Genomic DNA, 262,360 nt, shown 5'->3' with positions numbered 1-262,360 from the left:
TTGGAATGACATGGGGTTTTATTAGAACCAAAAAAATACAAAAGTTCAAAAAACGTACGACAGATGGCGCTTCATCTGATCAGAATAGCAATAATTAGCATAACTAAGTAAGACAAAGCAAAGATGATGTTCTTTATAGGAAATGCTCAATATGTCCACCATCATTCCTCAACAATAGCTGTAGTCGAGGAATAATGTTGTGAACAGCACTGTAAAGCATGTCCGGAGTTATGGTGAGGCATTGGCGTCGGATGTTGTCTTTCAGCATCCCTAGAGATGTCGGTCGATCACGATACACTTGCGACTTCAGGTAACCACAAAGCCAATAATCTCACGAACTGAGGTCTGGGGACCTGGGAGGCCAACCATGATGGAAGTGGAGGCTGAGCACACGATCATCACCAAACGACGCGCGCAAGAGATCTTTCACGTGCCATCTGTCGGACATTTAGTGAACTTTGTTTTTTTTCGGTTCTAATAAAACCCCATGTCATACCAAGCATGTGTGTCAATTTTTACCTCTCTATCTACAGTATTCAGTGGTTTATTAAGTTTTCAAATTACTGACTTTTTGATCACCCTGTGACCTTAACCCACTTCTACAGACTGGTTGTTCCTCAGACGTCAGGTGGAGGCTCTCAGACTGTGCCTGGTGGAGGCAGCACCCCTCTCACAACACGAACCAAGATGGCAGTAGCGACTTTCCCTTATCTATCATGTGACAAACCAAGCTTTCCTTATTCATCACATCAAATGCCACACCATTCCCACTCCTTGCTCTCCCCTTCCAGCTCTCCCCTCCCCTCCTCTTCTCCAGCAAATGTCAGGCAGTATTAAAATGAAATAATCACAGAATACTAATTTGGTGGGCTATAAAATAAAAACACAATGTAATCCCACAGCCGCCATCTTTCCTACGCTCAAATCTATACAGACGATATGAATTATTGCATCACATTCAACAGTATTGGCCCAAAAAACTACGTGAAACGTGTATGTTGTAGTATTTCCACATCTAAAATACGTCAGCGATAAACGCACCCATACACACACACATACAGACACACAGCGTGTATACATACCATGAACTTACAGGTTACAAAACAATGGTAAAGCTTTAACGATGTATCCTCCATATTAAGTTGTTCAAAAGCTCAATTGGCTTTCCATCACACTACAAAGAAAAATGCATCCTACACATGTTCCGAAAGATTCAGGTCCAGAGATTTCACTTGCAATAAACTTCGTCATCTGCAAGAAATTCATCGATCAGAACAAATCCATGCAGGTGTAGATTAACATTCATGAAGAAAAAATTCAGCTTGAGTAGACCCCTGAAAAGTACGACGTGTGGTGGCAGTACATCGTCTTTCCACCTTTGGACGCAAGCAGTATCCCTTTGGTGATACTGTTAGATGGACTGTAGATACAATATGACTGGTGCCCGCTGTGGGACTGTTGCATTGTTGTATCTGACACCCTTACTCTCTATTTTGTAGGTATACAAAAAACTTTTGCGCTTTAAGTTCCTCTTTATATTCCGCTTAGCATAAGAATAAACCTCATGTAATCGTTACATTATGTATTCTTTCACGTTTCCTGGGACTTCATTGGATTTCGTTTCACGTGGAGCGGAAGCCAAGCTGTCCCGAGTACAGTCGAGTACAATAATGAGGATATGTTTTATGCTGTGCGTTACGCGTGCACCAACTCAGCCATAATATGGGACAACGGCGTAACTGGCGCATTTTACTTGGTCAGCACTGTGCAGGCAAGCCATCCAACTAACCTGCAATGATGTGAAAAGTTGCAGTAATGACGTAAAAAGAGACGAGCTAGACGCATGGCACATTCCATTTCGAAAATCTTTAGGGAATTCAATATTCCGAGAACTACAGTGTCAAGACTGTGCTGAGAATATAAAATTTTGGGCAATACCTCTCACCACGGAAAATGTAGTAGCCGATGGCTTTCACTTATTGTCCGAGAACAGCGGCGTTCGCGCAGAGTTGTCAATGCTAACAGGCAAGCAACACTACGTGAAATAACCGCAGAAATCAATGTGGAACATACGACGAACGTATCCATCAGAAAAGTGAGGCAAAATTTGGCGTTAATGGGCATCGTAGCAGCTGACCGAAGCATGTACCTTTGCTAACAGCACAACATAGCCTGCAGCGCCTCTCCTGGGCTTGTGACCATATCGGTTAGACTCTAGACGACAGGAAAACCGTGACCTGGTCAGATGAGTCCCGATTTCTGCTGGTAAGAGCTGTTGGTAAGGTTCGAGTTTGGTGCAGACCCCACAAAACCATGGACCCAAGTTCTCAACAACACACTGTGCAAGCTGGTGGTGGCTCCTTGATAGTGTGGGCTATGTTTCTATGGAACTGACAGGATTTTCTGGTCCAACTGAACCGATCATTGAGTGGAAATGGTTATGTTGAACTACTCGGAGACCATTTGCAGCCATTCATGGACTTCACGTTCCCAAACAACGATGTAATTTTTATGGATGACGTTTACACCATGTCACCTAGACACAGTTGTTCTCGACTGGTTTGAAGAACATTCTGGACAGTTCGAGGGAATGATGATTTGGCCACGTAGATCGCCCAATATGAATCCCATCGAACATTTATGGGACATAATCGAGAGATGTAGATTAAAACTGAAGAAACCGCAAAAAGGTGGGAATTTAAGGAGATGGGACTTGGATAAACTGAAAGAACCAGAGGTTGTACAGAGTTTCAGGGAGAGCATAAGGGAACAATTGACAGGAATGGGGGAAAGAAATACAGTAGAAGAAGAATGGGTAGCTTTGAGGAATGAAATAGTGAAGGCAGCAGAGGATCAAGTAGGTAAAATGATGAGGGCTAGTAGAAATCCTTGGGTAACAGAAGAGATACTGAATTTAATTGATGAAAGGAGAAAGTACAAAAATGCACTAAGTGAAGCAGGCAAAAAGGAATACAAACGTCTCAAAAATGAGATTGACAGTAAGTGCAAAATGGCTAAGCAGGGATGGCTAGAGGACAAATGTAAGGACGTAGAGGCTTATCTCACGAGGGGTAAGATAGATACTGCCTACAGGAAAATTAAAGAGACCTTTGGAGAAAAGAGAACCACTTGCATGAATATCAAGAGCTCAGATGGAAACCCAGTTCTAACCAAAGAAGGGAAAGCAGAAAGGTGGAAGGAGTATATAGAGGGTCTATACAGGGGCGATGCTCTTGGGGACAATATTATGGAAATGGAAGAGGATAGAGATAAAGATGAAATGGGAGATATGATACTGCGTGAAGAGTTTGAGAGAGCACTGAAAGACCTAAGTCGAAACAAGGCCCCGGGAGTAGAAAACATTCCATTGGAACTACTGACAGCCTTGGGAGAGCCAGTCCTGACAAAACTCTACCATCTGGTGAGCAAGATGTATGAGACAGGCAAAATTCCCTCAGACTGCAAGAAGAATATAGTAATTCCAACCCCAAAGAAAGCAGGTGTTGACAGATGTGAAAATTACCGAACCAACAGTTTAATAAGTCACGGCAGCAAAATACTAACGCGAACTCCTTACAGACGAATGGAAAAACTGGTAGAAGTCGACCTCGGGGAAGATCAGTTTGGATTCCGTAGGAACGTTGGAACACGTGAGGCAATACTGACCTTTGACTTATCTTAGAAGAAAGATTAAGGAAAGGCAAACCTACGTTTCTAGCATTTGTAGACTTAGATAAAGATTTTGACAATGTGGACTGGAATACTCTCTTTCAAATTCTGAAGGTGGCAGGGGTAAAATACAGAGAGCGAAAGGCTATTTACAATTTGTATAGAAACCAGATGGCAGTTATAAGAGTCGAGGGACATGAAAGGGAAGCGGTGTTTAGAAGGGAGTGAAACAGGGTTGTAGCCTCTCCCCGATGTTATTCAATCTGTATATTGATTAAGCAACGAAGGAAACAAAAGAAAAATTCGGAGTAGGTATTAAAATCCGCGAAGAAGAAATAAAAACTTTGAGGTTCGCCGATGACATTATAATTCTGTCATTGACAGCAAAGGACTTGGAAGAGCAGTTGAACGGAATGGACAGTGTCTTGAAAGGAGGATATAAGATGAACATCAACAAAAGCAAAACGAGGATCATGGAATGTAGTCGAATTAAGTCGGGTGATGCTGAGAGAATTACATTAGAAAATGAGACACTGAAAGTAGTAAAGGAGTTTTGCTATTTGTGGAGCAAAATAACTGATGATGGTCGAAGTAGAGAGGATATAAAATGTAGACTGGCAATGGCAAGGAAAGCGTTTCCGAAGAAGATAAATTTTTTAACATCGAGAATAGATTTAAGTGTCAGGAAGTCGTTTCTAAAAATATTTGAATGGAGTGTAGCCATGTATGGAAGTGAAACATGGGCGATAAATAGTTTGGACAAGAAGAGAATAGAAGCTTTCGAAATGTGGTGCTACAGAAGAATGCTGAAGATTAGATTATTTTTGTAATCAACTCTTCAATATTTAATTGTTTGTGATTGTTGATGCATTCTGCAACACAGCTACCCACAATCAATTGGAACAAGTGCATGGGCATTTGTTTACTGTAGCTCTTAACACAAAGTACACACATTTCAGATAAAACACCTATGAACTGTCCAGGCTGATAACTAAGATTCACAAACGAACAGTCGCTTCCATAAGCATACAACCGTCTAGAGAAAAAGTCAGTTACCATGTCGTTGCTGAGGCTGCAGTGACCCCTATCCTCGAGGACAGTTTACTTGTGGGCAGCAGTTCTGGACCGTGGCAGTTCTCTTCCACTGTGGCTGACGTCAGCTTCAGCCTGCGTAGCTGATACCCTCTGATCGAAAACTGGTAAAAACGAACTCGTAGCTGCCGAAAATAATCTGCTGGTTGTCGAGGAATCCTGAACAATAGACTCTGCCACTGATGAACTATGCTGAACTCTCAATCAACTATGCCGATGAACTGTGCTGACTCGCTAAATTGCGAGTTATAAAACTGTGGGGATTACTACACTGCATTCGTGCTATTGGCTGATGCTGTAGGAGGTAACAGGTACCCAGCTGGTTGGCTCCACAAGCACGACTGGTGCACATGACGGGGTGTGGCAAGATAATGCAGTCGCTGTTGGAGGCATCTGGGGACAATAGCTCCTGGCTTTGTCTCAAAGTAAGCACACTGGCACGCCACTATATCACAAGGGTGGGAGGCAGCGAAGTGGGATGCAATAGTGGTATACATTGGTGTCCAAGACTTTCATAAGAAAGTAACTTTCTCATGATGTGCCAGTGCCAAGTAACATAGCTCGACGAAGCTTGGATCATACATGGAAAGAACTGCTACTGTACAGTACAGAATTAAATGAAAGAAATACACAATGAAACGAATTAAGATGGTCGTCTGGATAAAAAGTGAGACACGGTTCGTAATAGAGTTTGTGATCATCACAAACGGCAACGAATGCTCTGCAGCGTGCTAACACGCTTGGCACAAGGCTGGTAAGAAGTTCTTGTGGCAGGACATTCCATTCTTATACATGTGTGATTGAGAACTGCTGGATGACCTGTGATGCGTGTGAATGTGCTGCAATACATCTCACAAATTTGTCAATTGCTCAATGGGACTATAAGTTGGGGAAGTATGCAGGCTAGTACACTTGCCGAATATCCTTTTGTTCCAACAGCTCCTCCACCAATGCTGCCCGTCGTGGTTGCATCTTGTTGGTTGGTTGGTTGGTTTGGGGAAGGAGACCAGACAGCGTGGTCATCGGTCTCATCGGATTAGGGAAGGATTGGGAAGGAAGTCGGCCGTGCCCTTTCAGAGGAACCATCCCGGCATTTGCCTGGAGTGATTTAGGGAAATCACGGAAAACCTAAATCAGGATGGCCGGACGCGGGATTGAACCGTCGTCCTCCCGAATGCGAGTCCAGTGTCTAACCACTGCGCCACCTCGCTCGGTGGTTGCATCTTGTCATCTACAAAAATGAAGTCGGGGCCAAATGCACTCCTGAAAAGACGCACATTGGAAAGGAGTACAGTATCAGAATAACGTTGATCAGTGTGTGTACCACATTCAGAGACTTGATGGTTAGTACTTCGATGCAACATTATGCATCCACACATCATAGCTGTCGACCACGAAAACGATCATGCTCGACAGTACCAGATTTACCCTCATATGGCGAAAGGCAGGAACACATAACGCACTCAGCAACATTAACAAACATTATTGTTTTGGTGGTTCTGGTGTTATGATATGGGAAGGATCACAGTCAACGTTATTGTGACATTGGGTACCTCCCGCATGAGCATCTTTTCAGGGGTGCATTCGTTCCTGTCTTCATTTTTATGGATGGCAATGCGCGACTGCATCGAACAACACGGGTTCAAAATGTTCAAATGTGTGTGAAATCTTATGGGACTTAACTGCTAAGGTCATCAGTCCCTAAGTTTACACACTACTTAACCTAAATTATCGTAAGGACAAACACACACACCCATGCCCGAGGGAGGACTCGAACCTCCGCCGGGGTCAGCCGCACAGTCCATGACTGCAGCGCCCTAGATCGCTCGGCTAATCCCGCGCGGCGAACAACACAGGTGAAGGAGCTCTTGGAATGAGAGGATACTCGGCGAATGCACTGGTCCGCCTGTTCCCCCAATCTAAAAATTCCATCGAGACATTTGGGACGTGTTAGTGAGACGATTGCAGTATGTCCACATGCATCAATTACCATCCAGCAGCAGTCAATCACGGTAGTAGAGGAATGGAACGCCCTATGGTAAGAACTCCTTACCAACCTGGTGACCAACATGGGAGCATGTTGCAAAGCATGCATTACAGTCTGTGAGTAGTACGGCAGGCCCAGTTCAAGCAAAAATAGCGATCTTATTTGAGGCTCACTGGACTCCTGCCCCCTCCCTTCAACTCCAAACGACATATGGCGAGGTCACCAAACCAAAGGAATAGTACAATATGACTGTGACCTAGATGAGATATTCCTCACCTCCTCCCTGCCCCCCTAACCTATCCCAACTGTATGCGTTTCACAATTCATTTAAGGTCTGTACTCAGAAGTTAAAGGATCGTGTTTGTTTGGGTTACAGGTGTAGATATGTCTTATAAGTGATAATAACGAACTAATAGACAAATAGAGATATAGCAGAGAGCTACGATGTACTATTACATTCCCCACTGGTTGTTTACATACTCTTTTCTTTACACAATTCAAATTTCTCTCTATATGCGTACATGCAATACATGGGAACAGAGACAAACGGTCTATACCACTATTCTTCATACACTCACTGTAAATACACCCACTTTCTCACTATCATACATGTGAATATTGTGACAATGTGTGGATGTCAATCCAGTCCTCATAGATGAATCATTTGTCATCATGGCGTGACAGACAGACTTTGTAACGCAGTATGAATCTCACAGTCTCAAGATCGGAAGAGTACTTGTTCATAGAGATTTCAGAATTGCAGCTAGTCATCGTAAACCTCGCTCTACAATATTTCGACTGTTCGCCTGCTTCCATCTTAAGGTAGGCCATCGAAAACTGGAGTACATGGTGCACCAAGTGTGGAGACTGAGATGAAGCACTGCCAATGCCGTTGAATACACATTCCTTATAATCTTTGATCTCTAGAGCCCATGAGGCAGCACGATGCACACCATAGCTTATATTTGGGTGGCACCTCTATCTGTATGGCATGTACACATTTTCGATCTGATCCACACAAACACTACAATCCGCAGCATTCGCCTCATCTCTCATCATACTGATGAGCTCTTTCTTGAGGTGTAATGCTGTAAGGAATATCAGCAGCATATCCCGACATGTCAAATGCATTGAGATGATACCCTATTACTCCATTGCGTCTCTGTTGTTGCTCTCCCTGCCCCTGAAGTCTATTTGTTCCCACAATAAACTTACATCAGGGGCAGGCAGACCAACAGCACAGACACCACCTGCACACATCCCTAGGTGTGAGCCTCAGACAGAAGGACTTGGCAGTGGGGGGAGGGGGAGGCACATAGGCACAGACCATAGACCTCATGCAGAACACTGAGTAAGAGGGGGAGGGAATATAAGCCCTGTGCCAGCTCTGAGGCATTCTGTTAGTCAGCACACCTGATGACAGCAATGTGGTTGTTTGCCAAAATATTGTGCCTCTTGGGCACTGACATCCAGCCATCCACTAGTGAACTACTACTACTGCTATTATTATTATTGTTATCACTATTATTATTACTCCCAGTACTTATGTGGAAAATCATCAGCATTGGTGCAGCCACATAAGGATTTCAGGCATTCATCACCATCATCAGTAACTGGAATGTTGGTGTTTAATATTTTAACCAGCTTGGCATCAATATCTGTCTCAATTTGTGTGGGAATGACATAATTTGTATCAATGAATTCTAATATTTTATCCAGCTCAGCATAAGCATCAATGTCAGGGTGAGCAGGTGTGACATTGACAGCACCTGGAACACAATAAAAAGAACATCTCATAAGTAATGCACACAAGCACTGATAAAAATCTCAGTTTCATACCGAGATTTATGCATGTTCCCTTGTACACATCTGTAAACTCGTATCCAGATCTCGTGGAATACGAAAACATCAACATTACATAAGCATGTGTAATTATATATAACACCTTTATGTGAAATACTTATGTATGTGAGGGCCCTGAGAGCTCACTCAAGGGACCAAATCAATCCTAGGTATTTCTATAGTAAAAACATGCTCTCTAAGTAACGTGCACCCACACCTACATCTAAAGAGGGAGGTCATTCATAGTTCTTTTTTGTACTCGCCTTGATATGTAACTGCTGGCAGAAAAGTGAGTTCTTATTCCATTCCGAAGGCTTATATCTCATTGAAAAATTCTGCAAGAAAGAAAAGTATATATTAGATGACCATCTCATTATTATTTGCATATATAGGGGGAGTGTGTGTGTGTGTGTTTGTGTGTGTGTGTGTGTGTGTGTGTGTGAGAGAGAGAGAGAGAGAGAGAGAGAGAGAGAGAGAGAGAGAGAGAGACAGAAAACTCATGTGTACACTTATGTTCACAATATTCGCCTGTTAATGGTTCTGGAGAAGCACCAAGTAGTCCCATTAAATCTTTTAATTCATTGTCATTCACTGAGGGTGACAGAATTACCCATCCGCCTCAAATTGGTGGCACTTGCCAGGAGTGGTGGCATCACTGATCATGGCACTACATTTCATCTTTGAAAATGTTATTTTGACATGGACTGTAAACTAAGTGATGTCTCCCAGCAATGCACCTCTTGTATATACCCTACTGGATCCCACATACGAGGCACAAGTCCTTACGTGAAGAAATAAGAGTAGAAGGTGCAGCTGCTTTTATTCACCAGTGGCAGAAGCAGCATTGTTCAAGTGGCTACCATATTAAGCCTTATCGCCCCTCCTGCACGTGGGCGATGCCCGCCATTCACAGTGCCACTTAGATGGTGGTGGTGGCTGCTACCATTTTGCTGATGGTGGCAGTGATCAAAGAATACAATAAGAACGTGTGTTGCTTCTGAAATCACGTCTCTATAGTATTTTACTCCCCTTTCCACATGCGAGGCTAAGAATGTACGTCACTGAACCACAGGGCCAGTTCTACATGATCATGAACCCGGGCACACGGCAGCTGGTGCTGTGTTTGGTGTGGCCATGGCGTCGTTATCAAGTGAGCGACTGATGACAAACCGCAAAGGCCGCTAACAGTGTGCTGCAGCTAAGATCACAGTGTGCTCTGTGGAAGGCACGCCTGCATTAGTATAGAAAATGGTGGTCATGAAGAAAGTACACTTCCCAGATGAGATGTATGCATCAATTCACGTATTACACGAGCAGGGGTTTTCTGTGTATAGGATGGCTAGGATAGGGTCATGGCAACAGGCTGCAAACGACTTCATAGGCTCCAGTATTGTATAGAAGAAGCATCTAAATTATATCTCCCGTCCTGTATGAATCATATAGGCAGCATGTGATGATTATGTACCTGTAAGTGGTAGAGGAGTTAAATAAGTAGCAATATTTTTAGAAAAGAAAATATCAGTTATTGGTAACACAACTTAAAAATATTTGTTCATTATCTGAAGCATGCAGAAAACTATTTTTTTGTCATCAAACTGATGGACAGTTGCACTCTTCAAGATTCTGAATTGATAAGCTACAGAAGATTTCACGACCATGGTGGAAGCGAGTTATCCATACCACAGTATTTCGAGTCTTGGGACACTGCACTGTTCTAAATGGTTGTGGAAAAGCTAAGATTATGGAGAAGCATCGTCAATACGCTTCCAGCATTGGTGAATGTGACGAAAGCAACACCATGAAACACAATTTGTTGACACTCGTTATAAAATCCTTGTGTATCTGCAATGGTGTTCGCAGTTCGAGGTGCCATGGTGGAATGTCCCGGACGTGAAGCAGCACCTCTGTATTTATACCAGCCACTGTACAATCTCAGTTAGTGTGTAGTAGTTTATCACACAACAGTGCACGAATTGTCTGCAGATTCAATTTCAGTACAGATGTCTATGGGTCCCTATTTAATAATCTCATTTTTCTTTGAGAAATCGATCACGAAAATGGGCCCTAATTCCTTAAATTGCTGTGTGCTGAGCATGTATCCAAACTCATCATCCACATAGTAAGTAGGCCAATATTGTTATTGTCCTGGCAAAGCTGTAGATTATAATATGGGTAGAACACAAAATTCAGATACATTATTGCATTGGTTAGCTTGCAACTACGGAATACACTGGTGTCCTTTTGCACATTTCCCTTCCTATCTGTTCGCAGCACCAGACTAATGACTCTAGGCATTTCTTGTAGAACTGTTGGTTTGACTGTCCGTGACTGTCTTGGCGTCGTCGGTAGTATTGGGTACTCGTCAAGTTCCCACGAACAGAAACTTAATGGCAGTTGTACACCTGCATAAATACATTTAAAAGTTTCAGATACTTCTCATCTGTTGCAGATACATGTGACTCAATTTTCAAACTAAGAAACGGACCATAGGAATAAATAGTAATCGAACTCATTTTTAATATATGTTTAATACACTGGGGATTCTAACTGCACCATGCGAATACATTTACGAAACAGTTGTACACATCAAAAATAACGTTGGTAATTACTGCACTTACAGATCTGTCCATGATCATAGAACAAGAGCTAGACTTATATAAACTAAGCAAGAATAAACACAAAACTCAAAACTGCGTTTTCTATCAATGAATAAAACTGTACAATAAAGGAGATTAAAGAAGTTGCTAAAACAAACTTACTTAAAAAGGCAGTGAAAAATACCTTTTTATCCAGACATTCTATACATTGAAAGATTACATATAGAAAACAGAGCTGGAGTTTGGTAAAAAATGTAGCACAAATAATAACAACTATAATAAAATATCTGACATCCTGTGTAAGATTTTCATACAAAAGCTACACAAATTATTATACCAACATCTTATCCTCTTTCTTTAACATCTCACTCATCCTAGAAGGATGCTGACTCAGTTTTCCAGGCTAGCAAATGGGAAGTTGCATTGCACAAAGTGATCCTGATATTAGCTGAGAGTGTGTGAACTGTTATGAAACAGTATGTGTGTAGTATGTGGAAAATTACTCAGAGTGAGAAATGAATGAACCATGTAGCAGTAGCCTTTTATCATTATTAAAAAAACGTATTTGTAATACAGTATTGTACACTATGGATAAATTAAACGAGGGAGCGCTGTTTTAAACAGAGTGGCCTTGTGTTACGGAGGGCGGGGACGCCAGTCTTCATCCACATACCCTGATTTAGATTTTCTGTGATTTCCTTATATATTTTCAGACAAATGCCGGTGTGATTCCTACTATAAGTCCAGGGCTGACTACCTGTCCCATCCTTGCCAGTCTAGAACTGTAAGTCTGTAAATGTCTGTCTATGTGAACTACTTTACTTTTGTTGCTCTTAAATTGTAATACCAAGACATGTCCAGTATCCTTGTAAAATATTTCTACAGATAAATAAAACTACTACTACTTTCCACCCCAATATATCCAACACAATTTTATTCTTTTCTTGTCTCTCTTGAATGTACGTGTTATTATGCATAGTATTTCAAATGAGAATCAGTTCTTGTTTGGCATTCATTACGATGCATCTATTATTCTCAAAGAATCCAATAAACCTTCTGAGCCGGATACACACATCAAATTGATCACTTGTCAATCCATCTATGAAGAATCCTGCATTTTGTAGACCGTTCATGTCTGAAGGTGGTGCAGAAACGAATTTTTGAGAGTCGATGTGATTCCAACATTTCTTATATGGCTGATAACAATTCCGTTAAATCCGTATCTTATTTCTTGAAATAGTACGGAGAGTGCATTACATGTAAGTCGCAATGTTCCTGCTGTAGAATTTCTGTCCTTCTTCATATACTAGCCTTTCAGATGTAGAAAACCCCTGCTTGAACGTGTTAAATACTATCCTACAGCTGAATGAGAAAACTTGGCCCATCATTGTTATTAAACTTTGCCAAAGCAAAAGGTTTATGGGAAAAATAGTCTTGATGAATGATCCGCTCATCACATTAAACTGGGGCTGATATACTGAGTAACGTCGTTGCACGGTTTCAGTCCTACTGATTTAGTCGGCAGCTCGTGGTCTCGCGGTCGCGTTCTCGCTTCCCGAGCACGCGGTCCCGGGCTCGATTCCCGGCGGGTCAGGGATTTTCACATGCCTCGAGATGTGTTGTCCTCATCATTTCATCATCATTCATGGAAGTGGCGAGTTTGGACTGAGCGAAGGTTAGGAATTTTACCAAGAGTTTTTCACCTTAAAAATCGACTGGATTCCCGTCCTGGTCCATAACATTCAACTCGAGATGGTTTAACGACTGAACAAGAACTGCAAGGTATATTGGGTTGCTCGGCATCACAATGAACCTATTTCCAGGTCCCACTGTAAGGAGGAATCTGTAGATTATGTGAATTAATCGCTTATTCAGATACGAATTTTATAAACATGCCAAAACATTTCTTGTATAATTTTAAATATAGTCCTTTCCCAATAATGATAGCCTGCCTCATCCGACTATGCCTTTTAGCCTCCTGCGGTTGCACCTCTGTGTTTTGTGTACTCTTTACTGTTTGAGCTAGTAGTAGTAGTAGTAGTAGTAGTAGTAGGTTTACTCGTCCGTAGATCTCTTTTTACAAGCATTTAGTACACGTGAAAGTATTTACAACTTTAGACAAACTTAAAATAAGGTAATTCGTGTACACATACATTTACAGACGTGTAGTTGGATACAATCATTAGATTTACTCCTGGTATACAATACCTTTTTTACAAATAATTTATTAAATAATGTAATGCCACATGTTTACTCATATCTCACTATCAGTCACTGCACATACCATACACACATCGTTTCATAACACTTCACTCACTACACACACAAACACACACACACTGGTGATCTCTGGGCCATTTTCTGTACCTCAACTTCCCATTTGCTATCCTGAAAATCTAAGTCAGCATCACTCTATAATGAGTGAGATGTTGAGCTCAGAAAGAGAAAGAGGTGTTGGTACTGTGCTATGCATAGCTTGAAGGTAAGTACATCCAGAAAATGAAAAAGAAGGAAAAAACATGGTTTGAAGGTGTTATGTGGAATGTTGGATGTTTTATAATCATTATTATTATTTAGTTGTATAACATTTTTTTTACCAAACCCCTACTCTGTTTTATCTAAATAATCCTTCAATGTATAAAATGTGTTGGATAACAAGTACTTTTTTGCTGTCTTTTTAAATAAGGGTATTTTTGTAATTTCTTTAATCTCTTTGGTAATTTCTTGTACAGTTTTATTCCTTGATATAAAATGCTGTTTTGAGTTTTATGTTTATTTTTTCTTGGTAAATGTAAGTTGAGTCTACCTCTTGTTCCATGGTCATGGACAGAGCTGTTTGTGCAGTAATTACCAATGTTATTTTTGATGTGTACAACTGACTGGTAAATGTATTCACATCGAACCGTCAAAATCCCCAGTGTTTTGAACAGATCTTCACAATGAGCTCGACTGCCATTTTTGGTTATGATTCTTATGGCTCTTTTCTGGAGTTTCAAGATTGTGTTAATATATTGTGCATTTGTTCCCCAAAAAAGAATGCCATAGCTAAGAATTGAGTGTACATATAAATAGTATGTAACTAAAAGACACTGCATGTTACACACTGATGAAAGGATTCTAAGGGCATAACATGCTGATCACATTCTGTTTGCAAGTACATTTGTGTGTTCACACCACTTCAACTGAGAATCAATATTCATTGCTAGAAATTTTGCATTTGTTACACAGTATATAGAAGTGCCATCTTCATTTAAGTTAACATTGTCCTTTTTTCCTCTTCAAACTGAAATTTATGGCATTAGTTTTCTTTATGTTCAATTCCAATCCCAAAGAAAGCAGGTGTTGACAGATGTTAAAAATTACCGAACTATCAGTTTAATAAGTAACAGCTGCAAAATACTAACGCGAATTCCTTACAGACGAATGGAAAAACTGGTAGAAGCCGACCTCGTGGAAGATCAGTTTGGATTCCGTAGAAATATTGGAACACGTGAGGCAATACTGACTACATCTACATCTACATCTACATTTATACTCCGCAAGCCACCCAACGGTGTGTGGCGGAGGGCACTTTACGTGCCACTGTCATTACCTCCCTTTCCTGTTCCAGTCGCGTATGGTTCGCGGGAAGAACGACTGTCTGAAAGCCTCTGTGCGCGCTCTAATCTCTCTAATTTTACATTCGTGATCTCCTCGGGAGGTATAAGTAGGGGGAAGCAATATATTCGATACCTCATCCAGAAACGCACCCTCTCGAAACCTGGCGAGCAAGCTACACCGCGATGCAGAGCGCCTCTCTTGCAGAGTCCGCCACTTGAGTTTGTTAAACATCTCCGTAACGCTATCACGGTTACCAAATAACCCTGTGACGAAACGCGCCGCTCTTCTTTGAATCTTCTCTATCTCCTCCGTCAACCCGATCTGGTACGGATCCCACACTGATGAGCAATACTCAAGTATAGGTCGAACGAGTGTTTTGTAAGCCACCTCCTTTGTTGATGGACTACATTTTCTAAGGACTCTCCCAATGAATCTCAACCTGGTACCCGCCTTACCAACAATTAATTTTATATGATCATTCCACTTCAAATCGTTCCGCACGCATACTCCCAGATATTTTACAGAAGTAACTGCTACCAGTGTTTGTTCCGCTATCATATAATCATACAATAAAGGATCCTTCTTTCTATGTATTCGCAATACATTACATTTGTCTATGTTAAGGGTCAGTTGCCACTCCCTGCACCAAGTGCCTATCCGCTGCAGATCTTCCTGCATTTCGCTACAATTTTCTAATGCTGCAACTTCTCTGTATACTACAGCATCATCCGCGAAAAGCCGCATGGAACTTCCGACACTATCTACTAGGTCATTTATATATATTGTGAAAAGCAATGGTCCCATAACACTCCCCTGTGGCACACCAGAGGTTACTTTAACGTCTGTAGACGTCTCTCCGTTGATAACAACATGCTGTGTTCTGTTTGCTAAAAACTCTTCAATCCAGCCACACAGCTGGTCTGATATTCCGTAGGCTCTTACTTTGTTTATCAGGCGACAGTGCGGAACTGTATCGAACGCCTTCCGGAAGTCAAGGAAAATGGCATCTACCTGGGAGCCTGTATCTAATATTTTCTGGGTCTCATGAACAAATAAAGCGAGTTGGGTCTCACACGATCGCTGTTTCCGGAATCCATGCTGATTCCTACATAGTAGATTCTGAGTTTCCAAGAACGACATGATATTCGAGCAAAAAACATGTTCTAAAATTCTACAACAGATCGACGTCAGAGATATAGGTCTATAGTTTTGCGCATCTGCTCGACGACCCTTCTTGAAGACTGGGACTACCTGTGCTCTTTTCCAATCATTTGGAACCTTCCGTTCCTCTAGAGACTTGCGGTACACGGCTGTTAGAAGGGGGGCAAGTTCTTTCGCGTACTCTGTGTAGAATCGAATTGGTATCCCGTCAGGTCCAGTGGACTTTCCTCTGTTGAGTGATTCCAGTTGCTTTTCTATTCCTTGGACACTTATTTCGATGTCAGCCATTTTTTCGTTTGTGCGAGGATTTAGAGAAGGAACTGCAGTGCGGTCTTCCTCTGTGAAACAGCTTTGGAAAAAGGTGTTTAGTATTTCAGCTTTACGCTTGTCATCCTCTGTTTCAATGCCATCATCATCCCGGAGTGTCTGGATATGCTGTTTCGAGCCACTTACTGATTTAACGTAAGACCAGAACTTCCTAGGATTTTCTGTCAAGTCGGTACATAGAAATTTACTTTCGAATTCACTGAACGCTTCACGCATATTCCTCCTTACGCTAACTTTGACATCGTTTAGCTTCTGTTTGTCTGAGAGGTTTTGGCTGCGTTTAAACTTGCAGTGAAGCTCTCTTTGCTTTCGCAGTAGTTTCCTAACTTTGTTGTTGTACCACGGTGGGTTTTTCCCGTCCCTCACAGTTTTACTCGGCACGTACCTGTCTAAAACGCATTTTACGATTGCCTTGAACTTTTTCCATAAACACTCAACATTGTCAGTGTCGGAACAGAAATTTTCGTTTTGATCTGTTAGGTATTCTGAAATCTGCCTTCTATTACTCTTGCTAAACAGATAAACCTTCCGCCCTTTTTTTTATATTCCTATTAACTTCCAAATTCAGGGATGCTGCAACGGCCTTATGATCACTGATTCCCTGTTCTGCACTTACAGAGTCGAAAAGTTCGGGTCTGTTTGTTACCAGTAGGTCCAAGATGTTATCTCCACGAGTCGGTTCTCTGTTTAATTGCTCGAGGTAATTTTCGGATAGTGCACTCAGTATAATGTCACTCGATGCTCTGTACCTACCACCCGTCCTAAACATCTGAGTGTCCCAGTCTATATCTGGTAAATTGAAATCTCCACCTAAGACTATAACATGCTGAGACTCTTTGGCTTATCTTAGAAGAAAGATTAAGGAAAGGAAAACCTACGTTTCTATCATTTGAAGACTTAGAGAAAGCTTTTGACAATGTTGACTGGAATACTCTCTTTCGAATTCTAAAGGTGGCAAGGGTAAAATACAGGGAGCGAAAGGCTATTTACAATTTGTACAGAAACCAAATGGCAGTTATAAGAGCCGAGGGGCATGAAAGGGAAGCAGCAGTTGGGAAGGGAGTGAGACAGGGTTGTAGCCTCTCCCCGATGTCAATCAATCTGTATATTGAGCAAGCAGTGAAGGGAACAAAGAAAAATTCGGAGTAGGTATTAAAATCCATGGAGAAGAAACAAAAACTTTGAGGTTCCTCGATGACGTTGTAATTCTGTCAGAGACAGCAAAGAACTTGGAAGAGCAGTTGAACGGAATGGACATTGTCTTGAAAGGAGGATATAAGATGAACATCAACAAAAGCAAAACGAGGATAATGGAATGTAGTCGAATTAAGTCGGGTGATGCTGAGGGATTTACATTAGGAAATGAGACACATAAAGTAGTAAAGGAGTTTTGCTATTTGTGGAGCACAATAACTGATGATGGTCGAAGTAGAGAGGAAATAAAATGTAGACTGGCAATGGAAAGGAAAGCGTTGCTGAAGAAGATAAATTTGTTAACATCGAGTATAGATTTAAGTGCCAGGAAGTCGTTTCTGAAAGTATTTGTATGGAGTGTAGCCATGTATGGAAGTGAAACATGGACGATAAATAGTTTGGACAAGAAGAGAATAGAAGCTTTCGAAATGTGGTGCTACAGAAGAATGCTGAAGATTAGATGGGTAGATCACACAACTAATGAGGAAGTATTGAATAGGATTGGGGAGAAGAGAAGTTTGTGGCACAACTTGACCAGAAGAAGGGATCGATTGGTAGGACATGTTCTGAGGCATCAAGGGATCACAAATTTAGCATTGGAGGGCAGCTGGAAGGTAAAAATCGTAGAGGGAGACCAAGAGATGAATAAACTAAGCAGATTCAGAAGGATGTAGGTTGCAGTAAGTACTGGGAGATGAAGAAGCTTGCACAGGATAGAGTAGCATGGAGAGCTGCATCAGACCAGTCTCAGGACTGAAGACCACAACAACAACAATGTTCAATGTCACTTTATTGCTTATTGGCTAATCATAAACTTCCTTGAGAGTTTCGTTTGCTTTCTCTGCAAGGAGTTCAGTTGTTTTCTCAGTGACTATAATATTGCTGTCATTAGCAAAGAGAATTTTGCCAGCCGGTGTGGCCGAGCGGTTCTAGGCGCTTCAGTCTGGAACCGCGCGACCGCTACCGTCGCAGGTTCGAATCCTGCCTCGGGCATGGATGTGTGTGATGTCCTTGGGTTAGTTAGGTTTAAGTAGTTCTAAGTTCTAGGGTACTGATGACCTCAGATGTTAAGTCCCATAGTGCTTAGAGCCATCTGAACGATTTTGAAAGAGAATTTTTTCACCATGAGTAACGCTACTGGAAAAGTCATTGATGTATATCAGGAATAGTATTGGTCCTAATATACTACCTTGCGGAACCCCTATATTAATGTATTTTGGTTCTGATAAGTGTTTTACTAGATGTTAAGATCTATTTGAAGTTTGTATTCTCTCTACTCTTTGTACCCTATCTGCTAGGTATGATCGAAACTCGTCATTAGCTACCCCTCTTATTTCTTTATTTAACAGAATCTTGTGGTCGACTGTATCAAAGGCCTTAGAAAGGCCTGTGACACACTCATGTTTATCAAGAACATCCATTACAACTTTTGTGAATTCTTCTATGGCTGACTCCATATTTTTGCCACTTCGGAAACCAAACTGTGATTCGCTTAAAAGATTGCATTTATTCAGGTAATTCATTAATCTGTCTTTCATAATTTCTGCTATTATTTTTGAGAATGGTGAGAGCAGGGAGATGGGCCGGTAATTTTCTACATCTTCTGCAGTACCTTTCTTAAGCAAAGATACAACACTTGTCTGTTTTAACTGCTCTGGAAATGTCCCTAATGTGAAGGATTCATTTATTATATTTGTTAAGGGGCTTTGTATAATCCCTGTGCATTGTTTCAGTACACACATTGGCACTTCATCTAAGCCTACTGACTTCTTATTTTTTGGTTTTTGAACAGTTTTATTGACTTCATTCTCTGTGGTTGGAAGTAACATCATTGTATTTAGTGCAACATTATTTACAGGTGTTATATTTGTTTTGGGTATTTTTATTCGTAACTTCTCTGCAATATCCGAAAAATGTTCATTTACGTAGTTTGTTAAGTGTTGTGGTTCATTTATTACCTTATCCCCCTCCCTTAGCAGTATGTTATTCTGCGTTTGTTTGCCTGTCCCCGTTTTCTTTTTTGTAGCATCCCAGGCTGTTTTGCTTTTATTCTCTGCATTATATATTATTTTGTCATTAAATGACTTTTTTGCAGCACTCAGCACCTTCCTATATATCTTTTTGTATTCTTGTCGCACCTCCTGCTAAAGAATGAATAACTGATAGTCCCACAAGTGCTGGAATTAGGAATGGGATAATTCATCCACATTTCTTAGGCATTGGAAGAACCCTAGGTGTTTCAACATGTCTCTTTTTTACTCCTCTCCGCTTCAAAGCACTTTTTCCTGCTCCCGCCGCTGATTGGATGCAAATTTTTAAATACCCTACAGTTTCTGTCTTCTGCTTCTTTAGAGTATGAAGAGCTGGATTCATGAGATGTTGGAAATTTATCCCAGTACCCATTTTTAGTTTGCCACATATTGCTTTATCAGCTGACAATACCACAATATATTGTCCCATACCTATGTCACTTCTTCAACGTTTTTGCATGGCCTTTTCAGCTAAAACTCGATCGATGGCGTGATTTTCTGCCAAACCATGATTTGTAACGTACCCTAAGTAATGTCCCTTGGAGGCCATGTCTAGTACATTAATCCCCTTATCACCATGACCTATCATCCAGGTCCACAGTAATTATACCCAGGGATACGCATATCAGCTGATAACTTATTGAGAATAATGCCACCACTTCTGATTTTCTTTCTAACACTTACGTAACACTTCTACACTGTCTGAGATTTTAACATCATGCTGTACACAAAACCACAAGCATTAATCCAACTGCTCTGCAATGATGGAAAGCCAAGCCATTTCACAAAAGCCGTGCTTCCTCAACATTTTATGACAGCCTCTACAACAAACATAACTGGTTCAGAGCTTCTGTAAGTCTTCTGTGTAAAAATTCCCAACAATTTCTTCACTTTCGTAGTCCTTTAAGATTTAAGATCTTTGTTTTGTTCGTTGTACTTTGGGTACTATAAATACCTCTTCTGACCAGCTCTGCTGGTAAGATTCCTCAAATGTAGGTTTTTATTTTGAAATACCTGGCAAATCACCTACATTGAACATCTGCTTGGATACAAGTATACACACCATTTTAACATGATTGTACAGTGTATTTAGAAGTTCATTATCACAAACATCAATTGGCCTCATTTTAATAGTATCACGTTTGGTTCGATTATACTTCCCAGTTATTTGCAGGAGAATATCTAGCTATTTGTATGAACCATGAAGATTAAATCGCAGCCACATATGGTTTTTTATTGTTCTGTTCAAATGTTACAAAAGTAGCTGTTTATCCCATACTGCTCAATTAAAATGGTTCAAACGGCTCTGAGCACTATGGGACTTAACATCTGAGGTCTTCAGACCCCTAGAACTTAGAACTACTTAAATCTAACTAATCTAAGGACAGCACACACATTCATGCCCGAGGCAGGATTCGAACCTGCGACTGTAGCGGTCGCGCGGTTCCAGACTGAAGCGCCTAGAACCTCTCGGCTACCACGGCTGGCCTGCTCCATTACTTTCTTGAAATACCTATTGTAAAATTGGCCCCCATGGCCGGTTTGGAGGTTGTCAAGCCATCAATTTATCCCAGACTGCAGGAACTGTTCAAACATCTGTGCAAATTCCTTCCTGGTCTTTGCTTTCACGGGGAGGGCCCAGGCAAATTTGGAATACGTATCTATGATCATCTACGAGATCTGCCTGCCATAGCTCGTTCAGACCTCGTATTATGATGCATCTACGCAGGAACGTTTTGTGCGCCGGCCTGTGGAGTTCCTAGAACACTGTCTCCATAATTATTAATCAGTAACGCGTCTTTCTTGAAGCTCGGAAATGACTGATATTGTTTCATTCGTATGAGCTGCATTATCTGTGGCAGCTGATGATGTGAGCAGTCATAGGCCCTCTATTATTTCGCTGGGGTTGTCGTAATAAATGTACCCCAGAGATGGACTACCTAGTCTTCTATGCTGAATGTCATTGCCTACAACTGTGCTATGTACATCACTAAACGCAGATCTGACGGTATTATGCTATTTCCTACAGTTTTATTCTCTCTTTTCGATGTTCTTTTGCCTGTGTGCGTTAGTCATGAGCAGTATTTCAGGATAAGCTTGTATCTCTTTTGGGAAATACTTGCCAGGATTCTAATTTTTTTTAAGAATATTAATTCCACTAAACTGTGTGTTCGTTCAGATTCCTTATCCCCAACTTGTAGTACATGCTTTCCAAGCATACACGGCTGATCGTGGCTCATCCCACAAGTGCCATCTATTACGGTAGTATGGTGACGATTAATGTAATCAGTAAGAGTATATCCTTCTTCTTCCACTTCTTCTCCTCTTTCTCCTCCTTCTCCATTTTGCCTCCATCTCTCATGTGTGAGAGATATTTAATACCTTCTGTTTCTAGTTTAAACGTTTCAGAGAGAGTAGGGGCTTGCTCCAACAGTCCCAATTTTTTCAGTTGTAATATCCAACGAATAGCCTTCTGCACCTCGATGACTTTAGACATGTTATTGCATACTGGACAGGTTTTGAGATGGTATACAACTTATTTACTCTGGGACTAGCTGTGGTGAAGAGTTGTTATACTTTTTAACTCTTCTGTCTCAGCTGCATGTCGGTGGGCTCGTTCATTCGTTCTCACCATCGGGGACTCGTACTTTTATAGCTATTCCCTTGATAAACCCGTCCAGTGCTAGTAATCGTTCATTAAGATTTCTGTCGATTGCTTCAATTTTTCCCTCAACATGTGACTCATATCGCTAGTTTTGTCATTCATGCGCTCCAGGTTGGATTCATACATCTCGCCATTCGTAGTTGCTGTCTTGATAACCTTGTGTTGATTGGTTTAGTTTTTCTATTAACATATAACCGAATGTTTGACTTCTGCACCATTCCCTTGGAATGAGTGAATTACATTTATGTGAATTTGTCCATAGCCTACAATATACTGACATAGTTAAGTTTTGGTAAACTGCCTTTTAAGCAGAAACTTCTGGAAGTTTCGTTTATATCAGCCATTACATAATTTTTTCGTAATGCCAATGACCTGAAAGCCATACTCCATGTGATTCCAGCAATGTCCACATCTGGTAATAAATTCATCAAATGTCATGTCAGTTTCTACATATTCTTGGTAAATATATTTTAATTGCCCTTTTTCAAAGCGATAATAAGTTTTGCATTGTCCCTTACCAACTTCTTCAGAATCTTAGAATATGTTTCGCCCAAATATACATCAAACTTCATATGGAGACCGAACCAAATATATTTCCAAGTTTGATCCTGATTTTCCACTGTAACATCATCAAATAGGAAAACACTCTCGGTCTTTACTTTCTCATGGAGCAGGATATCACTGCTTTCGTCACTTAGCGAGGTTTCGCAGTGGTTAGCACACTGGACTTGCATTCAGGAGGGCCGCCACGGTTCAAACCGTCGGCCGACCATCCTGAGTTAGGTTTTCCGTGATTTCCCTAAATGAATTCAGACAAATGTCAAGATGGTACCTTTGAAAGGGCACGGCCGATTCCCTTCCCAATCCTTCCCTAATCTGATGGGATCGATGACCTCACTGTTTGATCTCCTCCCCCAAAATTAACCAACCAACCAACTGCTTTCGCTGAATTTCTGGTAGGTTCCTCCATCGTAACTGTGCCAAGTCTCCGGTAATAGCTGGTATTTGGGCTGAAATAATGCTTTTTGGAATATACACTCCTGGAAATTGAAATAAGAACACCGTGAATTCATTGTCCCAGAAAGGGGAAACTTTATTGACACATTCCTGGGGTCAGATACATCACATGATCACACTGACAGAACCACAGGCACATAGACACAGGCAACAGAGCATGCACAATGTCGGCACTAGTACAGTGTATATCCACCTTTCGCAGCAATGCAGGCTGCTATTCTCCCATGGAGACGATCGTAGAGATGCTGGATGTAGTCCTGTGGAACGGCTTGCCATGCCATTTCCACCTGGCGCCTCAGCTGGACCAGCGTTCGTGCTGGACGTGCAGACCGCGTGAGACGACGCTTCATCCAGTCCCAAACATGCTCAATGGGGGACAGATCTGGAGATCTTGCTGGCCAGGGTAGTTGACTTACACCTTCTAGAGCACGTTGGGTGGCACGGGATACATGCGGACGTGCATTGTCCTGTTGGAACAGCAAGTTCCCTTGCCGGTCTAGGAATGGTAGAACGATGGGTTCGATGACGGTTTGGATGTACCGTGCACTATTCAGTGTCCCCTCGACGATCACCAGTGGTGTACGGCCAGTGTAGAAGATCGCTCCCACACCATGATGCCGGGTGTTGGCCCTGTGTGCCTCGGTCGTATGCAGTCCTGATTGTGGCGCTCACCTGCACGGCGCCAAACACGCATACGACCATCATTGGCACCAAGGCAGAAGCGACTCTCATCGCTGAAGACGACACGTCTCCATTCGTCCCTCCATTCACGCCTGTCGCGACACCACTGGAGGCGGGCTGCACGATGTTGGGGCGTGAGCGGAAGACGGCCTAACGGTGTGCGGGACCGTAGCCCAGCTTCATGGAGACGGTTGCGAATGGTCCTCGCCGATACCCCAGGAGCAACAGTGTCCCTAATTTGCTGGGAAGTGGCGGTGCGGTCCCCTACGGCACTGCGTAGGATCCTACGGTCTTGGCGTGCATCCGTGCGTCGCTGCGGTCCGGTCCCAGGTCGACGGGCACGTGCACCTTCCGCCGACCACTGGCGACAACATCGATGTACTGTTGAGACCTCACGCCGCACGTGTTGAGCAATTCGGCGGTACGTCCACCCGGCCTCCCGCATGCCCACTATACGCCCTCGCTCAAAGTCCGTCAACTGCACATACGGTTCACGTCCACGCTGTCGCGGCATGCTACCAGTGCTAAAGACTGCGATGGAGCTCCGTATGCCACGGCAAACTGGCTGACACTGACGGCGGCGGTGCACAAATGCTGGGCAGCTAGCGCCATTCGACGGCCAACACCGCGGTTCCTGGTGTGTCCGCTGTGCCGTGCGTGTGATCATTGCTTGTACAGCCCTCTCGCAGTGCCCGGAGCAAGTATGGTGGGTCTGACACACCGGTGTCAATGTGTTCTTTTTTCCATTTCCAGGAGTGTATAAACATGCTCAAAGCGGACCCCCTCAGGATGTGTTAACAATGAGATAACAACATTGTACTTCCCGCAATCAGATGGCCCAATAATTAAAGCACATATAGTACTGGGAAGTAGTGGTCCATTCTTCTTCTTCTTCTTGTGGTTTCGGTATCATTGCAGGGCCAGTAGGTTACTATAAGGCCCTTGTGACGGGTGTCTCAGATTTGGGGTTCTATCCTGTAGTGGTTTTCTAAAATCCTCAATATAATGGATGGGGTGGCAAGAGGAAGTATCAGCAGGCTTTTTGTGTGGCTTGAGGAAAAGTAGGATTTTGGAGATTTTCCGCGGTTCAGGATAATAACCTATAGAGAGGATCAGGCGGGAAAGAGGCGGGGAAAGGGGGGGGGGTTTCTTTACCGCGTCCATAGTTAATGCAGTCATGGCCGGCAGAAATGTTGTGTTGTTTCTGAAGTACTTGTTTTATACCTTGTGCTGCGATTGCTATATCAGATTTGTTTGTGCTATGTTGTCCAAGTAGTGGACGCTGGAACTCACGGTTGGGACAGTGGAATTTGTGCGTTAATAAATTGAAGAGCTCATGTTGTTGGGTAGGGGATGATTGTTGTATGTGAATGGGTAGTGAGTATTGGGATTACCCCCAGCGCCGGGCAGTGTGGCCGAGCGGTTATAGGCGCTTTAGTCTGGAACCGCGCGACCGCTACGGTCGCAGGTTTGAATCCTGCTTCGGGCATAGTTGTGTGTGATATCCTTAGGTTAGTTAGGTTTAAGTAGTTCTAAGTTCTAGGGGACTGATGACCTTAGATGTTAAGTCCCATTGTGCTCAGAGCCATTTGAACCATTTGAGTACAGGTAATAGGTTTTTAACTATTTGCTACTTACAATAAAAACGTGCCAGTATCTTCAAGACTTAATGGGGAGCGTAACATTGGGTCTGGTGCATGTCTGGCACCAGTCTCGGCGTTTTTGACATTTAATGAGTTACTGATGTGTGCCTGTATTTGCCAGTGGTGTGTGATCGTATCCCAGACACGAATCTGTAGGAAGGGGCACTTCAAGTGGCGTGATTGTCTCAGGAGGAGGAAGGCTTTTTTTTTGGAGGGGGGGGGGAGGTTGGATAGATGAAGATATACGGTCTTGGTAGGAACATGGTTGGATGTAGTATGTGACAAGGCCTGCTGCAGGAAGTTCTGGCATTGAATTTGTTGAAGTTGGTGGGGTGGGTATTGTTGCATGTGTTGCAGGTGGGAGGAGTAGAGATGTTTGGACATCAATTTAGGAAATGTGAGCTTTACAGTGAGGAAATATGTGTGGATTTTTGTATTGAGATGGTCTTAATAAATGAGGCACTTTTGACAATGGTAGAACTGGAAGGTCCGACTTTGTGACAGTATCTGTAAACCAAGGCTCCCGTGGCTAATGAAAGTAATAATTTACGAGTTGAAGGACAAATTTTTAAAAGCACGTAGTTTGGGTGAAATTCAACGAATCTGCTCCAGATTTCTGGAGTGGTAACAAGTATCAACGATATTGTGGTACAATGAAGGGTTTCTATGAGTACTGGTGCATACGTATTAAGTACCTGGACACAGGCATGGCAATCGAACTGTTTGCTGCGGGTATAGAACCAATGTTGTCTTTTTATATTCATCAAGAATTGGTGGCAGCACGATTACAGAATTACGAGAATGATGTGCGTTTCCTAGAAAGAGTAAAATGGTTGCATATGGTGAACAGCTAAATGGGCAAACGAGTTCACAGGAAAGAGATAGGCCAGTGCGCCTAATGGACTGGCGGGCTACACCTTTGACACACGCAACAAGTGGCACAGAAGCAGCCACGGTAATGAGGATGGGGATATGGTAATGAGCCTATTCCACATGATTCGTTAAACTAGATAGTGTCACGGTGTGGGATCGGCCGAAGACAACAAGGTCTTAGGTTCCAAGTTTATGGCCAAACCACACTACTGGCCATTAAAATTGCTACACCAAGAAGAAATGCAGATGACAAACGGGTATTCATTGGACAAATATATTATACTAGAACTGACATGTGATTACATTTTCACGCAATTTGGGTGCATAGATCCTGAGAAATCAGTACCCAGAACAACCTCCTCTGACCGTACTAACGGCCTTGATACGCCTGGGCATTGAGTGAAACACAGCTTGAATGGCGTGTACAGGTACCGCTGTCCATGCAGCTTCGACACAATACCACAGTTCATCTAGAGTAGTGACTGGCGTATTGTGTCGAGCCAGTTGCTCGGCCACCATTGAACAGACGTTTTCAATTGGTGAGAGATCTGGAGAATGTGCAGGCCAGGGCAGCATTCCAACATTTTCTGTATCCAGAAAGGCCCGTACAGGACCTGCAACATGCGGTCGAGCATTATCCTGCTGAAATGTAGGGTTTCGCAGGGATCGAATGAAGGGTAGACCCACGGGTCGTAACACATCTGAAATGTAACGTCCACTGTTCAAGCCGGTCGAAGTGGCCGAGCGGTTAAAGGCGCTACAGTCTGGAACCGCACGACCGCTACGGTCGCAGGTTCGAATCCTGCCTCGGGCATGGATGTGTGTGATGTCCTTAGGTTAGTTAGGTTTAATTAGTTCTAAGTTCTAGGGGACTTATGACCACAGTAGTTGAGTCCCATAGCGCTCAGAGCCATTTGAACCATTTGAGCCATTTCCACTGTTCAAAGTGCCGTCAATGCGAACAAGAGGTGACCGAGACGTGTAACCAATGGCACACCATACCATCGCGCCGGGTGATACACCAGTATGGCGATGACGAATATACGCTTCCAGTGTGCGTTCACCGCGATTTCGCCAAATACGGATGTGACCATCATGATGCTGTAAACACAACCTGAATTCATCCGAAAAAATGACGTTTTGCCATTCGTGCACCCAGGTTCGTCGTTGAGTACACCATCGCAGGCGCTTCTGTCAGTAATGCAGCGTCAAGGGTAGCCGCAGCCATGGCCTGTCATCTCGACTGCTAGTGATACGAGGCCGTTGGGATCCAGCACGGCGTTCCGTATTACCCGCCTGAACCCACCGTTTCCATATCCTGCTAACAGTCATTGGATCTCGACGAACGCGAGCAGCAATGTCGCGATACGATAAACCGCAATCGTGATAGGCTACAATCCAACCTTTATCAAAGTCGGAAACGTGATGGTACCCATTTCTCCTCCTTACACGAGGCATCACAAGAACGTTTCACCAGGCAACGCCGGTCAACGGTCAACTGCTGTTTGTGTATGAGAAATCGGTTGGAAGCTTTTATCATGTCAGCACGTTGTAGGTGTCGCCACCGACGCCAACCTTGTGTGAATGCTCTGAATAGATAATCATTTGCATATGACAGCATCTTCTTCTTGTCGATTAAATTTCGCGTCTGTAGCGCGTCATCTTCGTGGTGTAGCAAATTTAATGGCCAGTAGTGTAGGAGGTAATGCCAAAGAGACGGAATAAACAATTTGCAGTGAGTTGAAGACGCCGGTGACCTTAGTAATGCGGAGGACCACTTGGAAGGGAAAGCAGGCTCGCAGCCTAGCCTGCCCGAACCACGTATGTGATGTTCTAGCGATTTGATAGCAGAGGAAAAGACGCGCCCGAAATATGGGAATGAGAGGTGGCGTAGCCATAGAAGCAGGAGTTCCAGCGATTCTGATATTCTTGTCGAATTCGGCGCAGCGATAATTGCAGATTTGGGTGGCTGTTTGAGGAAAAAGAACCGCCTGTAGCAGAAGCAGTGCCGAATAACAGTTCACTGATCTTGCAGGTGAGGGAACTTTGGACAGCAAAACAGCATGTTTAAGAACATAAGATTTCAAATACTTCCGAAACGCAAGCGAGAGAAATCGAGCAAGCACCTGACTTAAAAATCGGAAAAGAGCCTTAGTAGGAAAGCTACGTCATTTATAAATTCATTTTCGATTGTGATTCCGAATACGACCTGCCCCTAAGGCTGAATAACGATTATGCAAAGCATTTAGACTCCCAGGTCGAGTGGGGCGAAGCTCAGCGCATTTGTGACTTGTCGCTTCATAAAAGAATGCTTCGAGTTTAAATGTCTGCCTGTAGAAATAGTAAAGAAAGAAAATTTAGTAGCAACGCCAGAATTTGATACGAAAGTCATAATTAAAGATTTGTTATATGGAGAAGAGCCAGAGCCCATAACAGCTGATATAAACCTTACTGTCAAAATAGTAATAGCAGGTGTGGACACTGAGTTATTAATAGACAGTGGTTGTGACTAATCTGTCAATTAGGAGCAAACTTAAAGCATAGAATGCCGTGATAGTGCCAGTATTGTTGTATAGGACAGAAATCCTAAGCACAACAAAGAAGGATGGTCTTCGAAAGAAAAATTATGAGAAGGATCTTTGGACCTGTCCAGGTGGGTTGAAGTGGCTCCTAGCACTATGGGACTTAATTTCTGAGGTCATCAGTCCCCTAGAACTTAGAACTGCTTAAACCTAACTAACCTAAGGACATCACACACATCAGTGCCCGAGGCAGGATTCGAACCTGCGACCGTAGCGGTCGCGCGGTTCCAGACTGTAGCGTCTATAACCGCTAGGCCACACTGCCGGCTCCTGTCCAGGAAAGGAGCTCGTGGAGACGTAGAAGAAAACAAGAATTGTATGAGCTGATGAGGCAACCGAACATCGTCCAAAAACCGAAAGCGCGGAGGATAAGCTTGGCAGGCCACATTGGTAGGAGACCGGACACCCCTCGGGCAAAAGCCGTACTTTTGGGAAGACCTGATGGTACGCGTCGAATAGGAAGACCCAGGAAGCGATGGGAGGATGAGCTACAGAAAGACCTTTGCCAGCTATGAGTCCGTGGCAACTGGATCCCGAGTGCACAAGATCGCCATCTGTGGAGGAGCATTGTCAGGTCGGCTCATGCTCTAGAGGGTCCTCTACCGCCGATTTGATGATGACGATGGTTGTGAGTTATTAATAGACACTGGTTCGGAAATTTCCGCACTTTCGCAAGAATATTCTTTTACTGTCGTCAAACAAAATAGACATGGCAGTGGTTCCGATCTCAAATGTTGATATTTATGGAGCTGCAGGGATTGTGTCCAAATCAATGCAACGTGAAGTCACTCTGTCGGTGCAATTCAAGAATGCTGCCGTAGAGCTCACTTTTTTGATTATTCCTTAATTCAGAATGAAACTGATTATCAATGTAGACTTTCTGAATTTATTTGGTTGTGAGGAAAGTTTTGAATTGTGTTATTTGAAAATGTATGTCAAAGAACAAGCGGTCGTCATACCATTTTCGCAGCAAAAGGGGCCAGTGGAGTGAACTTCTGAACTCCAGAATAGGACCGAAAATAATTACGAAAAAGAAATATGGAGTATAAATTTATATGGTTTGAGACTTCTAAGAAAAGCAGAAAATGGACGTAGGCATTATTGGAGTGAAAACGAATCTGAAACAGATGAATGAGAGACAAATGAACGCATGACAAGGGACGATAAGTTATCATAATGTAAAAGCGTAAGGTGTTTCTGGTGTTTTAGGAAACATCACAATTGAGCAACCACGTGCACTTGAGATGCATAAGGTGTTTCTGGTGCTTTAGGAAACTTCACAATTGAGCAACTACGTTCACCTGAGCTGTATAGAACTTCCTTCTTTTCCTTCTTGTATTTGCTCCCTCTCTCACCTTATCTATGGTTGTTTGTCTTTCTAGTGTGTGTCTAGGCAGTAGAGAATTTCTTATTTCCCTTGTTCTACTTGTTTCCTCTCTCACTTTATCTCCAGTTGTTTGTCCTTGTAGAGTGTGCCTCGGCAGCAGAGAAATTTCAAAACTAATGGTCTGAGAGATGAGAGAAGAAAAAGCAAAACAACGAGATGGTGAAGGTACTAGAGTAGAGCCAAGGAAACAGAGTTGGGAAATGCAATGGATGTAATGAGATTCAAGTGAGTAAAGACGACATAAAGTCCAGGGCTGACTACCTGTCCCATCCTTGCCAGTCTAGAACTGTAAGTCTGTAAATGTCTGTCTATGTGAACTACTTTACTTTTGTTGCTCTTAAATTGTAATACCAAGACATGTCCAGTATCCTTGTAAAATATTTCTACAGATAAATAAAACTACTACTACTTTCCACCCCAATATATCCAACACAATTTTATTCTTTTCTTGTCTCTCTTGAATGTACGTGTTATTATGCATAGTATTTCAAATGAGAATCAGTTCTTGTTTGGCATTCATTACGATGCATCTATTATTCTCAAAGAATCCAATAAACCTTCTGAGCCGGATACACACATCAAATTGATCACTTGTCAATCCATCTATGAAGAATCCTGCATTTTGTAGACCGTTCATGTCTGAAGGTGGTGCAGAAACGAATTTTTGAGAGTCGATGTGATTCCAACATTTCTTATATGGCTGATAACAATTCCGTTTAGGTCCGTATATTATTTCTTGAAATAGTATGGAGAGTGCATTACATGTAAGTCGCAATGTTCCTGCTGTAGAATTTCTGTCCTTCTTCATATACTAGCCTTTCAGATGTAGAAAACCCCTGCTTGAACGTGTTAAATACTATCCTACAGCTGAATGAGAAAACTTGGCCCATCATTGTTATTAAACTTTGCCAAAGCAAAAGGTTTATGGGAAAAATAGTCTTGATGAATGATCCGCTCATCACATTAAACTGGGGCTGATATACTGAGTAACGTCGTTGCACGGTTTCAGTCCTACTGATTTAGTCGGCAGCTCGTGGTCTCGCGGTCGCGTTCTCGCTTCCCGAGCACGCGGTCCCGGGCTCGATTCCCGGCGGGTCAGGGATTTTCACATGCCTCGAGATGTGTTGTCCTCATCATTTCATCATCATTCATGGAAGTGGCGAGTTTGGACTGAGCGAAGGTTAGGAATTTTACCAAGAGTTTTTCACCTTAAAAATCGACTGGATTCCCGTCCTGGTCCATAACATTCAACTCGAGATGGTTTAACGACTGAACAAGAACTGCAAGGTATATTGGGTTGCTCGGCATCACAATGAACCTATTTCCAGGTCCCACTGTAAGGAGGAATCTGTAGATTATGTGAATTAATCGCTTATTCAGATACGAATTTTATAAACATGCCAAAACATTTCTTGTATAATTTTAAATATAGTCCTTTCCCAATAATGATAGCCTGCCTCATCCGACTATGCCTTTTAGCCTCCTGCGGTTGCACCTCTGTGTTTTGTGTACTCTTTACTGTTTGAGCTAGTAGTAGTAGTAGTAGTAGTAGTAGTAGTAGGTTTACTCGTCCGTAGATCTCTTTTTACAAGCATTTAGTACACGTGAAAGTATTTACAACTTTAGACAAACTTAAAATAAGGTAATTCGTGTACACATACATTTACAGACGTGTAGTTGGATACAATCATTAGATTTACTCCTGGTATACAATACCTTTTTTACAAATAATTTATTAAATAATGTAATGCCACATGTTTACTCATATCTCACTATCAGTCACTGCACATACCATACACACATCGTTTCATAACACTTCACTCACTACACACACAAACACACACACACTGGTGATCTCTGGGCCATTTTCTGTACCTCAACTTCCCATTTGCTATCCTGAAAATCTAAGTCAGCATCACTCTATAATGAGTGATATGTTGAGCTCAGAAAGAGAAAGTGGTGTTGGTACTGTGCTATGCATAGCTTGAAGGTAAGTACATCCAGAAAAGGAAAAAGAAGGAAAAAACATGGTTTGAAGGTGTTATGTGGAATGTTGGATGTTTTATAATCATTATTATTATTTAGTTGTATAACATTTTTTTTACCAAACCCCTACTCTGTTTTATCTAAATAATCCATCAATGTATAAAATGTGTTGGATAACAAGTACTTTTTTGCTGTCTTTTTAAATAAGGGTATTTTTGTAATTTCTTTAATCTCTTTGGTAATTTCTTGTACAGTTTTATTCCTTGATATAAAATGCTGTTTTGAGTTTTATGTTTATTTTTTCTTGGTAAATGTAAGTTGAGTCTACCTCTTGTTCCATGGTCATGGACAGAGCTGTTTGTGCAGTAATTACCAATGTTATTTTTGATGTGTACAACTGACTGGTAAATGTATTCACATCGAACCGTCAAAATCCCCAGTGTTTTGAACAGATCTTCACAATGAGCTCGACTGCCATTTTTGGTTATGATTCTTATGGCTCTTTTCTGGAGTTTCAAGATTGTGTTAATATAGTGTGCATTTGTTCCCCAAAAAAGAATGCCATAGCTAAGAATTGAGTGTACATATAAATAGTATGTAACTAAAAGACACTGCATGTTACACACTGATGAAAGGATTCTAAGGGCATAACATGCTGATCACATTCTGTTTGCAAGTACATTTGTGTGTTCACACCACTTCAACTGAGAATCAATATTCATTGCTAGAAATTTTGCATTTGTTACACAGTATATAGAAGTGCCATCTTCATTTAAGTTAACATTGTCCTTTTTTCCTCTTCAAACTGAAATTTATGGCATTAGTTTTCTTTATGTTCAATTCCAATCCCAAAGAAAGCAGGTGTTGACAGATGTTAAAAATTACCGAACTATCAGTTTAATAAGTAACAGCTGCAAAATACTAACGCGAATTCCTTACAGACGAATGGAAAAACTGGTAGAAGCCGACCTCGTGGAAGATCAGTTTGGATTCCGTAGAAATATTGGAACACGTGAGGCAATACTGACTACATCTACATCTACATCTACATTTATACTCCGCAAGCCACCCAACGGTGTGTGGCGGAGGGCACTTTACGTGCCACTGTCATTACCTCCCTTTCCTGTTCCAGTCGCGTATGGTTCGCGGGAAGAACGACTGTCTGAAAGCCTCTGTGCGCGCTCTAATCTCTCTAATTTTACATTCGTGATCTCCTCGGGAGGTATAAGTAGGGGGAAGCAATATATTCGATACCTCATCCAGAAACGCACCCTCTCGAAACCTGGCGAGCAAGCTACACCGCGATGCAGAGCGCCTCTCTTGCAGAGTCCGCCACTTGAGTTTGTTAAACATCTCCGTAACGCTATCACGGTTACCAAATAACCCTGTGACGAAACGCGCCGCTCTTCTTTGAATCTTCTCTATCTCCTCCGTCAACCCGATCTGGTACGGATCCCACACTGATGAGCAATACTCAAGTATAGGTCGAACGAGTGTTTTGTAAGCCACCTCCTTTGTTGATGGACTACATTTTCTAAGGACTCTCCCAATGAATCTCAACCTGGTACCCGCCTTACCAACAATTAATTTTATATGATCATTCCACTTCAAATCGTTCCGCACGCATACTCCCAGATATTTTACAGAAGTAACTGCTACCAGTGTTTGTTCCGCTATCATATAATCATACAATAAAGGATCCTTCTTTCTATGTATTCGCAATACATTACATTTGTCTATGTTAAGGGTCAGTTGCCACTCCCTGCACCAAGTGCCTATCCGCTGCAGATCTTCCTGCATTTCGCTACAATTTTCTAATGCTGCAACTTCTCTGTATACTACAGCATCATCCGCGAAAAGCCGCATGGAACTTCCGACACTATCTACTAGGTCATTTATATATATTGTGAAAAGCAATGGTCCCATAACACTCCCCTGTGGCACACCAGAGGTTACTTTAACGTCTGTAGACGTCTCTCCGTTGATAACAACATGCTGTGTTCTGTTTGCTAAAAACTCTTCAATCCAGCCACACAGCTGGTCTGATATTCCGTAGGCTCTTACTTTGTTTATCAGGCGACAGTGCGGAACTGTATCGAACGCCTTCCGGAAGTCAAGGAAAATGGCATCTACCTGGGAGCCTGTATCTAATATTTTCTGGGTCTCATGAACAAATAAAGCGAGTTGGGTCTCACACGATCGCTGTTTCCGGAATCCATGCTGATTCCTACATAGTAGATTCTGAGTTTCCAAGAACAACATGATATTCGAGCAAAAAACATGTTCTAAAATTCTACGACAGATCGACGTCAGAGATATAGGTCTATAGTTTTGCGCATCTGCTCGACGACCCTTCTTGAAGACTGGGACTACCTGTGCTCTTTTCCAATCATTTGGAACCTTCCGTTCCTCTAGAGACTTGCGGTACACGGCTGTTAGAAGGGGGGCAAGTTCTTTCGCGTACTCTGTGTAGAATCGAATTGGTATCCCGTCAGGTCCAGTGGACTTTCCTCTGTTGAGTGATTCCAGTTGCTTTTCTATTCCTTGGACACTTATTTCGATGTCAGCCATTTTTTCGTTTGTGCGAGGATTTAGAGAAGGAACTGCAGTGCGGTCTTCCTCTGTGAAACAGCTTTGGAAAAAGGTGTTTAGTATTTCAGCTTTACGCTTGTCATCCTCTGTTTCAATGCCATCATCATCCCGGAGTGTCTGGATATGCTGTTTCGAGCCACTTACTGATTTAACGTAAGACCAGAACTTCCTAGGATTTTCTGTCAAGTCGGTACATAGAAATTTACTTTCGAATTCACTGAACGCTTCACGTATAGCCCTCCTTACGCTAACTTTGACATCGTTTAGCTTCTGTTTGTCTGAGAGGTTTTGGCTGCGTTTAAACTTGCAGTGAAGCTCTCTTTGCTTTCGCAGTAGTTTCCTAACTTTGTTGTTGTACCACGGTGGGTTTTTCCCGTCCCTCACAGTTTTACTCGGCACGTACCTGTCTAAAACGCATTTTACGATTGCCTTGAACTTTTTCCATAAACACTCAACATTGTCAGTGTCGGAACAGAAATTTTCGTTTTGATCTGTTAGGTATTCTGAAATCTGCCTTCTATTACTCTTGCTAAACAGATAAACCTTCCGCCCTTTTTTTATATTCCTATTAACTTCCAAATTCAGGGATGCTGCAACGGCCTTATGATCACTGATTCCCTGTTCTGCACTTACAGAGTCGAAAAGTTCGGGTCTGTTTGTTACCAGTAGGTCCAAGATGTTATCTCCACGAGTCGGTTCTCTGTTTAATTGCTCGAGGTAATTTTCGGATAGTGCACTCAGTATAATGTCACTCGATGCTCTGTACCTACCACCCGTCCTAAACATCTGAGTGTCCCAGTCTATATCTGGTAAATTGAAATCTCCACCTAAGACTATAACATGCTGAGACTCTTTGGCTTATCTTAGAAGAAAGATTAAGGAAAGGAAAACCTACGTTTCTATCATTTGAAGACTTAGAGAAAGCTTTTGACAATGTTGACTGGAATACTCTCTTTCGAATTCTAAAGGTGGCAAGGGTAAAATACAGGGAGCGAAAGGCTATTTACAATTTGTACAGAAACCAAATGGCAGTTATAAGAGCCGAGGGGCATGAAAGGGAAGCAGCAGTTGGGAAGGGAGTGAGACAGGGTTGTAGCCTCTCCCCGATGTCAATCAATCTGTATATTGAGCAAGCAGTGAAGGGAACAAAGAAAAATTCGGAGTAGGTATTAAAATCCATGGAGAAGAAACAAAAACTTTGAGGTTCCTCGATGACGTTGTAATTCTGTCAGAGACAGCAAAGAACTTGGAAGAGCAGTTGAACGGAATGGACAGTGTCTTGAAAGGAGGATATAAGATGAACATCAACAAAAGCAAAACGAGGATAATGGAATGTAGTCGAATTAAGTCGGGTGATGCTGAGGGATTTACATTAGGAAATGAGACACATAAAGTAGTAAAGGAGTTTTGCTATTTGTGGAGCACAATAACTGATGATGGTCGAAGTAGAGAGGAAATAAAATGTAGACTGGCAATGGAAAGGAAAGCGTTGCTGAAGAAGATAAATTTGTTAACATCGAGTATAGATTTAAGTGCCAGGAAGTCGTTTCTGAAAGTATTTGTATGGAGTGTAGCCATGTATGGAAGTGAAACATGGACGATAAATAGTTTGGACAAGAAGAGAATAGAAGCTTTCGAAATGTGGTGCTACAGAAGAATGCTGAAGATTAGATGGGTAGATCACACAACTAATGAGGAAGTATTGAATAGGATTGGGGAGAAGAGAAGTTTGTGGCACAACTTGACCAGAAGAAGGGATCGATTGGTAGGACATGTTCTGAGGCATCAAGGGATCACAAATTTAGCATTGGAGGGCAGCTGGAAGGTAAAAACCGTAGAGGGAGACCAAGAGATGAATAAACTAAGCAGATTCAGAAGGATGTAGGTTGCAGTAAGTACTGGGAGATGAAGAAGCTTGCACAGGATAGAGTAGCATGGAGAGCTGCATCAGACCAGTCTCAGGACTGAAGACCACAACAACAACAATGTTCAATGTCACTTTATTGCTTATTGGCTAATCATAAACTTCCTTGAGAGTTTCGTTTGCTTTCTCTGCAAGGAGTTCAGTTGTTTTCTCAGTGACTATAATATTGCTGTCATTAGCAAAGAGAATTTTGCCAGCCGGTGTGGCCGAGCGGTTCTAGGCGCTTCAGTCTGGAACCGCGCGACCGCTACCGTCGCAGGTTCGAATCCTGCCTCGGGCATGGATGTGTGTGATGTCCTTGGGTTAGTTAGGTTTAAGTAGTTCTAAGTTCTAGGGTACTGATGACCTCAGATGTTAAGTCCCATAGTGCTTAGAGCCATCTGAACGATTTTGAAAGAGAATTTTTTCACCATGAGTAACGCTACTGGAAAAGTCATTGATATATATCAGGAATAGTATTGGTCCTAATATACTACCTTGCGGAACCCCTATATTAATGTATTTTGGTTCTGATAAGTGTTTTACTAGATGTTAAGATCTATTTGAAGTTTGTATTCTCTCTACTCTTTGTACCCTATCTGCTAGGTATGATCGAAACTCGTCATTAGCTACCCCTCTTATTTCTTTATTTAACAGAATCTTGTGGTCGACTGTATCAAAGGCCTTAGAAAGGCCTGTGACACACTCATGTTTATCAAGAACATCCATTACAACTTTTGTGAATTCTTCTATGGCTGACTCCATATTTTTGCCACTTCGGAAACCAAACTGTGATTCGCTTAAAAGATTGCATTTATTCAGGTAATTCATTAATCTGTCTTTCATAATTTCTGCTATTATTTTTGAGAATGGTGAGAGCAGGGAGATGGGCCGGTAATTTTCTACATCTTCTGCAGTACCTTTCTTAAGCAAAGATACAACACTTGTCTGTTTTAACTGCTCTGGAAATGTCCCTAATGTGAAGGATTCATTTATTATATTTGTTAAGGGGCTTTGTATAATCCCTGTGCATTGTTTCAGTACACACATTGGCACTTCATCTAAGCCTACTGACTTCTTATTTTTTGGTTTTTGAACAGTTTTATTGACTTCATTCTCTGTGGTTGGAAGTAACATCATTGTATTTAGTGCAACATTATTTACAGGTGTTATATTTGTTTTGGGTATTTTTATTCGTAACTTCTCTGCAATATCCGAAAAATGTTCATTTACGTAGTTTGTTAAGTGTTGTGGTTCATTTATTACCTTATCCCCCTCCCTTAGCAGTATGTTATTCTGCGTTTGTTTGCCTGTCCCCGTTTTCTTTTTTGTAGCATCCCAGGCTGTTTTGCTTTTATTCTCTACATTATATATTATTTTGTCATTAAATGACTTTTTTGCAGCAATCAGCACCTTCCTATAGATCTTTTTGTATTCTTGTCGCACCTCCTGCTAAAGAATGAATAACTGATAGTCCCACAAGTGCTGGAATTAGGAATGGGATAATTCATCCACATTTCTTAGGCATTGGAAGAACCCTAGGTGTTTCAACATGTCTCTTTTTTACTCCTCTCCGCTTCAAAGCACTTTTTCCTGCTCCCGCCGCTGATTGGATGCAAATTTTTAAATACCCTACAGTTTCTGTCTTCTGCTTCTTTAGAGTATGAAGAGCTGGATTCATGAGATGTTGGAAATTTATCCCAGTACCCATTTTTAGTTTGCCACATATTGCTTTATCAGCTGACAATACCACAATATATTGTCCCATACCTATGTCACTTCTTCAACGTTTTTGCATGGCCTTTTCAGCTAAAACTCGATCGATGGCGTGATTTTCTGCCAAACCATGATTTGTAACGTACCCTAAGTAATGTCCCTTGGAGGCCATGTCTAGTACATTAATCCCCTTATCACCATGACCTATCATCCAGGTCCACAGTAATTATACCCAGGGATACGCTTATCAGCTGATAACTTATTGAGAATAATGCCACCACTTCTGATTTTCTTTCTAACACTTACGTAACACTTCTACACTGTCTGAGATTTTAACATCATGCTGTACACAAAACCACAAGCATTAATCCAACTGCTCTGCAATGATGGAAAGCCAAGCCATTTCACAAAAGCCGTGCTTCCTCAACATTTTATGACAGCCTCTACAACAAACATAACTGGTTCAGAGCTTCTGTAAGTCTTCTGTGTAAAAATTCCCAACAATTTCTTCACTTTCGTAGTCCTTTAAGATTTAAGATCTTTGTTTTGTTCGTTGTACTTTGGGTACTATAAATACCTCTTCTGACCAGCTCTGCTGGTAAGATTCCTCAAATGTAGGTTTTTATTTTGAAATACCTGGCAAATCACCTACATTGAACATCTGCTTGGATACAAGTATACACACCATTTTAACATGATTGTACAGTGTATTTAGAAGTTCATTATCACAAACATCAATTGGCCTCATTTTAATAGTATCACGTTTGGTTCGATTATACTTCCCAGTTATTTGCAGGAGAATATCTAGCTATTTGTATGAACCATGAAGATTAAATCGCAGCCACATATGGTTTTTTATTGTTCTGTTCAAATGTTACAAAAGTAGCTGTTTATCCCATACTGCTCAATTAAAATGGTTCAAACGGCTCTGAGCACTATGGGACTTAACATCTGAGGTCTTCAGACCCCTAGAACTTAGAACTACTTAAATCTAACTAATCTAAGGACAGCACACACATTCATGCCCGAGGCAGGATTCGAACCTGCGACTGTAGCGGTCGCGCGGTTCCAGACTGAAGCGCCTAGAACCTCTCGGCTACCACGGCTGGCCTGCTCCATTACTTTCTTGAAATACCTATTGTAAAATTGGCCCCCATGGCCGGTTTGGAGGTTGTCAAGCCATCAATTTATCCCAGACTGCAGGAACTGTTCAAACATCTGTGCAAATTCCTTCCTGGTCTTTGCTTTCACGGGGAGGGCCCAGGCAAATTTGGAATACGTATCTATGATCATCTACGAGATCTGCCTGCCATAGCTCGTTCAGACCTCGTATTATGATGCATCTACGCAGGAACGTTTTGTGCGCCGGCCTGTGGAGTTCCTAGAACACTGTCTCCATAATTATTAATCAGTAACGCGTCTTTCTTGAAGCTCGGAAATGACTGATATTGTTTCATTCGTATGAGCTGCATTATCTGTGGCAGCTGATGATGTGAGCAGCCATAGGCCCTCTATTATTTCGCTGGGGTTGTCGTAATAAATGTACCCCAGAGATGGACTACCTAGTCTTCTATGCTGAATGTCATTGCCTACAACTGTGCTATGTACATCACTAAACGCAGATCTGACGGTATTATGCTATTTCCTACAGTTTTATTCTCTCTTTTCGATGTTCTTTTGCCTGTGTGCGTTAGTCATGAGCAGTATTTCAGGATAAGCTTGTATCTCTTTTGGGAAATACTTGCCAGGATTCTAATTTTTTTTAAGAATATTAATTCCACTAAACTGTGTGTTCGTTCAGATTCCTTATCCCCAACTTGTAGTACATGCTTTCCAAGCATACACGGCTGATCGTGGCTCATCCCACAAGTGCCATCTATTACGGTAGTATGGTGACGATTAATGTAATCAGTAAGAGTATATCCTTCTTCTTCCACTTCTTCTCCTCTTTCTCCTCCTTCTCCATTTTGCCTCCATCTCTCATGTGTGAGAGATATTTAATACCTTCTGTTTCTAGTTTAAACGTTTCAGAGAGAGTAGGGGCTTGCTCCAACAGTCCCAATTTTTTCAGTTGTAATATCCAACGAATAGCCTTCTGCACTTCGATGACTTTAGACATGTTATTGCATACTGGACAGGTTTTGAGATGGTATACAACTTATTTACTCTGGGACTAGCTGTGGTGAAGAGTTGTTATTCTTTTTAACTCTTCTGTCTCAGCTGCATGTCGGTGGGCTAGTTCATTCGTTCTCACCATCAGGGACTCGTACTTTTATAGCTATTCCCTTGATAAACCCGTCCAGTGCTAGTAATCGTTCATTAAGATTTCTGTCGATTGCTTCATTTTTTCCCTCAACATGTGACTCATATCGCTAGTTTTGTCATTCATGCGCTCCAGGTTGGATTCATACATCTCGCCATTCGTAGTTGCTGTCTTGATAACCTTGTGTTGATTGGTTTAGTTTTTCTATTAACATATAACCGAATGTTTGACTTCTGCACCATTCCCTTGGAATGAGTGAATTACATTTATGTGAATTTGTCCATAGCCTACAATATACTGACATAGTTAAGTTTTGGTAAACTGCCTTTTAAGCAGAAACTTCTGGAAGTTTCGTTTATATCAGCCATTACATAATTTTTTCGTAATGCCAATGACCTGAAAGCCATACTCCATGTGATTCCAGCAATGTCCACATCTGGTAATAAATTCATCAAATGTCATGTCAGTTTCTACATATTCTTGGTAAATATATTTTAATTGCCCTTTTTCAAAGCGATAATAAGTTTTGCATTGTCCCTTACCAACTTCTTCAGAATCTTAGAATATGTTTCGCCCAAATATACATCAAACTTCATATGGAGACCGAACCAAATATATTTCCAAGTTTGATCCTGATTTTCCACTGTAACATCATCAAATAGGAAAACACTCTCGGTCTTTACTTTCTCATGGAGCAGGATATCACTGCTTTCGTCACTTAGCGAGGTTTCGCAGTGGTTAGCACACTGGACTTGCATTCAGGAGGGCCGCCACGGTTCAAACCGTCGGCCGACCATCCTGAGTTAGGTTTTCCGTGATTTCCCTAAATGAATTCAGACAAATGTCAAGATGGTACCTTTGAAAGGGCACGGCCGATTCCCTTCCCAATCCTTCCCTAATCTGATGGGATCGATGACCTCACTGTTTGATCTCCTCCCCCAAAATTAACCAACCAACCAACTGCTTTCGCTGAATTTCTGGTAGGTTCCTCCATCGTAACTGTGCCAAGTCTCCGGTAATAGCTGGTATTTGGGCTGAAATAATGCTTTTTGGAATATACACTCCTGGAAATTGAAATAAGAACACCGTGAATTCATTGTCCCAGAAAGGGGAAACTTTATTGACACATTCCTGGGGTCAGATACATCACATGATCACACTGACAGAACCACAGGCACATAGACACAGGCAACAGAGCATGCACAATGTCGGCACTAGTACAGTGTATATCCACCTTTCGCAGCAATGCAGGCTGCTATTCTCCCATGGAGACGATCGTAGAGATGCTGGATGTAGTCCTGTGGAACGGCTTGCCATGCCATTTCCACCTGGCGCATCAGCTGGACCAGCGTTCGTGCTGGACGTGCAGACCGCGTGAGACGACGCTTCATCCAGTCCCAAACATGCTCAATGGGGGACAGATCTGGAGATCTTGCTGGCCAGGGTAGTTGACTTACACCTTCTAGAGCACGTTGGGTGGCACGGGATACATGTGGACGTGCATTGTCCTGTTGGAACAGCAAGTTCCCTTGCCGGTCTAGGAATGGTAGAACGATGGGTTCGATGACGGTTTGGATGTACCGTGCACTATTCAGTGTCCCCTCGACGATCACCAGTGGTGTACGGCCAGTGTAGGAGATCGCTCCCACACCATGATGCCGGGTGTTGGCCCTGTGTGCCTCGGTCGTATGCAGTCCTGATTGTGGCGCTCACCTGCACGGCGCCAAACACGCATACGACCATCATTGGCACCAAGGCAGAAGCGACTCTCATCGCTGAAGACGACACGTCTCCATTCGTCCCTCCATTCACGCCTGTCGCGACACCACTGGAGGCGGGCTGCACGATGTTGGGGCGTGAGCGGAAGACGGCCTAACGGTGTGCGGGACCGTAGCCCAGCTTCATGGAGACGGTTGCGAATGGTCCTCGCCGATACCCCAGGAGCAACAGTGTCCCTAATTTGCTGGGAAGTGGCGGTGCGGTCCCCTACGGCACTGCGTAGGATCCTACGGTCTTGGCGTGCATCCGTGCGTCGCTGCGGTCCGGTCCCAGGTCGACGGGCACGTGCACCTTCCGCCGACCACTGGTGACAACATCGATGTACTGTTGAGACCTTACGCCGCACGTGTTGAGCAATTCGGCGGTACGTCCACCCGGCCTCCCGCATGCCCACTATACGCCCTCGCTCAAAGTCCGTCAACTGCACATACGGTTCACGTCCACGCTGTCGCGGCATGCTACCAGTGCTAAAGACTGCGATGGAGCTCCGTATGCCACGGCAAACTGGCTGACACTGACGGCGGCGGTGCACAAATGCTGGGCAGCTAGCGCCATTCGACGGCCAACACCGCGGTTCCTGGTGTGTCCGCTGTGCCGTGCGTGTGATCATTGCTTGTACAGCCCTCTCGCAGTGCCCGGAGCAAGTATGGTGGGTCTGACACACCGGTGTCAATGTGTTCTTTTTTCCATTTCCAGGAGTGTATAAACATGCTCAAAGCGGACCCCCTCAGGATGTGTTAACAATGAGATAACAACATTGTACTTCCCGCAATCAGATGGCCCAATAATTAAAGCACATATAGTACTGGGAAGTAGTGGTCCATTCTTCTTCTTCTTCTTGTGGTTTCGGTATCATTGCAGGGCCAGTAGGTTACTATAAGGCCCTTGTGACGGGTGTCTCAGATTTGGGGTTCTATCCTGTAGTGGTTTTCTAAAATCCTCAATATAATGGATGGGGTGGCAAGAGGAAGTATCAGCAGGCTTTTTGTGTGGCTTGAGGAAAAGTAGGATTTTGGAGATTTTCCGCGGTTCAGGATAATAACCTATAGAGAGGATCAGGCGGGAAAGAGGCGGGGAAAGGGGGGGGGGGGTTTCTTTACCGCGTCCATAGTTAATGCAGTCATGGCCGGCAGAAATGTTGTGTTGTTTCTGAAGTACTTGTTTTATACCTTGTGCTGCGATTGCTATATCAGATTTGTTTGTGCTATGTTGTCCAAGTAGTGGACGCTGGAACTCACGGTTGGGACAGTGGAATTTGTGCGTTAATAAATTGAAGAGCTCATGTTGTTGGGTAGGGGATGATTGTTGTATATGAATGGGTAGTGAGTATTGGGATTACCCCCAGCGCCGGGCAGTGTGGCCGAGCGGTTATAGGCGCTTTAGTCTGGAACCGCGCGACCGCTACGGTCGCAGGTTTGAATCCTGCTTCGGGCATAGTTGTGTGTGATATCCTTAGGTTAGTTAGGTTTAAGTAGTTCTAAGTTCTAGGGGACTGATGACCTTAGATGTTAAGTCCCATTGTGCTCAGAGCCATTTGAACCATTTGAGTACAGGTAATAGGTTTTTAACTATTTGCTACTTACAATAAAAACGTGCCAGTATCTTCAAGACTTAATGGGGAGCGTAACATTGGGTCTGGTGCATGTCTGGCACCAGTCTCGGCGTTTTTGACATTTAATGAGTTACTGATGTGTGCCTGTATTTGCCAGTGGTGTGTGATCGTATCCCAGACACGAATCTGTAGGAAGGGGCACTTCAAGCGGCGTGATTGTCTCAGGAGGAGGAAGGCTTTTTTTTTGGAGGGGGGGGGGAGGTTGGATAGATGAAGATATACGGTCTTGGTAGGAACATGGTTGGATGTAGTATGTGACAAGGCCTGCTGCAGGAAGTTCTGGCATTGAATTTGTTGAAGTTGGTGGGGTGGGTATTGTTGCATGTGTTGCAGGTGGGAGGAGTAGAGATGTTTGGACATCAATTTAGGAAATGTGAGCTTTACAGTGAGGAAATATGTGTGGATTTTTGTATTGAGATGGTCTTAATAAATGAGGCACTTTTGACAATGGTAGAACTGGAAGGTCCGACTTTATGACAGTATCTGTAAACCAAGGCTCCCGTGGCTAATGAAAGTAATAATTTACGAGTTGAAGGACAAATTTTTAAAAGCACGTAGTTTGGGTGAAATTCAACGAATCTGCTCCAGATTTCTGGAGTGGTAACAAGTATCAACGATATTGTGGTACAATGAAGGGTTTCTATGAGTACTGGTGCATACGTATTAAGTACCTGGACACAGGCATGGCAATCGAACGGTTTGCTGCGGGTATAGAACCAATGTTGTCTTTTTATATTCATCAAGAATTGGTGGCAGCACGATTACAGAATTACGAGAATGATGTGCGTTTCCTAGAAAGAGTAAAATGGTTGCATATGGTGAACAGCTAAATGGGCAAACGAGTTCACAGGAAAGAGATAGGCCAGTGCGCCTAATGGACTGGCGGGCTACACCTTTGACACACGCAACAAGTGGCACAGAAGCAGCCACGGTAATGAGGATGGGGATATGGTAATGAGCCTATTCCACATGATTCGTTAAACTAGATAGTGTCACGGTGTGGGATCGGCCGAAGACAACAAGGTCTTAGGTTCCAAGTTTATGGCCAAACCACACTACTGGCCATTAAAATTGCTACACCAAGAAGAAATGCAGATGACAAACGGGTATTCATTGGACAAATATATTATACTAGAACTGACATGTGATTACATTTTCACGCAATTTGGGTGCATAGATCCTGAGAAATCAGTACCCAGAACAACCTCCTCTGACCGTACTAACGGCCTTGATACGCCTGGGCATTGAGTGAAACACAGCTTGAATGGCGTGTACAGGTACCGCTGTCCATGCAGCTTCGACACAATACCACAGTTCATCTAGAGTAGTGACTGGCGTATTGTGTCGAGCCAGTTGCTCGGCCACCATTGAACAGACGTTTTCAATTGGTGAGAGATCTGGAGAATGTGCAGGCCAGGGCAGCATTCGAACATTTTCTGTATCCAGAAAGGCCCGTACAGGACCTGCAACATGCGGTCGAGCATTATCCTGCTGAAATGTAGGGTTTCGCAGGGATCGAATGAAGGGTAGACCCACGGGTCGTAACACATCTGAAATGTAACGTCCACTGTTCAAGCCGGTCGAAGTGGCCGAGCGGTTAAAGGCGCTACAGTCTGGAACCGCACGACCGCTACGGTCGCAGGTTCGAATCCTGCCTCGGGCATGGATGTGTGTGATGTCCTTAGGTTAGTTAGGTTTAATTAGTTCTAAGTTCTAGGGGACTTATGACCACAGTAGTTGAGTCCCATAGCGCTCAGAGCCATTTGAACCATTTGAGCCATTTCCACTGTTCAAAGTGCCGTCAATGCGAACAAGAGGTGACCGAGACGTGTAACCAATGGCACACCATACCATCGCGCCGGGTGATACACCAGTATGGCGATGACGAATATACGCTTCCAGTGTGCGTTCACCGCGATTTCGCCAAATACGGATGTGACCATCATGATGCTGTAAACACAACCTGAATTCATCCGAAAAAATGACGTTTTGCCATTCGTGCACCCAGGTTCGTCGTTGAGTACACCATCGCAGGCGCTTCTGTCAGTGATGCAGCGTCAAGGGTAGCCGCAGCCATGGCCTGTCATCTCGACTGCTAGTGATACGAGGCCGTTGGGATCCAGCACGGCGTTCCGTATTACCCGCCTGAACCCACCGTTTCCATATCCTGCTAACAGTCATTGGATCTCGACGAACGCGAGCAGCAATGTCGCGATACGATAAACCGCAATCGTGATAGGCTACAATCCAACCTTTATCAAAGTCGGAAACGTGATGGTACCCATTTCTCCTCCTTACACGAGGCATCACAAGAACGTTTCACCAGGCAACGCCGGTCAACGGTCAACTGCTGTTTGTGTATGAGAAATCGGTTGGAAGCTTTTATCATGTCAGCACGTTGTAGGTGTCGCCACCGACGCCAACCTTGTGTGAATGCTCTGAATAGATAATCATTTGCATATGACAGCATCTTCTTCTTGTCGATTAAATTTCGCGTCTGTAGCGCGTCATCTTCGTGGTGTAGCAAATTTAATGGCCAGTAGTGTAGGAGGTAACGCCAAAGAGACGGAATAAACAATTTGCAGTAAGTTGAAGACGCCGGTGACCTTAGTAATGCGGAGGACCACTTGGAAGGGAAAGCAGGCTCGCTGCCTAGCCTGCCCGAACCACGTATGTGATGTTCTAGCGATTTGATAGCAGAGGAAAAGACGCGCCCGAAATATGGGAATGAGAGGTGGCGTAGCCATAGAAGCAGGAGTTCCAGCGATTCTGATATTCTTGTCGAATTCGGCGCAGCGATAATTGCAGATTTGGGTGGCTGTTTGAGGAAAAAGAACCGCCTGTAGCAGAAGCAGTGCCGAATAACAGTTCACTGATCTTGCAGGTGAGGGAACTTTGGACAGCAAAACAGCATGTTTAAGAACATAAGATTTCAAATACTTCCGAAACGCAAGCGAGAGAAATCGAGCAAGCACCTGACTTAAAAATCGGAAAAGAGCCTTAGTAGGAAAGCTACGTCATTTATAAATTCATTTTCGATTGTGATTCCGAATACGACCTGCCCCTAAGGCTGAATAACGATTATGCAAAGCATTTAGACTCCCAGGTCGAGTGGGGCGAAGCTCAGCGCATTTGTGACTTGTCGCTTCATAAAAGAATGCTTCGAGTTTAAATGTCTGCCTGTAGAAATAGTAAAGAAAGAAAATTTAGTAGCAACGCCAGAATTTGATACGAAAGTCATAATTAAAGATTTGTTATATGGAGAAGAGCCAGAGCCCATAACAGCTGATATAAACCTTACTGTCAAAATAGTAATAGCAGGTGTGGACACTGAGTTATTAATAGACAGTGGTTGTGACTAATCTGTCAATTAGGAGCAAACTTAAAGCATAGAATGCCGTGATAGTGCCAGTATTGTTGTATAGGACAGAAATCCTAAGCACAACAAAGAAGGATGGTCTTCGAAAGAAAAATTATGAGAAGGATCTTTGGACCTGTCCAGGTGGGTTGAAGTGGCTCCTAGCACTATGGGACTTAATTTCTGAGGTCATCAGTCCCCTAGAACTTAGAACTGCTTAAACCTAACTAACCTAAGGACATCACACACATCAGTGCCCGAGGCAGGATTCGAACCTGCGACCGTAGCGGTCGCGCGGTTCCAGACTGTAGCGTCTATAACCGCTAGGCCACACTGCCGGCTCCTGTCCAGGAAAGGAGCTCGTGGAGACGTAGAAGAAAACAAGAATTGTATGAGCTGATGAGGCAACCGAACATCGTCCAAAAACCGAAAGCGCGGAGGATAAGCTTGGCAGGCCACATTGGTAGGAGACCGGACACCCCTCGGGCAAAAGCCGTACTTTTGGGAAGACCTGATGGTACGCGTCGAATAGGAAGACCCAGGAAGCGATGGGAGGATGAGCTACAGAAAGACCTTTGCCAGCTATGAGTCCGTGGCAACTGGATCCCGAGTGCACAAGATCGCCATCTGTGGAGGAGCATTGTCAGGTCGGCTCATGCTCTAGAGGGTCCTCTACCGCCGATTTGATGATGACGATGGTTGTGAGTTATTAATAGACACTGGTTCGGAAATTTCCGCACTTTCGCAAGAATATTCTTTTACTGTCGTCAAACAAAATAGACATGGCAGTGGTTCCGATCTCAAATGTTGATATTTATGGAGCTGCAGGGATTGTGTCCAAATCAATGCAACGTGAAGTCACTCTGTCGGTGCAATTCAAGAATGCTGCCGTAGAGCTCACTTTTTTGATTATTCCTTAATTCAGAATGAAACTGATTATCAATGTAGACTTTCTGAATTTATTTGGTTGTGAGGAAAGTTTTGAATTGTGTTATTTGAAAATGTATGTCAAAGAACAAGCGGTCGTCATACCATTTTCGCAGCAAAAGGGGCCAGTGGAGTGAACTTCTGAACTCCAGAATAGGACCGAAAATAATTACGAAAAAGAAATATGGAGTATAAATTTATATGGTTTGAGACTTCTAAGAAAAGCAGAAAATGGACGTAGGCATTATTGGAGTGAAAACGAATCTGAAACAGATGAATGAGAGACAAATGAACGCATGACAAGGGACGATAAGTTATCATAATGTAAAAGCGTAAGGTGTTTCTGGTGTTTTAGGAAACATCACAATTGAGCAACCACGTGCACTTGAGATGCATAAGGTGTTTCTGGTGCTTTAGGAAACTTCACAATTGAGCAACTACGTTCACCTGAGCTGTATAGAACTTCCTTCTTTTCCTTCTTGTATTTGCTCCCTCTCTCACCTTATCTATGGTTGTTTGTCTTTCTAGTGTGTGTCTAGGCAGTAGAGAATTTCTTATTTCCCTTGTTCTACTTGTTTCCTCTCTCACTTTATCTCCAGTTGTTTGTCCTTGTAGAGTGTGCCTCGGCAGCAGAGAAATTTCAAAACTAATGGTCTGAGAGATGAGAGAAGAAAAAGCAAAACAACGAGATGGTGAAGGTACTAGAGTAGAGCCAAGGAAACAGAGTTGGGAAATGCAATGGATGTAATGAGATTCAAGTGAGTAAAGACGACATATAGCGCTGGGGAAGGCAGAATATGGGAAACAATACTCCAAAATGCTTATGTGTCAGTAGTCGTTTTGGTAGTTAATTCAGAGAGGCTCAACAAGTAAAGAGTGAAAAAGAAAAGTAGCTCGCGACTGAAGTAACAGTCAGAAATTTCGAATATGTATGAGATTGAGAACAGTATATCAAGGTGACGGGTGCTGGGTAGTACAGACAAATGATTCAGTTGTAAATAGTCGATATTCAGCGTACGCAAGTCTAGACTGCGCAGAATAGAGGGTCAGATCAATACTAAGTAGAAGACATGAACATGTCACATTTGTGTAACTAATGGACAGAGCAGCATGAAAAACCAGAATAGTGTTTTTCTCATGTCATTAGTTACAAGACTGTCAAAGTGACACAAAGACTTAGCAGCCAGGAGCGCCAGAAAACGTGATGTCAACATATGATGTCCATTTCTCATCAGCATCTCACATCCCATAGAGTCATGAGTCATCCCTCACTCCTCGGTCGGTGCCGGCCTCTGCCTGCAGAGAGGCAAATAATGAGTGGAGAGAGTAGGGGTGGGGGGGGGGGGTGGCCAGGCCCCTATCATCAGGCCCATTACGAGAACTGTCCTTCACTGAGATTGAGCAAGAGTTCCTATCTGCTATTATATTAGCAGTTTGCTGATTTAAAAAAGAGTACAGCATCCACAAGGACCCATTTCTCTTTCTTGCTAACTTTTTTCTCCCTAACATCAGCACGGGCAGATAGTAGTAAATAATCTGTGATAAAAGTAGACGACTACTTAATGACCTCCTTCTCAGTCGCGATTTACGTTATACGGGCCGATCATTTGTTTCGTGATCCGAGCCCTACACAAATTGATTGCAAACTGTTTGGAATGGAAGCTTAAACTGATTAAAACGTACCTAAGATCAACAAAAGGCCATGCACGACTGTGTGGACTGCCAAATTTGTCGACTGAACATCAGCTAGCTGAATGTTTGAATTTCATACAGGAATTTCATACAGGAATTCGCTGATGTCAAAACAAGAAAAATGTCTTTAATATAAGGTAAGTGTATAACCATATGTTTATCATCAATTTTATGAGGGTTGCCCAGAAAGTAATGCACTGGATTTTTTTCAACAATTCTTTATTGAACATCATGAGAATTACACAAACGAAAGAATGGTGTTTTATTTACACACACTATTTTTCCACGTAATCTGCATCCCGTTCAATGGCCTTCCTCCAGCTTGAAACAAGGGCGTATGTATGCCCTGACAGTACCAATCATTGTCCTGGTGGCGGAGCCAGTGATTCACTGGGTAAATCACCTCCTCATCGTCCTCAAAATGTCTACCATGAATGGCATCCTTTAATGGCCCAAACAAGTGGAAACTCATTGCAACGTGCTAGGTGTGACAGCCGTGGATGGTCTCCCCGACGTTTGCAAATCGTGGAGCTCCGCCGAACCGCCTTCTGGTGACCTCACACTCCGTGCCCAGCAACTAACTGTTCCTCTGTCGACGGCAGATGTTCCATAGACTTTGTACAAGCGTTTGTGAATATTCCCTACAGTTTCTTTCCCTGCAGTGAGAAATTCAATGACGGCACGTTGCTTGTAACGTACATCACCTACAGACGTCGTTTTGAAACTGTCCTCCAACTACGCTATCTGTCGAAAGTGACGGAAACTTGGGCCGCTCACTCAGGCGACTTCAAATAACACATACAGAACGTTTCGCATTCGTAGCATTGTTTTCAGCTGAAAAAAAAAGAATTCTCTGCATTACTTTCTGGGCAACTCTCGTAGTTTTGATTTGTTTATGTACGTTGTGCTTTTTCATTCATTTGCTTGGTAAAAATTTATTGAAGGGTAGGGCCACATCTGTTTTCGTTATGAACATTTTAGCACACAATCACTAATATTAGGGACATAATCCTCAACAACGAACTTGGCTGTCTATGTTAATTCTACATAAAATGCACTCTAAAAGCGCTCAGCATCAAAATACAGAAACAAGTAAAATGGACATGAAGTCCTAGTCTTACTTTAAAAATGGCAGCATCAGATGGATAATAATAGAACAATTTTTTTTGGTCTAAGGGTGAAATGCGTTGCCAAGCGTCGCCCGCCTGTGCAAATCCATTTTTTAATGTGCTTATTTCACATACTATAGTCTGTTTACTTTTTCTTGTTTCCTGAGACCCATAGTTTTATTCGGAACTCGTTTCCATAATGTGGAACGTTTCGTACCGTTTGCAACTTCTACCAACGAATGCGATCTTACCACTGTTGAGCGCTACAGAGCGCAGTGAACAGGAGTGCGTTTGTTTCTTTGGCCTTGTGTGCTATGAATATGTATCGGTACCGCATATTAAGATAAAAGTTTATGTAAATACAATTGTTCTCGAAATACTGTCTCTCCTGTGCGTCATTTACGCCAAAGAAAGCATTCGGTACGAAGTGCAAACCGTGATCGTTTGAATAAAATGCGAGAACTGTGCTCGCCCCTATCTCTCGCTTGTTATCTCCCCGTGGAGGTCAAGGTACTCCTCCATCCACACCGCACACGGTCCTCTGCACAGGGAACGAGAAAAAGTGAACAGGGTTTAATTATCAAGTTTGCGAGCGATGTAACTTAATTTTAGTGGACATAATTAATTTTGGAATTATAACTCAAAACGTTTTACTTCTGATTGACTGGTCGATGCCCTATACATAGCTCTTATCTAAAAGACGTATGAGTAAGAGCGATATGTGAAAATAAGAGGTCATGGATGAATGACATTGTGAAGAAGGTTGATTATATCTCAAAATGCATGGCAGAGAGGGAGCGGGGAGGGGAGGGCTCGAGATTTCCGCACTGTGCAGTAAGGCCGGCCGGTGTGGCTGAGCGGTTCAGCCGGCACGGTAGCTCAGCGTGTTCGGTCAGAGGGTTTAGCTACCCTCTGTAGTAAAAAAAAAAAAAAAAAAAAAAAAAAAAAATTGAGTAAACGGATAAACGAACAACCTGAACGAGTGACATCGGACGTCCACCACGAACAAATTCAACGAACAATATAGAACAAAATGAGAGTAAAAAAAATTTAAAAAAAGCGGTTCTAGGAGCTTCAGTCTGGAACCGCGCAACCGCTACGGTCGCAGGTGCGAATCCTGCCTCGGGCATGGATGTGTGTGATGTCCTTAGGTTAGTTATGTTTAAGCAGTCATAAGTTCTAGGAGACTGATGACCTCAGAAGCTTAGTCCCATAGTGCTCAGAGCCATTTGAACCATTTTTTTTTTTTTTTTTTTTTTTGTGCAGCAAGATCTCTGTGGTCAGCACTGATACCGCTTAAATCATGCAGTCCACAGAAGAAGGCATTATTATGCAGGCCACACTCTAGTCTCCATTTTTTGTCCCCTTGTCATTATTTTTATTAATGATCTGCCTCACATCATTTTTATGGACAACCAGTAATATTTGCCAGGGATTTCAACGTTTTTCATACAAACGATTGTATTCAGGAGCAACAGAATATAATTGTAGGCAACCATGAGCGCATGAATTTTGTAAACACAAACAGATTAACGATAAACTTTTTTCATCAACTTCCACACATCGCACTACTCGGTATCAGGGATAAAACGTGTCACAAGCAACAATATTTCAATAAACAGGAGGCAGAAGCAACTTATTTTGGAGTATGAATGGATGATACACTAAAGTGGGACACTTTTAGGAAAAACCGAAGTGATGGGATAAACAGCATGTACTATTCATTTAATGCATTGAGTAAGCTGTGCGATGTAGGAATCATTAAACTTGCTTATTGTGGTCTAAGTACCCCCAGTCATAATATTCCATTATCTCTTGTGGGGCATGCCACTAGATAAAACATTTATTACGTAAAAAAGCGTTGTTAAAATTGAAATTCGGTACATCTCTCGCATGCTTCTGATGATCTTTCCATGCCCTCAGTGTACCAGGTCGTTATAATTAAACTTTCGCTATTTGACACGTTATAACACGGAACTAATTATCGCATGAGAACTAAACTTGGTAGCATTAGTGTCCAGAGTATGGGGTGCATGATTTCCATGCTCCACAGCACCACCGTCCAGTTCCAACTATGGCCACAAGGTGCTGTGATGATCAGTCCGATTCACAGTCTCACACATCTGACCAGTCGCAGTGCATTTGTATATGTGTCAACATGAACTTGGACAAACGGAATAGGGAATTAGTGGTGAAGCTCTATTATCAAAACAGCAGTAATGCTGCAGCTGCACTTCGAGAATATCGCCAGCTGATAGGATTACGGAAGGGTCCTCTTCCTCCACCTGCTGTGCAGTGTACGATGAAGAAGTTCGAATCTGGAGATCTGGGCGTCGCTCCAGGAAGAGGCCGACGACCAGTTGCACCACAGTTGGTTGATGAAACCGCTGTTGCTATGACAGACAAAGCTGTGTGCAATTCCCGACCGTCAGGCAGTGTTTGTGCTATGTCACGACAGTTGAACATCCTGTGGTCCGCTGTAGGGAAAGTGCTTCGAACCATTCTCAAATGGTATCCGTACAAGGTCCATATCGAACAGCAGCTTACACCACAGAACGCACAATGACTTGTTGACTTCGCTCTCCACTTTCTCGCAGGGATTGAAGTTGAGGAGGGCTGGCCCTGGACCATCCTATGGACAGACGAAGCTCATTTTTCTCTGACAGGTGAAGTGAACACACAGAATTGCCAAGTGTGGGGATCTTAACCTCCAGTCACTGTCCATGAAGTTCCTCTGCATGGTGAATGTGTTACTGTGTGGTGCGGCTTTAAGGCTACATTCGTCATTGGCCCATTCTTTTTTGAACAGGACGGCGCTCAAGGACCAAAGACGCGCAATGTGACTGGCCAGCATGTCATACCCGCCCTACAGGAGAGAGACGCATTGAACTCACCTGTTTTCATCAAGATGGGGCCCCACCGCACATGGCTCATGAAGTTCACCTGCTACTGCGAAACACATTTGGAAACGATCGAATTATTAGCCGATCGTTTCCATATGCTTGGCTGGCACAATCACCTGATCTCACTCCCTGTGATTTCTGGTTGGGGGGGGGGGGGGGCTATCTGAAGGACAGGGTTTACCAGGGGAGCATTCATACATGTGCTGATCTGAAGCGTAGCATATCAAGAGAGGTAGCCAGCATACATACGGGCATGCTTCGTTCTGCTGTGCAGAATGCAATCTTGGGCTTTCAGACTCTCCTGGACACTGATGGGCGCCATATTGAGCCCCTTTTGTAGCAATAATGGTGCCAGTATGTAATGGTCTGATTTACCGTAGCAGACATCAAAAGTGTTTCAATTGAACTGATTCTGAATTTTTTCTCTTCCCTATGTCCTTGACATTAATGCTACCAAGTTTGGTACTCGTACGGTTAGAAGTTTCCGTGTTATAGAGTGTTGAACAGGGAAAGTTTAATTTTAACCACCAGGTATTTATTACCCGCTCCACAATAAAAATGTTGCTGAAAAAACACTAGTTCTACTCTATTGGTGACAGCTTTTCATTTTTTTGTATTTAATATCTGCATGAACTGTCTGAGTTTTTCATACGTATTTCATATTACCTCATGTATTTTGTATACAGTACGTGTTAGCATAAGCATTGTTGATTTTGTCACAATTTGTGTAAGGTATTTTTTTCCTTTATCATCTTTTGAATGTAGCCAAATCAGCACGTTTATTGTTTCACAATTCACCTTATATTACCAGTTATGTTTGCTGTCGGCAAACTCAAATCGGTATGTGAAACCAGTAAAAGATTTTGGTACTTCAGTTTTAAAAATTAAAATAAAAGTCACCATTAGTAAAGGTAGTAGCTCCCTGCCAGTGTTGTCCTGTAACTATATTGCAAAATATGTTTCATTGCCCCTATTTATTAAATATGTATTCACTTTTTCCCCCCGTAGTTAGCAGTGTTGACCATCAAAACCATAACCTTGTACTGCATAAATCGATGTAAATCTGTTATGGACGATTAAAAAGCGAATTCATCTTTTTTCTCCTCTTGTTTTCATTACTAGTACCATTAATAGTAGTAGTAGCTCCGTGGCAATATTGTCCTGTTACTAAATTGCAAAACAGATGTCTTGGGATGTTTTGTAATCCTTTCCCATTAGTTATTAAATATGTATTCGCTTCTTTCGTCCGCAGGTAGCAGTATTGACCATCTAGTCCATAACCTTGTACTGCGTTATAAATCGATGTGAATCTTTTAAGGACGATTAAAACGCGAATTTATCTTTTCCCCCTCTTGTTCTCAGTGCTCTTTGCTTAAAAATAGCGGCCAGTGAATAGAATAAAACATGTAAAAATTCTTTGGAAATAAATTAAAGAGAGGTGGTAGTGAACTTTCCGTTGTTTCCTGAGTTACAGTAAACGCGTTTGTGTATGAATGAAGTTCGTAGCCGTGGCGTTGTAGTGTAAGGTCTATGATGTTGACAAAGCTGCCGTATTGGTAGTCGAAGTGACGGATGAAATTTGTGTACCGTATAATATGCGTTATGAAAGATTGGAACCCGAAAAACCACTGCTTTGAGATATCAGGAAAGGTAAAGTCAGCCCATAAGTGATCTGAGAGAAAAAGTGTGTGAAATGTGATTTTGTTTAGTGAAGGCGCAATTTGTAATAGGTTAAGTATTGTGCAGAATTCGACGATTTGAAGTAAAATGTTGTTATTCTTGCAGAGTTCATTTTAATATGTAAACAAAAGTGTGTTTTTTAAGTAAATTTTTCCGATGCCTAGGTGCCGCTGTTTTATTACGTTATTTCCTCATTTTTCTGTAAGGGCTCATTCATTACAACATAGAGAATATGTAAGCATCCGTACATATAACATCAAAAATACGTGCATGAGTGACAATATATGTTCTGTTACGTTTTGAAGACTTGATCAGACAAACTACCCGTCTTGACAACATAAACTCCCGTGCTCTTGACATGATGCGGTATTAACCGGACGCATCATATGAACAGTGCAGTGACTTGTTTTTTCCTCTCGTACATGAAGCTTGACAACTTCCAGATGAGTGAATGTTTTTAGTGTTATTTTCATAATTGTAGCCTCTGACGTATAAAACTTATTTTTAAATGCAAATTACATTGTCAGTGATTGAGAGTAGTGATCAAATGTGATAAAAATGATCTGCTGTTAGAGATGAATGTGAGTTGCTATATAAAACATAAAAGAATATCACAAATTCATGACCATCGTATGTGGAATTTGATTATCACATAAAATGACGTAGGCCTAATTAGACATGTTCCTTCAATTGTGCTTTAAGACTTAGTCTGTAGCTGCATTTCCGTGCAGTGTAACAACTGAGGAAGAACTGTCATCTGTAGATGAGATAATAGGCACCTTCAGAACACTGTATTTATTGTTATCTCTTTGACATCACATACAGAGTGCTATTTGGTTCTTATTGCTATTAATTCCAACATGAAATGCAGTGTAAGTAATTTCTCTGTCTAAAGATCAGGAAAAGTGTCTAATTGCATAATCTAAATGGCTGTAACTTCTCGTTTAGATTGATGTTGGAGATCTCTCAGCATATAGATATATAATTCACTGCCTTTGTTTTAGGAATAAGATTTCTGTTGAAGAATTGATAGTAATTCATTCTATATTTGAATGCAATATTCATTTTGGTTTTGTAAAATCACTTCTTATAATGTTTCACTTTCTTAATGTTTGAAATATTTACATATAAGCTTCTAAAATGCTTTATTTGTGCCTGCAGTAACTTTGATAACCTATGCTGTAGTGACACACAGACTAGTCAGAATACAAAACTACAACGTTAAAGATCTTACTTGTTGCAAGAGACTCATTAATATAAATTTAGGTTTTTATTGCATCTTGCTGTTTGTTTCGAAGATGGTTGCAATACTTTTGGGCTGTGTGTGTGTTTACTGCTATGCTTACTACACATGCCATAGAAAGAATTGAATTGGCATAAAATTTTCCATTTATCTTTGAAACAAGAACTGAACTCTGATTTACTGCTATTTCTTTTTAAATTATGAAGGATGTTATTGTTTGAAGTAAATAACCTTGTAATTGACAGATGTCATTGTCACGGCATTACAGAAGCGCCCGATTCACACATCTGCTTTGACCCATGACGTCATCAATATGGTGGAAAAGGCTACATCCAGTATATACAAAATGATGACAAAATGTCACTACATATACACACCAACAAACACGAACAAAAGTAAAAATGACACAATAACGTCTCCCACCAAAAATAAACTAATGGAACAACTGTGGAAAATTGGGGTTTAGGACAGGGGCAAGCTAAGTATACAGTGATTTAAAAAAATAAAAATAAATCACAGGGATCTGACATTTCACTATGTAGCTCAACCACAGCTGTTGGTACCAAAAAGCCAACACCTACAACTCTGAAAAGTGGAATAAAAACACCAACAATTCAGAAACCCAAATACGTCATATTCACCATACCAATTAAAACACAACTGACCCCCATAAATATAAAACAACACAAAACATCACACTTACTATATGCCTAGAATAAAAACAGAACAAAAATTACTTACCAACAAAAGCCTCTGGCAATACCACCTAGGTTGGCCTACACACACACACACACACACACACACACACACACACACACACACACACACACACACACACACCTGTGCATGCATGCACTGTCAATACCACATATACGTGCCCATGGCCCGAGCTGCCAGAACTGTCCACGACCTCATGTTGTTGTCACAAACATGACACCTAACATACTTGGCAATAAGACCGAATATCTGCAGAAACTGTATTACAGACATCATATCATCACCCATCTCAGAACATAATCATACAGTCACGGACTTCACTGACATATCCATGCCCAACAAAAATGCAATTAAAAAATAAGACTTCTTTACGCACAACAAACACCAAAATAATCAGACCTAACAAAAATGCAAAACACATTAATAAAAAAAAACCTTAAAAACTGACTGAAAACACTTGCACAGTCCATGTTAGCATGATTACAACTAAAACAAGCCCAATACCATGCGTTAAAGTCAGCACGTCCACATCCTCCACCAGAGGGCACCATCAAATACAACATGACATCTACAAACACATCTAACTTGAGAACTCCATGCCATAGTGATGTCACACAACACAGTTATATAATGTTAATGACTGATGTGACAGCAAATTTAGTGCATATTTTGTTTAGTTGGTTGTTGGCAAATCCAATAAATGTGAAACCAAAAGAACCTGGTTGTAGTGATAGACTGATCTGTAGCGTAACCCAAGGTATAGGTTAGGTTGGATGGTGACTGTGAGTTGGTGAAGTCACCAAATGTGAAACCCAATTAACCTGGTTGTGGTGGTTTAAAAATCTGTAGTGTAGCATCTATGAAAAAATCATTACTGATATCACATTATTGGCTCCATGGTGTTTACGACTTTTACTGCATATTTCCTATATCACTCGTAAAATCCGATGGATGTCCAGTATCAAATATTCCTCTTTATCCAGTTTTCTTCTCTCAGCTCTAAGATTTTTATTTTTCCCATTCTATTGCCATATGATCACGTAACTTGGTTAAGCTCCTTGTAATCTTGGGCTATTTTTCATTCTGGTTTCTGTTGTAAACTCTTATTAATTTATTTGGCAACTAAAATTAAACAAAATAGGTAGGATGTATTTCGCATAGTTTTCAGTTGAAATGAGATGTGGAGAAACAAAACTGAAGTTGCAAACACTTCATCAAATAAAATAAGAGTCAAAAGGTGATAACACAAACAGAAGTCACTCAAACAACTCTTGTCTTTTCCATTGATTATTATTTGTTTCTCGACCCAGAATTTGGTAACGCCTGTTGTCATTTTTGCTAGAAAATGGCACAAAAAAGTTAATTTTGTCCCCTACACATAGTGTGATACTGTTTTTAAATTTGGGAATATGTTAGGCATCCAGAAAGTAGAGTCTGCTGATGGGTTGTGGAAACACAGTGGTGATGTTAAAATTTTCACATACACAACTCACTGGTGACCGTTGGAGGCTACAAACTGCGATTTGAATTTTATTATGTGATGTACAAGTCACGACTGGTGTTTATAAACTTCACCAAAATCAAAATGGCCACAGGAAAAGAAGGGAAAGTAAGCTTAGTATTTAACACTCTGTCAAAAATGAAGTGTTAGAGATGGAGCACAAGCTCAGGCGGGGGAAAAAACTGTTCCAGCATTTATGTTCAGTAGTGTAGGAAACTTTGGGAAACATAAATCTGGATGAAATTTGGCCCGCCGTTGTCCCCATGAGAGTCCAGTGATTTAACCAATGCATCACCTCTTATGATTAAGGCCACTGCTGGGGAGATTTAAGCAGTGATTAATTTTTTCGAAACCTAAAATGTGGTGACTAGAATTGCACCATAAAATCTGAGGTTTATTGGAAATAATAAAACGAATGCATTGGCTGTTTATATTTAGGTGCGAATAATTAGTTAAGGACATGAAAATTTTCATGGAGGAGAAGGAAGAGTGCATCTAACAATTTTTTTGCAAGACTCTGTAAAGATTACTACAATGATGAAATAAAATGCATTCCCATCACAATGTTGGTAACAAGAAAAAGAAACTTGTAATCCGAGGCAGTAAATTTCTACTATGCAGGTAGACAAAAACTGCATCTGTGACGTTATGAGCGACACAAAAGTAAAGAAAATTATATGGAAAATTAGAACAACATACATTCATGTACAGTAAATACAATTTTTCTATGGAACTTATAGTGTTGCCATTTTGGTTGTATTTGCTCATCATACTACAACTTTTTTCCATGTGAGTGTAGGTGCGAGGAACTAGATGTAACGTTGTATTTCAAAAGTACTAAAAAACTTTCTGTGCATGCATTACTTCCCATGAGGAGGAGATTAATGTTTAACGTCCAGTCATCAATAATGTCATTAGAGATGGAGCACAAGCTTGGTTAGGGAAGGATGGGGAAGGAAATTGGCTGTGCCCTTGCAAAGGAACTGTCGTGGCATTTGCATGAAGAGAGTTAGGGAAGTCATGGAAAACTCAAATCAGGATGGCTGGATGGGGGTTTGAACCATCGTTCTCAGAGAATGCAAGTCCAATATGCTAACCACTGCACCAACTCACTCAATAACTTCCCCTTTTGTAGCACACAAGAAGAATGGTTATATAGTACTTTCAGTATGAAGTTATTTTAGCACTCTAACAGTGTTGATGGCACGGCAGCTAGTTTTCAGGTAACTATGCTAGTATATAAACTTGAATCACTAAAAACAAAGCAAAACCTAAAATTTTAATATGTGTATGAATTGCGTTGGCGCGCGCGCGCGCGCGCGCGCGCGTGTGTGTGTGTGTGTGTGTGTGTGTGTGTGTGTGTGTGTGTGTGTGTGTGTGTGTGTGTGTGTGGGGGGGGGGGGGGGGTCTAATTCAGAAAGAGGCCTCATGGCTGAAAGCTTACTTGTCTAGCAGTCTTTTTGATGTGCCTTTCTGCAACTCAGCATCTCCACTATATAGTTAGCAGCAATCTGTGCTTTTCACAATATAATCAAGTTTGTTTCAAGTGGTACTCACCTCCAGAACAGCCACCCTGCATGACTGATGTTTGTTTGCTTCAGAATCCTGTTTCATAACTTTGTGAAATTTCACTAAATAGAAGACTTTAGTGCTCTTTGACTACAGAGATCAACTAGAACTAACAACACAACAAATGTACTGTGACTGACAGGTGTAATTGACTGACATGTGGCAGTGGTTGGATGTTGTTCCCATGTTGGATGCAAGCAGGTTGCAAAGCCCTGGTGGACTATGCTGATTTATCTTGTCGTATGCTATTCTGAAATATGGGCACATTTTAGATGAAGCATTGGACATGAAACAGTTTACCCTAGTACGGATGCCATAATTGTTAACACTGTACCAAAAAAAACAGATGAATGTGCAATTTTTTGAAGAACATTTAGATTTTCATCACTAGAATAAAAAATTAGATAGGTAGGGCAGTGATAAAAACACTGGACTCCTCTTTGGAATGATGAGAGTTCAGTTCTCCTTCAGTACATCCAGATGTAGGTTTTCTATGATTACTTACACTATTTAAGGGATTGAGAGATTGTCAGGGCAGCTCCTTTCTAAAGGGCACAGCAAATCTCTCCCTCCTCCTCCTCCTCCTCCTCCTCCTCCTCCCCCTCCCCCCCCCCCCAATCTTTGCTCAATTTGAGCTTGTATTCTATCCCCAAGAACCTCTTGATAGACACGACTTGAAACCCTGATGTTCCTTCCAGCCAAGAATAAAACTGATTTTGTACACCACTTTTTTACTGTTCATGAGACTGATTTTCTAGGCTTGAAGCCCTTTATCTTGCCATCTAAATGGGCTCTTGGTGAGTACTAACACCCAAGGAAAAGAAGTTGGTCAAGGAACTAGCCCTCACAATCAACATCCACATGTAATAGGGCATGTTTAGTGCCATAATAAATGTTCTCGATTTGTACAGAGAATAGGGAGGGTCTGACATGACTTTTCTCATACTTATTTGTAATAGATTAGAAACTATAGCAACTAGAGTAATTCTTTTCAAAGAGTTTGTAGTAACATCCTCTTGTCAAAGCAGACGTGTTACATTGGATTACTAAGTCAAGGAAATTGAAAATGCTTGGAGAATATCCTAGTGTTCTTGAGCTCAGTGAGACATTTAACCACAGCTAAAGTATTGTAACATGGTTTGACATGAGTATTAGTGAGTAGCAGTTATGAAGTGGATTTGAAAGGAGGAAGGCATCACTGATAAAAAGGCTGCAAAAACTGTTATTATTGTAATAAATTAACAAATTCAGCAGCCCACAATCTTCAATTAACTGCTTCAGTAATATACCAGTAAAGATTTTTATCATCTCATATTACTATTGTATGACCCAAATTCAGTGAGAAACTTTAGGTGAGATATGTTAGTTAACAACATAGCGTAAGTAAGTTGTGAAAGCTATGCTGACTGATGAAAAAGTGTGGTCTTCAGTGCAGAAACTGCTTTCGCAAGTACTTATGTTGAGTAGAGTTGGTGATGGTGGTGGTGGTGGTGGTGGTGGTGGTAATAGTAGTAGTAGTAGTAGTAGTAGTAGTAGTAGTAGTAGTAGTATTCATCTGTGGATCACCCTTACAAAGATATTGGTTTCAGAACAAAACAAAAAAATTCGTGTGTACGTACATTTACACACTTACAGGCCTAGTTTGATAGGATTGAGACAGGTTGTTGGCAGTGGTAGGAATCATTCTCACATGTGGTCAGAAGTAATTTACAGAAACCATGGAAAACCTAAATTGGGATGGCCTGATGGAGATTAGAACTTCCATATTCCCGAACACTATGCCAGTCTGTCTAAAACTATGTGACCTCAGTGGGTTTATTCCTTGTGTGCAGTACTGTTTTGTTTACACATTATTGCAAAGTTACTTCACAATGTGAAAAGACAATTTCAGCTGGCAAGTATCAGGACACCAATGTTTAGATTCCATTTTGTGTACTGCAATTTCCTATCTGTTTGCCTGAAAAATTTTGCCGTACATTTCCATAATTAGTGAAATGTCGACCTCAGAAAAAGGCTAAGATACTAGTGTTATCCATTGCAGAGCTTTGATAAAAGTTTTTCCCTAGAAGCAATGAAAGATTATAGTGCAAATGTGTATTGTGAAGTAACAGACATGCTTTATTATTAATTGCATTCCATTTTTTACTGAAACTTCACTCTGTGTTATCAAAGGAATTCTTCAGTGTCTAGAGTGTATTACCTAATAGGTAATGTTAATGTATTTTAATAATCTCTTTAATATCCTTAGGCAATTTATTGTACAATTTATCTTTTGGTAGACAGAGCTGTTTTGTTTATTCTTTCATGGTGAATGTAAATTCAGTCTAGATCTTGTTCTGTGGTTAGGGACAGATGTGTTTGCAACAATTATCATGATTATTATTTATATGTGTCACTGTAAAATAACTCGTTCCATGCTATTACAATTTATTCTGCAAATGATCCATAGAACATGAAACCACCTAATTGATCAAAAAATGTATTCACACTATGTGTTTAAAATCCCTTAAGGGCATAATATGCTGATGACATTCTGTCTGCAAGTAAATTTGTGTATTCACATTACTTCAGCTGAGAATCAATACTCAGCTCTATAAATTTGGTTTGTGAGCCATTCTACAGAAGTACCAGCTAAAGTTTCTTGTACACTCTCATTTTCCCTCACCTGAGTGACAGGAATGACATTTGTTGTATTTGTGTTCATTGTAACTTTGTTATATACTGAACAATTGCAAATTTTCTTAAGGGTTGGGCTCTAATTTCTCTGATGTTCTTGTCATGGTCATTTCCTGAGACACGTGTGAGAACTAGTAATGTGTTGGCCGTATATTCGTGGAAGATATACTCTTTACACTCAAGCACGTACTGAATGATCCTGTTGTGAAACTTGCTAAGATTCTTCCAATAAATATCTGTCTAGCACCTGTTTCTCCCACGTTAGTTTTATGTCATCATTCTACTTTAGATCACTCTTGATGGTTACACCAAGGTATTTTAAAGTTGTTAATGTTTGCATTGATTTTTTTCTCAGTAGCGTAACCAGGCAGTTATAGTTTATTTTATTTTTAGTTGTATGCATGGAATTGAATACCTTAGAAAGGACATCATCTTTTGCATGGACTGTTATTAAATTCATTTATTCAACACAATCATGATTTCAGCTTATAAAGTCATTTTCGAGTGTAGCTTTAACAACATAAATTGCTGAAAGACTGGTTCAGCCGCACTTGAAATATTTTACAAAAAAAATTATGTATTTATTTTTTAATTGTAGCTGTGCCTGTCTCTGTGTAAATGTGTCAATGCATCTTCCCTTCTAAGAACACACTATCGTTGTATCATCCATGTGTATAATAATACAGGAGTCTTCATCAGTTATACAAAAGAACATAGCACTTCCCTAGATCGAGAAAGTTGTGTCAAACTGGAATCGAAGGACAAATTCACTCAATGCCTTGTAAATTTCTTACTTTCTGTAGCAATTGTTTTGAAATCCATTCCATCTATGCATACAATTTACACCATGCATCTGCCAGGTTGAGTGAATTCATGTTTCAACACCTGGTTTAACATTTTAGTGAAATGTTTAGACATGGACGACACAAGGACTGCTCTCATAAAAGGATTAATACACTGATGGTCTTCATAGTGAGATAGACAGAACTACAATTTTTTAAACAATTTTGTTTTTATAAAATATTTCACAAACAGAAATGTATCTATTTGAACTGGTCTTCAAGCTAGTTATGTTGTAACAGCAGTCACTTGAAAATGGCATAGTTAGATGAAATTGTGATTGTGGTGAATAAATTAATTTAATAACAGTCCAGGCAGAAAAGCTCTCCTTTTTAAAACAGCAGTGGCTATCTTTGTCTATTTATGCACAGTATTTTACATTTATTTGTGCTCAGGGTCAACTGACGGACCCGCCACCAATCATCGATCCGCCACGTGTCTTCCTGCATTTCACTACAATCACCTTGTGTTGGAACCTTCCTACAGACAATAGCATCATCTGTAAACAACCTCAAGGAGCTTACAGTGTTATTCAGTAGATTGTTTGTATATATGGTGAATGGTAATGGCCTTGGAACCCTTCCTTGGGTTCCTCTCAGAATTACATCTGTCAATTTCATCACATTGACATCAGTGTGTGGAGTTCTGTCTGTTAGGAAGATCTGACTCCAGTCACAAATTTGATCCAGTACTCTATAAGCTTGCAGTTTGTTCTTTAATTGACAGTCAAAAATTGCATTGAATTCCTTCCAGAAGTGAAGGAATACAGCATCAACCTGAGCACCTTTGTCTGCAGCACTCTGGATTTCATGAGTGATCAGACCAAATTTGGTTTTGCCAAAACTATGTTTACGCAATCCGTTTTGAATTTTATAAAGTCATTCTCCAAAAATGTCATAATTCATAGGCATAGCACATGTTCTGTAATTCTCTGAGAGACTGATGACAGCAAATCTCAAACATCTATGATGTATATATGCAGACCCGAGTGATGAATGAAAATTTGTACCAAAGTCAGGATTCAAACCCAGGTCTCCTGCACATTAGGGAGATGCGCTAACCACTAAGCCATCCTGGCACAATGGCTTTGTACAACTGCATGGACTATCCTAGCAAACATCCATCCTCAGTCCAAATTCCCATTCATGCCCCAGTGTACTTTGTTCTGTTTTTTAGTTTTGAATGGGAATTTTGATTGATGAGGAAGGTGTGCTAAAGTAGTGTATGCAGCTGTGCAAAGCCACTGTGCCAGGGGGCATAGTGGTTTGCACCTCTACCCAGTGAGCAGAAGACCCGAATTTGAATCCCAGGCTTGGTGCAAATTTTCATTCTTCACTTCAGTCTGCATATATACATCATAAGTGATATAGGCCCATAATTATGTGCATCAGTCTGCCAATACTTCTTGATAATGAGAATGGCCTGATCTCTCTCTCTCTCTCTCTCTCTCTCTCTCTCTCTCTCTCTCTATGCTAGCTTTGATAAACTGCTGCTAGAAAGTAAGCAAGTTCTTTCACATAATTTGTGTAGAATCTCAAAGGTATCTCGTCTGATTCAGATGCCTTTATACTTACTGAACAATTTTAGTAAATTTTGTACTTTGAAATCATTTCTTGTAATATCTGTCATTTTGACATTCATACGATGATTGAAATTTGGAGCCATGTTATGATCTTCCATTGTGAGACAGTTTAGAGTGAATTCAGTATTTTGGTGTTCTGTTGTCTTCCATTTCATGCACTGCTCTCCTTATTTCATTTTGGCTTCATGCAGATTTTATTTGTGAACTAGACTTCAAATTCACTTAAATCTATGATGACGGTCTCTTTGCTTTTGTTACAACTTTCTAAAATCATTATTGAACTATGGTATGTCTTTCCCGTCCCTCGTAACCTTGCTTGGCAGATACTGATCTGAGGTGCATAGAGCAATGCTGTACAATTTTAGCCATTTATGTTCCATGTCTTCATCTTCGGGGTTGACTGCTCAGACACTCTGCAGTTTGTTTCCCATGACTTCTGGTAAGCAAAGGTATTTTCCTACCTTTGTTAACATTCCTTGTAACAGCTGTAATTGTAGATACTATAATAGCCGAATTATCACTGATGTCCTCTTTTGTGCCCTCATTTGAAAAGCTTGAGACTGTTAGTTGTTATGAGATCTGAGACACTTGCCTCATGAGTTGATTCCTTACCTATCTGCCCAATGTAAGTTTCAGACGAGAATTAAGACCAGTGTCTCAGGAATCCCTGGCTCTGGCACCAGTTTTAATTGTGTAACCCTCTCATTTTATAGCTAGGAAGTGAAAGTTTCCCCCTGTTAAAATAGGATCATCAGGAGACTTAATCACAATGTTGTCCAAGTTTTCTGTGAAGTGCTCTTCCTGAGGCACATGGTCTGTAAGCACTTCCAATTACCAAGCTTGAGCCCACATTTGATGCTCACATTCACCCAGATTATTTCATGTTCAGATTCTGTTATAACCTCACTAGATATTATTGAGTTCTTTAAATTAGCCACAACCAGTGGTGTCTAGCAGACTTGCGATATATATTACAATCTTCAGTATTTTGCTGTTATTCAGTTTGAGATTCAGCCAGTCTCTGATACGATTAATAAGCCATACTAATTCTGGGACCTTACTATGTATGCTCCTGTTGCTTACTATAGGTGGAGTCACAAATGATGGTGGTTGAGTTTAGGCTTGTTCTGCTCTCCTACATCATGTGTTTTCTGGCAGCCAGTGACTGTTTAATAGTGTTCTGAGTGCTCTTGAATGTTGTATGCAATGTGAGCATTATATGTGACTGCAGCGAGTTATTTAGTGAATTTTTATTCTGTTTGTTCTGAAATGTCGTGACTGATGATGGTAGTGACAAAGTTTACTCAAGCAAGTGAGAGACATAATTTGAGGGGTATACGCTTTCATCAAGTGCAAAGCATGTGTATGCATTTACCACTCACCTGTCACTTGGAACTGGCAATAATGCGCTCTCCGTCCTATTCTCGATGTGCGCAAACTGCTATCGTTCTTGGATTGGATTGTGATACTGTATTATTATTTTCTCATTTTCATCTGCAAGGATGTAAATTCTTTTCTGAGATTAATGTGGATATTCCCTCTGATAACTCTAGCGAATTTGACATTCACCCTATAGAGGTGTTGTAGCTGGGTTTACACACCACATGTACAGTATTACGCAAATAGAATTTCCATTGTGTAGTAAATGCCTGACCTGTGATGAGAGGAGGGGGGACTACACTTCTCCACACAATAGTGGAAGTCGAGAATGATGCAAAATTGTCTGAGCATTTGGTTTAGAACATGCACAAAAAAGTTAAGTTTTACATGAACATGCCCTTTCGTTTTGTCATATTTGCAAAAGATGCATTTTGGTAATAAAAAATTACATATCTTCAGAGGCTATAATTTTTCATGAACAATAACTGTTTTGGTATAAGGGCTATTGTATAGTAACTACCGTAAAAAAATTCCTCTGAATGGTTATCGTTGTACTTCAAATGCAGGGTGCCCCAGGGGGACTGGACAGTATTCAGGGTTACGACAGAAACGATAGTTATAAACCAAAAAAGGTCTAGTAAATATGGGCTTTAAAATGCATACCTTAAGAGCTAGTAACACTTCATCATCTTTGCTACTGCGGAAAACAAGTGCTCATAGCTCTTTAGGTATACATTTTAGAGTCCATGATTACTAGACTTTTTTGCTTTGAATGTTTGTTCCTGTCATATCCCTTAATACTCACCATCTTGGACACACTGTATAGGAGGCTACTGATAATGCCCAGGTCAGTCTCACACACAATTCGAGTAAATTCTGATGGGTAAAATTTGTTATATTGTTATTATTCATGTACATTTTCATACTTGGACTAACAATGAAAGAAACCTGACTTATTTTCTTTATAAAATGAACCATTAAATGCACAGTTTAGTTATAGTCTATGAAGTGGAGTGTAACTTTCACTTTTGAATGTTACTGTTTTCTGGTTGAATATGTCATGCCTTTCTTTTAGTTATGATACAAAATACACTGACACTTCGTAAGTAATTGTCACTCAGGTAACCATCAGTATGGTACTTCATAAGTTCTACATGTAAAGTAATGTGTGAGATGCCAGTGGTATGTAATCTTGCCCCTTTATATTGCAGTGTTAAAATGATTTTTTTTACTTGTAATGACACAGTGTATGTGAAAAATGTAAGATTGAAGTGTTTGAAATTTTGTATAATTTCCTACCCTTGTAGGAAGACCAGCTGAACTTCAGTACCAGTTTCTAACTTAATCTCTCTATTAGGAATATTCACATTTATGTTATATCTAGCTGTTCTTAAACAAATATCTATTTACAGATTGTTGCACGTAGCAGAGAGAAGTTCCACCCCTATGTCAAACACCACAGGGAAACTGAGAGGTTAGTCATATTTATTGCGTGAATCAAAGAGTAAATTATTTATGGCTCTTTCAGATGCATGTTGTAAAATGACTTTGTTTTTGAAAGTATCATTAGCAGGTAGTTCCAGTATGAAAATACCTATTTATAAGTCATTAGACCAAGATGCACTTGTCTTAAGATTGGAAGGTTTTATGAAATAAATGAGGAGTGCAAAGATATACGAGAAAACTAGTCACTAATTCACTTGTAGTAGAATCATTCATTCAGCAATTAAATGACCATTGATAGCAGGAGTGAACTGTGCATAGAATTTGGATGATAAATAGAAAGCTTCATACTGGTTCTTACTACATTTAATAAAATCAGATATCTGCTAAGGCATGTAAAACACAGTCCAAGTATTGACATGCAGCTAGTGTCAATAACATGAGGCATCGAAACCTCATGTGAAAGACGAAGATCGTTTAAGCTTGTAGCACAGTCTGCTGAAGTTTGTTATGGAAAGTATGAGCAGGTAAAGAAATTTTGTTTAAGAAGCTTAGAACATAAACTTTGTAGGTAGAGTATATAAATCTCAGAATAAAATAAAGACCATATTAGATACAGTGTGGGCAGTGTCGGAGAAGCAGCAGAAAGGTTCTGTTATTGACTCACTGATGTACGGGGTGCAGCCAGTCAAGGAATATCTTAGGGAACTGGTTTAAAAAATTTTATTTCGAAAGCCCCAGTTAAGTCTTTACAAGTTTTCTTGCAGCGTAACTTCTGCAATGTCTATATGACCCTAGCTACCTGCCTTTCAGAGCTAAGGCAGTGCTATCTGATTAAAGCTGTTGACAAGACGCACCTTCAGCCGTCTACTGAAGTATTGTTTTTATTTGATCTAATTTCCTTTTCTCACTTAACATCAGCCCTTTACGACCCCTCACAAGTCCTGACCACTCAACAACCTGTACACTGAAAAGAGGGAATATGTTATAAACACTACAGAGATATTCAAAAAACTTCAATAATAATTTCTTGTTTAGGACAGGTAAACTGATGAAAACTCATTTGATTTGATTTATTAATCAATCCGTGGATCATCTCACAATGGTATAGGATTTGTCATCGTAATACAATTAAAATAAATAGTGCAAGGTATGCATACACACAGAATATGTAGCAATTGTTTTGTGAGAATGGGACAGGTGGTAGGCTCTGGCCTTACGAAGGAACTGCGGTGCACAACAGAGTTCTGGATACTGTTCAATGAAGAGGCCAAGACGTGTGAATGTAATGCAACAAAATCTTGATCTGAGTCTCCTTCCATAGCCTGTGCAAGGGAAAAGATTCCAGCAATTCAGAGTCCTGCACATCGATCTGGCAACAAGATACGGCAGATGCATCAAAATCAAAGTCTGGGCCAGTTGGATGGTGAGATATGGCATCTGCATTGCTATGCTTTGCTGTAGGTCTGTACACAGCTTCATACTGATCTGCGAAAGCAACGAAGCCCAACGTTGCAATTTTTGAGCAGTGCATGTAGGAACCGACTTTGACGGATGAAACAAGGACTGCAAGGGCTTGCGATCTATCACTAAAAAGAACTGAGGACCATACAAATAGTGATGGAAATTGGTCACACCATACACAATTGCAAGAGCCTCTTTTTCTGTTTGAGAATAATTGCACTGAATTTGAGTTAATAACTTTGAGGCAATAGCAATGGGTCTGTCTTGTGCACCAATTCTGTGCAAAAGCACAGTGTCAGTTCCATAGGAAGAAGCGTTGACTTGCAAAACTAACAGCTTGGCAGGGTCAAAATGCACTAAACATCTGTCACTAAGGAAAGCGTTTTTGAGTTCCTGAAATGCATCTTGAGTCTTTAGCCCACACAAAAGGTACATTTTTGCGACGCAAGCAGTGCAGTGGAGCCACAATCTGAGCGGCATTCAGTATGAACCAAATGTAGTATGTCATCTTGCCTAGTACTGACAGCAGTTCAGAGACATTTCGAGGAACAGGCAGGTCACTGATTGCAAGCAAATGAGATTGGAGAGGGTGCACACCCTGACTGTTTATCACATGACCTAAGTACTGTAGTTCAGTTTGAGAAAAATCACACTTTTCCAGACGACTCTTGAGTTCTGCTTCTGACAACACTTGAAAACGAGTATGCAGATTGGTAATGAGTTCCTCTGGTGTATGACCTGAGATGACAATATCGTCAAGGTAGTTTGAACCAAATGGCACTTTTGCAGTCTGCTGTTGCAAGTAATGTTGAAAAATGGCGAGTGCGGAAGCACTGTTGAAGGGCAAACGCAAATGCTTCAACAGTCCTAAGTGTGTTTTTACAACAAACACTTTCTGTGATTCTTCATCAAATGGAATTTGCAAGTAGGCATCACGCGAATCTATCTTACATAAGTAACGTCCTGCACCAAGCCTGTGAATGAGTTCCATAACTACTGTCTGTTGGTTGACTGTAGACTTGGAAGTCAACACAATTGCAAATGCAACCAGAAGGCTTAGGCAACAAAACTAGAGGACTTCCCCATTGATTAGCTTGAATGGGAGCAATTACACCATTATCTACCAGTTCTTGCAATTCATTGGCTACTTTGTCTCAAAGCAACTGGAACGGGATGCCCTGTGAAAAGCTTAGGCTGTGTATTGTCTTTCAATGTAACATGCGCTACAAAGTTATTAACTTTCCCCATTCCTTCTGAAAATAGTTCAGGATAGTCCGTAAGCAAGCTAACTACACTGTGTTTTGGTTCAAAAGCATACACTGAAAGTACATTGTCTTGGATGCTTGATTTCAGCACATTAAAATTCACTGTCCTAGAGTGAGATTTGTAAGTGTCAGGCAAACTACTGTCCAAGCACTGGAATTTCCTGTCCATTGTAAGCAGTGAGGTGCTTGCTAGATTTACAAAGGCATACTGTGCATAACTGTTCATACGTGGTGCGATTAAGCAGTTGCTGAGACACCTGTGTCTAAGTGAAAGTTCACACGTCAGCCAGCAGTTCTTAATGAGACAAATAGTTTGTGAAAATGAAAATGTCATTGCACACCACTAGGGGAGGAGGCAGCACAACCTCGATCTACATTTGTCAGAACATGTCGTAGGTTTTGAAAACGCAGCATTCACTGCATTTTCATGGGCCTATTTTTTTTCTGGGAATGGGCAAAATTGGCGTTTTAGTGCTGTTGCAAACAAACTGCTTGGACATGGCCGTTTTTCCACACGTGTAACATGTGGATGGGCAATATTGTCTTTTACGGTGAGCAAAACATCTAGGGCAAGACTCACTAAATTCACAGGCCTGTTTACATGTCTACATGGCTGTCCACACCGCTGTGTATGCGCTTGTTGTTGTGACTGATTGGGGCGGTTGTGAACAAGGGGCAACTCAACCCGACAAATCAGGGCCTGATCAAACTTATCAGCCGCTGTGGCACCCGAATCATATTACTGTAAGATTTGCAATACTTGGAGCAGTGATGGATCAGAGTACTCTAAGATCTGTTCCCGTATTCTACTATCAGGGACATTGAATCTTACTGCATCACGTATCATGAGATCACTGTAAAAGTTACCACGACTACACTTAAATTTACACTTCCTAGTCATGCCTGTTAATTCTGTGTACCACTGGTGGTACGTCTGTTCCGGATTTTACTGCAAGCGGAAGAACTGATATCTAACTGCAGCTTCTTGGACTTGCTGGTCACAGTATTGAGTTAATGAAGCGATTACTTGGTCATAGACGAGTTCATCAGGAGACGCGGTTGCGAATAGTTTTTGTATTAATCTGAACACGGGGGACCTCGCAATCAAAAGGAAGTATTGTAGCTTTACAGTACCTTGAACATGATGCGCTTGACACAATCTGCTTGGAACAGAGTCAGGTATTCAATCCATTCCTCCTCTACGAGGTGCATTCAAGTTCTAAGGCCTCCGATTTTTTTTCTAATTAACTACTCACCTGAAATCGATGAAACTGGCGTTACTTCTCGACGTAATTGCCCTGCAGACGTACACATTTTTCACAACGCTGACGCCATGATTCCATGGCACCGGCGAAGGCTTCTTTAGGAGTCTGTTTTGACCACTGGAAAATTGCTGAGGCAATAGCAGCACAGCTGGTGAATGTGCGGCCACGGAGAGTGTCTTTCATTGTTGGAAAAAGCCAAAAGTCACTAGGAGCCAGGTCAGGTGAGTAGGGAGCATGAGGAATCACTTCAAAGTTGTTATCACGAAGAAACTGTTGTGTAACGTTAGCTCGATGTGCGGGTGCGTTGTCTTGGTGAAACAGCACACGCACAGCCCTTCCCGGACGTTTTTCTTGCATTGCAGGAAGGAATTTGTTCTTCAAAACATTTTCGTAGGATGCACCTGTTACCGTAGTGCCCTTTGGAACGCAATGGGTAAGGATTACGCCCTTGCTGTCCCAGAACATGGACACCATCATTTTTTCAGCACTGGTGGTTACTCGAAATTTTTTTGGTGGCGATGAATCTCTGTGCTTCCATTGAGCTGACTGGTGCTTTGCTTCTGGATTGAAAAATGGCATCCACGTCTCATCCATTGTCACAACTGATGAAAAGAAAGTCCCATTCATGCTGTCGTTGTGCGTCAACATTGCTTGGCAACATGCCACACGGGAAGCCATGTGGTCGTCCGTCAGCATTCGTGGCACCCACCTGGATGACACTTTTCGCATTTTCAGGTCGTCATGCAGGATTGTGTGCACAGAACCCACAGAAATGCCAACTCTGGAGGCGATCTGTTCAACAGTCATTCGGCGATCCCCCAAAACAATTCTCTCCACTTTCTCGATCATGTCGTCAGACCGGCTTGTGTGACCTCGAGGTTGTTTCGGTTTGTTGTCGCACGATGTTCTGCCTTCATTAAACTGTTGCACCCACGAATGCACTTTTGACACATCCATAACTCCATCACCACATGTCTCCTTCAACTGTCGATGAATTTCAATTGGTTTCACACCACACAAATTCAGAAAACGAATGATTGCATGCTGTTCAAGTAAGGAAAATGTCGCCATTTTAAGTATTTAAAACAGTTCTCATTCTCGCCGCTGGCAGTAAAATTCCATCTGCCGTATGGTGCTGCCATCTCTGAGACGTATTGACAATGAACGCGGCCTCATTTTAAAACAATGCGCATGTTTCTATCTCTTTCCAGTCCGGAGAAAAAAAAAATCGGAGGCCTTAGAACTTGAACGCACCTCGTATATGTAAAACATTCTCAGTATTCTTGCTGCATCAGTTCTGAATAAAATCTCGAGCTTTCGACAATTACCTCCATCGTCATCGTCAGCTCCTGACGATGATGATGGACGTGATCGTTGAAAGCTTGAGATTTTATCCAGAATTGACGCGGCAAGAATACTGAGAATGTTTTACATATAAGTGCCGCCGCAAAAAACTTCGTTTCTATTCCTCCTCCATTTCCTTAAATTGCTGGAATGTTGATATATTGGCCGGCGGCACTTGTTGAACTGGGCGACGCAGCTTGTGCAGCCTGTAGTTGTTGGACAGTCATCAGTAAGTTAGTGAGTTGTTGACCCTGAAACTGAAAAACTTGTGTTACATCCGTCACATTGGCCATCTACAGCTGAGGTGCAGGGGTGGGGAGTGGAGGGGGCGGGGAATTCATGGTTTACACAAATACCTTATATCAAAAAGCAAGCAAAGCCTCTGAAAAGAGAAATTTGATTAGTTCTGTGGCTCCCCTCCCGGACTATGTGCAAGAACACAGCAACAAATTAGCAAATAGGAACACTTGAACACAATCACCCCTCCAAGCTAAAACACAAGAGAAGCAAGCAAAATCTTTGGCAAAGTTGATTATCTTTGATTGGGACTGAATTATCCTCATTTGCCATTGTAGAGTCTTGTTCCGCAAGGAAACAAGGAAGAGGATGTTGTTTGGGTGGCCGGTATCCTCTTTCTACAACACAAATGCACACTTGAATTAATACGGTTCTTTATTTACATGAACTGGAAACATTAACTTAACATGAATTGAATCCATGTTTCGTGGTACAAGCTCTTCTGTAATAGTCCTCTTTGCTGTCACAAAGTATAGGTTCTCACTGGTAGTAAAGTACAATTCTGGTTGGTAAATTAGACCTGCTATAGTCACTAATCTGGTCGCTATGTGCTGTCTTAGTCTGTGTCAAACTAAACCTGCTCTGCAAGTAAACTGATAGGCACCAAACTGTTTGCAAGTGATTGAGTCTCTCTGGTCAGTGGTGGCAGCCTAAATACATGCTGTCAAGAGGGCATTGGCAGCATGTTGCTTGTGGGTGTCTGTCTGGTCTCTCTTGTGATAGGTGCACTTGATCCAGTGTCTACTAATTGATCTTTACACTTCATCTTTGCTGACCATTGTGCTGGCGACGGCTTACGCCAACACAATTTTCTTGGTGTGGGTGTGCAGAACAAGGTTTTCCCGAGTTGAGGACTTCAAGGACTGCCTATCCTCTGTAACTGTAAGCTCTGGGCATACTTCATTAGCCACGATGTGGTGCTGCAATGGAATTTTGTGTGTCACAGGGAACGAGAATCTTGGCTTAACCAACTGGACTATGAGGATGGTATAAATCTGTATAAAATAGAAACCTCAATCTCAAGATGTGCTGCACCCCGCTGAGACCCATTGCTGATGCGGCAGAACAGTTGTTTAGTGGGCAACCACAGGGGAACCTGCTACACCCAGGCAAGTTGTGCTCTGTCTGGGTGTATGCTTCCTTCCCCAGCTACTCTGGGACTTCAATGAAGCCTAAATCTCTCTCTTCTACTCCTAGCAGTTCATGTGGTCAAGTGGGCAGTATTAAAACTCAAACCATAAAGCGCTCTTGGGTAGCAAGTCCACCTGAGATATTTTTGCGTGAAAGAGAAAGCAATTCTAGTAATGGACCACACAGCATGGTAAATAATGTAGTTATAATTGTTAAAATGTAGAAGGTTTATTTGAAAAACTGTCATCTTTCTACATCTATAAAGCTTGAGAGGGAATTGCAGGACAGCTTAAATCTATTAAGAGGCTGCCCAACACTACACTCCTGATCAAGACACTGAAAGCTGCCCAAGTAGGCAAGTTCTTAGATGCCAAACTACTTGGAGAATTTTCTATCAGCAGTTAATTACTACTACTACTACTACTACTACTGCTGCTGCTGCTATAATACTATACTGTAGAAGCAACTAAGAAAGACAAAAAACATAAAAAATGACAGGAACACCAGATTTTTGTTGAAAACAAATGATTACATTGTGGCTTGTATACTAGTGCTGCAGATTTGATGAAATGCATAAACAAAGCATTGTTCTTACTTCATCTTCTCCTACACATGCACTCAAATAGCTATCGAAAGTGTTCTAGCCCCATTCAGTGATCTCCATTTGTGTGGCTAGGTCCTACAGTACTATTTGTATGTGCATCCGTTTTGGGGCTCTTGAATGGTACTTTGTGAACAACAGTCATATGCTTAAATCCTTTGTTATTCAGATGGTCATACAGTCTGTAATGGATAGAAGTTACAGTAGTTCCCAGGAGCATGTATTCCTTTGTGACACGAGCACCTCCTTCTTACACCTGGATACATTCTTTAGAGAAACACTTGTGGGGCTCTTGTTCTATTCCTCCGAATATCCACCTTTCTTTCACTTTATCTTCTCTCCCAAATTTTCTTCTTCCAAACATTGTTTCGTCGATCTCCATGACAACCACTTTCCATCAAGGTTTTTCACTTTGTTTCACACACATTTCTCTACTAAATCTTTTCCAATCTTCTACAGTCTTCTGTGTGGTATACAGTTCATCTGTGATTAAAAAAAAGTTCCTACACCTTAATCCATAAATACATTGATTGCAAATTTTTTATGGACTTAATGTGATTCCCGCAAACCAAGAGTTTTTGCGAATGCCACAGCTGATTCAATTGTCCCTATTTCTGCAGCTTGACTGCACCCCATCTGTACCTTTCTTATTCGTAATAAGGCTCATAGCTTAACCATACTTGGTACATTTCATTTCTAGCTATTAATCTGTGCAATATGCACCACTTCACTATGTTGCCCTTGTAATCTGTAAAGACAAGGTCAATGAAACAAAGTTGTTAGCTCACCACAGCTGAAAAAACATTGGAGGGAAATCATGTTGTGTTGTTCACTGAAAAAAAAGCTGCCATTTCAGGCAGACTTCATTTGTTTTGATATTTCTCATTGCCTGTTTACAAGAATTAACAATTATTGTAGATTTCTAAGGTCTTTAAAGACTGAGAAAGTTACCTCAGAAAATTACAAGTTTATACATGTAAAAATATAAATACTTTTACTCAAAATTTTCATTAGGTTGTGACAGTTCATGACAAAATTGTCAGCTTCCAACCATACCAAGACCTCAGGCTACTCTGCAGATTCTTCTGTCACCTCAACTGACATTTTGTGTACACAATTGTTGGCTTCAGCAACTGACAAACAAATTACCAGCTTCTAACATAACCTGTACTTCAGACCAATGCTACAAGGCAATGCTATAAGTCATTTTGTCAACTGTGCCACCTATGTTCTGTATATCAAACTAATTCTTTAATATTATTTTGCCATGAATGATGTTATGTGTATCAGTTGATAGAAACATCAGGTGCTGCAGTAGCAGAAAATGAGGAAAGCACATCCAGCCTTTGCGAATAATTAGTGAGTGTCTGTCATCACTACCATAATCCCATATCAGTCTGTCATTGCACAATGAAAATTTCTGTAACTCAGAGAGCTCTAATAATAACTGCTTCAACATAAAAGTGACTGACTTAATCTATATATTGATAATAGAAGTGCCAAGATGCAGCAGATACAGAAAATGAAGGAAGGGTTGTCCTCACAAAATGAGTTATTCGTAGTAGTCAGTCATCACCACCAATAATCGGCATTTCAGACTAAATCATTAGTAATATTTCATCAAAAAAACTGTACCTTACATCCATTTGAACCAGTTTACTGTAGTCGTCTCTTGATCTCCTGTAGCCTAAAATTTTTACCCCTCACACTTCCCTCCAATACTAAACTGATGATTCCTCTGTGTCTCAGAATGTGCGTGTCAAGCAATCCCTTCCTTCATTAAAACTATCACATAAATTTCTGTACTACCCAGTTCTATTGTGTACTTTCGCAGTAGTTATGCAGTACCCATCTAATCTTAAGCATTCTTCTGTAGTACTGCATTTCAAAAGCTTCTATTCTCTTCTTGTCTGAACTGTGTGTTGCCTACATTTCACTTCATACAAGGCTACAGTTCCATACAAATACCATCAGAAAAGACTTCCTAAAACATAAATATATATTCTATGTTAACAAATTTCTCTTCTTCCCAAAAACTTTTTTTATGGTTGTCAGTGTACATTTCATAATCCTTGTTTTTTCAGCCATTATTGGTTATTTTACTGCCCAAATAGCAAAACTCACCTACTACTTTTAGTGCGTCATTTCCTAATCTTAATTCCACCAGCTTTGCCTGATTTAATTCAACTACATTCCATTACCCTTGTTTTGCTTTTGTTGATGTTCATCATGTAGCCTCCTTTCAAGATACTGTTTCTTTCAGTCAAGTGCTATTTCAACTCCTTTTCTGTCTTTGATAGAATAACAGTGTTATTGGCAAACCGCATTTTTTAAATTTCTTCTCCAGGAACTTTAATTCCTTTTCCAAATTTTTCTTTGGTTTCTTTTACCGCTTGCTTAATGTACAGATTCAATAATGTTGGGGTTAAGCTATAATTCTGTCTGTCGGTTAAGCTATAATCCTGTCTCAGTCCCTCCTCAACTAGTGCTTCCCTTCCATGTCCTCTGACTCTTATAACTGCCATCTGGTTTCCGTAAAAGTTGCATAAAACCTTTTGCCCCATGTATCTTGTCCTTGCTACCTCCAGAATTTCAAAGAGTGTATTCTAGTAATGTTATCAAAAGCTTTATCTAAGTCTAAAAATGATGCAAGAATAAGTTTGCATTCCTTTGACCTGTCTTGTAAGACAAGTTGTAGGGTCAGTATTGACTCTCGTGCTCATACATTTCTCCAGGACCCAAACTGATATTCGCTGAGGTCTGCTTCTACCAGTTTTTCCATTCTTCAGTTAATAAATCATGTTAGTATTTTGTACCATGACTTATTAAACTCATAGATCAGTATTATTCACCCATCTCATCACCTACTTCCTTGGAATCAGGATTACTACATTCTGCTTGAAGTCAGAGATTATTTCACCTGTCTCGTACATCTTGCACACCAGGTGGAATAGTTTTGTCATTTCTGGCTTTCCAAAGGAAATCAGTAGTTTTGAGGGGATGTTGTTTACTCCAGGGGTCTCATTTCAACACAGGTTTTTCAGTGATTTGTCAAATTCTGCTATTAGTATCATATTTTCCAGCTAATCTTTTTCTGCTTCCTCCTCCCTTTCCATAATATTACCTTCAAATTCATTTCCCATGTTCAGGCCCTCCACATAGACCTTCCATCTTTCAGCTTCCCATCTTTGCTTAGCACTTTTCATCTGAGGTCTTGGTATTCGTAATTCATACAATGCTTCTCTTTTCTCTAAAGACCTTTATAATTTTCCTATGGATGGTATCTGTCTTTCCCCTAGTTGTACATGCTTCTATAGACTTCAGTTTACCCTTTAACCATTCTTGTGTACCTTTTATCAATCTCATTTTTTAGATATATGTATTCCCTTTCAAGTGCTTCATTTGCTGTATTTTTATATTTTCTCTTTTCATCAGTTAAATTCGGTATCACCTGTAATATGCAATGATTTATACTAGGCCTTGTGTTTCTACCTAGTTGATCCTCTGCTGTTTTCACTACTTCACCTCTTAAAGCTACCCATTTGTCTTCTGCTGTGAACCTTTCCTCTTTTTCAGTCAGTTGTTGCCTAATGCTCTGTTCGAAACTCCCAACAAAATCTGGTTCTTCAACTTATCCAGGTCCCAATTCCTTACTTTTTTAGCTTTTTGCAATTTATTTGATTTTAGTTTACATTCCATAACCAATAAATTACGTCCATAGTCCACATCTGCTCCTGAAAATGTCTTACAGTTTAAAATCTGTTTCCAAAATGCCTGTCTTACCATTATATAAACAATGTGAAACCTCCAGTGTCTCCAGGTCTCTTCCACAAGTACAGCCATCTTTCATGATTCTTAAACAAAGTGTTAACACTGATTATATTATGGTGTGGGTAAAATTCTACCAGGTGGCTTACTCTCGTTCCTTTTTCCCAGCCCAGATTGTCCTATTATTTTTTCTCCTCTTCCTTTTGCTACTATTGAAATCCAGTCCTTCATCGTAATTGAATTTTCCTCTGCCTTAACTGACTGAATAATTTTTTTTTAAATCTTATCATAAATTCTTTAAGTCTGCCCATCACCTGCGGAGCTAGTAGGCACCTAAATCTGGAGTATTGCGATGGTTATTAGCTGAGAGTCTATCTTGGATATGATAATGTGTTCAGTATGCTATTCAGAGTAGCTGACCCACATTCCTGTTTCCTTACTCAGTAGTAGACCTCGTGCATGACATCTATATCTGTATCTATATCTATACTCTACAAACCACTGTGAAGTGCATAGCAGAGGGTACCTCCCATTGTACCATTTATTGGGGTTTCTTCCCATTCCATTCACGTATAGAGCATGGGAAGAATGATTGTTTGAATGATTCTCTGTGTGCTGTAATTATTCTAATCATATCCTCATTTAACCTACGACCCCCCCCCCCCCCTCCCCCATTTTTTTTAAATTTTCTAACCTACCTACCTTACTAAGAGATCTAGCAATCCATGCTCCAGTGTGTGGAATTCCAGTCTTGTTTTTCTTAATGAAGACGTTTTCCTGAGTAGTCCCCGCTCGGAATATTGTACACAGGAGGATGCCATCATCATTTAACCATACAGTAAAGCTGCATGTCCATAGGAAAAGTAATGGCTTTAGTTTCCCTTGTTTTGTCATTCACAGTCCCAGCACAGCAAGACCATGTGGCTGATTTTAGAAGGCCAGATCAGTCAATAGACGAGGCTGTTGCCCCTGCAACTACTGAAAAGGGTGCTGCCCCTGTTCAGGAAAATCATCTTTGTTTGGCCTCTCTACAGATACACTTCCATTGTAGTTTCACCTACAGTATTTTTATCGTTGAGGCATGCAAGCGCACCTTGACAAGCTCTGTACTTCAGATCAGCCTGTCACAAAACAAAAATTTCTGTAAATTAGTCAGATCAGTAATAAGTGCTCCAACATAAAAAGTGCCAAACTGCTATATACATTGATGAAATGGATGCCAAGATGCAGCAAAGGTAGAAAATGAATAAAGGTCCATCCATACAACACAAGTAATTCATACCATTAGGCCACCAACACTACTATATTCCACATTTTGGAATAAATCATTAATATTATTTCACCTTAAAACTGTGTGTGTGTGTGTGTGTGTGTGTGTGTGTGTCAGAATCATCATAAATATATGCCAGAAATGTCAGTATTTCTCTAAAGCAGTAAGTGAAAAAATATTGTAAGTAATTGGTATTTTCTCGCTAAAGCTCGTCATCGGCTACTGCATACTGTGCTCCAATTAGCTGTCACAAACTTGACAAGCACAAGCGTTGCCAACATCTGTGCTATACGGCAAACAAGAACAGCATGTGGACCACCCTCTATAAAGTTAAATTGGAATTTTTATTTGTACCTAATACACCTGCGTAATATGTGTTGTGACACAGGCATTGTTGAAAGCAGATTTACTTAAAACAGCAGTAAGTTGAATATTTGTTTTTAGTAAATCTTGTTGGAAGCAGATTTGCTTAAAACAATGGTAAGTTGAATATATGTTTTTAGGAACCCTTGTATGCCTTGCTGTGGAGGACATACATAATCTGTAAGAGGCCAGAGTAGAATATGTGTCTTGCAAATATTGCTTCACATGGCAGTGTAGGATGTTCAAAAAAAAATGCTGTGAGATAGTAGATTGTGTATGCTCAGTGTTAGGTATAAAATAAATGGATGACAAATTTTCTTTTAGGTGAGTTCAGATCTGCTGTGCAAATGAGTCAAAAATAATACCAATCGTTGAGTTGAGAACAATATTTATGTTCGGAAGGAATAAGAGAGAAATCAATGAGAATGAAATTTTTAGCCGTGGCGGTAGGCTTGAATAGCCTAATGGTAAATCAACTCACAGAATGGAGGAAATACAAGTTAGAATTCTCCTTCCAACACAAATTTTCAATTATTTTTTCACACAAAAACATTGTTGATGGGTTGAATGAAATCTTAATTTATTGTAAACCACATTTGATTTTTTATAATTTATTTGTCCGAGAATTTATAATTTTATGAAATATAGACTTAGATTTACACAATTATTACTACTGGGTGAGAAGCCAGTGTAGAACACTGTCTGATGATATTTCATTGCAGTAAGCAAGGTACAGTGGAGTCGAAGAATTGAATGCTGTTAAGTAGTTAGCAAAAGACACTAGGCTAGAAAGAGCACTCTGTTGTTTCAAAACTCTTCTCTCTCTAAGGGGCAGCTCCTCCACACCCACACCGACATGGTGACCATCTCAAGAGATTTCCTGTCACCTCCATATTGTTTGTTGCAAATTGACGAGTTCACAGGATGTAGAGCCATGATGATGTCTGTTTGTCTGGGTAAAATTACCCACTAACAGGGGCCCATTGAGATGATAGAGGTGGACGAAAAGTGAAGAAGAGTAGTGGGTTTAAGGGCAAAGGGTGAAAAAAAAAAGTGCCAAGGCAAGCGCCAAGGGAGGAAAAAACCTCTGCAACAGTCTGGACAAGTAGCAAGAGCAGTAGTGGATTTTCTTGCTATCTGTGACAGATCATGTTGATTAGTGATTGGGTATTGTGCATTGTTTGACACCAGTGTCATAGCTTAGGTTTGTCATAAGAGTATCAATCAGAATCAACATGAGGTACTGCTGGGCTGAGCACCGACACTGTCTCCTGGGCCAGCTGCAGCATCTGTGTACCTGTAAAAGCCATAGTCATCGTATTAGTGGTTGACTGGCCACAGAATCGATTCCACATTGTAGGGGGTTATGTGAGTTCTGTTTGGGTTTAGCATGCAAAATTTGGCTTCCTTCTGTGGCAGGTTGAGCAGCTGCGTGATTCATCTGCCAGTCAGCTTTCTGTGATGCAGGGGTTCGCTGTTATTTGCATTATTTGTGTTCACTAGCTTTCCACAGGTGGTTGTGTGTTCGTACTATGGAGTGTCTTTGGACAGTTGTGCTTCCACCTGTGGTTGTGGCTACAGTTTCCCAGATACAGGTTGAAGGGGTTGTTTAAGTATCTTGAGTCCCCATGTAGTTGTATGACGAGTTTTTTTAACACCTATGAGACTTTCTCGAGGCAGTATTCATTGTGAAGGTCCATGGTATGCATGTGTATCATGGAGGAGTGCTTATGATATGTAGCACTTTGTTCTGCATTACCTGCAGGCAGTTCAGGCATGTTGGAGTGAGCTCGGCAAGCTTATGGGTCAGTAATTTTTGGGAGGAAGTGGTCTTCCCGTGGCTTCCTGAACATTAGGACTTTGGCTGCCTTCCAACAGGCAGGAAAGTGTTGATGTCATAGGATGGCATTCATTTTGGAGCTGTTCTGATGATTGCTAGGATATTTTTGGCATTTTTGCATCTCAGCGCCTCCTTATATGATTCCAGAACTTACAATCATTGTTGAACTTACAGTGTGAGCTTGTAGTGTGACTGCTAAAGTTAATGCTGAATCAATCTCCTAATGTACTGATGTGGCATTACCTCAATCTACAAATTAAAAGAAACTTGTGTACCATTGTTCTGATAGTATTTATAATGTCAGATATATATATATATATTTTTAACCACTGTATGAAGCATTGCTCTTTTCACAGGTCCTGGACGACCTCCGAAGCCCAGAACCTCATGTACGTGGTGCAATGAAAATAAACTCCCGTTGAAGTATATACTTCCCACTCAACATGCTAAGAAAGAATTCTGCTCTGAAACTTGTTTGTCAGAGTTCAGAAAAGCATATATTAAGGTATGTGATAAGGTATCTTCAGAATGTTAATTTGGTCTAGCAGGTGAAATATTTGTATAATACTTAATTTGACTGTGTAGCTTCTGTTTCACATCTTTATGGAGTATTGGATGTCCACAGCTTAGTGAATTCTGTTCTCTTAAAATTAATTAAATTGTTGTAATATTGTTGCTGCCACACGTTCGATTCTTATATGGTTATGCTGTTTGGCTACACATCTTGTGTTTTATACTATTGGCTATACTGTTGGCTGTGTAAGCAGTCGCAGCAAGCAACTAGATGCAACCGGGAAAAATTTTACTGCCAGCCCAAGCTGCCAGATTCACACATGCGCAGCGGGCCCGGATATATGAGGGTGGGTGGGGGGTGTGCCAAATTCCTATTCTTGAGCAGAAAAAAACTTGGTTTCACAAAGCGCCTAGCATCCAGTGCACGTTGGTCTATCAATTACTCATATGATTTTGATGTGCATCCCTGTTGGTTTTTGAACACACTCTGTAAGTTGATTTCTGAATGAATCGTAAGTTGCGTGGGGTAGCTGTGTGGTCTAGGCCGACTTGCACGGTTCACGCGGCTACCCCTGTCGGAGGTTCAAATCCTCCCTCGGGCATGGGTGTATGTGTTGTCCTTAGCGTAAGTTAGTTGAAGTTAAATTAAGTAGTGTGTAAGCCTAGGGACTGATGACATCAGCAGTTTGATCCAATAATAATAATAAAATAAAATAAAATAAAAATCATAAGTTGATTTGTGAATGTGTGCATAGTGTATTTGATGTCTCTGTCAGGGGAATCCTTGTTGCATCTAGAAATAAACTTTCCTGCAGGCAAAAGGGGAGCAGGCTATACAATTGGAGCGGAGTAAAGCCGAGCAAATGAACGCCAATCGTTGTCTGATTATGTTGTTGATCGGGTTTGTGAAATGATCATCCTTGTTATAATTACTAGCGAAATTCATAGATTCAGACTACCAGAGTGGAAATCAATGGCTAACAGGAATAACATGTAAGAAAGATTACGTATTATCTTCTCAATGTATCCAGGAAAATGAAATTTTTTCAGAAATTTTCCGGCCAGATCGCTACACTAGTAAGGGCTAGTTGTACAGTCTGCATCTATTCTGGAAGTAGTGCGGAAAATGGTTTGTACCAACATAACAATGCCTAACTGGAGAATAATCAGATATAACTAAACCGGTCGTTCTGGCAGGGTTAGTGCAGTTAACCGGCAAATTAGTTTTGACAAAGGCTGGAATAGTTCCAGAATTAGTCATGACAAGATTGTTTGTTAGAGATAGGAAGGAGAAGAAACAGGGACACCACACAAATTAGGGAAGAATGTGAAGATTCCAAATTTATATAAAAATCTCGAACTACTACTTTTTGATCTCATACTTGAAAAACTTGAGCGTATGAATGAAACGTGAAACTATTTTCTAACATAAAGCTTTTTGAGTTACAGTGGGGGCGTGTGTAGTCTCCATGTGACCCTTGTTTCGTTTAGTGATTTTGCTGTTTCCTCTTCGTTTACTGCTCTCATGTCAAATGAAAACAAAATGGATTTCTGTGACCGGGAGCTATCAAGTGAATTAAAATACATCCACGTAATTACGGAAGGCTAATATGTGTTATTAGTTTCAGATTTTATTTTATTTCCACTTTTCTGACAGCCATGCATTAATCGCCTTGTAGAACAATGAAGTTATTTTTGTCGGTTTGCTAAATAAATTTTGTTTTTATTAGTCTTTTACGCTGAGGCAGTCAATGTGTTCGAAACAAAGTGTTTAGTTCCACACTATTGGTTACTTTCAACTGCTCGCTGCATTTCAGGTGCACGTTTTCATCTTCTAGCACGTACGGCATTATGCCGTAATAAAGAATAAAAAATGAGTTAATACAGTACTGGTACTCCAAGAAAATTTACATCCTGAAACCCAACTGAAAAGCTTAATATCAGGTCTAGGCCTACCTCCTTGGGAATCTGGACATACGAATGTGCTCTTGCGGGAAAATATTGCGATTGGTGGTATGAAAAGCGATACTTTCAAAGTAAATTTCCTTTTACGCAAGTTGAACTATGTGCGAGAATGTACGATGAATTTCTTAAATCACAGAGCGTTTGATGACGAGCCATTTAGAAGTATTTTGAGCCTAGAAGATCATTCATGTCATTTATTATGAGCAAATTGATGTAGTGCTACGAGAAGCTCTCTCTCCTCTGCTGTAGCTAATTTATTTGTGGAAAGCTTTGAGGACAAGTCACTGGACTCTGCTAAAAGTTTTACTGGCCCATTTGTGTGATATATCTTAAAGTGTAACACGCGCAAAAAAATCAACATTATATGTGAAAGCTTAGCCTCTCTTGCAGCTTATTAACCTTAGAGACCAATGTTATATGTGAAAGATTTGCTTTTCTTGTAGCAACACTATGTATATTAATTTAAAACATTACCTTTCCTGTTTGTGTATCCGCGCTACTTAACAGTGGTGTTGCTATTAGCTGGCTACATCACGTGTCCTGTGGTCTGAATATCCGCTGTCATCGGCTGGCAGGATCTCCTGACATGAGCTATGACTGGCTTACAAAAGCGCATCGCAATCTCGATTACAATGTTTCGGAAAGTAACATGTGGTGTTTGGTGGAATTCGAATTTACACTTTCGTAATATGAAAATATGCAGCATACGTGTTGCTGCACATCAAAAATCTTTCCAAAAGGAGTTTTCTTCCCTGAGTTTCGTTTTCTAAAGTTCCGGGATATTCTACGCCCATGTATAAAAACATAGCCATTCAAAGGATTGATAAGTTTTACAGTTCCGAAGGAAAAAATACTGTCACTTAGTAACACGGAAAAGGTGTGTTTTCATCCCGGAGAAAGTGTATTTTAATCCGGTAAATTCGGGAAAAATCTGGGAATTTTTTTCCTTGTCCACGTATACACCCTGAAAAAAGGATTATGTGGCTTATTGTGACCAGAGTGGTAAAACTGGGAAGAAGACAATGGGGTTACCTATTCAGCAGGGGAACTGAAAAGTTGTGCGTGAGCAGAAAACCAGTTTATGGATTGCTGCTGTTAAAACAGAGAGAGAGGGAGCAGGCACAATTACAGAGCAATCAAGAAGATACAATAAGTAATATGAGCAAGCAGGAATGAGATTTAAAGTGGAGGAAGATGGAAGGATGGGAAGGTTGATGTGTAAATGTGTGCAAAATGTAAATAGAAAATAGAAGAGTTGAGACTTAGGAGATCTCAGCGGATAAGTGAAATGATGATGTAAAGAGTAAAAGTGAACAGTGGTTATTGAAGATAAGAAGTATGAGGCTCAGTGACAGTTTTTTGTCATAGGTTTCTTTTATGTCCCAACTTGATCAGTGTTTTGAGAGGGACACTGCTGTAAATTGAAATTTCGGCACCTGTAATTGATTGATCTTTTGTTAAAATATGAATGAAACCAAACAAAAGGTCAACTGTGACATAAAAGTTGTGCAAGTAATCTTAACAAATCTTACTGTGATGTGATATAGAGGCTTGAAGGTATCAGAATACTGTGGACAGTAGATTATTTGAAAGTCAGATTGGTTATAATGCAATGTGCTTACAAAATAATTAGTGCCACACTGAAGATAAACTGATGAACAGAACAGTGAGGCGCAGTCTTGCTGTAATGACACACAGAACACTAAGATGGCAGCTGCTGCACACCACCTATATAGGATTGTGCCAACTGATAACACATGAATGGGTATTCAGCCACAAGCCTTGTACAGAATACTAGTAGGAGGCTACCTTATTAGCATGCATGCACTTGTGACTAAAGTACAGTGCGTTACTTAGCTTTTGTCAAGATATTGCAGGGGAAATGACATAAAATATTAAAAATTCTAATTGCTTTCCCATAAAAGCTCATCTCTGCTTCACTTAACATTCCACTTGGTATTAGTTTGTTTCAGCATTTCCTTGGCCACTTCATCAGGAACTTTCTGCTTTTTTACTCAGGTCCTGTTGTTATTTTTCTTCCATATATTTCTAAGAATCAGATACACTATTGCTGCTGAAGACAAACTGGAACTAATATTTTACCTGAAGCTAATGCCTTTACATTTTCAAGTATTTCAATACTATTATTATTTCATGAGTTTTTTACATATCAGTATGGATTTTAAAACCTTGTATTTAATGTACTTTCTCATGTTGCCCATCAGCTTCTAATTTTGTGTCAAATAACAGTCATACATTCAGTGTTTACTTTCAGTTTTTTTTCCTGATCAGCCAGAACATTATGAACACTGAGCTACTATTGATATAAAACCATCCAGGTGTTAGCACCGTCACCTGGCAAGGATTCACTGCTAGTCAGGCACATGCACGATGCCTCTAGTATCAGCGAGTGTGCTGTCTGTGTGTAGAATGGGGAAGGCACACGAACTATCTGTTTGACCAAGGGAAGAGTGTGAGGGCCCAGAGACTCGGCATGAGCATTTTGGAAAATACTTGACTTGTTGGTCATTTGAGGAGTTTTGTGGTAAGCATCTTCAACACATGGCAAAACCAAGGTGAAACCACGTCCAGACATTATGGGGTTGGCCGGCCACCCCTCATTACAGATTTCGGACACCGTAGGCTGGGCAGACTGGTAAAACAGGACAGGTGCCGAACTGTGGTGGAACCAACATCAGACTTTAATACTGGGCACAGGGCAAGTGCGTCTGAACATACAGTGCACCGAACCCTCCTCACGATGGGCCTCCGCAGCCGACAACGTATGCATGTGCTAATGTTAACACCATTAAATCTGCAACTACAACTGAAATGGACACATGACCATCAACACTGGACATTAGAGCAGTGGCAGAGTGTTGCCTGGTCTAATGAATCCTGATACCTTCTTAATCGTGGCGATGAGAGGGCGTGTATCCGTTGTCTTCCAGGCAAACAGCTCCTTGACACTCGTACTGCAGGAGTGAGGTAAGCTTGCAGTGGCTCATTACGCTCTGGGGAACATTCACATTTGCAATCATGGGTCCAGTGGAGGTCTTGCAAGGCAGCATGATGGCCAAGGAGTATGGTACACTGGTTGCAGGCCACATACACCCCTACATGATGATCACGTTTCCCAATGGCAGCCACATTCTTCAGCAAGATAATGCATCATGTCACAAGGCCAGAAGTGTGGTGGAGAGGTTCGAGGAATACACTGACGAGCTGTAGCTGATGTGCTGCCCCCCCCCCTCCCCCCCATATATCTAAACCCAATCGAACACATCTGGAATCTGGAATGTGATTGAATGTGGCATCAGAGCTCATCGCACCTTTCCTGTAATTTACAGGAATTAGATAACTTGTCTGTGCAGATGTGCTGCCATCTTCCTCCAGTGACTCACTAAGGCCTCATTGCTTCTATGCCATGATGCAGCGCCACAGTTATGCGTGCCAAAGGTGGGCATACCAGCTGTTAGGTAGGTGGTCACAGTGGTCTGGCTGAGAAGTATATTCTGAGCAGTATATGATACTTATACACAATAATTGGGCTTTATTTCACTGCATTTGTTAATTTTTCTGTCAAGGGAGATGATAGGAAGCAGCTTCCTGGGTAGTAGAATATTTGTGGAATGCCCAAGGATTTCTTTTAGACTAGGCAGTAGTCTGAGGTCCTCTGGTCAGCGTTCACCAATCAATATGCAGTGAGTGAAATCGGAATGCATTCAGAGTACAGGCACTTTTCCTGTTGCACTTGCGACAGTAAATTGTGAAGTATTCGTAACAAAGATTCTGAATCAACTGCACTCCAGAACCGAGAACTGACACTGTAGAAGAGGGAATGTTCATTGCAGTCAACAGAAATATTGTCTCTCTTGAGGATTAAGTTGAACCTAACTGTGAAGTTATCTGAACATGAGTAACAGGCCAATGATTAACTCAAGTTGATCATTGAATGTTTTTGCTGGCCACCCAATTTTGCCCTGACAGCTATAGAATCTTTCAAAGAAAATCTATCTCCAGTAGTACGACAATACCCTGATCGTACAGTATTAGTTAGAGGTGACTTAAACATAATGAATATAGATTATTATATTTAGGGAGTCACTGCACGTGGTATGGTTAGTCCTGAACACAATTTTCTGAAAACTGTCTTGAGCAGCTAGTTCAAGTCACACACAGTGGAAATATTTAGGACCTTGTAACTGTAAACAGACCTGACCTTATCGACAGTGTCAATGTAAAGATAGGGATTAGTGTTCTGGTGTGAAGTCAGGTGCCGTCATGCCAGTCAGAAACAAGAGAGCAGAGCGGGCTGTGGAGAAGACGTCAGCCAATTGCACGCTTACCGACCGCTCTCCAGGACGACGACGAGACGGCAGCAGCCTCTACACAAAGAGGACATATGTGCCGCGCCAACTCGTCGCAACCCACTTGTACAGCAGCATCAAGATTAGGCACTTCAAGACCAGTGATGTAGGAATTGTATATATTGAAGAAATTTCTTATTTGCATATCACTCTTTGCTTGTGACACTTCTGTGTTATTGTCATTGATTCATTTTCTAATAAAACCCTTTAATCTGATTTGCTTGAATTGTTGTCTAGTGGTCCAAGAAAGCACGTTTCCTGGGCACTCCATATTTGACGAGTAGGCAGGATTCAACAATTAGTGATCATGATCTCATCATAGCAACAATGATTACTAAAGATACTAAATCCATGGAAGGCGCAGATAAGCAGATGTTAGCATTCTTAAACAATGAGTGGGCAATATTTAGTTCCAATATGATGGGCGTAGAGGAATTTTGGATGTAGATTAAACTGATTGTAAATCACGCTCTGGAGAAGTATGTGCCTAGCAAGTGTATAAGGATGGGAGATACACAGTGTGGTTTAACTAGGTCCAGTAATAAAATTTGGCTCAAATGGCTCTGAGCACTATGGGACTTAACATCTGAGGTCATCAGTCCCCTAGAACTTAGAACTACGTAAACCTAACTAAACTAAGGACATCACACACATCCATGCCCGAGGGAGGATTCGAATATGCAACCGTAGCGGTTGCACGGTTCCAGACTGAAGCGCCTAGAACCACTCGGCCACACCGGCTGGCAATAAAATTTGGAAACTGCTGAGGAAGCATAGATTGTTGCACTCACGGGACAAACAACACTGTGGAAATGTCTACAGGCAAAAGTTAGTCGAAATTTATGTGTCTCTAAAATGATTGATGTGTGAGGTATACTGTAACCTCTATCACATACCTTAACAAAGGGTATTGCCAGGAGAATTCTGGTCCTACATAAAATCACTAGGTGCGGGGTGAATATTTGTATCCAGTTACAAGTCAACCAGTAAAAGACAGCAAAATGAAAGCTGAAGTTTTAAATTTCTTATTTGAAAAATTATTCATGTAGGAGGATTGTACAGACATACCATCATTTGACTATCAGACTGACTCCCATCTGGAGGACATAGAAATGGCATCGTGAGCACTGAGAAACAACTGAAAGAGCTGGAAACAAATTAGTTGTCCAGATGGAATTGCAGTTCGGTTTCACAGAGAGTACTGTACAGCCTTGGCACCTTACTTAGCTTGCATTGATCATGAATCTGTTACACAATGCAAGTTATCAAGTATCAAGTGAGTGGAAAGAAACATGGGTGACGCATGTATATAAGAGGGGTTAAAGAATGGATCCTCAAAATTACAGACCCATATTCTTGACGTCAGTATGCTGGAGAAATCTTAAGCATATTCAAAGTTTGAATATTATAAATTTCCTTGACACACACAATCTGTCCACAAATCGGCATGGATTTAGAAAGCATCACTTGCAAAACTCAGTTTGCCTGTTTCTTGCACAATATCCTGTGAACCATGGATGAAGGGCAACAGGCCAATTCCATATTCCTAGATTCCCAGTAAGTAGTTGACACGGTGCCCCACTGCAAACTATTAACAAAGGTCCGAGCATACAGAATAGGTTCCCAGGTATGTGATTGGCTCAAAGACTGCATGAATAATAGAACCCAATATGTTGGCCTTCAAGGAAAGTGTTTATCAAAGACCAAGGTATCATCAGGAGTGCCCCATAGAAGTGTGATACAGCCACTCTTGTTCACTATCTTTAGAAAATGACCGGATGGGTTGGGTGAGCAGCTATCTGTGACCACAGGAAAGTATTGCTGTTGAGTGACTGTAGAAGGATACAGGATGACTTAGACAGAATTTCTATTTGGTGCGATGGGTGGCAAAAAAGCTAATGCTGATGAGTAGGAAAAGCAATCCTGTAATGTTGGATTACATATTAGTTGTGTGCTGCGTGACACAGTCATGTTGATTAAATTTCTAGGTGTAACAAAGCAAAGTGATATGAAAAACTAGCATGTAAGGACAGTAGTAGGGAAGGCGAAAGGTGGGCTTCAGTTTATTGGGAGAGTTTTAGGATAGTGTCGGTTATCTACAAAGGACACCACATGTAGGACACTAGTGCAATCCATCCTCAAGTACTGCTTAATTGTTGGGATTCCTAGCAGGTCAGATTAAAGAATGACATCAAAAAAATTAAGATTCATACTGCTAAATTTGTTACTGGTAGGTTTGATCAACATGCAGGTATTATGGAGATGCTTTGTGAACTCAAATGGGAATCCCTGGAGGGAAGATGACGTTCTTGGTGTGAACTTCTATTGAGTAGGTTTGGGGAACTAGCATTTGCAACTGACTGCAGAACGTTTCTACTGCTGCTAACTTAAATGTCATACAATGAATGTGAAGACAAATAAATTAGGGCTTGCACAGAGGAATATAGATAGTAATTTTTCTCTCACTCCATTTGCGAGTGGAGGAGGAAAGGAAATGACATGTAGTGGTACATGGTTGCCTCCGTTGTACACCATATGGTGGCTTGCAGAGTATTTACGCAGATGTAGTGTTACTATAAAGTGCATTTTACTCAACACATTCTTTTTCACCCCATTACTGCATTATTGACTACTACTTGTGGAACAAACTTTCAGGAAAATGAGGCCATATGTTCAATAGGATCATTGTTGGACCCTAGAGACTGGGTTTGCTGATCATTCAGTGAGTAAATCGCAAGACTGATTTATTCATTCATCAGCATTTCAAAAGCATCACACAAGAGATCAGCCTGTGGGACTGCATATGAGGATTGAAAAGAACATAGTAAATGTTATTTTCAGTGTGTCCACAGTTTTCCACCTCTACATTAGTCATTATGATCAGGTTGAATTTTCCTTTTGATAGCAAGAGTTTCATAAATGCCTGTCTGTTTGCATACAGACCAGTTGAAGATGCAGTGTATTTTGCATGCTGAATGTAATTTTTAGTTTATCTGATCACCACTGACTTTTGTTATTAGTTTGTCTTTGTTTTGTGACCAAACTATCGTTGTGTTTTACATTAAAAAATTAACTTTCCAAGTTTTTGTATGTTTTCATTGCCTGAGACACAAAGTCATGTTGTAAACTTACTCATTCTTACTCATGTCACATTTGTTGTCTTCCAGCACACTGTAGAATGCTAACATTTTTGTGTGCAATTATATTGGCACATTGAATATGGAATCAAGTACCAATTGTAAGAGCAGGGTCAACATCAATCCCTGAAACTGTATTTTAGCAAACACATAATTGAACTGTCGGCCTTAGAGGTCTGTCCTCCTAATACACACACAGTGTTCTAACAAATTCCATCATTCTGAAAATAAGTCCCTTAACCTTGCAGAAACCACAAGTGTTAAATGATAAATAATGACAGGAGGCAGGACTCAAACCAGTGAGTTGCACATTGCAACAGACTGATTGCTCCCCCCCCCCCTCCAAAATTGTGACCTGTGGGTTGAGTGGACTAGCTTCATGGATATTGATCTAGTCAGTGATCTTATCATATGTAGGCATTGGTGGATCCTCATGTTCCCACATGAAAAAAACCGTATTAGGTGACCTGGCTTGAAGGTTACAGATCAGTGCTTGATGGTATAACATGATCATCATAGCGTTAGAGTACTGTATGCATTCCAGCTGATGATAAAGTTTTTGGTGAAGTCATCTTAAATTTTGTTCTGTTGAAACATAAACAAAGCTTCCATTGTTTTTCCAACATTTTGTCTTTATATCAGGGAAAAAAATGTGAATCATGTAGTGTTTTGCTTTACTGTGTTCTTCGTGAATGTTATGACAGGTAGTATTGTATCCCAGGCCTTCTGTTCAACATCAGCCTATAATAAGAGCATACCTGTTGTTATCCTAATAAAATGTTACCTGAGGCCATTGATCCATGGTTGTTCCCTAGTTGTCATCATGTGATGAAAATCCTTCAAGAAATTACTTCTGACACCAGCTTCAATTGGAACTCTTTCATGATCAAAGATCATTACACACGGTGCTTCAAAATTAATTCTTCTATAAGGTCTCACAGAGCTTCCACAGTGAGTGAGGACTTGGTGACAGCATACCAGGTAGATTAGTCAGTGCACATTATTACCCTTCATTCCAATTTGTTGACTGTGACAGCCCTCCGATGAGGTCACTTCCACTACAGTGAAATGGAGCAACTGAACGATAAAATGGTACTAAATGTTCAGGGAAGTAATTGAGGCACATTAGCATTCCTTATAGTGGCTTACATAATGTCTGAGAGATCACCAGAGCCCTGGCTAATTATATACTATCTTTGCAAATTCAACATGAGGTGATGTCAGAGTGTCATGAAAATTGTTCAGTATGGCTGGTTGTAAATGAGGTGGCATGATGAGCAACCATTTTTGTCCCATCGGGTTGTAATGTGTTGTATACAATGTTCCATCAATTGGTCTGGTATCTCCTTTGACAGAGTCTTTCTTCTCAAAAGCCTCAGTGGTATTCAGTAGTGGTCAGTATTGTTCAGATGCAGTATTAATTAGTGCATTGATTACTGGGATATCACCAGTGCTGTAATGTATTTCCAGTGGATTTCACAACGGAGAGTCATCATCCTTATTTTTGCATCTATTTTTGTGTTACTGTAATGTCATATTCCTGAAACTTCAGTATCCATTTTTCTAATCTTTCTAATGGATCCTTCAAGTTGATCAGTCAACGTAATGAATGATGGTCAGTTACAACAGTGAATGAATGATCTACCATATAAATAGGGCCAGAAATTACTGATTGCTCAAAACAATTGAAAGACACACTTTCTCATACAGTAATTTGCCTTGGACTTCGGGATTACTCTGAAAGTGTAGGCACTCACCCTTCCAGTGCCTTTCAAGATTTCTATAGAGCTGCGTCTATCCCATAACCACTGGCTTCTGTGTGTAGTTCCATCTCGGTACTCTCATCAAAAATTCCAGAATTGGTGATGCTGTGAGCGTCTCCTTAAGGATATAGAAAGATCTGTCATGCTCCTGCCCTCTAGAAAATTTGACTTCTCACAGCAGCAGTTCTTGTACTGGCCTTACTTCACAACTGAAATCCTTTATAAAACATTTTTGCAGGAGCAGATTCGAAGGAAGCCTTTCACCACAAGTGTGCCAAAGAGGATTCAGCAAATACCTGGACTGTGGACACACTTCCGGAGAGTTGTCAAGTGGTTTAAATGCTCTTCAAATGTATTTGAGAAAACAGTAATGTTATTCAGATAGGAAAAAATTAAGATGCCAAAGCAGGTTGTCTGTCATTTGTTCTGAGGTGGTTGGAGTGTTGAATAGATCAAGCTGCATAACTTTGAACTCATAGAGTCCATTACGTATTATGAAGCAGTCTTTTCCTGGTCAGCCTCATCAACATTGATCTGTTAGCAGACAGTCTGCATTCCCACACTGGAGCAAAACTTCACTTCTTCCAGACAGTCCAAGGTGTTATCATTTCATGCTGGTGGGCATACATCCTTTTAGTGAATTTGTTCAGCCACTAGTAATTTATGCAGAAATGCCATGTTCCTTGTATCTTCTTCATGAGGACAATAGGACCAAGGACACTGTCAACTGTATGGTGTCATCTCACAGCAGCTACACCGCTGACTTCTGCTCTATCTATTGTTCAGCTGGAGACATATAAGTGCTGACTGATTGGGAAAGGGGAAGGGGGGGCAGGATGATCCACGGGGTTGATATGGAGCTTAACTTGGGTCATTATAACTGCCTTGCCTCCACTCTGATCTTGAATGCACCTGAAAATTGATAAAGAATGTTTCACTTGCTGACTGTATAGTAAATCATCCAGTGGGTAGTTTGTAATAATGGCCAACATGTTATGATCCTTTATCAGTGACACTGAGCTGTCTTTCCTGGACCTGTTCAGTTGTCCATGTTAGCTTAACCTTAGGAATGAGTTGCAGCTGTTCGTGGCAGTTGGGCACCCAGAGTTGAACTTTTCCACTAGTGAGAGCTATGATCATCACTGAGCATCCACACTGTTGACTAGAACTCATCTCATTGATAGAATTGGTGTGTCTCCAATGACAGGCAATCACCCATAGCAATTGTTGTCCAGCTTCGTCTCTCTGGAGCTCCAATCTTCGAAAGTCTATGACTGCTCATGAAATCTGCAAGAAGTCCTGTCCAAGAAAAACTTATGGTTGCATTATGATAAAACATCCTGTTCGAATGGTTGTGGCCTATCATGTATAATTATTCTCACACTACAGTTCCCTGTCAGCTGAACGTATTTTCCTCCAAGAACCTTCAGTGTGATGGCCTTTGTATATTAGAACACAGAGTTCTTCAGCTGACAATGATAAATACTCAGTATAACAGAAAATGTTCCATCAAGATTAGACTTGGGTCTGTACATGTTGATCATTGGTGATGATGATGATGATGATCTATATTTACATCTACATGATTACTCTGCAATTCACATTTAAGTGCTTGGCAGAGGCTTCATCGAACCACAATCATACTATCTCCCTATCTCCCTACCATTCCACTCCCGAACAGCGCGTGTGAAAAATGAACACCTAAACCTTTCTGTTCGAACTCTGATTTCTCTTATTTTATTTTGATGATCATTCCTACCTATGTAGGTTGGGCTCAACAAAATATTTTCACATTCGGAAGAGAGAGTTGGTGACTGAAATTTCGTAAATAGATCTCGCCGCGACGAAAAACGTCTTTGCTTTAATGACTTCCATCTCAACTCGCGTATCCTATCTGCCACACTCTCCTATTATGCGATAATACAAAATGGGCTGCCCTTTTTTGCACACTTTCGATGTCCTTGGTCAATCCCACCTGGTAAGGATCCCACACCGTGCAGCAATATTCTAACAGAGGATGAACGAGTGTAGGGTAAGCCGTCTCTTTAGTGGACTTGTTGCATCTTCTAAGTGTCCTGCCAATGAAATGCAACCTTTGGCTCGCCTTCCCCACAATATTATCTATGTGGTCTTTCCAACTGAAGTTGTTCGTAATTTTTACACCCAGGTACTTAGTTGAATTGACAGCCTTGAGAATTGTACTATTTATCGAGTAATCGAATTCCAACGGATTTCTTTTGGAACTCATGTGGATCACCTCACACTTTTCATTATTTAGTGTCAACTGCCACCTGCCACACCATACAGCAATCTTTTCTAAATCACTTTGCAACTGATACTGGTCTTTGGATGACCTTACTAGACAGTAAATTACAGCATCATCTGCGAACAACCTAAGAGAACTGCTCAGATTGTCACCCAGGTCATTTATATAGATCAGGAACAGCAGAGGTCCCAGGATGCTTCCCTGGGGAACACCTGATATCACTTCAGTTTTACTCAATGATTTGCCGTCTATTACTACGAACTGCGACCTTCCTGACAGGAAATCACAAATCCAGTCGCACAACTGAGACTATACCCCATAGGCCCGCAGCTTGATTAGAAGTCGCTTGTGAGGAACGGTGTCAAATGCTTTCCGGAAATCTAGAAATACGGAATCAACTTGAGATCCCCTGTCGATAGCGGCCATTACTTCGTGCGAATAAAGAGCTAGCTGCATTGCACAAGAACGATGTTTCCTGAAACCATGCTGATTACGTATCAATAGATCGTTCCCCTCGAGGTGATTCATTATGTTTGAATACAGTATATGCTCCAAAACCCTACTCCAAACCGACGTCAGTGATATAGGTCTACTCCTACTACCCTTCTTAAACACTGGTGCGACCTGCGCAATTTTCCAATCTGTAGGTACAGATCTATCGGTGAGCGAGCGGTTGTATATGATTGCTAAATAGGGAGCTATTGTATCAGCGTAATTTGAAAGGAACCTAATCGGTATACAATCTGGACCTGAAGACTTGCCCGTATCAAGCGATTTGAGTTGCTTCGCAACCCCTAAGGTATCTACTTCTAAGAAACTCATGCTAGCAGCTGTTTGTGTTTCAAATTCTGGAATATTCCATTCGTCTTCCCTTGTGAAGGAATTTCGAAAAACTGCGTTCAATAACTCCGCTTTAGCGGCACAATCGTCGGTAACAGTGCCATCGGCACTGCGCAGCGAAGGTATTGACTGCGTCTTGCCACTTGTGTACTTTACATACGACCAGAATTTCTTCGGATTTTCTTCCAAATTTCGAGACAATGTTTCGTTGTGGAACCTATTAAAGGCATCTCGCATTGAAGTCCATGCCAAATTTCGCGCGTCTGTAAATTTTAGCCAATCTTCGGGATTTCGTGTTCTTCTGAACTTCGCATGCTTTTTCTGTTGCTTCTGCAACAGCGTTCGGACCTGTTTTGTGTACCATGGGGGATCAGTTCCATCTCTTACCAATTTATGAGGTATGAATCTCTCAATTGCTGTTGCTACTATATCTTTGAATTTGAGCCACATCTCGTCTACATTTGCATAGTCAGTTCGGAAGGAATGGAGATTGTCTCTTAGGAAAGTTCTAGTGACACTTTATCCACTTTTTTAAATGAAATTATTTTGCGTTTGTTTCTGGTGCATTTGGAAGAAACGGTATTGAGCCTAGCTACAACGACCTTGTGATCACTAATCCCTGTATCAGTCATGATGCTCTCTATCAGCTCTGGATTGTTTGTGGCTAAGAGGTCAAGTGTGTTTTCGCAACCATTTACAATTAGCGTGGGTTCGTGGACTAACTGCTCGAAATAATTTTCAGAGAAAGCATTTAGGACAATCTCGGAAGATGTTTTCTGCCTACCACCGGTTTTGAACAAGTATTTTTGCCAACATATCGAGGGAAGGTTGAAGTCCCCACCAACTATAACCGTATGAGTGGCGTATTTATTTGTTACGAGACTCAAATTTTCTCTGAACTGTTCAGCAACTAAATCATTGGAGTCTAGTGGTCGGTAGAAGGAGCCAATTATTAACTTAGTTCGGGTGTTAAGTATAACCTCCACCCATAGCAATTCGCACAGAGTATCTACTTCGACTTCACTACAAGATAAACCACTACTGACAGACACAAACACTCCACCACCAATTCTGCCTAATCTATCTTTCCTGAACACCATCTGAGACTTCGTAAAAATTTCTGCAGAACTTATTTCAGGCTTTAGCCAGCTTTCTGTACCTATAACGATTTCAGCTTCTGTGCTTTCTATTAGTGCTTCAAGCTCAGGGACTTTCCCAACACAACTACAACAATTTACAACTACAATTCTGACTGTTCCTTGATCCAAGCACGTCCTGTATTTGCCATGCACCCTTTGAGATTGCAGCCCCACCCCGTACTTTCCCGAGGCCTTCTAACCTAAAAAACCGCCCAGTCCACACCACACAGCCTCCGCTACCCGTGTAGCCGCCAGCTGACTGTAGTGAACTCCTGACCTATTCAGCGGAACCCGAAACCCCACCACCCTATGGCGCAAGTCAAGGAATCTGCAGCCAACACGGTCGCAAAACCGTCTGAGCCTCTGATTCAGACCCTCCACTCGGCTCTGCACCAAAGGTCCGCAGTCGGTTCTGTCAACGATGCTGCAGATGGTGAGCTCTGCCTTCATCTCGTAAGCAAGACCGGCAGCCTTCACCAAATCAGATAGCCGCTGGAATCCAGAGAGAATTTCCTCAGATCCAAAGCGACACACGTCATTAGAGCCGACATGTGCCACCACCTGCAGCTGGCTGCACCCTGTGCTCTTCATGGCATCCGGAAGGACCCTTTCCACATCAGGAATGACTCCACCCGGAATGCACACGGAGTGCACACTGGGTTTCTTCCCCTCCTTAGCCGCCATATCCCTAAGGGGCCCCATCACGCGCCTAACATTGGAGCTCCCAACGACCAATAAGCCCACCCTCTGCGATTGCCCTGACCTTGAATGCTGAGAATCATCCTCTGAAACAGGGCAGGCAGCTGCATCTGGTTCAGCCAGAGACTGTACCTGAAACCTGTTTGTCAGATGCACTGGGGAGGCTTTCTGATCAGCCTCCGGGGACGTCTTTCGCTGCCTGCCATGCCTTGGAACGACCTCCCAATCAACCACAGGCGAGGGCTCAGCCCCACTGCGGACAGCAACCGGGGCAACCACAGCGGCAGACCGATCTGGGGACAGACGGGACGAGGTTGACATCCCCGTGATACCCAAGTCCGGCTCCCCACAGTGGTGCCCATTGGCAACAGCCTCAAGCTGCGCGACCGAAGTCAGCACCGCCTGCAACTGTGAGCGAAGGGATGCCAACTCAGCCCTCATCCGAACACAGCAATCACAGTCCCTGTCCATTTTAATCGATGTTGAACAACAGTTACTGAAACACGAGTCCGTGCCTAGATAACGCAAGGGAAACACGCAAAGAATGTATGAGCTGATCTGTACAAATGCCTAACGACTGTGCTACAATCTGCCTGAATTTACGATTACAGTAACTAAAACTCGAAATTACACCTCCTATACGAAACTGTGTGACAAATAAGTGAGCTGGGAGTATACGACGATGATGATGATGATGATGATGTGATTTGATGATGCCATGACCACTATTGTCCACTCAGTATTTTTATCTATGGTGGCCTCACCTCCATAGGTGCTCACGTCATTTACTTTTTCCCTGAGTTTTGTAACATGGTGACAGAGAATAGCTGCAAAGAGTTGGAGAGCAATCTTGACCAGGGAATGGAAATGATCTTTCTCTTGCAGATTGGCTGTAATCATCAGCAGTTGTATGAATATAACTGCCCTGTTTGGTGTCTTGTTGCTTAATAGTTGTTGAATGCTTTTCCCCTTTCTTTATTGTAGCATACAGCCTGCCTAGGGTATCCGCAGTGGAAACATATTGGCACAATGTCTCCTGTTCTCCAGATGTCCATCTTTCTGTGAGGTGAGCAAATTGCTGAGGAAGCAAGTTGTACCAGTATGATTGAGAACCTTCGATGTTGTCTGATAGCTGCAGCATACGTCAGGTTTTTCGCCTCCAGTTTTCGGTTTCCTTGCCAGTGATCGACTAATCTCTTCTTAACTTAGTGAGGCTATCTCCATCTTGCTGGGATCACTATTAGGTGCTGCTACTTATGACAGTCAGTGTTCATCATTAACAGACACCGTAAAACCTCATATCTCCTCTATTGCTATCTGCTGCATTAGTGACGAGAGGTCCTAATGGTCTTCTTTGACCGCTATCAATATGACATTCACAAGTGTGTAGAATGTCTTTCTATCCACTCTTTGTCTTGTGCATTGTCTCATTGTGCTGACACCTCTTTATGAAGTCCTCTCTGTATAGATACATCCTTCAAAGAAACACATGGTAGATGTCCTGTGTCACACCCATCATTAGGTGTTATACTCTACCATTAGATTTGAGTTCACTGTGTAACACAGTGTTAAATACACTTTTTTCCCTGCTGTTGGGCTATGTTCTTCAGCAAATCAGACATGCTGCTGGTTACCACCATTATCACCCCACCTGAAATTTGCCCCAACTCTTCAGCATTTCCTTATTGCTTGTTGTCTTAAAGCCACTGCTGTACTGTACCATCCAAGCTAAAGTAAACACTGGCAATTGACAAGACATATCATACCATCCACCTGTTGTATTAGGCAGCACGATCAAATCCCTGTAGCCACTTCACCGTGTCCTGGCTTGATGTGTATCTGTCTCACCAATTCTTTCATATTCATTGTTACGCTAACAGTGCGGACTATAGGAGGAATGAAGTACTGTAGTTCCTAGTCCTGAAGCATCGGTTTTTGCTCACCCTCATACTCCGTGAGCCACTGCATGGTGCCTGGCAGAGGGGTACCTTGTACCACTACTAATCATTGTCTTTCCTGTTCCACTTGCAGATAGAGCAAGAGAAAAATTAGTATGCCTCTTTACAAGCCCTAATTTCTCTCTATCTTCATGGACCTTACCCAAAATGTATGCCGGTGGCAGTAGAACCATTCTGCAGTCAGTTCCAAATGGTGGTTCTCAAAATTTTCTCGATAGTGGTCTACGAAAATAACTTTGTCTTCCCTCCAGGGATTCCCGTTTGAGTTCACAAGACATCTTTGTAATGCTCACAAGATGGTGAAAGCTATCAGTAACAAATCTAGCAGCACGTTTCTGAATTTCTTTGACATCTTCCTTTAATCTGACCTGGTGGAGATCCCAGACACTCAGGCAGTACTCGAGAATGGGTCCCATTAGTGTCCTATACATGGTCTCCTTTACAAATGAACTACGCCTTCCTAAAATTCGCCCAACAAACCAAAGTCAAGCATTCAACTTTACTTCTATCCTTCCTCACATGCTCACTCCATTTCGTATCTTCTGCAACGTTATGCTCAGGTATTTAATCAATGTGGCTATGCAAACAGCACACCACTAATACTGTATTTGAACATTGCAGGCTTGTTTTTCCTACTCATCTGCATTTACTTACATTTTTCTACATTTAGAGCAAGCTACCATTCATCATACCAACTAGAAATTTTGCCTAAGTCATCTCGTATCCTCCTACAGTCGCTCGATGACGACACCTTCCCATATCCGACAGCACCGTCAACAGACAGCCGCAGATTGCTGCTGGCCCTGTCATTGTCTATGATACTCAACTTCTCCACCAAACTGTGGCACAGTGAATCTGGAATAGAGTATTAGTTACTATAGCAGTGGTGTAAACAAGAACTGACATTTCACACTGAAAACATGTTTATTGAGCACACACAAAACTACACGTGGAATAGAAATGCATCTCAAGGCAGACAGTGCTCCTACATAGACGTGGACTGAATGCTCTAACAAATTCCAGTATTCCATAAATTGGTACTGGAACCTCCCAGAAATTACTAATGTTGGATGATAAGGAATTGCAGGATGTGATACTCAAACCAGTGACCTGCACATTACCAGCTAGTGATGATAACTGTTACACTATGATGGTCAACACACCACATAAGGCAATGTGCATTTGCTTGAACTTTAGGTTTCCAGCCACGGAAAAAAAATCTTCTGTTAGTTTTGTTTTATTTTTCCTTTGTAAATGTGAAGAATACAGCTGATAAGTTATCAGATTCTTATCTAATTCGTTGCAGGTAGCACTCCTTGAACATCACTTTATTGAAAGAACAATATGTTTCACTCTGTGTTTCAGTGTTTGCTTACCGAGCGAGGCGGCGCAGTGGTTAGCACACTGGACTTGCATTCGGGAGGACAACGGTTCAATCCTGCGTCCGGCCATCCTGATTTAGGTTTTCCATGATTTCCGTAAATCACTCCAGGCAAATGCTGGGATGGTTCCTTTGAAAGGACACGGCCGACTTCCGTCCCCATCCTTCCCTAATCCGATGAGACCGATGACCTCGCTGTTTGGTCTCTTTCCCCCAAAAAACAACCCAACCCTCAGTGCTTGCTTGAGTCATACTGTGCTCTCCACTTGTCTTTATGATCTGATTGTAATACAGATTGATGTAGTTCTCCGGATGTACAGTCCCATAGGTACTTGAGACATTTTTACTTCAGGAATTATAATAAGTGCTTCAATTTCAATTCTCAATCATATGGGCACAGTCAGGTGACAAAAGTGTTGATGTTATACTTACCTCTTTAAACTTTGTGTTGCTCACAGCTACAAACAACATTGTTGAAAGTCAGTTATTTTTGTATTTTTTAATGTAGTTCTCAGCAGCATTTTGTGCAACTGAGTGTGCTCTCTTGTTTTTCTTACACTATATCAACAGTGGCAACACGTACTCTCTAACTCTTTGAATACATTACTTATCAACTATGGGCACTGCCGATGAACTCATATCCTTCTTTGAATACAAAGTTAAAACAGCAGTTACATTTATCAGCAGTAAAAGTAGTAGTAATAGTTACATTTATTTTACAAGTAACATAAAAATAACTCCTTGCATTCTTCTAACATTAGATAATGTGGAGAAACAATTACTATTTGTAGCACAATGGAAATATGTAGGAATGAATCCCATTGATTTTCATACAAAGACTTCAGGTAGAAGTATCAAATTCAGTAACTTGTAGAAATCTGAATTGAACACGTAATGAAAATGATAGCGTTAGAAACTTTACTCTAGCAGCCAGACATAGAACAAAAATGATACGTATGTGATATCTTATAAGGCGGGATGGGGACAGGTGGAGGCTGTGGGACATTTTCACAACAACTTTGGTGGTGTTTTGTAACTTCTGTTACTGTGGTATAGTGAGACTCTTGAGACTGACGTACTCTGAATTTCCTCCTATGTTGTTATGGTCTGAATAGTGTAACGTAAATTCTGTCTATAACTTATAAGGTAATTTTTGAAAATGGACAAACACACACAGTATTTTTAATTTACGGGGGACTGAAGTATGCTACCACCTAACAGTTGCAACTACTGTAACTTGTAACAGATGTGTGCCACCCTTCTTCACTTTCTGTTTGGTTAGTACACAATAAATGTAAATTTGAATTCAGGTATTTGCTATATATGCTGTTGATATAATATAATTGTAGGCTTCTTGTTGAATACCTGTCAGCTACTTAAATGTGTTGAAGGCTGTTAAGCACTGATATACCCTAAAGTGCCAAAGGAACTGGTATAGGCATGCTTATTCAAATACAGGGATATGTAAACAGGCAGAATACAGTGCTGCAGTCAGCAATGCCTATATAAGACAACAAGTGTCTGGCACAGTTGTTACAGAGGTTACTGCTGCTACAGTGGCAGGTTGTCAAGATTTAAGTGAGTTTGAACATGGTGTTACAGTCAGCTCATGAGCGGTAGGACACAGCATCTCTGAGGTAGCGATGAAGTGGGGATTTTCCCATGTGACCATTTCACAAGTTTACTGTGAATATTAGGATTCAGGTAAAACACAAAATCTCCGACATCGCTGAAGCTGGAAAAAAATCCTACAATAACGGGACCAGCGATGACTGAAGAGAATAGTTCAACGTGACAGATGTTCAACCTTTCTGCAAATTGCTGCAGATTTCAATGCTAGGCCATCAACAAGTGTCAGAGTGCAAACCATGCCATGAAGCAACATCGATAGGGCTTTCGGAGCCGAAGGCCAACTGATGTATCCTTGATGACTGCAGAACACACAGCTTTATGCCTCACCTGGACCTGTCAACAGCGACATTGGACTGTTGATGATTGGAAACATGTTGCCTGGTAGGATGAGTCTCCTTTCAAATTGTATCAAGCAGAGGGATATGTACGGGTATGTACCCTCATGAATCCCTGGACCCTGCATGTCAGCAGGGGACTGTTCAAGCTGGTAGAGGCTCTGTTATGATATGGGGCATGTGCAGTTAGAGTGGTATGGTATCCCTGATACATCTAGATATGACTCTGACAGGTGACACATACGTAACCATCCTGTCTGATAACTTGCATCCATTCATGACCATTGTGCATTCCGACAGACTTGGGCAATTCCAGTAGGACAATGCAACACCCTACATGTCCAGAATTGCTACAGACTGGCTCCAGGAACACTCTTGAACATTATTGAGATCTCCACCCCCTCATACACTTACAGATTTATGGACTGCTCTGCAGGATTCATGGTATCAATTCCCTCCAGCACTACTTCAGACATTAGTCAAGTCCGTGCCACATTGTGTTGCAGCACTTGTGTGTGCTGGCAGGGACCCTACACGATATTAGGCAGGTGTACCAGTTTCTTTGGCTCTTCAGTGTAGTATTGTAACAAGATGGTACACTTCCCAAATTAAACTGATCAGGAACTTGCATAAAAGCAAATCTGCTGCAGTTCCACCATTGTCATAATTACAGCTTTGAACGTACTGCACACTTCCAAGGCCATTAATGAGTTCAGCAACATTGAGTACAGTTACATTTTTCTCTCCTATGTGTATTTTATCATTCAGAGGACACACACACCCACACAGAGAAGTCGCAAGATGATAGGTTTGTGAAACTGAAAAATTTAGTCATGCTGTTCACCTCATTTTCAGGGAGCTTGCTTGGTGTGCGACAATGTTATACGTGGAACACCTGTTCGGCTTGAGCAACAGGGTGGCCCAACAAAGGACTTCTGTAGCACTTTCTGTCTTAACAAGCACACAAAGAAGGAGCAAGCTGCTCAGCTAGCAGATCAAAAGAGAGGTAATTTATTGCAGGAAAATCAGTATACTATAGACTAAACGTTCTGGTCTTTTTATCTTAGTCTGTTGGATCAATACAGTTTTGTTATAGTAAGTTCAGTCTCTCTCTCTCTCTCTCTCTCTCTCTCTCTCTCTCTCTCTCTCTCTGTTTACATACTTTCTTCAAATTAGTGTAGTTTGTTGTATGTATTGTCTTTCTGATGCTTTCTTTATTGTTGAAAGTAGCTGGTTGCTATAACTGCTGTTATGCTGGGAGACAGAAGTTGTGTTTCAGAATATTTTAACAACTGATGGTATTTCTAACATAAGGTTTAGAGAAAAGTGTGTACAGCCAGAAGCAGAAACTAACTATAATGCAGTGTCATGCATGCCTTTATATAATACAAAAAAATAGTGTGGAGGGATGCTGGTTGTTGGATTTGTATGAAAGGGAAGCGTATCACCATGTGATCTTTGCGCTAAGCTAGAAACCTGTTACAAAGAAAGAATAATAGAGAGGCAATGACTATAACAGAGAAAAATGCAAAGAGTCTGTCAGAATTGAATGTCGAAAGCTGATGGAGTTGGAGCAGATAATTTTTCCGTTGGTAAGATAATGGAAATTGAAAGCAAAGGGATATAGCAATGCACTATAAGTGGTTATTCATGCTATATATAAAAATAAATTTGGAATAATAAACAAGATAATTAATATTGAGAGGTTAGGTAGTCTTATAAATTGAAGTGAAAGTATAATGTAACATAAGGATTGTATATGTCCTGAGAAGTCATGAAGACAATTTTCTGTGTGTTGCATTTTTTAGAACTATTGTGGGTGCACTGGTCAGTAAACTCTCATCTTCTGCCCACCACTAAGAAGAGGTTGTGGTAGAAAATTTTTTACTACTATCAGCCTGATGAGAGACAGACCAAAACCTCTGATGAAAGGAAGAATACTAAACCATTCCATCTCAACTTCTGTATCATATTTCTAAATGAATGCTCTCATGGAGACCACTTAAAATCATGACAGATATTCTAACAACATAAATAAAATGCTGACTTCAGTTTACAGTCAGCCGTCATTTCATTTGAAGTTACAGAATCTGCAGTCCATCTCCATACAGAAGATTTTATAATGACTACTCATATTTTAGGGTGACCATTATGGTATAGTGTCATATAATAACTTACTCAGTTAGTAGGAAAGACAAGGTAGTGGGGTTGTACTTTAAAAAACCAGCTCTGCTCACCAAAAGCAAGTCTTTTCAATTAACTGGATCCATTCAGAAGTTCGTTCTTGCCATGTGACATTCCCTTTAATGATGGACAGTCATCCTATCGTGAAGTACATGCCAAATTTGTTTTGATAAAAAGTTCAGTACTGAAGATCTGTACCTGCAACATAATTCACTCAAAACTTCAAAGTGTGTTAGGTACATTGTATATGCAAAATTTCAATGGTTATATGAATTCCCATTGAGTAAGTGTAGCATCATATACAAAGAAAATTCTGTTATCACAAGTGCCAAAAAATTCTTACAAAACATTCTGTTTGGCATGAGGATGTATGATAAGCAACAGAGTTTGTGCAGGAGGTGATGAGCCCTCTTTTTCCATCAGAGAACATTTCATTGTGTGACACACATGCAAAGACTGATTGAAACTACAACTTCTAGTCTACAATTCTCAGCTCACTACTGGGTGCAGATGAGAAGAATGAGCATGCCATTCGGTAAGTAAAGCTGAGGGGCGGGGGGGGGGGGGGGGGGGGTGGCAGGGAAGAAAGAGAGAGGGGGAGATATTAATTAATTAAGATGTGGAAAATTGGACAAATGCTGAATGAGGTAATATTTTTTTCATTCAGAGTGAAAAGGAGGAAGGAGGGGCGGTCAGGAATGGATGTGAGAAAGACAAACATACATATATCCTAGCAATGTTTCCATAGAAACTTGTCAGTTTATGGAATTTCAGGAGACCAAAAATCTCCTCTTTAGGAATTAAGATGGCTCTCGAAAATGATTGTGTTAAACCCAGCTCACTCTGGTTGTCCACGAGACCCAAAAAGCAGTAGATGCTCAGATTAACACCATGCATTCCAGAAGGTGTTAAGTACAGTGCCATCTGGCAACCTAATGAACAAAGTACAAGCATATGGCATATCAGATCAGCTATGTGATTGAATTAAAGAGTGCCTAGTAAACAGAACACAGCATGTCGTTCTCAACAGAGAGAAATATTCAGATGTAAAAGTAACTTTGGCTGTACGTCAAGAGAGTGTTACAGAACTGTCACTTTTCACACTATTCATACACTTAAGGATAACATCAGAGATTCTATGAAGCTTTTCATGGATTATGCTGTTATGTAGACAAGTCATGACACTAGATAATCATAGTGAAATGCATGATGATCTGCAGAGGATCGATGCTTCATGCAAGGAGTGGCAGTTGACCATCATAAGTGAATGTAGTGCATTGGGCATGAATAGGCAGGAAGACTCATTATTGTATGATTACACTATTGCAGAACTGCACGGAAGCACTTACATCAACAAAATAACAAAGAATATGAGTATGGAGTGAGTTGACGTGAAACAACCACATAAAACTTGTTGCAGGTAAGACAGATACCAGACTGAGATTCATCAGAAGAATCCTTAGAAAATGTAGCCTACCCACCAAAGAAGTAGCTTACAAAAGCCTCATTCAACCAATTTCTGAATATTGCTCATCAATTAGGGATCCTTACCAAATAGGATTGATAGATGAAGTAGAGGAGGTGCAAAGAAGAGCAGTGTGTTTCATTAAAGGTTAGTTTAGAAAGCATGAAAGTGTAATGGAGATGCTCAGCCAACTCCAGTGGCTGATGCAGCTAGAGAGACATTCTGCATGTCAGTGTTGTTGACTGTTTACGTTCTGAGAATGTGCATTTGTAGAAGAGTCAACTAATGTATGGGTTCTTCCTGTGTAAATCTAGTGAAAAGACCATGAAGGTGAAATTTATAGAGAGATTCAAGGTCACACAGAGGCTTGCCAGCAATAGCTCTTCTCATGAACTATTCACGAGTGGAAGATAAGAGGAAAAAGTGACGGTGGTACACAGAGTACCCTCCACCACACACCGAAGGTGGCTTGCAGAGTGTTAATGTAGTTCTCTCTTTCATTTAGATCACAGTAGTCTGTGCATGTTCACTTATTACCCTGTGGTATTTCTTGGAAAAAGTATTTTGTGAAGACCGCCAAATTTTTACACTGCTACTGTAGATATGTCCCTTACTAAATTTATCCTGTTACATACATTCTGTGCCATTACAATTTGAATTTGTTTATAGTTACAGGGTCTGATCAACGGACAATAAATTCGCCTCCCACGGCTACTGTGCAGTCTGTGCCTCCAGCATCACAGCTTGATTCCACAAACAGCACATTTGATTGGGATTCTTATCTTAAAGAAACAAATAGTGTCGCAGCTCCTCCAGAATTTTATAAGCAGGTTAGTGTACTTAGAGTAATTATCATCATTATGATAGTGTCTTACAGTAAATAGAGATGAGTGTGAAAGTTGCAGTTATCTTGGATTTGATGGGCTGTAGCACTAAGTACAAAATGTCTAAAGTGATAGCATAATGGAATTGTTTGAAGCTTGTCTATTGTTCATTGTGAAACAACTAATAAACACATACTCTGATGAAATTTATCGGTTGTTTAGTCTTCCACCAGTCACAGTGCTTCACAATATGTGACAAAATAGAGATTGTATAACAAGGCTGCATTAAGATCTTTTATTCCCTGAAACTTAATTCTTTGTTATTTTACTATACTGTCTGAGACCATTACCTGAAGTATCTCAATTAATCAAGTGATTAAATACACACTGATCACCCAGAACATTATTACTATTGACCTACTGTTGATATAAACCTGTCCATGTGATAGCAGCATCACCTGATGAGGAATGAATGCTAGTCAGACACATGCACAGTGCATGTAATATCAGTAAGTGTTGTGTCTGTGTGTCGAATGAGGAAGACACACAATCTATCTGAGTTTTATAAAGGGCAGAATGTGTTGGCCTGGAGGCTCAGCATGAGCATTTTGTAAACAGAAGGACTTTTCAGGTGTTCGAGAAGTACTGTGGTGAATGTCTTCAACACATAGTGAAACCACATCCAGACATCATCGGGTTGGGCTGCCACCCCTCATGGCAGATGTTGGATGTTGTAGGCTGAGCAGACTGATAAAACAGAACAGATGGTGGACTGTGGTGGTGGAACTAACATTAGACTTTAATGATGGGCAGATTACAAGTTTGTCTGAACACACAATGCATCAAACACTCCTAACAGTGGGCCTCCGCAGCTGAAAACCCATGTACATGCCAGTATTAATACCACGCCATAGGCAACTTCGGCTGAGATGGGCACATGACCGTGGGCACTCGCACAGTGGCAGAGTGTTGCATGCTTTGATGAATCCTGATACCTCCTTCATCACGCTGATGGGAGGGTACAAATCTATTGTCTTCCAGGGAAACAGCTACTTGGCACCTGTACTGCTTAGTAGTGTAAAATGCATGAACAATTATAGGTTGTGGCAAATGGCCAGGAAACATGCCTGGGCTAATGCTCAAAACTCATAAACGCCCAGGCATTTACACATTTTAAAGGCTAATTGATAAGTGGTGCTTATAAAAATTATTAAGCTGGTGTTTGGTATTGAAGGTTTTTTGCAGCATTGCTCCTTTAGCAGTTGCGTAACGAAGTTGAAAAACCTGCTTCAGAGTTAGGGGAGACTTAATAGGGGAAATAAATTGGACGTGCTGAAGGAACACTCTGCAGCAGGATATGTAACTGGTGTGACCAGAGTTTTTACAGCAACTTTTGACAATGCACAAGTTCCTCTTAAACCTCGCCACCTCAATATAGGATTTACACAATGATTTTTATCTTCCTAAGGTTGAGGGCCCACTCCTTCCCATACAAATTGTCTGGACCAAAGTCTTCCTTTGTCCGTATAATCAGCCAAGTTCTCATTAAGTTGAATAACGCTTAGTCCAGTGTTCTTTGCTGTGCCACAAACAAAGCTTATTGCATTAAGCACCTCGATAGGCTTCAGGTTACTACCTTGTACTGTTGGATCTAGAAGATTAGCTGCAAGGTGGGCATTGATTCTTTGTCATTAAATCCTTGTTATGTTAGTGTTCTCATTTTATCTTCACAGCAGTGTAGTCATACAAAAGCAGATAAAGAAAGCAGGAGAATAGAAAACTGTAGTCTACATCCACATCCATACTCCACAAGCCACCTGACGATGTGTGGCGGAGGACACCTTTAGTACCTCTATCGGTTCCCCTTCTACTCCAGTCTCATATTGTTCGTGGAAAGAAAGATTGTCGATATGCCTCTGTGTGGGCTCTAATCTCTCTGATTTTATCCTCATGGTCTCTTCGCGAGATATACGTAGGAGGGAGCAATATACTGCTTGACTCCTCGGTGGAGGTATGTTTTCGAAACTTCAACAAAAGCCCGTACCGAGCCACTGAGTGTCCCTCTTGCAGACTCTTCTATCGTCTCTGTAATGCTTTCGTGATTACTAAATGATCCTGTAACGAAGCGTGCTGCTCTCTGTTGGATCTCCTCTCTCTCTTCTATCAACCCTATCTGGTACGGATCCTACACCGTTGAGCAGTATTCAAACAGTGGGTGAACAAGTGTACTGTAACCTACTTCCTTTGTTTTCGGACTGCATTTCCTTAGGATTCTTCCAATGAATCTCAGTCTGGTATCTGCTTTACCGACGATTAATTTTATATGATCATTCCATTTTAAATCACTCCTAATGCCCACTCCCAGATAATTTATGGAATTAACTGCTTCCAGTTGCTGACCTGCTCTATTGTAGCTAAATGATAAAGGATCTTTCTTTCTATGTATTCACAGCACATTACACTTGTCTACATTGAGATTTAGTTGCCATTTCCTGCACCATGTGTCAATTCATTGCAGTTCCAACTGCATTTCAATACAATTTTCCATTGTTACAACCTCTCGATATACTACAGCATTGTCCGCAAAAAGCCTCAGTGAACTTCCAATGTTATTCACAAGGTCAATTATATATATTGTGAATTGCAACGGTCCTACAACACTCCCTTGCGGCACACCTGAAATCACTATTACTTCGGAAGAATTCTCTCCATTGAGAATGACATGCTGCGTTCTGTTATCTAGGAACTCTTCAATCCAATCACACAATTGGTCTGATAGTCCATATGCTCTTACTTTGTTCATTGAACGACTGTGGGGAACTGTATCAAACACCTTGTGGAAGTCAAGAAACATGGCATCTACCTGGGAACCCGTGTCTGTGGCCCTCTGAGTCTCGTGGACGAATAGCGCGAGCTGGGTTTCACAGGATCGTCTTTTTCAAAACCCATGCTGATTCCTACAGAGTAGATTTCTAGTCTTCAGAAAAGTCATTATACCCGAACATAATATGTGTTCCAAAATTATACAACTAATCCACGTTAGAGATAAAGGTCTATAGTTCTGCACATCTGTTCGACGTCCCTTCTAGAAAACTTCAATGACCTGTGCCCTTTTCCAATCTTTCGGAATGCTACGCTCTTCTAGAGACCTACAGTACACCGCTGCAATAAGGGGGCCAATTTCCTTCCTGCACTCTGGTAAAATCGAACTGGTATCCCATCAGGTCCAGCGGCCTATCCTCTTTTGAGCGATTTTAATTCTTTTTCTATCCCTCTCTCATCTATTTTGATATCTACCATTTTGTCATCTGTGTGACAATCTAAAGAAGGAACTACAGTGCAGTCTTCCTCTGTGAAACAGCGTTTGAAAAAGACATTTAGTATTTTGGCCTTTGGTCTGTCATCCTCTGTTTCAGTACCATTTTGGTCACAGAGTGTCTGGACACTTTGTTTTGATCCACCTACCGCTTTGACATAAGACCAAAATTTCTTAGGATTTTCTGCCAAATCAGTACATAGAACTTTACTTTTGAATTCGTTGAACGCTCTCGCATAGCCCTCCTCACACTACATTTCGCTTCTTGTAATTTTTGTTCGTCTGCAAGGCTTTGGCTAAGTTTGTTTTCTGTGAAGTTCCCTTTGCTTCCATAGTAGTTTTCTAACTCGGTTGTTGTACCACATTGGCTCTTTTTCATTTCTTACGATCTTGCTGGGCACATACTAATCTAATGCATATTGTATGATGGGAACTTTGTCCACTGATCCTCAACACTGTCTGTACTTGAGATAAAACTTTTGTGTCGAGCCATCAAGTACTCTGAAATCTGCTTTTTGTCACTTCTGCTAAACAGAAAAATCTCCCTACCTTTTTTTATATTTCTATTTATGGTTGAAATCACCGATGCTGTATCTGCTTTATGATTGCTGATTCCCTGTTCTGTGTTAACTGTTTCAAATAGTTCGGGTCTGTTTGTCACCAGAAAGGGTAATATGTTATTGCCACGAGTCGGTTCTCTGTTTAACTGCTCAAGGTAGTTTTCAGATAATGCACTTAAAAAAAAAATTACTGTATTCTTTGTTCCTGCCACCTGTTATAAACTTTTGAGCCTCCAAGTCTGTATCTGGTAAATTAAAATCTCCATCCAAAACTATAACATGGGTGGGAAATTTACTCAAAATATTTTCCAAATTTTCCTTCAGGTGGTCTGCCACAACAGCTGCTGAGCCAGGGGGCCTATAGAGACATTCAGTTACCATGTTTGAGCCTGCTTTAACCGTGACCTTCACCCAAATTATTTCACATTTCAGATCTCCGTCAATTTCCTTTGATGCTATTGCACTTCTTATCGCTATAAACACGCCCTTCCCTTCACTGTCCAGCCTGTCTGTGCAGTATACATTCCAATCTGAGTTTAGAATTTCATTACTGTTTACAACTGGTTTCAGCCAACTTTCTGTCCCTAGTACTATGTGGGCATTGTGACCGTTTATTAATGAGAGCAGTTCGGGGACCTTTCTATAGATGCTCCTGCAGTTTACCATTACCACATTAATATTGTCATTCCCTGTTGCGTTTTGCCTACTGGTACCTTGTCGCGTCTCAGGAGGTGTCTTGTCGGATCTAGGTAGGGAATTCTCGAACCTAAAAAACCCACATGTGCACTCCACATGTAATCCGCTACCCTTGTTGCCGCTTCCTGCATGTAGTGCATGCCAGACCGTATTCAGGGGGACCCTACATTTCTCCACCCAATAACAGAGGTCGAGAAATTTGCACCCCAGATCTCCACAGAATCGTCTGAGCCTCTGGTTTAAGCCTTCCACTCGGCTCCAAACCAGAGGACCGCAATCAGTTCTGGGAACGATACTACAAATAGTTAGCTCAGATTCCACCTCGCAAGCGAGGCTTTCCACCTTCACCAACTCCGTCAACCGCCTGTATGAACTGAGGATGACCTCGGAACCCAGCCGGCAGGAGTCATTGGTGCCGACATGAGCAACAATTTGCAGTCGGGTGCACCCAGTGCTCTCTATTGCCGCCCGCCAGCAGGGCCTCCTCCACATCTCGGATGAGACCCCCCCAGCAAGCAGACAGAGTGAACACTGGCCTTCTTCCCCGATCTTTCCGCTATTTCCCTAAGGGGCTCAATCACCCGCCTAACATTGGAGCTCCCAATCACTAATAAACTCCTCCCCCCATGTGCCTGCTCAGACCTTGCTGAAGGAACGGCCACATGTCCACTCACAGGCAGAGCAGGCGATGCCACACGGCCAGCATCCACATTGACCCTCCGCCTCGTGCACCGCGAACGCCGCTGAGCCCGCCACTCCCATCGGGGAGAGGGTGGCCCAACCGCAATCAGTATCCGCGAAGATGTCTCAACAGCAGGGACCGTGGGTGAAGCATGTAGCACCTGGGGTGTACCATGCGACGCACCAGACTCCCCACTGCCGCTACACTCCGAGGCAGCAACCTGAAGACGGCTGACCGCGGCCATCAGCACGTTCAGCTGTTCGCGAACAGTGGCCAGCTCCTCCTGTGTCCTTACACGGCAGTCACACGTCCAATCCATCCTAAGAAATCAACAATTTACTGTAGAGAGATAATCAACTTTTAACTAGACTGCTAATTCACTAAAGGCGGCTGATAGCTGACTAAACTGTGGTTACTAGACACTTCTTATTGGAAACAATGAAAATAAGCACTACCTGTCTCTGTACTGTATTCAAAACAAACACTAGCATTACTGGCACTACAGCTGACTAAAGGGACTCTCTGACTGTATTCAAAACAAACACAAAATCTGTGGATCACTATTACTAATATTCAAAACTTAAAGCTTCGTAAAAGCAAAAATACACAAAAAAAAAAGAAGTGACAAGTAAGAAAAACACAGTTAATACTTAATGTCGCTACATCTTACAGTAAAGCTTCCCCCCCCCCCCCCCCCCATGTTACACACACACACACACACACACACACACACACACACACACACTGAAAACGGTTTAACATTTAAGAATACATTTATCATCAAGAAACACAAGTCAGCTGTTTAATACATTTAGTAATGATTTTGTTATCTGTAATCATTTTTCAGTAATAATCAGAGATTTGACACGGATAATAAATTGTGGTACATTACAAAACAACAACCGAAGGACAATGATTTTTTTTATACTTGCTTATCACTACACAGTTATTCTGGTGTGTGTGTGTGTGTGTGTGTGTGTGTGTGTGTGTGTGTGTTTGAGAGAGAAGAGTGAGAGGTGGTTCTTTCTTCTTTCCCTTCACTCGTAATAAAGGCAATGAATGATATACATAGATTTAAGTGTAAACATTTACGAACTTTTTAATACGAAAAACGAATATTAGAATTAAGGCACTATGTTCAAACTATGGAAATTGTTCTATTCTAGATATAGGAAAGTTGGATAGAGGTCAACACACATCCCACGGATTGCACTTAAATTATGTAGGTAAATGCTATTTGTGTGAAAAATTAAATTTAATCATAAAAGAAAGAATCGGACTGAAAAACTTAATATATAAAAACAGTTTGTTCACAACTGAAAGAAGTCCGACAGAAACTTTTTTAGACTAACTCAGCCTTCACCATACATACGTGAAGGCAAACTACTTGATAACATCGCAAATCACAGTAAAATCAAAATAATATCACAAAATGTCCAATATATTACCAATAAAATTGAACAAATTGATGAATTTCTCAGTGTTAGTAGCCCTCATATTTATCTTGTGAATGGACTAGGGTGCAAAACTGAAGAATTATGCAGCATTAATTTAAGTAATTATAAAATTGTCAGTGTCTATTGTAGGGAACAACATAAAGGTGGTGGTGCTGGTATTTATGTCAAAAATAATGTTCAATGCGAAAAAATTGATTGGATAGATAAACTTGCATGTAAGATGGTGTTTGAAATAGCTGCCATAAGAATAAATCTCAGATATAGCAGTTTAATAATAGCTAGCCTGTACAGATCCCCTAACAGTAACATGGAAGAATTCTTTTGCCATTTAGAGGAACTTATTGGTAAACTCCCACCTCATAAAAAACAGACTATAATAGTAGGGGATGTGAACATTGACTCTTTAACTAATAATGTAAGTTGCCTTAGATATATTGATATATTACAGTCCTATAAGTACAACCACGTGAATTCAATACCAACAAGAATTACAGGTGACTCTCAGACATGTATTGACCATGTTATTACAAACTTAAGTAAGGAGGACCTTGTAGTTGGAACTGTTGAGAACCACATTTCAGATCATAGTGCATTAGTCCTAGAGCTTCACACTGACAAAGAAATAGTATCTCATAAGGAACAATTTACTTATAAAAGAAAGCTTGACTATCATGCATTAAAGGAAAATTGGCACACACAAACTGGTATCAGGTAGGCCTATATGCAACAGAAGTTAACGTAATATTGGTAAACTGCAGGAGTATCCAGGGCAAGGTTCCTGAATTAGTATCTCTTATTGAAGGAAATAGTGCGCATATAGTATTAGGAACGGAAAGTTGGTTAAAACCGGAAGTGAACAGTAACGAAATCCTAGACACAGAATGGAATATATACCGCAAGGATAGGATAAACGCCAATGGTGGAGGAGTATTTATAGCAGTAAAGAATTCAATAATATCCAGTGAAGTTATTAGCGAATGCGAATGTGAAATAATCTGGGTTAAGCTAAGTATCAAAGGTGGGTCAGATATGATAGTCGGATGCTTCTATAGACCACCTGCATCAGCAACCGTAGTAGTTGAGCGCCTCAGAGAGAACCTGCAGAACGTCGTGAAGAAGTTTCGTGATCATACTATTGTAATAGGGGGAGACTTCAATCTACCAGGTATAGAATGGGATAGTCACACAATCAGAACTGGAGCCAGGGACAGAGACTCTTGTGACATTATCCTGACTGCCTTGTCCGAGAATTACTTCGAGCAGATAGTTAGAGAACCAACTCGTGAAGCTAACGTTTTAGACCTCATAGCAACAAATAGACCGGAACTTTTCGACTCCGTGAATGTAGAAGAGGGTATCAGTGATCATAAGTCAGTGGTTGCATCAATGACTACAAGTGTAATAAGAAATGCCAAGAAAGGAAGGAAAATATATTTGCTTAACAAGAGTGATAGGGCACAAATCGCAGAATATCTGAGTGACCACCATCAAACGTTCATTTCTGAGGAAGAGGATGTGGAACAAAAATGGAAAAAATTCAGAAACATCGTCCAGTACGCCTTAGATAAGTTCGTACCGACTAAGGTCCAAAGCGAGGGGAAAGATCCACCGTGGTATAACAATCATGTACGAAAGGTACTACGGAAACAAAGAAAGCTTCATCATAGGTTTAAGAGTAGTCGAATCATAGCTGATAAGGAAAAGCTGAACGAAGCGAAAAAGAGCGTAAAGAGAGCAATGAGAGAAGCATTCAACGAATTCGAACATAAAACATTGGCAAACAATCTAAACAAGAACCCTAAAAAGTTTTGGTCATATGTAAAATCGGTAAGCGGATCTAAATCCCCTATTCAGTCACTCATTGACCACGATGGCACCGAAACAGAGGACGACCGAAGAAAGGCAGAAATACTGAATTCAGTGTTCCGAAACTGTTTCACTGCGGAAAATCGTAACACGGTCCCTGACTTCAGCCGTCGCACGGACGCCAAAATGGAAAATATTGAAATAAACGATATCGGAATTGAAAAACAACTGCTATCACTTAGTAGCGGAAAAGCATCCGGACCAGACGAGATACCCTTAAGATTCTACAGTGATTATGCTAAAGAACTTGCCCCCTTTCTATCAGCAATTTATCGTAGATCGCTGGAAGAACGTAAAGTACCTAGCGACTGGAAGAAAGCGCAGGTCGTTCCCATTTTCAAGAAGGGTCATAAATCAGATGCGAATAATTATAGGCCTATTTCGCTTACGTCAATCTGTTGTAGAATAATGGAACATGTTTTGTGTTCTCGTATTATGACGTTCTTAGATAATACAAATCTCCTTCATCATAACCAACATGGATTCCGCAAACAGAGATCATGTGAAACTCAGCTCGCCCTATTTGCCCAAGAAATTCACAGTGCCGTAGACAGTGGCGAGCAGATTGATGCCGTATTCCTGGACTTCAGGAAGGCATTTGATACGGTTCCGCACTTACGTTTAATGAAAAAAATACGAGCTTACGGAATATCGGACCAGGTTTGTGATTGGATTCAGGATTTCCTAGAAGAAAGAACACAACATGTCATTCTTAACGGTTCAAAATCTGCAGATGTAGAGGTAATTTCGGGAGTACCGCAAGGAAGCGTGATAGGACCTTTATTGTTTACAATATACATAAATGACTTAGTTGACAACATCGGTAGCTCCGTGAGGCTATTTGCAGATGACACGGTTGTCTACAAGAAAGTAGCAACATCAGAAGACTCGTACGTACTCCAGGAAGACCTGCAGAGGATTAATGCATGGTGCGACAGCTGGCAGCTTTCCCTAAACGTAGATAAATGTAATATAATGCGCATACATAGGGGCAGAAATCCATTCCAGTACGATTATGCCATAGGTGGTAAATCATTGGAAGCGGTAACGACCGTAAAATACTTAGGAGTTACTATCCGGAGCGATCTGAAGTGGAATGATCACATAAAACAAATAGTGGGAAAAGCAGGCGCCAGGTTGAGATTCATAGGAAGAATTCTAAGAAAATGTGACTCATCGACGAAAGAAGTAGCTTACAAAACGCTTGTTCGTCCGATTCTTGAGTATTGCTCATCAGTATGGGACCCTTACCAGGTTGGATTAATAGAAGAGATAGACATGATCCAGCGAAAAGCAGCGCGATTCGTCATGGGGACATTTAGTCAGCGCGAGAGCGTTACGGAGATGCTGAACAAGCTCCAGTGGCGGACACTTCAAGAAAGGCGTTACGCAATACGGAGAGGTTTATTATCGAAATTACGAGAGAGCACATTCCGGGAAGAGATGGGCAACATATTACTACCGCCCACATATATCTCGCGTAATGATCACAACGAAAAGATCCGAGAAATTAGAGCAAATACGGAGACTTACAAGCAGTCGTTCTTCCCACGCACAATTCGTGAATGGAACAGGGAAGGGGGGATCAGATAGTGGTACAATAAGTACCCTCCGCCACACACCGTAAGGTGGCTCGCGGAGTATAGATGTAGATGTAGATGTAGAAGACATTAATGAAAAGTGGGAAATATTGTATACAACATTAACCCATTGTCTAAATCAAGTATGCCCAAGGGTCAAAATACTAAAGAAAACTAACAGTTCCACGAATCTTAAACTCTCCCCTAATGTGATGAAATTAAAGAATGACATGAATGATCTATATATTCTTTTTAAAGACACCAGACTGCAGTACTTTGTCTAAATACAAAGCCTGTAGAGAAACCTATAGGGAAGCACTTAAGACATTAAAGGCACAGAAGTATGCAGAACAGGTGAGTCAATCCTGTAATGTTAGCAAAACAGTGTGGAATATATTAAAGAAGGAAAGTGGGAGGAATGACAAGGCATTGTGTAACAACATAATAATAAGGGGCAATGAAAAATTGGTTAGTGACCCAAAAGAAGTATGCGAGAGATTCATAGATCAATTTAGTAAGATGAGTAAGGAGGATGTGATCAACCCACCACAGGTGCTAAATCCCAGTAATGTCAGTAATTCGTTTTTTCTGAGGTGTGTTACAGAACAGGAAATTCTGAGAACCATTTCCAACTTACAAGCAAGTACATCCAGTGGCTGGGATGACATCTCAGCCAAATTTCTGAAAGAATGCAGTAATGTGTTAATAAAGCCACTGCAACATTTAATAAACAGCCCTTTCAGACAGGGGTCATTTCCTGACTTGTTAAGTCACTGAAATAAGACCAGTGCATAAAAATGGAAAAACTACTGATGTACAAAATTATAGGCCTATTTCATTGACATCAGAACTTAGTGAGTTGTTGGAAAGGCTATTTCTTGATCAAATGGAATCATTTTCTCTAAGTACTATATATTAAAAAGTTCTCAACACGGTTTCAGGAAGGGCAAGTCTACAATAACAGCCATAGCCACATTTATTTAAGCAGTATTGAATAAACTTGATGATGGAAACAAAGTTATTGGCACCTTTCTAGACCTATTTAAGGCTTTTGATACTGTAAATCACTCCATTCTTCTACATAAGTTAGAAACTTATGGGGTCAGAGGAGTGGCATGAGATTTGTTAAGATCGTACCTTGCTGACAGGAGACAATGTGTTAAGTTGTATCATACAACTGGGGGACTTTTACAAACAGTAAAATCATCTTATAAAATTCTTAACTGTGGAGTCCCTCAGGGAAGTATTATTGGGCCTTTTCTGTTCATTGTGTACATCAATGATATAACAATTCCAAAAAATGCAGACCTTGTGAATTATGCCGACGACACCTCCTTCATAAGCTGGGGCCCTACAAAACAGCTAGCAGTGCAAAATAATACGAAGAACACTAGCCTCATCACAGAATATATGACTAAAAATAAATTGGCATTAAATAAGGAAAAGACAATTCTAATGGAGTTTATGCTAACTTAAAAATCAAGACAGGTGGATACTGAGCCAGAGTTATCAATTGAAACAATTGATAAACATACATTCCTGGGTATTATAGTTGATGAACATTTTACATGGAAGGAGAACATCAGCTACATGTGTAAAAAAATCTCGTGTAATACCTACCTGCTAAAATGCCTTTCTATCATAATAGTATCACCAGTCTTAAGACAAATTTGTTTTGGTATTATACACTCCCACCTACAATACGGTATTGAGATTTGGGCCGGGGCACCAACGGTATACATTGGATAGGGCTTTTAGAGCCCAGAAGAGAGAAATCAGGATAATAGTGAATATTAGTAAACGTCAATCCTGTAGAGAATATTTCATTAAGTATAATATACTAACAGTGTATTCATTATATGTTCTAAGGACTATACTGTTTGTAAAAGAAAATATGGAGCACAGTATAATCAATAGTGATATCCATAGTTATAATACAAGGAAGAAAGAGGATTACCACATAAAATTCCAAAATAAAAAATCAACCGATCATAATCCATTTTCTGCTGGAAGATTTTTTTACAACAGACTGCCAAATACCATAAAAATATTAAAAGGAAACACATTTAAAATAAAATTAAAGCAGCTGTTAATTGCTAAATGTATGTACTCCGTCAAGGATTTTTAATGTTGTATGTACTTTATTTCTACTACTAAACTATTATTATTGTTCATGTATGTACTGACTGACTATGTCCACGACTGTAAAAGTTATTATGGACAAATAAACCATTATTATAATTATTAATATTGGGAGTATCATCCCTTTTTTTTCATAAATGCTCAGAGTTTGGTCATTTAAAACTGCTTTGGCAAAATTCCCAGGAAAATACACATTTATAAATGTCCTGCCCACTGGGCTTTTGCATGGCCCACATCAGTAGTACTGTAAGATGGAGACAAGCTGTCAGCAGCTCCATTATGCTCTGGGGAACACTCACATGGGCATCCATGGGTCCAGTGACGCTCATGCGAGGCACCTTGATGGCCAAGGAGTATCATACACTGTTTGCAGACCATGTACCCCTTTACAATGATCATATTTCCCAATGGCAGTGGCTTTTTTCAACAAGATAATGCACCATGTCACAAGGCCAGGAGTGTGATGGAGTGGTTCAATAAACACTGTGGTGAATTCCATTCGATGTGCTGGCCACCCAACTCGCCAGTTCTGGACCCAGTTGAATACATCTGGGATGTGATTGAACATGGTGTCAGAGGTTATTGCTCCCCTCAATGGAATTTACAGGAATTACGTGACTTTTGTGTGCAGATGTGGTACCAACTCCCTCCAGTGACCTACCAGGGCCTCATTATGTCCATGCTATGATGCGTTGCCACTGCTATCCATGCCAAAGGTGGACATACCGGCTATTAGGTAGGTGGTCAAAATGTTCTGGCTGGTCAGTGTATGTAATTTAAATTGTTACCTGTCATAACATTTACGAACTGAGATGGTCCCCCCTCCCCCTTCATAGTATATGTGGCTACTCTGCTACCCCTTCATCATGTTAAATGGAGGACATGTTGCAGATGCTTTAAGAAACTGATGATAGTGATTCATTGGAGAAGATAGTTCTATCTAACTGGAGAATTTGCAGTTTGTTAAATTCTTCATTTGTGTGGCCATATTTCCCATAGATGCTTTACAATTCCTGAAGGTATTTTCATTCTGTCATTGCAACTACAAGGGAAGGCACATTTTTTTCCCCCACCAGATACGTTTTGCTTTATTGGGGTAAAGCACCATCAGTGATCTGTAATTAAAGATATTTGTAATTTTATGTGTTTTTAAGATCAAAAATCAATTCATTGGCAGTACAGTGCTTTTTACTTATGGTGATTTCAGCTCGGGAAATTCCATTTGCTAGCACATCTTTATAGAGTTTTTCTTCATTAGACACTGATACTTGCAGTCTGACTTTTAGTTGTTCTACAGAAGTATGCATTTTTCACATTTTACACAGCACACTTTTTTGCACACCACTGTTTCTGTTTACTTTTATACTTCTGAGTACATATTGTGGTTTGTGTTTTGTAGTGTTGCCAACGTAACATCGCCATTAGTATGTCTTTGACCTGTGCTCTTGGACATAGGTGTATAGTAGTTTGACGGAGTGTGAGTTCAAAGAGAAGGTGAGGAGCAAGAAGTGAAATGAAATTTTTTTATAAGATGTTGGGAAAATTCTAATTTTGCCATACAAAAATGTTATAAATCTGAGGTAATAGTTTGCTGATAGTAGATGCAGCACATGAACACCTATCTGTCACAGTGCTGTGAAACACACAACATTGCCTACAATGTCTTGTATTTAATTTGGCACTGCTATTTCCATAGCAACTCATTTTTGTAATATCCTTGAAAGACGTATCAACTGTAGTATGAGCAGGGATTTATTGCAGTCCTTCATGTTATAAACTTGTTGTTCTGACTGTTTATTTGAACCGTTTTATATCATAAAATGCCAGAATTGAAGAAGTATAATTGCAGTTGTAAATTTTATGCTAAGCAATGCAAGCATGTTGTTGGAAATTGTAAAAATGAAGAAATCGTTACGCCACGGCGAAGTGAGATTACAGCTGAAAGTTTGTCAGAAAGTGCTTCAAAATGCAAGTTGAAACATCTTATTGAAAGTGAACAAGATGTTGGTGTAATAGGAAAAAAAATGCTTAAATTTTAATTAGTAAGTGTAAGCTTTCAGAATTGCTTTTGCCTGTTGTTAAATGTAAACACTGTAATAGTGCAAAATCCTTTATGTTTAGTGAGGACATAAGTAAGAGAAGAGGCCTATCCAGCAAAATTTTAGTTGAATGTCAAGTGTGTAAAGTAACGAAATGTACAATGACATCTCCTGTAACGTGCACAAAATATAGTGAAGTGAATATTTGCCTTGTTTATGCCATGAGTTGTATTGGGAAGGGAAGAAAAGCAGCCCAGATGTTCTCTGCCAAGATGGATCTCCCACTGCTACCTGTCAAGTTTGAACAATATTATAAACATTTGCATGATGCCGCAACAGAAGTCAGTGAAACGAGCATCTGTAGGTCAGTGAAAGAAACTGTGAATCTACTGATGTTGTTGCTGCATTGGATGGTTCGTGCCAGAAGAGAGGCCACACGTTGCTGAATGGAATTGCCACAGCTACCCGTGTAGGTACAGGCAAGGTGCTGAACTATGAATGTCTGGCAAAGCACTGCCAAGGCCATGCCAAATAAGGTATATGAACACAAATGTGACAAAAACTGACAAGGTTTCAGTGGTGGTCTTGAAAGCAAGGGGGACAGTCTTTTTTTCTTTTTAAAAAAAATCCTTAGGCATGATGTGTGATTCACTCACTACCTTGATGCTGGTGACTAAAGGCTTCAGTAGGGCTGTGGCCATTAAACCTTATGGTGAAACTGAAAAAAAGGAGTGTACAGGACATGTGCAGAAGAGAATGGGGGCGAGACATAGGAAACTGCAAGGACGTGACAGAAAAAAAAACCTCTGTCATGGTAAAGCAATTGATGGACATGGTATACACACCAAATCAAAAATAGGAAACCTCACAGAATATTGCAGTCTAGCTATCAGGAGAAACAGTGAAAATGTCAGTGAGATGAGAAAAGCAATTTGGGCAACTCTGTTTTGTTGAATATCCACTGGTGAGCGAGCTTCCACAGCATGCCCTCTACTCAAAATGAAAAACTTCATGGTGCAAGTAGAACAGGTGTGGAGCAAATGGGGTAAACATACACATGCATGCCCTACAACAGAAACTGTTGGGATAGAACTAAAGCCATTATAGAGATCTTTCAGATTGCAAACTCCTAAAAAAATGTTTACGTGGCAGAACCCAGAGTCTGAATGAAAGCTTCAATATTTGCATTTGCAAATGCTTGCCAGAAACTGCTTTTCACATTGGTGTGATGGCTGCCATAATATGTTTTAATGATAGAGTAACAAGCAGATTAAAAATCTGAGCAGACTAGGCATCAAAGCTGGGGGCAACATGAAAATTGGGCTGCTACAAGTGGACAGGCAACATGTCGCTGAATCTGAAAAAGCTGCTGTAAGCATGGTGGAGGAGGCCAGAATAACAAATAAAAGAAAGAAAACTAAAGAAGATGAAGTGGACAGTCAAAATCAAAAAGATTATGGAGCTGGAATGTTTTGATATGGTTTCATTGAGCAGAAAATGACGTGCAAATCTTTAATTTCAATTTTGTGTAATCAGCGTGTTTGCATACTTGGTTATCATTATCTCAACCAATATTAAAGCTACAAAAACAAGATTTTGCATGAATAATATTGTAGTGCTTGTCTACACAGTGAGTACATTATTCGACAAATACTAAATATTTTAAGGAGGAAATTATTAGGAGAAAAAATTGACTTCTAAAAATTTTTTTTGAATACACAAAACAACAAATTGATAGATATTGCTGGTTTACTCTTTCAAAAAATCAATAATTAAAGGATAAAATTTGTTTTGTCCTTTTATTTTTAATAGTTTGGAAGTACGGTACACCTAAAATAAAAATTACACGTAATTCAGTAGTAAGCTGAAAACTAATATTCACTTCAGTATGTATTCCACAGTTTTTATTTTTTTTATTTATTTTTTTCCCCACATAGAAGTCGCTGTGTACTAATTATATGTTTAATGTCTCATTCCAATATCTGTTAAAGTTCTTGAGTTATTAAATTTCAAAACACTAGTAAAAACTACAGGCCATGATGTCTAGGTGCCCTTAAAATTGCATTTTACTTCTAATCTCCTCCAGGAAAGACATGCACCCAGTAGAACAGTTCATGGTGGAGAGGCCTGCATGGTATACATTCACAGTAAAGGAATTTCTAAGGAAACAAAGACTACTTGATAGTATGTGTAAAACACAATATGGGCTACAGATAGAGATGTTCTGAATGAAATGTGTTTGGCAGCCAAGTGAGCGATGTGTAAAGCATTCAGTGACTACTGTGAATGATCTTAAAATGGGTGTTCATTTACACTGTAGTGAACTTCGATGTCACATCAAAAATCGCACTTAAAAAAATACTGAATCTAGCATAAAACATAAGATTTGGAGAAACTTCAGTTTTTTAAAAATTACAGCAAATTCAGCAAAAACAGTGACTTTTTCAAAAGATGTTGAATTTGGCAGAAGTATCGAATATGGCAAAAAAAACTCCAAATTTTACAAAAAATATCACCAAATTTGGCAAAATTGACACTAAATTTAGCAAAAACTTGCACTGAATTTGCTAAAAACACTAAATTTGACAAAAATAACACTGACTTTGGCAGGAAATAACGCCGAATTTTACCATTAACCTTTTTTTTTTTAAAAAAGATGACCACTGGGGAATCTGGATGTGCACAGGAATATGTTAACTCTTGCAGTGCTCACACATGTAATATGTAAAGACATATAATAGACTGCCTATGATGTGATAGTGGAGTGTACCTGGCAAACACTGCAGGGTGGTTTCTGTACCTCAGACACTAGCCATCTTGGCTCCATTTCTGGCACTAGTGGTGATAACAATGGAAAGGTGTACTGAAGAACTCAGAATAGCCTCGTGGTTTTTCTGTTAATGTTTGAAGTTCCGTTGTCAACACAGCTATTCAGAACTGGATTTGCCAACCCTCTACCCTTATGTGAACTACATCTAATGTAGTGTTTTCAGAAATAAAAGAATAATTGACCTGTAAAAGGAAACGAATTTGTATGTAGTACAGGATGCACATGCAACCGAAATACTTCACCCAGCATCAGAAGTTCGGGTTGATTGCTGAGCAGTGACCCTGCATGAGACGGGAAATGCACACTTGCTAGTGTACCAGCTGCTGTCTTAAAAACCTATGGTGAACCCCCTGTTCAAGAATGGGTATTTTTATCCTACTAGTCCAGCATGTTAGTATTGAGTCCTCCAGTATTTAAATAACCATTCCTGAAGAGGAGAAATTTGGTGCTATTAACTCCAGTGCAATATGTGCGAGAATCAGTATCGCAGACATTCAGGTAATCTGAATTTCATTCAAAATACTCCAAGGGAATAAAGATGCAAACTCCCATTAAAAGAAAAACACTCATCTCATTGTTAACATTTTAACCAAAATATTTAGTTTTTTCTAGTTGCAAAGCTTTTGTGATAGTCATATATGTGATGTAATTTTTCCCTAAGTATTCTCATGGAAGAATTAAAGTGCACTGTTGTTCTGTTGTTTTACAGGCTCTCACTCCGCCAACTAACGACTTTCAGATTGGAATGAAACTAGAAGCTTTGGACCCGAGGAACTTGACTTCTACATGTATTGCTTCTGTTGTTGGTATTCTTGGACCACGTTTGCGCCTAAGACTGGATGGAAGTGACAACAAGAATGACTTTTGGCGTTTGGTGGATTCAAATGAAATACACCCAATTGGACATTGTGAGAAACATGGTGGAATGTTACAGCCGCCACTAGGTGAAGAAAACTATTCTGAATCATGAGTAGAATATAAATCTCTGAGAAGACAGAATAACAGAAAAAACACCTAAGTTTTTGTAGATTAGAGATTGTTGCTAGAGAGGTGCAAATTCTGCCTCAAAATACGAAAACAGAAAATTGTTTAATAGAAGCTGTTTCATAGCATATTGTATCTGGATGAGCTATTTATCAGAGATAATTTGAAATAGCTTTATTTTCTGCATACAGTATCGAAAATTTAAGTAGTTACTGGCATTGTACATCTTCTGGCGAAGCTCAATTTGGAAAGATAATGTGCACAACCACCTACTTGCAAAATAATGTTTACGAATGTAATGATGTATCAGTGCGCTCAATGATCTGGTGCCATGCCAATTGTGGACTGTTGAATGGTCTGTTTAAGACACGTGTTGCATGATGCAATGTAGTACTCGGCCAGGGACCTAGCAGTTTATAAGGAAAAAATGTGTACATTTGTTTACTTTGAACTGTAGTTGCATTGAATACTGCTAGAGGTCAGGCCTGAACTACATCATTAACAATACTCTGCTAACTTTAACAAGCAGTTGTGTGGTAGCTGTCCCCGAATGCTTGTGTTGTGTGTTGCTCGTTTTTTTTTCTTTTCTTATTTTGAAATAAGTGAAGTGACTAATCCTGGTCATCACAGATTTCAATTATGACCCTTACAGCACCAGAAGAGATCGGCGATCCCTGTTAAATGTGTCAGTTTTGCTGTAGGCTGCTGCCAGCGAAATGGAAGTGGGATTTGTTTCCCCACACCACTCCTTTCCCTGTGGTTCTCAAAACTCTAATCTGCTTATGCTCGTGGCCAGTAGTGCCTGCCCTCTGTGCTATAGTGATTCGAAAACAAAATCTATAACATTTTTCAATGGTGCCGAAATTCTTCCCCTAATGTTAAAATCAAGTTGCTTTACGTTCGGTTCTACTTCTATGCTAAGTGCCTTGTCAGTTCTATCTGTAGCGTAGTTGAGCATCGGTCGTTAGACTGTAAATGCCCATGAAAAGTTGAAATAAATAGTATGCAAATTTTTTTAATCTTCAAATTGGGCAGAAACAGTTAAACAGTGTCCAGAAACACCTTAATATTGGAAACGCATTCAGTTAAATGGTGGGAAAATGCTGCTGCTTTTCAACAGAACAATCATTTTTGAAAGCTTAAATACAGCCAAACAAAGGAAAGTATCATTTCGGAAGAGAAAGGTATTGGAAGTTTTTGCGAAATCAAACATTTCAGTCAAAAAGTTCCCAATCAGCACTTTTTTTAACAGTCAATTCCAAAGATCTAATAATTTGTCTGTCTTCATTCATGTAGTGTGACAACCTTCTAAATTTGTGTGTCTAATCATTTAAAAAGAAAGAAAATAGGTGTGGATTTTGTTGAAAATAGAAATGAATACATTGCAAAAAAAAAAAAAATAGATGCAAATTATGCCAAAAATAGATGCTACATTTTCCGGCCCCTATATATCACAGATAAGTACGTACAATTTCCAAGTTTTCTCAAGGATTAAATATAAGTGTGTGGACTATGGGAATAATGACTGCTTAAATGCATACTGTAATTAGTGTAATTTTGTAATCATGGTCGCTACAGGAGTGGTACATAGGGTGGCTGTAGTCTATTTCTAGATTCCTCAGTTGAAACTAGTTCTTGAAACTTTTAACTACTCTTCCATGGGTGTTACAGAGTAAGTCAGGTTAGGGTTTTTAGAATTTCCAAAACCCCCTCCCACAAGTCAAACAAACCTGTGACCATTGGTACTTCCTTTCTTCTTCAACATTTAATATCTTCTGTTAGTCTTAAGGGGCATGGTTCCCACACACTTGAGCAGTACTCTATGGAATGTTGCATTGGTTTTTTAACAATATCCTTTTTAGACATACTGCACATTCCCCAGTATCCTATCAATGAATTGAAGCCTGCCAGTGTTGGGTATAAAACAGATTTATGTACAACTGCTTATTTTTTCACAGAAAGTAACTCTTCCTGTTGAAGCTGGAGCCATTTGTTACCCACACCACTTGTTAAGAAGCCCTAGCATGAATCTGTAGGCAGGCACACTGACACAGTAGATACAATGGATGTTCAGTGGAATTCACACCAAATGAAAACAAGCAGCACAGAAAGAAAATACATGAATTGTTTGTGATCACTGTTACACAAGAACAAAACCTATTTAAAGTAACATAACATTTCCCCATCTTACTAGTTTTTTCCCCATTTTACAAACAAATTTGTAATAAATTATAAACTTCTTGATAGATGATTTACAGAAAATTTAAAAATCATTGTTTAGACCAGTCACTATCTAGTATCATTGACTAAGATCAACAACAAGTGAGTCTTATAATCACTGAGTGTACAGTTTGGCATTAATTGCACAGAACAAATGAAAGAAACATTGTAGGGCAAAATTTCAAGGATGACAACAATTCAAAAAGGGGAACTGTAACATAACATTGATTGTTTCACAGTATGATACTCTGTTTTGAAATGAGAGAGAGAACTGCAATCATTCCAGCAACCTGTAAGTGAAATAGTTGAGAGGTGGTACCCTTCTTGCATAAAGGTGCATCCAGCAAACCCTCCAACTAAAACATGCGAAAATGCTCACTAATTACACTTCCCTATTGGTGCTTCACAATACTGAATTTCAGCAAAGATCTAATGGGGTAGTACATCAAAGAACTAAAGGTTGATTGCGAAGAACAAGGTGCAATATAAGTGAGAAAAATCATATGGTAAACTGGAGAAAACATGATTATTTTAAGCATAACACAATTATCAAACCATAGCAAGGCTAGTTTTGTGTGATTGGGTGTTTCAAAAGCCAGGTGCATGAATGTTTCACCATCTCTTGCAAATTCAGGCAATATCTTAATTTAGCGAATCATACAAACAATATCTTTATCCCCACAACTGTGCGTGAAGTGTCAGGTAAACAAGTCAAATTTCACTGAGTAAAAATAAATACTGAAGATACAGATCACAAAATAAATGCACATGCCAAGGCTATGGCTTGTAAGGCTGTTGTAGCCATGAGTGCACCTGAAAAGACTAACTTTTTGTAACGCCAGAAGCCTTCATCAGGCTATTTACTAACATAAGCTAAAGGGATCATTAGTTTCAGCCTGCCAAGTCCTCTCTGCAGAACATCAATGTGTCCCAAAGTGTGAAGATATCCCTGAAAGAGGGCAAATCAAAACCATTAAATAGATGTAGATGTATTGAATTATGATGCATTATTTCTGAATGTCTCATCAAATTGTGATCCTTCACTAAAGTGAGTGGACTTTGTGGTGGTGGTGGTGGTGGTGGTGGTGGTGGTGGTGGTGGTAGTTTTATTTACCCTTAGATTTCTTTTACAAGGATATTGATCATGGCTTGGTATTACAATCTTAGAACAATAAAAATTAAGTAATTCACATATACAGGTAGTCTGTCATGGCCTTATAGCAGGAACAATCCCAGTATTTGCCTGAAATAATTTAGAGCAACTACGGGGAACCAAAAACAAGATAGCTGGATGAAGATTGGAACCTCCACCCTCCTGAATACAAGGCCACTCTGTTAAAAACAGTGGTGTCTCATTTCTTTTACCGCTACTGTACAGTACTGTTTTACAAATAAGTTATTTAATAGTGATAAAAGACTAATGCTACTCTATTCATTCATTCCTCACTCCCAGTCACTGCACATGCTACATGCACCATACATTCATTGTTTCACAACACTGCACACACTATCAGCTGACGTCAGGACCATTCTGTGCATTGCAGTTTCGCAGTTGCATCCCTGCAGTGAACTGTAGAGCTCAGATAGAGGCTAAGGTGTTAGTACTATACATTGCATAACTTTGGGAGTAAATTTTTCCAGAAAAGGGAAGGAAAAGAAGGAAAAAGTGTAATGCAAAGTGTTATTGGAATGTTAGATGTTTTATTATCTTTATTATCGTTTGTGTTACATTTTTTGCCAAACCCTTATACTTCGCTATCTAACTAATCCTTCAGTTTATAGAGTGTTTGGGTTAACAGTCACCTTTTACCTGCCATTTTAAATAAATATGTTTTAGCAATTTATTTGATCGCATTTAGTGATTTATTGTACAGTTTTATTCCTTGGTAGGAAATACTATTTTGAGTTTTATGTTTATTCTTTCTTACTAAATAAAGTTCAGTCTAGATCTTGCTCTATGGTCATGGACAGAGCTGTTTGTGCAGTAATTAACAGTGTTATCGTTGATGTGTACAACTGTTTGGTAAGTGTATTCACACGGTGCAGTTAAAGCCCCATTGTTTCAAACAGATCTTTACAGTGTGCTCGACAACTATTTTTTGTTATTGTCCTTAAGGTCCTTTTCTACAGTTTGGAAATTGTGTTCACATTTTGTGCATTTGATTCCCAGAAAAGAATGCCATAGCTCAGAATTGGGTGTACCTATGAATAGTGTGTAACTAAAAAACCCTGGCTGCTACACACTAATGACAGGCCTCCAAAAGGCATAAAATACTGATGATATACTGTTTGCAAGTATCTTAGTGTGTTCACACCACTTTAACTGAGAATCAACATTCATTCCTAGAAATTCTGCATTTGTTACACTATCCATAGAGGTACCATTTACATTTAATTTAATAGTCTAATTTTCCCTCTTCAAACTGAAATTCATGGCATTGTTTTCTTTACGTTCAGTGTCACCTTATTGCTTATTGACAAATTGTAAACTTCCTTGAGGGCGTCATTGTCTTTCTCTGCGAGGAATTCTCTTGTGTTCTCAGTGAAAATAATGTTGCTGTCATCAGCAAAGAGAATTCTTTCCCCATGATTAACATGAATGGGAAAGTGATTGATATCCACTGAAGAGCCAAAGAAACTGGTACACCTGCCTAAAATCATACAGGGCCCCTGTGAGCACGCAGAAGTGTCGCAACACAATGTGGTATGGACTCAAATAATGTCTGAAGTAGTGCTGAAGGGAATTGACACCATGAATACTGCAGGGCAGTCCATAAATCTGTAATAGCAGGAGGAGGTGAAGATCTCTTCTAAACAGCACTTTGCAAGGAATCCCAGATATGCTCAATAATGCTCATGTCTGGGGAGTTTGGTGGTCAGAATCAGCGTTTAAACTCAGTAGAGTGTTCCTGGAGCCACTCTGTAGCGATTCTGGACATGTGGGGTGTTGCATTGTCCTGCTGGAATTGTCCAAGTCTGTCGAAATGCACAACAGATGTGAATGGATGCAGGTAATCAGACAGGGCACTTACATACATGTTACCTGTCAGAATCATATCTAGATGTATCGGGGTCCCATATCATTTCAGCTACACACGCCCCACACCATTACAGAGCCTTCACCAGCATGAACAGTCCCCTGCTGACATGCAGGGTCCATGGATTTGTGACGTTGTCTCCATACCCGTAGACACTCATCTGCTTGACTCAATTTGAAATGAGACTCATCCAACCAGGTAACATGTTTCCAGTCATCAACAGCCTGATGTGACAGGCCCAGACAAGGTGTAAAGCTTTGTGTCGTACAGTCACCAAGGGTACACGAGTGGGCGTTCCGCTCTGAAAGCCCATATAGATGATATTTCATTGAATGGTTCGCACGCTGACACTTGTTGATGGCCTAGCATTGAAATCTGCAGCAATTTGCAGGAGGATTGCACTTTTGCCACGTTGACCAATTCTCGTCAGTCGTCGTTGGTCCTGTTCTGGCAGGATCTTTTTCCAGCACAGCAATGTCGGGGATTTGATATTTTGCTGGATTCCTGATATTAATGGTACACTCCTGAAATGGTCGTACGGGAAAGTCCCCACTTCATTGTTACCTCGGATATGCTGTGTCCCATTGCTCATGCACTGATTATAACACCACATTCAAACTCACTTAAATGTTGATAACCTGCCATTGTAGCAGCAGTCACTGATCTAACAACTGTGCCAGACACTTTTTGTCTTATATAGGCATTGCCAACTGCAGTACTGTATTCTGCCTGTGTACGTATCTCTGTATTTGAATAAGCATGCGTATACCAGTTTCTTTGGCACTTCAGTGTATATCAGGAACAGTATAGGTCCTGGAATGCTACCCTGAGGAAGTCCTGTATTAATGTATTTTGGCTCTGATAAGTGTTTTAGTGAAACGTAAGACTTATTTGAGGTACGTATTATCTCTGCTCTTTATACCTTTCTGCCTAGGTATGATCGGAACCAGGCATTAGCTACCCCCTCTTATTCCTAATGTTTATAGCTTATTCAGTAGAATCTTATGGTCATTAGTATCAAAATCTGTGTAAAGATGTAAAAATATCCCTGTGAGGCACTCATCTTTGTCAAGAGCATCAAGTACCACTTACGTAAATTCTGCCATGGCTGATTCTGTACTTCTACCACTTCAGAAACCAAACTGTGATTCACTGAAGAGGCTATATTTATTCAAGTAACTCATAATTACTCTTTTGTAATTGAATCTATTAGTTTTGAGAATGGTGGCAGCTTTAAAATGGGTCAGTAATTTTCATAACCTTCTGCAGTACCTTTCTTTAGTAGAGGTACAACTCTTGCTTATTTTAAATAGTCAGGAAATTTCCATGATGTGAAGGGTAGTTTATTATGTTAAGGTAGCTTGTATACTCAGTATATTGTTTCAATACAAACATTAGTACTTCATCTAAGCATACAGATTTTTTTTATTTTTAAGCTTTTGTACAATTTTACTGGCGTAATGCACTGTGGGTGGTAGCAACATCGTTGCACGTAGTGTGTAAGTGTTTACTGGTGTAATGCTCATTTTTTGGGATTATTGCTGTAACTTTGCTGCAATACTTGAAAAATATTGATTCACGTAGTTTGCTAGGTGGTGTGGATGATTTATTACTTTATCCCCCTCCCTTATCAGTATGTTTTTGTGCCTTTATGTCTCTGCCTGTTCTGTTTTTTATGACATCCCAGTCTGCTTTGCTTCTGTTCTTTGCATTGTATATTACACTGTCATGAATTTTTTTTTTTTTTTTTTTTTTTTTTTTTCGACAATCAGCACCTTTGTATCAATATTTTTGTACCAATGATAGAGATTCAATAAATGTGGCTCAGTATGACTCTTTTTTCATGGAACTGAGAGGGAGGACTTCTTAACACCTGTTGCTAACAATTTGGTTTTGTGAGACGTTGATACTGAAGTCATATTTAAATAATGTTGAGAATTTAAAGAACTTCACATTTACATCGGTTTCTCTATACACTTCATCCCAGCTTCGCTAGTTCTCTTGAAAAATCTTGTACTTTGATGTCTTATAAATATCTTTTGTACACATGTAGTTTAGGGAATGTTTCCCTTGCCAATTTTATTGTTATTATTTGGCAGAAATGGCCTGACAGTCCAAGTTCTTTTACTGCTACAGCACACTTTTCCCTGTCCATATTTGTGGCTCCATGGTAAATTACAAATGCAGTCATTGTAGTAACCCTTGTTGCACTGGTGACAGTGGCATTGTTGCACTGGTGGCAGTGACATGCCAGAACTCTGGAGGTTATTTATGAGGGTGCTATTAGTCTCATTTATATTTGTTTTTATGTCTCCAAACGAAATTTTTGGTGAGTTTTTTACTTGAAATTGTATCTAGAACTTTTGTCAATTTATTGTAAAATATGTCCACACTACCATTGGGAGTACACACACACACACACACACACACACACACACACACACACACACAAATGATTAATTTTTTGGTGTTATCAATCCGTGTTAACTCGGTAACTGATATTTCAAAGTGTTTGTCATCACTTACATCTTAAGGTCATGTCTTGATTTGAACTGTATTCATTTCCTGGTATAAATGCATGATCCTCTGCCCTTTGAAGTAGTTGTGCAGTAAGAGTCTGTCCTTTTACAACGTGATAATACTACATGTTGAATTTTTGTGTGTGTACTCCAATGCTCAGTGGTACAAACAACTGTGCAGTTCAAAGACTGGAGCTCAACTTCAAGCTGTTATATTTTATTTTTTATTGATTGCACGTTTTAATAAAAGAATATTAGTCTGTGAAATGTCTCATCTTGCTTTTCACAATGCTTTCTTTACTTTATGACTTATAGTATGTATGTTATTTGGTGTGTTAGAGTTTGTCCTGAGAGTGATTGTTTCAGAATTTTTTTAAATTGCTAGAAGAACTCTTTAGGCAGGGGAACTTGTTTGTCTGAATTTATCATAAAAAGGACCTACTTCTCCCACCCGTGACAACAGGTAGTTAGGTATTTGACCATGCATGACCTAAGATCCGTCCCCCCTGTACTGTCATGAATCAGCTGTACCAATCTTCCCTTATCAGTCCTGTTTAGATGAGGATCATACCTAGTGAAACCCATCTACTGATGGGCTCTGACTGGCTCCAGAGCAACATTCGTGGAGCAAGCTGCCATGAGAGCCATATCTAACCCCACATTCAATCTGCCTCACTGCTCCATGAAGGTGGGGTTGATCACGATGCTAGAAAACCTCAACAAAGTGTACAGGGGTGCTGTGCTGCAAATTAGGGAAGCTATCTTGTCCCTCCCCACCCCCTATCACTTCATGGTCCTCTTGTGAAAAATCCATGTATAAAGACCCTAAGTCCTCTATCTCTTGACTTGGACCTGCATTTGGTTTGAAAATGATGGTGGCCTGGTATGATGCCCCTAAACTTTCCTGTGGCTGAGGGCCTACACTATGGCCATGCTTCCACCTGGAAGCAGAAGTTCTTCTTCCTAATACTTTGCACATACCTAGGCTTCCTGACTTCCGTTGAGGTGTGCTACACATTTTCAGCTCCTAGCTCTGACTAAGGCTCTTCTCCGCTTATCTCTGGCAATGGTAGATACTTGATTTTAGTGTTGATAATAAAACTATGAGTTTGTGTTCTCCTTCCCCCTACCTCTTCCAACCAACATCCAGTTCCCACCCAGCCTCTTCCCCTTCATTGCCCTTGATCCTGGTCAATTCCTTCCTTGTGTCATCCTGCTTTACCTGGAGGTCTGCCTAAAGGAACTGACAAGTCCCTACAGAACTAACTTTCTGACTTCTGCAGGCTCCTCAACATGGTGAAAGATAATTACACAGAAAAGGAATAGTGTGACTAATAAAATGGGTTCCAAACAAATTCGGAGACACTGAAGATTTTAATGACTTGTCTACAGGGAAGACATACTAACATTATGAATACAGTTATTCTAAGCACATAATACCCACAAGAATGACAAGGCATCTTGTGCGTAGAGGTAACTGTGTAGTTGCTGTGTATATGACTGACTCATCACAGCACATCTGCCCTTCTTGTAACAAATGTTCAAGCAATGCTGTAGCTGTGCACATTCTATGTGGGATAAAATTTGATTTCTTTCTTTTCCTACCCTTGGAAACAACTGATAGAGCAGCTGTTACTAATATCATTTCTCAGCTCACCCAACATGCCTCACATAATGGCTTCAGATTATCAGAGGAGCAGTGGGTCTGAACCCATATGATACACACACTTCAGCACCACAGTGAACTCATCTGTTGCCATTGACCTCTTGTTTTGCTGTCTTATTGAGCAAGGTGGAATAGTAATTTAGATAGTGTAGTTTCATTTGGGAGGACATCCAGTCATCCAGATTTAGGTTTTCCATAAATACTGAATGTCAGGATGGCTTCTTAGAAAAGAATGTGGCTAATTTCCTTCTCCGATTTGAGTTAGAAACTGAAAGGTGGATGGAACTTGTGCAAATAAGAGCAGAATCTAAAGTTAAAAATCAGAAGAGACTAGTCTAAATATTAGGTGGGAAATATTTAAACTCATTTTAAATTTAAAAAAAAATACATTGCAATATTGTGTAAGTGAATGAAGTGTTTCACGCAGTATGCTTAAGTTAAAAAATGCTCTTGCAGCTAAACATAACTAAATTGACTATTGGCAAAAATTTAGTTAAAGATTAAAATGTCATTTACTTACTTTAGACTGTGGTACTTGTCTTCTTATTTTGAAACAAATAAAATGACTTCGTCTTGTACAGGATGTTGAATTGTAGTCTTCTGTCCTCCTCCTCCTTGCTCCCCTGTGCTTGCAAATGCTGTTTGCAGGGAATAAGTTCTTGAGGTATGCTCAAGGGGCAGTTTCTCTATCTGGTGTTGCATATCAGTTTTAGCAGTGCCCAAAAGGAAGTACAGTTGGAATGTTAAATTATCAATATACCATAAAGGGATTGTGGGGTCACTGTTGATATTATTAAGGTGTTTTTTTTTTCCTTTTTTTTTTTGGGGGGGGGGGGGGGGTACTATTGGCTGGAAAGTGTGCGTGGATATCATCATCATCAATAACTTGTGTGTGATGTGACATGGAGGAAATGATGAAAAATTATAGGGGAATGTATTGTACATTTCATGACCAATATTGATTTCTGCTTTTAGTAACCTGTATGGGAATATTACTATGTATGAAACAGAAATAATAGTAAAAATAAAATAACTCATGTGACAATTAATGAAGCTTATATTGTTATCCAGATCATTCATATAATTTTTGTCTTCATGTATTATGTCTTAACTATTTATTTGCAGGTTTCCGGATGAATGCTTCATCCTGGCCAATGTTCCTTCTAAAAACCCTCAATGGTGCAGAAATGGCACCAGCAAAGATCTTCAAGAAGGAACCCCCGACACCAAGAAGCAATCAGTTTCAGATTGGAATGAAACTGGAAGCAGTTGACAAAAAGAATCCTCAACTCATTTGTGCAGCTACAATTGGTGAGTTGTATATGCAGAGAGAGAATGAATTTATATTTGTTTGAAGGGATAGTAGTTCAGTTTTCTACATTGAGAAGTGTGGCATCTTAACCACTCTGTTTTGAAACTTAATTGCTCTCTGTCACTTGCTTCTTGTATATTTATTTCATGCATGAGGGTATGTATCTTAGCCTTATTTGTTAATATTAGAATCCCTCTATCAAGTTACCTTCTTGCTATTTAGCTTATCCCAGTATACTTGGTTCCAAATTTGAACTTCTACATTGCAATTATTAAACATTACATTGCCTTTGAGGATTATATGGGAAATGTAACTACAATGGGTTCCTGCAGTTTCTTCTGTTAGCAGTGTACTTCTTAACTGCCACCTATTCAAATAATCCTTTGTTTTTAACAGTTCACTTTGCCCGTGGTCCTACCAGTGCTGTCAGGCTGACTGCACATATACCGTATTTACTCGAATCTAAGCCGCACTTTTTTTCCGGTTTTCGTAATCCAAAAAACCGCCTGCGGCTTAGAATCGAGTGCAAAGCAAGCGGAAGTTATGAAAAATGTTGGTACATGCCGCCACAACTAACTTCTGCCGTCGAATATATGCTTTGTAGGCGCAAAGATAAATACTGGCGCCAAAACCTCTGCGTCAGTAAATAAATTAAAAAAAAAAAAGTTGAAGACGAGCTTTTTTTCTCCGCCGCGAGTTTCGACCACTGCATTTTCATACATTATTCAACGAAGTAAATACAAATTCCGTATCGTTCATCTTCGAATGTAGCACAATTTCAGTGTACTACGAAAATCTGATTGGCAAGACTGTTTGGGATGTTTGTCAATATGGCCAACTCTATGTTCTGAATTTTTTCCTATCTGTGAGAAGAGATGGTTGCTAATAGGAACCTGATGAAATTTGAATCACATACAGTATTCTCTTCACCATAAGAATAATACGAATATAAACATTTTGCCATGTATTGTTTCGTGTTTGCTGCTATCTCATTTAAATCCTGTCTGCCTAATAAACTACGAAACTAGAGTGAGACAACAGCAAAACGCGGAAGAATATACGTATCGTGTCATGTTTATATTCGTATTATTCTTATGCCTAATAGTGATACAGTCAGAAATGAAGCACGGCAAGTGACTAGATTTTTAAATCTAAGATGACTCTAATTTCTGTGCAGAATTTGATGTAATAAAGAAGCGGCCGCAAAGATTTTCAAGCGGAGAAAAATTTTCGCCCAACTCTCGTTCAGAACATGTTCTATCATACGCAGTCTATTATTTGATTCTTGTTGATCATTATCAAAGAAAGCAGCAGTGTAAGTAACAACAAATAGCAGTCTCTTGCCATTGTTTCGCTAATGAGACGATTCCTCTCTTTTTTTTTTTTTTTTTAATTGTACGCGGCGGTAGCGCGCACAAAAGCAAGCCATGCCGCGAGCCGCGACTGACCGTAAACACGCACTATCAGAATGCGACAAACAATGCATGACACAGTGCAGTAATGCATTTTCAGCTTAAGAGTGACGCAAACACCTGTAACAAAGAAAACGGCAATTATCAGATCAAAGCAAAATAAGCAATCGATTCAAACCAGACGAAGCACGTGAAAAAGGAAGGGCATCCGTATAAACACAGACGGAGCACCTGACGCATAGCAATGGCTACGTGGTAAAGCTTAACTGCTAAGCTTACGACTCGAACCAAACTACTGTGGCTGTATCGTCATTCATTCGACCTAAATTGTGTCTCATATTACACTGGACCAACTTTGTTTCGATTTGGAGGTGCGGCCTACAACTTTTCTCTCACCTTGAATTTCAAGTCTCAAATTTCAGGTGCGGCTTAGATTCGGGAAATTTTTTTTTCCTTTATTTCGAGTCTCATGTTTCAGGTGCGGCTTAGATTCGAGTGCGGCTTAGATTCGAGTAAATACGGTAGCTGCTGACGTGTTAGTTCTTTTACACCTTGTCCCATTAAGCTACAAAAGCATTTTTTTCTGTCAGACGCTAATGAATGTAGAGAAAGTCTTTCCAACACATAATATCACATTTCTGTGAGGAAACAGTTTAGTATTGCTCAATTTCTATCATGTGTAATGAGAAGTAAGTATACACAGTACTGAATAATTTGGGGGGGAAAAAAACAAGGAATCTTAACATCTTTCCAATAAATGTTAGATTGGTACTTAAAGAAAGTGATAGTTTGGGATAGAAAATCCCAGTATTGTCGTGAAACAGTTATTTCGTATGCCACTATAATCAACAGTAGCAGCACATGGAAAAATAAAATGAAATGCTGTAAAAGTTTGAAAGGACCACCACTTCAGTTTGAATCTGTCAGATACGATGATTATCATGTCAAAAGGCAGCCCATTTTGAACTATTCTGCGCATCCCCCAATGCTAACCACCAGCAGCCATCTCTGCCACTGGATGACGATAAATTCTCTACTCCACACTGCTTGCAAAAACTTTACAATAATTAATTAATTATTCTCACAGCCAAAAGTTTCTAGAAGGAACTGCCAAATTGCAATATTATTTTGTACATGCATGGTTATGTGAATGAATGATTAATGTGTGATCACTGATGTCAGGAATGGTAACCAGAGAACATTAATTATGCAACCACATGATATTTTGATCGTGATACATTAATGAAAGGCATGAGAAGAGTATCAGATAGCAGTGCAGTTAGAGAACATAGATAAGTCTGATGCTTGTGTAACACTGAAATGTTAGTGTACCAGTTTCAAATGGGTTGCATTGTGGTTTTGTACATGGCCTCATACATTGTTCAGGCTACATGTTGTTCACTTGATGGATGACTAGGCACTTAAAATAATTTTGAATAACCAAGATAACACTGTGCAGTCATTGAACATCTGTTTTCACTCTCAACTCCCCTCCCTGTCACCCTCCCCCTAGTGAAGCTGCAGCGCTGGTTGTAGTTGGCAGGAGAATTCAGCTGAGAGAGAGAGAGAGAGAGAGAGAGAGAGAGAGAGAGAGAGAGAGAGAGATTACCTTTATTTATATTTCACCTAGGACTTTCCATTATTATATTAACGTCTTATATTTACTGTAATTTCATTTACAGTTTTGCTATGGGTGTTTACCCATTTTTGGCAGTGTGTGTAGGATTTATTGTTTTTGAGAATTATTTGAACAGAGACCTAGTGAAATGATAACTGAGGAAATTTTGTAAGGATTAACAAAATTAGCAAAAAAATATTTCAGGTGCAATATTTCTATAAAAAACAACTTACTAAATACCTTAGCTTCCAAGGATACACGAAAGGAACAGAAATAATTCTGTTGTTCAGACAGAATAATTGGTAATGATTGATGAAACAGTTAAACAGTTACAAGCAGTTTGTTTGTTCCCTTTAGCTATACAGCACAGGGAAATGAACAATAATGCTACAAAGAAGATCGTAGCACATGAAGAAAGCTTTCTCGATTGCATTGTCTTTGGTGTTGGATGAATAATGTGTCTGGTATTACTCAGTTCACACTTTATACCAACACATTTGATGATAAGCTCATCATTATGGAAAGATACTGGATCTATTTACATCAGAATACTCTGTGACAGTAGCAGAAAGTCTCATATGTTTACAGGAATGTGTTGACAATGTATATTTGGGAAGGAAGAATCTTCTTTGTGCAGCTGAACTCAACACACTGGTATGGTTGTGTAGAACATTTGTTTCTTGTTCAGCACTTAATACATACCCCCTCTTTTTCTTTCTTTCTTTCTTTCTTTCTTTCTTTTTTTAAAGAAATTTAGAAAATATAAACACTACTCATTTGCCCAAACTTCCATATTTAACTGAGGGAGTAGAGAGAAATTCTTAATGGCATTGAAATATTTTAAATGATCTTATACATGCATTTCAGATTTGTTTCCTGTACTTCAGGAAGTCAAATGGAATGCTTTAATTTGTTGCCACTTCCATTTTCTGTAGATATGGGTTATTCAGAAACTGATTTACGTATAGTAATGTTAGTTCCACAATGCAACAGAAAACGACATGGTAAATTTTGCATCAAAATGAGTGTCATACATTTCTATATAGGTTTACATCAGTTTCAGTTTCTGCAGCCTCAGGTTTGCAGCCACAATTACAACTTTATTCAGATCCACTTTCATGAATTAGCAAGTATTCCCACAATGAAATGAACTATTTTGCCGAGAGAATCTCAATGGAAAGCGTGTCTTCAGATTTGTAGTAACAGACATTCATGCTTGCACTAAAGAGGAAGTGAGGAATAATTTTTAATAACAGAGGTTTTTGTATTTAATATGAAAAGAAAATTATGACATAGAATTTTACAGCAGTGGATACTTCATCCAAAATGACTTCATGTGGATTATCCAATTTCAGTATGTGGCTATACTGTAGCCTTTACTTTATCAAAATATTATAAACAAGGATGTAGCACACATGGTATAAGAGCCACACAACCTAGTATCAGGTTATTCTTACCAACACATTGTTTTTATTATTATTATTATTATTATTATTATTACACTGACTGAAAGGAAATAGCGACACTGAGAAGGAGTTGTGCAACATAAATGAAAGTTGGTAAGCATGTTTCTACATCTGAAACTACATCTATTAAAATTTCATGCCAGTTGCACAAGAGTGGCACTAATAGCTTCACTATGAGGATGTAAATCAGGTTTGCTTTAAATACACACTGAAACAGTAGTGAGCATTAGTTACCTTTGAAATTCAATGTGGTGAATTGATGTTAGTCAAGAATGCCTTTAAGCCAAAAAAAATACACCATTATCAACACCTCACAGAGTTCGAAATAGGTCACATAATAGAGCTACAAGAACCTGAATGTTCCTTCTACAGTATTGCAGAAAGAGTTGGCAGGAATGTAGCAACTGTACATGATTGCTGACAGAAGTGGTCACGGAAGTGTACGGTCGCAAGATGATCGGGCTTCAGATGGCCATGTGGCACTACCGAGAGGGTAGATCATCATGTTCAGAGGATGGCAGTGGCACATCGTATTGCATCTGCAGCAGCAGTTGGGGCCATAATGACACAGTGACAGATTGACCTGTTACACTTGGCTTACTTCAAGGACAGCTCTGTGCCCAATGCCCTGTAGCATGCAGCTGACCCCAGACCACCTTCATTTTCGACTTCAGTGGTGTCAAATGAGGGCTCATTGGAGGGCAGGATGGAGATCTTTCGTGTTTGCTGATCGAATCTGGTTCTGCCTCTCTGCCAGTGATGGCCACGTGTTGGCTAGGAGGAGGCCAGTTGAGGACCTGCAGCCAGCATGACTGCATGCTGGATACACTGGACCTACACCTGGAGTTATGGTCTGGGGTGGGATTTCATATGAGAGTAGGAGCACTCTCGTGGTTATCCCATGCATCCTGACTGCAAATTTGTGATTCGACTTGTTGTGCTGCCATTCATGAACAGTATTCCACATGGTGTTTTCCAACAGGATAACGCTCACCTACATACCACTGTTGTAACCCAGCATGCTCTACAGAGTGTCAGAATGTTGCCTTGACCTCCTCGATCACCATATCTGTCTCCAATCAATCACATATGGGACATCATCAAACAGTAACTCTGGCATCGTTCACAACCAACATTAACCATCCCTGTATTGACTGACCAAATGCAACAGGCAGGAATGCCATCTCACAGATTGACATTACAGCACCTATACAACACAGTGCTTGCATGAACTTCCAGCATGCTGGAATAGCTGTGCATCAGCAACTTCTGTTGAAGTTCATTTTTTTTATTCACTCTTCTTTTTTATTTGTATTCACTGTAACTGTTCGTTTACACATTTTTGACATGGTTTTTGCATTTTCAGAAGTACCATTTTTGACTGTATTACAATGATTTGAAAATGGGTCCCGGTCCGGAACTAGTCATCGAATGAATAAAAAGAAGTGAAATTTGCAACTTTGGCTGGTTTTTTGTTGTACTGACAGCACGAGCACATTTGCATGCAACATTCTGATAGTTACACCAATTATTATTGTACCAGCATTTCACATTCCATTTGCAATGGCTTATCTCATGCTTACATTAACCTGTGATCTTGCAAAGTTAATCATGTAATTATGTTACCTAGACAAATGTATTCTCAAAATTTCATTACTCTATATTATTTTGTGGAGTTGTGATTTTTTTCCATCAGTGTATTTGGTCACATGACAGCCAGATGACGAGGAGGCAGTGTGGAGGAAACATGACAGTAGCCCTTGAAAGAACATATTTGTCTCCAACAGTTTTCTCGTGTGTTCTGAAAATCATCCAATCTAAAGCAGCACATATCCAGTGTACCTCAATGAAAAATTGATGTAACGAGGTCAGTGCCATATACCAAAGTAAAAAAGACCCATTAAGTGAAGCAATACCATGCATTTACACCTCATTTACTTCTACCCTCTAAAAACCATAAAAAAATTTAAACCTCAGTACGGACTCGGATAAGTAATAGTAGAATGTAAACCACTGTGCTTGCAAGTGTAAATACAGGACTGATGTTCCAGGGAAATCTTCCCATTACTCCAGTCATTTAGAGAAGGCTGTAAGTGCCAGTGGTATTTATGTAATACAAATTTATTATATTACATAAAAGCAAGGGTACTCTTGTGGTTGTTCAGTGTTGTTCCTTTCATCATCCCAGTGAGCAGACATGGCACATTTACTTAGTGTGAGTTTTGTGCAAAGAATTTCCTTTCAGAAAAGTCAATGTTTTACACCTTGAGATGACAAAAGTCATGGGATAGTGATATGCACATATACAGGAGGCAGTAGTATTGTGTACACAAGGTATAAAAGGATAGTGCAATGGTAGAGCTGTCATTTGTACTCAGGTGATTCATGTGAAAAGGTTTCCATGTGATTGTGGCCACACAGTGGGAATCAATAGACTATGAAAATGGGATGGTATTTGGAGCTAGATGCATGGGACATTTCATTTCAGAAATAACTAGGGAATTCAGTATCGTGAGATCCACAGTATCAAGACTGTGTTGAGAATACCACATTTCAGGCATTACTTGTCACCACGGACAACGCAGTGGCAGACGGTTATCACGTAATGACCAAGAGCAGTGGCATTTCCTTAGAGTTCTGAGTGCTAATAGACAGGCAGCAATACGTGAAATAACCACATAAATCAATGTGGGACATGTGACGAACTTATCCATCAGGACAGTGCGGTGAAATTTGGTGTTAACAGGCTATGGTAGCAGATGAATGACGCGAGTGCTGTTGCTAATGGCGCATGATCACTTGGAGTACCTCTTCTGGGCTCGTGACCATATTGGTTGGGCCTTAGTTGACTGAAAAACCTTGACATGGTGATATTGGTTGGGCCCTAGTTGACTGAAAAACCTTGACCTGGTCAGATGAGACCTGATTTCAGTTGGTAGGAGCTGATGTTCAAGTTGAAGTATGGTGCAGACTCCTCGAAGCCATGGATCGAAGTTGTCAACAAGGCATTGTGCAAGCTGGTGGTGGCTCCATAATGGTGTGGACTGTATTTACATGGAATGGACTGGGTCCTTCAGTGCAACTGAGCTGATCATTGATTGGAAATGGTTATGCTCAGCTACTTGGAGACCATTCACAGCCATTCATGGATGTTGTGTTCTCAAACAATGATGGAATTTTTGTGGATGACAATGTACTGTGTTACCAGGCCACAATCATTAGCGATTGGTTTGAAGAACATTCTGGACATTTCAAGCGAATTATTTGGCCACCCAAATTGCCCGACATGAATCTCATCGAACATTTATGGGACATAATCGAGAGGTCTGTCTGTGCAAAACACCCTGCACAGGCAACTTTTTTCACAATTATTGAGAGTTGTAAAGGCAGTGGACTTCCAATGACTTGTTGAGTCCATGCCACATTGAGTTGGCGCACTGCACCGAGCTAAAGGTGGTCAGACACAATATTGGGAGGTATCCTGTGACTTTTGTCGCCTCATTATATTTGAATTTTTTCTCTTAATATTGTAGCAGATCACCTCTTTTCCTTCTTATGTGGTTCCAAATTATTTCACAGTTGACAAAGTTATAAATGAATGCTAGCTACTTAATTTTCATGTATTTTACGTAAGAAACTCAAGTTTATTGTAATAACTCAAAGCAAGGGTACTTTCTTGGATGTTCAGTCTTTTTCATTGACCATATCTTCAGAATTGATCTTACAAAGGAATTCAGGATATTTAGTGCAGAATTCTATGCAGTTATGAAGACATATGTGCAGATGAGACATCATAGAGAAAACAAGTTTGTCATCTTCTCTGACTGCCTATATGTCTTACAAGCTCCTTAATAGATGTAGCAATAGAGAAAATGAACAAATTCTGTAAGTATGGATTATTCTGCTTGTTAAAAGGACATGTAGAAATTTAGAAAATGAGCAGCCTGATGTGCAGTGGGGTAAACCTTGAGGAAACACAATGTGCTATGCCCCTACTGTCAGTTGTCTCATTATTGAGCTAAAATGTATGTGGATGGGAGTAGTAGCAGCTTATGGCGAACAAAATTAGCTGCTGTGAAACCAACTGTAAGATTGTGGCGTACTTGCTTCCGGTTGCTCCAGTCAGAAGTATTCAACTCGATTCATCTCTGTATAGAGCATGCTCATCCCACTCAGAAACTGTTGTTGCTTAGCTTTAATCATTCAACTGCCATACTCTGCTTGGGTGTCTTGTAATTTCTATATTTTCTTCCTTCTTTCATGTGTTACAGTTTTTATAAACAGAAGTATGTTTATGTATTAGTAATACCCTTGAGTTAATTATGTTGTATTATGCATTAAATGTTAGCTCCAAACACAACAAGAGCTCCACCAGTGTAATCAGTTACCAGTCAGCCGACATTTGTTTTGCAGCACCTTGAGATGTGATGTGCATGTACGCTATACCAGAAAGAATCACTTGCTAGATTTGCCTTCCTCAAGACTTCCTGTAGTCTATAACAATTAGAATCTTTTAAGTGAAACATTTTTCAATTACTTACGATACTCAGCTCATACAGTACAACTAAATAATGACACTTGGCTGTGTTGTGACTCGCCGATTATTAAAAATGCCGCCGTGCAATTACTCACGTCCTCTACGTGCGGCACTGTCTGCCAGCCATGCAGCAGCTGCGCCACCTAAGCGGCCAGCCGAGCAGCGGCCGCTAGACTGAGACTCAGTGTTTAATCGAATGCCGACTTGTACACAGGTCAACTTACTCAGTGACTTATATGTGTTGTTGTGTTGTCCGAAATATGTGTTAAATTTGAAGATTTAACAATTGGCGACAAGGATGGGATTTTTCCTTTTCACCGTTGACTCACAGGGTTCCATGGCTACTGTCGAGCAGCTCTTGCAAAATCTCCTTGAACAGCAAACGCTTCTAACAGCGGCGATTCGCGATTTCGTCGCGGCATCAAATGTGGGGCGTTTCTCGTCGTTGGCTGTACCTCCTTTTCCACCTTACGACGAGACGGCGGAAGACTGGTCTGATTATGAAAAACGTCTTCGACAGCACTTCTTGGCATTTCATGTCACGGACGAACAACCATGTAAGTCTCTGTTCCTTTCCTGGATTTCACCTCAAATGTATCGGTTGTTGTCGCAATTGGCTCCTTTGAAGGATCCTGCGTCTTTGTCCTTTGCTGAAATGTGCTCCCTTCTGTTTGTCTATTTTCAAAAGCAAACGCATGTGGTAGCATCTCGTGTTGCCTTTTATCGTTGTCAAAAACAACCAAATCAGTCCTATCGCGCTTGGGCTGCTGAACTTCACTGCCTCAGTCGAAAGTGTCAATTTGTTACTGACGTTCACAAAGAATCCTATGCCGATTCCATGGTATGGGATGCTATTATCCGGTCGGCGCCCGACAAAGAAGTTCGGCAACGTGCCCTTCAGTTGGCGAATCCGACTCTAGATGAAGTTCTCTCCAATGCGCAATCTTTTGAAATTTCTCGCGCCGCTGGGGCGCAAATAGAAGCGTGGGATGACGTCGGGGAAATACAACCTCGGTGCGCTGTTGACGACGCGTGCGGCGCGTCCCCGCCGGCCGACGTGGCCGCAGTACGCTCCCACGTGCAGCCTCAGCCTAGCCGTAAACAACCCACTCAGAAACTGCAGCAAAATCCCCGGCAACTTCCTTCATGTCCACGGTGTTTTACGATACATTTACGCGAGGATTGTCCCCAACATTGGGCTGTGTGTCACACTTGCAAAAAGAAAGGTCATGTGTCTTCGTTTGTCAATCCGACCGCATACATGATGTTCATGAACATGATGCTGATTCTGATTCTGTGTTGTCTGTCAATTGCACTTCTTCCCTTTCAGGGAAGTTATTCCTCACTGTCCAAATCCTTGGTCGAGATGTTCGCATGCAAGTGGATACCGGTTCTGCTGCCACTATAATTAATTCTCAGACGTATCTTCAGCTGGGTTCTCCACTCCTGTCCCCTGTCACTCGGCAATTACGGACGTACAATAAACAGAAGATTTCTCTCTTGGGACAGTTTAATGCTGAGGTATCTTACAAATCCGTCGTTCGCACTGTTCCCATATTTCTGGTCAACCAGAACAACGCAGAAAATCTTTTTGGTTTCGATGCCTTTCGCGTTTTTGGGTTCTCCATAGATGACTCTGTCAATATTGTCTCTGACGCTATTCCTTATGCTCAACTGGATTCCTTGTCGACGACATTTTCGTCCCTTTTTTCTCCTGGGTTAGGCCGTGCAAACGACTTTGAAGCTCTTATCACGCTCAAACCCACTGCTCGGCCTAAGTTTTTTCGGGCTCGGCCCATTCCTGTGGCCCTTCGTGATCGGGTAAAACGGGAGTTGGATCGTCTCACTGCTTCAGGGGTCTTGCTTCCTGTCACTTCCAGTGAGTGGTCGTCTCCTGTCGTTGTAGTTGCTAAGCCCAAAGGTGATATTCATCTCTGTGGCGATTTCAAAGCCACTGTAAATGCTCAATGCCTCATCGACACTTACCCTATGCCCCGTCCCGAAGAACTGTTCACTAAACTCGCTGGAGGACAGTATTTTTCTAAAATTGACCTGTCGGAAGCTTATCATCAACTTCCTCTCGACGCTGCTTCCCGGCAGTTTCTGGTCCTTAACACGCCTTTCGGCCTCTATCAATACCAACGCTTGCCATTTGGGGTTGCTAGCGCCCCTGCTCTCTTTCAGCGATTCTTGGAACAATTATTGCTCCCTGTCTCGGGGTGTATCAATTACATGGACAACATTGTTGTCACTGGCTCCACCACTGAAGAACATCTTCAAAATCTCCGCACACTTTTTAATGTCTTACAGACTGCCGGTCTTAAGTGTAATCTTCAGAAATCACAATTTTTTCAGGCATCTATCACGTACTTGGGGTTTCAACTCTCTCGGGATGGTATTTGTCCGCTTCAGCACACGGTTGCTGCGATCGATGCCCTTCCTCTGTTAAGGAACTGCAGGCTTTCTTGGGGAAAATAGCATACTATCACAAGTTTTTACCGTCTGCGGCGTCGGTGGCTCAGCCGTTGCATAGCCTGTTGCATAAAAACGTGACTTTTCACTGGTCCGCGTCATGTGACGCGGCTTTCTGGAAATTAAAGACTATGCTGAAACAGGCCCCGTGCCTGGCTACTTATCGACCTGGCCAACATCTTGTTCTTGCCACAGACGCCTCTCAATACGGGGTCGGTGCAGTCCTTGCGCACCGTTTTTCTGACGGTTCAGAACAACCCATCGCTTATGCCTCCAAAACGCTCACGGATGCCCAACAGAAGTTTCCTCAAATTGAGACAGAAGCTTTGGCCATCATTTATGCTCTTCATAAGTTTGGTGTTTTTCTCTATGGCTTAAAATTTCATCTTGTTACGGATCACAAACCGCTTGTTTCCTTGATTCATCCATCAACATCACTTCCCGACAAGGCTGCACACCGCCTCCAGCGTTGGGCTCTTTACTTGTCCCGTTTCAATTATGAGATTCATTTCCGGCCAACGACTCAACATGCGAATGTTGATGCTTTGTCTCGCCTTCCCATGGGTCCTGATCAGGCATTCGATAGGGACGAACTTTTGTGTATCCACCTGGATGTTGCCGAGCAGCGGGTTGTGGACGGGTTCCCCATCACTGGGGGCAGGCTGGCAGCTGCTACGGGTTCTGACCCTACCCTCTCCCGGGTTTTACACTGTATTCAGAAGGGTTGGCCAGATCGCCCGTCTGCTAAGACTTCTGATCCGTTGCGGAACTACTACACTTTGCGCTACCGCCTCACGGCTAGGGATGGTGTTATCCTCCTCTCCACTGACAATGCTTCGCCGCGTGTTGTGGTACCTGAGTCTTCGCATGCTTTGGTCTTGCGTCTCCTTCACCAGGGGCACTGGGGTGTGTCTCGCACAAAATCTCTGGCACGCCGTCATGTGTACTGGCCTGGCATTGACTCTGAAATCGCACACATGGTCGCTGCCTGCGGCCCTTGTGCGTCACAGGCCGCTGCCCCGAAGTCATCTTTGTCACCGTGGCCTTCGCCTGAGAAGCCCTGGGAGCGCATTCATGCTGACTTTGCGGGTCCCTTTTTAGGTACTTATTGGCTCCTCGTAATTGACGCCTATTCTAACTTTCCTTTCATTGTCCGTTGCGTGTCACCTACCACCGCGGCAACCACCAGTGCTCTCGCCCGCATTTTTTCTTTGGAAGGCCTCCCCTCTATTCTTGTTACTGGTAATGGTCCGCAATTTGCCTCTTCCGACTTTGCGGATTTTTGTGCTCGTCACAGCGTTATGCATGTCACGGCCCCGCCGTTCCATCCCCAATCCAACGGTGAGGCTGAACAACTGGTCCGCACATTTAAGGCTCAGATGTGGAAACTTCTGACTTCTTCTGCTGCTGATGACGCGCTTCTCCAGTTCCTGGCGTCTTACCGTTTCACCCCCATGGGCGATCACAGCCCAGTTGATCTCCTACATGGCCGACAGCCCCGCACGCTACTTCATCTTCTGCGGCCTCCCACCTCACGGCCGCGGGTGCCTTCACTTGGCCGGTTCACCGCCGACGACCTCGTCTGGGTACGGGGATATGGCAGGCGGCCAAAATGGAGCCCGGGCCGCATCTTAAGACACCGTGGCAGACGCCTGTATGAAATCCAGACGGACACGGGTGTTGCAGCGCGTCATTCGAACCAGCTTCGGCCTCGGGTGCCAGCAACGCCTGTTCCGAATGCCGCCACACCACCTTTGGCTCTACCTGATGCTCGGGATCTTGGCATCTCTCGATACTCACAACGCAGCCCTCTCACCGTCATCGCGATGCCAGCACCAGAACGGACGCCACCAGGAGACGTGCCCATGCAGGAACCGGAGGACCGTCCTCTGTCAGAGTACATCTACTCGCCTCCTCCTCCAACAGACGCCGACACATCGCCCATGTCTCCTGTCATATCAACTGGACTTGCCGCAACGGGCAGATTGGTGCAGGGGGCCTCAGCAGATTCAACCCCTACGTCTCCTGTCATCTCAACCCGTTATCATCGGGGACACTTCCGTCCGTACGGGAAGCCTCCTCCTCGAGACTTTACGGCGAGTCAAACAACGCCTATGGACGTTAGCCATCTCCAGGACACCTCCATCAAGACCAGTGCAACAATTTCAAAGGGGGGAAAAGTGTTGTGACTCGCCGATTATTCAAAGTGCCGCCACGCAATTACGCACGTCCTCTACGTGCGGCGCTGTCTGCCAGCCATGCAGCAGCTGCGCCACCTAAGCGGCCAGCCAAGCAGCGGCCGCTAGACTGAGACTCAGTGTTTAATCGAATGCCGACTTGTACGCAGGTCAACTTACTCAGTGACTTATATGTGTTATTGTGTTGTCCGAAATATGTGTTAAATTTGAAGATTTAACAGGCTAAAATGCAGTGAATTCTGTTGAGTTAGAAATAATATGTATTTTTTCTAAGTGACAAAGAAAACTTTTGATTTCTTAAATAAGCTAGTTATTCTCTGAGTTAGTTGCTGTGTATTTATTTGATTATTTTACACTACTTGATTCAACTGTTAACTTTGATAATGCCAGCTGTATGAAAAATTCTGCAAGGTGAATAAAGATTCTGATTCCAGCTATGCATGTGTGAACAGTTTGCATGTGTTGCATCAGGATTGTTGCAAAGATGCAGGAGTGACATGTACAGGCAGTGCCAAAATGGATGGTCCATGACTGAACTTTGTAGTAAGATAAGCAATGCATGCAGAAGGAAAATACTGTGCGCTTTATGCAGACCATTGTGCCTTCATCTTAAAATGGCAAAGCATAAGTATTTATGTTAACAGTACTTATTGGGGCATACAAAACATTCATAGACATTTTTGAAGATTATCCACAATATAGTTTCTTTGGGTCAGAAATGCAGTCTCTGTGATTGATCTGAAACAAAAAAGTGATTAGGAGCTTCACTGAAAATTACTAGTGTGTGCCTAGTCTTGGAAGTCTGCAGTTGTATTTACGAGATTACATACACACATTGAGAATAAGTCACATTTCTGTTGGTGGAGTTCTCTGGCTGAATTTGAATAAATCTGAGCTAATTTGTATAACTCGTAAAAAGTTGAGAAAAAGTATTCACTTGTAACAAAGGTGCCTATAACTTTTCAGTGTAATGCCATACTGTAACTGATTTTGTTAATATTTTTCATCTGTCTAATAATAATATTTTTCTTGTAGGTGCTGTTAAGGGGGAAATGATCCATGTCACTTTCGATGGTTGGAGAGGTGCCTTTGATTATTGGTGCCGTTTTGATTCGAGAGACATCTTCCCTGTTGGTTGGTGTGCAAAAAGTGGCCATCCATTGCAGCCACCTGGGCAAAAGAGTAAGTTTATTGATTTTTAATGTTTTATGATATGTTTCAATTAAATTATTATCTGATAATTGCATAAAATTGGGCCTACTGATGTAATGGAGCCACAGCATGTAGTGTATCCCAAACTGTTACGGTAAAAAATACCAGATGATGAAGGATACTAATTTGGGTACTTTGAGATAAGGAATTGGTGGTTGGAAATGTGTGTTGATTGTTCTTGTAGTCAGAAGTAACCTACACCTTGTAGCAACATCTAAAGTTCATTGTAGCTTTGCAAAATGGTGACTGACAGTGTATGCATTACAATGATACTGGATAATCCATTGAAAAACTAAACACTTGTTTAAATTCATTTGTCCCTCTCATGAAGGATGTAGCATTGTGCAGTGCTTTTGCCATATGACTTTCAGGATGTTACAGTGTGACAAATCTTATGTTAGTACATGGATGATGCTGTATTTCTCAGTAAGTCCTCTTTGTCTTTGACAGAACATATGTCCATCTACATTTATTAACACCCATTTGAATGCTAATAATAAATATGTTATAAGAGGTCACTTGAGTGATGGGCCTGCTCATAAAGCTTCACAGCCAGTAGGGCTGGCTTGTGAGACAGTGTAGTGTGCTAGATTGGGAATGAATCCATGTACCAGATTAACAACTGAGAGTTTGCTGCACCATTTAGCCGGAATATAGCTTGTTGGTGGATTTCTACATTTTTTAGTGAAATACTGGAGTGGTTCCCCATCTCCAAATCAGAATAAGAATTTTAAAAAACTTTTGAGAGGAGATCTCAGTCTGAAGTAATTTATAAATTAACGGTTTGTACTAAATGGAAAATATATTATAGAAGTTTTGATATCTAGCTAAATTTTTAGTATACATTCATAATAACCATTGAATATGGAAGTTGTCTTGACTCCAACAGATTGATGCTGCATAGTGAATAAGGAAGTAGCCTGTCTTTGTAGCAGATGCCATGAGAGAGGTGTTGTGTATCACAGAGAAGTATAGTGTTATAATTCAAAGAATGCACATTCCCAGAATATGCAAGCAACATATTACTTGTTGCCACACACATGTCTCACGTAATGACCACGACCGTAAAACTGTGGAAACTTCGCTTATACATAGGCTTTCCAACAACCGTTCTATCTATGCACCATTCAAAAATGAAGTGGGAAAGAAGGGAGAGTGATTTGATAGTAAGATATGTCATTTTTGTACACAAAGTATCTACATTAAGATGTTTTAAAAAGAAAGATTATTGTGTAGATGGTGGTGTGTGAACTTATATATCAGTTGTAAGCTCATCTTAAAGTGTATTTCATGTATGTTATGTAATATCTTTAGTTACTGTTGCATGACCTTTGTTAAAATCTCAAAAGAATACAGTTCTGTATACTTTCTATACCTTACCATTTGTTGAGCAGCAGCCCATGGAGCAAGTCGGTACAAAACCAGAGTGTGCAATATTCCTCCACCACTTGCTGTTTCATGTGGTGCAACCTCATCTGAGCAGGTGTTGCCAGGCAGCAGTGTTGGAGAAAAGGAATCGTCTGTGACAGTTACTGAGCCAGACACATCAAGTTCACAAAAGCAGCCATCTGCATGTGAGTAAGATTATTGAAATAGCAACTTAGTAGAGTAATAGAGCAGTATTTCTGTTTAAAGAATGTGTGTTTTGTATATGTCAGAATGTGTTTTGATGATGTGATTGGGGCTAATCTTCAGCCATTCGTGTTTCTTGGAACAGAGATTCACTAATAATGTTGTCATGTCATAACCAGAATTAGGTTGTAAGTAAAAGGCAACACTTATCACTAATAGCACATTTATGACAAACACCACTGTACAGCCAGAACAGAACTGACCTACTGGGCAGCAAAGGCAGCTATTTATAGAAACTTTATATGATGTTTTTACATACTTTGAATACTCCAGAATCTACAAACATAAGATATTTCAAAAACCTTCCAGAACTGGTAAATACTAAATAACTTCTGGTGGTCAGGTTTGAACTGGTGACTTGCAGCACAGCAGCCAGTGACACTAACCACTACACTACACTGCGTGCACCACAGCTCACAGCAATGCTCCCAATCCTGGAGCAACAGCGACCCACTGTTTCAGACATTCTCACTGAAGCCAACTACAGCTCCTGGGATCCAGATGTTGGCATTAGCCCACTGTATGGCAAATCCTCACATTATGGCCATGTTGTTACATCCTCTTCACTGTGACGAGTATCAAAGGTAGCCCTTGTCGTTGAAGCTTCAGTCATTGAGTGGGTCTTCAGTTTCCTTGAACCTGTGTTTCCTTGAACCTCCCATTGTCGATCTGCGGCTCTGGGCTGTAGTAGGGCATCATACGGTGAACATTGTTGGTTGGATGGTCAATTGATTTGGGTGAAGGGACTAGACAGCGAGTTCATTGGTCCCATTGGATTAGGGAAAGATGGAGAAGGAAGTTGGCGATGCCCTTTCAGAGGAACCATCCCGACATTTGCCTGAAGAGATTTAGGGAAATCACGGAAAATCTAAATGCGGATGGCCAAATGCGGGTTTGAACATAATCGTCCTGAATATGAGTCCAGTGTACTAACCAATGTGCCACCTCTCTTAGTCAGAGAACATGGGTGATGCCTCTGGACTCTTATCTTTTTGTTAAAGAGTCGTAATCCTCTCTTTCATATGTGATGTCGGACAAGCAATGGATGATACAATACAGTGCAAAGTAGTGCTTTAGTAACTTTGTCAGTAGCCCTACTTTCCGCATAGGCATAAAAATCCATACCAAGTTTTCCAGGCTATATCTCAATGGCTGGTGCTTGGCATTGTAACAGTCTTGGTCCTTCTCTTGGGCATCCAAGGTACATATGCAAGCCAGCTGCCTTACTTTTTCTGTCCTGGTGATATTTCACATTGTCATCCTGGGTATCATCTCATTGAAACAGAAACAGTTTACCCATTGTCATTTTGGCCTTAGAAATTGTGGAACAGAAAGAATGGTGTGAAGCCTTTAGTGTGACAAACAGTATTGTATCCTACTCTCACTATTGATTCTCAATATACATCGAGAGTATAACTGCCAATGTTTTTTTTTAAGTGTTCTGTGTGGCCATTGGTCTGTGGGTGGTGTCACAATGTGAGTTATTACCTTTGATATGAGTCTCAATTTGAAAACATTTCCACAGTCAGAGATCATCAGTAGAGGTTCTCTGTGCATTGAAATGATATCTTCTGCTATGAACGTTGCAATTTCCAGAGTTTCAGCCATCAGCAAAGCATTGGAGACAGAGTAATGGGTCAGGTAGTCAGTGAAGATTCCAATTATTTTACATCGGGAATCTCCCCAAGAGGTCAATTCCAGTTCAGTGGAATGACACTGCTGCAGGCGGAATTAGAACCAGATGCCCTGGAGGTAATTGTAGCACATGCTTCTGCCAATGGCATTCCTTACAGTGGTTCGCATATTGTCAAACAGATTGGTACAAACCTGCCAGTTATAACTACATCTGATTTTTCTACAGTTTTCGCGAATTCCACATGGCCAGATCTTTGTGCATCTTGGAAAATCTTCAGGATAGCAGGCTATAGATTGGCTGGGATGATGAGCAACTATGTACGCCCCATTGGATCACATTTCCTCTTATACAGTGTTATTAACTGGAATCCTCCTCTGTTCTCTTTCTTCCTTCTTCAAGCCTTCCATGGTTTTGATGCTGGATCTTCTCTCTGTTCAGCAGCAATTTCACCAGGTATCTGTAGACATTGTAGCACTACTTCTGTCTTAATAAAGGTAACAGATTACCTGAAGTTTGCCATGAATGTACAAGAGGTGACCATCATGTGCTTCTTAGACTTCAGAAAAGCCTCCGACACTGTCAACTTTGACATTTTATTTGCCAAACTTAGTAGCCTAAATTTCTCGCCAAGTGCACTGCAGTGCAGTAGCTTCGCTCATGTCTGACATATCGTCAGCAGTGCATCATGTCTGGCATTATAAAGTCACAGTGGACTTAGATAGTATTGGGTGTTTCCTAGGATTCGGTATTAGGTGCTAAACTCTTCTCCAGTTTTGCCCTACTGCAATACCACATTTGTGCTGACTCCTCCAGTAGCATATAAATGCAAAAACAATAAACCTGAAGACAGCTCTCGAGAATGTCAATACTGACCTGTGTGTGCTATCAAAATGAGTGAGGCACAAAGGGTTAAAGCACAACCCATCCAAAATCCATGCAGTACTGGTTGGTCATTCTAGACTCATTAGTCCAGGTTATTGTGAATTCTTACAGTCTTTAACCCTAAATGGGACAAATATCAACTTCTCTCCTTCATCAAAGAGTCTAGGAATAATAATAGATGAGAATCAAAATTGGAATGATTATTTAACTGAAATGTACAAAAAGACATCAGTATGTCTCCGGGCCCTACATCTACATCTACTACATCTACATTTATACTCCGCAAGCCACCCAACGGTGTGTGGCGGAGGGCACTTTACGTGCCACTGTCATTATCTCCCTTTCCTGTTCCAGTCGCGTATGGTTCGCGGGAAGAACGACTGTCTGAAAGCCTCTGTGCGCGCTCTAATCTCTCTAATTTTACATTCGTGATCTCCTCGGGAGGTATAAGTAGGGGGAAGCAATATATTCGATACCTCATCCAGAAACGCACCCTCTCGAAACCTGGCGAGCAAGCTACACCGCGATGCAGAGCGCCTCTCTTGCAGAGTCTGCCACTTGAGTTTGTTAAACATCTCCGTAACGCTATCACGGTTACCAAATAACCCTGTGACGAAACGCGCCGCTCTTCTTTGGATCTTCTCTATCTCCTCCGTCAACCCGATCTGGTACGGATCCCACACTGATGAGCAATACTCAAGTATAGGTCGAACGAGTGTTTTGTAAGCCACCTCCTTTGTTGATGGACTACATTTTCTAAGGACTCTCCCAATGAATCTCAACCTGGTACCCGCCTTACCAACAATTAATTTTATATGATCATTCCACTTCAAATCGTTCCGCACGCATACTCCCAGATATTTTACAGAAGTAACTGCTACCAGTGTTTGTTCCGCTATCATATAATCATACAATAAAGGATCCTTCTTTCTATGTATTCGCAATACATTACATTTGTCTATGTTAAGGGTCAGTTGCCACTCCCTGCACCAAGTGCCTATCCGCTGCAGATCTTCCTGCATTTCGCTACAATTTTCTAATGCTGCAACTTCTCTGTATACTACAGCATCATCCGCGAAAAGCCGCATGGAACTTCCGACACTATCTACTAGGTCATTTATATATATTGTGAAAAGCAATGGTCCCATAACACTCCCCTGTGGCACGCCAGAGGTTACTTTAACGTCTGTAGATGTCTCTCCATTGAGAACAACATGCTGTGTTCTGTTTGCTAAAAACTCTTCAATCCAGCCACACAGCTGGTCTGATATTCCGTAGGCTCTTACTTTGTTTATCAGACGACAGTGCGGAACTGTATCGAACGCCTTCCGGAAGTCAAGGAAAATGGCATCTACCTGGGAGCCTGTATCTAATATTTTCTGGGTTTCATGAACAAATAATGCGAGTTGGGTTTCACACGATCGCTGTTTCCGGAATCCATGTTGATTCCTACATAGTAGATTCTGAGTTTCCAAAAACGACATGATACTCGAGCAAAAGACATGTTCTAAAATTCTACAACAGATCGACGTCAGAGAGATAGGTCTATAGTTTTGCGCATCTGCTCGACGACCCTTCTTGAAGACTGGGACTACCTGTGCTCTTTTCCAATCATTTGGAACCTTCTGTTCCTCTAGAGACTTGCGGTACACGGCTGTTAGAAGGGGGGCAAGTTCTTTCGCGTACTCCTACAAATATATAAGATGATCTTCCTTCTTGACCTGAAAAAGGAACTTGTCCAAATACATGTACTTCCAGTTATTGATAACAGCGATGTTATCCAAAGCTCACAGCACCTAGAACTGGTTATGAATGCCTGTGTTCATTGTATATGTGATGTTAGACTCTTTGATCATATTCCACCGTCATATGCTTAGCAGTTTCCATACTCTGTCTGCTGTACTGTCCCCCATATCTCTCCTCGACCGTAATGTCCTTGTCTGAACACTATGGCACAAAGATCAATTCTCAGAGCAAAATCATTTCTGCCCCACTCCATCGTTCAGCCATTTTCTTTAAATCCTTCTCAGTAGCAGAAACCTGACTCTGGAATAACCTCTCACTTTGTATTAGAGAACTGAGTAACATCTCCAGCATATCTACTAAAGCAACAATAATGATTACCGTTGTCCCTGTAAGTGCTCATAATGTTTGTACATCTTTCTTTCGAACCAGATCTACCTCATTTCCCAATAGTATTAGCTGGTGCAGTCTCCTTAAATTTCCTTTCCCCAAAACTCGCTGTATCAGAGAACATCTATTTTGTACACCTATAAATTCTTTTATGTCTGCCACTATCATTATTATTATCCAGTATTAACTTTATTAGCTCATAGTATTACTTACTCAAATTGTCACTGTAGACACTCAAATTATATTAATACCATTTGACATATTAAAGTTATTTCTCAGTTGATTGTGATGTAAATTAGGTACTGCACATGTTGAACCCTACTGACATTCCATCCAAGCTGCTGTGTTCTGGCATAGGATTCCTGGAAAGGCAACCAATGTCCTTGTGTTTATGTCCATTTTTGTATACCACTGTGATGTCAATACTCCTAGAGCCTCAGGGCCCTTCTCACCAGTCGACACGATGTATCCTTCAGGCTTGTCGGCCAGCATAGAGAATAATTGTCCAGCACAACGGTGAGTGGTTTGCCATATAAATACAGCTGTAACTCCTTGATGGCCCAAATAACTGCAAAGCACTCTTTCTCATCTGTAGAACAGTTCATCTCAGATTTGGAGAGTACTCTGGAAGCGGAAGCACAAGATCTCTCTTTTCAACACCTTCTAGAATTTGTAGTAGTAGTAGTGTCCCTGTCCCAAAACCAGTAACCAAAGAACTTGAGATGATGTTAGTGCCTCCTTCATGACAGGGAAAGATCTTTCTTGCATCTTGTTCTACGAAAATTTGGTGTCTCCCTGCAGTAGTTCTTGCAAGGGTCGTACCTTGGTACAGAAGTCCCTTATTAATTGCCAGTTGTACAAGTACGTCCAAAAAAAGTTTATCACATCACAAATGTGCTAAGAATTCAGAAAATCTGTGACTGCTCTTATTTTCTCTGGAATGGGACAGACTCCATTGCCATTCACTAGATGGCATATGATATTTATATCTGGGGCACTGAAGAGGCACTTTTTTGGATTTGGGTGAGGCCTGCATTGTGAACACATCTAAACACTATTATCAAGGGGCTTAGATGTTCTTTTAATCTCTTAAAAAGACAGTGTCATCCATTTAAGGTGTCAAAGGGTTGTCCAAAATACATTTGAAGGTGGCTGGAGCATTACATAGCTCAGTCAACATATCTTTTCACTCGGAGGCTGTCTGAAGTTATTGAAGGCAGTCTCTCCCCAGTCAGCCTCGATCTGCCAGCAGTCTATCTGCACGCTCATAGTTGAGAAATATTTTGTTCCTTTCAAGCAGTCTAGGATGTCGTCAGTGCATGGCAAAGGGTGATTTTGTTCAGTCATCAGTAGTTGATGCACAAATACCATCCTAGTAAACACAGTCCTAGTAAAAGTATTCATTCGCCACACACTTCATTCATCCAGTGTGTTGTATTTGGCAATTTGGTCAAATCTTTCAGTGAGTTCATCAAGTCCTGACTACCAACTCCAGAGAACATGACCCATGTGCAGCTGATTTGCTGCTGGTTTGAAATCTGTTATTGGTTTCCTGAATATACAGACCTTGAGAATGGTTGTAATGCTTGGATTCCAGTTCCTGTGAGTGTAGGCAGTGGTGTTTATGTTGCCTTATTGGAGCCATGGTGATGTAAAGGATTTGAACTACCATATGTCTCCACCAGACGTCATCACATCATGACCAGAATAAAGTCCAAATCCGAAAGAAGGTCATCAATAAAATACACACTTATCACTGACAGCACATTTAATACAAACACCAATGTACATTCAGAATAGAACCTACCCTCTGAAATTACAGTGCAGCTATTTATATAAACTTCAAATTTCCAGCATGCTGGTATTTGTAAATGTGTTGAATATTCCAGAATATACACTCATTACAAACATAAGGTTGTTTGGCTTTAACTGGTGACCTGCGACATGACAACCAGTGACACTAATACAACTACACCACACTGCGTGCTTCACTGCTCGCAGCAGTATGTTGAGAGAGAGAGAGAGAGAGAGAGAGAGAGAGAGAGAGAGGGGGGGGGGGGGGGGAGCATGTAAAATGTATCAGTGAATTTATTGAAAGAGAGTGTGAAACATTAAGATAGTCTTTAAATTCCATTAAATACTAATGTGTGAATTTATCTTTTGTAGTTTGCATATTCATTAACCATGGCTGCACATGTGGTCCATATCTGGATCCACGTAAAGTATCAGAATTGCCGGTGATGTATAATGCCAAGAACATAAACAGATTACTCAGAGACTTTGTGCAGTCTCTGGTAGATGCTGCATTAGATCAGAAGCAAATATTTGGCATTTTGAGACAAGGTGAAGGAAAGGTTGTTATATCAGGTAATTTTCATTTGTTTTGTGTTTCCACTCATAGTATTCTTAATTTTGTAGGCATAACTTTCTGTGTTTGTGTATACCAGATTTTTATGGTATAAGATCTGAAATTCAGCTAAGACTTCACACATTGTGAAAGATAGTGGTACTGTTTATGTAGATTTCAAACCTGTTGCACATTGGTGTGAAATTAGTTCAACAACATTCATTTAACATATTTTGGAAAAATAATTTTACTGTAATTTGAAGTATCCAGTTTCAAGGATAACTTGAATATTTATACATTGGTTCTGCATCATGATATCATCTTACATAAAAATATGCTTGGTTATGGTTAGAAAGAAGAAATATATGACATGATCAGAATGGTGATGGTCCTGTTAAAAATTAAATTGACTCTAGGAAATGTAATGCTACAACACAGTATCTTATAGACACATGCATATCACACACCGACACTATCATTGTGATACCTCAAAAGAACTTATTTGTGGGCTATCACATTTTGAAGTTTTGAATAGCAATTTGGTTTTCTAATAAGATAAGGAATGAAAATATTAATATTTTCATGGTTGCTATATATAGTTTAAGTATATATCAAAACTTTTGCTGAGATTATAATCATTTTAAAATTTACTTATTAAAATTTGTTAATCATCAAAACAGTTTGCCGTATTAGCTATCAGGGACCAGCTTGTAGCTTTTTAAATACAAGTGTTGATGTATCTGAATAAAAATCGTTTATCTTTAACACATAATTATGTAGCACTTGTCTTTGCAATATACAACCATAACTTTAATTTTATTTTGACACCCATGTGGCAGTTTCAGTGACCCTTTTGCTTCAATCTCCCTCATGCCACATATAATAAGTTCGTGATTTTGTTTTGTAGTTAACTAGTGTCAGATTTAGTAAACAGTTTACTTTTGCAACAAGAAACTGAGATTTACCCTTTAGGTGTAGGAAGTACTGCTTGTAAATCATGTGCACAATTCTTCTGATTGCTGTCTGGATTCATTCTATCATGTTGTTATTTGACTCTTGCAAGGTTATCCAATCGGTGTAAGTCGTGATAGTCTCTTTTTCTGGTCGCCAATGTCATCATAATTCTCAAATGCCACACACAATTCACATAAATCAATTGTGGGCTAAAAAAATTCAAATTTGAATGCTTCTGAAAAAAAAAACATGCGCGCGCACACACACACACACACACACACACACACACACACACACACACACACGCGCGCGCGCGCGGGTTCGGGGCTAAGAATATGCCTGTGGTATTCCTGCCTGTCGTAAGAGGCAACTAAAAGGAGTCTCCAACGTTTCGGCCCTTATGTGATGGTCCCCTGTCGGGTTTGACCTCCAAACCTCAAAATTATTCCGAAGAGCGAGCCGAGTGGGGAAGGGCGCCTTACTTCGTGCTTTGTGTCAATCGTGCATTGAGCCCTTTCACCAGCTTATTCGTCGTTGCATTGCAGTCCAGCCCGCTCTCCATCTCTTGGGCATGGATACATTCCTGTCTACATTTTCCGCCATGCAATGTGCAGTGCCTCTGTCTACACTTACGACGACCATGGACTAATTGTCACCTAATATCCAGCATGGTAGCCAGTCCGTTGTGGTGAGGCCACCATGTACCCTGTTGGTTGTAGCCCCCTGACAACACAGGGATCGCTCTGCTGATGCCTGCGCCATTAACTCCCCACGTATGCCAAGGAGTAGATGCTTATCTCCCTGGGGCGTCGGGACTCCCAGCATCAGGGCGGATGACCTGCAATAAAGCGTGGTACATCATCTCTCGCTGGTGGCCAGCCACCAGCAGTCTCTAAGCATTCTCGGGCTCAATTTAACGCTCAGAAACACGACCCCAAAACATTCCCCTCCCTGGCCACACTGTGGGAGGAGTGTAAGTTTCAGGATGGCAGTGACAGTTATTCGCCCCGGTTCCTAGTTTGTACGAGAGCTGATGGGGAGTATTTCATGTCCACAAAGCCTCATTAGAGCATTTAGAGGACAAGTTTGGGGAGGTGGAGGGCTTGTCCAAAATGCGCTCTGGGTCAGTACTGATAAAAACGCCATCCTCTGCCCAGTCACGAAGGTTACTTGCTTGTGACAAGTTCCCTTTTGTAGTCTGATGATGAGCTGCGTGCCAATTTAGAGCGTCGAGGTGTTCATTTCGTCTGGCGTGTTCATTGGGGTCCAAAGGATAATCAGATTGCTACCGGTGTCTTCATCTTGGCCTTCGAGGGTGATACGTTACCGGAGAAGGCCAAGGTGATAGTCTACCATTGTGATGTCAAGCCCTATATCCCTCCCCCGATGTGGTGCTTTAAGTGCTGGAAGTTCGTCCATATGTCTTTCCGCTGTACTTCCAGCCTCACATGTCGAGATTGCGGACGCCAGACTGCACGATCTTACAGGATGAGCGAAAAATCATGGAATATAAGACCCTGGACCGACTGACCTATACTGAGGCTAAGAGGAAATATGACAGACTACATCCTGTTCAAATGACATCTACATATACCACTGCTACAACAACTGTGTTAGCCCCGTCCGTTCAGCGAATTCCAGCCAAATCACCAAGCCGTACAACTACACATGCCCCCTTGCCCATGGGGGCCACTGCCTACCCTGTTGCTCCTGCGCCACCTACCTCAGGAGCAACACCCCCTCACCCATCAGGGACGTCCGTCCCTGCTTCTAAGGCGGAGAAGCATCCAACTTCTTCAGCTCCTCTCGCTCGCAAGTGTTCCCTTGGGTCCCTCCCTTCCCAGGTTTCCACAAGCGGGAAGGATGACGCCCCGACAGTGGCATAAGTGCCCACAGGCAGCTGGTCAAAGGGCTTCACGATCCTCCTCCATCCCGGAGACTGAATCGGTGAAGCCCTCCCAGCCAGTGAAACCCAAGGGGCAGTGAGAGAGTCCAAGAAAAAGACCTCTTAAGACCAAGGAACTTGAGGTGACGGCCCCCCCCTCCCCCCCACTGCAACCTTCAAGCTCTGCGTCTGAGGATGAGGTGGAAATCCTGGCGTCTGCTGAGGACCTAAATCTCACTGGCCCCTCAGACACAATGGGTAGCCCTTGCACAGGTGCTCAATCGGTGGGGGCAGGTGACACAGCAGCGTAATCTGCCTCCCCAGTCCCCTCACGCTTTTCTCGGCCACGGACAGTTATCCTCCAGTGGAACTGCAGCGGTTTCTTCCACCATCTTGCTGAACTCGGACAGCTTCTCAGCCTTCACCCTTTCCTCTGCATTGCTCTTCAAGAAAATTGGTTTCCAGCAATGCGCACCCCTGCCCTCTGTGGCTATCGGGGTTATTATAGGAACCGGGCAGCTTACGAAAGGGTCTCCAGTGGCGTTTGCATCTATGTCCTTCAATACCTTCACAGCGAGTCTGTCCCTCTACAAACACCTTTAGAGGCTGTCGCCGTTTGGGTATGGACACCACAGGCTGTTACTGTCTGCAGTCTGTATCTTCCACCAGATGGTGATGTCCCGCAGCATGTCCTGGCTGCGCTGATAGCCCAATTGCCGCCACCTTTTCTGTTTCTGGGCGACTTCAACGCCCATAACCCTCTGTGGGGTGGAACAGTGGCAACAGGCCGAGGCAGCACCGTTGAGCATGTATTGGCAGAGCTCGACCTTTCCCTTTTAAATGGTGGTGCCTTCACACAATTCAGTGTGGAGCATGGCATGTACTCAGCCATCGACCTTTCGATCTGCAGCCCTAGCCTCTTACCGTCTGTCCAGTGGAGTGTGCATGAGGACTTGTGTGGTAGTGACCACTTTCTGATCTTTCTGTCACTGCCACGGCGTCACTCTTCTGGACGCCCTTGCAGATGGGCTATGAATAGGGCTGACTGGGATTTGTTCTCCTTCATTGCCACTATTGAACCCCTTTCCAATGGCGCCCTTGAAGCAGTGGTTCACTCGGTCACCACCAGTATCGTTACTGCTGCAGAATCTGCCATTCCCTGTTCTTCTGGGTCCCCTCGGTGGAGGACTGTGCCTTGATGGTCGCCTGAGATCGCTGAGGCGATTAAAGATCGCCGGTGGGCGCTCCAGCATCACAAGCGACATCCCTCATTAGAACACCTCATCGCCTTTAAACGGCTCCGTGCGCGGGCCCACTGAATCATTCGCCAACACAAGCAGGAGTACTGGGAAAGGTATGTCTCCACCATTGGCCTCCATATCTCTCCATCGCAGGTTTGGGCCAAGATTAGGTGCCTCTATGTCTACGGGACCCGTGTCAGCATCCCTGCACTCTCACTGAATGAATGGAGCAGTTTGTACTGATTCCGACATAATTGCAAACAGCTTAGCAGAGCGCTTTGCTCTGAGTTCCACTTCTGCAAATTACCCACTGACCTTCCACTGCCTGAAAGAGCAGTTGGAACGTCGGAGCCTTTCTTTTCACACGCGCCACCCTGAATCCTACAATGTTCCATTCAGTGAGTGGCAATTCCAAAGTGCCCTAGCCGCTTGCCCTGATACGGCTCCCGGGCCAGATCGCATCCACCATCAGATGCTCAAACACCTCTCGGCGGACCGCCAGCGACGCCTCCTATACTTCTACAAGCGTATCTGGGTCGAGGGTGAGTTCCCGTCGCAATGGCGGGAAAGCATTGTAATCCCAGTTATGAAACCTGGCAAGAACCCACTGGAGGTGGACAGCTATCGCCCCATTAGCCTCACCAATGTTCTTTGCAAGTTGATTGAACGCATGGTGAGCCGGCAGTTGAGTTGGTACTCAAGTCTCGGGGCCTTCTGGCTCCGTCTCAGGGTGGGTTCCATAAGGGCCGCTTTGCCGCCGATAATCTGGTGAGCCTGGAGTCTGCCATCCATATGGCCTTTGCCCGCCGACAGCACCTCATTGTCTTTTTTGACATGCGGAAGTCATACGATACGACATGGCAACATCACATCCACTCTACGCTTCATGGTTTGGGTCCTCGGGGTCCGCTGCCGATTTTCATATGAAATTTTCTGTTGCATCGTACCTTCTGCGTACAAGTTGCGGCCTCCCATAGTTCCCCCCTAGTTCAGGAGAAATGGAGAACGGGGTACCACAGGGATCTGTCTTAAGTGTCTGCCTGTTTTTAATTGCAATTAATGGGCTCGCTGCGGCGGTGGGAACGTCTGTCTCAGCTTCCTTGTATGCTGACAACTTCTGCCTCTACTATAGCTCCATTTCCATTGCAGCAGCTGAATGTCAGCTGCAGGGCGCTATCCGCAAGGCGCAGTCTTGGGCTGTGGCGCATGGCTCCCAATTTTCGGCCGCCAAGACTTGCGTTATGCGTTTCTGCTGGCGACGCACTGTTCACCCTGAGCCACGGCTTTATCTTGACAGCGAACCTCTTGCTGTGGTGGAGAGACATCGGTTTTTGGGTGTGGTTTTTGATGCCCGGTTGACTTGGCTCCCTCATATTCAGTAGCTTAAACAGATGTGTTGGCGGCATCTTAATGCTCTGCGTTGCTTGAGCCACACCAGCTGGGAAGCCAACCGATCTACCCTCTTACGGCTCTACCAGGCATTAATTCAGTCCAGTCTGGATTATGGGAGTCTGGCTTATAGTTCAGCATCCCCTTCTGCATTGCGGGTGCTGGACCCCATCCTTCACAGCGGGATCCGACTTGCCACCGGAGCTTTCTGGACCAGCCCTGTGAACAGCATACTTGTGGAGGCAGGTGTCCCTCCACTGCGGGTACGGCGCCAACTTTTACTGGCCACTTATGCTACACATGTTTGTAGCTTGCCTGGGCATCCCAATTATCATCTCCTGTTCCCTCAGTCTGTCGTCCATCTCCCAGAACGTCGGCCCCGGTCGGGTTGTACGATCGCAGTTCGCGTCAGAAAACTTCTCTCTGGGCTTGGGGTTTTCCCTCTTCCACCTCTTTTCTGTGCCCCTCTGCGTACACCCCCGTGGTGTGTGCCCCGCCCATACCTTCGGCTTGAATTGGCACAGGGCCCGAAGGACTCGGTCCCTCCGGAGGTGTTCCACCGCCGCTTTCTTTCCAACCTTGCCACATATCAGGGCTCTGGCGTTGTCTACCCTGCCTTCACCAAACAAACTTAGGGCCGTCAAGGAGGCTACCGGTACGTGGCGCTCCTCCTTGCGGGTCTCTCGTAAGGAGTCTGTTGTCCTCTGCTGGCTGCGCATTGGGCACACCCAGATGACGCACAGCCACTTATTGCGCCGTGAGGACCCACCTCTATGTCGCTGCGGATCTGCTTTGACGGTGGTCCACATTTTGTTGGCCTGTCCCCTTTTAGCTGTGCTGAGGCAGACGTTTGCGCTGCCTGATACGCTCCCTGCCCTTTTAACAGATGACCCTGCCATGGCAGGCTTAGTTTTGCGTTTTATTCGGGCAGTGGGATTTTATCACTTAATCTGTGTGTTTGTCATTTTTTTGTTTTGAGTCTGGCCTTTGGCTTACGATTTTAGACTGGGTTATTATTTTAGTGTGTTTCTAGGTGGTTGACTTTTCCTTTTTGTCTCTATGGTCGGCCAACTACTGTCACACTCTGTTTGATTTTAATTCCTTTTGTCTGATCTGTCTCTGAGTCTTTCTTGTCTTGAGTTGTCTGATGTCATCTCCATTGTTCGTTTTTATTCTGTGTGGGTGTTTGAAGTTTTGGAAAAAGGGACCGATGACCGTAGTAGTCTGGTCCCTTCAATCCCAGAAACCAACCAACCCCCCCCCCCCCCCCACACACACACACACGGAGAGAGAGAGTGTACTGTAGGCTCAGTACATATTTGCGGTAGTTCTTCCTCCTTCCTGGGAGCAGTCAAATGAAAATGAGACAAATGGAGAAAAAGTAAATAAACTGTATATTATTTCAAAAGTAATCACCATATCTATTAATACAGTTATCCCACTGTGAGACTAAAGTGTCAGTTTCATAGTTGCCTACTGAACCATGGTTGTACCCACACATGCACCTCTTCATCCAAAACAGTAACCATGAATGTCTTTCTTGAGGGCTCCAAAAATATGGAAATTGCATAGGGAGAGATTGGGACTTATTGGAGGATGTGTAAGGGCTTCTCAGTGTAACTTATGCAGTGTAGTTGAAACAACTTTACAACTTTGGTAGCATGTGGCCCCACATGTAGCCAAGGTCATTTCAACTATGCTGCAGAAGTTGTACCGGGAAGCTCATACAGTCCCAATCTCTCTCCGTGCAATTTCCATATTTTTGGAGCCCTGAAGAAAGATGTTCATGGCATTTGGTTTGCTCTGGACAGAGAGGTGCATGCCTGGGTGCAATCACGGTTCAATATGTTTGCCTCAAAAGTCCTCTTGTACAAACTCATCTTAAGGTACAATTTTGAGAACAATTTTAACTTGGTGGCTTAGTACACCTAGCTTGTGTTTTGGCCAGATAGCTGGCCACCATATAGCAGGTGTGACTCGGCGCATTGTCATTATGCACTGGCTTCCAGTCTCTTGAGCAGTTCACAATAAAAAGCACCATTGACAGTTTGGCTTTGGGGCACAGACTCATCATGAACTTTCGTTTCCTTGTAAGGAGAATTACTCTTGGCCTGAATTGTTTGGGGGTTTTGCTTTCAAATGCTTCCATTCAGAAGAATGGGGCATTTTTTTTTTTTTTTCATCCTCCTGTGGTTTTTACATTATTTTCAGCTGCCAGGTTTTCTTTATTGCTAGTACTAGTTGGAACAAGAGGTTGTTCACAATCTAGATGATAGTTCTTTTTTGATTGTTGGTCCTCAGAAATAAAGGACTTCATGCTTTCAGTACTCTTCAGTGGAATCTTTTAGGAGTGCAGTAAATTTTTTGTGCTGTGCTTGCTTTTGTTGTTGCTGTGGTCTTTAGATGAATCCTATTCTTCTTTTGATGTCGATATATATTTTTACGTTCAGAATCAGAATCTTCTGTGCTATCATCACTGTTACGGAGTTCACAGTTTTCGTTGTTTACTTGGAAGCACTTTCTTCCATTTGAGCATTTTTCTAGAGGAGGAGGTGGCTGAAACTCTTTCTCAGAAAAGTCAAGTCCTGCTTGCAAATGGACTGCAAATATTGAGCATATTTGTAATTGCATGACAAACAAACATTCCCACCATCAGTCTGCTGCTTAAAATTAAAGCAAGCATGCTTACTAGAACTCCCCTTCATGGTTTCATCTATCACTTTCATCTTCTGCAATCATTCTGGTTCTGGATGGTCATTAGTGTCTTGTGCCTTTGCTGTTAAAACCATTTTTTGGCCTCTTACATTGAGGCCTGGGATTGTTAACATGTTTATTTTAGCATTGAAAAATATGAAGAAAGTAAATAAATAAATAAAAGGAAATTATGTCAATAGTATAAGCCATAATTTGTTATGCAGTGGGACATTAAAAATCAAAATAATATAGATGAGTAGCATTGCAAATCGTGATAACTTAAATGAGCAGTGTGAAAAATTAAATAGAGAAGTAGTGTGACATTACAAAATCATATAGGCAAGCACCGTGAGAAGTACAAATTCAGTAGACTAATAGTGTGATAATTAGAGGATGCTATGGAAAAATGACAAGCAATGTAACAATTCAAAAAGTCTCTTTACTGACCATACAGTATTTGTATAAAAAAGTAATGATACTGAGCTTGTGGATCAAAATTTACTGTAAATATCACTAGAGCCTCTTAGTACTCTTCAATTTGTACCCTGAAATGTCAACAACCCGCTGCATGCGAAATTTCCACGCTTCAAACGCTGCCACGAATGCTGAGTCTAGGATGGCCTTCAAAGCCCTTGTCGTGGCGGTTTGGACCTCCTCCTGCCCCCTCCCCCCCTACGTAGAGGGGCTAGGGAATTGTTTGAATCCATTTCTTGGCCAGGTAGCTGGCCACCATATAGCAGGTGTGATTCAGCACATTGTCACGATGCAGCTTCCAGTCATCGGCAATGGCTGGCCTCACGCAATGGCCCCTGGCTTCCAGTCTCTTGAGCAATTCACAATAAAAAGCGCCATTGACAGTTTGGCCTTGGGGCACAAACTCATGATGAACCACACCTCTGACATCAAAAAAGACAATCAGCTTTCACCTTCAATTTGCTCATGCGACCCTTTTTCGGACGTGGGGATGCCGTGGTGTTCCACTCGGCACTCGTGCACTTTGTCTCCGGGTCGTACTGAAACACCCAGGTTTCGTCTCCGGTGATAACATTATCTAAAAATTCCGAATCAGCTTCAAGGCTCTGGAGATTGCCTTGGCAGGCATCCACACGTGCTTGCTTTTGAACGTCTGACAAAATCTTTAGGACCAACTTGGTGCAGATCTTCTTTGGTGATGATGTTGTGCACTGTCATTTTACCAAGTCCAAGGTCATCTGCTATCATCCTGACACTCATCTGATGGTTGGTGTTCAATAAAATGCCCACATGGTCGATTTTTTGTCAGTTTTGCTGGTTGATGGGCGTCAGGAGTGGTCCTTGTCCTCAACACTGTCCCGGCCCTCTTTAAAGCTCTTCACCCACCTGAAAACATTTGCTTTTGACAGGCAATCATCACCATAGGCTTTCTGACACATATGCAACGTTTCCGTACCCGATTTTCCTAGTTTCACACAAAACTTGATGGCGTAATGTTGCTTGATCATTTGCTGTATGTTGCACCATGACCGACAACTTTGTGGTGTGTCTATTCAACGCATGCTCGATGCTGTCGAGACAAGAGCCCACAGGTGACTGGCACACTGAGCGTTTTTGACCAGACACCCCCCACTGCCAATTCCCCACAGGCGAGCGTGTGCTGCGAAGTACAGTCGTATCAGCAAAAAATCAGTCTCATTACTTTTTATACAAACCCTGTACACTCCACCTCTGTTTTTCTCCAATACAGTATTGTTACAACAGCTCTCTCTCTCTCTCGCAGTTCTGCGTACTAGTGACATCACATTACTGTAATTCTATAGAACATGTACTGCACTATTTCTTTACAGTTGTAGAATTCGTATTTTTTGAGATATCACATTGCAGGTGTTGGTGTGCGATGTGTCAATAATATGAAGCCAGTTTTTACACTATTGATAATATTTTTTCTTTAAAATGTTTTGATTTTGTGATAAGTCATGTTTTAAAGTAGTTTTACAATTCCGTACTGGTAATTTCATGATTTGTCTATGTGCAGCTTGAGAAGCAGTATTTGTTTTGCCATACACATTTTGCCTTAAATTATTGTGTCTTCAGCAGTGAAATGTGTCCCATCTGTATTGTTTGTTTGTTTTCATGATACATACGAATTTCAACCACAGTAAACATGCATATAGAAAGTGCAGATGAGTACACTTTTCTGTTAAAGAGGTTTCGTAATACGTGTAAACAAAATGAATTCTGTTGGATCTGGACCAACATGTGAATCGTTTATAGGCCATAAGTATTGCTTTTCAATTGCCTGAAAAAATCAGTTTTGATTGTATTACCTTTGGTGCTGTTTTTACGTAATGTATTTTTCATTGAACATTGACTTTGGAAATAGTTTCTCTAACTTTAATTTTTATCTTTAAAACATTTAAGTATGTAGTCATGGTTACTAGCTTTGTGTTTTACCCAAGCATATTGAAAAGTTGACTTCTGTGGAGTATTCTAACTCTGAACTGTGATTCTTTTTAGTTGCCTTCGACAGTAAAACTGTTGATGTCCGTCTCCCAGCCATTGAAAAGATGTCCGATTTGTGGAGTTTCTTGGAAATTCTTTTCGAGGAACTCATGTGCTGTGAAAATTTTTGTACAAGCCGGCCTCTGGGAGGTTTGTGCCCCAAGTGTTCAAAGCAGTTAACGCCACCGGCACCTAAGACAGGTACGGCAGTTCATTTGTTAATTATTAACTCTGGAAATTTTGAAAGCTAGTGGTTTTTCTAAGCATTCACAGAACATAACAGAATCAGTTTCTGTCAGTTTAGAAGCTTTATTATGGTATTCTGTTTCTTAAAAGTTGTGTTGGTTTATTTGAGAGAACAATTGAAAGATTAAACATGCCTTTTGTTTGAGTCTCAAAATGTTTTGTGCATAATGTTCGCTCTTCTCTATCAAGCAACTGCTAGGAATACCAAATTCATATGAAAACAGATATTTGCAACATACACTATCCGTCCACAAACCACCAAAGCTGATTTTCTTCATGATGTTCAAGCAACATCAGCACAATAACTACAGTAACAGCTTAAACTCTCAACTGTAAACAGTAGATGTGCATTCGACAAGTCATTTGTGAGTTGGTAATATTAAGTAGTGAACATGTGGTGGTAGTTTGTCAACATTTTTGTGTAAAAACACAGTCAATCAACATCTTAAACCATGTGGTCAAGACATTCACCAGAATGTTATGGAGAAGAGAAAAATGTATGCAAAATTTTTCCTGCACAACTTGACCTCTGAACAAAAATGACGACACATGGACATGTACTGTGTGTTGATTGAAATGCAAAATGTGGACAATTCTTTTCTGAAAAAATCTTCCCAGATGACGAGAGCTGGTGTTATCAATATGAACCTACCACAACAAAAGAAAGTGCAGAAATTCACAGGAAGGGTAAACACTTTGACGACATAACCAACATTCAAGCCAGTGTGACATGTGAATTGATCGTCATCACAAAGAAGGACTTCTCTGGCAGTTCCACATGGTCTTATGGATGTTATGTGCACTGCACTCAAGTGGCGATAGACTATGTAGAATGCTTGAAGTTTTAAAATCATCATCTTAATGTTTCTTTATTTTTAAAGGTCTAGTCTTGAAATGTTTTAGGCTGATGTGGTATTTCTGTATTAAAAGAGCTTGTAACTATACTTTCCCAGTATGGAAATCAGAACAGAAATTGATATGGTATTGAAAAAATGTTGTGAAAGATGTAAACAATGGCATGATAAAAGACGGTCTCTTACCAAACAGAAAAAATATTAACCAACAGATAGGCATCATGTGTCCTATGGTCACCTTTAAAGGCAGTCAAATCAAACACCATATCTGTGAGAAACTGTTTTGGCCAAATGCACAGTGAACCATTAACAATTGAACACCTTCTTATGGTGAGTTTGAAAGCATTTGATTAGTGTAAAGAAAATAATAAATAAATTGTGGAGTCAAAATTTAAATTTAAAATATTGACTCATTCTTGTAATTACTCACAACAAAATATATATTAGTCAGTCTGTGTGAGAAATCCACCATTGAGAAATTGAGAGAGTCCGTTGTACTGAATTATTACCCCAAATTTATGTATGCAGTGACTGTACCATCTTTGATGTACAGTTATATATGTGAGATAACATCAGATGTGATTGTACATAGAAGTTTGTTATTTGAGTTGGTGAGCTGGAGGACTGTTCAAGAAGATATGAACATAAAATGTACTCTCTACTGCTTCTGATGGGGAGGAAAGAAATGCACTTCAATTGTGTACTATTTAACAAAAGAATTCTTAAAAATTAATCAGCAGATACAGTAAAAAACTGTCTCGCTATCCAGATTTACGTTTCCTGTGGTTTGCTTAAGACAACTGCTGGGGTGGCATCTTTTAAGAGAACACTGCTATTTTGATTCACCATTCTTGTTTAGTCACAGCTTATATTCCTCTCTATTAATCTCTTCATTGGTGGAGCATGAAACTAGAAATTTCATCCCATCTTTCCTTTAGGACATTGTTCTGACATACGAATCCGTACCTCAGTTTGAAGACTCACTAGTGAAAAGTATATTTTTCAAGGTATCACTTTTTGAACAATTGTTTTGTGCTTACTTTAAGAGTCAGCTAGGAGCTGAGAATCTCTTCAATTTATTTCAGATGGAGTGATCCATGTGTTGTTGTTGTTTAGTTTTGCCAAGTGGACATCCCTCTACCCTGTTGTTAATGTGTCACTGAAGGTTATAAAAGCACACACAACAAAAAGCTGTTCACATCTTGATAAGCTCAGGTACCTTTGGTTGTATATGACTTGCACCAGTGATAACTCAATACACACTGGCAGCTCCACATGTAACACCTTTTTTAATGGTGTATTTTTTCCCTTTTTATTGTAACAATTTTACATAAAGACCTTCTTGATGTTCTGTGATTGCATATAGTTACTGCATATTGTTAATATAAACATTTTAACACTCACTTTTATCTGTTTAGGATTCTAAGATGCTTCTGCCTCAAACAAACAAACAAACAAACAAGACCAAACCTATATAGTTACATGATAGCCGCCTGGCAGCGTTTCAGGCTCTGAAATTCCACTGAAGTAAGTAGGGTTCGCGTCCCCTCAGTACCATGTTTTTTTTTTACATTGTATTGTTTGTTGTTGTGTTGCAAGTGTAACATGAATATACCCAAGGTATGCTGAATATGATAACACATTGTGCAACACAGGTATATGACAAACAGTCATTTACTGCTAGGGTGTGTCAGCATATGCATGCCACAAGAGATAGTGTCTTGGCAGCTGTCCTATATGATCATTTCAGTGCGTGTGAAGCGGAAGCCAGGTATGGTGGTCAACCTTGCTGAGCCCAGAAGTGGATAAAGTGGTTGTGCAAGACAGGTAACGGGCTGTCTGAAACTGTTGGGCTTAGGAAAGCTGTCAGTACATCAGCAGGACAAATGCTACCAGACAGTTGTAGGGAATGTCCATTTTTAAGCGCTGCCCAACTCAAGGATGAGACCAGTTTCCATGGATGTTCACAAATGCTTGTGGGCTGCTGGCCTTAGAGACCACAGGCAGTTAATAAAGATACCCTCTCTGGCAGTCACAAACTTTATAGGCTTGCCTTTGCTGAATTGAATGTAGACTGTGACTGGCACCATGTCACATCTTCAGGTGAGTCAGTATTTACCACAGTGAATGAGGGTCCGGTGATGGTCAACAGGCCACAAGGAGCATCATACAATCCACAGTACATAGCGCAACGTTCGCGTGATGGCCAAATCATGTTGGGGATGGATTTTGTCAGATGGGGCAGGGATATCTCATAAAATTCATGGTCATCTCACTGTGCATCAGTATGTGCACATCACGAAACATTCTGTGGTGCTGACTGTGAGGGTGCTTTATCCCAGTGGAGTGATCTGGTTCTAGCAGAAACACTGGAAACAGTTCACACTAATCAGATCGTGGAGCTATGGTTTACAGAACAGGCTAATGGTGACCTGATTGATTGGTCTGTTTGAGCGCTGAACTTATATCCTATTGAAAATTTGTGGACTGAAATAAAGCATTACATGAACTTAATACTGGCCGACACTGACACACACACACACACACACACACACACACACACACTTGACAAACTGTGAGAACTAGTATTGGATACATGGGAGAGTATTTCTAGAAGCTGAGCACTGCCATGCTTCATCGGATGAGACAGATAATTGATGTCAGTGGTGGGTAGACTTCATACTAGCTTCATTCCTGGTGTGAAACTTTCATCATCTCTCTTTACTCCACTTTATATTACAACATTTGATTTAGCTGTATGTTTGTTAGTTACAAATCCACCTTAAATTACCGTGCTTTAAATTTTATGAATTGAATTCACCTACTTAATACATGTAACTTTGAATAAAGCACAAACAAGTCTATTTGAATCAAAATATAAATTATGTCCTAATATGAGACTCAGAGAAAACACTTAATATCAGTCAACATAAGAACTAGTAAACCCAAGAATAATAATAATAATAATAATCTCTTCCTTACAGCCTCGCTAGCACTTTCTGCATTTATTGTGTACAGAAGTAGTGCAATGAAGGCATACAAAAGCTTTTTTTCAGTTAACATTCTTCAGAAACAGAAGCATTCCATACACTGGGCCCATTTCTGTCTGTTAGTCTGTAGGAAAATGACCACTACAAAATATGCATTCAGTGTCTTGGTCTTCAGACTGTGGTTGACTGGAAGATTATGTTTCCTGCGTGGCTTCTCTTTGAATTGTATAAAATGTTTCCTGTATTGGGATGGTGTTAGCTATTTGACAAATTCAGAATGTGATGATTTTACTATATCTTGATGTGCTTTTCTGATTCTGGGAGCTGGCTGAATATGAATTGGACTCGTATTTACTTATGGTTTGCATCTTGTATGCTAAACTCCTGGAGTATTGCAAAGTCATTTTCCGTAAGTATACACCTGAGGCTGTTTATAGCATTTTTCATTGTTACTATCTCAAGTAGGCTGCTGAAAATAACTGTAATAAAAAATCAGGTTACTGCTTGACCTGGGTTATTTGCCCACCAGATTTTACTTTCTTGGGGATAATGTGTTTTATATGGTCCCATGAATTCCACACAAAAGCCTGCATTTTATGCATGGAATGTGGTGATAAATAGACGATGCGGACGTGGTTTTCTCTTGCTTTCATGTATTACAAAATGTGATATGATGACCATCAAGTATTAGCACAATAGAATCATCACCCAATGGCTTCACAAAGCTTATAAAACTGTCAAACCACTTTGTAAAACTATGAATTGGAATCCAGCTACTAGGGTGGCAAGCTGAAGTTACCCTAATGTGAGATAGTGTTTCATAATATGCGATACTGTGGTATTGCATATTAGGAATAAGCCATCTTCCTAGCCTCGTAGTTACACTATTTGATTTGAATGACAATTTATTACAGCGAATGAAAGAGTACTTTGTGAAGAATATAATGATTGTTGCAACAGCTACTCAACTTCAGATATTACATCCCTACAAGCACATACACTGGGGCTGGGCATATGAGCTGTCCGCAAGCCTGCCTGCGTTCACCATGGGCATTTGTATGGTTGTGTGGATGTGATGCATGTGCAGCTTGCATTCTCTTTCTTGCAAACAGGATCAAAAAATCCTGACAATACATGATTGCCAGCTGACACTAGAGTTTGTAGTCACATTACATTGTCAGTACTCTTTTCATTGTTGTAATTATTATAGTAGCACAATGGAAATATAACATTCATAGTACTTGCAGAAGAGTAGACTCCCTTGAGTTAAACAAGAGTGACATTATAAGAAAATGTAGTGACATTTAGCTTATAATAAGTCTATCATGAAGAAAATCAAGTGAATTTACACTAGTGTGCATGCTTTTCTGTGCCATCTCGGCACCAATGGCTTTACATGTCAGTTATTAATTTGTAAGGCAGTCTTATTGTTTTCCTACATTTGTCAGTGAGTAAATTTATTTTTCCTTTCCTTTTCTTCCAAACCGCCCCCCCCCCCCCCCCCCTTGCCCCAATGTGACCAGCTCATGTTTCGTGCTCCAGTTTCCTCTGAGTATGGTGGTGATTATTCTGGAAAACCTGGAATTCTCAGGGAATTACATTTTACGTGGAAAAACCAGGGAATTTCTTAAAATCTCAGGAAATTTAGTATTTTTAACTTATCTTCGTAATTTAATTTTATAAACCACAAATTTTAAAATACCTAATATTTCAAAGCATAATACTTGTATGAATATTGGCCCCACTCATGGTACATCTCTGTTTCTTTTCGGTATTTCAACCAAACATCAAAGGGCATTGTAGCCAGTATCAATAAGGTGCCAACGAAGCTTCAGTTCTCGTGGTTGGCTATATGTCGCTTCCCGGTACTATTCTTCAGATCACCATCTCAGAAATAGTGGAGTTCTTCAGTTTATGGAACTTGACCAGCAAGAAATACATTTATGGATGTATTTGTGTATGATTTTATACCTTACATAAAACTTTCTGATTTCAAAATATGTGAAGTCTTAGAGCCCACCAATTTATATTACATGTTTTCCTTCTTTTTGTTTTGCAGTGATAAAATATAATTATTCAGGCTAAGGACTGCAAATGCACCGGCCACAATCCATGTGTCATATATGTTTACACAGGCCGTATACAAGTTAAACTGAAAGTTGTCTCGAGTGTCTCGTCATTGTACTGTAAATGTTGAACAATGTTGGTACCAATATGCGGTCGAAGGGAACAGAGACTTGCGTTGCAACATTGTTTGATACATGACAAGTGTGTTTTTAAATAATGGTTTTCATAAAGTTAATATGCTCCAGTGATTAAATTTTATTGTCACATTTCAGGTGTTACAGAAAAGGTGGGGTAAAAATATTGCTTTCAATATAACATTTATTATGTGTTTACAAGGTGTATTCACAGCCAACTTAAGCAAATATGCGTTTTCAACATGTGATGTGAAGTCAACATATAATGCATTACGCATCGCTTGTAAACTAAAATTGATAAAGCAGGTTACTATATATAAACGCAAAACTAGCTAGATCCGCGTTCACATGATATCTCAACACATGTATTTAAATTTCATTCATGCTGATTTGAACTTACAGGGTGGCGCACGAAATGTGTTACCATTTTGTTTTTGAATATAAACTTTATTGTCAATACAATCTGAAAGGAACAAATACTACAATGAAGAGCCGTCCATGGAGATTTGTTCTAACTCAGCACATGCTCAATATGTCCACCATTTTGTTTCCTAACTTCCTTCAAACAAACACTGAAGTTAGTGATTACCCTACGGCACATGTCTTCCGTAATTTCACTGCAAGCTTGAAGAATAAGAAGAATAAGCTCCTTTAAATCACGTGGACGTTTTGGGAAATTTTTTTCCTTCACGTACCCCCAAAGAAAAAAGTCACATGGATTGAGGCCTCGACTATTGAGGGGCCAATTTTGTCCGTCATTGAAGTGACCTGGAAACCTGAGTGAAATGATCCGCATGTCGAAATGCTCATGTAAAAACTCCAACTCAATGTTTGTAGTATGTGGCCTTGCTCCATTTTGCACGAACCACCGTGTATTGAAGGGCAAGGCAGTAGCAAGAAGTTGTGGAATGAAGCTATTGTGAAGCATGCTCAAATAACGCTTGCTGTTCCATTTCTTGAAAGAAAAAGGGTCCAATAAGTCCGTGACTGGAAATTGCTGCCCACGCTGTAATCCTCAGAGCATAATGTTGTCGTTCATGAAGCACTTGTGGGTTTTCAGTGGCCCAAAAGCGTACATTTTGTTTGTTAACCACACCGTCTAAATGAAAATGTGCCTTGTCTGAAAACCAAACTTTGTTGAGAGTTTCTTCCCTATCCTCTGCCCACTGAAAAAACAGTAGTCTCTGCTGCTTGTGTTCTTCAGTGAGCTTCTGTGCACAGGTCATCTTGTATGGGTACATATGGAGGTCACTTTTAAGAATGCATTGGACGGAGCGTCTGGATATTCCCAGTTGCACTGCTGCCTCTCTACACGATTTCCCGAGACTTCTCTGTACAGCAGCTCGTACCGCTTCAATATTCTCTGGCGAACAAACAGGCTTAGGCTGAGGTCGCTTCACTTCAAATACTGTTCCTTCCTGCACAAATTTATCATACAACCTGTGGATGGTCTTCTTGTAAGGGATGCATCATGTGTTAAACTGTTGTCGAAAACGCCTCTGAGTCACAACAAGGCTTTTCGTTTCATGAAAAAGTAACACAATTGCCGATCGTTGCTGTGTCGTCAGTCTTCCATTATCAGCCATTGCTGCTTACTAGTCTCCTAGCACCAGTATTGTGAATTACACATCATTTTGTAAATGCATTTGTTTTTCCAAGCTCTACTGGAACTGCTGTAGAGATCCTAGCGGGATATCTAATGTGTGTCATAAATTGTGAAAGAAACAATTGGTAACACATTTCGTGCGCCACCCAGTATTTTACATTTTTCTTTTTTCCAATGTTTAGTCTGTTATCCCCTAGTACAGTCTCTGCTTGTGATTAAATGTTCATCTTTTTGGAAAAGTTTGTTTAAATTGTTGATGTTAAAAGATGGTTGTTATTCTGTGTTAATGAAGCAGCTTGGGGACACCATTCCGAAACATGTTTTCAAATACAGAAACAAATACCTGTAGCAATGTCGGTATGGATTGAAGGAAACAAGTTTTCAGGCAGCTAATACATGTCTCCGGCTCAACACTGCATGGCACTAGTGCGTGTTAATATGTCGCATTGTGTCTGGTGTAAAGAGTTGATCCGTGTTGTTTTTACTCTTGTTGTAGTGAGTTTTTTCCGAAAAAATTGAGTGGTTAATGCAAAATACTGTTGAGTTATTACATATTGCTGTACCAGGCTGAGGTCTGCTTGTTGAATGTGTGAAATAAACTGTAAAAGAACAGCACAAAAAAGACACACTGCAAAGTTTGCTGCTAAGTTCATTCTCATGTCACATTGATATGCAACCCAGAAAGTAACAACACTTTTGATTAAGTAATTTGTGATGATTTGTGTGGAATCATACCAACTGAAAAAAAACTTGATAATTCACATATTTAACGATGTTTTTCATTTAGTTACCATTACACAAACCTTCTGGACTTCCACCAATGCCCTCCTAATTTCAGGTACTATGTTTTTGTCCACCAACAATGAGGAGGCCTTTCACTTTGCTTGTGTGAACCCTCTTAGAGTATTAACAGTTCAGCGCCATGTATCATTACAGTTTCCTCATCAACAGACGTAACATAGCAGATGATACAAAAACTACATGACAAACAGTGTTACGGACTGTGGGAATACACTACAAGAAATCATTGCCACCAGTGCGGACAGAAACAAAGATGTCACAAAATGCTACCGGAAACATGTTTCAAGCACCAATATGATTCCTGTGACAGTGTATATGCATAAATTGAAAGCACATGTGCCTGGTCTGCCTACTTTAGCTTATTGCAGTTACTGCTGTGGCCAGATATCTTTAATTAATATGGGATGTCATGCACTTTTTAGCCACATGAAGGGGAAAAAGCATACACAACATGTCTTAAGTAAGAGGACATAGTCTCAAGTTGCACTGGTTTTTCAGCCAAAAAAGTCAGTTGCTATTCTGTCACATAGTAATTCTGACCCACACATTTCAGTATCATCATCTTCAGAATCTAAAGCATCTCTGTTAGGTTGAACAGCAAATCGTCCATGCAGACGTTAAGAATTTGTATTAAAAGAAGGTTTAACGATGGCAGAAATTCTCTGGTTTGTTTGAACAGTTATGGCACACAAATCACTTCAGGAGGCTGAAAAGGATGTTGCTGTAATCTCAAGAATGTGTAAAGGTAGTGCTGTAGCTAACAAGATTGCAACTTAGTGAGATAAGATAGGATATGTTCTTGTGTTCGGAACTGTGCCTTATTTTAATCAACAGTTTCTCAGATTGCTGACGAAAGCCAGTAATTTTTTTCTTGGTTTTGGTGAATTACTGAATAAAATCGTGGAATGCACACAGATGGATTTAAATGAAAGATTTTGGGATGAAGATAAAAAAAGAGAGAACAGCAAGATACCTTACTTCCTGGTTTCTTGGTCGTTCCAGAGCTACTGATCTTTTTTCCTTCTTTTATTGATGTGACAAGAGACACACCAAAGGGAAAGATTCTCCAGATTTAGTGGACGGGCCAAATGTGAATTGGCTGTTTCTGAAAGAATATAAAGCATAGTCAGCAGAGTTGAAACCGCTAGATATTGTTAGCTGTGGGATTCATTATGTGCATAATGCTTTCAGAGGTGCAATCAAGGAAACACATTGGGACACCGCATTAATTTTGAGTGCCTTGTACAATTTGTTCAAGAGTGCCCCAACCAGTAGAACATCATATGCTCAGTATTCAGACTTGGGGGGGGGGGGGGGGGGGGTGATGTTGTACCAGATTGGCTGGATAATTCCTCAGTTGCTCAATGAGCAATCAATATAACACCAAACACAAAGAAATTTCTCAAGGTGTTTAAGAAGGCTAAGAATGAACCAAAGAGTGAAAGTTTCAGGTTGGTGACTAACTTTATTAGTGATCCATTGCTGTGTGCCAAAACTGCTTTTTTCAAGTTGTTAGCCTGCGATATTGAACCTTTTGATACACAGTCGCAGACAGATGCCCCGTTAACGCCGTTTCTCCACAAAGTTTTGATATCTATAATAAAAACAGTATTAGGATCTTTATGAAGCCAGAGATGTTAGAAAAAAGCACATCATTCAAGGTTGCTGCTGCCAAGGAAGCACAAAATCTGTTACATGTGAAAAACATAATTCTAGTTTTGATACCCATAAAGAATTAAAGAAAACCAGTTCAGATGTGGGAACTGTCAATATTCTTAAGCTTTGACAAGCCTGTAAGACAGGTCTTCAAACCCTTGTCTTGAAACTGAATAACATGTCACCCTTAAACTACCTGCTGGCACTTGTCATTACGTGTCTTGACCCAGGTTCAATTGTATCAAACATCAGTTTGGCAAAATAATGTATTTATAAGATTTTTTGTATTCGCACAGAAAGTAGTCACGTAAGTGGAATTGCAGCATATAATGTAATGCATGAATGCAAGGATCTGACTTCTCTATCACATGTTATCAATTCTTTTAAAGAATACAGCCGTTCTGAAAAGATAGTTGATCATTTCTGGCAGGATATCCTTAGTGATAAATACCAAAATCTGATAGTTGTTATGAAATTAGTTTGCAGTGTTTCTCATGGAAATGCTAACCCTGAAACTGGCTTTTCAGTTAATGGTGAAAGAGTTGGGAACAAAGCATTTGAAAATTTTAGAAAGTGCTACAGATGAACTGTTTGCACTTGAAGAACAAATAAATACTTTAAAAGATTAGATAACTGCATTGTGATATTGTATTTGTTTCATAAATAGTGAAATTATCTGAAAAATTCAAAATTTTGCTCCTCTATCAAATTACTAAATAGACGTTTTGTGTGTTTCGAGTAGGGACTTAAATGTTTCAAGAAATCCTTGGAACTAGCATAAATTAAACATTTAAATTATAATTACTGTGTAAGTACACATTATTTTTTATCGAAAATAGTAATTAAAGTGTACTATTTTTTTGCATAAAATTGTATTATATTGTATAAGCCTGCTTAATTTTAAATAGATTTCTATTAATTTAATGTTTTTGCTTTCGTTGTGAGTGGCCTTTTGTCAGCATTTTTAACCACTTCATTGTAAACCACCTTCAATAGTATTGTTTTTCCCTAAACTATAGGTATACATAACACTTCAAACACTTTTTTATGCTAATCAAGTTCCATTCCTTTGTAGACGAGAACCATTACTTATTAATGTCTGTAGTCATGATATATGAGAAAGAAATGAATATATTCACCTGGAAATTTGTAATACTTACCTGGAAATACATGGAATTCTCAGTGTTTTTAAACTTCAAGTTTGAGTGGCTACCCTGTTTGAGATCAAATGCACAGTCCTCACTTCATTAAAAAAAAAAGGCAGGGATGTGTTCACATTAAACCAGTGGATGATAGAAAAGCAATTGACAGTCTGCATTTCAATAGAGACACAACACAGTGACAAAGAAACAAATTAACAACAATGTTTTCACTGTGTAATGCTGTAATGAGCACATCAACACCGCAAAGTAATACATTACAGAGGTTGGCAGCAGGTACAAGCAGTGCGTTATGTTCCAAATTTTGCCATTCTGTTCAGTGGGGATCCGGTAATGGAAGGGAGAGGGGTGGACGGAAGGTTAGGGATCAAGAAAAAGAAATAAAGTTTAACTTTCAAAATGTTAAATAGTAGCAATTGGTCATCATTTCCATTCCAGCTTTATTAGAGCAGATCCAGATATCAGCTAGTAACTAGCCATTATCAGTGCAGTATTTCAGAGTTGTGATACATGCCCTAGTATGTCTACACCTGTTGTTCAGACTCTCATGACAATCCATTGAAGACTTTAAGGCAGTGTTTCAGACTTATCAGTCCAAACACCAGGTGTAGATGTACTAGGGCATATGTTATAACTCTGAAATACTGCATTGATAATGGCTAGTTACTAGCTGAAATCTGGTTCTGCTCTAATAAAGCTAGTATGAAAACGACAACTTATTGCTGCTCTTAAGCAGCTTGGACATCATATCACAGTCATTGAGCACATTGCACTTTCCTTATGAAAGGTAAAGACATAAAGTAATAAGCAAAGAATACATGCTTCTTTTATTAAACATCTATTAACTTAATAATGTAATCTTACTGAAAATTGTTAAATTTGGAGGTGGACTACTACTTATGAAAAAGAAAGATAAATCTGTTTTAATCACTGTGCAGTTGGTTTTAAGTAACATCTCTATGTTTGGGGTGAGATTACTGCTCATCAAATGTATTGTTCCAGTCAGATGAATGTCAGTACTCATAAGCTTTGTTAATTTCATTGATTAGAAAACACTTGGTATGCCTCTTGGAATATTATTACAAGAGAGACAGGGCAACCAAGAGTACAGGATGATGACACCACAATCAAAGTGAATGGAAACTTGATAAACAACAAGCCACAAGTCGAAAACATTTTGAATAATCATTTTTTAAATGTTGTAGAGAAAATAGGATCTAAATGTTCATTAGAAGAAGCAAGGCAGTTAATGGAAGAGGCCTTACCCACACCATTTGATACAATTGAAATTCCACCCACCTCTCCTTCTGAAATTAGGAAGATAATAAACTCTCTCAAGAATAAAAGCTCACATGGAATTGATGGCATTTCCAGCAGGATATTAAAAGCTTGTTCCCAAGAAATAAATGGGATTCTTAGCCACATATGTAATAGATCTCTGAATCAGGGTATTTTCCCAGATAGACTGAAGTATGCCATTGTTAAACCACTGCATAAAAAAGGGGATATGTCTGATGTCAACAACTACCACCCAATCTCTCTTCTGACTGTCTTATCCAAAATTCTTGAAAAACTAATGTATTGTAAAGTAGCTTCACACCTTTGTAAAAATAAAGTTTTAACAAAATGTCAGTTTGTTTTCCAGAAGGGTTTTTCAACGGAAAATGCTATATATACTTTCACTAATGAAATATTAACAGGGTGTATACGACCCGGAACAATCGGGAGATCCGGGAAAAACCCGGGAATTTTTTCATCTGGGAAAAAAACGAGAAAAACCTGGGAATTGTTTAGAATTCCGGGAATTTTTCATTGTTTTAGTTTTCAGTTAAATTTTTGTGATTTTGACTGGTAAGAACCAATACTCTAACAAAGGATATTACTGTATCCCACTACTGCAGAATAATACTGCAGCAACAAAATATGAACGAGAGAGAAAAAAAAAAAAAAATAAATAAATAAATCTTAAGTTGCAAAGGAAATGCGCCATATACGACAACAAAACAGTGCTCATACAAGCGTCTACAAACAGCAAAGTGTGTCAAATGCTTTAGAAAGGCTGCAATGCTTCATAACAACAAATTGCCTCTGATGAGCGTGATGTGACAACTGTTTAAATTAGATTCATTTGAGCAGTTGCAGGCGGGCTCTTGCACATGCGCAGTTGAGTCTCGTATGAGTAGTACCTTCTCCCGCTTCTGGTTACAGAAGTGTGGCTGGACGCCACTACTTAATATTGCCCCGGTTGGAGAATAATAGTAAATCTGGGGGTGATGCACAGAGCAGTCTGAGTTGTGGTGGGGAAGTGGGTCGTCTCCACATGACCTGTGTTTACGTTCAGTGATTTTGTTGTTTCCTCTTCGTTTGTTGCTCTCACATTAAATGATAACAAAACGTATTTTTGTGGCCTGGAGCTATCAAATGAATTAAAATACGTTTGCATAATTACGGAAGCCCAAAATATGTTATTAGTTTCAGATATTATTTCCACCTTTCTGACAATCAAGCTTAATCGCCTTGCAGAACAATGAAGTTATTTTTGTCTGTTTCCTAAAGAGATTTGTCTTTCATTAATCGTTTCTGCTGAGGCAGTCAATTTATTTGAAACAAAGTATTTAATTTCACACTATTGGCTATCTAGTGCGCTTATGGCATTATGCCATAATAAAGAACCAAACATGAGATAGTACAGTACTGGTACTCCAATAAAATTTACATATGAGTGTGCATTTTAAGCCGAATTATGCATTTTAGTAGGGTTCATGAAATTCTGACACTCTTGAAGTATCTTCTGATGTCTTGTTTCTTTTATGACATTCCGATGCTCTTGCAATATCCTCTGATGTCTTGTTTCTTTTATGACATAATGTAAGATCTTTAAATGTTTAACACATACGAATGTATATATGGGCTTCCTGCGTCATCGTAGCTGCGCGAGAGCAGTGACGCCTGTTATCTGGCACACTCTGGCAACTGCTAAAACGAACCTATTTCTAACAGGTCACGGGAAAATATTGCAAATGGTGGTTTCAAAACTGTTACATTCAAAGTAAATTTCCTTTTACACAATATGAACTATGAGCGAGAATGTACGATGAATTTCTTAAATCAAAAAGCGTTTGACTCTGATTTAAAAATCGACTCTTTGAGGACGACCATTTAGAAGAATTTCGAGCCCAGAAGATCAGACATTTACGTCGTAATTAAAAATTTTACTGGCACATTTGTGTGATGTATCTTAAAGTGTATCACGCACAAAAAAGATCAACATTATATGTGTAAGCTTAACTTCTCTTCCAGCTTATTAATCTTCGATACCAATATTGTATGTGAATGCTATACATATTAATTTAAACCATTAACTTTTCTTATTTGTGTGTTCGCACTGCTTAAGAGTGATCTTGCTATTGGTTGACTATATCACGTGTCCTATACTGTCATCAGCTGGTGAGATCACGTGACATGAGCTATGACTGGTCTCCAAAAGCGCGTCATAATCTCGATTTCAATGCTTCGGAAAGTGACATGCGTTGTTTGGTGGAATTCAAATTTATACCTTCGTAATACGAAAATATGTATCATACATGTTGCTGCGCATCAAAGGTTTTTAAAAACGTGCCCCAATAGTACCATTGATTAACAGTTTGTCCATTTTGCATGAATTGATGACGGAATAATCTTTCAAAGTCAAAGAAAAGTATCAGCATGGTTTTGACATTTGACATGACCTGGTGAGCTTTTTTTGGTCTTGGAGAACCTTTACCAGCGCACACGCACTCGCACACACGCACTCACAGCTTATTTGTTTAGCATTCTTTTTGTTGCTATATGGTGAGCAGAAATCCACCCTTTTCATAATATTGCCATTATCCCGTCTTGAATTTTAATAAAGTCTGACAGATTTAAATATGTTATTCAGGCTCATTGTACTGAATAGTTAAACTTATTTTTTCTAGTGTATTTGTAATTTTCCTTAGAGACCAAAATTGATGAGTTTATAGTTAAACATTTATTATCTCTTACTCAGTTTCATCTTAATGTTTTTTTGTGCTGTTTCTGCTTTCCATTTCTGTCTTCTACTTTTGTGAATAGTTTTATGCGTACAAACAAAGCATTCTCTTTGAGAACTTAATTTGGGCTTGATTGTTTTCAAAATGGAGAGTGATAGTTAATTTGAATATTTCCAAATGAGAGTGCAAAAGGATTGCTGTTGCACTTTGCACTTATTTTTGAGTGCATAATTTGGGGGGGGGGGTGTCATTACCAGTTCAGTTCGTGCCAGGGAACTGAATAAGTAATCTATTAGTTATTGTCACCTACATTTGAAATATGAGCTTCATAAAAGATAAAATTTACTAGAAGTCTGATTGATCTAAAATCATATTCTCCTCAGAATAATAATATTCTATCACTCCTATAAGATGGATACCCTTAAAATAACTTCACTGTATTTTGTCTCAAATTTTGTGACACAGTTTTTGTTAGCTTGCACTACAATAGTTATCTTAAAGACAATGTTGTACTCATCAATACAAGAGAAGTTACCACAGAAAGGCTGCTGGCACCTACCACGATGGGGAATTAAAAATAAAAATTAGCCACATGACAGAACCAAACTCTGATACAAGGAAGTTCGACCAGCCACCATGACTAAGCTATTTGCACAGTGATGTTAATATCTCCTTTGGACCACATCTAGTTCTTCCAGTCAAATCACTACATATTTTGTGATCATTGTTGACATCCTATACTTCCATGTATAATGATTAATTCTTATTAATTTCCAATGTTGTGTGTAGTAAATCTCGCTAATATAATGATATGTTGCCACTATACTCCGATATTGCCATTAATGTGGCAAAACTTTTAACACAATGTGTGATGTGGCTTTACACACCAAGAATGTGCAATGTGAGACTTAGCCATTTTATGTGTGACAGTTTTCTTTTGTCAACTGTACATGAATGTGTAGCAGACCAAGACAGCAGCACAAATTACACAAAACTAATTTTTTGTGAAATCACTTGTGTTAAAGTGCAGGCTTCTGTTTGTTCTGGTTGTAAGTTTTGTACAAGTAGACAGTAATTCCTGCTCAGGCGTTCTATGTCTTGACTGCAAGAGTAGCACTGAGAAATATGTGGGAGGGCCAGGAAACTCGACGGTCCTAACATCTCATATGTAATACAATAAGAACAGTTTTGATCTTTCGAACAATGTTGCCCACAGACGAATATGACGATCCTACAAATCAATTCATGAGGAAGAAAATGACTCAACACAATGAGTCAATCAGGCTTGCCACTGTAATGCAACAGTCTGAGACTTACATATTGTAGTACATGGTAAATCTGTATTTATGGTCATACCTTTCTTTTACGTACACCAATTATTGTTAAATGATAATTAATGTAATAAATAGAAATTACTTTAGTAGAAATTTGCAAACAAAGATGACAATTGCATGTAAAATAAATATGTACTAATTAATAGGTGATAGAATGGAATAATTTGTATAAAACTGTAATAATTGTCAAATGGAACTATCACAAATGTAGGCATAGGAAAGGAAATGACTAGAAGTGGTACAAGGAACTATCTGCCAAACATGATGTGGTGGCTTGTGGAGTTTGTATGCAGATATGGATGTAACTGTGAAAGATCATTTTAATTCTCTTCAAAGTTAACATATTATAGTATTAACTATTAAATATACTCATGATTTAATATTTGGAACTGAAAAGTGTATTTGATAAAGCTAATTATAAGAATTACTATTTCTGCTGTGCACGATATTATGCTTAAATCATTCTATACATGTCATTTGTCATTATAAACTAATTAAAATATTGTTCCTAATAATGCCTAAGACTGTTGATGTTGTTTTAATGGTATATATGTGAGGTGACTGTGGCCACAGGGGAGTAGTACTGGCAGTTGTATTACGACAGTGGGAGTTGTATTTCAGTAGAAACAGTTCAGCTTGAATTGTGCTTCACATAGCACTTGATAAAGAACATGTGTTATTTTATCGTAAGCACCATTTCATGCTAACTGGTCAGTAAACATATCTATTCCTCTCATTCAGTCAAACATAATGACACAGCAAAGTACTCATCATAGAGCACACGGTGGATAAGTGTGCACAGACATGTGGCGGCAACTGATTGTTACATCAAAATCACTGTTGCTGTTATTTTTTGTGATGGGCAGCTCTCCTGTTCATTAACGAGGGTCAGTTCCATGTCATTTTTATAAATATTTTCCAGACCAGTTTTATTTTGCCCATCTTATGTAAATAAGAACATGTGAACGAAAGTGTTCAAAGTCTGATTGGAGTCCAGGCAGCAAGCACACATAACATCCCAACCCGCAGCACCTGAAGATGGTGACTGGATTGATTGTCAAAGTATTGTGCATAAAATGGAAACAATAACTCAGCTGAACACCTGAAAGCACTCCATTGATTAATTGCACTGAGAAAACCTTAGATATCCGTTTCTTTCTTAGTGAATTTTTGATTTTCCTTCAGTGTTGACATAGTATTTGTTAACACTGCTGTCTTGCAGTTGATTTTCTGTGTACTTTTCACTACAGTTTTCCAGTAATAATTTGCTAAAGCATTATTATGTTCATGTAATGTAGTGTAATGCAACACAACATAATAACACAGTTGTTGTTTCGTTGAATCTGTACACTTTGTGTCATGGTATATGATGGAAAACATGGATGCTATTAAGTCCAGTTTTATTCATTTGCAGAAGATTGTGAAGTGAGCACTGAAGGTGGCTCAGATAGCAGTACAGCTGTGAAACGAAGGTGGTCTTCAGAAAGCTCAGATTCAAGTTCTCGTCCTGGACAGAGTCCGACAACAGCAGCGGCAGCAAGCACAACTACTGCATATTCATCTGTGGCATCCACAACAGCACCATCAGCTAAGCAGCCTAGAAAATCTGTTCCAGGTTTGTATTAGAATTTTCCTTTTCCAGTGTCATTATACCCAGTGGTACATCAAAAGTACTCGGTATTTATTCTGCAGCATATATGGTATGATTTTCTGTGCACAGTTTTATGTACATTTTCTCTGGAAACTCAGAACTGCCCCTGGATCACCAAAGTGTGCTACCTAAATTAAAATATGTAAAATACAGGAACTTAAGGTCTCAGGTTGCCTCTCATATTTCGAAGTCCGGGGAATATATATATATATATTTCCCTTTCATTCACTGGCTGGTGCCAGGTTGCTGTCCAGTAGATTTCTAGGGAGAGGTTTTCCTAAGACGAGCTCTGCCATTAGTAGATATCATAGAAGGATGTTGCTTCTCTGACTGGGTGCAATGCATCAAGGTCCTCTAAACTGTGGTGAAGAATTGTGGGCCTATCTTCCCTGTGGGCTAATTTACTAGTGAATGAGGAAATGGAGGGAGTAAGTATTCAAAGTACTGCTGATGACCTGGCCATGGTAGAGGAAAATTTGACAGTATATATATAAACAAAGATGATGAGACTTACCACATACACATATCCATCCGCATATACACAGACACAAGCAGACATTTGTAAAGGCAAAGAGTTTCTCCCTTTACAAATGTCTGCTTGTGTCTGTGTATATGTGGATGGGTGTGTGTGTGTGTATGTGTGTGTGTGTGTGTGTGTGTGTGTGTGTGTGTGTGTGTGGCGCGCGCGCGAGTGTATACCTGTCCTTTTTTCTCCCTAAGGTAAGTCTGTCCGCTCTCAGGATTGGAATGACTCCTTACCCTCTCCCTTAAAACCCACATCCTTTCGTCTTTCCCTCTCCATCCCTCTTTCCTGACGAAGCAACCGTTTGTTGCGAAAGCTTGAATTTTGTGTGTATGTTTATGTTTGTTTGTGTGTCTATCGACCTGCCAGTGCTTTTGTTTGGTAAGTCTCATCATCTTTGTTTTATATATATATATATATATATATATATATATATATATATATATATATATATATATATATATATATACTGTCAAATTTTCCTCTACCATGGCCAGGTCATCAGCAGTACTTTGAATACTTACTCCCTCCATTTCCTCATTCACTAGTAAATTAGCCCACAGGGAAGATAGGCCCACAATTCTTCACCACAGTTTAGAGGACCTTGATGCATTGCACCCAGTCAGAGAAGCAACATCCTTCTATGATATCTACTAATGGCAGAGCTCGTCTTAGGAAAACCTCTCCCTAGAAATCTACTGGACAGCAACCTGGCACCAGCCAGTGAATGAAAGGGAAACAGACTGTAGGTCCCTGGGTTGCCCACTCCTTTTCAGTTTCTACGCTCACAGACACTCTAAAGTAGCTATTGAGAGAAAGAAGAAATCTGGGCAGAGGGCTGCTCATGTGACCCCAGAGACACCAGTTTCCCCATGCCATTATACTCAGAACTTCTGTTGTTCCACCCTCACTGGTGGCAGACAGTGACTGTGGTGTGTGATCTACTGTCTTGGCTCCTTCATGCGTAACCAGGATTCCATTAACTTGATAATTCAGTGGAAATGGTATAGATATTACTGTCACCTGTAGAACTGCAACAACTTATGTCATCCTATTCTGCAATCTGTGTTGCTCTCCAAGAAATGCAGTTCACTGATGGCCATTATTCAATCCTTTAAGTTTACCATGCCATCTTCCAGAACCATACGAACCCTTAGAGGGCTTCTAGAGGGGTCCATACATCGGTTTCCAAAAATGTCATCATTGAATGGATTCCCCTGCACACCACATTGGAAGCAGTAGTGGTGAGGGTGTGAACGACCCAAGTGATTACCATTTGAAATGTATGTTACCCATAGGCAGGGCATTTATGTACCTTGAGATGGTCACTGTAACAGAGTAACTCTCCCCTCTCCCCTTTTATCCTATTGGGAGATTTCATTGCACACCATCCCGCTGTGTAGGAGAACTCCTCAGCCAACTTCTCTCTGATCTTGATCTGTGTTTTTTCAATGATTTCACCACAACCCACTTTGTTGCCATCCGTAGCAGCTTTTCAGATATTGATCTTAAGGTATCTTCCCCTAATCTTATGGCTTATAGCAATCGCTTTCTGTTGATCCTGTCATTTCCTTGTCACTACCCAATAGACCAACTGCCATGATGCACTTGCCTAAGGCCCAGTTGACAGTTGTGTACCTCTGCCATCATATTTGTCCCCACGTCCATCGGACTGTAAACATGAGGTTTTCAGAGATGAATCCCCATAATCATCAGCGCTGCTTGAACTTGCTTGAACTGCAGTCCTCCTTTTCAAAGGTCCCGTCAACAGTGGCTGGTACCATGTTGGACCAAACCATTGCAGTATCTATTCAGGACTGTCAAAGTGCCCTGCAGCATCTCACAGGACATCCTTCGCAGACCACCCTCATCTCAAGCAGTTCCGTCCATAGTCTCACTACCTAATTGAAAGCAGTGGGTGGGAATTCAGGGAGCACATCATCATCTCCTTGGGAACATGTGCCTCTTTTTCCCAGGAACTGGCCAAGCTCCATAGTCCACTGGGCCACCAACTGCACTGGGTCTCCTCCTTCACAGTGGTGTTTCCACCTATGCTTTGGTTCTTTCGAAACACCTTGCAACCACTTAATGGCAGCATCAACATTCTCTTCTTACCCATTTACCTCCTGAATGCTTAAAAGAAAAGTTAAAGATATTTCTGTATCCTTTACTATCCATAATCCTGACTTAAATAACAAACATTTCACTGAATGGGAACTGCTTCAGGCTCTTGATTCATCTCATGATTTGGCCCCAGGCCCTGATTCGATTCATAATCAGATGATTCACCTACTCAGGGTCTTCAACCATATTTCACTTGAACGTGTTTTCCCTTTACATTGGAGAGATAGTGTCATCGCAATCCTGAAGCTAGACAAAAACCCAACATCCATCGACAGCTACATATGACATCTGTCCAAAAAATTCCAGAACTTCGTCCATAAAATTTTCCTACGTTAACCTTTTACTTATTTTGCATGGTCTTCTTCGAAATACTCTCCACTACAATTGATACATCGCTCCCAATGCCATTTCTATTTCCAGAAGCAATCTTGGTATGCCTCTTGCTGGGTCACATGAAGCCCCGTCTGGAAATTTTCTTTTTATCTCCTATATTGTTGTAAATCTTAATCCTTTCAATTGGGTTTTCAACTTGGGGAACAAAAAAAAAGTCAATAGGGGATAGGTCTGGAGGGTACGGAGGATGAGTCAGCACAGTGATTTCATTTTTTGTGCAGTAGCTATGCACCAACAGAGATGGATGTGCAGATGCATTATGGTGATGCAAGAGCCATGAATTGTCTTGCCCTATTTCAGGCCATTCCCATCTCACATTTTCTTGCTAGCATCGCAACATGTCCTGATTAACAGTTTGTCCTTGTGACATGAAGTCATGATGGACTAATCCTTCAAAGTCAAAGAAACCATGTCAGCATATCTTTATTTGACCTGACCTGATGAGCTTTCTTTGGTCTTGGAGAAACTTCCCTGACACATTGTGAAGATTAAATCTCGGTCTCAACATCATATCTGTAGACCCACGTCTCATCACCAGTTATGATTCTCTTGAAGAATATCTCATTCTCATTTGCGCGATCCAAAAGCCGTTCACAGATTGTGAGGCATAGGTCTTTCTGGTCTTCACTTGTGAACTGTGGGATGAACTTGGCAGCAACACAATGCATTCCAAGATGCTGTGTCAGGATTTTGTGACATGATTCAACTGACATGTTACATTCTTCTGCAATCTCTTGGACAGTCTTCTATTAGCATGTGCAATTTCAGTGACGTTCCTGACGTGAGCGTTGTCTGTTGACATTCAAGGGCATCCTAAATGAGTGTCACCGGTAACTTTTTAAACTGTGTGAACCATTCGAAACTCCGAGTACAGCTTAATCACTCGTCACCATAGGCTTCCTGTATCATTTGGTGTCTCTGCAAAGGTGTTTTTTTTTTTTTTTTTTTTTTTTTTTTTTTTTTTTTTTTTTTTTTTTTTTTTTACACAAAATTTAATCCAGGTGCGCTGCTCCTCTAACTCTGCCATCTCAAAATTTGCAAACTATGCAACACAATCTTCTACTCAATACAGCACTGAACAATAACTAATAGACATACAACAATGAAGCTTTTGGCAGTTACACACAATGAAAGGGTGCCAACCGCATTTCACTCCAACACACCATTGGTGCAAAATTACGAATGTTCCAGAATTTTTTGAACAGGCCTAGTACTTACTAGCTTCACTAACTGACCATAAAAATTGCGTGAAAGGTTGGTAGTCCAACTATAATGTTGGTTTCTCGAATCGTGGGGCATTTTCTCCCCCTGTCAGTATGTTTTCTGGGAGGGATGCTCTGCAATGCTTAGGTTGAAAACCAATACAACAGGCATTTTTCCAAACAGCGACATTTCATTGCCATGTTTTTAAGATGTGTAAGGCATGCAGCACCACTTGGCACCATCACATTTTACATACCCTTCTTGAGTGTGTCTTTCAAGGCTCCCTACCACTTTTTATTCGTCGGATTTTAAAGTTTAGGCAGACAAGACCATACTTTTTTTACTGAGAGACAAGAGAAAATACATAATACAGTAGGAATAATATTGTAAGTGAGGAAATCGTTAGAGAATTCTATATTCTGAGACCCACAGTGTCAAGAGTGTGCTGAGAATTGCAAATTTCAGGAATTGCCTTTCACCGCAGACAACGCAGTAGCCAATGATCTTCACTTAATGACTGAGAGTAATGGTGTTTGCCTAGAGTTGTCATTACTAACACACAAACAACACTGTGTGAATAACCACAAAAATCAATGTAGGACGTACGACAAATGTATCCATCACAGCTCTCCTGCGAACGTTTGTAGCTTCTGTAAAGTTTGGAGGGTAGGAGATGAGGTACTGGTAGAAGTAAAGCTGTGAGGATGGGGTGCGATTTGTGCTTGGGTAGTTCAGTTGGTAGAACACTTGCCCACGAAAGGCAAAGGTCCCGAGTTCGAGTCTTGGTCCGGCACAGTTTTAATCTGCCAGGAAGTTTCATATCAGCGCACACTCCGCTGCAGAGTGAGACTCTCATTCTGTATAAGATAATACGTTTTTGGGTTTTGTGAGGTGCACAATTTTACATTTCTGAACAAAGCAATTTGCTAGTATTTGCATCACTTTCATACATATCAAGATCTAACTGGATATTTGTGCAGATTTTTTCCAGGTAGTACTAAAGTGTAAGTAATTGCATAAAATTCGTAACATGTGACTTCCATTTCAATTCTTATCATTATAAAAACTTCAAAATTTAGAATATTCTGTTTCAGTTCTTTATTTGCCCATGTGCATTATTTCTAAAAGTGTGACCAGGTCTTGTGCAGTATGGAAATGCTTGGCTTGGTTCTTTCCAAGTTCAGTGACAGCCTGTTTACAGAGCACCAAGTTATTAACTTTCAAGAAAAATGTCTTTATATTTTCAAGTATTGAAGTTCTTCCACTAGGCTTGATGATAACACTTGCATTACCACCAGAGAGAACTATTTGTACTTCTTTGATATACAATCTCTTCTTTGATATATATACAACAACAGATCAATAAGAACAAGTGTGTACCCAGTATTGGTCCCTGTGGTATCTGTGTCATGATTATACAGATATCTCAAGATGCTGTTTTGTCGTGTATGCTCTCTGGGTTCCCTGATGTGACACTGTATTCAGTTAGCTAGATAATATGAAAACTAATTACAACAAGATTTTTGACACCATAAAATTTTAGGTTCTCTGGAGAATGTCACAGAAAATACCAATTGACAATATTTTGTAATTTAAATTTTGTGTAATCTGATTAATGAATTAAAAAACAGTATGTTCTGTGAAGCGACTCTTTCGAAATTCAAATTTAGACGAAGTAAAGGATGAATCAAAATGGACTTTACAACTTTGGAATGATATAGAAATTTATTGAAATTACTTACAAAATGGGTCATTTTGTAGCAAATGTTTGATTCACCACATGGTGCATCAGTACCCCATTCTGCCACCAGGAGCATCAGCATAGAGCACAGTTAAAAAGGCCACTTCCAGTGGTGCGGAGGGTGCTCACTGTGTGATTTGGTTTCATGAAACAAGTTCTGCAACAGCTGTTCAGCATAAATTTCACACTGAATATGCTAAAGAACGTCCAGGCACGCCTACAATATAATCTTGGCACAAGAACTTCATTGAGACAGGTTGTCCACTGCAACATGAGAAATCACCATGCCACCCACATGTTGATGATTATGTCGAACAGTTTAGGGAGAGCCAACATGACATGTGTCTTGCAACTGGCATTCCACAAAAGACTGTTTGGCGATTACTGTGTAGATGTTTACACTTGAAACCATACAGATTCACAATGGCACAGAACGTTAGTGATGCTGATAAGGTTGCTTTTGGGGAATTGTGAGTGGAAGTGTTGCACCGGATAGAGGATGGCGTGACATTCATGAATACTATGATCTTCGGCAAGGAGTCAACATTTTATATCAGCAGAATGGTGAACAACTCCAGTCGCAAAATATAAGGCAATGAAAGTGTTGTGACTCGCCGATTATTCAAAGTGCCGCCGCGCAATTACGCACGTCCTCTACGTGCGGCGCTGTCTGCCAGCCACGCAGCAGCTGCGCCACCTAAGCGGCCAGCCGAGCAGCGGCCACTAGACTGAGACTCAGTGTTTAATGGAATGCCGACTTGTACACAGGTCAACTTACTCAGTGACTTATATGTGTTGTTGTCCGAAATATGTGTTAAATTGGAAGATATAAAAATTGGCGACGAGGATGGGATTTTTCCTTTTCACCGTTGACTCACAGGGTTCCATGGCTACTGTCGAGCAGCTCTTGCAAAGTCTCCGCGATCAGCAAACGCTTCTAACAGCGGCGATTCGCGATTTCGTCGCGGCATCAAATACGGGGCGTTTCTCGTCGTTGGCTGTACCTCCTTTTCCACCTTACGACGAGACGGCGGAAGACTGGTCTGATTATGAAAAACGTCTTCGACAGCACTTCTTGGCATTTCATGTCACGGACGAACAACCATGTAAGTCTCTGTTCCTTTCCTGGATTTCACCTCAAATGTATCGGTTGTTGTCGCAATTGGCTCCTTTGAAGGATCCTGCGTCTTTGTCCTTTGCTGAAATGTGCTCCCTTCTGTCTGTCTATTTTCAAAAGCAAACGCATGTGGTAGCCTCTCGTGTTGCCTTTTATCGTTGTCAAAAACAACCAAATCAGTCCTATTGCGCTTGGGCTGCTGAACTTCACGGCCGCGGGTGCCTTCACTTGGCCGGTTCACCGCCGACGACCTCGTCTGGGTGTGGGGATATGGCAGGCGGCCAAAATGGAGCCCGGGCCGCATCTTACGACACCGTGGCAGACGCCTGTATGAAATCCAGACGGACACGGCCGTTGCAGTGCGTCATTCGGACCAGCTTCGGCCTCGGGTGCCAGCAACGCCTGTTCCGAATGCCGCCACACCACCTTTGGCTCTACCTGATGCTCGGGATCTTGGCATCTCTCGATACTCACAACGCAGCCCTCTCACCGTCATCGCGATGCCAGCACCAGAACGGACGCCACCAGGAGACGTGCCCATGCAGGAACCGGAGGACCGTCCTCTGTCAGAGTACATCTACTCGCCTCCTCCTCCAACAGACGCCGACACATCGCCCATGTCTCCTGTCATATCAACTGGACTTGCCGCAACGGGCAGATTGGTGCAGGGGGCCCCAGCAGATTCAACCCCTACGTCTCCTGTCATCTCAACCCGTTATCATCGGGGACACTTCCGTCCGTACGGGAAGCCTCCTCCTCGAGACTTTACGGCGAGTCAAACAACGCCTATGGACGTTAGCCATCTCCAGGACACCTCCATCAAGACCAGTGCAACAATTTCAAAGGGGGGAAAAGTGTTGTGACTTGCCGATTATTCAAAGTGCCGCCGCGCAATTACGCACGCCCTCTACGTGCGGCGCTGTCTGCCAGCCACGCAGCAGCTGCGCCACCTAAGCGGCCAGCCGAGCAGCGGCCGCTAGACTGAGACTCAGTGTTTAATGGAATGCTGACTTGTACACAGGTCAACTTACTCAGTGACTTATATGTGTTGTTGTCCGAAATATGTGTTAAATTGGAAGATATAAAAGAAAGTCCACATGCCACCCTGGAACACATTCTTGACAGCTCCGAAGTTAATGTGTTTCGTGCCTCTCTCCATTATAATTTTCTGTACATTAATTTTCTTATACTGAAAACCGAGAACTGTGACATTCATTAAAAAAGAAGTCTGTGCCTCATGAAGAGTTATGCACAGTTTTTTAGTTGGATGTTCTTTTCTCTCATAATAGTGTCATCTTGAAAGGAGTCAAAGTTTCTTAGTCATGGTTCTGTCCTCTTTTTACTGGGTGTTCGCAGTTGGGATGAACTAGGCTCATCCCCTTCTGCAGAGTATTTCTCCTTACTACAAACTTTGACAACAGTATTTTTATGTACCTACAAAGTGTCTGCAGTTCTTTCAGCTACCTTTTTTAGAGGCAATAAAGTTGCACCATTGTCTCTTGCCTTCTTGAAATATTCGTACACTGAGCCCACAGACTCATGTGGATAGACAGTTGCTTACAATGCCTAAATCCACTTGTATAGGGTTCAAGTAGTAAGAGATGTTGCTGTTGGAAGACATATACTGTTTCTAAACACAGTGGAAACAATACATTCTAGCACAGTCCTCTTGTGTTTTTGATCTCAGGTTTCTCCTCAGCTTATGCATGCAGCAGTGAGTTGGAAGTGATAAATGACACATTCCATTAACTGCTTCCTAATATGTATCAATTTTCCAAATAAATTAGTTCTGGATAGAAAGCCACCATAGCAGATTATTTTTCAGTGTGTACGAATGCATGTGTTATAATAGTATTTTACCACTGGTTTAACTGAGCGTAGCACAATAACGATTGTTGTGTACTGATGCGGCTATCCTCAGAAGTTCAGACCGTGTTAGAAAATAACTGGTCCTTTGATGGATTGAAGAATGCAAATCTTTGTTGGGGGGGGGGGGGGGGGGGGGATACGTGTGCATAACTGCAAAGGTTTAAATGCAATCCATCACTTAGTGCCGTTCATATTGCGAGCACTAAAGATGTCTGCGCCATCCAGGACAATAATTTGAGATCACAGCTAGAGTCCCTGAGTCACATTAATCATTTTACATCGACCCCAAAAGTCGAGGAGTTAATAAGTGGATCTCTAAGAAAATAGTTCACATCTTGATTGACATACTTAGAAAGATAACAGAATAATTTTGAGTGAGCGGGGATATCGCAGGGGGATTGATAACAACTACCTATTCCCCTTTCATATTCACTAATATTGATTGTGACATTATTGTGGGAAAGATGGTAGGTGTTGATAATGAAGAGGGGGTGATATAAATGTGTTGTAAGTATTTCAATATACAATAAACATATACTTCAGTTTTATTACGTAACTGAATTGTGTTTGCATAATTCTTCAAAAAGTGCTTCACAAATTGCAAATTACTTGAGATACAGCTGACTCTGAAATATACAACAAATATGCAAGGCTTTGGAAGCTGTTGGCTAAAACTGACGACTAGCAGCAAATCTTTGCTTCAGAAGAATTGTGAAAGTTGACTTTTTTTAACAAATGGCTTTATAATATTCATCGGACTTTTAAAATCAGACATCCTAGCTAGGTTACACAAAGGAAAGCTGCCTTTCAAATTCAGCTCTCACAGCATATAATTTCCACCATGTAATCTATAGTATGGTGTTGCCCATCATGACAACATCAGCTTTGCAATTGTCTGCTTATACTGTCAAGCGCAACTAATGCAGCACCACATGTTATTAATTCGTACTCTTCATTGGACATAATGTTGCTCTTAATGCAGTTTTTTTTCGAGCTGTGTAATGAAATTAAATGGCCGTATAGCTTTATTGGCGGGTTTTCAGCCCCCTAGTGTAAGTCTTTTTATTTGATGCCTTTTTGGCAACTTTCACATCGATGACAACAATAACAGTGCAACCCCTGTACTCTATTCATCATAAGAATAAACCTGATGTAAACATTACGCCATGTATTCTCCTGCGTTTTCTTGAATCTCATTTAATTACGTTTCACATGGAGTGGAAGCCAAGCTGTGACCAGTACAGTCAGGTACAATCATAACGATACGTTTTATTCTGTATTACAAGCACACAGTCTGAGCGATAATGCGGGACATCAGCTTTACCGGCGCATTAAACTTGGACAGCACTGGCCAGTCAGCTGTCCAACTAACCTGCAATGATGTGAGCAGTTGCAGTTCAGACGTTAAAGGTGATGAGCAGAGAAACAATATAGCTTCGAATGTCACTTAATTTTTAAAGAGAATGAAATAATATTCTAAGACATTCCAGCACTACCGTGCGGCTCTTTGGTGACCAGACAGAAAGCATAAAATGCACTCGTTTTCACCTGACGTAGTATTCTAACGATAAAAAAGAGTGATGAAAATTTATAACTTATAGTGTAATTTTTCTGAGCGAGCTGTGTGTAATGCAAAAGTATACTGCAGGTAATTCACCGTACTGTTAAATACTGAAGCCACTGAAGGTATTAATTACAGTCAGTTGTATAGTAATCTCTTAGCTCCTTCCTTATCCGACATTTCAGTTCCGGAAGTGTCACCTACTACGTTGATAACAAGCCTATCAACAACAGAATCTGTGAAGCCAACCAGGTGCCGCATTTTCTCTTCTTATTTTATGATGAGCCATTCTATATCCCTCCAGCGAAAAAACTGCGTGTGTTAGTTGCAATACACCTGGCAGCTTAACAGTCTTGTTACTTCTCAGGCCAAATCCCGCTACTTGGCTCCGGATCAGTTCTGTTGGGTTCATATTGTAATGGTACAATAGCAAATGTAAAAATACAGCATTTGTATGATGTGCTCATTCCTGTGAAAATCATTGTTTTTCATGTTTCTATGATACTTATGTACCTCTGTAGTATAAAACAGTGGACATAGTCAAAGTAAAGAGTATTTGGTTTTTCTTTTTTGCCTTGAAAAATTAAATTGTTATGTTTTCTTAATTTAATCAATTTTTATGAACATTCTTTCATAAAACATCGATAATTTAGAATTTGTATTTGAAATGAAAACAGGAATTTTGAGTCCTTTTTTGCAAAAGGCAGTATTTTGTGTCAAATTCAGTGTACAGTAATTTTTTGTCAGATTTGGTGGATGTTTTTCTAAATTCAGCATTGGTTTTTTTTTTCCAAATTTGGTGTTGCTTTTTCATAAATTTGGTGTTGCTTCTTGCCCAGTTTGGAGCTTTTTTGGCAAATTCAGTGTCTTTTTCCCACATTTGGTGTTATTTTTTGCCAAATTCAGTGTCTTTTTCCAACATTTGTTGTTATTTTTTGCCAAATTTGTTGTTATTTTTGTACCAAATTTTGTGTTATTTTTGGTGGTTTGGACAATTTTTGTCAAATTCAGTGTTTTATATCAAATTCTGTTTTTTTTTCTTTTTTCAAAATTTGGAACTTTTTTCCCAATTCACTGTTAATTTTTGACAAAATTTGGTGTTAATTTTTGACAAAATTTGGTGTTAATTTTTGACAAATTCAGAGTTATTTTCTGCCAAATTCTATTTTTTTGCCAGATTTTCTCAGATTTATAATATTTTTCTACAACAAAGCTATAATATTCATGATATCACTTAAAAATTGCTGATTTTGCATTATATATCTCAAAACTGCTAATTTTGCATTATTTTCCACATTATTGTCTCCACGAAATTTTCCCCTCTATCAGTGAGTTGTTAGCCATTGAAACAATGAAAAACTTAGATGTAAGAAGTAGTGACACTAAACTGTAATACACAATAAAATGTGAAGTATGTGTGTTTAAATGCACATGCAGATTTCAAGAAGAGGTTATTCTGAACTGTACAAGTCCAAAAGTGCCGAAAATGAGGTAAATACACAGACATATGGAGTAAAACAAGGGCTGCACAAATATAGCAGTATGTAAGCCTAATTCCCAATTCAGTGAGAGAAAAATATTTGTGACACTTGAGATGGTTTCATGAAGTCAGACTCTGTGCAGAGCATAGTGAGTAATGTCCTATCACTGGTGACTTAATGTTCTTTCCACTGTTTTGGATAAAACACTCAGCTGGGAATATTGTATTATGTGCTTTCTTTTTGGACTTACTACGTTATACCCTCGCCAAAGTCATAGTGGTCGTGTAAATAGTACCTCACAATGTATAATAGGAGTGGCTCTGACTGTGGTGGGATGATACTTATGAGTCATGATTTTCAACATATTTGTTGACACTGGATGATTTGTGGACATAGTTACAAAAAAGTACAGTTCAAATGGAAATGGAGAATCTATCATTTGGAAAGAAATATAATACCCAAATAAATAAGAGGATGTCCTAAAGTTTCTAGTTAAAATTCCTGCGTATGAAAGTCACTATTGTAGAAGAGATTTTGTAGAAAAAGTTTTTATCATCTCACCTGATGACAGCAGTGTTGTGTGAAGAAAATATTAAAGAATTTTACAACAATACTATTTGGTTGTCCCACTGGTGCATGCCAAGGAGTGGTGGATTCTATGACAGAGAGCAAACTAATAAGATACACAGTTAGTGTTTCATAAACTTCATTCACTTAAATTGAATTCAAATGCAAGTCCAGAAAATATATATATATATATATATATATATATATATATATATATATATATATATATATATATATATATATGAGAGAGAGAGAGAGAGAGAGAGGGGGGGGGGGGGGGGACATTCCACGTGGGAAAAATATACCTAAAAACAAAGATGATGAGACTTACCAAACAAAAGCGCTGGCAGGTCGATAGACACACAAACAAACACAAACATACACACAAAATTCAAGTTTTCGCAACCAACGGTTGCCTCATCAGGAAAGAGGGAAGGAGAGGGAAAGACAAAAGGATTTGGGTTTCAAGGGAGAGGGTAAGGAGTCATTCCAATCCCGGGAGCGGAAAGACTTACCTTAGGGGGAAAAAGGACAGGTACACACTCTCGCGCGCGCGCGCACACACACACACACACACACACACACACACACACACATATCCATCCGCATATACACAGACACAAGCAGACATTTATATTTTAAGTCCATGAGCTAAGAGGAGGAGGACGAGGTCATTAGAGATGGAGCATAAGCTCGAATTAGCGAAAGATGGGGAAGGAAACCGGCTGTGCCCTTTCGAAGGAAGCATCCCAGCATTTGCCTGAAACGATTTGGGGAAACCACAGAAAATCTAAATCAGGATGGCCAGGGACAGGTGTCCACCATCGTCCTCCCGAATGCAAGTCCAGTGTGCTAACCACTGTGCCACCTGGCTCGGTCATGAGATAGGCAGAGTCCAATATCCACAATTGCTATAGAGGTGAAGTGGCAATGCTTAGACTAGACAGACGGAACTGAACTAAAGACAGACAGACTAGACTAGAGACAGACTGGTTGATGCAGTAAGTTGGATCCATGATGGCGCTGGCCATACGGGTTGAGGAATGTGTGTTTCAGACCCAGCCGCAGGTTAGCAGTGCAATCACATGGTCACTGCCAGCTTCTAAATGTGGACTGGCGCTGCGTGTTATAAACAGTGCACAATACCACAGATACCATTCCTGTATCTTTCAGACTCTTCTGTGATAAATTCCACAAGATGAAACTGACTATCAAGAAACCTAACTTTGATACATATGACACTTGTGACAAGATTGAATTGCATGTTAAACTTTCCTCTGACAGTGACAGAGGTGCATCAAAGAAAGAAATTTAAAAGTATCAAAAACTTGAATATATTGCTTTCCATTTGAAGAGGAAAGATAAGAACCAGTAAAAAGATGATGCATAAAGAAAGATAAAAATGTTTAATGTACATCAGTGTCTAGGAACACCTCTTACACAGAATTCACTGGCTTTCTGCAAGTGTCAGCTGTGCACTTAGAATCTCACTGTCTATAACTGTGTTGACGGACAAACATTCTACATTCTATGGAATGAAAACTTGGCAGTAAGGGGAACAAATGAGATAAAATCTTGTTTGTTTCAGTACACCACAAAGAAACTGAAATCTGACGTAAATGCTGTTAGCATGCTCTTGAATGTCTGTGGGGGACAAAACAAGAACCCTGGTGTTGTTGTTATATGCATGGTGGCTCTGGAGAACTGGACACTGGAAGTAATTGATCACAAAATTATACTTCCAGGACACATGCATATTGAGTTTGATACATCACACAGCCTTATAAAAAGAGAGAACAACTATCTATAGTTTTATGACTTGGATGTGGATGATTCTGCAGTGTGACAAAACTAAGTCCTTCATTGTTATTGAACTGGTTCAAAAAACACTACACTTTGCATCACCCTTAAAAATTAAGCCACAGAAACACAATGTAGGCAGGAAAGGTCAGCCTATCTCTTAGATAAATTTTAAATGATTATGATTCCCTAAAGGTGTTTTGGATTACTGTTCTACAAAACACACTTGATAGTGATGAACTGATTTGGCAGAATTTAAGGAGAAGGGGGAAAGTTGGTGATTTCTCTCTGTCAAAAAAAGAATGCTGGCTCACACTTGATCTCACAAGGCAAGTGTCAGATTTACTGATTAAAAAACATCATTGTACTCCACCAAGGTTTTACCATTGCAACCTTAAGATTTTTATATTTTATGGCTCTAAAGATTGTTGTGAACTTCATTTGTAAGTAAAACTTCGTCGATTGAAGATGATGGTGTGATTAAAACGGGCTTTGACAAATAAGGTAGACAATACAGCAGCTTTTGCCAGAATACAGTGATGGTTTCTAAATACATTCGAGCTGTAGAATACTGCTAATGCAGAATATTCTGATTTACTGATTCTCATAAAATTCATCTCACCAGCTATTCACCATTTAGTTTTACTTATATTTAAGGGTATTCACTAACACCAGGAAAGACTATGCTGATACATACAAAAATTAAAATGGTTAAGCAGCAAGGAAAACATATTTTGTATGGGAAAAAATCTAATGTTCTTATGCATCAATAATACCAATTTTATCATTTGATTTACATTCAAATAACATAGAAGGAACTAGCTGCTTATTGGTAACTGTTGTATCATTAAATCCAAAATTTCTCTAATAGTAGCTGATGTAAATCATCCTTTTACTGTTTTATATTTTTTTGTAACTTGTGCCGTAAGGAAAAAGGTAAAAAGCATAAAATAGATTATGTGTAATACGTAAATCAAGTTTTAACAGTTACCAGTTTATCAGTGTTAAGTGAGTAAAGTTCAGATTGTATTGTACATCTCACATCTTCATGCCCAATAAAAGCCAAAAGAAATAAATAAAGGAAGAAAGTGAAACAGAGAAGCATTGTAAGAGATAATATGTATTAATTTTACCTGTTGCATGTGTATTTTAATTTAATAATTCAATTTACTATATTCCTTCAAACTTCCCAATTTACAAGGGGTACAACTTCGCCTCCACGGTTTGCTGATAGGTGGCGACAATGGTAAGTAGTGGTCGAAAGAAACAGATCGCAGGTGTCAGGGAGTTAGCTTGGACCTCAGTCAACATAACCTCATTCAAACATTAGTCGATTTGTGTCTGCATCATAAAGTTGTTCTAGATTGAAAATGTCAATTTACTAGCCTAATTCTCGCCATTTGCGGGATGTGTTACTGTTTTGCTTCAGTATGAAGAAAACAGCAGCTGAGTCTAATCAAATGGTCTCAAGTACCCATGGTAAGGACGCTATTACTGAAAGAACATGTCGTGAGTGGTTTCAACACTTCAAGAACCGTGATTTTAACGTTGTAGACTAGCATAGTGGTGGAAGAGAGAATGTTTTCGAACATGCAGAATTGGAGACATAGCTGATTGAAGACTTGCATCAAACTCGAGAAGAATTGGCATGATTAGTGGAAATTACACATCAAGCCATTTCAAAATGTCTCAAGGCTAGGGGCACGATTCAGAAAGGAGGAACTTGGGTCCCGTGTGAGCTGAAACCAAGAGACATTGAACAGCATTTGTGTGTTTGTTAACAGTTATTTCCGAGGAAAAAACGGAAGGGATATCTGCATCACATTGTGTCTGGGGATGAAGCATGTGTTCATTATGATAACACTAAATGCAAAAAATCTAGGGGATATCCCGACCATGCTTCCACGTCGACGACCAAACCGAATATTCAGGGCTCCAAGATCATGCACTGCATTTGGTGGGACCAGCTCAGCGTTGTGTACTATGAGGTGTTAAAACCAAGTGAAACAGTCACAGGTGCTCGTTCTTGAATGCAATTAATGCATTTGAGCAGAGCATTAAAAGACAAACTTCTGCAATACAGAAAGAGGCATGATAAAGTGATTTTGCAGCACGACAATACTCGACCTCACATTGCAAAAGTGGTCAAAACGTACCGTATTTACTCAAATCTAAGCCGCACTCGAATCTAAGCCGCATCTGAAAAATTTGACTCGAAATAAAGAAAAAAAAAAATTTCCCGAATCTAAGCCGCACCTGAAATTTGAGACTCGAAATTCAAGGGGAGAGAAAAGTTTTAGGCCGCACCTCCAAATCGAAACAAAGTTGGTCCATTGTAATATGAGACACAATTTAGGTCGAATGAATGACGATACAGCTACAGTAGTTTGGTTCCAGTCGTAAGCTTAGCAGTTAAGCTTTACCACGTAGCCATTGCTATGCGTCAGGCGCTCCGTCTGTATTTATACGGGTACCCTTCCTTTCTCACGTGCTTCGTCTGGTTTGAATCAATTGCTTATTTTGCTTTGATCTGATAAATGCCGTTTTCTTTGTTATAGGTGTTTGCGTCACTCTTAAGCTGAAAATGCATTACTGCACTGTGTCATGCATTGTTTGTCACATTCTGATAGTGCGTGTTTACGGCCTGTCGCGGCTCACGGCATGGCTTGCTTTTGTGCGCGCTACCGCCGCGTACAATAAAAAGAAGAGAGAGGAATCGTCTCATAAGCGAAACAATGACAAGACTGCTATTTGTTGTTACTTACACTGCTGCTTTCTTTGATAATGATCAACAAGAATCAAATAATAGACTGCATATGATAGAACATGTTCTGAACGAGAGTTAGGCGAAAATTTTTCTCCGTTTGAAAATCTTTGCGGCCGCTTCTTTATTACATCAAATTCTGCACAGAAATTAGAGCCATCTTAGATTTAAAAATCTAAGTCACTTGCCGTGCTTCATTTCTGGCTGTATCACTATTAGGCATAAGAATATTACGAATATAAACATGAGACGATACGTATATTCTTCCGCGTTTGCTGTTGCCTCACTCTAGTTTCGTGGTTTATTAGGCAGACAGGATTTAAATCATATAGCAGCAAACACGAAAGAATACATGGCAAAATGTTTATATTCGTATTATTCTTATGGCGAAGAGAATACTGTATGTGATTCAAATTTCATCAGGTTCCTATTGGCAACCATCTCTTCTCACAGATAGGAAAAAATTCAGAACGTACAGTTGGCCATATTGACAAACATCCCAAACAGTCTTGCCGGTCAGATTTTCGTAGTACACTGAAATTGTGCTACATTCGAAGATGAACAATACGGAATTTGTATTTACTTCGTTTGGATAATGTATGAAAATGCAGTGGTCGAAACTCGCGGCGGAGAAAAAAACCTCGTCTTCCACTTTTTTTAAAAAAATTATTTACTGACGCAGAGGTTTTGGCGCCAGTATTTATCTTTGTGCCTACAAAATTGCCTGCATAGCCCTACATATATTCGACGGCAGAAGTTAGTTGTGGCGGCACGTACCAACATTTTTCATAACTTCCGCTTGCTTTGCACTCGATTCTAAGCCGCAGGCGGTTTTTTGGATTACGAAAACCGGAAAAAAGGTGCGGCTTAGATTCAAGTAAATATGGTACTTGGACATGTTAAAATGGGAAGTCCTACCCCATCCACCGTATTCTCCAGACTTTGCTCCCTCTGACTATCACCTGTTTAGATCAATGGCGCATGGCCTGGCTGACCAACACTTCCGATCTCATGAAGAAGTCACAAATCGGATCGATTCATGGATCACTTCAAAAGATGAACAATTTTTTCGACACAGGATTCGTACACTGCGTGAAAGATGGGAGAAAGTAGTGGCCAGCGATAGAAGATACTTTGAATGATACATGTGTAACCAATTTGTTTCATTAAAGCCTCAAATGTTGGGGAGAAAACGGCGGAAGCAAAGCTGTACACCTTGTAGTTTTTTGTCACAGTGTCACTTTTGGATATAATGCTCACACTGTAAAAATATGAAAAAGATAGATTGTTTCTTACTATGTAGACGAGGTAATGAGGTGGGCAAAAAGTCCTCCTCCAAAAGCATAAAACACACACACACACACACACACACACACACACACACACGCGCACGCGCGCGGCTGTTGTCTTTGGCCAGTTGGGCCCGAGCGATCTACGAGTTTAGACACCTTTTCATTGTGTCCAACTCGGCACTGCCTCTTATGTGGTGAGAAGTGATCTATCCTTTTCATATTGTTGTTATTCTATCCTGGACTTCTCAAGTATAGTGAGATACATATGCATTACAGCTCACTGAGGATCTTTCTTAAATAAGTGAATGATGTGGGTATACAGAAGCTCATTTTGTGTGGTGTGACTTGTTTTGTTCTTCAGCTGTTTCTGTCATTCATTCAAGGCTAATTATATTTCTGTTTTTAAATTATGATTCTTTTTTTTAAATTTCTGAATAACAATTATAGATAATCATGTTAAAATGTTGATCTAGAAATCACAATTGAGAGTTTTCACATAACCAGTGCAGAGCTGTAATTTTTTAAAACAATGCTACACTTATGCAAAAATAAAATTTCAAGCTTACCTTAAATGATGAATGAGATAGCATACTTTAATGCTTGCTTAATTTTTTGTATGAATATTTAGAGGTACAGTTATTCGTTTCATATTCTAGTTCAGAGAGAGAGAGAGATCGTCTTGTGTTTATTCACAATTTCTGTATTAGATAAATATTCATTGAATAATTGTGTAAGACCCACTTTTTAAAAAGAAACACTCTTGTTACAGCAGAACTAGAAGCAGCAACTTCAACCACTCACTCTGAAGCACCGCCAAAAACACCAACAGACCCGTCTGAATGGTCCATAGAAGATGTAATACAGTACATTGCCTTTGTAGATCCAGCTTTGGGAACACATGCAGAACTGTTCAGAAAACATGTAAGATAAATATAATTGTACAGTTATTTTCGTAAAGCTTATATTTTCTGATGAGTAGAAAGTGAGGACTGAGTCTACATGAGTTAAAGTTTATTTTATGCGAGTGGTAAATTTGCAAGGTTAACATTTGTGATGGGCTGAAACTGTTATTTCAACCACCTGAGACAAAAACAAACAATATCAATACAATAATAAGAATGTAATAGGGAATTGCTTCAATAATGGAGAAGAAGAGAAACTTTTAAACTCCAATAGTTTTTTCATTATTATTTGAGTACAGTAGCGGTCAAGCTCTATGCTTTTTCTGAGTATTAGAAACTAGTATTTTGTTTATAAATTACTAATTATTCATATTCCAACTTTGTTTCATCTAATTGTCTTTTGGTGCTAAGTCTCGTTGCAGCACTCTGGTTATGTCTTTTGCATACAGACAAAACTCTTAAATTCAGTGATTTTTTTTTTTTTTTTTTTTTTTTTTGGTGAATTTACCATGCTCTTACTAGGTCATAAGTTACAGCTGATCCTTTTCTGTGCATGTATTACTTGTAAAATCAATATTACTTGCTTACTGAGGGGCTCTAAATATACCTGTAAAGACACTGCAATGGTAAAGATTTGCTTGATAAGAAGTTATGCAGAAACAGGGCTGATGATGACACAAAAAATAATGACAGTGATTTGGAATGTGGTTCTGGTTTTGTAGATAACATGAAGAATTTATTTTTAAAAGTTAACTATGGGTATTTAGAATGGAGAGATTAAAAACTCGTAAATGTGATGCTGAATAAAGCATTCTGAATTCAGGTTGAAGATGAACTAGGAAATTAGAAGTATCAATGGATTGCGGCATATAAGATATTAACTATACTGTTAATGAAATGCCATTGGTGGTTATCATAAGCGTAAGCAACATATAGCGGAGGAAAGAACAAGAATAAAGAAGAAAGAAAGGAGAAAGGAGGAAAGGAAAGACTTGCAGAACTGCTAGCAGAATCAGAAAGCAATTTCAACCACAGTCTTTGGATTAGAGTGAGCTAAGTGTATAGTGGTAATAAACTTCTCAATACTCGTGAAGAGCAGCAGCATTATTGCTGCTGTTTTGATAAAACAGCTTTACAAGTAAAGCCCTGCAATCGTAATGCACACTGATGCTTATGTTTCAACCCTTCATCAGCGCACCAGTACCAGCACCTAGCGGCACATCATGGCACTAACACTACTAACAAAACAAATCCTGCAGTGCACTGTCCAGACATCATTCCTATATAGTTGGATACCCATACAGTTATTAACTTTCTGTCTACAGAGGCTAGTGTACAGAAAGTGTCATTATAATCACTGTGTGTTTTAAGAGTATATGTAGTCTCCCTGTATCAGCCTTTGTACTGAAAGAGTCGTGTTGATCTTGTTGGTACATAATTACTAACTATAGTGTGCATGTGAATTTGTATATGGTACGAGTGTTGTGACAAATGGTAATAAACATTTCTAGTGATGGTGTTAAAGCAGGCCATGATCAGGAACTAATTAGTTATTTACAATACATCATTACAATGTTGAATTTGTCAGTTTACAAATAAAGGTATTGAGCTTGTCCCTGACTATGATCTGGCAATCAGTCTCAGCGTGATGAATTTGAAATGAGCAGAATATAGACTACCAATAGGAAATTTTTTTACAGTGTTTTAAGTGCAAACTCAGCAAATTTTGATACAGCCACATCAACATGAAGAGTTAGTGACAGTATTAGTATGATCATTGCATATTGCAAAACTGTAGAGGGTATCATTTGTGTCAGAGTAGTTAAATTTGTCAGACTCTTGGGACTATAGTTGAAATTTTGGAAACATTAAGTATAATTATAGCACACTTTCATCTGATTTCACATTTGTTGAGAATAGGATAAGGTTAGGAGGATCATACACCTAGATTAGGCTGTTCCAGCTCATGCACTCACCTGGGGCAGCAGGGGGCATAGGCACAGATGGGCAGACTGCTGACATGGACAGTCCTGCAGCTTGGCCATAGCGTACGTGATCATCCTAAACTGCACGAGCCTGGCTCAAGGGATGGCTAAACAGCTCACACATGTGCACAACGAATGCAATACAGCCACCGAACGGGTAGTATATACCACCTGTGGCTAGCCATGGGCATGATGAGGGGCAGATGTGGACATCCATGCCCTGTCAGGCAGCATTGGAGCAGCCTGCTGCAGCTTATGCACAGATGAAGCAGTTAACAGTTGTTTTATTTTCACAAGAAAGTCACTCATCTGCTCAGGATGGGGCTAGACAAGACTTAGTTTAAGGACAACCAGCTTGTCGGAAATGAAGAAAAGTTTAAAGCAGGATGCTAGATTCAGTTGAATAACTTCAAGTGCTTTATGTTCACAGTCAAAATGAATTGATTTTATCATTAGCAATTTGAATCTAAAATTGGTCACGGCATACTGCAATGCTGATACAAGTACTTCCAGATACCTGAAGTGCTATAATCATAAATTAATGGAAAGTTCTCATCAGAGCATAATATGTTGTATGGCAAAGGAATTAGATGTTAACACTTCCATTCTTCGTCAGAACACGGATGCAGAGCATATACTCTTTAGCTTATGCAGAAAGTGTAAACATCATCACATCAGTAACAGCACATATAAAAGTCGAGAAACAATTATTTTCCATTGCAGTCAATCGGTTGGTGTCACAAATGTAGAAACTAATGTGATTCTAACATGCAGGTTATACTATAGGTGTGAATGGACATGCGGAGTTTTTGTGCTGACCATATTGGAATTTTATCAATGATAAAATGTGTCAATAGATAAGATTTGATGTACTCTTCTTTCCGATAGATCCATAGTGAGGAGATCATCCAGATGTAGAACATCTCAGAAAAACGAGAATACAGAATAAATATGACCGATGACCTCGCAGTTTGGTCTCTTCCCACAAACAACCCAACAACAGAATAAATATTTTCAAAGAGAAATATGCTAATGTACCTTCTGCATATCCCAAGTAAAATGGCCCTCATGGATGTGGAATAAAAAAAATAAAAAAAATAAAAATAAAATAAAATAAAATAAAACACTTTAACATATTTTCATTGAAAAGGTAATAAGTAACTTGTCACTAAACATGTAAATGTTCAGTACATTGAGGTGCATATGATAATTCTTAGGCTGTTGTAGCCATGCATCATCAAATAGAAAATTTTACAGCACTTATCTACAACGATTGTGTTACTGCACTGAATTTGTACAGAAGTCAGATTGTATTAATACTCGCATTATTTGATATTGTTGGTACCATGTACACATCAGCTAATTCTGCTTGGAAATTTATGAGTGGAACAGAAGAAAGGTGACCACCAATAAATCCTTTAGGCTTCTCTTAAACTGAACTTTATTAATGGTTAAACTTTTTGTGGCTGCTGATAAGCTATTGAAAATGTTCGACTTTAAATCTTTGTGATGATTATCTTATTTCTAGTATTGATTCCATGAACTGATGTTTTTAATGGCTAATACATCAATGAATAAATGTATTGTGAAGTAATAGTTACTATCCCTAGTTCCCTAATCGTGTCTTTGCAGGATATATTTGAGTTCACACAATAAATAATTCTTCTTACTTGGTTTGGATGCAGAAAACTTTAGCTTCCTTTGATACGACCCTGAAAAATAATCCCATATGACATGATGGAATGAAAGTAAGCATAATATGCTAGCTGTTTCGTTTTTATATTACCTGTGTCTGATAAAATGTGTGTTGCAAATAGAGATTTGTTTAAGTGCCTCAGCAGTTCTGTGGTATGCTCTTCTCAGTTAAATTTATTATGAAGCTGTAATCCCAATAATTCAACACTGACAACTTCTTCGATCTGTGTGTCATCACATTTTAGGCATGTGCTGTCCGGAAACCTCTTCCAAGTTTGAAATTGCATGTAGTGTGTTTTTTCAAAGTTTGGTGTCAAAGGTTTGGCTAGGAACCATTTATTAATGTCCATGAATGGATCTGTGTGAGACCATACTTGATTTGCTATTTATTGCAATGTTTGTGTCATCTGCAAACAATACAAACTCGGCATCTGGTAAAGTTGCAGACTAAAGATAATGAATACACACAGGAAAAAGTAAAGGATGGAACTTGTGAGCCACCACATATAATTAGTTCCCAGTTGAATGATGTCCAATAGCTTAATACATGTCTTTTTCCTAATGACACCCTTTGTTTCCTTTCAGATGATTTGAATCATTTTGCAGCATTTCCTGTCATACTGTAATATTCTAAAGTACTTAAAAGTATATTGTGATTTCACAGTCAGATGCCTTTAACAGGTCACAAAATATACCAGTAGCCTGTAATTTATTGTCTAATGCATTAAGTACATTCTTGGTGTACGTGTAGATAGCCTTCTCAGTGTCAGAACCCTTTAGAGAAATCCAGCTGTGGCTTTGACAGATAGAATTTGCTGTCAGATGGTTAAGAAGTCAATTTTATATTACTTTTTCTAAACATTTTGTGAATGCTGGCAAAAGTGAAATTGGATGGAAATTTGATGATATTACTTAATCTCTTTTAGTAAAAAAAGGTTTAACTTAGATATATTTCAGCTATTCAGGAAATTTTCTTGTGATAAGTTACTGGTTATACAGATAAATTAGTATGTTACTAAACTGAGAAGAGTTAGCTTTGTTGATAGTTTATTATAGTCACTAGAAATTTTGTATTTTATAGATTTTATGGAGTACATTACTTCTGTTGGTGTAATGAGGGTCATATTCATGTTACTGAAATTATTTGTAATGACAGGTCTGAGATCTTCAGTGGCAGCATCTGCTGAACCTGATAACACCATCTTTTCAGGAAAAGTTAAAAGTTTTGCAACAGTGCACACATTTATTACCAATATATCAATTATTCTTAAAAAATACTATATGCTCCTCTTCATGTTTGATTCCATCCGACTCCCCCTTCACTATATCCCATACTGCCTTTATTTTATTATCTGATGTGTTTATCTTTTTCTTGCAGTGCATTTTCTTTGATGTCCATATGACTGTCTTTAATATTGTGCAAAGTGTGTTGTTGTGAGCTATAGTGTCAACATCAGAGTTTCTGACAGACAGATAAGAGTTACATTCTTTTATCCAATACCTTTATTCTTTGAGTAATCCATGGTTTTCTGATACTTTGACCTGATATGGGATTAGTTTTTTTTTTTTTAGGGGTGGGGGGTGAAACCGTATACAAAAAATGTAAGGACTTTATTATTAAAATTGCTATATTTTTCATTCATGCCATGAGCACTGTATACATCTCTCCAGTTCATGTCTTTGAGGAGTGTCCTAAAATAATCGGTTTCTAGCTTACTGATTACACTCTTCAATTCAGATTCAGTATTAATGGTTTCAAAAAAGGAACTGCATTTCATGGTCTGAGATGCCATTGACTATTGGTTTTGTAATAAAATCTTGTTCATTAGCCCTTCTATAGCGATATTGCCAATCGCTGCTTGTGACCAATTGTGGGGCTGGACAAAAATATTGTAACACCAAAAACACAACACTTTACTTTGCCTTATATGGTGTAGGAAACCTGTTGGCTTTCAGATTAGCTTCCATTGATCTTAAAATGTGTAAATAGAGGTCCTGTGAGGTTTTCAAGGGTATGTTATACCACTCTTCCTGTAAAATACTGGCAAGTTTAGGAACAATGATGGAAGTGGACAGTGATCATGCTCCCTTCTCTTGAAAGTAGACCACAAAGACTCGGTAATATTCAGATCTGTTGACTGGTGGCCAAGGGAGATGCAACAATTCATCCTCATGATAACACAACCAATTATGGGCAATACGAGATGTTTGAATTGGGTTCTCATTGTCTTGGAACAGAGCATCTCAATTGGCAAACAAAACATTGTACCATGGATTGGATATGATGAGCCAAAATGGTCCCATAAACCCTGGCAGTAATGTAGTCCATAGAATACCATGATGCTGCTGCACAAATCATCACCAAACCCCCGCCATGTTTCACTTTTGGGATTTAACTCTGGCAGAAGATGGAAACTGTGTGAAACAAGACTTAACCAACCAAATTACTTTCTTCCATCGCTCTATAGTCCAGATTTATGGCTTTGCCACCATGTTTTCCTCTTACAAGCAGTTGTGTCACTGATACGTGGTTTTGGGATTCCAGCTCCCCCCTTCAGTTCCCATCTTATGGAGCTCTCTTTTTGTTGTTTTAGTGCTAACAGGGTTTGTGAGTGCGACATTCAGCTCAGCAGTAACTTGTACAGCTGTTGTTCTCTTACATTTTGTCACAATCTTCTTCACTAACTGACTGTCACAATCACTCAACACATACTTTCATCTGCATTATGACTTAGTGGATGATGGTCTACCGCTTTCACTGTATGTGGTATCAATCTTCGGTATGATGCCTCTTGAAACACCAAACATTTCGGCTCCCTTTTGTTATGGAAGCACCCACCATACAAGCATCAACAATTTACTCTTTTTAATATTCACTTAGCTCTGACATATGCACTCCCAACTCTACAGACCTCTTTTCTGACGATGACTGATACTTGCAACATATTGAGGACATTGCACAGGTGCTGTTCATGTTCAAATACAACAGCACAACCTGGAGACTTGGGTAGCATCTGCATTTATTTTGAAGCATGCATTTCTTGCAATGTTTTCATATTTTTGTCCAACCCCTGCAGCTACTGTAGTTGGGAAGTTTACAGTAGGAATTAAGTTGAATGATAGTGTTACTAACTATAATAAATTCTCACTTGAAGAGTTTTTAAGACCATCTACATTAAAATCACCAGCAGAAGCTATTTCTTCATTTTTCTCCTGTTAGATAGACCAGTAGAGCTTCAAGGTGATTTATAAACAGATTAAAGCTACCTCCATGTACTCAGCATACACTTACTATTATGAAGAATGTATTATGTACTTCCATATGCTGCTGTATGAAAAATTTATGAATCAGAAGTCTGTGTTCTTAAATTTAAAACAATTCCCAGTGAATGTGGCAACTCCTCTTCCCATCATTTCTGCTCCACAAAAGTGAGATGCTAACCCAAATTCTGCAACACTTAACCTTAACCCATCTATACCAGTGATCACATAAAGTTCAGGGAAGCAGATTATTTCAACTGGGTTTGATGACTTTCACCACTGCAGATAGGTAGTTCATTAATTTTACTTCATAGTCCTCCCAAATTTTGATCCAATAAAGATAGCTGACATTTCACAATGACTGAGATAAAGTTGGGTGCTGTTGTGCAGATGCAGTATGTCAGAATTATCTTGTTTGGCTTCTTTCTCAAACTGGAGATTTTTTTCAGTTCGAACCTCTCTTAAAACTTTTTTTTTTTTTTTTTCTGTTCTCTCTGCCCTAAAAAGGGTACTGCTCTGATACCTGTAACCACTGGTATTTTACCATTCGTGACAGTGACCCCCTCCCCAAAATGTGCTGCTATTAGCCAAGCCAGTGTACACTTCCCTTTTTTGTTGATGTGAAGACCATCCCTAGTACATTCATATCTACTGACAAATAAATACGAACCATGCCAATATGTGATCCTGCACTTGGCATAAGCAGCCACAGGAGAACTCGAAATTAACTTTCATAACACAAGAGCTAAGATGAGATCATTAGGGCGTCTCAAAACAGATACAAACTCAACATTGGAATGTCTTGATGCTGATGCCATGTTTACCAGGTCACACTCTATACTGTACCCAGGATCCGTGACAAATCTATTGCCCGGCCCGCCCATAACAACAGTGTCTTCCTGAGAGAAGTATTTGCAAAATGATCCTAAAGCCTCTGTAGGCCGTTGCTGTAGTTAAGAAAAATGTGGACGCAGAGCTCTGAATCAAATATTATTTGAATTGGATGATACCTCCTGGATGCTCATGAATGGTGTTTCTAAATTTTGTGGTTTCTCAGAAAGGTACACAGATGGACAGTAAAATTAAGCATCCAGGAGGAGGTGAGTAAAGGCACCAACAATTAACTTTTACAATATATACATATATTTTACAAGGATTATCATATTAGTGTAAGATGTACACAAACAGAAATTTTCCGACATCTCTTCTTTGAGCAACATAACTGTGACATGGCACCATCTTGGTCCGAATGCGTGTAGTGATTTTGTATGATGAATTGTGTACACTGTGGAAAATCCAAGATGGCTGTAGTTGTTATCATATTTAACTTCACAGAAATTTTTCATTTCCTAAAAAATCCTAGGATGGCTGTAGTTGAATCATATTTAACTTCAAAGAAATTTTTCATTTCCTTGAATGATGCCTCATAAATCTATAGACTTGTAAAGAAGCTCTGTGTTTGAGAACATTTCAGCCTTTTGTACTGGGGCATGTAGCTGACACCTTCTAACAGTATGAGGTGCATACTGTTATTATAGAAGATCTTAATTAACCCAACGTCCACTCCAATCCCATCCAGACATGTCCTAAATGTTTGTAGCAAAGCAGTATTCTTTTCTAAGTGTATCTTGGTGTCATTCCTAATTTGTCTTTGTCTCTCGATCCTTGCGCACTCTGATGCAGCTTCTAAGGTTAAATTTTCAGTTAACAGAGGGCTTCCTATAACAGAAGAAAGGATCATATCAGAACTGAGCAGTTCAGTTAAAATAAAACACTTTCAAATTAATAGAAGGAAACATACTGTGTTACAGATGAGATTTTTAAATTAGTAAATTTTACACTCCTATTTTGAGCAATTTTATTTCAGACTCAGTCCTGTCAGTATCTTGCATAGATAAAATAGTAGTTTACAAAAATAGGAGCTAAAAGAAGATCTTTGCCAGTTTCCTCCAAAATATTTCTGTAGCTATATCATACTTTGCAAGCCACCTAACAGTGTGTGGAGGAGGGTACATATCGTACCAATAACTGATGCCCCCCCCCCCCCCTTCCCTGTTCCACTTGCAAAGGCACATGTGAAGAATGATTGCCAGTGAGTGACTGTATTAGCTCTAATCTTTTGAATTTTCTCATAATTGTAATTTTGTGAGTTGTTTATGGGAGGAAGTAATATGTTGTCCAACTCTTACTGGAAAGTGCTCACTCAAAATTTCAATGAGAAACCTCTCTGTGATGCAGAATGCTTCTCTTCTAACATATGCCAGTGCAATTAGTAGAGCATCTCTGTAATGCTCACATGCAGACTAAACTAACCTCTAACAAAATGTGGCATTCTGCATTGAATCTGCTCTCTCTCTCTCTCTCTCTCCCTCTCTCTCATCAGTCCTACATGATAAGAATCCCATATTGATGAACAGACTCAAGAATCTGTCGAAAAAGTGCATTATAAGTCAGTTACGTAATGAATGGATTCCATTCCCATAAGGTTCTTCCTATAAATCTCAGTCAATCTCAGTCTGGCATATGCTTTTCTTACTGTTTATTTTATGTGATCGTTCCACTTAAGGTCACTGTGGATGCTTACCCCGAGATATTTTATGGTACAGATTGATTCTAGCAATTTGTCATAAGTAGTGTAGTTGTACAGTAGCAGATTTCTTTTTCTATGTGTGCACAGTATGTTACATTTATTCACATTTAGGGTCAATTGCCAGAGCCAACAACATTCATCAACCCTCTGCAGTTCATTTTGCAAATCTATACTGTTGTCTAGTGTTGCTGCTTTCTTATAGACAACTGCAGTCTTAAAGTGCTTATGATGCTTTCTGCTAGCTCATTTATATACATTGTAAACAGTGACTGACCTATCGCACTTCCTTGGAATACTCTGGAAATTACCTTTACATCAGTTGATTTTGTTCCTTTAAGAGCAATGTGCTGAGTTCTTTCTGCAAGGAAGTCTTGAATGCAGTCACAAATCTGGTCGACACTCAATAAGCATGTATGTTTTTCACTAAACGGCAGTGTGGCAAGGTGTCAGTTGGCTTTCTTTGCCAGATCTGAGTCACTATTTCGTACATGGTGACTGTGCTGTTGATATACCGAGTTTTTTTGTAATCGAAAACATTGATTTAGTTTGAAGAATGTTGTAACGATTAATATGTCGATTGAACAAATCGTTACAGAGTACATTTGTTTATATGGTTAATACATGGCAGTCAACTATTACAAATTGTCTGTAATTTTTATGGATTTATCACCTTAATTACAGAGGTACAGGAAATTACTAAAAAATTACAGAAGTAGATATTTTGCCATGTGATTTAAAAAAAACTAAAAAATTCCTGTTACATTTTGCTAATCATAGGCTACTAAAATATTTTTGCTGAGTACACAGTAAACCTGTCTATGAAGGATTTCATCACCACAGCTTAGTCAAGGCACATTTACACTGAATTTGAAACCTGTTCTGCAAGGAATATTGTTCCTGGACTGCTACCACTAAATGCTGCTATGCAGCATTACTATTGATTTTTTGCTCTGTCTGTAATGTTGCATGTTGTCTTTATGTGGTTCCTTTATGAAATGATGTGGAAAAGAAGCAAAATTTACAAATTTGCCACATTTTGTGAGGCAGAGGAGTGCTTCTTGAATATTCAGAGTCATAGTTATAAAAATATTAAACAGAAGCATTCAATACCTACAAAGAATGCTACAGTAGTTCGCACCAGCAGCTGTAATGTAGATTTTAAAAAAAATTAATCTGTCTCATTTCCCAATACTTCAGCAGCAGCAACAGCTGACATCTGCCTCGTATGAAAAGTGATGATCATGGTGTTGGGGGGGATACTTGATGCTTTCTATGAGCCGGAAGTGAATTAACTACTATGTAGGAGGCCACAGTCAGTAGTAAACGTGGGTGTGGCAGGGGGATCATCAACTGCAGATTCCTCCATCATATTCTTTGGGAGTGTCAGTGACATTGATGCTGAAGTAGTCTTCGTGTATAACTATATAACATGGACAGGCAAAGCTGTTGAAATTCATGGTAAATTTAACTTGAATAAAACCACAAACAGCTGTTGATTGATTATTTATTCACACAACCAGTTTTGCTGTATTAAAGCAGTATCTTCAGGTGATACCTAGTGTTATATGATTAGCATACAGAGACAGCAGGGAGGGGGGGTGTCTCTGTATGCTAATTGTGGTATCGTCCAAAGTTCACAGAGCCATAACAAAGTCAGTGCCTCGCATCGATACGATAGAAGTTAACAATGTCTTGCTGTATTTCACAGTGATGAATGGGAGGCGCTTGCAAGGTTACATCCTTACTCTCAGCTTCACAGTGCCACCACACTGAGATGCCAATATATGACTAAGAAGAGCAATGCTTGCACCCAGTTTGTGACCAACAATTAAGGTGATAACATCAGTTTAAATAGGGCACCAGTGTATTTCATGTCTTATACTGAACTTTAACTGTGAACTTTGTCCATGTACTCTAAGTGAAGAGTCTCTTTAATTATCTGTATCCAGTGATACTTTAAGTTCAGACACAGTCATAAATACTCAGAACATTCCTGTGGAAACGGATTATACAAAATTAACTAAAACTTCATATCTTTCTCGTAATAAAGTGAACTAATATTTTGTGTGTTCTAGTTTCCACTCGTTCTCTTCTCAGAGCAAGTAATGATCCCACTGTTGCACTGATGGTTCTCCTTTCATCAGGTGGAACATTAATCCATGTGACGCTACTTAATATCGGACGATGCTACTGTAACACAGCAAAACCAGTTATGTGAAGAAGTCGTCAGTTAAGAGCTGTTAACAGTTTTATTCTGAAGTTCAGTTTCCACGAAGTAGTTTTCCTTGTTTAAAATGAGATCCTGGATTAATTTTAATATCAAAATAAAAATAAATGTAGGAGCAATTAAATATATCTTTTGTATTTACGGTTAGAAAACATCTGAAATATAGTGTTTTGAAAGCCTAAATCAGGCCTCTAATTTTTAAAATTTTCTGGTCTGGGAGGAAGGGATCATAGCACCCTCCATATTTGTCATGTGATTACTGACAGCCTGTTCTCAAGGTTGGCAGCTTTTTTAATATTTCCAGTTGCTTAAACAGGCGCTGGCAAAATATGCGTGTGGCAGTGAATGGAAATATGTTAACTGTGATTTCTGTGTCCCCGAAGTTGGCAGTTATACTTTTGGAGAAAGTAATAATATAATTTTAAATCCTATCTTCCCATTTTGGGCTAATGTTACTGAAGACTGATACCTGTACATCTCAGCAGGTAGGTGATATTGTAATGTTGTACATGTATTGTGTTTCCTTGGTTGATTACATTGCCAGAGTCCTAATTTCTGAGATTTTTTTGTAGTTTAGTAACTGCAGTATTATGATGATTAATATTATTGCAATAATTTAGTTGCATGGAGAAAAGCCATTAACAAAGTACGAAACAGTAATTTTGTACAGGCTGTGTGTTTTCATCATATAGAGTTTCTTGAATACATTTTCTTATTCTCTTTCTCTTATTTTTCTTGTAGGAAATAGATGGGAAAGCTCTGCTTCTCTTAAATTCTGATATGATGATGAAGTACATGGGTTTGAAGTTGGGGCCTGCTCTAAAAATTTGCAACTTAGTCAACAGGATAAGAGGAAGAAGGCACTTACCTTTATGACAATAATGGAAACCTTCTCTTATGAAGGTTTCAATTTCTTTTGGAAAATGGTAAGTGTATTAGAAATATGTAAAACCAATAATTAATCGCACAAGAAAATCGCTGCAATATACTCATCTGCTAATATTAGAATACACTAAAATCACATCATCATCAATTTGAAACATGTACATTACAAACTGAAGTTTCATGAGCCACAGAAAGATAGCTCCATGATTTTCTGCAACAGTACCATGAAGTTACTAACAAATCAGTTAGTTAGCTTGTATATTCATTACCGTAGCCAACAATCCAATTGAAAGTTGAAAGGAAAGTTAGAATCCTAGAAAAATGGAAAATGTCTGAAGATAAAGAATTGCTTTTACTGATCCTTGTGGGAATGCTGAAACTTTCAAAAAAATTATACATAAGATTTCAATACTTAGACATGTGGTCATTAATGTGCCTTTTTTCCTTATTGTTGTTGAATATTCTTCGTTTTCGTGCTACTTTACCCACAGCTTGCAGTTTTGAAGTTAGCAGGGTGCTATTGCAACAAACACTGAGTTTGGAACTCGCTCCAGATACTTAACTTTTTCTTCCTTAGTAAAAGTGGGAGGAGGGAACAAGACTGCTGGTCTATGTCAGATGTATTATTTGAATAGTATTTTCCAGTTTTGCAAATTTTCTGTTATTATTTACAGATTGAATGGATGAATGAGAAAAATTATATTAGATTTGTTACTTTCCTAAGTGATCAAAATTTAACACACAAAATTACACCTACAGTGTGAGTGATTTCTGTGTTTCTGGAATACATAACTGAATGTAGGAGATAGAGTAGACTTAAAAGTAGAATATATTCAATTTGTTCTGGAAGTGGCGAACACATACAACTAAATGTATCGTGAAGAAAAAGCGGTGAGTGGAGTAGCATATTGCAAATATTGCATTTTCTTAATGGAGAAAATTTGAACCAGAGAAAAAAATTATTAAAGCCCTCCTATAATAGTTAAATTTGGTAGCTTTGCTGTAAAGGTAAACAGACAAAAACGTTATTACTTTTCTTTTTTTGTTCAGTGGAAAATTTGGTCGTAACATGAGAATAACAGCAAAGTGGCAAATTTTTATTGCCATTTTTATTTCTTCATTGGGTCCATCTTAACTTACGAGGTGCATTCAAGTTCTAAGGTCTCCGATTTTTTTTCTCCGGACTGGAAAGAGATAGAAACATGCGCATTGTTTTAAAATGAGGCCGCGTTCATTGTCAATACTTCCCAGAGATGGCAGCACCGTACGGCAGATGGAATTTTACCGCCAGCGGTGAGAATGAGAACTGTTTTAAATACTTAAAATGGTGACGTTTTCCTTACTTGAACAGCGTGCAATCATTCGTTTTCTGAATTTGCGTGGTGTGAAACTAATTGAAATTCATCGACAGTTGAAGGAGACATGTGGTGATGGAGTTATGGATGTGTCGAAAGTGCGTTCGTGGGTGCAACAGTTTAATGAAGGCAGAACATCGTGTGACAACAAACCGAAACTACCTCGGGCTCGCACAAGCCGGTCTGACGACATGATCGAGAAAGTGGAGAGAATTGTTTTGGGGGATCGCCGAATGACTGTTGAACAGATCGCCTCCAGTGTTGGCATTTCTGTGGGTTCTGTGCGCACAATCCTGCATGACAACCTGAAAATGCGAAAAGTGTCATCCAGGTGGGTGCCACGAATGCTGACGGACGACCACATGGCTGCCCGTGTGGCATGTTGCCAAGAAATGTTAACGCGCAACAACAGCATGAATGGGACTTTCTTTTCGTCGGTTGTGACAATGGATGAGACATGGATGCCATTTTTCAATCCAGAAACAAAGCGCCAGTCAGCTCAATGGAAGCACACAGATTCACCGCCACCAAAAAAATATCGGGTAACCGCCAGTGCTGAAAAAATGATGGTGTCCATGTTCTGGGACAACGAGGGCGTGATCCTTACCCATTGCGTTCCAAAGGGCACTACGGTAACAGGTGCATCCTACGAAAATGTTTTGAAGAACAAATTCCTTCCTGCACTGCAACAAAAACGTCCGGGAAGGGCTGCGCGTGTGCCGTTTCACCAAGACAACGCACCCGCACATCGAGCTAACGTTACGCAACAGTTTCTTCGTGATAACAACTTTGAAGTGATTCCTCATGCTCCCTACTCACCTGACCTGGCTCCTAGTGACTTTTGGCTTTTTCCAACAATGAAAGACACTCTCCGTGGCCGCACATTCACCAGCCATGCTGCTATTGCCTCAGCGATTTTCCAGTGGTCAAAACAGACTCCTAAAGAAGCCTTCGCTGCTGCCATGGTATCATGGCATCAGCGTTGTCAAAAATGTGTACGTCTGCAGGGCGATTACGTCGAGAAGTAACAGTTTCATCGATTTCGGGTGAGTAGTTAATTAGAAAAAAAATCAGAGGCCTTAGAACTTGAATGCACCTCGTACAAAAGGGTGAAGGAAGTTAATACAGTTGTCACTATGCCATTCACTGAGCTGACAAAAATCGTGGGATACCTCTCTAATATTGTGTCGGATTACCTCTCACCTGGCATAGTGCAGCAACCCATGTCGTATGGACTCCTGTGCAGAAATATTGAGGCATGCTGCCTCTATAGCTGTCCATAATTGTGAAAGTGTTGCCAGTGCAGGGTTTTGTGCACAAACTGTCCTCTCGATTATGTCCCACAAATGTTTGATGGGATTAATGTTGGGCGATCTGGATGGCCAAATCATTCGCTTGAATTGTCTAGAATGTTCTTCAGATCAGTCTCAAACAATTGTGGCTTTGAGGACATGAAGCATTGTCGTCCATAAAAATTCCATCATTATTTGGGAACTGACATCCATCAGTGGCTGCAGATGGTTTCCAAGTATCTTAATATCCAGAGGCCACTGTCTATTCCATGTAAACACAGCCCATACCATTGTGGAGCCTCTACCAGCTTGCACAGTTCCCTGTTGGCTTCACGGGATCCATGCCAACTCGAAACCTGCCATCAGCTGAAATTCGGATTCATCTGACCAGGCCACTGTTTTCCAATTGTCTAGGGTCCAGTCAATACGGTTGTGAGCCCAGGAGAGGCATCATACGTGATGACATGCTGTTAGCAAAGGCACTCGCGTCGTTCATCTGGTGCCATAGCCTGTTAATGCCAAATTTCACCACAATGTCCTAATGGATATGTTCATCACATGTCCCACATTTATTTCTGTGGCTATTTCATGCAGTGTTGCTTCTCTATTAGAACTGACAGTTCTATGCAAGCAATGCTGCTCTCACTTTTTAAGTGAGTGCCATTGGTCACTGGATTGTGTGTGGTGAGAGGTAATGCCTAAAATGTGGTATTCTTGGCACTCTCTTGACACTGTGGATCTTGGAATATTGAATTCCCCAACAATTTCCAAAATGGAATGTCCCATGCATCTAGCTTCAACTATCATTCCACTTTCAGAGTCTGTTAATTCCCATCGTGTGGCTATAATCGTATCGGAAACCTTTTCACATGAATCACCTGAGTACAAATAACAGCTCCACCAGTGCACCAACCTTTTATGCCTTGTGTATCTGACACTAATGCCATCTGTATATGTGCGTATCACTATCCCATGACTTTGGCTACCCCATTGTATGTCCGCTCAACACAGTGTGTGACAAATGACAAAAATACTCTTAATAGAAAATTAAGAAGTATTTGAAATATTCATGATACAGTATAACCATATTTGGCTTTATGAAGGTAATTAATTTATTTAGCTGCACATGAGTTATGCTGGGTAGAAAAAGGAGTGAGATATAATCACTTCAGATATTCTGTCTGTTAACAGCATGAAATTATTGGAATGTTCTGCTTTACTTACCCATGGCAAGGAAATGTTGAGGCATCACTGTGTCCTGTTCAGTAGTGCCTGTTTTAATGTATGGTGTCACTTAAGACAGCCAAGTTTTTTTGATTGCTCTCAGCAGTATTCATTAGTCATCACTAGTCACTGTATGGAGAGTTTCCTAGTGACCAATGGACTGCCTGTGAAAGATAATGCACTCTGTGCCATACTTGTAGTACAGAAGGTATTGAATGTATGCACATTGAACACAGGTGTGTGCCATCTGCCTGGCCTCATTATCGTGCTTCTTCTGGGGACAAGTGAACATTGCATCTCCATAGGGAATGTAGCTTTTTTCACTCAGTATGAACAGTCAGAGCATATGCAAAGTGTGGGCTTATGCACTGTATTAGTTTCGTTGTACTCTTTCACGTAATTTTCCTAGGACCTTTGTCCTGTTAGTGGCTATTTGTTGACCAAATCTTACTTCCTGAAACAAAACTGTAATCTGTTAACGACATTCAGTGTTCACTTACTGTGTATTTGATCTGGGTTACTCCAAAAGCCATAATTTGTGAAAAGGGTCAGCACAGTTTCTTCATTTTATGCCCATGACAACACTATAGCCATATCTGAATCATGATGAATTTCATGAACTGATTAAAAAAAGAGCAATAATAAATGAGCAAAAATCTGTGCAGGAGGTGTGTATAATGCACATGAAAGAGCCTCGCATGATACCAGTTGCATAAGAAAACAGGAGCACACTTTCCACAAGTGGTGATGATAAGAAACAAATCGCACTGAAACCTTAATGCATCTTTCTGTTCTTCAGTTTTATATGAAATCACTATGTTCATCCTTAATGGGGAAGTTGGCACATTGGTTATGTCACAACGCCTATTACAGGAGGAGCAGGGTACATATTCTTTTGTGGCCATCCAGCTTTAGCTTTTCCATAGTTTTCCTGTACCTCTTAAAGTAAATGCAGCCATTGTACTTTTGAAGAATCCTTTACGAGTATCCTAACCAATTTTTTATCTATCTCTAATGATGTTGTTAACAGAACATTAAACTCTGGCCTTCAACCTTATTCCTCTTTGTCCTCATTCTGTTTAAGAACTATTAGCATAATGTGTATCTATAATTGATTGCAATGCGCATAACTCACATAATTTCTGTTTACATTTGATAATTTAGGAGACTGTGATTCTTACAATAAAAATTCCCTTCCCTTATTATTCTATATCTACATCTATATACATATTCTGCAATTCACCATACAGACAGTCCAAGGTGGAGGGTACCTTGTATCACTGAAAGGATTCCCTTTCCTGTTCCACTTGCAAATAGAGCACGGGAAGTGATTGTTCTATAATCCATCCTTAATGTCATTTTTCTACACTTTCTCAGTAGTATTTCACAAAAAGGTGTCTCCTTCACTCTAGGAATTCACATTTGAGTTCATGGGGCATTTAAATAACATTCACGTATTGACTGAACCTACCAGTAACCAAACTGGAAGCATGCCTCTAAGTTCCTTCACTGTCTTCCTTTAATCTGGCCTCTTGGCCAAACATTCAAGCAGTACCCAAGAATGGATCACACAAGGATCACACAAGTGTTCTTTGTGTGGTCTCCTTTATCAATGAGTCATACTTCCGTAGAATTCTCCCAGTAAGCCATGTCAGCCATTCACCTTTCCTACAGCGAATCTTATGTGCATTCCTTTTCATGTCACTTTGCAACATTGCCTCATTGATATTTAATTGACATGACTGTGCCAAGCAGCACACCAATAATACTGTATTTGAACATTACAGGATTGTATTTCCTACTCACCTGCATTTATTTACATTTTTCCCACATTTAGAGCAAGCTGCCATTCACCTTCTCTGTTATTCTAATAGTTTTAAAATATTTTCACCGTTTACAATAAGTGGCATCGCTGATAAAAATGCACAAACTAGTGACAAAAGAGCTTAACAGAACAAAAATGAACATAAGTAGAGCAATGTGAGAAGTATTCAGTGAATTTGAAAGTAATATTCTATGTACAGAGCCTAGAAAAACTCCAAAGACATTTTCGTCATATGTTAAGTCAATTAATGGATCGAAGTCTTCTATCCAATTACTTGCTGATCATACTGGCACCAGAACAGGATAGTTGAAAGATGATCAAAATACTTAATTCCATTCTCCAAAATCGTTGCACTGAAGATGAATTAATATTGTTGCCCCTTTCAGTCTTCATATAAATGCTGAAATGACAGTTATTAAAATAGCTAGATACAAAATTGAGTAGACTTACTCAATAGTGGAAAGGTGACTAGACCTGACAAACAGGGTGTATACAACTTGGGACAACCGGGAGATCTGGGAAAAACCAGGGAATTTTTTCATCCGGAAGAAAATGGGGAAAAAAACCGGGAATTTTCTAGAATTCCGAGAAGTTTTTGTTTTGTTTTGGTTTTCAGTTAAATATTTGTAATTTTGACTGGTAAGAAACAATATTCTAACAAAGGGTATCCCGCTACGCAGCAATAAAACATGAACTATAGAAAAAGGAAAAAAAAAAAAAAAGAAAACTTAGATTGCAAAGGAAATGCGCCATATACAACAACAAAACACAGTACTCATACAAGCGTCTGCCAACTACAAAATGTGTCAAAGGCTTTAGGAAGACTGTGCAATGCTTAATAGCAACCAGTTACCTCTGATGAGCATGACGTCACAACTGTTTACATTAGATTCGTTTGAGCAGTTGTGAGTGGGCTCATGCCCATGCGCAATTGAGTTGCGCATGTGTGGTACCTCCTCCCATTTCTGGCTACAGAAGTGTGCTGTATAAACAGTAGCAGCAAGATGCTACCTGGAAAAATTTTACTTTCGCATGCAAGCTGCCAGATTCCATGGGGGCAAAATGGTATATCTGCCCTGGCAGCAAGAATTCATATTCTTGAGGAAAAAGTCTTTTTTCACAAAGCATCTAGTATCCAGCGCACATTTGTCTATCGATTGTTCATATGATTTTGAAACGCATCCCTGTTGGTTTTTGAACATTTGTGAACACATGCTAAGTTTATTTCTCAATGAATCACAAGTTGATTTTTGAATGCATGCTTAGTGTACGTCATGTCTCTGCCAGAGGAATCCCCGTTGCATTGAGAAATAAACTTTCCTGCAGACAGAAGGGGACGGGGCTATACGAGCTGAGCGGAATAAAGCCAAACGGGTGAATGTCAATCGCTGTTTGTTTATGTGATTGACTGGGTTTGCAAATGATCAGCGTTGTTATAATTACCAGTGAAATCCATAGATTCAGACTACCAGAGGGGAAATTACTAAAAGGAATAACAGGTAAGAAAGATTACGTATTATGTTCTCGGTGTATCCAAGAAAATGAAATTTTGATAGAAAATTTTTGGCCAGACCGCAACACTAGTAACAGCCAGTTGTAATAATAATGATGATGATGATGATGATGATGATGATGATGTCGTCGTCGTCGTCGTCGTGACGAGGGCCTCCCGTCGGTTAGACCGCTCGCCTGGTTCAAGCCTTGCGATTTGACGACACTTCGGCGACTTTTTAGGACAACATAACACCCAGTCCCTGAGTGGAGAAAATCTCCGACCCAGCCGGGAATCAAACCTGGGCCCTTGGGATTGACAGTCCGTCGCGCTGACCACTCTGCTACCGGGGGCGGACACAGCCAGTTGTACAGACCCCGGTAGTGGCCACCTAAGTTCTCCTCTGGGAGTAGCATGGAAAACGCGTTGTACGAACACATAATAACACCTAACCAGAGAATAAACGCAGGATAACTAAGCGGGTGATTGCGGCAGGGTTAGTGAAATTAACTGGAGAATAAGTTTTGACACTTGCAGGAATAGTTACAGAATTGGTGATGACAAGATTGTTTGTTAGAATAAGGAAGGAGAAGAAACGGGGACATCACACAAATTATGGAAGAATATGAAGATTTCAAATTTATATAAAAATTTCATACTACTACTTTTCGATCTCGTGCTTGAGAAGCTGGACCGCATGAATGAAATGTGAAACTATTTCCAAACATAAAGCTTTTTGCTTGTAGTAGGCGTGATAGGCATTTGATATTGGTACTTCGTGAATTATATTGTCGTGTTAAAAAAATGTGACAGTTTGTGCTAAAACAGTCTGTTTATTTGGTGCATGTTACAACTGCTGCAATATTAGACAGGCCTATTTCATTTTATGTAGCAGGCAGTGACAAAATACACGTAATGAGATCAACAAACCACATCAGTCTTGGGTACTGTTTGTATTAACAGCTTTTTCGGTATTAGACAACGACAATTCATTTTTTCATGTGGCAAAACGTTTGATGAAGTAATAGATCTTTTCGCAGAAAGGAAAGGACACCATGTAAAGCTGTAGAAAGATTATAGAGAAAAAAGTGCTAGGACTTAAGGACTGAAGAAATGTGTACTGTCTTGCTTGTCACTTGTCTTTGTTGGTTTCATGTATCCTATATTTAATCTTATGTTACAGAAAAAAAATCAAGTTATTAGCTAATAGGCAGTAAAGAGTGCAGATTTTCTGAAGAGTTCTTGTTCCCTGGATTACAAATAATCCCATCCAATATTAATTACGAGGTGGTTTTTTTTTTTTTTTTTTTTCTTTCTTCCCCCCACCCAGGAGAAAATGTATTTTTAACTTGGAAATCCAGGAAAAATCTGGGAATTTTTTTTGTCTTGTTCACATATACACCCTGATAAAGGATACCTTTATGCTTTTATATAGATTATGCAAAATATAAGGTAAACCCAAGTGAAAAGGAAATAAATTTTAATAGTATTATAATTACAGGTCATGTGGAGCAGTAATAAATCATTGCGACTGACATTGATATTCTGACACCAGTGCATAGGAAGGCAGTGGATTGCTCCAGTGTAGAAACTCCTGGATTGCTAGTGGATTCGGCTTTCCATGGTGTTCTGCACTTCATTGTCACAAGTGAACCTCTAACCTTTCATAAGGGGGCAAAGATATGCGAGTCACATGGAGAGTGGTCAGGGCTGTAAGGAAGATCTTCCAGGACTTCCCACAAAATTTTTGAAGGAACTCGAGGATGTTCTTGACCACATGTGGCGTAGCATTGTTCTGGAGAAGCACAATCCCATTTGAGAGCTTGCTCCTGTGTTTGTTCTTTGTAGCCTCAGCAGCATGTTACTGTACTGCTCAGCATTAACTGTGGTAGCTATTCAATAAGTAAAGGTCAGAGGTCCTTCTTCATCGAAAAAGAAACTGAGCATCATTTTTCTGGCCTTCAGGGCAGATTAGGGTGTTTTTGGACAAGGGGAGCCAGGATATTGTCACTACATGTTCATCCATTCGAAGGCAGGGTCAAAGTGGTGATACTACGTTTCATTACATGCAAAATTCTGAGCAATGAAATCTTTTCCTTGCACTGCATATCTCAATAGATGGGTCAAGGAAACACACAGTCTTCTGATTCTGTGAAAGATGGTTGGGCAATCACTGTGTCTAAAGTTTTCCATAACGAAGCTTCCCGTGGATTATGTGATGCACAGTGTTAGCAGGCAGTTCAACAGTAATGTCACGTATGGTGATACGACAATTCATCCATATGAGCACCTCCATCATAGCACTGGTGGTAACAGCATGTGCCTGCCGAGAGCATAGCATATCCTTGTTTACAAATCCCACCTCATAATGCCCACACCACGAGCATATTGTGCACCATGTGAGATATTGTTTTCCGTACACCTCTTTCATGCTGCAATAAATTTGTGAAGCATGTTCCCCTTCTTTGTGCTGATTGGAAGGAATCCATCATGCACTGAACTACAGAAGCAACTCTCCAAAATTGAGGAAATTGCTGCGAAGCCGTTAACTGTGCTTTTGCAACTGGGAATACCACCATGCCACCTTTTGACAAACACATTCAACCCCTGGGGTTACATGTGATGCCACTACAGCGAATATCTCCTTTTCAATTGGGCATGACTCCTTCTGGAAGCATTTCACCATAGGTTGCTGGAGCAGTGAAGTATTCTCTTTTCAGTAAGAGTCGTCAGACAGATGTGCATAACTATATGCTTATAATACTGACATCAATTTGCTGTAGAATTACGGAACACTTTTCATGATCCCATGTTGTTACCTTTTTGGGGAAGAGAAATCTATATAGGAACCAACATGGATTCCACAAAGAATTTTTGAAACTCTGTCCACTCTTAAGATCCAGAAGGCAGTGACTAACAGAACACAGGTTGATGATGTGTTCTTTAACTTCCACTTGGTTCTGTCTAGAAGAGACGTAAATATTAATATCGTATTATTGTCATTAAAAATTCATTAGTTTTTTAACTATTATCATATGGGAAAGGCGGGTTGTTCATTAGAGCTTTAACATTTTTATTCTATGGAAGAGTTTAATTGTTGATCCATTGTTGATAGGCAGATGTTTCAGATATCCGAGATGCTATGGGAACTATTCAAATAATAATACCCACACACAACAGTACATTGCCACATTCTACATTTTAACTGGTTGTACTGAATAAACTCCAATGCATGTGCCAGTTCTTTCTGGAATATTGCCGAGGTCGGAGTGTGTGTATTGCTAAAGCTCGTTGAAGTGAATATGTATCTTAATGAGTATATCAGAAGTTGGAGATGAAATTACCAAGACTCATTATACACTGAAAAGTCGAAATTATTGTTGAGAGAGGTGGTTGTTCATTACATAAGCATGCTGACTGATGATGATTTGATTGCGCTGGAATCTTCAACTTCAGTTTGTCATGAAGCATACGATGGACATACTGGCTGAATAAGTATTTGTTACAGATGAAGAACTCCTCCATGAAAATGAAAACTATGTTGAGGAACCTTTCGAAAAAATTCAGCATAATAGCGCACCAAGTGAATACAAACCAGAAGGGGAAAAAAAAAGAAGAAAGACGGAATATCTATCTCTCTCTCTCTCTCTCTCTCTCTCTCTCTCTCTCTCTCTCTGTATTCTGTAGTAAATATTGCTGTATTATTTTGTAAATGTAAATATTGCAAAGGCACATTGTACATGGGATCTACGAACACTGCACAAAGGATGCATCCAGTTGAAAAAGAAGGAATAAATATCCAAATGGGAAGAAGAAATGAAAAAGGCCCTCAGGGGCTTAGCATTGATTTGCTGGGTATGGATTTGGTGACCTTGGGGCTCATGAGCTGGGGACTGCTAAGCGCCATCAATCCCCTGTCACAGTAAGCTCTGGGTATGCTTCAGCGACCACCGCACAGCATGGCAGTGGAACGTTGTGTGTCTCAGGGAACGGAGATCTTGGCTTGACCGCCTGAATCACAAGGATGGGATAAGCCTATATAAAAAAAACCCTCAATCTCAAGGTATGCTGTGCGCTGATGGGATGCTTGGCTGTTGAGGTGGAACAGTCGTTAGTGGACAGCCACTAGGGAACTTGCTGCACCTCAGTTGTATAAGGCTTACTCAGGCATGTGGGGCTCTGTCTGAGTGGACCCTGGTTTCCCTAGCTGCTTGTTGGACTGAGATGGAACCCTCGAAATCATCTTCTTCTACTCCCAGCAGGAATGGTGTATCACCTGGGAGTATTTACACTCGTTCATCCAAAAGAATGAGAGGGGTTAGTCCTCCTGCTACTAAGAATACTTTGGACTGCAGTAACAGGGCTCATGGAGTCATGAATAACAATGTGTTTCTGGTGATAAAGACGAAGGAGGGGGACATCTGTAAAAGTGTCCCCCTTTTATATCCATAAGGGGTTGGAAGGCCTTGCTGGAAAATTAAAATCTATAGAAATATTGCATAATGGCTCATTGTTGGTCAAAACTAACAGTTCAAAGCAGGTAGACCTTCTTAAGAAATCGCAGAAACTGGATGGCTGTATCATTGTTGAGATGCACACCTCTCTCCACTCAAGTAAGGGCATTGTCATATGCTGAAATATCACGAACATCGACATAGCAGAACTGAAGCAAGAATGGGCATCCCAGGGAATAGTCAATGTGGAGCAACGAACGCACAGGAATAATGGAGCAACTGAAAAGACTGCCACTTTCATTGTCACATTCAATTTTCCGACACTGCCTGAACATTTTATGGCGAGGTTCTTTTGGCTTAATGTTCGGCCATACATTCTAAACCCAATGCGGTGCTATAAATTTTTGACCACACAACCATGTGTTATGGAGGTGAAGCAAGCTGCGGGAACTGCGGAAAAGCCGCTCATGACGCTGGGACTGACTGCCCATTCCACCGACCTGCATCAACTGCTCTGGTAACCACCCACTCTCAAGCCGAGGCTGCCATGTTTTTGCTGAAGTATGTAAAATATAGGAGATAAAAGTGACCAAGCAGATTCCCTATGCTGAAGCCAAAAAAGAATATAAGGCAACAAAACTCCCTGCCTTTGCCACTTCATATTCTTCCATGGTGCAGAAAACTATTCCCAAGGCGGATGCTTCGACACAGACGATGCATAGTGTGCCTGTATTTACCACAAGCACCTTTACTTGCATGTGTACATGTCAAGGGAAAAAGAGTAAGGACAAAGCAATCCAGGCAGCTGCACCAGGAAAGACCAGTCTGCATACAGAACGTACAAGGAAAGCAGAGAGCCTCTCAATGCCCTTTTTCCCTCTCATCCTCGAAGGGACAGGGTGCAGAGAAAGGCTCATGACGTTCAGGTCAAAAGCTGCCGCGAGTACTGTTGGACGTCATTCTTTCCCATATGATTGCTGAGAAGGATATCATGGAGTTAGATGCCTTGGATCCAGACAGCCCCTCCACTCCCCCTCGCTCTTAAAGTGCTTCAGCTTCCCGGTGCAAGGATAGGGGTAAATTAAAACTGCACCGATGACATGGCTTCCATACGACAGTGGAACATGAATGGGTTCAGGACTCATGTGGAGGACCTGAAACTCTTAGCACAGACATGTCCCTTGTGCTTTTGTTCACAAGAAATGCATTTTAAAGATACAGATGTCCCTGTGCTACAGGGATACACACTATACTGCACGGATGACCTATTGGGGGAAAGGGCCAAGGGCGGTGTTGCAGTGTTTGTCACTAATGCGCACCACTCCTCTGCTCTCCCCTTGGCTACTGACCTGCAAGCAACTGCAGTTCACATTCATGCATGTTGAAGGATCACTGTTTGCTCACTGTATTTACCTCTGCAAGATGCAGTAGACTCTGAGGCTCTCACGGATCTTATCACACAACTCCCATGACCATTCCTCCTCCTGGGAGACTTCAATGCCTATCATGGCCTGTGGAGCTCAACCAATACTTGCCCTCGGGGTTAGGTTTTGGAGGGCCTCATGACGTCTCATGAGCTGTGCGTCCTCATCACGGGTACTCACACACATTTCTCTACTGCTACTGGGTCATTCTCAGCCATCAACCTCTCTTTCTGTTCTCCCGCCCTCGCCGACTGTTCAGTGCGAGGTCATTGATGACCTTCATTCCAGTGACCACTTCCCAAATCACCTTCACCTACTAAATGGCTCACCACCTGAAATTAAGCCCCCAAAGTGGATAGTCAGCAGGACTAACTGAACGCGTTTCAGCCAGCTGGCTGTGTTTGAACACTGCGACAGCGTCCAAGGATTGGTGGATCATATCATGAGTGATCCGTTGTAGCCCTGACTTCTCCATCCCACATGTCCTCAGGTCATCTTAGGAGGAGACCAGTACCAGACAGATGAATGCCATTCCGCGATCCAGGAAAGGTGTGTGGCTCTTCAAAATTTTAAATACTGACCGACAGCAGACAACCTTAGGGCCTTTCGAGTCGCGAGGGCCAAGGCTCGATGCATCATTAGTGAGGGTAAGAAAAGGTCATGGCAAGTGTTCCTGGACTCCATCAATCGTTCTACTTCTTCTATAAAGGTATGGGAAGCCATCCGGAGGATTTCTGGTAAACGCATCTGTTTACCAATAGCAGCAATGCTGAAACAGGGTGCCTCCAAACAACACCCTGAGACATTACTCATACGCTGGCTGAACATTTTGCACGAAATACTGCCAATGCAAGCTAGAATTTGGCATTTCGTCACTATCATGCTACTGTAGAGAGGGAAAAGTTGGACTTCAGGTCCAACAGTTTCGAGGCCTACAGCTCCACCATCTCCATGTGGTGAATCAGCCCGGACTGAGATTCATTACACTGCACCCGGTCGTGACCAAATCTGGTGCTGCATGCTTCGACATTTGGCAGCGGCTTCAGACGAAATCCTCCTCAAATGTTTTAGTCCAATATGGCAGACAGGCAACTTCCCCAACTCGTGGAGGTAGGCAATTCTGATCACTCTCCTCAAACCAAGAAAGGACTGCACATGTCCCAGTAGTTATCGAAGTATCGCCTTAATGAGCTGTGTAGGAAAGACCCTGGAGCAAATGGTTAACCATCGTCTGGTCTGGTTGTTAGAGACCATGCAACTCCTTAGCCACTCTCAGTGTGGATTCCTAAGATTTCAGTCCATTGTCAACAATCTAACCCTCCTAGAGGTAGCTATTCAGCAGGCTTTCCTCTGTAAGCATCACTGTATCGACATATTCTTAGATGTAAGTAAAGCATACGATACTACTTGGAGACACTGTATTCTTGCACTACTGCATCAGTGGGGCTTTTGTGGCCACTTCTCCATCTTCATATGGTCTTTCCTGTCTCGGCGGTTTTTTAGTACCTGAGTTTGTGACGCACTGTCTGATCAATTTGAGCAGGAGAATGGTGTTCGTCAGGGCAGTGTTTTAAGTGTTACCCTCTTTGCCTAGTCATCAACAGTATCACCTATGGTAAGGAGTCCTGTACAGTGCTCCATATTTGCAGACGATTTTGCTGTTTTCTGTTCCTTCTCCATTGTTGCAACAGCGAGCCGTCAGTTGCAACTTACAGTGCAGAGGTTAGAGGAATGGGCTGCAAAGATGGGCTTCCAGTTTTCTTCAGGGTGTGTGTGTGTGTGTGTGTGTGTGTGTGTGTGTGTGTGTGTGTGTGTGTTCTCATTTTAATTGTTCTCATTGTCTTTTTAATTTATCTTACTTGAATATGAGGACACCATCCTACGTTTTAGAGATCCTGATTGTCGTGATTACCACACCCGAGAGACCTGAAATCCTTCAGTTTTATCGGCTGTTGTGCATTTGCTGCTGGACTATGTTTGCACGGTGTATGGGTTAGTGAGGCCCTCTTACTTGTGGATCATTGACGCTGTCCATCATGAGGGGATTCAGCTAGCCACAGGTGCTTATCGGACCTGTCCCATACCTAGCATATGTGCTGAGGCGGGGGAACAAGTTCCGTGCAGCTCCAATTTCACTCATACACCATACTGTTGCTCTTCCACCTCTGGAATGTCTTTTTACCAACCGTCCACGAGCCATGATGCCATTTGGCATCTGTGTGCAGCGTGTGCTGGAGTCACTCTCTGTGGAACCAGTATGACCACAAATCCAGGGTTTTAACAATCTGCCGCCCTGATTACTGGAGAGGCCCAGAATGATTTTAGATTTGGTGTGTTACAGGAGAGAAAGAGCACTTCTGCTTCCATTTTTAATGCGCTATTCTCTGATATTTTACCTGAGTACCATAACCATATAGTTGTTTTTACGGATGGGTCCAAGCAGTGGGACTCTGTTGTTGCTCTGTCATTTTCCCGGCTCATGTCTTCAAGCTCAGACTGTCTCCAGACTTCAACACAGAATTATATGCAATCTTGCGTGCACTGGAGTGGATGAGACGTTCTCCCAGTGTTAGATTTCTCATCTGCTCAGATTCTCTGAGTGCCAATGTTTGTACCCAGCAGATACAGTAACCAAGAATATTCAGGATACCCTCCTACAACTATAAAGCCTGGGGAAGGTGGTGTCTTCCTGCTGGGTACCTGGGCACATTGGAATTGTGGGGAATTAAAGGGTGGATCGAGCAGCCAAGGAGGCGTGTCATGATCCTCTGGTATTTCGGTGTGCTATCCCCCTGCCTGCTATCATCTTACTGTTGAAGGATTGGAAAAGGGCACAGGTCATCCCCGTTTTCAAGAAGGGACGTCGAACAGATGTGCAGAACTATAGACCTATATCTCTAACGTCGATCAGTTGTAGAATTTTGGAACACATATTGTGTTCGAGTATAATGACTTTTCTGGAGACTAGAAATCTACTCTGTAGGAATCAGCATGGGTTTCGAAAAAGACGGTCATGTGAAACCCAGCTCGCGCTATTCGTCCACGAGACTCAGAGGGCCATAGACACGGGTTCACAGGTAGATGCCGTGTTTCTTGACTTCCGCAAGGCGTTCGATACAGTTCCCCACAGTCGTTTATTGAACAAAGTAAGAGCATATGGACTATCAGACCAATTGTGTGATTGGATTGAGGAGTTCCTAGATAACAGGACGCAGCATGTTATTCTCAATGGAGAGAAGTCTTCCGAAGTAAGAGTAATTTCAGGTGTGCCGCAGGGGAGTGTCATAGGACTGTTGCTGTTCACAATATACATAAATGACCTGGTGGATGACATCGGAAGTTCACTGAGGCTTTTTGCAGATGATGCTGTGGTGTATCGAGAGGTTGTAACAATGGAAAATTGTACTGAAATGCAGGAGGATCTGCAGCGAATTGACGCATGGTGCAGGGAATGGCAACTGAATCTCAATGTAGACAAGTGTAATGTGCTGCGGATACACAGAAAGATAGATCCTTTATCATTTAGCTACAAAATAGCAGGTCAGCAACTGGAAGCAGTTAATACCATAAATTATCTGGGAGTACGCATTAGGAGTGATTTAAAATGGAATGATCATATAATGTTGATTGTCGGTAAAGCAGATGCCAGACTGAGATTCATTGGAAGAATCCTAAGGAAATGCAATCCGAAAACAAAGGAAGTAGGTTACAGTACGCTTGTTCGCCCACTGCTTGAATACTGCTCAGCAGTGTGGGATCCGTACCAGATAGGGTTGATACAAGACATAGAGAAGATCCAACGGAGAGCAGCGCGCTTCATTACAGGATCATTTAGTAATCGCGAAAGCATTACGGAGATGATAGATAAACTCCAGTGGAAGACTCTGCAGGAGAGACGCTCAGTAGCTCGGTACGGGCTTTTGTCAAAGTTTCGAGAACATACCTTCACCGAAGAGTCAAGCAGTATATTGCTCCCTCCTACGTATATCTCGCGAAGAGACCATGAGGATAAAATCAGAGAGATTAGAGCCCACACAGAGGCATACCGACAATCCTTCTTTCCACGAACAATACGAGACTGGAATAGAAGGGAGAACCGATAGAGGTACTGAAGGTACCCTCCGCCACACACCGTCAGGTGGCTTGCGGAGTATGGATGTAGATGTAGATGAAGTACAAAGTCATGTGTCTATGGGAAGACAAGTGGCTGGCAGTGACTGATAACAAGCTCAGTGTCACCAAGCCCACAACTCGGACGTAGAGTACTTCCTTACAGCCACATCAGTGAGACGAGGTACTTCTTACTCATCTTCGCATAGGCTACAGCAAGAGGACCCTCCAATGTGTGGTGCTCGTGGCATGCAGATCACGGTGCGCCACATTTTATTGGACTGGATCAGACTGCGGCGGGTTTGCCACCGGATCTGTCATCTATTTTATGTAATGATCAAATGAATGTGCTTAGGGTTTTAAAGTTTTGTGAACTGTCCAACATTCTTAACAAGATTTCACTGAGATGTTCTTAATGTGTCAAAGGGTGTCAGCCAGTCACATTTCCCTGTGATTTTCTTTTATTTCATGTGTATTTTGTTTTCTCTGTGTTTTAATTTCTTGATTAGCTCTCTTCCTTTCTAATTGGTTTTAGTGTGTGTGAGTGTGCACGTGATACAGAGTGACTGTGTGGTCATTTCGAGTGCATGTGTGTACAATACTTTTAGTTCATCTCCACATTTGTTTGTTTGGTGTAAGGTTGCTGATGACCTCACCATTGGGCACCCATCAGATCCACACACACACACACACACACACACACACACACACACACACACACAATGAAAAAGGTGGGAATCAGTCTCATAAGTATGCAATTTATCGATTGCTGGACATATGATGGTTTTTTGAAACTGGAGGAAGTTATCAACAAGTGAATGCATGGGATTTGCAACCCTGGACCCTGGCAGCAGCAGAGCAGTTTGCAGATTTTGAGTTTAAAGTCTCTGAGATGGGTCAAGAAGTTACCATGTAACCACAGCTTTAGAAAAAACCTTGGCATCTGTAGAGATTTTTCATATGCAGACATTGAAATTAATACCTACTACCAATAAAGATTTCATTATTAACACTGACCAGACAGGTAAATTATCACAGATCACTTTTGTGAAAAAAGGAACAAAAACAAACTTTAAACAAAGGCACGGCATGAATAAAGTTACACATACATACACTGCACAATATTCTCTAACTCTTGTCTGGGAAATTGCTAACAAAAGTATTTGTTTGTTTGCAAGAAGTAACTGGTAAATTTAGCCCTTGAATTCGGCACACAGTAAACAAATATTCTCAAAAATATTAAATGTTGTAATTATGCCATCAAAATCTAGAAAGCTAACAACAGGAATGTTCATCGAATTCCTTAACAATTGTCCAATGCTTTATATGGGGAAAGAAAAGCTCCTGTTGAGTATTGACTCTTGGAGTGTCCAAAGCCCGAATTATATAATTAGCGCTTTCAAGATGAGGAAAAGTCACCAGCATGCACAATTAAAGTGATTCACTCAAATTGTACTCCTATCATCAATTAAAAAATCCAGTAAAGTGTATACAAAAATGTACATATCTCACTGAAAATTATAGAGAGAAATTCTTGCAAAGACTGTATAAAAAAGAATTAACAGTACATCATCAGGTGTGATCACCAATATTTAATGAAATGATCCCATATGCCTGGTATGCTTTCAAACTTTATAAGAAAGAGGAATTGTTATGAATGTCAGTGGAGTATGTTTTTGCACAGACCTTCCACAAAAATATTGTTCATGTAAAAATTCTTTTTTTATAAATTGTGGCAGATGTCAAGGTAGTTTTTGTTTTCAGTGTTTTTATGATAATTATCATTCAAATTCTTGTATGTAAAAAATTTAAAACAGTTGTAATGTAAAGAAGTTACTTTTATTCTATCAGATAAATTGTTATTCTGCCAGACAAATTGTTATAGTTGCAATAAAAGTTTTATTTAACTATTTTAAAATACAATATCACTTTTAATTTGTTTCATTAGATCTATCAAACAGTTGGATCATGTATAAAATAAAATCATTAATGATTTTGTTGACAATAGTTAGGTTATTCATTTTACTTGAAAATACTTATAATTATTATCAAAGAAATAAATTGATGGCAGTACAGATTGAAACCAGGTCAGCAGATTAAAAATCAAGCATGCTCCCAATGAGCTATTTTTATACTGGTTCAGGCATTCATTAAACTGGTATACAAAGTGTGGGTAAAACTTTGAAACCATTTCTTTTCTCAGTACTGACTGGCCAGCATGTTTTACTACTGCTACAGAATAACACACTTTAACTAAATTACTAGCCAACCAAGCTTCATTCCAATCCGAATTTCCTAAGTCGTGCTCTCCCCTTGTAAGATCAAACAGAATAATGAAATATGTATATTTTTTAACTGCTCTAGTTTATCCCTCCCTCCTCTCTCTCTCTCTCTCTCTCTCTCTCTCTCTCTCTCTCTCTCTCTCTCCCCCTCTCTTTTTCCCCCTTCTCTCCACATTCCTCCATTCTGCCACCTTCCGGTTTTTTGTTTTTTTGAGAAATTCCAGTTATTTGAGCAACTTATGATGTACTAAGAGATGCTATTGTGATCTGATCTTTGCACAGAACATATATTAATACTTGACTTTCTCATTGCTTTCCAGGATACTGTGGTCAGTAAAGAAAGCCTTGAAGCAAACTTGTATATCATTGCAGCTTAGTTGTAGTGTGATGGCAGCTCATGTGCCTGAAGAAGAGAACCTACAGAAATAAGGAAAATTTTGTTTTGTGCACATATGTCATCAATCTGCATGTTTGTACACCATAGCCCATAAGGAACTGAAGCCTATCTCAGTACGAGAGGAGTAGTTTGTGTTAACAAATTTTTGTATGTATGTCTATGGCAACCATTTGGCCATTTTGTCTGTTTTCAGATTTTTTAATTTTTATAGATACATATAATTATTTTATTATAATTGAAGCCAATGGTGCACTGTTCAGAATAGCTCCATGGATAATTTATTTTACATGTTGATTGATGATGACTGTTATAAATCGAAACAGTAATTTCAAGGACACCTTAGGTGATTATCATTGGTGAAATGTGTATGTATTTTGAAATACAGCACAAGTAATGCATTACAGGAATACTAATTATGATGAACCAAAATTCTGAGTAGGTATGTGGAGTTTTATTAATACAGCAAGCAGAACTGTGTAGAGGCTGGCCTCGTCACTGAATGCCAGATATCCGAGTGCCCATTTCTGTTACTCATATTTTAATTTTTTACTGTGATGAAAATATTTGTCTTAACATTTCTCACTGTAGATTGAGTAATGGACAGTTTAAAGATTATATATTTTACTTGGGTATGAAACTCGTGATTTGAAGAGCTCAGTTAATATGAGCAAATCGCAGAATTTTTCACATTATTGTTTGTGATAATTACAAAAAATTGTCTACATCGTTATAATTTGTTGATCATGTACATTATATGTTTTGAGCTTGATTTGTGGGTATAGAAATATGAACATTCGTGTAAACTTGAATAGGATTCTATGTGCTCCATTTTTTCTTATATGTTGTTTTTAATTTTTGTGTATTTTATTCCTTTCTCACAATGAGAATGACAGACAGTGGTAGAACCACATTTTATTCAGATGGACAGAAGTAAGTTGCATTTGAGTCATGGGAAGTCCAAGGTAGGAATAATATTTGAATAGGTTGATGATGGATCACAAAAATGTTAGTTGAACTGAAAAAAAAGGTCTACTATTTCCTCTCCTCCCTTTCTCTTTTTTGCAGTTTGGGGGATAATATTTATATGTATTTAGCTCTTTTATTGTTGCCATTGTATGGTCCTGTTTCTTAAGCAAGCCTTTCTGCTGCACATTGGCCTTGTGTGTCCTATGTCACATGTGCACCACATTTATGTGTAAGCCTACAGTATGGTGGAAGCTCATCTTAGGAGAGAGATGGCTGCCAAAAATTATGAATAAGAGGGACATAAAGGTGCAAACACAGCTCTATGAAAAAATGTGGATATTTCTTTTCACAGAAACTGATGACGTACATACATGAGTAGCTTTTGCATTGAGTTAAACAATCTGCAGATATCAAAAGTTACCTGATCTGTTAAGGTACATATCCTTCACACATTACATTCTTCCTACTTCTAATTCGGGAACTTCCTGTAAAAAAAAGCGAGACTTCAAATAAAATACTGTGTTGATTTCTTTCCTTTGTTATTAGTTATATCATAGCCTGTCTTTGCCTTTTTTGTCCTAGCACTTTCTTTTTTATGTTTTTTTTATATGTTGTATGTAATAGTCAAAGAGGGGAGAATGTGTTATAATAGCAATGCACTCAGTTTAGCCAGGAACAAGTTTTCTGGGTTTGTGGTAGGGCTTACCAAGCTGGAATAATATTCAAATGGTTAATGATTTGCTCGACATGCATTGAGCAGTGCATATTTGTGCAAGTTTGTGTGTGTGTGTGTGTGTGTGTGTGTGTGTGTGTGTGGACTATATCTTCAGGAAAACTTTAAATTGAAGAGAGAGGTAGAAATTGCATTTTTTTAGGAAGTAAACTTGAAAATGCATTATAGGTTTGTTAAATACATCAAAGAAACTCATAACTACTACTAGTACAACTACTACTACTACTACTACTACTACTACTATAATAATCACTATTATTATTATTTTTTTTTATTATTGTCAGGATGTGGTATGCCTCTTTTCTGAACTGGCCATTGTTCCACAAATCAACCTTGAGTGGCCATGTGCACCGCATTTACATGCAAAGGGTGCAGTATAAAGACAACATAGTACAGAGTTTGTAACCACACATTACGAGTAAGAGTGAAGTAAAGATACAAATACGGATGTTTCACATTACAGTAACTGACAGGATAAAAGTGGGAGTAACTTTGACAGTAATCCAAAAGCTTCTGTAGGTATCGGGTATCTCCTGATGTTTCAGATTGTATGTACAAAAATAATCATCTGTGTATTGTATGTAAACAAAAACCAAAATCCTGTAAAAGGACAACAGTGTGACTTTCAGTAAACACTGTGTATATCTCAGTTCTTACTGTTCTGTTTTCTGTGTATCTTTTTGACAATTTTATTTTGTGCTCGAAATGGAAAGGAAAGACAATGGCAGACCTGTATTCTATTCCGTCAGACACAAGTAAGTCATATTTGTGGCTGAGGAAGTCCAAGAACAAGACCTAAATAGATTTGTTAGCTTTACTTGACAGATGTAGATGTCTGTGTGTGTTACATCACACCGAGCAAGGTGGCACGTTGGATAGCACACTGGACTCTCACTCAGGAGAACAACGGTTCAAATCCACGTCTAGCCATCCATATTTAGGTTTTCCACAATTTCCCTAAATTGCTCCTGGCAAATGCCGTGTTGTTTCCTTTGAAAGGACACAGACAATCTCTATCCCCAAACCTGGAACATTCTGAGCTTGTGCTCCATCTGTAATGACCTTGATGTCGACAGGACATTAAACACTAATCTTCCTTCCTTCATGTTATTTAACCAGTTAAATGTGTGTAAAATCAGTCCGTTAACTAGGTCTTTGTAGTGTTCTTCGGGGGATGGCGGAAATCCAGAGAGAAATGGAGAGGATGCTCCAACGTGTCAAAAACTGCAAAAGGAACTAATGAATCTCAAAATTATGGAGTGGTGTTAGCTATGAAGTTGCGTTGCTTTATTCTTGTCAACAGAATTGGTGTTATTTCATTATCTATTTAGAACATTAGTTACACAAATGAAAAAGAAAAGGAAATGATGAATAGATAATGGCAAGTTATGACTTCAATCATACAAGATGATAAAATGTTGGATTATTAAAAACTTTTAAGCAGAGAGAAGGTACACAATGTAATAAGAAAAAGAAAGTAGTACTGCCGCAAAAAGTTAATTAAGTACTATTAGTACCATTAAACATGGCAGTAGCACTCTGTTGGTCACTGCTAAATGCACTGCATTCCTTATAACTTGAGATGCTTGGACAACATCAGAGTAAGAAAATGTGGAGAGTGATGTGTTTGAATGAAAGTAATGTTTCTAACAGCAAAAAAATGATAACTGTATTAATGGAGATGACAAAAGGTACTCATTTGGCTGAAGTGCATAAAAATAATGCAGCACAGTGGAGAGAATCTGGAAATTATATAGATTCTAAGGAAAAGAAAACTGCATTATGCTCTGAAGGGAAGATATCTCAACAAAGGGCATTTGTAAATTGGCTGGCACTACAGAATTAAGGACTACAGACAGAAATGTACAAAGTAATCTTTGGTTTTTCATTCATCCATATAATACACAACAGTAAAGAACCAGTTGTATAATTACATTTATACAATTTAAACAGATGAAATCAAAAGATAAACTAAGGATGTTTTGAAGACACTGTATCCTTATGAATATTGAAACATACATTTATAAGACCAGGAAACCTTTAAAATGTTTTCTTTTAAAGTAGCTACAGATGTTTAGTATGTGCCATGGAGAAGATACAGAAAGCCTTTGATTTAAATAGGCACCCTCCAAATCCACCATATTACTTTAGGAATATATTGTCCGTACAACTTCGGAGCAGACACATGGAAAATGTCTTTGAGACTTGTAAAAAATTAAATTCTTTGCATATGTATGACAACATTTCATTATAATATATTTTAGTGTTTCTTGCAAGCTTTTTATATGGAATAGCAGGACTTACTAAAATAGTCAGCATGTCTGCAATATGTACTGAGTTTACTGGGTGTCATAAATTACGTTAGACAAATGCTGAGATGGTTGTTTCAGCAAGGTTATGGCCAATTTCTGTACCCATACTTGCCCAGCTAAGCTTTCACTGCATCTCCAGTGATCCTGACATAAGTATGATGTTAAACTGTCATCTCTATTGCTTTCATTTTATCAAAGTAATATATATTTACTTATTTCGATCTTATTGTTTGGCTCATTTAGTGAGCATCGTGTCCAGCACACAGGTCCAGCTATACTTTGATAAATAATGTCAAACAAAATTAGTATTTCTGAAGAATTACTAATTTAGATTTATCTCACTGCATTTGCAATATGACACACTGACTTTGGATAACATACTGCAAAAATATAAAAGCTAGGGCGTACATAGCTTGTGCAATTAATAGTCAAGAAATGAGTTCCTGTGTACTTGGCAAAGTACTCCAGATGTGTACCGAGCGAGGTGGCGCAGTGGTTAGCACACTGGACTCGCATTCAGGAGGGCGACGGTTCAATCCCGTATTTGGCCATCCTGATTTAGGTTTTCCGTGATTTCCCTAAATCGCTTCAGGCAAATGCTGGGATGGTTCCTTTGAAAGGGCACAGCTGACTTCCTTCCCCATCCTTCCCTAATCCAATGAGAATGATTATCTCGCAGTTTGGTCTCTTTCCCCCAAATCAACCCAACTCAACTCCAGGTGTGTAAAAGATAATGGTGTTTACCAAATCATGATACGAGTTATAGAATTAAACGACATATTTTGCACTGCGGGCCCCAAAGAACGAAAGTTATGAATTATAGAAGTTGTGAAAAACAGCAAACTTAGCTTTCATATGGAAATGACAAGCAGCACAATCCATGCACTACATCTGACATGACAGACTGAGCATATGTTAGAACTTGTGGCATAAAGTACCTGATGAACCAGTACGAATAAAAATGAGAATGTAGTGTGAAAAAGGTTTCATGGAATTAAGCCGTGCATATTTACTGCTCCATTGCTCTGTACCTGAATTCTGATAACGTAATAATCCAAAACATAAATAACAAAGATCTCAAATATAAAATGATAGTTCTATAAGAAGAAGATGCCCTTGGTATACCTTGTCCTTTAAATGCTTATGCTGATAGGTATTGTCACATCTCATTTGTTAATTTGTATTATGACTGGCACAACAATCACCTTGATTGGTGTGATACACTCATTCGCTAAAGTAGGATGCCCTCCTAGTATCATACTGCACATATCATTCCAGCTATTCTCATGGCAATATTCTGCAGTTGGTGTTGATTTCAGATGCCGAAACAATCACTTCACAAAAGTGTAACTAACACTTAATTCTCTAGACTATCTAATAACATGTGGGACATAACTCATTGAAAAGAAGGTTGAACAGTTAACCTAGATAGTGTGTTCAGTGTTATAGTTTCGCAGAAACGTAAGGGTATTTTCTTCTCACAAAGGACCATGCAAGCATCTCATCCATATTTTTTAAACATTTATTCTCAGCATATAAATGTGTGTCCAGGATCTGCTTAATGATATTAAATATTAATTGTAGATTGGTACATGCACAGAACTGTGATACTGTAAAGATTAATCGAGCTATCTGCACTAAAAATATCATATATAAAGTTGAGATTGTGGCATGTTTAATTAATTGGACTAACATCAAATGTTCAGAATGGCCATAAATCTTTCCTGGTATGCTTACAAATGTAATGGGCCAGATTCTGACAAGGTTATCAGTGAAGTAAGCTCAGAAAGCAGTAGCCAGTATATACTCATTTTCAGATAAAAATACGTGCACTGCTATCCGAGTATCTAGTTATGGTAGATGTGTTTATCAGCTGCAGTGAGAATCCACAGTCAAAGAGAAGTTGAAAGTTTTAATATACTTTGGTTTATAAATCATTTTATGTTTGTTACAAAACTACAGGATGTGTAGATACTGAACTGTGATAATCATAGAAAAACTAAGAGTCGGGCATATATTTTCACATTTTGTAATTGTAAGATCTGCACTGAATTCACTTCATAAAAATAAACTTAACAAGAGAAGTATTAAGTTGCCTGAATTCAAATGTATATTGTTTGAAATTGTAGATGTAAATGTAGAATGCCTATTTGTTATTAATGGAAGCTATATTCATTTAGATGAAAGTGCAACATAAGATGTAACTGAGATTTAATAGTTTCAAGCTATAATTTGATTTCTTAGTCTATTGACTATAATTATTTCACAAATTGTCATTTTCTCCAATTTGTGCTACTTATATAAGTTTTATTTCAAGAGGCATCACAGCAGATTTACATGTCTGCTTACTATTGTAGTACAAGCTTTTAACATGAATAAGCAAGTTTTTTCCTTGATAAAATATGAAGAGAAGTCAGTATTGAGTGCTTTATATCTACCTTCCTGTTCTTTGGAAGGATCAGAGTTTTAAGTTTCATGTGAATAAAGTATTCTGATTTAAAGTCCACCTTTATGTTGTGTGTTTTTATTTTTGTTTTTAATTTGACTATCAGATTCATTTGAATTATTTACCTTAGATATGGACGTATTCAGTGTCACAGCCACATAGTATAATGGTGATTGTAACAGAAATGGATTATGTTAGTTATAAAGTTTTCGAAAAATCTTGCAACTTTTCTCCATGCTTCTGAAAGTTGTGTTTGTGCATGATTATTCCTATGTCAGGAACAAAATCAGGTATTCTTACATCAAACTTGCTACAATGTAATTTTTTTTTTATAAACGATACTGACATGTTGCAGTCACAAGTGGACATAAAAGCTCTTGCCACAAAGTTGAGATTTTTACATTGCACTAAAGCTAGGGAGACTTTTTGACACCCCAGTAAATTACAGCCCCTATCATACCAAAAATACTACTTTTCTCAATATATTGAAGATTGCTCAACTTATGGAAATAACAGACAACAACAACTATCGTATACGGACCTCAGAGAAGCTCAGCATAATCCTTCTGGCCTCAATCTCTGCTAGCCCCTTATCTCACACCCACTCTCTTCCCTGCAGTCTCCCTTTCCTCTGTTTTTGTCACCTCTCCTGCCCACTCTTCCATATCATTGTCATCGTGCACTACATAAACTCACTTATACATTCCTATCCCTTCACCTGCTGCATCCTATCCTGTGCACCTGCTGTCTCCATCTCAGATGTAGGTCTTTCGGTGCGTGCAGGTGATGTCATGAAAAGTCTTCACTGTAAGGGTATTTTGGAGAAACATATGCTAAAAAGCATATGCAATGAAACTGGATTTTTCAAAACATAAATGACCCAAAGGATTGTCAGATATGTCCAAGAATATCGTAGGAAGAAAAAGATAAAGATTTTGATATGGCCAAGTCAAAGTCTAAATTTAAATTCAGTAGACCCAGTGTAGGATGTGCTGACAATATTTGTTAGATGGAGGACTTTACTGAAATGAGCAAATTTCTATTAAAGTCTACAGTTTGAGTTTTGGGGGGGGGGGGGGGGGGGAATTCTTTGGGGGTGCAGATGCAGTAGTATGTATGACTGAATCTGTGCCTGCAAGATGTGCTGCTGTAATAGCAAGAAAGGGCTACGCAACTTGTTAACATTACTTTTCACAGAATGATTTATTTATTTTGTTTCTTTACAACACGCGACCTGTGGATGTCTGAACTTTATTTTCTAACACAAGATATATCGTTACTAGGATCATTATTTTGTTGTAAAAATATGGCACAATGATTATTTTATGTATGTTCCGTACATTGAATAATACTGCCAGTATAAAGCAGGGGACAAAACTCTTACGACTGCCATTTAAGTACAGTGGAATGCAGTGAATGAGATTGAAATATTTGAAAATGTAGTACAGATTAAATAATGTGCAAATGAAAATAGGCTGATTTGTGACAAGCATATCTTCTTTTTTTTCCTTTTCTTTAAAAAGATCTGAACAATGCAAATATGTCATTTAATTGGATGAACATCTGCCTATATCCAGTTCACAGCTGCAGACATTAATGTTATAAATGTTATGTTGTTTATTTGGTCCTTCACTATGTAACTTAACAACACACAAATTATTTGTGTTGCACAAATTCTGCATTAAATGTTTTTCAAAGTTATAAAAGTATTAGAATTGGTGACAAGTTCTTTTCTTCAGGAATTATTAGTACTGCCTATATACACACACAAAATTGTACAATATTATCCCAGATTTCAGAACTGTTAGTCCCTTCATCAGAGAGGAACGAGAGGTAAGTTGGGGAGGGTTAAAAAGGAAGGATAGATGACTTAGATCCCAGAATGAAAGGGACCCACTTGTTGTGAGGATGAGAGGGGACAAAGAAATAAACAACATAAAGAAATAATGAGAGAGAGAGTTGAGAAGAACTTTTAAGCCCAAGAGGGTGTCAGGACACAAAGATAAAGTATCTGGTGTGTAATGCGGAACTGACCACTAGATGCCACAAGAAGTGGACCCACCAGTATGAAAGGAAGTGGGGAGTATTGTGTTGTTGGTAGAAAAGCAGTAACAGCAGAGTAGGTCAGTCAGGAGAGCTCGATGACTGAACGTAGACTAGTCATTAGATGTCAACCACAGCTAACCCAAGACCAGGCAGATCTCGTGTACTGACAGACAAGGACCATCAAGCACTGTGGAGGATGATTGTTAAGATTGCATGAAAATAGCAGAAGGAATCACTCATGAGTTCCAAAGGGCTACCAGCAGTCCAGTTAGAACCAAGTGTCTGTGCGAAGGGAGTTAAAAATTGTTGGACAGATCCTCAGACGCCACACATTTCTGTAGTCAATGCTAAGTGGCACTTGAGGTGGTGTAGAGAGCAATGCCACTGGAAAATAGATTTGGTTGATGAATTTGCTATACTCTGTGGAATCTGATGGAAGGATCTGGGTTTGGAGAATGCCTGGAAAATGTTACCTGCCATCATTTGAAGTGCCAGTGGTAAGTACGGAAAAGGTAGTGTCAAGGTATGGGAATGTATTTGGTGGTTGGGGGTGTGGTCCCATACTGCACTTATACAAAAATGCTGAATGCAGAAGGATATGTGCAGATTTTATGGCATCATGTACTGTATATAGCAGAAGAACAATAAAGAGATGATTGATTGTATTAGCACGACAACACACCCTGTTATAAAACAGCACCTGTAAAACAATGGTTTGTGCACAGTAACATTCCAAAATGAACTGGCTTGCCTAGGGCCCTGACATGAACCCAATGGAACACTCTGGGACAAGTTAGAATGTCAGCGTTGCTCCAGAGTCCAATGTCATACCTTCTCTGGTTTCAGCTCTTAAAGAATGCAATACCATTCTTCCACAGAAATTCAGACAGCTCATTGAAAGTGCCCCCAGCAGAGTTCAACCCTTCACAAAGGCAAAGGATGACCACAACCCATATTAGTATCCATTAAGTGGTATCTGGATACTTTTGAACACTCAGTGCATGTTGGAGGTAAAGTTCTCACGTCTGGAGCTCATGAAAACTATTATCAGGTGAAGGATACAAATAGCCCTTGTGGTGGTAGTATACACTTGGTCCTTTGAGTCAAGCTGTGGAGCATATTCAGCAATTGGAAACTGAGTATCCCCAAGAAAGACAGTTCTATGCTCATTTCACCACAAAACTTGCTGAGTGCATGAATGTGCATACAGGAATTGTCCACCTTGGAGATGCCCAGTATCCAGATGCTGAACATGCTCTGCAGCATGAGTCAAGGAACTTCAGTGCAAGGTACCATACAAGGACACTTTAGATCCTCCCACCTGCTACTAGTTTCCCACAACTCTCTAGATGAGAACTTGCCCTAAAACATACCTTTGCATCCTAAAACCTTCTGGTCATAGCCTCCATTAACACGATCCCCTCTCCTCTTTCATTAGTTTCTTATGTATTATTAAATTATTTCTTTACTGCCTTTTACTTCATGTTTGGTCCAACCCCCCCTCTCTTTTTCACTTATTTGTTGTTTCCCCAGCTCCTTTTTCCTCTTAGTTCCTAATTCCACTGTTCATTTCATTTCTCTTAATACTCTCACGCTGTCTTTGTCATTCCTGGACACGCACAGTGCTTACCAGTGTACAGTCTCTGAACTCTTGTTCTCTCTCTTATACTCACTTCCTCACAATAGGTGGCCAAGAGTCTGGCCAAACTATCCTATCCTTTTTAATTTTTCCAACCTAGTCCTCTCCTCCCTGAGGAACGGACTAATACTTCCAAAAGTGTGGATAGTTTTGCATACTTTTGTATGTTTCTGTCAACAATACTATTAATTTCACCTACTGAACTGAAGTATTGACTAGAAATTGCAGCTCAATTTTTTTTATTATAGTTCTCTCTCCTTCTGATGTCCATAAAGCAGAGTAGTCTATGAAAGATGCAACTCTCAGTTCGCAGGTGTACTATTGATTAACACACTGGCCAAAGCAAGCACTAATCCTGCTAACAATGGATTTGTCTGCTTTTATTTGGTATGAAAAATAGCAGCAATTCACACTAGCATGGATTTTGCAAGTCCTCGGAACATTGCCAGAGGAAGATGCAACCAGATATTCATACAAAGACAATGCAACTCCTTTAAATTATGATCTGATGTTTGACATCATATCAGATGTTTGTGACAACTTTCACATCTGTCAAATTTGAGTGCCAAAACACCATTAGTATCGGTCAAATTTAAGTGCCAAAACACCAGTGGATTTTTCATCGTGCTTCATGCCCTACTATAAACCCATCCTGGCTGAATGGCATGGACAACTGTCCTCTTGCAAAATACCATTAATTAAAGTCGAAGCTTATGGTGTTAGCAACAGAGCTTTCATAGTCTCTTGGGTAAGAAATTACAGAAGATAAAAGCACAGGTGAATGGCCCCTCACATTTGCTTCTCTGCAGCCACCAGTCTGCACACATCTCGTGGTTCAGTACCAAGCAGATGATGTCACAATAGATGGGCAATTATGACAGAATCATCAACATGATGTTAACAGAAAGAGAATTTGCCTCTGTTGTTTACTGGTCCAGTTGGTTCAATGAATTGTTACTGGCAATATTATTGAATTGACAGTGGAACGATCTGCACAAAAAGCTGGTATCATCCCTACCACAGGCACCTGCCATTTAATGGCAGTTTCACCACTTCTTTCCCGTCACAGTATATACTAATGATGGCAACATGTGAGCATCCAATGAGCTTCACCATTTCAGTGATACTTTTTGTCAGATGCTAGGTCATCATCATCTGCTGTTTGTTAAAGGCGATTAAATCAGATTTTTCAATTCTTTGTAACACTGAGTTGACTAAACAATTTCTGTATTCATATATTGTTTTACGCCTTTCACACAATTGCATACTCATAATGTTCTAGGTGAATATGTATATAAAGAACTCTGACTGCACATGATAGATCTCCCTGCTTAAATTACTCAATTTGTTAAATATTTTCTGTTTATCTCCAAGAAACCACATCTTTACAATGAAAAATTTATTAAACTTGTGTAAGTTATTCTAGATGACAAATCTTGTGCTTATTTCCATTTCATATATTACATCTGCATAAATTGTAACAGCATGCACTTGCACTGTTGCATTTAGTTGGACACCAGAGCCATTTTATACACACTTAACTGAACTAATTTTTTTCTAACATCCACATTTTAGTTGTCAGGTTGAGCTGCAACAGAATAGATAGGAAACAAATGTACAAACAGCCTGCAGTTGGAAACTCATCTGATTAGTGTTGACCAGTTGCATTTGAGTGAGTAACTTTGAACAAACCGGTGTGCCACAGCAGGCACCACAAGTGTTAAGTTTCTGTAAAAATTCTGATGCTCAGGCAACTTCCAGTGCACTTGATACAACTCAGTCACACTGATCTCTGTGGCACATCCACATTGGTATTGTTGAATACTAACTACAACCTATTTTATGTCAAGAAAATCAGTGCTCCATTAGCAACCAAGGAATGCACACAAAATGATTTTGTAGTGATCATTCCAAGTGAGTGTTCAGCTGCTGCCAAACACCTCTTCTGTGTCACTGCTTTACTGTTCACGGCCATGCTGCACTTGTAGATAGCTCATAAGTAAGTGGCTTTTCCATTGGAAAGTAGGCATTTGCTGGTCAGTCACAAGTAGTCAAAGATGCCATTTAAAAATACTACTTAATTTAACTTACTGATTACTTAACACTTAGATTAAATATACAGAAGGGATTAGCCAACCTGGTGTGTCTACTACACCTAAATCAATGTTTACTACATTTCACTTTGGGTTCCACAGCACCTCCAATTGTTTCCACCATGGACAAAACCATTACTTAGCGCTAATGACCGTAGCAGTTTTGCGCCCTAAAACCATAACAAAAAAATAACCATTACTTCTTATTTTACACCCAATGGATATCTGCTGTGGGATCTCATTGCAGCTATTGAAGACACACAGTCCAGTGAGCTGCAAATCATGATGTACATTGTTACTAGTTTGGAGTGATGTGGAAAACCTCAACCATAAAGCTGCACTAATGGATCAAAAGTAGTGTTAAGTCGGCATGCAAGCAGAAGTTAAAATAAAAATGACAAGGAAGAAACCCATGTAAAAACACTTCACCTACAGAGCTGGATCCGGATCTTCAGATATTCTTGTCACATGTGAAATTAGGTAATAGTGACAAGATTCTGGTAACTTGCTTTGAGAGAAGACAAATTCAGAATTCAGCTTCTCAGAATGCTTTCACTGGTGACATCTATACATTTCCTCTACTTGACTCTTCTGCACATGTTAAAATGGTAGATGTGCGCTGAACCAAAGAATGTCTAAGCACACAAAAAAGCATAGCACTTGGTCTTGACAGGTTTCCTTTTTAAATTCTGAGTGCATGGCAAAGCTGGCTTTACTCCTGTTATGGTTACTGTTGTTAGTCTGAGCAGAGGTACATCCAATGTCACTCCCTTTCACAAGAAATGTGCCAATATATGCTGAAGCACCATAATTTCTTTAAGGCCATTCAGCTCCTCTGCCAAAAATTATAGATCATAATGTTTGAAAACAATGTTTCTGCAAAACTGCTTGCGCTCTTTATTCACAAAACCTGGGCAATCAGAAATAAGAGTGCATACACTATTTTATTTATTATTAACACTCTTCTGTCAGCAATAATCAGGGTATATGCTAAGAGGCCTAGGACACCAGTATGTACTCCTAGATGTAAAAATATTATAAATTAAGAAAACAGAGTATATCTTGGTGAAGTATTAAGACATCTGTTTGCAGAATAGGTAAATTAATAGCTCAGTTGCAGCAGAGCTTTTATAAGTGTTTGCAACAGTAGTGAAGTTAATGAAGTGGATGTGATACTTGCAGCAAGTGCCCCTGTACAAAAGCAAAGGTAATGTAATACACAGAAGTCGATAAAAATCTTGTCAACTGACCATGGCATCAGCAATGAGTAACTACTCGGTTACTACTTCAACATAGTGACTGCCACATGCATAATGATTTACATTTCCCCACAGCATCAAGAAAAGGCTCATCTTTTGGCACCAGTGGATGCAGTTCCGGGTGCATGGCTCAGCTGTGGTCGCTGGCTGTGTCATGACAGGCAATGTTAGTGGATCAACACCAGCAATAAACATACAGTGTAGCCTCATGTGGCACAGAATTGTTCGCCCATGATCAACCTACCCGACAGAGAAATCTTTGTAAGAGCACGCTCTCATTAGATATGAATCTAGTCTCATGATTAGAGTTAAAACCTTGACATGATATGTCAAAGTGATGAGAGATTGGAATCCCAAATTACAAAAAGCAAATGACAGATTGCTTAGTTGACAGGATTTTGGTAACATGTAATTTCTGTGCAAATATAATGTCCTACAAGGAACTCTCACAGCATATTTACATGATATGTGGATGGTGACGAGTTATGAGAAATTGTAAAATGAGTCCACAAAGGTGGAAATTAAACTCAAAGCAGTCACAGTTTTCCCCTTAAGCTGTGCATGATAACTGAGTAAAAACCTTTATTTTGAACGTCTTTTTTGTAAAAACAACCCTTATATTAGAGGTTATAAGAAACTTGTTCAAGAGCCAAAACTTGCATTGGGGGGGGGGGGGGGGGGGGGCAGCAGATGCACCTCGGGCCACATATGTACCCATCTTTCTGATTGGTAACCTACATAAATTAGCACGTTATGAGCCCCCAAAGACTAGCTATACTAAGGGATCGATATGTTGGCTCCTGGTCCCCAAGTACTTATTGTTGCACCATTTGGACCACTATGTCGACTGTTCTGTTTCAGTATGCTGTTATCACCCCACTCCCCAAGTTGACACACTAATTTCCTGACAACACTGTTGTGTGAACTGATGTTTAATAACAATAAATGTACTTATATTAAACCCTCAGAATACCATCTTTATTTCAAAAACATTGTATGGTAATTTTAATTAATGTTTCAGTCAAAGTAACAATATGAAAAGAATGTTTTCAGCCATTTCGTTTTCCCAGAGGATTGGGGGCAGCACATACAGGATTATGCATAAGTACCTCCAAGGTTTCAGATGACTGTCAAAATCAAGACAAATTGAAAACACACACACCCCTCGGTGGATAGAGCATCTCTCCACATTAGTAACACACAGTACAGTTGCAGAACATGGGCTGGCTTTGTGGTGTGGCAAGTGTCAATTCATGGGTGCAAGTTGTTGAGATGACGTGCCTGGAAAAGGGTGAAGGCAGCCCACTTAGTGAATCTGATAATTGGCTTGCCTATCTGCAGGTACACACTGATTCGGTGCAATGACAGTTAACAATGAAATTTAACAACAGTGCAACCTTCAGGTGCAATTTGCAATTATAGGAATTCTGCTAAACATTAATAGCCTTCCCTTTACCAGTGGGACATTAATACATACCAATAACATGCCGCAGTTCTGATGACCTATTGTGGAACATACATCAATCACAAATCCTGCCTAAATGTTTCCAATGTTTTTCTTCTACTCATTGCATTGTACTGCAACAGCCCTAATTTAATTTCATCATTGCTTCAAATATGTAGCTCTTAGGTTAACTAACACTTCTGAACATGACAGTTGCTAGAGATATGTCATTGCACACTCTTGGCAACTGCTAGCTGTTGCTTAAGTTAGTATTTGCACCAGTGACTCTTCCAGTCTGAAGCACTGAGAAATACTGCTACAACCAGTGTACCAGAATCCATTTTGTAGAAAATTTCCTGACAAGTTCTGTCTGGTCCATAGTATAAAAATGATTCCTGAGGATACTCTAAGATTTTTTTCACAACATGCATTCACTAACATATTTAAGCGTATTTGGCTAAATAAATGTCATGCAAAGTATGTGGAACTGTGTGAAACAAAGGCTCCATCACACTCTCCAGATACAATAAGGAGAATATTATCCTGTTAGCCAGTTACACTTTAAATTCAGTTTTATTAGCAAACTACACCTCCAGTGATTGAATCATAAAACAAAGACACCTTACATTTGTAGGTGTATATTAACTTTAGCAATAACTGATGTCACATTCTGGGCAATTGAGTTACAGTCCAGAACATGTTGCAATCCTATAACATTTCGTAGCAAATCCCATACCACCTACTACTTTGTTCAGAACTCTTAGCAACACTTTCAACTCAAAAATAACTCCAGAACTATGTCAGCACTATGTACTATTACAGTTTTATCCTGGGCAAGAACCTTATTTCCAGGACAATAATATCTTAGTGCTCACACCAACTAAATTAGAGAAAATTTGTCACAACCAAATGAAATATACTTCCACTATCACAACTAATTTCCCAACAGTTAAGACAATTACAAAAAAGGCTGCCGAAAAAATTAAGGCAAACTAGTTGATCCACCCCTCAAGCAGGTTACACTGCACTGAATAAATAGCAACTGCTAAAAAAATTCTGCATCTCAAACATCTGAAATTAAAGAACGTAAAATCAATGGCTCACTGAATCTCATTTATCAATCATGCACACTATAACCTTTAAGTACCAAGATCTTGCAGCAAGTTTGCACTCAAGAGAAGAAAAAAAGTATCCCCTTAGTAAAGATTAAAATTATTAGTATTTACCAACCGTATACCTATATCTGAAATGAGAGTAGGAACGTATACTATACATTTAATGTGTCTATGCCTTAAACTTTATTTCTTTCACAGATAAGTTACAAAAAGAATATAATTCAACAAAGTTTTGTACAAAAAGAGTGTAACGACATTTTACTGAATTTAACAGGTGCAACTACTTTTTGAAAAGTCAACTAAGTGACAAGGTTTCACAGAAGAAAATGTTGCACGATATTTCAACATCACAATTAATTGCACTACATGAACATAAATATTACACTGATATTCTTATTTTAGCCTACAACTGTGTGGTTCTGCAATCTACACACATAAAAGACAACAGGAGGAATTTTCTAATATGCAGTTAAATCCAATAGCTAGTGGACACATTTTTTTTTACTTTTTATGTACACACTAAATTTTACTTCAATTCTACAACCATTCTTTCAAAGACAATTAATGTATCATTCATAACTGGGGAAAAAAAGTAAAACAAATATCCATCATACAATCATTATACAGTATTGCGTACAACACGCACACTAAACTTCATATGAGACAATGATAAATACATGCTTGTTTCTTGCCACTTGTGGACAGACACTTATTAATCGATTCTACATCATCCTTTGAGCTGAATGACAGTAAACGTATGTAATTAAAACAGTACGTAATTAAAGCAGTAGGTGTGAAGTAATGAAGTGAGTGTGGTTTTTTTTTTTTTCTTTGTGCATCTTACATCTGTCATTAGTACGCAGAAAAGAAAAATTTGTCACAACTAGAGAATTAGCAATTACCCAGTAGTAAGCAATTTCCATTTCACTTAAGAAAAGCCGTCAGTGCTTCAATAGGATGATGACTAATCGAAAACAACACACAATACGTTACAATAATGTACAACTGCTTTTCTCACGAAACGGGTTGGCTTTCTGCGAGCTGAATCCAACAAGAAGGCAATCCTCTTGCTCATGGTCTATTATGAATCTGATTATATCATTCACTGCCTGAGAGACCGTTATGCGCTGAATAGCTGCTTCTCTCCTCAGCTGCTCCGTAACTTGCCTCTGTTGTTGCAAGTTGGAAATCATCATGTCCATAACAGCTGTATCCGAGAGGCCTATTTTCAGGGCGTGGTTGGTGCTCGGAAGTAGATAAAACCTGGCCAAATAATGGCCACACTTCCACAATCCTCAGGGACGGGCGACTGAATCACGCTTACTGCCTTTCTCGCAGAATTTAATGCAGCCGTACGCGCAGTTTTATCACTTACAAATTAGAGCTATCAAAGCGACTGACAAAGCTTCACAATGGCTGCTAACAAAGATTATACGATTGGAACCTTTCTCGTATCTCAGCGATCTCTGCACAAGTGAGCTACAGCAGTGATTATGGAGATCACACAGTAATGAATGTCTGTGAAATGAGCATACAGCAGTTCGATTCTAGTGTCATCGCTTAACAAATGTCAGCAATAGATAACAGGAAAATTTGAATTGCTTCATAATTTGCGTTGCAGAGTTGATTGGATTCTTTAGTTACATAATTCAGTTACAGAATTGATAAAAATATATTCGGTTATGTGAAGCGGTTAAATGTTCAGTACTTTCTGCTGGCTCCTTACTTGAGGTTACGAGGTGTTAACACGCGTCATGATCATTTCAGCACTTACGTTTTAAAATTATTTTATGTTCATACAATACAACAAAGCAAGTTATGCGGAATTTTAAGTGTCTTGACAGACAATATTAAAGGCAATCACAGACTTTTTGAGGATGACTCAATTAACCAATGAAGTAATGACGGAAAAAGTTGCACAAATATTCAGTCACATCATGATAAATATTTCAAAGCGGTAAAGATTAGTTTTAAGTGTTTAGAAATTTAAACATCTGCACTTCACAGAACGAAAAAATGTAGAATCCCATGACTACAATATCAATGAGACACAGTCGGAATCGGTCAAACCCTACAAATATCTGGATGTAACAAATTGTGAGATATGAAAGAGATTAGTCGAAGGTAAAGTAGGTGACAGATTTCGGTTTATTGGTAGCATACTGGTAAAATGCAATCAATCTATAAAGAATAGAGCTTATAAAACACTCGCATGACCCATTCTAGATTAGACTAAACTACATTAGATTAATACTTCTCCATAGACGATGAGTGAAACATTTCATAATGATGTGGAATTTGTCAGTTTAACAAAAGCTTTATTAGATGCCATAATTCAATTGTGTTTTATAGTTGTGCGAGTACTAGTTTACATCTAAAAATTCATGTATTGAGTAGAAGGAGTTGCCATTCAGAAACTCTTTTAATTGTTTTTAATTGGTGGTTGCCCATCTGTCAGATTTTTGATGCTATTTGTCAAGCGACCAAAGGCTTTTATGGCAACACAAATCACTCCTTTCTGTGCTGAAATTAGATTTAACCTAGAAAAGAACCCCTCTCCTAGTATTGACGCTATGCATGCTGGTATTGGTTTTAAATGGGGGTGGCTATTAATAACAAATTTCGTAAGCGAACATACATATTATTAAGCTACTATGAATATCTATAGTTCATTAAATAAATGTCTGCAAGATGATCTTGCGTGGGCTCCAACTACTATTCTGATTACATGTTTTGTGCAATGAATATTTTTTTCCTTAATGATGAATTACCCTGAAATATAAATGATAATTAATTGAAATCCTCAGCTGCCCACACATGTTGTTGATATACCTTGATGGGGACAGCTGAAAATGTGTGCCCCCACCTGGACACGAACCCGGGATCTCCTGCTTAGATGGCAGATGCTCTATCTATCTGAGCCACTGACGACACAGATGATTAGCGCGACTGTTTGGACTTATCCCTTGCACG

At 40.2% G+C, this 262,360-nt stretch overlaps 1 protein-coding gene across 2 annotated transcripts; it reads left to right on the top strand.

Moving 5' to 3' along the window:
- The first annotated feature begins 55,377 nt into the window (after nt 1–55,377).
- On the top strand, nt 55,378–249,851 carry LOC126183523 (polycomb protein Scm). Of its 2 annotated transcripts, none has more exons than XM_049925582.1 (15): nt 55,378–55,837; nt 68,788–68,849; nt 83,783–83,931; nt 106,280–106,430; nt 109,743–109,903; nt 127,775–128,009; nt 138,618–138,803; nt 153,543–153,689; nt 155,114–155,293; nt 162,169–162,369; nt 173,006–173,191; nt 191,263–191,463; nt 210,704–210,855; nt 223,336–223,520; nt 243,258–249,851. In XM_049925582.1, exons 2-14 carry the CDS (start codon nt 68,822–68,824, stop codon nt 223,468–223,470), a joined length of 2,112 nt encoding a protein of 703 aa, XP_049781539.1. In that variant the 5' UTR covers nt 55,378–55,837; nt 68,788–68,821; the 3' UTR covers nt 223,471–223,520; nt 243,258–249,851. The 2 variants fall into 2 exon arrangements, with proteins under 2 accessions (XP_049781539.1, XP_049781540.1); XM_049925583.1 differs by having other exon boundaries at nt 55,379–55,837; nt 210,707–210,855.
- Nucleotides 249,852–262,360: the final 12,509 nt, after the last annotated feature.

Source organism: Schistocerca cancellata, chromosome 4 (assembly GCF_023864275.1).
Source record: "Schistocerca cancellata isolate TAMUIC-IGC-003103 chromosome 4, iqSchCanc2.1, whole genome shotgun sequence".
Taxonomy (NCBI): Eukaryota; Metazoa; Arthropoda; class Insecta; order Orthoptera; family Acrididae; genus Schistocerca; species Schistocerca cancellata.
The sequence above is the reverse complement of the archived record's forward strand: the minus strand, read 5'-3'. Positions and strand labels throughout refer to the sequence as shown.

What these genes read in the sequence shown, in the direction of transcription:
- LOC126183523 (XM_049925582.1), top strand. Translation starts at nt 68,822, where the DNA reads ATGTCAAACACCACAGGGAAACTGAGAG. An exon ending in AATGTTACAGCCGCCACTAG is followed by an intron (nt 128,010 to 138,617) that starts GTGAAGAAAACT and finishes ATTTATTTGCAG; the next exon opens with GTTTCCGGATGAATGCTTCA. An exon ending in GCCTAGAAAATCTGTTCCAG is followed by an intron (nt 191,464 to 210,703) that starts GTTTGTATTAGA and finishes CTCTTGTTACAG; the next exon opens with CAGAACTAGAAGCAGCAACT.